At 36.9% G+C, this 288,358-nt stretch overlaps 20 protein-coding genes, 2 long non-coding RNA genes and 1 other non-coding gene across 45 annotated transcripts; 13 read left to right on the plus strand and 10 right to left on the minus strand.

Moving 5' to 3' along the window:
• Positions 1-2,320: 2,320 nt before the first annotated feature.
• On the plus strand, positions 2,321-45,807 carry LOC117207856 (ammonium transporter Rh type A). 7 transcript variants are annotated; one of them, XM_033448494.1, is made up of 12 exons: positions 7,421-7,540; positions 12,079-12,321; positions 14,796-14,934; positions 16,373-16,432; positions 31,448-31,634; positions 36,190-36,340; positions 37,768-37,915; positions 38,778-38,996; positions 39,086-39,168; positions 43,582-43,725; positions 44,958-45,123; positions 45,442-45,807. In XM_033448494.1, exons 2-12 carry the CDS (start codon positions 12,319-12,321, stop codon positions 45,597-45,599), a joined length of 1,458 nt encoding a protein of 485 aa, XP_033304385.1. In that variant the 5' UTR covers positions 7,421-7,540; positions 12,079-12,318; the 3' UTR covers positions 45,600-45,807. The 7 variants fall into 7 exon arrangements, 6 of the variants coding, with proteins under 6 accessions (XP_033304388.1, XP_033304385.1, XP_033304389.1 ...); XM_033448498.1 differs by having other exon boundaries at positions 31,457-31,634; XM_033448495.1 differs by having other exon boundaries at positions 12,111-12,321.
• LOC117207853 (signal recognition particle receptor subunit alpha homolog) lies at positions 45,682-49,510 on the minus strand. 2 transcript variants are annotated; one of them, XM_033448489.1, is made up of 8 exons: positions 49,246-49,509; positions 48,687-49,056; positions 48,218-48,259; positions 47,812-47,953; positions 47,594-47,732; positions 46,976-47,508; positions 46,474-46,888; positions 45,682-46,392 (listed from the first exon to the last, which is right to left on the minus strand). In XM_033448489.1, the coding sequence occupies exons 1-8, from the start codon at positions 49,360-49,362 to the stop codon at positions 46,267-46,269; spliced, it is 1,884 nt and encodes a 627-aa protein (XP_033304380.1). In that variant the 5' UTR covers positions 49,363-49,509; the 3' UTR covers positions 45,682-46,266. The 2 variants fall into 2 exon arrangements, with proteins under 2 accessions (XP_033304380.1, XP_033304381.1); XM_033448490.1 differs by lacking the exon at positions 48,218-48,259 and having other exon boundaries at positions 49,246-49,510.
• A 758-nt stretch (positions 49,511-50,268) lies between these two features.
• On the minus strand, positions 50,269-62,214 carry LOC117207870. 2 transcript variants are annotated; one of them, XM_033448535.1, is made up of 17 exons: positions 62,157-62,214; positions 61,848-62,013; positions 59,735-59,951; positions 59,383-59,496; positions 58,820-59,314; positions 54,356-58,694; positions 54,100-54,169; positions 53,892-53,963; positions 52,739-52,928; positions 52,545-52,661; positions 52,279-52,455; positions 52,024-52,191; positions 51,862-51,954; positions 51,741-51,783; positions 51,537-51,649; positions 51,334-51,464; positions 50,269-50,479 (listed from the first exon to the last, which is right to left on the minus strand). In XM_033448535.1, the coding sequence occupies exons 3-17, from the start codon at positions 59,870-59,872 to the stop codon at positions 50,461-50,463; spliced, it is 6,279 nt and encodes a 2,092-aa protein (XP_033304426.1). In that variant the 5' UTR covers positions 59,873-59,951; positions 61,848-62,013; positions 62,157-62,214; the 3' UTR covers positions 50,269-50,460. The 2 variants fall into 2 exon arrangements, with proteins under 2 accessions (XP_033304426.1, XP_033304425.1); XM_033448534.1 differs by having other exon boundaries at positions 61,848-62,207.
• A 2,118-nt stretch (positions 62,215-64,332) lies between these two features.
• On the plus strand, positions 64,333-68,746 carry LOC117207917 (beta-1,3-glucan-binding protein 1-like). The gene is made up of 8 exons (XM_033448636.1): positions 64,333-64,556; positions 65,793-66,020; positions 66,103-66,317; positions 66,481-66,617; positions 66,695-66,861; positions 67,550-67,884; positions 68,450-68,551; positions 68,625-68,746. The coding sequence occupies exons 1-8, from the start codon at positions 64,412-64,414 to the stop codon at positions 68,724-68,726; spliced, it is 1,431 nt and encodes a 476-aa protein (XP_033304527.1). The 5' UTR covers positions 64,333-64,411; the 3' UTR covers positions 68,727-68,746.
• On the minus strand, positions 68,615-69,485 carry LOC117207918. The gene is made up of 2 exons (XM_033448637.1): positions 69,299-69,485; positions 68,615-69,207 (listed from the first exon to the last, which is right to left on the minus strand). Exons 1-2 carry the CDS (start codon positions 69,332-69,334, stop codon positions 68,836-68,838), a joined length of 408 nt encoding a protein of 135 aa, XP_033304528.1. The 5' UTR covers positions 69,335-69,485; the 3' UTR covers positions 68,615-68,835.
• Positions 69,486-69,597: 112 nt separating this feature from the next.
• Positions 69,598-70,941, plus strand: LOC117207919. The gene is made up of 3 exons (XM_033448638.1): positions 69,598-69,721; positions 70,398-70,529; positions 70,651-70,941. The coding sequence occupies exons 1-3, from the start codon at positions 69,701-69,703 to the stop codon at positions 70,792-70,794; spliced, it is 297 nt and encodes a 98-aa protein (XP_033304529.1). The 5' UTR covers positions 69,598-69,700; the 3' UTR covers positions 70,795-70,941.
• On the minus strand, positions 70,308-77,392 carry LOC117207916 (calcium-transporting ATPase type 2C member 1). The gene is made up of 15 exons (XM_033448635.1): positions 77,192-77,392; positions 77,013-77,102; positions 76,827-76,924; positions 76,179-76,437; positions 75,761-76,097; positions 75,289-75,677; positions 75,043-75,199; positions 74,809-74,979; positions 74,410-74,725; positions 74,148-74,333; positions 73,900-74,047; positions 73,731-73,826; positions 73,512-73,653; positions 73,335-73,427; positions 70,308-70,543 (listed from the first exon to the last, which is right to left on the minus strand). The coding sequence occupies exons 1-15, from the start codon at positions 77,369-77,371 to the stop codon at positions 70,488-70,490; spliced, it is 2,718 nt and encodes a 905-aa protein (XP_033304526.1). The 5' UTR covers positions 77,372-77,392; the 3' UTR covers positions 70,308-70,487.
• LOC117207921 lies at positions 71,072-73,080 on the plus strand. Its single transcript, XM_033448639.1, has 3 exons — positions 71,072-71,529; positions 71,885-71,997; positions 72,244-73,080. Exons 1-3 carry the CDS (start codon positions 71,512-71,514, stop codon positions 72,359-72,361), a joined length of 249 nt encoding a protein of 82 aa, XP_033304530.1. The 5' UTR covers positions 71,072-71,511; the 3' UTR covers positions 72,362-73,080.
• A 1,988-nt stretch (positions 77,393-79,380) lies between the features above and the next one.
• Positions 79,381-81,435, plus strand: LOC117207922. The gene is made up of 2 exons (XR_004487607.1): positions 79,381-79,671; positions 80,147-81,435. It is a non-coding gene; the product is annotated as an uncharacterized LOC117207922 (long non-coding RNA).
• An 823-nt stretch (positions 81,436-82,258) lies between these two features.
• Positions 82,259-85,888, plus strand: LOC117207923. 2 transcript variants are annotated; one of them, XM_033448641.1, is made up of 4 exons: positions 82,259-82,368; positions 82,862-83,214; positions 83,308-83,519; positions 83,618-85,888. In XM_033448641.1, exons 2-4 carry the CDS (start codon positions 82,933-82,935, stop codon positions 84,774-84,776), a joined length of 1,653 nt encoding a protein of 550 aa, XP_033304532.1. In that variant the 5' UTR covers positions 82,259-82,368; positions 82,862-82,932; the 3' UTR covers positions 84,777-85,888. The 2 variants fall into 2 exon arrangements, with proteins under 2 accessions (XP_033304532.1, XP_033304531.1); XM_033448640.1 differs by lacking the exon at positions 82,259-82,368 and having other exon boundaries at positions 82,815-83,214.
• LOC117207924 lies at positions 85,765-88,495 on the minus strand. The gene is made up of 8 exons (XM_033448643.1): positions 88,120-88,495; positions 87,548-88,042; positions 87,253-87,461; positions 87,100-87,173; positions 86,914-87,025; positions 86,791-86,853; positions 86,554-86,711; positions 85,765-86,480 (listed from the first exon to the last, which is right to left on the minus strand). The coding sequence occupies exons 1-8, from the start codon at positions 88,310-88,312 to the stop codon at positions 86,348-86,350; spliced, it is 1,437 nt and encodes a 478-aa protein (XP_033304534.1). The 5' UTR covers positions 88,313-88,495; the 3' UTR covers positions 85,765-86,347.
• Positions 88,276-89,979, plus strand: LOC117207928 (FAD-linked sulfhydryl oxidase ALR). 4 transcript variants are annotated; one of them, XR_004487608.1, is made up of 4 exons: positions 88,425-88,591; positions 88,794-88,979; positions 89,150-89,604; positions 89,686-89,979. XR_004487608.1 is itself a non-coding variant. In XM_033448649.1 (3 exons), the coding sequence occupies exons 2-3, from the start codon at positions 88,896-88,898 to the stop codon at positions 89,540-89,542; spliced, it is 477 nt and encodes a 158-aa protein (XP_033304540.1). In that variant the 5' UTR covers positions 88,276-88,417; positions 88,794-88,895; the 3' UTR covers positions 89,543-89,979. The 4 variants fall into 4 exon arrangements, 3 of the variants coding, with proteins under 3 accessions (XP_033304540.1, XP_033304539.1, XP_033304541.1); XM_033448649.1 differs by lacking the exon at positions 88,425-88,591 and adding an exon at positions 88,276-88,417 and having other exon boundaries at positions 89,150-89,979; XM_033448648.1 differs by having other exon boundaries at positions 89,150-89,979.
• On the minus strand, positions 89,446-92,039 carry LOC117207925 (transmembrane protein 145-like). 2 transcript variants are annotated; one of them, XM_033448645.1, is made up of 5 exons: positions 91,868-92,039; positions 91,094-91,517; positions 90,439-91,028; positions 90,044-90,315; positions 89,446-89,579 (listed from the first exon to the last, which is right to left on the minus strand). In XM_033448645.1, the coding sequence occupies exons 1-4, from the start codon at positions 91,961-91,963 to the stop codon at positions 90,046-90,048; spliced, it is 1,380 nt and encodes a 459-aa protein (XP_033304536.1). In that variant the 5' UTR covers positions 91,964-92,039; the 3' UTR covers positions 89,446-89,579; positions 90,044-90,045. The 2 variants fall into 2 exon arrangements, with proteins under 2 accessions (XP_033304536.1, XP_033304535.1); XM_033448644.1 differs by lacking the exon at positions 89,446-89,579 and having other exon boundaries at positions 90,040-90,315.
• Positions 92,040-92,165: 126 nt separating this feature from the next.
• On the plus strand, positions 92,166-94,050 carry LOC117207927 (ribosomal RNA-processing protein 7 homolog A). The gene is made up of 5 exons (XM_033448647.1): positions 92,166-92,184; positions 92,853-92,910; positions 92,995-93,327; positions 93,410-93,712; positions 93,792-94,050. The coding sequence occupies exons 1-5, from the start codon at positions 92,182-92,184 to the stop codon at positions 93,875-93,877; spliced, it is 783 nt and encodes a 260-aa protein (XP_033304538.1). The 5' UTR covers positions 92,166-92,181; the 3' UTR covers positions 93,878-94,050.
• Positions 93,907-95,635, minus strand: LOC117207926 (uncharacterized protein C7orf26 homolog). The gene is made up of 4 exons (XM_033448646.1): positions 95,288-95,635; positions 94,583-95,204; positions 94,210-94,511; positions 93,907-94,139 (listed from the first exon to the last, which is right to left on the minus strand). The coding sequence occupies exons 1-4, from the start codon at positions 95,364-95,366 to the stop codon at positions 94,051-94,053; spliced, it is 1,092 nt and encodes a 363-aa protein (XP_033304537.1). The 5' UTR covers positions 95,367-95,635; the 3' UTR covers positions 93,907-94,050.
• Positions 95,636-96,187: 552 nt separating this feature from the next.
• On the plus strand, positions 96,188-156,534 carry LOC117207857 (retinoic acid receptor RXR-alpha-B). Of its 9 annotated transcripts, none has more exons than XM_033448508.1 (7): positions 116,627-116,794; positions 123,870-124,236; positions 144,945-145,074; positions 145,646-145,807; positions 153,952-154,258; positions 155,379-155,665; positions 156,162-156,534. In XM_033448508.1, exons 2-7 carry the CDS (start codon positions 124,152-124,154, stop codon positions 156,433-156,435), a joined length of 1,245 nt encoding a protein of 414 aa, XP_033304399.1. In that variant the 5' UTR covers positions 116,627-116,794; positions 123,870-124,151; the 3' UTR covers positions 156,436-156,534. The 9 variants fall into 9 exon arrangements, with proteins under 9 accessions (XP_033304400.1, XP_033304399.1, XP_033304392.1 ...); XM_033448501.1 differs by having other exon boundaries at positions 116,630-116,761; positions 155,340-155,665; positions 156,162-156,435; XM_033448506.1 differs by having other exon boundaries at positions 116,632-116,794; positions 155,340-155,665; positions 156,162-156,533.
• LOC117207858 lies at positions 113,610-115,064 on the minus strand. The gene is made up of 2 exons (XR_004487602.1): positions 113,894-115,064; positions 113,610-113,812 (listed from the first exon to the last, which is right to left on the minus strand). It is a non-coding gene; the product is annotated as an uncharacterized LOC117207858 (long non-coding RNA).
• Positions 156,535-161,690: 5,156 nt separating the features above from the next.
• Positions 161,691-163,888, minus strand: LOC117207872 (translationally-controlled tumor protein homolog). Its single transcript, XM_033448536.1, has 5 exons — positions 163,736-163,888; positions 163,115-163,185; positions 162,797-162,984; positions 162,448-162,718; positions 161,691-162,144 (listed from the first exon to the last, which is right to left on the minus strand). Exons 1-4 carry the CDS (start codon positions 163,761-163,763, stop codon positions 162,487-162,489), a joined length of 519 nt encoding a protein of 172 aa, XP_033304427.1. The 5' UTR covers positions 163,764-163,888; the 3' UTR covers positions 161,691-162,144; positions 162,448-162,486.
• Positions 163,889-164,892: 1,004 nt separating this feature from the next.
• On the plus strand, positions 164,893-167,334 carry LOC117207878 (la protein homolog). Its single transcript, XM_033448549.1, has 7 exons — positions 164,893-165,231; positions 165,427-165,780; positions 165,884-166,026; positions 166,107-166,206; positions 166,278-166,523; positions 166,611-166,743; positions 166,951-167,334. The coding sequence occupies exons 1-7, from the start codon at positions 165,031-165,033 to the stop codon at positions 167,037-167,039; spliced, it is 1,266 nt and encodes a 421-aa protein (XP_033304440.1). The 5' UTR covers positions 164,893-165,030; the 3' UTR covers positions 167,040-167,334.
• LOC117208008 lies at positions 166,798-166,882 on the plus strand. The gene has a single exon (XR_004487616.1). It is a non-coding gene; the product is annotated as a small nucleolar RNA U6-53/MBII-28 (small nucleolar RNA).
• Positions 167,335-168,274: 940 nt separating the features above from the next.
• On the minus strand, positions 168,275-205,601 carry LOC117207877 (neuroligin-4, Y-linked-like). 2 transcript variants are annotated; one of them, XM_033448546.1, is made up of 10 exons: positions 205,195-205,601; positions 204,414-204,724; positions 193,423-193,720; positions 189,946-190,098; positions 188,632-188,832; positions 176,989-177,181; positions 175,629-176,073; positions 171,301-171,574; positions 171,019-171,165; positions 170,017-170,663 (listed from the first exon to the last, which is right to left on the minus strand). In XM_033448546.1, exons 2-10 carry the CDS (start codon positions 204,606-204,608, stop codon positions 170,017-170,019), a joined length of 2,553 nt encoding a protein of 850 aa, XP_033304437.1. In that variant the 5' UTR covers positions 204,609-204,724; positions 205,195-205,601. The 2 variants fall into 2 exon arrangements, with proteins under 2 accessions (XP_033304439.1, XP_033304437.1); XM_033448548.1 differs by lacking the exon at positions 205,195-205,601 and having other exon boundaries at positions 168,275-170,663; positions 204,414-204,608.
• A 4,536-nt stretch (positions 205,602-210,137) lies between these two features.
• LOC117207903 (AP-1 complex subunit mu-1-like) lies at positions 210,138-211,626 on the plus strand. Its single transcript, XM_033448608.1, has one exon. The coding sequence runs from the start codon at positions 210,181-210,183 to the stop codon at positions 211,447-211,449; it is 1,269 nt and encodes a 422-aa protein (XP_033304499.1). The 5' UTR covers positions 210,138-210,180; the 3' UTR covers positions 211,450-211,626.
• A 3,634-nt stretch (positions 211,627-215,260) lies between these two features.
• On the plus strand, positions 215,261-217,752 carry LOC117207909 (AP-1 complex subunit mu-1-like). The gene is made up of 2 exons (XM_033448624.1): positions 215,261-215,452; positions 215,800-217,752. Exon 2 carries the CDS (start codon positions 215,823-215,825, stop codon positions 217,089-217,091), a length of 1,269 nt encoding a protein of 422 aa, XP_033304515.1. The 5' UTR covers positions 215,261-215,452; positions 215,800-215,822; the 3' UTR covers positions 217,092-217,752.
• The last annotated feature ends 70,606 nt before the right edge of the window (positions 217,753-288,358 follow it).

Consider the following 288,358-nt stretch of genomic DNA (forward strand, 5'->3'; position numbering starts at 1 on the left):
CTCTCTCCCCCTCTCCCCCTCTCTCGCTCTCTTTCACACGAATATAAGACACACATACAAACATACATATACATCCATACCTTACACACAGTCACAAAACATACGAATTCTCTGGAAAAAAAATATTAAGCTCGTAGGTAAACCAAAGATAAGGAAAGTTCGGTGTTAGTCGTTAGGAAAGCTCATTAACACAACCGGATATTCATCGTCCGCCTTTGATCGATCACGTCTTTTAAAAGCAGAATTAATACTCGAATCATTACCGAGGAGCTGCAGAGCGAATCGCTCTAACATCGCTCCGATCAGAGAGAAAAGAAAAAGAATGTGAAAGATATAAGAGAATATAGTATAAGCACGTTCGATTCTTGTATTGTATTTAAATGAGAGGAGGGGCCATTTTAAACGTCGTCGAGCGAACGACGACGACGCGGTCCCCCGTTTTTTAGCCGTAAGATCGTACGAATCTTGTTTCCGTTTCGTATTACTAAGAAAGAAAGGAAAATATTATTCGACGAAACACAGCGAAACTTTACGATTCGCGATCGAAATCGTGTGAATTTCGGTTTTCGTGTTTCAACACGGAAGAAAGAAATTATTCGACGACGAGATATAGCGTGATCGTGCGAGTTTCGTTTAGTTTCGTATTGTGTAAAAATAAAAAAAAAAATAAAAAAAAGAAAAGAAAGGAAAAAGAAAACTGTTTAACGAGAAATACAGCGAAATTTTGTGACTTCCGTATTTTTTCTTTTTTCTTTTTTCTTTCGTTACGCGTAAGTAATTACGGTGATTGTCGTTGTTTCTATTTACAAAGAGGATGAAACGCGGAGACGATCAGACGCCGAATTCTCGGAAATCGTGTCGTACGTGTGTACGCATACGGCACACGAGATTGTCATCGATACTTTTGCCGTCATGTGTACTATCATATACACCTGTCCAAGGACAGTAAGTACGCACGTACGTATGGGTTCTTTCTCACACCGAGTGATTCTAATTTTTAAGCTAACACACGAGCGTGAGTGCGCTACGATATAAGTTCTAAGGTTTTGAATATTGTACTACTTATGAATTCACTGTCAAGCCGTAATATGTATTATATGTTCTTTTGTAAGATCTAAACGATAAATAAATAAATCGTCGAGAAAGAAGAACGTTGTGAAATGTATATCTTTGCCTGCTGGAATATCGATTACCTTCGAGAATGAGAAAATCATTTCCAAAAACATGTTTCGATAACTTTTCCAGTTATTATCCTTCGTCCGTCTATCTATGGACTTTACTTACTACCTTGCTACTTATGGCCAAAGCAAAATATTATTTTTACCTTTTCTACCGTATCTTTGCTTGCCTTTGTTATCTCGACAAAATTTCATTTCATTAGAAAGTCTCGAACAAGAGGGACATCGACGTTTCTCATTTTTATTTATAATTGAGAAAGCTTTATAGATACGCGTGTATATTAGAAAATATTACGATACGATAGAATCGATTTTTAAAGCTTAACGCGCGACAGCAAAATCAGTTGTTCGTGAAATTCTATTAACCTACGCGCTTTTAAATTTACTATTAACTCGTACATTTATACATTGTTGCTCTAAATTGACAGAGATGTCTGGATTCTTAAGAGCTTTGCCTTTCCTGGTTATTGCATTTCCTGCTTTGTAATTTCCTTTTTTAAGATCGAGCAAATATTAAACGGAAGCAATTTAACGAGATCAAAGGTCGTCAGTGGCTTGATAAGAATCGAAGCGGAAAACTGGCATACCAGACGACCATGGGATGCGTCTCTTCCTTTTTCATTGCCATTTCGGATGCATTAGAAAGCAAATAAATAATAAAATTAGTAAGTCGTACGTGATTCTATAGTCTGTTTATCCCACGACGAACGTGCATTCGCCAATTCCACGTCTGATGCGCGTTTAAGTGGCATATTTATTCCGTGAGTCACGCGACTAATTTCGAAATAATGGTAACACATTGAATCTATAGCATTTTCGTTTAACCTCGTTAAAATATCTTAAAAATACTTATCTATTAATATTTTTGTTCCCTTGGTTTTTCGATCGCTACATAATGTTTATATTTTTATTTAAATACCTATGTATTACACGCGACTTTTTATCGGTTAAAAAGACATTTTGGCTTTAACTCGGCAAACTCTGAAACACGCGATAATCGACTTCCTGCGACTCGAGCGAAGCTGTCCTGATTTTAGCTGTTCGTCGCAATACATAATCGTCTGGGTATACACGATCACCCATCGATTCGTGTTCCAACGCAAATCGATCGCGTGTCATCCGTCGGCATTGAACGACTGTTTGCTCCGAGTACGTGCTTGTCCGTCTTCGAGAGAACAAGCGAACGATTTCGTGCGATACCATCGATCTTGGCGAAAGTTTCTCCAGAAAAAGTACACCTTGATTTACCCGAATTTTTCAACTTATTCTCCCTCATAAATCTATTTTATCGTTCGCTTCTCTCGTCTTTCCGACTTCTCCTTCGTTGTTTTAATTTTAATTCGGCAAAATTTTGCAATCCTAATTGTTCGTAACTATAATTGGTGAAATTGGCCGAGGCATCGATTCGCGAGTGGCAAACGAACGACCGGTTTTAGCGTGAATTTAGAGCGAACGAGAAGTAGCCGATATGACGGCATAAATTACTACGGAGTGGCTCACTTCCATCCAAGGCTTTTCTACAGAGACACGGTAAGCACGCTGGGAAATGTGTTCCCGTAAGTAGCTCATAAATATAATAAATATCTCCGTGTTCGATTACCGGGCCAACGATGTCGCGAATTTATGGATCTACATCGATCAACTCCGCTGAATTGCCTGTTTTCCGCTTCATAGAGAGAGAGAGCAAGGGAGAAATTCTATCACCTATAGCTCTACGGTTACAATCCATGAAGCAATTCTATGGATCTTAAAACTCGCTAGTGGGAAACCTGGGAAATTTTCTATGGACGGTGACGTTTCTCACGCGGAACTAATATTATTCCGGTATCGACGACTCCACAGAAACCTATTCTATATCAGTTCTTCGAGTTCTCAACGACAACTCTAGAAAATTCTATAGACGTTGAAATTCCTCCTTGGTGGGAAAAATACTCGAAGATCGTACCAATAAAATTCCAATATTTGTAATCCTTAAATCTTGAATCGGATTTCCCTCGCTCGATCGACTAGAAGCTTCGTTAAACTGTAAATTACGAAATCTCGAAATTCGTTGCTCGTCCACTATCCGTTAAAGATTCTGCTAAATTTCTATCGCAAGTAGAATCAAATCTTTATATTTCGTAATAAATATTGATATTTTGCAACAATAACGTAAAAGAAGATCGTATTGGAAAAAAACAAGATAGTAAGATGAAATTTACAAGAATTATACTTTTACTCGATATATTACATCGAAGTGATTTGCTTAACTCGAAATTCCTTAAGTTCGTTACTTACACGCTAAATCGTTATGTTAAGTGTCTATCGCAAGTAGAATCAAATCTTTATATTTCGTAATAAATATTGATATTTTGCAACAATAACGTAAAAGAAGATCGTATTAAAGAAAAAACAAGATAGTAAGTACTATGAAATTTACAAGAATTATACTTTCACTCGATATATTACATCGTCGTGATTTGCTTAACTCGAAATTCCTTAAGTTCGTTATTTACACGATAAATCGTTATGCTAAGTTTCTATCACAGGTAGAATCAAATCTTTATATTTTGTAATAAATATTGATATTTTGCAACAATAACGTAAAAGAAGATCGTATTAAAAAAAAAAAAACAAGATAGTAAGTACTATGAAATTTACAAGAATTATACTTTCACTCGATATATTATATCGTCGTGATTTACTTAACTCGAAATTCGTTAAATTCGTTACTTACACGCTAAATCGTTATGTTAAGTGTCTATCGCAAGTAGAATCAAATCTTTATATTTCGTAATAAATATTGATATTTCGCAACAATAACGTAAAAGAAGATCGTATTAAAGAAAAAACAAGATAGTAAGTACTATGAAATTTACAAGAATTATACTTTCACTCGATATATTACATCGTCGTGATTTGCTTAACTCGAAATTCCTTAAGTTCGTTATTTACACGCTAAATCGTTAAAAGTTCGAATAAATTTCCACTGTAATCGGATTTGAATTAAAAATCTCTTACATCTCGGTCATCGGAATTACATCGTTACGTTATGTATCGCGTGGTTCTGGTTTGTCTAACTTGAAATCCACCTAAATCGTAAATGTACCTCCATATAACAGGAGATCTTTAACCCCATTACTCGTGGACCAGACTGTGCACGCATCGAGCGCTACGGAGATTAAGTGAAACCAGACTCTCGAAAGCATCAACACGCAGAACGTCGGCTGTAAATTACAGCGAGTTATACAGGAGGGAGCTAAAGCCGCGGTAATTGGTACGCATTTACAGATTCGATTTAATTTATCTCAGCTGCGCATATCGATCTCCCCTGCTCAATTAACGATACAAGTATAATACCTCGAAACTAACCGTATCGAAATCGCAATCATCGACTGCAAACCAGACGTTTCCACGTCGTAACGATCTTCACCTCCTAAATGAATCGTAACTCTGTTAGCGACGCTGTAACGTTGTTTTCGATATCGCGCGTTATTATGAATAGCCGTTGCGTTCAAAATGTCCACGCTCATAGAAATTCAAAAGATTTCGTAAAATTATCGTTTAGCGAGTTAAGGTTTGCGAATTGACTCGAGGAATATTTGATATGTCGTTGGAAATATGGTAAAAATTTCATGAAATTTTGTGCGCCAATGGATAACGAAGGACACGAAGCACTTGATGTCGGAGTTTCTGAAATTCAGAAACGTTAGATTCGACGTGTAGTTGACGATAAATATGTAAAAAGCCATCGTCGCGCAAGTATCTTGCAACGGTATTCTTTCGCCTCGAGAATTTCTCCGTCTCGCAGCAAGAAACCTTTTCACTTGCAATCATTCTTGGAAGGATTTCTCGCAACACGCGCAATGCAACTCCATTCTTCTCGGCCACTTGTTAAAAGCGTCTAAAAGGGCCCTTTTATAATTCACCTATTCCCAATGGCGCTGCAGTTAGAAAAGCATTCTGCGTCGCTAAGAATTTCATTAATTTCCTTCCCCCTTTTTTTCTCTTTTCCAACCAAACGTTCTTTTACGATGGAGAAATCGAGCTTCCATTTCGTTTCTCTTGGAAACGAAACGATGTAACTTCTTCAGAAACGGAAATTTTATCGAGGCAACGGATGAAGATAATTATTTGCCGCTTTTTTTTTAGAAAATCAACAACGCAACGAGATACAAAGCGAAGTATTATTGTAGAGAAATAATTACAACTATCAGCGAGGTAAACTGACGCGTGTATACAGAGAGTATAAAAAATATTTTCAACAAATATTTGAACAAAAATTTGGAAACATTTGATCAGACTGGAAACAAAAAATGTGCTTACACGTACCACCTGCGCCTGTTTAAACACAGCTTATAATTTTTGTCTTGGAAATTTTCTTTTATCTGCAATTTCCGATTCGGTAAATATATGTATATCGCGTGACTAGTCTTGTATAACGTGTATAACCATTGAATTTATCTTAACGAACAACATATTGCGTTATAAATAAAATTGTATAAAAAAACTCGTGATTCCACGAAATTCCACTTAGGAGGATTAATATTACGAGTAAAATTGTACTACGTTCGACATATTTAAAAGAACCGTGAATACTTAAAAATCCTTTCGTCTACTTCGTTTAGAAGCACAAAAATTATTTAAACCGCACGGTATTCTTTTCCGTATCGAGAAACTCGTATTACGTGTAATAATTCTTTCTTATATTTTCAACCATTTACGACGTGCTTCCAGTTACAAAAGAAACACCCTGTATAGAATGAGATTGAAGAACACGATTACGATAGAGACATCTGGCACGGAGGAAACAAAATGAAAAATATCGAGTAACGGCGTTCACCTTTTTCATTTCGAGGCTCGTTGACAAACGTCGAAAACACTCTCTCGTTGAATCGCTGCATTTGAAGTCGCGGTTCGAATATAATTAGCCACGAACGATTCGCGGATGAAAGACCGGTGGTTTCGACCGATGGCGACCGCTCGATTGCCTCGATTCAATCTCACTTCCGGTAAATCGTGCCACGACTGCGGATCCGTGGAGAGAATTTAAAAAAAAAAACCTGCTGGAATTCGCGAGAAAGATATGGACCGCGAAAAGATGTCATTTGACAATTTTTGACAGCGACTTTTTCCTCTGTTCGTTATAATGCAAGAAATTTGAGGAGGATTAGAAAAATAATTTTGAAAATGGCATCACGAACGATCCTTGGAACGTTACAATTTGAAGAAGTCGTCGGAATGTTAGAATTTCGAAAAATCCTTCAAGTATGAAAATTTTGAGAAAATTGGAAAATTGTTCGCAATGAAGGAAATGGAAATACGATGCTGATAAGGTGCGTTCGGGCCAAAGGAAAATAATTCTGCCGTGAAAAGCACGTATTATTTCAAGAAATCAACTTACGTAAATAATAACGAACGTAATAAACGAAATTACATGAATTCACATGCAAAATAAATCTCGTGATATTACTGTAATAAAACATAATAAATATAATATAAGTGTACAAGGTTACAGATAAAAAAAGAAAAATTCTAAAGAAGGTTGAATAAGGAAGACTCAAAGGACGTTAAATATTTCGTTTCGAAAGTTTCACGATCTCCTATTTACAGGGATGAAAGTTGCATTAACGATCCGGAGCGAACGCGAGTTTCACAGGAAAGAAAAGCAAAAGAAATAACATAGCGCAAAGGAAATCGTTAGGTGAAAGAGCGACTAACCAATTAATTTATCATTGAACGATCAGTCGTCGAACACTAGTCCAAAAATCCCCAAAAACGTATGAACTCGAGTGCATCTAGCATTCGTAGCTTCGACAAGCACGTTCTCGTTCAAGAAAGAAATCTTCCTCTTGAGCGAAAAATCTTCTCATCCTGAACTTCCATCCCGACTTCGTCCATGTTATTTCCACCATGTCCATCGTCTCGTCGTCTCGTTGACCTTCCCTCGCCGTTACACGCGTAACACAGCGAACCAACCACTCGTCTTGCGCGTCATTAGCGTCCAGAGGACTGGACACAATAAATCCTCATTCTTAGCCGGCCTACTTTCAATTAGTAAGGCTAATTGTCGGCGATGATACAGTAGCCCGAGTGGTATCGCGTTTCAACTTGAGAAATTCAACGCAACGTCGTGGGATCCTTGCTACCCGCCTATTTCTGGAGAACTAAACTGCCTCCGCATGGTCATCCACGCAGAATTATGTAAAAGGACCAATTATCGCTAATTCACGGAGTTTATATAAACCTGTTGTGCGTTCTTGTCGGATTACTGTCGTGTTTTCTGCTGTTTTGTGCGCGGAAATCGTGTTCTCTTTTCATTTTTCTTCTGTTTTTTGTGTCTACGGAAAATCGGCGGAGATTCCTTGACGAGGCGACTCGAGGTTCGAGATTAGTAGACTGCGGCTGTTGATGCGTTTATGGGAAATTTGATTGTGTAAAAACGTGGAGAGTGTGAAGAATGAAAGGGAAAATAAGAATATTATAAAGTTTAACTTTAAGAGCGTTTTTCCCTTAGAGCGTGAAATTTCTATTTAAATTCTATTTCTTTAACTGCGTCCGTTAATGTAAATATGCAGAAAAGCCCGCAATCTATCGATTACAACGTGGACAACGTGGATTTGACGGTTTGGTCGAAAGGGTAGAAACAAAGTGGATAACGAGAGAACCGATCGGTAGTTTGGACGTTTGGCAGAAGAAGTTTATTTGATTAAACGTAGAGAACGATTGACCGGATAAGTTAATGACCGAATAAGGGCAGGTTACCGTGTATTTTGTTCTCAGTCTGTTGCGTATCGTAGATTTTTCAAGGTAAATTTCAGGCTAAATTTTTTCCCTCTAAATTGAGATTTATTTTGTCGTTAGTTACATTAATGAGAAGGTATTTGGAACAAGGTAGCTGTACGAAACGCTCCATAAAAGGAAATTAAGCGTTGTAAACGTTTTTCTGACAGACAAGGAACGGGATTAAAATGTAATTTCTTTCCTAGCTTTCTGTATTCTATTTCTGCAATGAAATTTTCCACTCTTTAGGATCATGCTTTATGGCGACTGTAAAGTGTATCATAACCTATCGTAGTATCATAGTGTCAGTCATAATATGCTACATCGTTTCAAATAATCTTCAAATATCTTACCAAACGATTTAGCGAATTTCATTGTAAAAGTTTCTTACCAGCGGAGACAAAGCAAACTGATTTAGATAAATACAAATAATCAATGGCGTAATACGCGAAAGTGACGAGAAGAAGAAGAGGGATGACGATAAATCGAATGATTTAAACGAGTCCGTGCGGTCGTTCAATGAAAAGGAAATTCGATTTCTTCGCTGTGCGGTCAAGGAAATATCTCGTGTGAGCCGAGAGGTTCGTAGAGAAGCAAATTGATTTTCGTGTACCTTATCCAACCCTTGCGAAGACACGGAACGGTCCTGGTTCGCGAAAAATAGGGGCGAAAAAATGAAGAAAGAAGGGTGGCGGATGCTAGTTACTCGAGCTCATCGTTATTCTAAAAAAGCATCCGCGAGCTCTAAGATAAATCGCATAATTTATGAAAGCAGCTTCCGTATAATCCTCTGCAGTGTCTGCAGCCGTGATTTGCTTCTGTTTCCATCGGAAACCCATTCCACTGGCAGAGTTTTCCACGTGGAAATAATTGTGCCGCTCACAAATCAAGCCCTGCCCTCCTTTCGCCATAAAGGAACGACGATTGAGACAAAGGAATTGGCTTGTTTCTTTCACGTGTTAGCAGCTACTCGCTGTGCAAAACGAGGAACACAGGTAATTTTGTGTTTCTTCGATGTTGGTTCCTTTGATACTAATTTTCGCATCGAATATCCCTGAAGTACCTGCCGCAGTATTTCAAGAACACGGAAGAACGATTAATTTAAGAAATTTGTAAACGAGAGCATTAACGATGGAACTAACAGAATAGTCGGAATAATCGAATGATTTCGATGAGAATTTTTCATGATCCGAATGACTTTCTGGAAAGTATACGGATGATAGTTTGTTTTCTTCTTTTGCATCACATATCTTATCGTGTGTTTTTCATTTTGATTTGATACAAACCTTTTACTTAGAATTCTAATGTTAATAGAGAATTGTTTTTAGCGCTGATTAGGATAAAGAGATTGGCTTGGTTCGTTTGTTATGCGAATCGACAGAGGAAATTTCTTTTTCCATCGATGCTAGTTCCCCCAACGCTAATTTCGATACTGGATATCTTTGTAATATCAACATGTTTGATGGACTTAGGTAAAGAATGGTATAAATAACAAGTATGTTCGATTTGAAAAATTCTTGAGTTTCGAGTCTCGTTATTTCGACTGTTGGTGAAAATTACGAGTTTATAATTTTTCATAGGAAATTTGTAGATTCACAACGGTTAATTTCTGCAGATCTCCCTGTCCGTGTCGACTTTTTAGTTTCCATCGTTATAATTGTAAAATGATTTGATATTTTTAACATCTGCACAACGGTGGAATATTTCTGGAAGAGTACACAGATAGAATAACGTTTTTTCATGCTTTCTAGGCGTGGAATTTTTTTGTAGTATGTTGTAAAAAAAATATAAAAGATAGGAAAAAATAATTTTTAGAAAAAGGGGGACAATTTAATCAAGAGTTGGCGAGTTCCTCTATTCTATTCGACATACAGCAACGTAATACCTGTTTTTGTCGGGTATTGATTTTTATGCGATTTAAAAAGAAAGGAACAACAGAAGAGAGAAAGCAAAATGGTAATAGCAAGAGAAAAAGGAATGTTTTGGGTAAAGGTTTGAGTTACGAGTTCCATATTTTTCCGGCGGGCCGGAATCACGCAAGTTTTTCAGCCTCTCCAGTCGATTTTCCATTGAATTCGAGAGCTTCCTCGCATACAGATATCGATATTTTTCTTTTCTCTCTATTTATTTTTTTGTTTGTTTTTTCCGCATTGTACGAACGATCGAAGGAGGACAGTATCTAACGTTTCGCTTCTGAGCGCCATTAAAATCTTCTATACAGTAAAAGCGTTTAAATAATGAGAATTCGAACGATAGAAATTCTTATTATACTTTTAATAAAAATAGGTCGCAATATCTTCTTTTGTCCTTGTTTTAACCCATTAGGGATTGAGCAATAAAATAATACAGAGAAATCGATTAAACATGATATTATCGAACGAACAACGAGCGACGAAGCTCTAAGTGTTTGTCAATTAAAACATTTTTTAAATAAGGAAATTAAAAAATTGGCCAGTTGGAAGAATAGTTAAAATTAATTGATCGATAAGAATATCATAATATTAAAAATTATTTCTACAAAGTTATAATTATTATCGTTCGGTCGGTTCACCGTTGCGTTACAAAAATTAAACAGACGAGATACGCTAGTTTTTAACTATAAAATATTCGATTGCGACGAGTTAAATGGTCGTGTTGTTTTCAGAAAATTACAAAGAAATCTATCATCTCTTTTCGTTATTCCGTATGAAGTTGTTCACATGGGATCGTTCAGTCACGATTTCATTCCTAATACATTCGATTGCTATTTCGTTTGACGCTCGCGTGACACTTTTTGCATCGTCGACGAGAAACCGCCTCTCGAATCGTCGACGAACAATCGAACGTTAGTTTGCGGTTACGAGTTAATCGCGTAATAACAATAGCCGATTGACTTTCCGCTTTATTGATTGTTCGCTCGCCGAACGAAAACAATATCGTGCGATTTAAAACAGAGAAACGTGAAAAAGGTTGGCAGGAGAAGAACAAAGTGAATTAAAATTCAAGAATCTTTGCAGAGAGAATTTAATAGCAAGTTTTACGATACTCTACGTTTTTTAAATATGAAATTTCCGATTTTTCCCAAAGTATTTGAATCCGCACAAACACTCGCAGTCCACGTTCCAGCTAAGATTTAATTCGATCAAATTTCAGTCTTAAGCGACTTAAAGGAGAATTAACGCTAATTCCACTACTCATTGCGCGTTAATTAATCACTGGAACTGCTAGTACGCGGCACGAACAACACGTTCGAGAAATCGTTTGCCGGCCAAACGTGCCACGATGAAATATTAGGCGTGAACGTTTTCAACGATCCTTTCCCACTGAACTGTACGAGAAATCGATTAACACCAGGCAAGACTGGATAATAACGTTTCTGTCGAACGGATCGCCTCCGTTGAAAAACGCTATACGTTAGCTTCGCGACACTGTTCGCGCGTCAAACGTGTCGGCATTAAGGGAATGGCGTATATCCGTTGGGGAGATTTAGACGACGAGGTCAATCAGGATCAATCGTGTTGTAATTGGATCGTCCATCGTAGAAACGGATAAACAATATCGGGAACGAGCCGATATATCGGCCGAGAATCGTTGATTTCACGACAGATACTTTTGTCCCTCTGTGTGTGATTCTTCTACAAACCGCTGGGTATATCGCGAAACTGTCGTTCGTGTGTTTATTGGGAAATAGGTTTTGATGGGTTACCGATACCCAACCAATGTATTTTTAGGTTGTTACAGTAATAAGCGTCGTCTCGGAACAAATGGTATCGATAGAGGTGTAATTTGTCTTAAAATAAATAGTTTTATTCGAAGAAAAAATCTTAATTGGAACTTCTTCTTGCGATCGTGTTAGCTTGTATTCTTGCCAAATAAAGAATCCATAGATATTTATCTTCTTAATTTTTATTTCTTTATTTTTCTAAATTTAGAACTTGATCAAATTGACAATAGTATTGTATCGTAGAATATTAAGTATTATAAAATTATTGTGATATAAAATATAAGCCTTAAATAATGTAACAAAAAATTGAGAAATCTATCCTTTCTCCAAACCGTTCGGAGTGATTCACAACCTCGAAAGACAAGAATTTATTCGAACGACGAAAAAGTCCTTTTCAACGCGCGCGCCCAACGATCATCGTTACGTCGTTTACAGTCATCGTTGCATCGATCTTTGCCCCGGCACAGTCATTCGTCAACGTCGTTCGAATTAAGATAGCCTCGTCGGGGAACACGATCTGCTCCATTTAGACGAACAAGTTCTTGGCGAAACGAAATTGTGAAACAATAAAAAATCTGTCGCGTCAGGCGAGAACTATGAGTTGATCGACGGCCAGTGAAGGGTGAAACGAGCTTTTTGCAACCGGCCGCAAGTTACAAAGCTATCTAAATCAAAATGGTAAAAATATTGCCTGAACGATGTCGCCGCGAACGACGCTGCCATCGTGAAATTTGGATACGAATCGCTTCGGTGCATGATCGCAGCTTTCGATCGATTTGTTCTTCGTTAATCAGTCTTTTTCCAAGCATGTGCACAACGTGATATTACGCGTAAAGTTACGTGATAAAAGTGGAATGAAGTTTCTTCGTGGGAAAGCCTTCTTCTTAAGAGAATTTAAATTAAGAAATTATCTTCATCGCGAGATATCCAGAAGAACAAGTAATTCAAGGATCGAGTTAACTCGTCCTCTTTGGTTAACAGGTTATTCGTCGAGCGATTTCGAAATCGAAAAGTCGACGAATTTTCGTTTACAATTTCCTCCATATAGAGCAAGATACGAGTATTGGGGTCGGCGAGTAAAATAAACAACGAAATAACTTCGAAAAATAGAACAATTATACGATAAAATAGCCGTCATAGAGCTATACTCATTTCCTCCTCGATATTTTTTCTCGCTAAACCTAAAATATTAGGTTGACCGAAAAGTGTCTTTCTTTTACAGACACGTCTTTTACAATAATGCATCTTTATACAAACATGAGACCTAATCTGTCGAACGTTGTGATCCTTATTTTGATAGAACAAAATGGATCATACGTAATTCGATAAAATAATATAAAATGGAGAATATCGTGCATCCATTATTTCCTTATGAAACTAAAGAAACTTTTCGGACGACCTAATACAAATCATTTCCTGGTTCTTCCATTATTGCATCAAAGATTAATAGTATAATCTCATAATACGCACCGAGTTTGGTTATTCCGTGCAAAGTTCAGGATCGAATCCTAAAACGTAGAAACTCGATCGACTCGAGTAGCTGTATCTTAGCTCAGAGAGGCGAAAAACCTGAAGCAGAGCGAAATCGTCGATGAAATAACGTCTGCGTGTACGTATCGGGTTCATTAATTTCATTCTTGCTGGTTGCGCGTTTCCCGCTTGCAATTATCGGCGGAAAATCAGCATCGAAAGATAAAACGATGAAAACGGATGGAGAGTGACACAACTGGCAGCGACGCGACTGAAATTTCAGCTTTAACATTATATGATATCATTAAACCGAGCAACATCTATCTGCATCGCTCACGCGCACGCAATTTGCCTTACAAATATTATCTCTGTAAACGATTAACGAATTATCGAGTTTTCCATCGTACCGCGCTTGCAATTTTTCTGCTTAAACCTTCGAATAATTGCAAGCATTATTTCCCCTTTTTCGTCCTAGAACATTTTATATTTATAACGCCGACTATGTGCAATCTCACGAACCGTTGTATATTTCCTGACGATTTTTAAGAACAGATTATGAGAAAATTTCGATCCGTTATTGCATGTACAGCTGCGATACGTGTAACGGTTTGAGATTGTCGAGGATATAGCAATTGCTTATTGGAATTTCTGTTTATATCTATATTTGCTAATTAATTTGGTCATAATATAATAGTGTAAATATGTTTATGGAATGTATTTGCTGTCTTGTAGCGGAACTTCGCTATTAGATTATAATTGATACGCAGAATGTGTAGTATGATTGCGATATCGAATTATCGAATGATTCGTATTGAACGGATTAATAAAAGATAGAGAATGACATTTGTTTGAAGTAGAACTTTGCTGGAAGGATCGATTTTAAAAACGTATAGTACGAAACTGTAAATATTTTCACGAACAGATAGTTAAAAATGTACTTACAGTCGCTTAGCAACGTCTCTGCCATCGTATTAGATATAATCGTAATAATTAGTCATTAATCATAATATTATTCGTGAATTATGTCCGGAACTTTCCTGCAAACCTTCGCAATTATACTACTCTTGCATCCTCTCTTCTCTCTCTCTCTCTCTCTCTCTCACTCTCTCTCTCTCTCTCTCATTTAATTACCTTCATACAATCTCTCTACTATTTGCCACATCTATAATACCGTGTGACTTATAGAAATGTGTGACTCGAAGAAATGTAACGAATGCTTCGTAACAGTAAACGCAGAACACTATTTTACGCAGCAGCACGACCTACACCACTCGCATTCTCAGCTCTACATATGATAACGGGACTGCAAAATGTTTATGCACTTACGACAAATTTGAAGATACAGGAACATACTCGAACGCAACGTAACAAACGAACAAATGAAAAATATGGTATACAAAGTTATATAAAATATCTGAAATAAATAAATAAAAGGTTTTAATCGAATTAAGTTGCCTGTATCGAAGTTACATGGATATTCGCGGTCTGATAATAATAGCAAAGTGTTGCTTGTTCCACGTAGCTAAGCGATCTACGGTAAATAACATTAATCGCTTTAACATTTATTCATAAACAAAGGTTCAGCTTACAAAAGACGTCTTAAAACGTCTAAAGCGGGTTATTAGAGCTAATGTTAATAAACATTCATCCAGTTTCCACTAAATCCTTGCTTCTTTCATTAGGGAATGTTCTCCGTGAGTGGAAAGCAACAAGTATGCCAGCTGTTCTTCGTCCAAGTCATCCTAATCGTCCTAATGGGCGCGTTGATGACGTACGGACCCGAGGCGGACGCTAATTCGCTAAAAAATCACGGACAGACAGGTCTGTATGAGTTCCATAAGAGAGTGCATACGAGCGACGAGTTATACTCGACGATGTAACTTATCACAGCGGCCAGCACGCCGTTATTATCGTTGAATATGTATCTCGTGACGTCGCGTCGAAAAATATACACGGTCATTGTACATTAATTTTGGAAAATTTTCATCCGTGATTCTCTTTACGATCCAATGATTACGACGCGAATAAATCTTGTGCAACAACGAGAATACGCAAATAAATGCGAATAACCTGGTTTTTCTAGCACATGAGGTTCGTAAATGTTAATGGAATTGATAATACACGTGGAATTTGAACAATTACTTTTGGTCCTTTACGAAGCTTTTTTTCCCCGTAATGATCGAAACGTCGATTAATCGTAAAAAAATCGATAAAAATTGGCGAGGTTAAATAACGTAGAAAATTTTGTGATACGTAAAAAGAGGTAACACGGAATGTTCGCTTTTAGTGATTTTATCGAATAGCGTATTTTGTTGGTGGCAAATTGATCGTAAAACTGCAGAACCATCGTATCGCAAAGGGTTACAATTATCACTTTTTATCATTTACATAGGCAAAAATTTGATACTTCCAATCCAATGACTTTCCTTTGTAAGCGTTAAGTATAGAAGGTAATTAAATATAAACGGTAGTACACGGCTTCCTTTATCGGTCTAATTTTGTCTCGGTGAAGGAAGAAGGAAAGCATCCCAAGACGAAGAAACTGTCGCTTCTTCCTTCCTCCCTTACCATCAATCTACCATTATCTCTAGGCAAATTACAAGATACACCGGGTGAAATCAAACGAAGAAAGGAAAAGACAAACGAACAAGATCCAGGAAGCAAACAATTACTCACCCTCGTCTCTGTTTCTCTTTACTTTCCTTTTTTTATTCCTTTACTCGGTCGCGAATAAAGTTGCACCGTGTCGTGTCGCGATAAATTGAGAAGGAAACGATCTTTGCGTCGTATTTTCCTTAAATATTGTTTCGTATATTTCGTATATAATTCTAAATGACTGGACTCATTTTCTTTTTTCGGTCGCAATTACAAAATATAAACAGATCGAATTTCCATAAATATCCAGAGTTGAACGACGAGTCGAAATATAAATGGAACTTGTACGTCGAATATCATACAGTTCGCGTTCCATCGGTCTAAATCAAAGTGTCACGAGAAATATACTGTTCTAAAGATCGTTAAAGTAACTTCTCTTGGAAGCATCGTTATCCTCTGGTAACGTTAACGTAGACCACCTTGTGCTACGTATCTTGAGCAACGTTCGAAGAGCATCGAAGGAGGAAAAGCGAAGAACGTTTTCCCGACGAAGGGAAAGTAACGAGAAAAGAAAGATGTCCTCCGGCATGGATCCGGTGGATATTCATAAAATTTCCACACCGTCGTGGCGTGCATATAACTGAAGGAGTAATTAAACTTTCAGGCGACCACGGCCGGAAGCACGTCAAGAAACCGGATACGGACCCGTTACGAGTTTATCCGAGTGAGTATCCGAACGAATTTACTTAATTCCATATTTATATTCGCCCCGTGAGAAACGAATCCCGGAGAGCTCTGTCTTTGCCTTAACGAGAACGAACCTCGGCCTCGACTTTGAAGTCTAGCTTGTAACAAGTTCGGGTTTTATGGCTCCTCCACCTGTATACGCTATACTTTGGCAAACGGGGAATATGCAGAGTGTTAGAATTATGTTACCGGCCGCGTAGCATACGATCTTCTTTCATAAAAATGCTGATCTCGGTTTTATATGCAGCTTTTGTGCTCTTTGATTTATAACGCAGAAGTTTCTGATTAGTTTCTGTATAATTATTAAGAAATTATGAAAACTGAAATGCAAGTACTATCCTCTTAAATCTGCTTTTCTACCAAGAAAGAAGGAACTACGTGATGTTTGAAATGGCTCTCGAGTTCTCTCTGATTTTCGTTATTTACAAAATAATTATATACGATCGCAAATATCCACATACGATATTTCAAATAAAAAAGACACCGACGAGCATGTGAATTTAATCGTAAACGAAAGTTAATGACGTCGTTTAAAAAGAAAAGGGGTAACCTTGAGCTTAAAAGAAATAAGGTTCTATTGTTGGGATCTACTCCGTCTATCTGAATTATCTAAATTGTATGAGAATAATTGATAACATATTCTCGTATAATAATTCTTCGCTTGAAACGATATTAACTCGAGTGATCGTTTCCTGCAAATCTCAAAAATCCGACTAACGCGTCACAGAATTTCGACGTCGATAGACCAAACTGGTCGTCTGCTTAATAATAAATCCATCCCGATCATATTCTTTCTCGAGCTCTATTAATTTAATTCACTCTTTGACTCTGACCGAACGTTTATTCGAGGTCGACCCGAATAATCCGTATGAATTCGTCCATTTACTTTGTCGCTTGGAGAATTTGAATAATGCCACGTTGATTTCATAGCTAATGTCCCCGTGAATAATTTTATCGAAGATATAAAACGCGATGAATTTTCGAGCGAGATCAGAACCAACCGATGAAGAGGGACTTGGAAATCGAAATTTGGATTTTATTGAAATATTTTAATTAACGTCGAGATCGTGGAAATATTCTCCGTCTAAATATAAAGCTCCGCGTATTTGTTTACTTCGCGATGATAATAAAAACGATGGCGTATAAAACAATTTATCGTGTGAATTTGTTTTTGATAATTATGCGTAAAATAAGTAATTTATTAATTGCAATTTGTCTTGAAATTTCCGATGTGTCTTCATTTAGAAGGAACGCTGAGATTCGAAATAAAGAGAAAGCAGTTGCGATTAAAAGGATTATAAAAACAATTAACTTGCGCTAAAGAGCAAAAGATTTCACACTATAATTTCAACAAAGTTCACGAGAATCGTTTCACACCGGTATCTCCACCAGTCTGGTCTAACAGATATAAGAAGAAGATATAAAAGAAGACAACATGTAAAACACGTTCTAACCGGAAATATTCGCAACATATGAAACTCGTGAAAATGGTAGCAGAGGCAACTCGCGCCGCGAAATAATAGAATTTGCGAGACTAGGATCGTAGTAGAGGCCGTTTAATTGGAGGCTGGGTACCAAAACGTAAGCACAGCCGGAAGTTAACAACCGCGCCGGCATTATCCGGCGAAGAACGACAGTGACTGGCGAGAACTTTCCAGGATCCGCTTTCACGCGCAGCGAAACGCGTAAAACGCGAGTTTAGGTGCTCACCAGTGCCGTTTAGTCTTATAATTAGATTTTTCTTTGCTCGTAAATAATAAAAGTTGTATTAATTTTTCGGAATCTAGAGTAAGAAACAGTTACATACCGATAACTTTACAAGATAGCCTGAATAGTATTTTCTTTTGGAAAACACGTAATCAGCCACGGTAATCTTTGTGCGTTATTTAACGAGGCTATTTCTATCGAAACCAAATTCTATTAGTTTAAAGAGTCGGTGCATATTACGTCAAGAAAATCAACGAAGAATTACTCTGAAAACGGAAGAGCAAGCTCAAAATGTAACAAAATCTATAGCTAGAAAGTTGCGGATCGCAAACTTCTCTTTCGCAATTTTATAACTTTACGTTAAATAGCATGATTTGTATAATGAATGAATTGAATGATAGAACTGTAGTATCGGGGATGAAAGGCCTAAGAGTATCGGGTGAACTATAAACATTTTATTTTCTTTTTTTATTTCGTTGACTATTTACGATCGATTCTCATTGAGAATTATAAGTAAATTCTTTTGACGTGGTACTGTAGCTTGGATTATAATAGCTTATAGTATGTTTGATTCTAGTTGAATCTAATGCTTCAATCTAAAGGGTATTGTCTTTTTAGTCTGCGGATCTGATCCGTCGTGTCAAGTAGTTGGGTAGCTAATGGGTTTTGGTGTTTGTTAACTCTTATACTATATCTGTTTCTGAACTTGTATATTTCTTCTTTCACCGTGGGTAGCCATAAACATTGTCGCCAGAGAGCCGAGATATCGACAGGTCCATCAATGTGTCGTCGGTCCTTCGACTGAATAGTTTCATAGAAAATCCCTACGTGAGCCTGGCCACGTGCGGATGCGGGACACGTGCGTGGTGGGCCTAAGAAAATACAAAGGAATGCTAGAACAGGCAGTGTCAGTGGAGAAGCCAGAGAGTGTGAATCGAGAAGTCAGGGAGTGCGAGTTGCGTTGTCGAGAGAGTGTGGTCCGCGTGAGAGAGAGAGAGAGAGAGCTTGGATCCGTGGTGACGAGAGTGGCAAATTGAGTTGTCTAAATTATAGTACGTTATTGCGATTAGTTCACGTTAAACAACCATCGTTTCCTGTTTAATCAACATCTATGCAATCCATTCATTGGAAATAAATCATAATTATCATTTACGATACTACAGAACTTTATTGCTAGTCGTTTAATTACTCAACGAACGAAGCCAATTTACTCGTAGATCTATAGTTTTACTAATATGTTGGTTTCACCTTCGATAGTATGACCAATTGACTTGCAAAATTTTCTTCTGAAAAATTTGCTTTTATAATCGAACTGTATTGTTCCTTAATTAACTACAGTTACTTGACTCGACTAACTTACTTGCAGAACTTTAATCTTCTCGATATGAGCGTCGACTAAAGTAAACAATGCTCACCTTAATCTCATTAACAATATTGCTTCAACTATACAAAAAAGAGCTCATTCGCCAACGTTTCAATTCTACCAATTGCTAGCAAAAACGTCGTCTCACCAAACTGAAACTACAAATTACCAATATACCAAGATATATCGAACGACACGTAAGCCCACACATAAACTCGCTTATTAGGTTGTCCGAAAAGTTTCTTTCGTTCTATAACGTGATAATAAACGAACAACAATTTCTGTTTTATATTATTTTATCGAATTAGGTGTGATTCATTTCGTTCTATTTCTATTATTACATTCGCGCATAATTTGATAAACTAATATAAAACAAGAAACATCGTGCGTCTATTATTTCCGTCTAAAACGAAAGAAACATTTCGGACAACCTAATACATATCTTTGATAATAGCACCGCGAATGGAGCCAGGCAATCGCATATTAAGCAAGATGTGCACTCGAGACTTCGTGGCGATGGAACTTCTATAAAAACAAAAGGAGCACGTGTTTCTTCCTCGTTGTTCTTTGCCGTCGTCTGGAATCGAATTCATTGGAATGTTTAGTCGATAGGTGATACAAGTTCGAGACGCACCGAGACGAAAGCAAAGAAAGAGGCCATAGGTTTCAACTCCCTCATTGATTTACAAAATGCCACCGATTTTTATCGGGTTTATTCAAAAGACCGTGGTTCTCCTGCGTAGCTCGTATATGCACTGTGGCATACCAGAACCCCGTGGATGCGCTACGGATCGAGTATCGTAAGAGTTACCAGATAGAATTCCGATAAACAGTGAACAGAAGAGGTGGTCGGTTACCCAACGTCCTCCTTTGCAACGAGAATCGACGGTTAAGCGAATTCGACGTGCGTTAACGAAGGGGAAAAAGCTGGATACCATTTCAATAGGTTTGTTTCTCTTTATTTTTGCGCGAAATCGATACAGCTCGCGTGTCTTCGTTCCTTCCCCTTTTTGTCTTGTCGCTTCTTCTTTTCCTTTTTTTTTTCTTTTTAATTCTTCCGCTATCGTACCGTATTTTATTACGAGGCAAAAGAATAAAAACTTGATTAATACGTTCGGAGATTTATTAAGTTAGAAACGTTCTAACTGGAAGAAAAGTACTTCATCGTTGTGAAAGAAGTGACAGCTATCTATCCAAAGTTCAACGTGATCTATCAAAGCAGCGTACAAACGTAACCGTTGTATTATTCGCCGTCTACCAAGAGATTCGCCTAAACTAAAGGACTCGCGAACGACGAAGAAAGGAAATTCTATCGAATCTGACTTTCCTCCCTTTCCAAAAGAGATTCGCGTCGTTCGAAGAGCTTAACGTTGAATCGAAACGCGTGATCCAAGTGACGAAGATCCATCGTGACTCACAGCCGGAGAATTAACCCTTTGCACTCCTATGTGACACGACATCAGTTTTTATCTCAGGAGCTCCTTTGTCGAGTCCCGCTCGACATTTTTTCAGTCCCACCTTTTTTTTATGCAACGCGCGAAAGAAAACCAGGATTGCATTCTGGAAATTGTTTCAAGATATATGATACGCTTAAAAATTACAAAATACAACGATAGTGTGAATAAAACTGGTATTTAATTGAATTTCTTTCTTCGTTTATTTACTTAAATTGTCTTATTCTTTGGTTAATGTAAATTTCAAATAAACACTTAAAAGCGTTGAGAGCTGCTGGTAACGAAATTGAAATAAAATTCAGAGTGCAAAAGGTTAGAAAACTCGCTGGAAAAGATAACAAAACCTCGGCAACTCGATTCTTCTTGAACTGCGTCGTGAGAAAAGGAATGCAAAAATCTTTACCTACCCTATTGTCCGATACTAATCAAGCATCCTCGCAACCAATCAACCCCTGAAACCCTCTAAAAACCGAGAAGAAGTTCGATATAATACCGTGGAAACGATAACTCCCAGGGGACGTTGAACGAACGAGCTGGAATCGTGGTTCGACTCATAGATCCGATTCATAGATTCGATTCATAGAAACGAGAAATGGTTAAACCGTGGCTGTGGCAGGTGACGAGGCTACGCGGAGAGGAAAAATCACCCCCTGGGTGCCAGAGAGTGCCGTGGTAATTTCGCGGCCAGCGTTGCCCGCGAAGAAAAGCTTTCTCACGAGGGTAAAGGGAAAGCGGAGAAAAGGATGACGACGTCGAACAGCCTATGGAACGCTATCGTGCTCCTCTTTATCGAGGGCTTTCTCCTATGCGGTTTTTTGGCTACGTTCGATTACGCCCCCGAGGCGGACGCCGGTAACAGGCAGAACAGCTACTCGCCTCATCTAAATGGAAAACCAAGCTCTTTGCCGGTCACGTACACACGTAAGTCCTACGATCTCGGTCTCTCTCGATGGGGACCTCCCACGGCTTTCTACCCTTATTCGTCTTCCTCTTTTGTATTTTTATTCCCTTTTCCCTCCTTCTTTCTCATTTTTCTTCTTTTACCTGGTTCAACGTATTTGTGCTGGTTAGTTGGTGGAAGTAGAACGTTCGTAATAAAACACGATCTTTCTCTTATATTTCTGAATAATACTGGATTAGTTACATGGTGCTGTAAATACACGATCATCCGTGTAAGCGTTGAAACGCCCACGGCACGCCCACGGTAATTAAGCGTGAGATGAAAATTAAAGATACCAGAACTACTTTGAGAACTTCTGTTTCGCGAAAACTCGTCGAACCAGATATCCTTATCCGTCGTCTGGAATAATCAAAGCAAGCCGAAGCTCCTATCGTTTTCTTTGTGCCGTCTCTGTTCCCGTGCTTTAAATTTCAAATATTTAATCGTATTTCGCTTTCGTAAATATTTAGCCATTATACCTGTACAACGTAATTTTACATAAAAGATAAAAATCCACCAGCCACCTCAAATATGTATTTATATCTTGAGAAACGAACAAATGCCAGACAGAATATTTGAACTAAAGACGGTTCCTTCTTCAAACGCGGTTTTCTTATTCCTGATTTTTGCCTTATTTCGAACCGCGGAATCTCCCCGAGCACGCTTCAACCACGAATTTCCACCCACTCTGCTGTATATACGTTTCCTTCTTCATTTTCTCGTTGCGATTTTTACCCCTCCAACGAGAAACTACGCGTTTTTCTTCGCTCTTCTTTCATCGTGCGGTTTCGTGAAAGATCACGAGCAACGAAAGACGGCGAGGGAATCGTAGCCAGTGAAAGATAACGAGAGGCAGGGAGACAGATACGCTTGCGTAATATTCCGTGGAACTCGTGTATACCCGTGGAAGGATGTAAAGAGTCGACGCCAGGGCTTAACTTTATCCATGGAGTCGGATAAAGTACGTATATTAACGTCGTACAGCTACACCAGAAACCTCTTTATAAGATATGGCCGGCACTGTGTTTCGCCAAATCGTCCTACGCCGTCCTTCAAAACGACCGACTCTCCACGATTACGAAATCGTTGGTTTCTTCGCTGACGATAATCGTCATGATTTCGTATAGGCTTGTTTTGTTTTCGCGTGCCGGCTGTTCGTCGAATTTTTTAATTCCATCGTCTCTCTTTCGCGAGACGTTCGTGTCGTCTCTGCGTACGTTTTCAAAGATTCGAGATTTTGCGAATGAAACGCACGTGAAAATGCCGAATTCCTTGGTAAATTCAACGCTATCGAGATGCCTGCGATTCCGGCACGTTTGAAACAATTTCAAGCTTCGAGGATCGTGTCGAATTTAAGTTTAGTAAAATATTGTCAATTTTTTGCACGAATCTTTGTAACCCTGGCGAGCCTTAAAAAATTCGAAGCTACGGTAAGCAGATAGAGTTGATGAAGTTCGTGTTGAATTTATTATGATTTTATTGAAATATTTACAACTCAGCTTCTGAATTCTGAGAGACGCGAAATAGCTGTTTTTTATGGATTCTAAGAGATTCAAAGTATGAAGACCGTGAAAATCGGATGTGTTTGTAAATGGTTGATGAAGCTGAGTTCTATTGAAGCTGAGATCGCGTTTGATCGTTGAGATGGGAGTTCGTGAAAAAAGAATGGAAACGAGGATGCTTGTTTTTTATGATAGACGCCTTTAGGGAAATGAAAGGAGAAGCTTCCAGTAGCATCCAGAGGTGGAAACGTGCCATTCCTTCAAAGCAAGAGTTTCATTGTTTATAAAGTCCGTTACTCAAACGTTCCGTTCCATTCGTCTTAGACTGGCAATTTCCTCAAACGCGTACATTTAAATATTCGTTAAAAACTCGCAACTTGAGTCAAAAATCCTACCACTTGGTCAAGAAAAGTATTTTTTGTTGAAAAATATTTCGAACGCTCGATCTAACGAATGATCGCGTAATTTAATAGTCGTCTGTGAATATTCTCTGCCCTTTTTAGGATCGTATTACGTAAAATAACAAACTACTCTATTATTGTACGCTTTACGACGAGCTACGTCCTTGTTGTTGACAAAAATGTCCTTTCTTCCTAAAGTTATAATTTCCAGGTATCTTTCGTCTTGCGTTTCTCCGTTAGAGACACGCGATCGAACGGAACAAAACGCTTTGAAAACGCGTACAAAAATATAGATATTGTAATCGAAGATTTTAATCTTAACACATTGACGTCGCCAGATGTGAATCCACGTCTTGAGTTTCTCGAGCGTCGCCGATGGCACACGTGGAAGGACGTTCTTTTTATTTTTTCCAACGTTTCCACATTTTCCATTTGCATATTTACCCTATAAAAATGTGCGGGTGGTGAGACTACGTGCACGCTGCAGCATACCGACGTCAAAACGTTAACATTGCAAGGAACAGTATCAACAAATTCTGCAACAATCCACCTATTAAAAATACCATTCGGTCCAAAAATTCCAACATTTAAATATCTTTCATCTTGCGTCGAGAAAAGTTCTGCAAAAAGTTCCAATAAAGGTATAGGTCTAAAAGAACTGAATTCAAAGCGACGTATAAAGGTACATATTGCAAATCAATATCTCTAATTTTAAACTCGCAAGGAACAGCAGCAGAACAATTTCTGTCGCAACGTGTACGTTAAAAATATCATTCCACAACGATTCCATCAAATACGGGATACGATCGGTTTAAGATATTCTTTGGAAAAGACAGTGTACAATAGACTTCGGGATAAATATTTAACAGGGAAATACGAAAATAAAAAGATCTACAAAAGACGAGTCTTTGGTAAAGACGAGATTCGGATATAACTGTGACTCGACAATTTGGTGTAGATTCGCGAATTCCAGCAAACGATAATAACACGGTTAAGGAGGTTATTACACGCGTAAACGTAACAGGGACGCCAGTGTCTCGGGAATTTCGAAGGCGGAATAACGCGGATGAGCACGTGGTCAACACTTTATCCGGTGGAATCTGAATTTCAAAGTGATACTTTGCGTAGATTACGTAACTGGGTCTGCGGGCAGCGGCATAATTGGCGGGCTAATCTCGTTGCTTCTCAAAGATTATAAATTTTCAGACGTCTACGGCCAGGCCAGGCGCGTGTTTTCTCATGGAAATCGGTTTAGTATTCGCGCGCGCCACCAAATTTCCTTCTCATGGAAATCGCGACTGTTACGGAGAAAGGCTTGGGAATGGCCTGCGAACGATACGGAAATGTAGGCGTCCTATTGTCGTCTTCCGTTTGAATGCAACGTCGAGAAACAACGCTTTCTCTTCGACGAAACGTGGCAGAAAATGCGGTAAAAGAAATTTGTTTACTTATTGACTCGTCAACGTTACTTCTATCGTATTCAGAAACGTGCGCTAAAAAAACGAAAGAATTGTTGAAAATTGTGCATCTTTGAAGCCGAAATAATGTTACAGGAACACTAAATTTATACCGAGGATTAATATTAAAATAATGATATATTTATTTCATGGACGATTCCTTATATATTCATCGATACACACTTGCACGCGTCTCAGCACTTTCTTTCTCACCCGATTGTTAACCGACTGAACAGTTTACACTCCTTTGTTTTCGAGACGCTGCGGACACACATACTTCCACACACTGATATTCACATACAAGTATCTCTACTACGCATTTAAGCCAGTCCAGCACAGAAAATTATACATATCTCAAGAAGAATAATTGGAAAGAAAAGTTACTTGGTATTTTCTGTTTCTGAAAGTTCGAGTTTCGAAAGATACGAGATTCGAATTAATTTTTCACGAAGAAACGAAAGGTAATTCGAGGCTTGTTAAAAATCGATACGCATTTAGTAACGCGTGCCTTTGAATAATACGAGTAGCTAATAACGATCGGTAATTGAAATTCTGACATTAATGTTTCATAAATGTTATTATCGATATTTCCAGCGGAATGATTTAAGTCTCTTTTTATAAATTCATTTGTAAGTTCACGTTTTTTATAGTGCGCTCTTAAACCAGCTTTATACCTCTATAAACCGGACCCGACAAAGGGTTCTTCCACCATAATTTCCTTCCAATAGGAACTCGTAACGAACAATTTCTTCCCCTTTCACCACTTTGTTATTCGTTCGGCGTACAAAACAGCGTACAATGTAAAAAGAAAGAGCAACGGTGCTCAGCAAGGCCGAATAAATTGCATTCTTTAAAATTGTACTACGTAATCGAGCGACGATTTTCCATTTTTCGTTTTCGCAACTCGCGATTTTTATTTATCCTATTTTTACAACCTACAATAAATTTCTTTCATACCGGACCAATGAAATATGCGATAAAAAATACCTCTCCTTCCGTGAAAAAGAAACGTTACAACAACATCTAGCGTAATTAGTAAATACCAATATTCTCACCGAGGACCCTCTTTACACGGTTACGTGTTTAAATTAAATTCCGAAAAATAAAAGCATAAACGTATCTGGATATAAATGAGAAATATCTATGATGTTAACGATATCCACGGGTGAAATAAAGGGATCGTGCAGATGAAAACGACAAAACCAAATCTTTGTGGAAAAATGATGACAGATAAAAGCGTTCGTATCGTCATTTTATTGCGAGAATTCGCGCGAAATGGCACAGATCGATCAGCTCGAATTAACGATAAAACGATCGATATTGCGAATTTGGATACAACACGGGTTTTTCCATTGCAAATGGATGGATCGCGAATCCTTTGTTTACACGTAAACGTATTAAATAGAGACGGTGTGGTAGAAATCGTGCTGGAAAATCGTTTCTCGTACGAAAAAGATACGCAGCGACGCGAAACGTGTAAATTTTGCCATTCCGGGAGAAACTTTTGCGCAATCCATGCGAAGCTGGTCCAAGTTTGACACTATACGTACCTGTTTATATACAAGTTGCAGGCTTAAGTTTCGCCAACTTATACCAGCTGGATTATGCCACGCTGCACAACGCGCGTGAAAAGGTCACGGGTTTTGAAAAAAATCGGAACGTTGGCTGAGAGTTCAGCGAAGTCTAACGGAACGTTTGAATGAGAAAATATGGTGTTACGCGACAGTTTCGCGAAACTTCGTGATTATTAAACCGCGAAGCTTTCGGTGTAACCACCGTGGATAATATAAAATTATGAAAGCTAGCGAAAGAATCCTTGGATTAGCGAGAAAGTTATCAAATTAGCTAAAAGGGATATTCTGCTTTTTCATTTCTATTCAGAAAATACAATTTATCGGTATCTTCCCTTTTTTTATAGGCGGCACAGGCGTATTATAGGGTGAAACTAACGATAAGAGTTTTGTTCATTTTTAATACTTTCTTTCCATTTCGTGTATTTTTGTTTAAACGCGTGCTTGAAAAGAAGCGATGTTATTAAAAATTCTTATCCTATCATTTGCATATCTCGTCCAATTAAAATTCAACGTTATAAAAATGATCCTAAGAAAATTGCGATATTATCAAAGTGGAAGGAAAAATAATAGCGAAAAAAGGTGGAAATCAGGTAACTTTCGGACAAACAACTTTCGAGAGGGGAATTAGGTGATTTTAACTACTCATTCGAGGGAATAATCGAGTCACGTCGACGTCGGGGCCAATTATCTTTGGTTTGAAAGTCGGCTAATGCGATTCCGCTGCAACTTTATCGTCGTCGATTCCGTTTCCCTCGCTGGCTTTTCAAAATTACCGTTTGATGGATGCGAACGAGCAAAAAGAGAGGCCGCCGTCGAACCTTCCTTTTCTCGCTCCCTCCCTCCCTCCCTCTCTCTCTCCCTCTCTCTCTCTCTCTCTCTCTCTCTCTCTCTCTCTCTCTCTCTCTCTCACCCCTCTCTCTCCTCTCTCTCTTTCTCTCTCTGTTTCTCATAAAAGTCACGACAGCGACAGCGATGCTTCAAGTGATAAATAGATTATCCGGACGTGACTCGAATAATTTCCACCGGAAACCAATGGTTTTCTGCGGCGTAAACGCGTAACCAAGTCTTATCCCCTTCGTTTTCCCTTTTTCCCCTTTTTAGTCGAATTCGCGTTTTATATTTCGTCTCATATCTTCTCTTCTTTTTCGGTGGCTTCGAGTTGAATAAAAATATCGATGGTAATTCATCGCGCGTTTAAAGGACCGTGAGATCCAGGATTTTTATCAGAACGTCTTGTTTAGGGCGAGAAAGATTCGACGGATCGGCGAAAATGAGATATCTTCGTTACCGAGGGATATTTATCACGGAGTTTGAATTTTTCGTATCGTCGTGATTTAATTGAATTTCATTTGTAAAATAAGAGAAAAAGGTAAAATAATCTGCAACTGATAGAAAAGATCGAAAGAAGAGTTCTCATTAATTATTAACGATATCGATAGAATTCATATTTAAATTTTAAGATCGAGCGTCAAAAGTTATTCATATTTATTCTATTAATAATTCATATTTGTCCCTTTTCGTGTAGAAGCGCAGCTGCACATGTTTCGAAGCTTCTTAATCTTCGTTTTCTGGTGGCGTTCGCTATATCTGTGACGACGTCTCGATGTATCGATACGATGTAGTATGCACACGCTCGACGAGAAACGAGGCGCTCGAAGAAAAGCTCCGCCTTCTTATGAAATGTGCCTCCGACCCACTTGAATTTCGACTTGACTCCTCGATCATCGGTTATCCGCATATAAATTACACTGGTGACAGTGACACCGCAATACCTATGATAAATAAATAGATCACCAGTACCGGGAAAGTTTCCTCTTCTTTCATACCGCTCCACTTCCTAAGGAAATGTTGGAATAAGTTGTCCGTCATTCAGATATTCTTGCGCCGTTCACTCTCAGAAATACGTACACCGAGAATATTATTAATCCTTTGACAACGCGATGAAGCTACGAAAAACGTCGAAACGAACGATTTACGAAGTAATTATCAGATCATCGCATAACTAACGTCGTCTCTTCCTTTTTTCCGCTTCGAGTTTCCAAGATGAAACGAATCGCTAACTACCGAAATTTACATCTCGCGATTAAATTAATAATTAATATTAATAATTCTACCATTTTGTTAGCATTGCTTTATCAAAAGCGAGCAGATATCCGAATACGTTCAAGTAGCAATCTATCATTCGTCGAATAATCACCAATTCTTTCACGTCTTTGCCCGGCCAATGATCAATGACAGGCAAATCCAACTTCGAGCTGCAACTTTCTTCGCGACGAAAATCGACGGAGGCCGATTTTCTTGCATCAACGGTGTTCGAAGGAATTACAAGGGAAAATTCGAATCCCGCCACCAGTCGCTATCAGCCGACTCGTTTCCCCAGCAAAAACGGTGACCCGGATCAGCGCGATTTTCCGGTTATTATGCATTCACGGTGAAGCAGCGACACCCGGTGATGGATGAGTCCCGGGGCGAAGCGCGAATTATCTGTTTCGAAGCGAATCCTAAGACGTCCGCCGGTTTCCCAATGATTTACGAACATATTTTACAGCGGAACGGCCGGCGTGTCGCCTCTTAATCCAGCCTCTTTTACGTGTTTGATTTATTCGCGCTTAATTTCGCCCACGGATGAAAATTCAAACCGGTGAAATCGATTACGTGCAGCGGCGAAGAGTTACAACCACGACCGTCTACGTCAGGGGATAGAACGTCCGGATATCTTTCGCGCGGAAGGTTCACGCGAACCGGAAGCACCAGGTTTTTATCGTGAAAATTAGTATCGATTTCTTGAGCGGCGACAACCGGTCGCCTTTTTATTTCGGTCTCTGTGTCACGTTTTAATTAAGAACGCGGGATAGAGGAGAATTATTGAAATTGATAATATTAGAAGAGTTTGTTATTTCTCGAAACATTGTATTGTATGAAACATCGTTGTTATTTGGAATTAGAAGAGATCTTGGATATCTATAATAATCGTAGGAATAAATAACGTACGATACGATGGTTAGAAATTCTTTTGCAGATAGAGTTACAGAGAAAAGATTTAGCAATTTCGATTAGGAATTTTTCAAACGGCATTGTATTCAGTTTTTCAAATGGAATGTCCAACTTTTCTGTAATAAGATTCCGTAGAATATAGCGAATTCTGAATATAAAAGTACGAAGACACGTTTATCTCAGAACGTTTATCTTAAAAAACACAATTGCCTGCAGACTCCTCTTTACGTTTTTACTTCCGGTAAAAGTTCCTACTGCGAATCAATCCAATTCCATCATCGCTTATATATATCGGCGATTATCGATAATTTTAACAGCTAAATACATCGATATATGTAACAGTGTCAATTATGCGGAACGATTTTGATGTTCGTTAAACGACGGAAAATGAAATTATGGCAACGTGTCGGTTAATGTGTCACTCCACGTACATCTCACTGATACATAATCAATCACGTTAAATCAATTCTTCGACGTAACCAACGAAGAATTGTCAACAGGTCAAAGTTACATAGCCAATTTTTCACAGGAAATTCGGAAATGATACTTAAAAAAATTCCAAAAATAGATACTCTAAATATTTCTAAACGAAGACACAATAGAAATTTCAACGATTATTCTCTAACAAATACGTAGAATGAACCGCGTTTCGGAAAATCAAAAAAGAGTCGCATCAAAGAATCAAATTTAATCGAAATCGCTCTTTGAGCTGTTTGAGCAATGACAAAAAAAAGTCTATGAAAGGAACGTCAAATCTTCTTCCCTGCAAGAATGATTACCCTATTTACCGTACATAAAACCTTAAACATGTATTACATTACATTATTCACATAACCAAACGAACTCATCAATCAAACCATACTTCATACCGTTGAAAAAAGAAGCACATGGAAGCTTCAAGTCTCTTCTAGCATAAAAACCATTAAATTATCCTATCTGCTTTAAGTGATACCTTGAACGTGTATTACGTTTTATCCACTTAACTGAACCAGATTCCACTCTCAAAACACGTTCATCCGGCTTCTGAAAAAATTCCATCGCGAAAAGGAAAAGACCAGCTCCTCTTTACCATTAAAAGAAGTCGTGCAATTAGTTCTAAATTTGTTGCATGCTATTCGCCTATTAATATATCAGACATGGGAATCAACGATCCTCCGTCACGCGCAGGAAACTCACCCTCGTCCTCTCAAAAAATTGTATCGAAAAGACAAAAGTACCAAATGTCAATTCTTCTCTGCTACGAAAGAAAACGCGCGATTCGCTTTGGATTTCTTACACCTTACGATTCGTCTATCAACGCGTTTCACCGACGAGTTATCCTCCAACCGGAAACATCGATGGATATACCTGGCGAAGAAAGCTCACACAGCCATCTTCGAATCGCCCCAGCCATTTCTGAGAAACCGCGTTCTTCCTTCGAACGGGCCACGTAATTACAACGATCAATTAACGAGCGATTAACACCGATCTCCGGCGAACAAACGAGCGAGCGAGCCAGGCTGATTAACCGCACGCGAGCTGTGCATGCGCCTACAAAGAGCTCTTTCTGTTTTCCCCTTGTGCACGCGTGCGATTTCGGGCCACCGTTAAAACGACTCAGTGTATCAAGATGTCCACGTGATGATCTGGATCGGATTCGGCTTCCTGATGACGTTTCTAAGAAGATACGGACAAAGCGCGATTGGACTGACGTTCCTACTCGGCGCTATTTTGATCCAGGTTGCCATGATCTGCGAGGGAGTGACGAATTTCCAGATAGACAGCGCGTCTCCCTTGTCGTTAAAAAGGTTGGTGAGATTTTTATCACGATATTTATCGCAGTTTTATTTTCATTTCACGTATTATTTCGGCAATATCGCGATAATCAATTTCCTATTACGTTTATACGAATGATTTATATTTACATCGGTTATTTAACGCCGTGTCTAAAGTTCTGTAACACGACCAACCGTAGGAAATTACCGAAAAAACCGGATAGTCTAGCCGTAAATCGGAGAGCCTATGGTTAATCCCATGGAAAAGTTTTTCCAATGCATATGTAGCCGACGAAGCGTTCCATTAAAATAATTAAATGAAAACTTCCATCGTGGAACTGGTAGTTTTAAAAGTTTCAAACAAACCTCACGAATTATAGATCGTTTGGCTAAGCTTCGCTAATCCACGAGCTGCTTTCGAAATTTTGAATTACAAATTACACGGCTGATGGAATTATAAATGGTGATTGGTTCTCGCGCTTTGCAAATACATATATGTAATGGGAACGCTAACGAATTTGCATAACAATTTGCGAGGGGAGAAAAAGCACAGGAATACAACGGTTGAATAAAATTCACTGTAATTTTATTTAATTGTAAAATGTATTTTATTTAACTCAGCGATTCTTCGCGGTAACGTACAACGAATAAAAAATTTCCTGCGACTTGAATATTTTTCACGTCCAACATCCAAAACTAAAATATTTACAATAGCGGAAACTGTTACAAAAACGTGTATAGCAGATAATACAGTTAAAAGCTTTAAAACGGAAATATTCGTAAATAATAATTTTACGCAAGGAACAAAGCACAGGAAATTTTATTCTTTTTCGATCACAGCGCTGCTTCGTTTGTGATTCGTCGCGATGAAACGATAGAAACGTATTTCGGTTTTGGTTGAAGCATATGATTAATTAAGGATGACGTAAACGAGATTTTCAAAAATTTTAAGTCAAAGAAGATTCGAAATTACCGGCGGTAAGATTTTCGCAAGGATCACGGAAACGGAGAACGGTGCTTTGAGAGGCAGAAACTAACGAAAGCGAAAGTAATTACTCTCGCGGCTAATTATGTCGTCGCATTCACAATGAGGATATTCTGAATCGTTGAAAACTTCCTCGCTTGACCAGATTCCGAGTCGGAATTATCATGGAATTAAGGTTGTAAGCAAGCTAATTGAAACATATAATATTCATTACGCGACTTTTCTCAGAGTTAAATTAACTCTTTCCGAGCATCCTTTTCATACACCAGCCCTTTCCATGATTTTACTTTAAAACCTTAGGAGACACGATATCACCTTTCCGTATACATTACGTCCATTAAATAGTAGACTTCGTATTTTTCCAACATTCGTACTCTGGTTAACAAAAGTCTTATCAACTACTTTTCTTTTGTCTCGCTGTTAATAATATTTCGTTTTGACGAAGAATCTAACTTTTTATTTCACTCGGTTAGTCGCTGTTATTATTAGTAAAAAAAAAAAAAATAGAAAACAAATTTCGACCTATTTTTCCAAATAATCGGTATGTTATAGAAAACTTGAAAATATCGTCGGACACGTTCTGACAAATTCCACAGACTTTTAAATCATTGTTGCAACACTGCGAACTTAACTGAAAGTTTTTCAAAGATGTCGTCGATCTACAGATTTACTACAGCAAAGTTACAAACTATCCTACAGTATTATGGATAGCCTATAATATTCAAGGGTATCGTAAAAATGTTTCCGAGTAACATAGCAATTCCCTAGAGAGGGAATTCCAATATGCAACTACGTTCCGAATTATTCTAAACTATTTCCAAAATGTTCTACGTATAAACCTGCTCTACTCTGTACTGTAATACTCCACAACGATCTACAAAGTCAAAATAATGGCGCGTATGGTGTAACGTTGAAGTTGTTTAGAGAGAGGAAAATACGATTTCGAAATACTCCAAGCTGTTCTAAAACATTCTATAAACTCGTAAAGTACTCGATATTGTTTTAGAATATTGTTGCAAATAGTCGCACGTGTAATATGGAAATGTTCCGCAGAATATTTCCTACTTGCAACGATATTTCAAATTGACTCGGCTACATTTTAAAACGTTTTATAAACTTCCAATGCGTGGAAAAATTATTGCGTAACGTCGCGAGATTTTCTCACAACTTTCGTACGCTTTGATGCTACACAATCTTGCAAGAAAGTTGGAAATAAGCGAATCTAACGCGTCACGCGAGACTCTAAATTGCAAGAACAATTTTGGAGTATACTGTACGGAGTCTGTTGCACGATGTTACATAAAGTTTCTTTAATCCGGCAAAGGTTTTCTGGGTATTCAACTTGAAGCATTCTTAGGGCCTAAAGCATCTAAGGCACCGCAACAATATCGCAGAATGTTATATAGCTTCCCTAAGTGGTTTCACGATCCACGATAGTGTTGAACAAAGTAACAAAGCGCGCAGTTGTTTGCCACAAGCTTCTAAAGCTCGCTGCTTAAGACAGATGTATTAATTCCATATTTCCTACCTTCCCTCGCACAATTTACAGATGCTTTTCCATTTGAATAATCTAACTAATTACGAAATACCATTGCACACTCCGATATTTCAAGTTACTTTCTTTTTGCAAAATATTCTCCAAGATTCGAAGGTAAAATTTCTCAATTTCAAGAATCAAGACATTTTTAAAAAATAAGAAATCTCGTTGTCACGATGTTAGTTCAACGATGTAAAATAGCGCCGATCCTTCTCGATATTACGAATCGATATTACGAAAAGTTAAATTTGATTTTAGAATAAAAAGAATAAAAAATAAATAAGAAGAAGAAAATGTACATGTAATAGACTATCGGATAAAAAAACACTATATTTACAACTACTTATAAATAGCAATTTATGGGCTATTCGCTTCTGTAAAAAATTATCACGCGGAATATCTTCTGTTTGGAACTTGTAGTGCTTCGATCGAGATTTTTACAAATATTCGCAAAATTATCGTCATCGGGAAGAATTTTGGAAATTCTTGCGTGACACAAGGCCGAAGTTCGCGCCTCGTCTACGTCACTGTATTCGAAAAACGCATGGTACTCGTACATATATAGCTATTGGAAACAAATAAATTCGTATAGCAGTGCCGGTAATATACACATCAGGTTCCTATTGGCAGAAAAGTCCGAGGATATTTTTGTCGGATACTGTTGCAAAATATATTCGAACCGGCCGATGCACGATTGAATGCCAAAGCCAGCTTGTAGGATTGTGTTTACCTGATGCATGAATAGTTGATAAGCCGAAAAAGTGTGCAACGAATACTCTGTGTTTCGAGTCCTCTTTTTTCCCTTCGTCGAGCCTCGAATTCACGCTGGCCTATCGCAATAAGAGAAAAAGTCTACCTCGAATAACAGTCCGCTTGAATTTCCAAACGAAAAGTGATCATAAAGTGGAATATCACTGTATCGCTTGTTTGTTAGTGTAATTACTTTCGCAGTCTCTACGTTGTTCGTTCGTATCTGTTACAACGATTATTTACTCGTATTAAGTAATTCGTACACGAATATGTGTAAAAGTGCATTGAAAAATATATAGAACGAGTAATGGAACGAGCGGAAATAAAAGAGACATTTTACATTGAATTTTTACACGGAGTGTTTGATCTGTGTTTAATCTGCGAATAAACTTTTTCTATTAAACGCCAAATTCCTTGGGTTCTACGTTCGTTAATATATGATACGAATAAAACGCTACAACACTGTAGACAAGTTCTTCAAAATGTATATATTCCTAGAGAATAATTACCGTTTGATAAATATCTATAGGTACAATGTTCTCCACCTACAAAATCTTCTACGATCTTATCCTTCGTATCACATTAATAATACATCGCATCATGGTAATTTCACATCACCTTGTTCACCGAATAGACTGGTAAATTCTTCGTTGGAATGGTTAATATTTCTCAATCACTTCCTTCAGCCGGGATTTTCCGTTTCTCGAACTCATCCAAAAGTTAAATTTATTCCCATCTCAATTTTCGTTCTACATATCTTCGCTTTCTAAACGCGGTGTTACGAAAAATCTTTCTCTACCTACATTCTCACGAACTATTGGCATTTTGTCAATGCCACCTAATGACAAAATCCGCGATCACTTAGTTGCCAAGCCAATAACATCGGAAATTATTCACGCGCTACCCGGCCGCCTCTCGCTTGCCTCTCACTGACAACCGTTGTTTCGGTTATCTCGAACAGCGTTAAAAAAACAAGGATAAAGAGCATGGTAGCTGGGAAGCTTGTTGGAAAGAGGCAACGTCCCATCTTCCATAATATTCCAAAGGAATAGAAGTAGAAAACGAAAAGAAAAATAAAACGTAGATTCACTCTGGTTGCTATACACGAGCCGCAGAGGCGCGAAGGAATGGTCGCGCTAGGTCCGCGAGAACGAACCACCAGGATATCACGTCCGTGTTCCGGTTCCGTGATCCGACCTGTTTGCATAACAGTCGAGATCGCGCATTCATGTTATGAATACTGATCTCCGGTTTTCGGGGCGACTAGCAGTCGGTTAATAACGCGCGTATCGATCAACCCACGTGGCAACTTTCAGCCTGCTGAACGCGGACGTTGCGGTGGCCACGCCGTTGATATCCATGGGTGCTTTGCTGGGTAAGACGACCTACATGCAGCTCGTATTCATGGGCATTCTCGAGCTGATCATGTTCACCGTGAACAAGTACGTGGGAGAGCATCTGCTCATGGTAAGTCAACTCCTGCTTCTTCGGGCGCGTTTACGAGCGTCACGCTCGATTTTCAAACGACCCGCCATCGAGAGCGCGAGTTTCCGCTCGATACCGGAAACGACCGGTTCAACGGCACGTAGAGAGGCTTTCCGCTAGGCGCGTTATCGGCTTCTGCGGAAGAAAATGATGGATATTGGGTGATGGATGGGGCGCAGAGATCGAAGAGGAATTTTTGCTAATAAAATGAGATTGTCAGGGGCGTGCTGGGTTGTTGGTTAATTTTGAAAGAATAGAGGCAGGAAATTTCTTGTAACGCGGAGAAGCTGTCAAGTGTATGTACACGCTCGCTAGTCGATTTAAGAATATTTCAAATAATAGTTTTCGAAGAACAGCGGCAAGTTATTACGCGCGTGCTGTTCTATAATTATCGAATGCATCTTTTTAGAGAACAATTGAATATTTTACGTATCATTGAGGATTCTTTATTTTTAATAAAGCTCGACCATTTGAAACATTGATCTATGAAGTTAAATTTAAGACTTCTATATAATAAATTTTGGATAACAAAAACGGAAGAGAAGTTGGGAAAATGGGCTTTTTTATATTCTCTTCCTTAAGGACAGTATGTTGCTCCTTTTCTTTTTTCTATTTCACAGAATAATCGATATATATATATAAAAGTGAAACATCGCTGACATAGGATCGAAACAGACATTTATATAGATTTTCTTCGATCTACTTCGATCTCTGTTCGTCTCAAAGTTTCAAAAAGTTTGATATTTTCGAAGGAGCAATCGCGTGCGGTATAATTTCGAAAGTTCCGTAAATTTCAAAGTTTTTAAACGACGCGACGTTGAAATAGGATTAACGAATACTGATAATTAGAAAAGTTGCGAAAAAGTATTCGAAGCGGTCGATTTTAAAAGACAAACTAAAGTCGACTATCGTGTAATCGATAGCCAAAAAAGTAGGACGAACACGTACTAATCAAATCGTTTCTCCTCCTTACTTTCCTTATTAAATTTCTTCGAAAGTTCCGTTTTAAAAATTACTGGAACTTCGACCAACACACGTTGAGATCACTGCTGGCAGTGAATGTTCGAAAGAGTCGTAAGCACGATGTGTATTACCGGTGAACAAACATGTTTCTACAGTATTCCATATTGTCCTGGCGCATCGAACTTATTTACTTTCGCTATTATCGATTTTATTTTCAATTTACTTTGGGATTTTGCTCGAAACAGAAATGAAATCTCTACTGTGTTACGCGTGTTAACGTTTATCGATGAAAATATCGTTACTCTACGAAACAGAAATCTAAACAAAATGATTTAAAAAATAAAAATCATAACTACAGATCGAGGAACTCGTAATAAAAATGAGTCCTGCCAATTTTTCTTTTTTTCTCTTTTTTTTTTTGTGTCAAATGAATTTTCATTTCGCAGGTCGTCGATGCAGGCGATAGCATGTTTGTCCATGCGTTCGGAGCATATTTTGGACTTGCCGTCAGTTTCGTATTTGGAATGAAGGACAAGCCTAAGGAACATAATCTCGAGGGAGCATCCTACAACTCTGACATTTTCGCGATGATTGGTCTGTTTCTCTAATTTTTTCTCCGCTTCACGATCGAGAAACATCGCTAACTTCGTCAAATTATACCTCCAACGTTAAATAATCGTTTAAGTTCGAAGAATCTTACGGAAGGATCATCGACTTATCGAGTCTTTGAATCTCTTTCGATCGATCGATACTATCAAATTCAATTTTTTAACACGGAGAAGACTATGAAAGGAAATTCCAAAGATTCGTTCGATATCTTCCTTTCTTTTTCTAGATTCTACAATTTTATGAAATTTAAAGTAATTGGAGTATTTATATCATTAGTACACACGATATACCGTTGCTTGGTCTACGATAGACTAAATATTTTTATTTTGAAGTTAAACGAAATATTCCACGTATTATTAGGTTGTCCGAAAATTACCTTTCTTTCACGTGCTTTTTACAACAGTGCACCTTTATACAAACGTGAAACCAAGTCCGTGAAATGTCGCGGTGTTTATCTCAACAGAACAGAATGAATCCTACGTAATTGGACAAAATAATATCAAACAAAAAACACCGTGCGTCTATTATTTTCTCGTAAAACGAAAGAAACTCTTCGAACAACCTGATACGAACAGCATTGAATTTTGTTCGGAAGTTCATGCACGCGATGATCACGGACGAACGATTTATATCGTCTTAAAATGAAACTGCATTTCGCTAATAGCCGAAGTAACTTAACCACGCCTCTACGCTAAAAGCTACTATCAAAGATATAGCCATCTCTTCAAACATCGCGTCATTGCTCGTTGCACAAACTCGCGTTCCACAAATTCATCGTCGTCGAATACAAAGATAGTAGTATCTTTGAGGGAAACGGAGGAAAGGAGAACATAGTTTGCTTCGACAGGCACCGTGTTCCTGTGGTTGTTCTGGCCATCGTTCAACAGCGCCGCTCTGCAAGGAGACGATCAGCAAAGGGCCATTATAAACACTCTTCTGTCCATCTCGTCCAGCTGTGTGATCGCTTTCGCGACCTCCGCCCTAGTCTCCAAGGATAGCAAATTCAACATGGTACACGTGCAGAATTCGACGTTGGCCGGCGGTGTAGCCATCGGCACCGCAGCAGGTACAAGACGATCTAATTAATCGGAGATTTACATTGGACGGTACTCGATCCGTGCGTCTAACCAGTCGACATTTTCTGAATAAATACAGGCATGATGTGCAAACCGGTGGGTGCTTTGGCCGTGGGTGCTCTAGCCGGGCTACTCAGCGTATTAGGATACAAATATCTCACGGTAATTGGCTCCTTTCTTGCCTTAAACGCGTGTGAGAAGAACGGACGAATCGGATGGATGATGAAAGTTTCGCTGATAGTTGGAACGTTTGAGAAAAAAAGAAACGAGAATGCAGAATGTTTGAAATTGTGAGAAATAGACGTGCCTCGATCGATAGGAGACAAGCAGTGGTTGGATTGATTTTAGGATTCGCCGTTGGTAAAGGTAAGAATTATGAAACGTTAATTATTTTCAGAGGATCGATGTTAAAACGAAAGGATTTTTTGAAACTACGACAACGTACAGGTAGCGAGGTTTCACGGAGATCGTAATTATTTCGAAACAGAAACGTGGTTACAAAAAGACCATGATGATCACTGTACGTACGAGGATTGCAAGTCAGTTGGGTATTTTTCACCGAACGATGTTCTACGTATGTTACTTTAAATGATTCGATAGTATTTTTGATATTATGCAAAGTCGCAGAGTGTGTAAAATTAAAATACCAACGACAGTTAATAATTACACGATTCGAAACGTAAAGCTGTTGAGGTAAAATTAACTACAAAAGAATCAAAAGTGACAGTACCATGTGATATTATGTAACGAAGGTAAGTTTAAGTTCGAAAGGTGAGTGGTCCCGTTCGATGTAATCATAGTAGAAGCCCCGTGCAAAGCGTTGACGAGGTCGACTGAAATTTTTAAGCTGCCAAAGTGGCGGGGAAAGTTCTCGCGAGGTTCATATACGTGGGAAACATAAATTTCGCGGAAAGTGGGTTTCGTCGATGAAACGACGTGCACGTGAAGCCCGGCAAACGATTATGAATCGCGAGCAAATTAAATTTACTGGCACGTGATCGGCTCTGACGTCGGTTATCCTCGATGGTTACCTCCAACAGCCTATATCACGTTACTTTCGTATTTCGTTACCGTCCACTAGCCAGATTCTCGTTAATCTTGTGTCAATGCCGTGATTTCATATCGTAAAAGTTGCCATCGCGATTTTTTTTCTCTAAATTAAATCGTAAAATACTTTGCAAAAGAAGAAAAGAATTTTTTTTACTCGCCATGCTCCTCGTTAAATCCAGTTTTTCACTGAGTTAAGAACTTTTGTCTTCTCCGAAGTTGCACTTATTTTACGGATGTAGTAAATGCAAAAAAAAAAATATATATACAAATAAGCGTCGTAAATATAAAGAGATGCAATTCTCGTTAAAAATTCTCTAGACTTCGAAAGTTTATGTTTTCTAATTCGATTAAGTTTCAAACATCCTCCTAATTTCCTACAAAATACAGAAAAACGATGTTACATTGACCTTTTAGATGGCGAAATTACTTTAAAATACCAGTATCGCTAATAACGTTAGTATGAAACGGATATATTTAGAATCTCGACAGCGTTTATAAATACTATACTCTTCAATGAAGTTTTGTGCTTGTCACGCATTGATAATCGTATTACTGCAATAATTATGCAACGATACGCGCTTTGTATAAATATCTGTAACGTTAAAAACTAACGTTTAAAATACTCTTAAAACATCCCAAAGAAGGATAGCACAAGGGGATAGCATAAAAAAAAGATCAATAAAAGATAAGAATAACGAAGAAAGAGTCAAACTATCGATACCACGTAATTTAACCAATTGTTCCTTAATTTGCGCGGAACACAGACTTTAAAATGTTTAAACCCTTTCCTTTCGCCCTGAGTCTCGACAACGGAATAGAGAAAACGCGCGATGGCGGTATTGACTTAGGAAGATCCGCGGAAGACGAATAATCATCGCGAAGAACTTTCGTCAGAAGTTCTTTTAATCATCCGCGCGATTCATGCGGCGAGGTTTCCTTCGCGGCTCGCTAATTCCATATTCTTTATGTACTTTGTTCTTCTGATTTCCGCGCCCTTTTCCTTCCGCGCTGGAACTTCCGAACACGTACGGATCAAACGCGGTTTAACCGTATTAATCAGCGATTTTTTTCGATAACGAAAATCTCCTCTTGTCTATGCTAAATTTCTTCGTTGAAAGTTCCCTGGAAATTAGTCTAGTTATTAGTAGAGTTACTGCTTTCGTGTGATATTACTAAGAAGAATTAAGAGAGGTAACAGAGATCTGCGAAAACTCCAATTTATCGAAAATTATAATCCAGAAGAAATAATCTGGAAATTCCAACTTATACAAAACTAACAAGATATTTCTTCTTAAAAGTTAAAAGGGTTAAAGAGTCCAACTTTATCAAAGAGAAAATAATAATTTGTTACAAGCGGATCTTCTACCAAAAAATTATCAGAGTATTATACAGAGCGTTAAAAGATAATGAATAAAATTTCAAAGTAACAATGATAATATAAAATGAACATTTATCAAAGGTAAAAAGAGACTAATGTCTTTGCAAGTAGAACGATAAAGCACATGGAAGTAATATTTTGTACGTGAAAGTCGTAACGACGGAAAAAAAAAGGGAGAAAAAATTAAAACTAAATTGTTTTCAACGTGGTACGCATCATCCACTTAGATTTTCCGGTTTTGTTATCTTTCGCCCGTTTAACGCTCGCGTAGATCTATGCTTTCCACAGAACAGTCAGTGGAAAGCATAACAGTAAATATAAGCATATCTGGGAAACGTGTAGGTAGTCGCGAATTTGCGTGAAATTTAGGAGGAACAATTATCGTACGTTTCGAATGCGTTATTATTATGATTATCGTTAATAGCGATTAACAACGTATAATAAAATATAAAGGGGAAGTGAAAAAATATGTATGAAAAAATTAATAACCTTGATTACTCTAACGAAATGCATTTTAATTAAACGTTATTCAAATTGCCAACTTAAATTTTCATATTCTTCTCGAGAAAAAAATATAAATAGCACAGAGAAAGAAACAAGGACGTAATAGCTACGATTCTTTTTAGTCTCTCACTTTGATTGAAAAAACGACGAGAACAACAAATATACGAATGCTACATTTTCGTACGAGATACATTTTTTTCCATCAACTTTTTCTCTCTTAGTTTGTCCTCCTAAATTTTGTAAAAATGAAAATTACGGCGAGAGTAACATTTTTCGACACAGTGCGCGTCCCATGTTCAAAGGAAACAGCGATATTAAGTAAAAAAAACTAAAACAAGGAACGGTAACAAAAAAAAAGGGGGGAAGCGTTCAGCTGATGCAGGAAACAAATTAACAAATTGGTTTTCCAATAAACTGAATGTATTTTATTCAGACGTAACACACAGCAGAACGACAAACGAAAATCGGGGAAATGTAAGATCATTTGGTCAACCACTGTCAAATTGCTTCGAACAGTGACCATAAAAAAAAATATGTGCTAAATATATGTTTAAAATGACGTTCGAAATTTTATTCTAATAGCAGAAAAAAATCAAATTCTATTTTTAAACATTCATTGAAGAAGATCGACACGAGATGAAAAATGATGTTGAAAGAAATTGGAGAAGGATGATGAATGATCGTAAAAAGAAATTTAAAAAATAGATAAAAAGAAAACCGAAGAAACTTTCACGAAATTATAATCACTTTACAAAGAAGTAATTTTTTATATTAATAAAAAAAGTGAATAACAAACAAAAGTAAATGAAACAGTAACGAAACGGAGTAACATTTTTGCAGAGATAAAAAATGTACAGCGCGTGTCTCTTAAAAGACTATACGGCCAATTTGTCGCACCAAAAATTCACAAACTACTCCGTGAATCAGTTCAAACCCCCCACTTGTCCCCATTAGTGCCCAATCATTACCTCTCATCTACACCCATCATCAACCCCAATACCCTAATTATAGCCTCGACTTCATCCTTACTATCAACCCTCACGATTCTAACCGCCGTTCCCCGGAAGTCATCCACTTTAACTTCATCCTGCAATTTATCTTCTTAACCCTCGTTCATTCTTCGCATTAATCTGATACGTTCCGATAAATATAAAAATACCGGCTGTGTGTTTAATGCAGTGTTCAATTTTTCGAAAACCAAGCAATTGATTTCAAACTGGAATTGTTCACGGTTTGACTACTATATCACATATCTGTAAAAAATATAAGCAATCTTGTGCTTGAATATATAAAAAATCATACTTTTTCTCGTTATTTTTCGATAGAAGAATTTACAAATTTAACATCTTGATTGTATCAATTCTTTCAACTACTACATAACCTATTTACGAACAATACAACAAGCAATCGTATGCTTGAACATATGCGAATTTTATCTTCTTTTCATGTGCGATAAAAGAACTTTCAAATTTACCTATTCGTTATTATCTCATTGTATCAACTTTTCACATCGTGCCTTCGGTATCGGTAGAAAAATCAAATTGAAAAAAATAAGGAATGGCTTGACTCACCAGTTACAGCAATCTCCTTCAAACTTGCAATTTCCAGGCTTTTGGTCACGATTCTTCCACTTTTTCTTCCAGCCGCTGATCCAAAAACGTCTGAGGATTCATGACACGTGCGGCGTGCACAATCTCCACGGCATGCCCGGCGTTTTAGGTGGTATCTTTGGCGCACTGATGGCAGGCCTCGCCACTGAAGCCTCTTACGATTATTCCCTTTACGAGGTACGTAAGTTTCCTCTTCTTAACGAAGGATTAATTGGCGACTGGCTTTCGGGTAATTGAGTTCGCGGAAGGACACTAAATACGCGACTAGCCGGTGAATAGCGGCCAACTTCTGTCCATTCTACGAGGACGAAAAGCCTCAGAGATCGCTTAATCTATCGGTCGTGAAACGGATATCCCGGTAGGTGAACGTAAGAAACTCGTGGCTGTTGTTGTTGTTCGCTGGCCAACGTAACTTTAGTCTTTCGACCTAAATCCTAGGGGACGATCGCAGTGATCTTTGTTCTATATTCTCTGTGTCGGTGAATCTTGGTATCTTCTACCAAAACGTTGTTAGGAGAGGTTAGAAATGATTTTTAACATTTCGATCTATGCTTCCCTTTTATTTTGGTATATTGGAAATTTTTGATGTTAGGATATAGAATCCTGCGTGACCGAATCACTGCAAGCCTGTATAAAGACTGTATGCAAGCCGTATACATATGTGTCGGAAGTTCTGAAGTAAGCGCTATACTCTGTGCTGTACCAGAGGGCACCATTACGTTCTCCATTCCGTGACTAGCTACTCTAGGAACAATATTCCTATTTCTCAAGATACATTACTTGTCGGTACTCCTATTTCTCAACACAATCATTACTTGCCATCTAAATTCTCTCGTTATAAGCAATCATACACTCGATACCCGATAGCTACGTGACTTCAAGTTACTATATAGATATCGTCTGATGTCTACACATTCTCACTTACATTTTCACTGGCTAAACGTACAATCTAAATATCTGTTATAACTCAGCTCAAGGTACTGATCAATTTTTTATGCGATTGGCATATTTTTCTGATGACACTATTAATTAGTCGAAGCATTAAATATTTAAGGCCGTCATACTGCCGCCATCCGACTTTGAAGACAAATTTTAAATTTCTCTTCAAAGATGGATGTCGCCACAGTAGCGACATTTGAAATTTATCTTCAAAGTCAGATGGCGGCAAACGTCTAAAAAATAATACGTCGTTATTATGAAGTGCACGTTGAAGGCTTTTGAATGATTTTGATAAAAACGATATTGTATAAAATATGATTTACGTATGTAAGTTTATAGTTATTACTGAAAGATTCAGAATTATGCAATTTACTTGCAATTTACTTTCGCAATCTACCTGCTGAAAATCAGGAGTGATCTTCAATTCGCATATTGTTTCATAGAAAATTTATCTCGCTTCTTCTTTTTAGATCTTCCCCGCGCGAGCACCAAACTCTGAAGCAAAGTTGGCCGAGATGAGAGACAATTATGGTATATCAGCTGGCTTTAACAGAACAGCAGGGGAACAGGCTGGCTATCAATTATTAGTACTAGTAATTACAGTGGGAATAGCCATCGTTTCAGGATTAGTAACAGGTAATCGTTTCTCATTGATAATCCAGGTGACATTTTGAAAATAATACATTGCACAACTCCTCGTTGGATCTTTCTCGAATTAAAAGAAGGAACATAAACAGTTATTAGAATATTGATTGGCATCTAAATATTTACTTACTATATTTTCTTTCAATTTTAATTGTAATCACATTCTCTAGGACATTGTGCGTTATTCTCCTTCTTTTTTATTTCTTTCTTCTTCTGGAAGAGGATACGCAGAAAAGAAATGTAAATTTATACATAGCTCGCTTTAAAATCATATCGACATCGCACTGGGACAAATAAATTCTTGCGTAGGTTTAATGATGCGGATGTCGATCTGCGGTTTGATTTCCGAGGAGCAAAAGTTCGACGATGAAGCCAATTGGGAATTGGAAGAGGAAGCCACGCAGGAGTCGAAAATCAAGGAAGGCAACAGCTATGGCGGCGACCAATTACCGATGGCCCATATCTGAGACGAGTCCTTGTTATCAACAACAGCAAAAGTATTACGCTTGCACGTGAATGCAAATAAATGACAAAAATAGAACCCTGAACTTAGGGAAACTTGTAAAATTTATTAAACAATTTGTTAAACATTACATATACGACGCATTTTCACTGGTGCAACAATATTCTTGCAAGAGGAACAGTCAATTTATATGCTACGTATTCAACAAGTGGCAGGAAACTGAAAAATCAATATTACAGACAGAGTATACGAAATAAAATAATTGTTGAAAGAAAAGCGAAGCATACGAAGAATGTATGGCATTCCATCTTCCTTTTTTAATCACGTTATTTATATTTCTTAGAAAACACCATAAATTTATATCATAAATCATTTATAACGAATTCGAGGGATTCTAGGAATAGCAGTATTTACCGAGTCGTTTAAACGCTAGCGTATTAAAAAATTTATCATAAGAGCAATATAGATCGATGAAAGATAATCAAAAATAATACATATGTATTTAAACACGTTAATATATTATTCTTGCTAAACTTTTTGTATATAATTGTAATTATTATTATAATAGAGATAATTAATTCCACGAAATAATTGATAACAATCCATTGAAATTTTAATTAATTTTTTTATATAATAATTTTAATATCGTCTTTTATTATTCAAATCAACAATTACTTCATTAATGCATGTACCACGGCTTTTGCGTTTAATGACTTCAAATCAGTATAAGTTTGCCCTGTCCCAACAAAAACGATGGGTTGTCCAGTAATATACGTCATAGAAATTGCCGCGCCTACCTGAAAACCAATAACAATAAACAGTATAACAATATATCGTGATAAATATTTAATTATATCCTGTTGATAGATTCTATTCACCTTATCATCGATTGTATCAAATTTAGTTAACACGATGCCATCAATGATATGAGGATTGGTGGATTGACTATGATCGGCTAGTGCTTGATTAAATTTTACCAATTGGTCAACAGCTTCGTTTCCAACAAGAGCTTCGCCAACAAAGAGTACTAAATCTGGTTCGTTTACTTTGATCAACTTAGTCAAGGCTCTCATTAATGGTTCGTTATCTTGCATTCTGCCCGCGGTATCCACCAAAACTACATCGATTTTCAGATCCTTAGCAAAACGGATCGCTTCCATGGCAATACCAGCAGCATCTTTCCCATAACCTTTTTCATACAATTGAACCATAGATTGATTTTCATGTTTCTCTGGCGGATGAAGAGCATTCAAATGGCGCATATGAGTTCTCAATTGTTCAACTGCACCAGCTCTGAAATGAAATTATTTGAAAATACAACACGTCTATATTAAAATAAAAAATTAATGAAATAGAAACTGTGGTAAATAAATAAGGCACCTAAATGTATCACACGCTGCAATTAGCACACGAAAATTATTCTCTATAAGCCAAAAACAAATTTTCGCTAGATTTGTGGATTTTCCCACCCCATTTACGCCGCAGAAAGTCATAACATAAGGTCTGTTATTTTTTTTTGCTTCCATTGCGTCTCGCAGAATATCCACACGTCTCTTTGGAGACAGTATTTGCACCAATGCGTCGGTCAACGTGGCTTTGACGGTACTAGTCACGCTATCGAACGTACCAAGTACTTTTCCCTCGAGCTTTACACCGACAGAATCGCACAATTTTTGAGCAATATCAGCTGCTACGTTTTTCGAAATCAAGTGATCTTTTAATTTTTCCAAAACTGGAGCCATATCCTCGTGTTTCAAAGACTTGTTACCAACCAAACTCTTGAACATTGAAAACATACTGTTGCTTTTCTTTTGTACTTGGGGTTTGGGATTCTCCATTTCTTCGTCAGACTCATCCTCAGAATCAGTTTCAACTACTATATCACGAATGCCACCTTTCATCTGACCTACTAACTAAAAAGATAATTTTGAAAATTTCATTCTTTAATTATGAATAAATTATTAAACAATTATTTAATTAAAAATAAATAATTTATACTGTTTTATCAGCTCCCACATAATCGCCACTTTCTTCTGGTTTATCTTTGGTGCGTTCCAAAGCAGCAAGATCTTTGATAGTCCCACCTAATTCCCACACACGGGGTTTCTTGCCAGCTTTCTCAGGTTTTTGGCTTTTTCTATGAAACATAAATATTGTATATAGCATATTATTTCATACAGTACAAAATTTATTGTTTCTAAATGTAAGAAACTCACTGTTTATCAGCTTTTTTCTTTTGATTATTCATTTTTTGAGCCAATTTCATACGGTTTGCGATTAAAACTTCTTCATCCATTTCTCCGTTATGATTTACTTGATTGTTTGACAAATCCTGTTTAGGGACCTCTTGAATTTTCACTGTGGAATTAAATAAAGGTCAGAACATAAAAGACTAAAAATTACTAGAAAGAAAAAGGAAAATAGACGAACTGTTACAGACATTTAATTATCTTTTTAAAATTTAATAATTCATTATTGAGGATATTTAACTTATATCATAACATGGAAGATATTAATTCTCTCATAGACCCAGTCACTGTTAATATTGTTAATCCATAGCAGTAACATATAATTCATTTATGCAGCAGATTACGTGTGTATGTAAAATCCAAAATCACTTACTTTGATCATCTCTATTAGTACTAACTCCCGTCTTCCTTTTACCTAGAAGCGAAGATCCCCATTTCCTGTTAGTGATACCCACATTGGAAAGGACATATTACTACCTAAATGAAAATTGCTTGTGATTCTATATTAAATCCTAGACAAATATCCTCAGCAGCTTAAAATACTCAACAGTAAAAAATAAATGAAAGGGCTAATAAAAAGTAATTCTAGATTACTCCAAAAAACCATTGGCAATGTTATAATCATAAATAATAGAACTATTTGTATTATATAAAGAATTATACCTAAACCATTTTAAGCCTTCCAATATAAAAAAGAAATAATAATGTAAAAAGAATATACAGATAGTATTAAGCTACAGAAACAAAGTAATTAGTAATATCTTAAGCTTACTAAAGGCAAAGCATTTGAAATAAATAAAAGAGACATTGAATAAAATCTCCAAATTACATTCATTACATACCCTGCTTTTTATTATCTTTGTCATCTTTCCGTTCAATCATACTAGCAACAGTCTTTTTTGATTTTTGACTTTCATCAAAAGTACGCATTTGTTTAGGTATCTTAGCCTGAGTTCGTGCCCATTGTTCAGCCATAGCAAGTACATGCTCATAATTATTTTGAAATTCGAAATTGTAAAACCACTTAGAGTTCTCCAATTCATTTTTGAATCTATCTCTAAATTCTAAGTGGATGTCGTTTAAAAATTTGTCTACATACGACAATTGTAGTATTTTTTGATATGCAACAACAAACACTAGCTCAAACTCGTTATCGAGTTTATACTGCAAGCGTAAGGAATCGTATTCAAAAGTATGATTTCCCGTACGTTCCTGTAAAAAAACATACAAAATGTCATTATGATAAATATTAGTTGTTTAACTAATCGATTATTTAAATATGGAAGCTACTCCTTTTTTCGAATTTAATCCCTCTTCAACATTAAGATCAAACTTTTAATAGTATTCCATATGGACGTAACGAAATTCAAAAAAATAAATATCATTGACAGCAACACTTACTTGCAATATGACACTTCGTATTAATGCGTTAACACTAGGAGCAAATATTTGCGAGGTGCTTTGGAAACACCATAGAACAATACCACCTTTACTGAATATAGTAAATAAGTCGAGCATGATTATACGATTTCTTAGTAATAAAAAAATGTTTGATTTGATGTTACAATCTAACCTATTGATGATCGTGCACTTTGATTTTTGTACACGTCAGACAGACACTGGAAGAAACCTTAGAGCAAAAACTATAAGATACGATGAAACGTAAACATCGAGAAGTTTTAAGGCAACTGTACATTGCAACGGAATGCCATGTTAGTGACATAAAAAGGCGCCACACGCAAGACCCGCATATTTTAAGTACATATATGAAGTTTTAGATGTACTAAAATTTAGAATACTAAAAATTCTTAATCTTGATTATGTAATATTGTTAAATGCACAATAATATGAAGTATATTATACTACTATTAAATATTAATAAGTATTATTATTATTAATAAACATTATACTATTATAATACATAAAAGATACATAAAATTATTCATTATTACTTTTACATTGCTTCATTCCTTACAAAAATAATTTAAATACAATATTATATATATATATATATATATACATACAAAAAAAAAGATTAATTTAACATTTTTGTCCAAAATATTGATTTAAAAAGTATGATTGAAAAGTATCATAATTATATATATACATATATATATGTTTGTACATATTTTTTTCTATTAAATATTCAACATCGTACAAATTTGTAAGTAAACATTTTTCTATTTTCGAAAAACAAATCTAATGTAATTATAATAATAATTATAAAGTATTAAACAATTTTCTACAATTTATTATTCTCTTTTTTTACTTTATCGATACAATTATTCTTTGAATCGAATAATGAGTATATCTTCATAATGCTACAATCCTGAACGGGCAGTGTACGATTATCACGTATATTTAAGCTTTCAGTGTATCTTATACATTATTATTATTATTATGCATCAAGTAAATATAGAAATGTATCGTGAAAACAATTTCATTAATATTATGTACAATAATTACAGCATGCTTTACATAAATTAACAAGATTTACACTAGCCTAGATTTTCTATAAGGCTATAATAGAACCATACATCATCTGAAGAATTTGAAAGTTTGAAGACATCTCGTGTTCACTTCTGTACACTACTGTAGTCGAATAAAAATATGTCATTATGATAGTGAGAAAAACCTGCAATATAATAATGATCATATAAGGCATTGAATATTTAATATCTGTATAAAGATATATATTTAAAAAAAAAACACTTATAGTAACAACGACACTCTAAATGCTTAGAATAAAACAACATCCATGATTTTAGGAAATTTTTATATAATTAAAAAAAATTAGATTAGAAAAAATACTGTTCATGTATAAATGTACAAAAAGATCTTTTACATTTGTAAAAATACACATTATAGACTATAGGAAAGTTAAAATGATGCTCATACATCACCTTATACGCAATTTCTAAAATGAAATTTGAATATTCTTTTCCGAAAAGGAAAAGAAAAAAACAATTTATGGAAACATATACAAACATATATGTAATTACATAGATACAAACGTAATGCTTTGGCATTGTATATGTTTTTCAATAAATAAATTGTTGTCAATACAATAATGTAAGATTTGCCCAATTTTAAGAGTATTTCTTTGCAAAGATATCACAACATTAACAGATTCGTAAGAAATTTTATAAAATTGTAATATTTAATTGCAACATTTAATTTAATTATGCTAAAAGAACAGTCTTTATACGATATCAATAATACTGTAACATAAACACTCTTTCTGATGTTACGTAATACAACTTTTTACATAAGCTTTAATTAATTATAAATTCTATAATTCCACTTTTACATACATCTTATTTCTAAATACGAAGTATTCTTCGTTCTTTGTAAAAATGCAAAAAGATTCGTTCTTACGGGTCTTAATAAATAATCGTGTAAATTTGTAGACTAGAACTTACACGCGAATAATATCAATTTTTGTAATTTTTTCTAGATAACCTAGAGGTAAAGTTAAATCATATATACTTTGTGCGTGTTAAGGCGCTTCCTCCTTTTGTGGGATCCATCATACGATCCCAATTTGTATGACCGACTACAAATCCTACAGCGCGCATTTTTTCTTGTTCTTTACGTTCTTCCAAATCTGCCCAACGTACCTATCAAATCCAACAGTTCATGATAAATTTACCTGTATATTTTATCGATAAATCAAATAAAAATATACTTACACGTTTTTTGCCAGAAGTATCTTCCATGTTATAATAGTCAGGAACTTGAAGGAAATCTTTCATAGTTTGCACCTTTCCTTCATTTTTCTTTTTTGCAAGCCCATCCAAACGATCTATTTTAAATTGATATAATTAATAACGTTAGACAAGATATAGATTGTTTGTAAGATATATTAATATCTTCCAAAGTATATAATAACGTACCTAATTTGTCCTCTGCTTCCATACGTTCCCACTTGCTAACCCCCTATAAATAGATAACAGTATATATATATCATGAACCTAATATTTACAAAAATATATATGTATGAAATTGGTAAATTACAATAGTATCTTGAGTATCATCTTGACTATCTTGACTATCTTCATTTTGTTGTGGAGATTTCTCCTGGGTTTCTTCAGTGTCTTCCATATGAACCTAAAATCAGGTAAATAATTAATATGAATCTGAAAAGATAAATATACAACCTAATAAAAAAAAATATACTTCTTCAATTGCTTGTTCCTGTAACATAGAGTTAACATCCAATTTTTGATGATAACTTGGAGTTGGCTCAAAATAATCTATAATTCTATTTATTTCATCTTCTGTACGATTATGAATATTTCTTTTTAAACAAATTTGTAAATCCATTTCCATCTCACAAACATACACCTATAAACATTTATGTAAAAAAATAATAACAAAGAACTGTTCTCTGTTCTCATTTATTCGAATTTTGATGCTGCAATGAAAACTTACTTTGAAGCCTTTTGTTTTAGCAAAACTCCACATTTCTTCATAATCGGATATTTTTTCGTTGATACAATCCAATATAATGAAATTAAAGAAACCATCGGTAATATTCTTTTTAAAAGCTTTAACAAGAGATGTGATGTAACTTTGCTCCATTGCTTCCTCGTACTCATAGACCATTTCCTGTAAAGTTTATTAAATCAAAAAGTGCTGCAATTTATTTGTGCTTAAAACTTTCAATTTAATTAAAAAAATAATAATTTGTTTTATACCTTAACCGTAACTTTCTTTCCGTTATCATCTGTGGATTCTATCTCTTTCTCTACCAAGAAATAATCATCAAGACTTAATATTCGTGGTGCAGAACCTCCTTGTTCAACTTCCTTATCCTATAAAAAGATATGTTCGAAATTGTATCGTTATTTATAAGACAAAGTAAATTATATCTTAATAAATATAACTTTACCTTAATAAGTTTCGCCACAAAAGATTTTCCACTGCCTGGTGGACCCCTTAAAATTATAGCTATTTTTGGTGGCCTGTTCTGACGACCTGGAGGGCACAATAAGTCATCCACCATTGTGCAGTTTGGTGTTTTTGCCAATTCCAAAGTTTTTGGTGTAGATTCCAACACATTATGCTGAGCATCTGTAACACTATAATAAACAATGTCAACTTATTTAAAAGGTTTTTATATAATCTACTTATAATCTTTAAGTATAGAATAAAGAACATATAATACTCTTTTTGTACAACATAATGGAAAAGAAATAACAATAGAGATAAATAATTGTAAGTAGTAAGGACTGGTATATTCAAATTTAAATGTGCTATATTTGATGTTTTTTGCACAAGGTATTACGATATTAAAAAGTTTCAAAATTGTATTAAGCACAGTAAATAAGTGAAACCTTCTGGAAGCTATTTTAAAAAATAGCCATCACCTGAAAATAGCAATGTTTTCCATGTTATCTTATTAAAGTAAATGAATTAAATCACAAGAAACATGTTTGCACATAATACGAACAGATTAAAATGAAATGTGTTTGTATTATGCCGCTATGTGATCCGTGCGTTTAATTCTAAAAAATTTTACGATATATATTATAAAATAGCAGAAGCATAAATAATTTTCAGAAATAGTTTTCATTTGCATTACGCATATAAATAAAATTTTCATGGCTTAATATGTGGTTACATAATATTAATCAATATAGTGGCATTAATAATATAGCCACATAAAAATACATGTATATATATATATATATAACATTGTTAATGAAGAAAACCAATGGTTTTCGAAATATTTTTATGTGCCAATAATATTGACACAATGAATAAAAGTATGTATAATGACATTTTACAACTGCATTTTAGCAGTTTAAAAACAGAGAAAGAGAGAGACACAGAGAGAGAGAGAGAGAGGGTATGAATTTGCATAAATAAGTCTTCATACTTTATGCAAAATGCAATACTTGTCAGAAACATTATATCTACAGATGGACACCAATGTGTATTAAAATGTAAATTTAAGAACACAAAAGTCATGAAAGCGTTTATTTTACAATATTTCAAAGACTAAAACATTTAGGACGCATTTAGTAATCAAAAAAACATACCTGTTCTCTGATGGCTTTGTATCTATGACGTTCTTGTTCGAATTCTCCTGCCAGTTTATATTTCCTTTCGATCTAAATAAAGTTATATATTTTCAAACGTAATTAATTCACATTAATGTTAAACAATATGAATAATAATTTATGGTACTTTATTTATATACATAAGTATGCAGATAAATTTATAAATAATATATTTGGTGTACTATACCTGTCTTCATCTTTGTCATTCTCTTTAGTCGTTTCCTTCTGAGACGGTTCACATCTTTCCCGCGTTCTTTCTACATTTGGGAAAAATGATAATAAACATAAAATTGTCTATACAATTTAATAACTAAATACCAATAAATACTTATGTATTTTATCTGAATATATTTTCATTAATATTTTCATTAATATTGAACAGATTTCAATAATAATACTTGATATGAAAAACTGTATATTTTTGCAACTTAACATCAAATTACCTTTAATGGGACTCTTATCATAGCGGTTATCTTGATCTTTGTCAGATGTATGATCAAATATCCTATCATCACGTTCTTTCGCTTTATAGTCCTCTTTCTCTCTGCGTTCCCTTTCAGGTTTTCTATCGTCTATGAATTCTTCGCTATTCCTTCTTTGTTTGTAGTCTCGAGGATGCCTAGATTCTGTTTTGTTCGCATAACATTCGTACCTCCTGATTTTCTCTGTATAATCTTTTAAATTCTGTTCGTTCTCTTCCCAATTTCTAAAATCTTTCTTTGGGTACACTTCATGCTCTGGCACTAGAGGTTTTAAATTGCCATGTCCATAGTCGAAACATTGCACAGGAGTTAAGTGATCTTGATTCGATGATCGGGAAGTGTGGGCATAATCTATTACTTTAGCAGGTATATGTTCGATAAATTTCTTGTCGCTGCTAGCCCCGCTATGATTATAATTAAATTGTTTCTCTATACAAAATTCTTTCACAGCTGAACACCTGACTTGGCTTTGTCTGTTATCCATAGGTCGTTTCACGTATATATTAGAGTTATCGAATTTTGTATAATCAGAACCTGCTGAAGATTCTGTGTATCCAGTCTTGTAATCACTCACCGTTATATCGTTCATATTTCTCTCTGATCTTTTATCAAGAATGTTACATTTATTTCCATTCTTAGGAGATCGTCGTTCTATGTCGTTCGCTATACTCTGATTAAATGATTCATTTTGAGGCAACATGGATTTATCAAGATAGCCTCTTCCAGATCTTTGATCCACATCTCCGAAGCTGTTTTTAGAGTATGGTTGCCTCCAGAGTGAGTTCTGCGCATCATTAGAATCGAATTGCCTCTGTTGCATACTTTCATCAATTGATATTTGCTCATTATTAGTGAATACTCCACCATCACCACTTATTTCTGAAGTACCCTGTATCTTGGAACCAGAATTATTATCAATTGGTCCTTTTGATCTAAGTTCTCCAATTCCTCTGACATCAAGTTGTCGATTATCAAAAGATCTGTCAGGTTGCCCTCGAGATAAGAAAGAGGTGTCATTTGAGCTACCTATTGGACCTCGTGGACCAAAATATGCATCATTAGAACTCTGTGAACCAAAGCATCCATCAGTAGAATTATCAAATTGTTTTTCATTAAATCTATTTGAAAACTGGCCGCCGTCGTTTGCACCTTTCGAACCACCTGGACTTCGTTGATAAGGTGGATCATTGCGTCGTGAACCAAAAAGTCTATCATTGAGTCCTGAAAATCTTGGCTGTCCTTCGTTAAGTCCTCTGGGCATAAACTGATCGCAAAGACCTCGATTATCAAACGGTCTATTATTAGGCCCATGGGGCCCAAATTGACCATCGTTCGTCCCTCTAGGACCGAATTGTCCATCATTAGGTCTGCTTAAATTTAACTGAGCATCATATCTGGGGCCAAATTGTCCAATATTCGAAGGTCTAGGTCCAAACTGTGCATTATTAGGAGCTCTTAAACCGAATTGATTTTCAACGGGTCCTCTCGTCCCAAATAATCCATCATTAGGACCTCTTGGTCCGAACATTCCATCATTGACACTTCTAGGACCAAATTGTCCATCATTAGGTCCCCTTGGGCCAAATTGTGCATCGTTTGGACCTCGTTGACCGAACTGCCCATCATTAGAAGCTCTTGGACCAAATTGTCCATCACCAGTACCTCGAGGGCCATATTGTCCATCACCAAGACCTCGAGGACCAAATTGCGCATTATTCGAAGCTCTTGGACCAAACTGTCCATCGTTCGAGCCTCTTGAGTCAAATTGCCCATCATTCAAAGCTCTTGGACCAAATTGTACATCATTGGGTCCACGAGGACCTAATGAGTACGGATTTGGACCAGAAGAATTAAATGGTGGTTCGAACATAGGAAATCTTACATTGTTAGGACCTCTTGGACTCAAAAAAGGTGTACTTGATCTAAATGGCATTCCCCTTGGACCAAATGTAGCATCAAAAGGTCCTCTTGGTTCATAAGATTCAGTGTTACTTACAAATGATTTCAAGGAAGACTCTTTTCCATCATATGGTTCATCTGTTCTTTGTACAGAATCAGTAGGTTCATTAGTGTCTGTAAGAACAGGACCTAAATTGGGTAATTCAGGCGGTGGCTCCATATTTAAATCTTCAGGTTTTAGATCATTTTCTCCCATAAAAGGTAACACTTCAGGTTTTTTCTCGGTATTTTCACTATCATTATTAGATAGTTCTTGCTTTACCTCTGTTTGTTCTTTGAAAGCATTCTGTGGATCCTGTTCTGAAGAGCTATAGTTCGTAGACGGAATTTCTTCCTCCTTAATACTATCCTTCTGCAATAAGCTATCTTCAGGAAGTTGAGCATTAACCCAAGGTGGTTTTTCTAGTAATGGAATGTCTTTCTGTATTGAATAGTTCTCAGAACTGTCTTTTTGTGTATTATCGACGTTTTGTTCAGTCGATTTTGAATTATTTACCGCAACTTGTTCTACTACAGTAGTAGATTCATTTTTAACCTCGTTCTTCACATTCGTGTCGTTTCCAATATTCGCCATTTCCGATCTAGGTTCGGTATGCATAAGATCTTGCATTTGTTGTGAACTAGAATTCGATCCTTTGAATGAATCCCGCGAATCGAACGAATTGTTGCGTACAATTCCTAGAAGAGCACGGGGTCCAAAGTCAGGATTTCCATGAAGCTTAAAATCTCCAGGTATTCTGAAATTACCAGGTGCGCCTGGTCCAAAGTTAGAAGATCCACGAGGTCCCAAATTTTGGTTTCCAACAGATTTCATGAATGGAGAATCACCTGTAATCTTCTTAAAGCTTTCACTCAGTGAACCAACGCTGCTACTTTTATCAGAATCAAAATAGCTTGGTTTGAATACGTCCATCGCTGCTCTCCTTTTTTCCATAAGCTTCTTTAGTTCTGGAGCAAATTTATCTGGTGGTTCAAATTGATTATTCCTACTGAAACCCCTTGGAACATTTGGAAAACTATCACGTCTATTATCTACTACGTCTTTTTGGTCAAAACGATCCATACTATTCCTATTAAACCTATCACCCCCAGGACCATAAGGTTCATTATTTGGACCAAATCGATTATTGTTTGTTCCAAAACGATCATTAACAGTTTCAGTTCCTTGTCCTACCCTGTCACCTCCTGGTCCAAATCTATCATTTCCAACAACGAATCTGTTATCTCCAGGTCCAAATCGATCGTTTCCAGGTCCGAATCTATCATTCGTTGGACCAAACCGATTGTTTCCTGGCCCAAACCGATCGTTTCCAGAAGCAAATCTATCGTTGTTAAAGTTCATTTTCTGTTGATTGAACTGACTATTTCCGTGTTCTTGATAGTTCCTATCTTCTCTTCTAAATTGTTCGGCTTCAGATATTCGTTCATCGTTTAATTTATAATTTTCATTTCGTTGACCAAACATATCATTGCGAAATTGATTACCTTGTTGATCATTTATACTATCTGGACCAAAACGTTCTGCTGGTATGCCTTCCTTTTGATGCCCAGCGTCATTTATACCGAAATTACCCTGATGACCTACTGAGTCAAAGTTGCTCATAGAACCAGGTTGATTTTGACGTTCGTTGTGTATCAAATTATTATCTGAACCTTTACCAGTATTCATTCCGAATGAAGGAGGCCTTCCTTGCATGTTGGGTGGAACTGGAGGTCGTACGTTGTGATTCTGTCGTGAGTCATTGCTAACAAAACCTGGCGGTGGTTGTGAAAAGTTTGGTATAGCTGGAAAATTCGGCGGCGGTTGTGTAAAGTTTGGTGGAGGCATTTGAGTTGGTGGCATATTGAATGGAGGTGGAGGTACTCCAGTCATAGCTTGGAAGTTAGAGAAATTCGATACGTTCACGCCTGCATTATACTGTGCTGTCCATTGTTGAGAATTCCAAGGTGACGTAGTCATATTAGAAGACATCATGTTCATGACTGGTAGCTGAGTTGTCGACGACTGTGATACTTGAGAGGAGGTTGCCGTTTGAATGTTAGACGCTACTGTTTCTGTTGCTGGTGGCGGCGGTGGCGGTGGAGGTACGTTAATACTCTGCTTTGCAGTTAAGCCAAGAGTTTTCCCAATACCCAATAAATTGTTAATTAATCCTTGATTTTCTGTACTGGATAGAATGTTCAGTATTTTATCATCACCAGACGAGCCTTTATTCTTTTCAATATCTACTTTAACAACAGTTTGCTTTTGTTGCTCGCGTTTCCTACGCATTTGTTCACGTCGTTCGATAAGCTTCTCTCGCCAGGATGTCCATTTAGCTTCGTATTGTTTGTATTGGGTCTATAATAAAATAATCCCTTTTCGAATAAAACTAGAACTAGCAGTAAATCACTTACTGATGTTTTAGTCATCATATTTGATTTTCTCTGTAGCTGATATGTAATAATAATTGTAATATCACTTACCTTGTCTGGATGATTAGCATTTTGCTGTTTCCACTTATTAAACTGCTCCTCCCACTGTTTAAACTGAGCGTCAAATGTTTTCTCAGCTTCAGTTAGTTCTTCATCTTCGATTTTCAACTTTTTAGCACTATTAGATTCACTACCGATACTATTACTGCGTTTACCATTTAAACTATTATTTTCTTTACTACTATTGTTATTTTCAGGAGGTAATGGTGGCTGATTTGGAGGTAAAGGGGGATTTTGAGGACAGTTTTGTATATTTGTTTGTTGCATTGGTGTATTCGCGTTTTGTTTAACGGGAAATAATGGAAGATTGTTTTGATGTGGAGGAGGCATGCTTGTAAATTGATATGTGTTCATATTATTAGGAGGTAATGGCGGTTTTGTATCCTCTTTTGGAAGAGGTGGTGGAGGTTGTACGATTGGTAACTGTGACACCTGATTAGCTAAGCTCATGTTCTGGGCTGACATGTGTTTCATTGTTTCTTGGTACTGAAACAAAGTTCAAAATTGAATTAATGAATGAATACATTTTTATGTTATTTATGCCTTTTACATACCTTCTCCCCATATTGTGCTTGCCATTGCTGATATTGTTGCTGCCATTGCTGCCACTGAGCCCAGTTTTGTTGTTGAGCTGCGGCCCATTGTTCAGCTGTATACCCACTAGGTGCCTAATAAAACAGTATAATTGTAGTATTCTACATATATTATATAATATAGAAATATTTATATGTTATGTTAAATAAATTGATAAATTCATTAGTTAAATGGAAAATAAGTACATATGACAATATTTTAACAAAATTGTAATTAACATGTCAAATTTTCAAAGAAAATTTCATATATATCAATTAATGCGAGATTTATTTTTTTCATATATTAGATAGAGATATTTAATAAAATACTTACTGGTTGATTATAATACTGCATGTATGCTTGCATCATAGCCGTAGGATCTGTTCCTGGTACAGCATAACCAACTGGTGGTTGTGGCATTGGAGTAGCAACAGCACCAGCTGACAATTGCCATTGGTTCCAATTTTGCATTTTCTAAATCTCTCTCGCTCTAGCAAATGGTTTGCTAGTGCATTCCAAACTGTTTTAAGGGCCACAGTCCGTTTGGACGCTATTTTATATTCAAAGAAAATTGTTATAGAGTTACCACCACATACGTGTATAAAATATAGTAAAAATCTCTATTCAGTTATTTGTTTTCCTTTTATGGTACAATCACCAATCATACATAAATGAAAAAATGTCTCAGGAATTATTAATTAAACATATTAATAAAAATTATACATACAGCAGTTTAAAAATATCTGTAAGTTTTAGTCAATATTAAGGCAGTTTTACAAAAATATAAAAGTTAAAACTATATATATAAATATAAAATGTGTTTCAACCATGTGTTACAAATTACCTAAAATTTTCTTAATCGCCACAATAATAAAATATGTAGAAACTTATTTCTTAAATTTCAATAGTGATTTTATTGTTTTGTAATAGGTAAAATATAGGGGATCAAAGAAATAGAAACACTTGTAAAATGGATGTAGAGAAAACTACACATCATCAGAATACTTACAAGTCAATAAAATAATACAAAATATGTTCGGTATAAATCAGAAACACACATTCACCAATATTTGTACAAATACATTAACATAAAAATATAATAAGTTAAATGTTCAGTCTATTAATCTTCTGCACTTAGCAAATAGTTATAAGATGATTATCATATCCTTTAAAAAGTTACTAAATGTAAAACATTACAAATTTTGTAGATATAAGATACATTGTTAAAATACAAACAATGTAAATTTCATAATTATGCAATTATTTGCTTATATACTGATATATGTACAATATATTTCTTTGATAGATAAGATACACTCATTCACAAAATATCTCGCAAAAGAATCTAAAATCAGTGAAACATTTATAAGTAATATATATGAAATAATATATGAAAATTAATAAATATCTGACAATACAAATGCAATATGACATTAATACACAGTAATATGTAAAAAGAAGCTATAGATAAAAAGAATTACTCTAATAACTAGACTCTTTAAAAAATTTAGGTTCATATTAAGACTGAATATATATAAATATTTTTCACATTTAGCCAATATTTATGCTTTCCCCTTTATCAAGTATAAGTAAAACCTTTTAAAGTTGAAGTTACATAAAATAACGAAGTAGATTTGAAATAGATCGAATTAAAATTATTGTATTAAATATCATTCAGAATATATAAAAATATGCTTTAAATATGTATAATTAATATGCTTTCATAAACATTCAAATTCATTAACTTAGAAGAATATAAACAGTATTATAATATACCAAGATATTACATCCAACAAAACATATGATATAAAACAGATATGTGTTTTAAACATCAAAACTGTAGTCGTTGGAAATAACCTAGAGCCAATACCAAACATACCGCAATATTTATTATATTTCACAAAATGAAATACAAAGTGATCGAAAATACATCTTATTACATAATATATAAATAGTACACAAAAGTGCTATATAAACTTGTATATAAAAAGGGGGAATATCCAATATATTAAGTTTGTAAGAAGTCGAATTGGACCAAATAAAATGCATTAATCTATTCGAGATTAAACACAATAATAAAGAAAAAGACAGGGATTAAATGATTTTTCCTTAAATAGGTTAATGATGCTGACGAAAACTTCAAAATGCCTTCGTTAAGTATAGAAGTTTGTAAACTTCAGGAGAACGTTCTCATAAGCATCCAAATGTGATCGCCATGATTATTGAAGACGTATCAATTTAAATTTAGTTAAAATATATCCTTCAAAATTGCATTTATGATGATATAGTAATTTCTGATAAGATAACACAATAAATATAAAAGAAGTTTGCGTATATTAAACACATTAATCCGAAAAACTCGCTCGGCAATATCCAACATTTTTCCGAAAGTATAGAACGAAAATAAAAATGTCAATGTAAGTAGTTGAAATAAGATAGTACTCACGACTGGATGTCCAGGAATCTGCTACACTTTTGAAATGCAATTCACGAGAAGCTTTTTTTATTGTACAGCAACTAAACTTGGCACGAAAACGTCGAAACTGATCGGAACTTATGGCGACTGGAGACTACGGTAGTATAAACACGTCTGGAGTATAGACACTTCGATACTGAAAGCATTGATAGAACCATTCATCTTTTGAGTCGAAAAAAATCAAGATGTAAAGCAAGAAAAGGTCCCGTTTTACGCAAGCGTAATGCGCATATACATATGCATAGATATTACGAATATTTCACACAATGACAGACTCACTCTATCTATTTCTGTTTATTTCACAGAACGAGGCTTTTCCTCACTCTCCATCTTGGTATTTTTTGAATCAAAAGATGGACGGGTTTCCCTAGTGAGTGTCCAGACCTGTTTCATATGAGCGTTACCAGGTGTTACGTTAAGTTTGCAGCTTTAGGGTAAAAGAGTGAGTGAGTTGGTGCCCATGGTGCACTAAACCGTTCTATTCGCCGAAGTCCGTGAAAATTGAAAGAACTTTTGTAGTTCAAATCTAAAACTTTTTCCAAGATTGTATGTACTTAGAAACTAGCACGCGCGAAAAAAAAAAAATATCTCATGAGAGATGGTAAAACGTTTAGGAAAGTTTACATGGATTGTCAAAGAAAAAGATCTCGAGAAAATCCAAACTTCTTTGCAGACTATAAGTGACTTGTCCCACAATTGTCAATGCGGCATTCAACTGGACGTTACTTGATAAAGTGCTTCTAATTTCCCGAGTTATTTCTTGGTAAATATCTGAACAATGCAGACTTTTCTATCCGTATATACAATCAGTTAGTAAATTTAAATTTATGTGACTATATTGAAGGCAAGTTTTCGCGATAGCGTAATAGGATCGTACTGGAGATCCGGAGACATTCTGGATATAAACAAATTTATAAACAGGTCTCGATATTCGTTAAAGAAAACCGTCCGAAAATTGAGCCGTGTCTAGTCATAAAAAATCAACACGGAAGGTCAATAAAGTCCACGTTCTTGCGAGGCAGATAAAGATAAGTAGAATGTTCCCGTTTCTGTCCGAAGCATTCATAGCACTTTACGCATGCGCAAAACGAGAACCTTCCATATTGATATTTTACGACTCAATTTTCGGACGATTTTTCCTAGACTTTGGTATATAATCATCAAGATCTGTTTAGATAATCATGTAGGTATATGAGTGTCGAGATACCTGTTTATACGAATACGGTCGAGACCTGTTTATATGATCGTAGGCGGGTCAATCAATTTTGGACACTAAACGACAAAAAAAAGTCCCTAAATGCAGTTTAATTCTTGCGTTCTACGCGGTTTATATAACGAGCTACAAAAATATATTTTTACTCTCTTTACACATTTCTTCGTTAAACAATTAGACGTAATGTCGACCATAGGTCGTTTTAAAGCATTATTAAATAACAGGAATATCAATAATTCTTTTCTCTGATACTTCTTGTTATTTCTTTAATAATGTTTCAGATTTTTTAGGTTGATTAAATTAAGAAAAAATTTAATAAAATAAAAAAAGTGAAGTTGAGGAGAAAAACTAAAGTTGATAATATTGTTTTCATAAGGAATGTATTTTCCATAATTAAAATTATTAATTTTAAGTCCTTCTCTATCTTTTATGAAACGAATTATTATTACAAAAAAAGTAAACCAGCAAAATTAATAAAAATATCTCACTTGTGCGGATTAAATCTGTTTTATCAGCGTTCTCGTGTCACTGTCATCAAAAAGAAATGAATATATAAAGATTGTGAAATGATACCAACAATCATTTACTACTACATGATAGAGACAAGAAACATATATTAGTACCAAACATATCGTAATCGAGAAACATTTTATCTATCGGAGAAATTCTTCAACTCTTACAAAATACTGGGAAAACCGAGAATATCGTGTGATATAAACTAATTAATTTATTTCCTTACTTTAGCCAAGTATTCTCTTTACTCGATTAAAAGAAATTGAGCGACGATTAATAATTTACGAGAATTACAATATTTCATAGAACAATAATTAATCATTTTTACGTAATTATATATTCCTACTGAATTTTGCTGTCTGTAATTAAAATAGCAATTGAAAATCAAAATTATTGGAATAAAAAATAGATTAAAAAGTGAATTTCGCATTATATTTAAAGATTAATAAGATATATAAACTAGTTCGAATTTTAACTTCAATTTTTGGACTGTTTCATCGAAGCAACAATATAAAGATTATACGTATGTATTGGCGATCAACGAAATGAATCAAACCAATTATTAATCACTTCTGTAGTTCATGACTTTTACGTTGTTCGATTAACTGAATAGAGTTTTTTAGCGTCAGTCGGAGAATCGCCAATCCGCGAAAGAGTGGAAGATCATTTCCGAGATGGGAAGCTTCATAGAGATAAATATACGTTATGCATATGTATTTATATAAAAACCTGTTTCTAATAAAACGCCACAGCAGCGTTCTACTCCTCAGTATCGCTTGTACCGGCAGCATCATCGAACGTGGTCATCATGAGCGTTCTCGGAACGAAGTGGCTACTTCTTAATGCCATTTTATTGTTTAACGTAGTAATTCAAGAAAATTCAGCACAATATATTCCTCCAGCAGCGAGCGTAGAACCTCTTTATCCAAAAGGATTACGGATGTCTATTCCAGGTGAGTAGGATTCCTTATTTTTGGTGTCTACTATCTATATGTATATTTGCTTGGTACCAGTATCTTTGTGCAACTTTTGTGTTCTATTATTTTTTTAAATTATGAGAGATATACCGACTTGTGACCGATTATCTGGCTTAAGTGCTAAGGCATCTTGCTAAAGCATAGAAATAAAAATACGATGTTCTCTCTTTTTAGTCATTAGTATAATTTTAACATTTTTCAATATGTAGTAACATGGTATATTTACTTACAGGTACATAATTAACACAGGTTAATAATTAACCTAATTAGTTAAATTAATTAAATAACCTAAGTAATTAAATATACTTACAGATACATAAACTAAATAAATACCAATTAACTAGAAACTTTGGTCATAATTTCTTAATTTTATAATAGAATAAAAATAAAAAAAAGGTAAACAATTTTCTGCTTGGGTTTAAACGTGTCTGAAAATAATCGGCAATAGCCTTGAAAGACGATTTATTGGTCGACTTAGTCGGTGCATCTCTAAAAATTATTCAAATGAAATGGTTGATAGAGATAACCGTCGAAGATGAACAGGAACAAGGAAATATTTTACAGCTTAACGAAAGGAATGTGTTTGTTTAAAGGAAGAGTACGAAAATTGTATACACACGAAAAACACGTATAAAATATCTTGCGATACCCTTTTTGCGTTTGATGTAACAATTCTAAGTGTAATATTTTAATTCGCAAAAGAAATTACTCGCGCATCGAATTGCACAATTCGATAGTTCCAGTGATAATCTTTGATTGATGACTCAGTAGAGAATTTGCATATTTTAATTTGTACATTGCACGCACACTGATACAATAGTGATGCACTTGAAATTTCCTCGTTACGGTATATTATACAATAAACAAGATTATGCTTATATAAAAAAATATTATCATCGATAATTTTGAATTAAATTACTGCGAAAAAATTTGTATTGTACTCTGAATAGGTTTCTTCAATGATCCATTTTACCACTATAATATACATAACAGGCAAAAATATGTAAATAAGTATGCAAAGTATAGTACTCATTATCATGTAAATTATTGTAGATAAAACAAATCTCTGCGCACGAATCTCTTATTTAACTCTTTAGAGCTATATTTATACATACTTACAAAATTCTACTATTTTAAATTGTATATCGTGAGATTAATGTATCTCTAAAAACACTGACAATTTTTGACGAAGAAAATACTTTTTCTGCTCAGATGAGGATGGTATCAGTTTGGTCGCATTTCACGTAAAATTTAACGACGATTTCTACAGCCTTGAAGCGGGTACTATTGCCGTTGACATCATAAAAAAAAGAAATGGCCGTTGGACATATGAAGATAGAAGCACGAGATTAAAACGAGGCGACAAGATTTATTATTGGCTCCATGTCGTTTACGAAGGTCTTGGTTATAATTTACTTAACCAAGAGTACGAAGTCAAAGGTTTGTTGAAAATAAAAGAAATGATTTTGGTACTGTTTCTCTGTAAAACATTGACCGTTCATCTTACTCTTTCTGTCTTTAGAATTTTACAATTACGATGGAACTCCAGTGGACGGAGGTACCGCAGATAACATCACCTGTTCGACACCATCGCAGACTAAAATCTTTGAAGGTAGTTCGATAAATCAGCAGACGAAAGGAAAAACTATCTGTCCAGGACAAACGATCTTCGAAGAAAATTTCGATTTTCTTAATACGAATCTTTGGACGAACCTCGAACGTTTTTCTGGCATTCCGGTAAATATACTAACCACGTTTGAATTTATAGATAGACTTAAATTATTAAAGAAGATATGTAACATGTATTCTGTCCTCTCTAGAAATAATAAATCTAATATGTTAAGGAATAACATAGATAAAATCGAATTAAGACAGTTAAAAATTTATTGTTTTATTTTAGAATTATGAATTTGTCGTATACATGAAGAATAGCGACAACGTGGAAGTCAAAGATGGTATTTTGCATATTAAACCAACCTTCACCAATGATAAGTTTGGTCCCAACTTCGTTACAAACGGAAATCTGACTTTGACGAGGTAAAATTTTAATTATCACAAAGTCAATCATAACGAAGTCATAATCGTCATGTTAAAAATCTTGAATGTCTCTTTAGCTGTACAGGCGTAGCTAATACCGATGATTGCAAACGGAATGCATTTGCAGCGTACATTTTACCGCCTGTTATATCAGGACGATTAAATACCAAGTCATCGTTCGCTTTCCAGCACGGACGCATTCAAATCCGTGCCAAATTGCCTCGTGGTGACTGGTTATATCCTTGTGAGTTCTATCGTACATTTTGTGCATCTTTATATAGTTATGATATTTCGCGAATTAATTGTTAACTGCTAAATATACCAATTAATAAACAGTAGAGCCTCTTGCATCCGAACTCTCGTTACGTACTATGTACATAGATATATGTTATTGAATGTGTATATTATTATATGACTTATTTTCACATCTACAAGAAATACTTGCCAAAATACGATATATAGTTTATGAGTGACAAATGTGTCATAAACATATAAAACTTGAGATACATACGGAAAATTGAACAAATAGATATAGACAGTTATAAATATATCTTAACATAGAGACCAGAATGTATTGTAGAAAAAGAGGAATGTATTGTACAAACCGGAAGCTATCATAAGCCGCGAGGTAAGGATTATGTACAAATAAATGATAAATAATTCAATAAAAGACCTCAATGGCTTCTAGCAGCCAGAGAAATATAAAATCCTCAAATATTGAAACAAATTAACAATTTTTTTGATCTCTATTTTGAGAAAAGCGATTTTTTTTCTTTTGTCGAAGATTTCACTATCCGGACAATTTTGTCTCCTTATTAGTACGGATATGGGAGGCTCTGTACTGTACTGTGTGTCACTTTTTTAAAAAATTCAATTATCAAGATCGATTATTTAATTTAGTAAATGGTGTATAATTCATTGTTATATTTTAGTACTTACTCTAGAGAACATAAACGAAAGTACACCAAATTCGCCGCTCCATTCTGACATCATAGTGGCTCATTCAAACGGAAATCCATTCCTCAAAACGCGAAGAGGAGACGACATTAGCGGGCACATTCTCGTAGCTGGAGCTCATGCGACGACCATAAACCAACATTCTCCACGTGATAATCGATTAATGCTTCCTAAAAAGACTTCGACGAAATTATGGTCAGATGATTATCATGTGTACGATTTGGAATGGAAAAGCGATCGAATCACGCTCAAGGTTGATGAAGAACAGTATGGCGATCAAGAAGTTCCACCAAGTTTGTTCAATAATCCGGTTAGTACTTTAAACTGCAAATATGTAACTAATTTTACATTTTTTCCCGTGCCTATTTCACCATCTTTCTTTATCTGTTCGTCTTGTAATACTGCTAACAATCTAAGATCACAAGGAAGAAATATGACAAGTCTATTTTTAGTAATTTTCTGATGTTTATACTATTTGGTGACTGAAAGAAATACATAACTGAAATGTAGAACAACCTTAAAAAATGTAAGACTTGCCAACAAATGCACAATTTTTGTAGAAAAAAGAACAGTAAACTAACTTCTTCACGCGCAAATCTTTCTTTGGTTTAGTAACGCAAGCAATTAAATCTTTTTATAATAAAAAACGGCTAAAATACATACATATTTTAATATAAAATATCGTAGTACCTGGATCTAATTAAATTAGAAAATACTTAGAGTAATATATATCGTACGTGTCACGAGCATGTGCATTAAGTAGTTGAAGGATTGAATTTAAAAATTGCTTTCTTACAGAAGAAGAATATGACTTATGCCTTTTCTATAATCTTTAATTCTAAATAGTTCATTTAACATTTTCCACGTTTTAACAGGCTTATATAAACATCGGTCTAGCCGTAGGAGGTCACTTGGTCTTCCCAGACGGCTGCATCAGCAGCGAGTACGCAAAGCCCTGGAGAGACGTCGAATCGAAGGTACATCTACTTAAAAAATTCGACTTCCATTACCACAAACAGGACATTTAAAACACAATATCATTGATTTCAGGCACTCCTCAATTTCTATACAGCAGCAAACAAATGGCAAGCAACCTGGAGGAACAGTGACACCGGTCTTCATATAGACTACATTAAAATCCTGGCTGTCTGATTCCATTTTTCACTTTGATTGAGAAACACATTTAATCACTCCTTTCTATTTTCTATCGCTTTCGTATTCCTTCATATAAATCCATATAAATTGATAAAACACACAGCAATTAGAAGGGAAGCGGAGGAGGTACCAACACGGAAGCAGGCAACGGTTCTTGATAAGGCACGTCATCCGGATGGAAACCAGAACCAAGCAATTCAATCAGTCGTTGTCCTCGATAGCCATAGCGTCTCTGATAATCAAACGAGGCACGAGGTCCATCCTCTGGTCTGAATTCAAACATCATCTTCTTCCTAGTGTCCGGAGAAGCTACCAGTCTCAGAAAACCATCCACACCGTTTCTTGGCCATTCCCAAAATCTTCCACTAGACCATAGCGAACGAATCGTGGCCATCCATCTCGAGGGAGACAAGCCAAACGGAAGTGTCCTAGCGACTCGAGTTGAAACAGTTCCATCGCACTGGACTACTATGCACAGCTGTACATGCAATAAAACAATCATGAAACGATTTTCTGATAAGTTTTTAGTGTAGATCACGATCGATATATCCGAGCGTAGATCCACTTACCGCGCAGATTAATATTAACGCGTGGTTCGCGCGCATTTTCTTTTATCGAACCTCCAGGTAGGAAGACAGGGAAAGCAATATCCCATCATTCATGGTGCCCACTCACCTTTATGTCTTTCGAGTGGGTGAAAATTTCGTGCATAGAATACATTATGATTTTTTCGTGATAGAATTGTCAATCGTCGAAGCGTTGCTCTTCAAACGATTCGCGCCTCCTTCCTCGACATCGGTTTTCTTTACTTTCACTGATTCCATTGCGCCAGACTGCCACGATATACCAACTGATTTCTTTTCCACTGTGTCCTTCTGAGCAGAGTTAGTTGGTATTCCGCACTCATTCCGATATCATCAATCAGGCTGTCGTCAACGTGCTCCTACGTGACCACCTCGAAGAGGAACAACATGGATTTCCCCCGTAGTTTGGTAGTTACAATTTACTACACAATTGCAAACAGCGATTTTTCGATCGTTTTTGTAGTTCCTTCTCTGAAGTGGTTTTGGAGCTAGTAATCAGTTAGAATGAATAGTAGAGATGTAAAACTTGTGTTTTGTGGTTATTTATAAGGGAAGAAATAAGAGAAATTGTTGGAATTATTTTATATTTGAACGCATGCTTGAACTTAATAAGAGGGATAAGTTACGTTCGTGCTTGACGTGTTTCAAAATTAAGTCGTATAATCGTTACAAGTGAATTCGCAGAATAATAAGTTTCGTAATAGCTTGAAAAAGATGACACATTTGTATAAATAGATTAAATTTACTAATATCGTCGTTCGTTGCTAATCTTCTTTCTAATTTTTTGTAAGCACAAAAGAAATATGTATAAAACATTGAGAAATTAAATAAATATAACGTAATAGGATACATAGAAGAAAATATAAAATTATAGCTCAAAGATTAATGATATACGAAAATAAAAACTGTGAATTTTACATTTACATAACAATTTAGTATAAAGCATTCTTATACTGATTGAACATGCTCAAATAAAGAATGATAATTTACAAAATAATCATGCAAGAATACGCGTTTATTATATACTATTCTATGCATATAGAACTAGGATTAAATTACATCGATAAATTTTTGGACATTTTAGACAATTTCGATTTTTCTTGTCTTGCTGCTTAACGCTGATAGAATCGTATCGGTCGCCGAAGGCATCAGCATTTTCTCATTTATTCACGATCTAATTCAGTATAACGTAGCGGGGATACCGCTCATCCACGAGGCAAGTATAATATTCTGTGAAACAGAAAATCAAGGTTAAAATAAAAGTTCTGAGAAAATCTAGTTAAGAATGGTACGATTACTTGCATTAAGTGAATAATCATATATTAATCGTTGCGCAGCAAACACAATGGCACTTTGATCCAGAAGATGGGAAACAGAGAAGAATCAGATACGAGAAGGAAAATGGTCGTCATGGAGAGATCGCAATAGCAAAGATCGGTATGGGAGTCGGAATCCAGGAGCCATTAATAAGATCTGCGTAAAAACTAATAGGAAATCGCTAATCTGCAAAAAGAAATATATCAAAAATGAATGAAAACTATCTTATAAGTAAAATTGATTACGCTAATTGTAGTAAAAAATCAAGTGTAGTTTTAGTAAAACAAAAATAAACATTTTTCTTTCAAGTATTTAAATTGGATAAATAGTATTCTATTTTGTATGTAATATTTTTAAATATATTATACTTTATACTTAAATACAATTCTTCTTCGTCTTCCTTTTTATTTAAAAAAATATATTCTGCTTTAAAAGTATGTATATTTATTTAGACTTCAAAGTCATGCTTTTTTCAAGGAATTTCGTCAATTGTCAATTGTATAATCGACTTTCGACGAATTCCAAATAACAGTAGTGCGTAAAAATTCAATTCGTCGCAATCTTAGCAGGTGCGCGTATGTAAAATGTACGACTTTCACTTCATACAAAGAAAAGGCGAAGTGGGGACGGAATGAAGCACAGTAACGGACTTCGGAATAAGGCAAACTAAAAGTAGAATCAGAAAAACGGAAACAGACCGATCGTACGGGCCGTAGTATCGTCTTCCTCTCGTTCTTTCTCAATTAAAATAATCTACATTATTTGTATTTCGATGAAAAACGATACATCGGAATAAAGACACTCGCATATCTAGTGTTACACTTTGTGACGAATTTGCTTTTCGTTCTGCAAATTGAAAGTATTACCCTGCGGTCACCGAAATGGCAAGACACGCTCCCGTAAGTAAACTAACTAAAAATCGAACGAAATAAAACTTCAAAATAAAAATAAAGATAAATGTGCAAGTAGAGAAACATACGTAAATAGAATTATGCTTGTGTAAACATTTACAGTAAATTAAAAAGGATTCAAGGAATATGTAATCTTTGGCTAAAGTAGGTCTAAAGTAGGTACTTCTTGACCTGTTTACGGTGCACGTGCCACATAAAACGATGCTCATTTCTTTTTCTTTTTCGTACTATTTATTATGAAACATTTAATAGATGCATCTAAGATATATGTATACGATAAATGTAGGATACCTTTTCGCATATTTTTGTTTCAACACGCTAATACGAACTGACATACTTTCAGTGGACGACCATGATCTTTGCGACAATAATCGTTGCCTGTTTACTTGGATTAATCGTTGAAACCGCGGCGACGATAGCTCAACCAAAGGCACCTAATTTCCAGTATTTTGAACGGTAAGAGATTAAAGAAACATACAAAGAGGATAGATTAAACATATTGAAAGGAGGTAAACAATGGTTCGCTGTTACACAGTTGTAAAAAGGATTACAATGATCTCATGCTAAATTACAATTTGTAATATTACATACATATTATTAAGGAAATAATCGTCTAAAGGTATAAAATACATATGCATCGATTTTTGTTTAAAAATAAATGCAATCACAAGATTTTATTAATTATTAACTGATTATTTATAGGCCTAAATATCGCTATCCATACTATGATGAAAATGGCAGGGGAAAATTACTCTATGGGTATGGAGGACCAGATCTGTATCAATACAAAACTTTCAGCGCCCTTGAGGGAATTCATTAAGATAAAGAATATTAAATTACGCTATTAAGACATCTAGTTAATAATCATTCTATGAGTTGTGATTATTATCATATAGGGTGATCGTTTGTGAAATGACATATAGTACATACACGATTTTGCTTCGGATTACAAGAAAACGATTATATATATTCTATGTTGCACAATAATAACATACAATATGTAACTTTCAATACTTTGCATTATATCCTTACATCTTTTCTTGTTATCAGAAACACATCGAGTCACGCTATGGAATTAAGGAACATTACAAGATCATTTATTCTCCCAATCATAACCAATTGTATTTTTAAATGCAATCAATCGATATGCTTAATTACGTTGTAAACATGTAAACATTATGTTTCTTCGCCGCGGGTTATGAATCTTTTTGTTCGACAATACGAGTTCGCGAAAGTAGAAACGAGTCTATGTATTTATCTCAAAAGACAAATTACTTCGTTAGTCAGATGAATGAAAAAATGTGTTAGACATTAGAATATTATGATAAATCGATGCAGAAATTACTACAAATACAATTACGAGTAATACCATTAAAATTGATCGTCTATGAAAAATTTGTGGAATGTGCATAGCATTTCTAGAGCCTATGAAGTGTCCAATATAATCACCGTGAAGACGAAAAACGGTTAGATTCTAGCGCCTAGAAATCGGGTATCGTACATCAGAAAGACAGAAAAATTTGCAAAGGTTAAAAAACGCAGTCATTTTAAATCTTAGTTAAACGCGTTTAGTTAGACGCAGAAAATGTTCGTTCCGTGACAAGTGCACATACAAGTTTACAAATGTGCAAGCATAGTCGAGTGTATAGCGAGATATTATTGATAAACGAATGACTACTACCCGTACGATGTGTATTGGGTATTTTATTCCAAATGATCCTTGTCCGCCTTATCTTCGGCAGACTGTAACTGTCATACAAAATCCATTTCGGATTTATTATAATATCGTGTACCTGCTCGTAGGTTATACAGCTGCCTTTCTATTAATTTCTTTATCTCGCTAATTATGAAAACGCTTGACGTGATTCCAACAAGAACCAAGATATCTGTTGAAAACAGAAACAAATATTTCCTTCAAAAGTTCAAAAATAAAAATGAAATATTATAAAAGCTTCGTTTAAAATACGCACCTACTGCCGAAAGAGCTTCGGTTTGGAAAACTCGTTGTAACGGTGGAAAGTAGATCACTAGCATCTGTCCTATTACTGATAATGTTACGGCTACCAGGAACATTTTGTTACTAAATAAACCAATAGTAAATATTGATTTGGTCTGAAATGTTTATGACATGTTTAATTCATGGAAAATATATATTACAATGTTAAACAATTTCATTATTTTTTTTTTACCTGTGATCTACAGCTTAGAGCATTAAACATATCGAAGAAAACGAAACATGTAAATGTCATGGTTGTATCCCTTGCAGTGTTACCATCAGTCGTCATCTAATAAAAACAAGACACGAGAAAAGTTATAAAGTTTATAAAACATGAATGTTCTTCACAATAAATTTCGTACCTCGTTATTATAAACCCACAAAGTACCAATAATAATAATAGTAGCCGATAACAATACATTAATAATAAGCTGTCGAGTGATCATCGGTTCTTTTGTGTTGCGTGGTTTTTGTTTTAAGACATCCTTATCAACTGGTTCAACGCCAAGACTATAACAAATAATTAAATATATAAATATGATAATGTATCTAGAACCATCTAATGTATCATAGAGAACTCTTTTGATTTCTACCTCTCTCTTTTGATTACCTTTGAGCAGGTGGTCCATCCATAATAATATTAATCCATAGAATTTGCATTGCATTTAACGGATTTGGTATACCCATCAAAGTAGCAAGTGCAATTAAAGATAGAGCAGCTATGCTAGTACTTAATTGAAATCTTACAAAATTTCGTATATTATGAAAAATTCCTTTTCCTTCCTCAATTGCAGCACTAAAAGATATATACAATTAAAGTAAAGTGAATGTAAAAAATGTTGAGAATTATTAAAGAAGAAACTAATATGTACATAATAGTTTCAAAATCGTCATCCACCAAAATCATGTCCGCAGCTTCTTTACAAACATCAGTACCATTTTTACCCATGGCTATGCCTATATCTGCTTTTTTCAAAGCAACTCCATCATTCACACCATCTCCTGTCATGCCCACTATATTTCCTTCCCTCTGCAAGGCTTTTACGATACACAATTTGTGCTTAGGCGTAACCCGATAAAATACACTAACGCTATTGATACATTGCTCTAGCTGGTGTTCGGACATTAAATCAATCTCATCTCCAGAGATTAGCCGCGAATGAAGTACATCTAACCCAATCATACTTGCTAAAATAAAAAAATATGTTACAATGCATTATTCTTGCAATATCTTTACAAACTATAAAAAATTCAATAAATCTATGTTGTACCTATTGCGGATGCAGTTTCTTTGGCATCGCCAGTAACCATTTTTACCTTAACGCCACTATTTATAAGAGTCGTTATAGATTCACGAACGTGTGGTCGTGGAGGATCACATATACCAACGAGACCAACATACATTAGATCTTGCAACGATGTACCACGTGCCAATCCAATTACTGTAAATATATTAAAAAGTATTAAGTAAAGAAATTGAAATTGTTATCGTCATTAAAACGTACCTCTTAATCCTTGTTGCCCAATATCATAAGCTTCTGTTAAAAATTCTTCATCTTTCTTTTGATTCAAAGAATGTACTTGACCATTCATAGAGTACTTGGTACATAACGGTAAAATCTTATCCAAAGCACCTTTTACAAAATATATTTCTTGCTTATTCTGTAACATATATTTACAAAAATATAATAAAAATATTTAATATAAATGGTATTAATAATTAAAGAATTATTTAACAAATTGTTATTTACCTCTCCGTATTTGGGAGTACATTTTACAGCCATCATTTTCTGTTCGGATGAAAATGGATATTCTTGTAATCGTAGATATCTATCAGCAACTCCGTACATTCCGTATTTCATTGCCACCGCTATCAACGCACCTTCCGTTGGTTGACCAAGTAAAGTATCATTTTGCAGTATAGCATTGTTGCAAACACATCCTACTTCCAACATGTTGCTAATGGCGGTACGTGCAAGATCCATGTTGTCACATTTTCGAATTCGTACTTCTCCTTTATCATTATAACCAGCTCCAGTAACATCAGCTATGTATCCTTCCGATGTCATCAGAATGGTTACAGTCATCTCATTCTTCGTAATAGTACCAGTTTTATCAGAACATATCACGTTTACACAACCTACGCATTTGACGACATACTATCTATATATCTTTGTCTAGCTTTGATAAATGATTATGAAACTCTGTTGCACATATATTTACCCAATGTTTCCACTGTTGGTAATTTCTTCACAATGGCTTTTCTTTTAGCCATCCTCATAACACCCAATGCTAAGGTCACAGTTACAACAATAGGCAAACCTTCTGGTATAGCTGCTACTGCTAAACTCACACTGATGGTAAACATTTCAAGTATAGCTTTGCCTTGGATCCAGCCAAGAAGCATAATAATACCAATAATGCAGAATGAGTAAAAGGATAATTGAGTACCCAAAATATCCATACTCCTTTGAAGTGGTGTTTTTGGAGCTTCTTCGGCCTGCATCATTGAGAAAACTTCTCCAAATTCACTTTTTTCTCCTGTATTCACTACTATACCCTATAGAATATTTTTTATACATTTAAATTAATTTTACATAATTGCTACATTATGAACCCATTGAAATTTAATAGAACTTACTTTTCCATTGCCACAACGCACTAATGTACCCATAAACGCAATATTTCTCTTTGTTGTTAATCCATTAGTTTTAAGTAATGGAGCTGTTGATTTTTGTGCTGGTTCAGTTTCTCCAGTAAAACTACTCTCATCAATTGCTAAATCTATTGCTTCAAATATCCTGATATCTGCAGGTACTCTATCACCAATATTTAAGTAAACTACATCACCAGGAACTAAATTGCGAGCAAGAAATGTTTCTACGCAGCCTTCTCTTAAGCTGTAAAAAAATATTCAAAGAATTATTTTGATATCAAAGTTTTCTAACACCTTTTAAAACATTGTTGTATATTATAAAATTAAATTAAAAAGTTTAACTTCCATTCTCAACCTAGAACTGTGCATCTTTAAAATTGGACATTCTAAATAAAGGGGAGGGAATTTCACCTTATTAATCTATTGATTGGAATTGGATACTATATCTTCTGTTTTAAGAAAGCAAAGTAATACTCCATACAAAGGGTTAATATATCCTCCAAAGACCATATTTCTAGAGGAAATGTTAATTTAAATAAATGTTATCAACAATTTTTATCTTTACTATACTTAATATAATTTTACATAATTTTCATTGGACAAATATTTGATAAATATTACAAATTTTCTTACCAGTGACAAGTTGGTGGCACCAGTTTATTTAATTCTTCTAAGGATTTTTCAGAACGATATTCTTGTACAAAAGCAACTGTCACTACTATTATGATAGCCTAAGAAGAGATATACTTTATTAGTGTAAATGTTAATTAAAATGTAATTAGAGAAATATCACGCTGACAGGAACTATGATAAACTTACCACTGTAATACTGACTGCATCATCAAATTGCCTCATACATACACTGACGAAGGCAGAACCAAGAAGTAACAGAATTAGAGGATTTTTAAACTGCAAAAAGAAAAGGATATAATAAATTTTATATTTTATTATTCATATTAATTTAAAATTAAATAATACACTGAAAACCATTCAAGTACCTGTTCAAGATACTTTTTCCATGTTGGTTCCTCTTCTTTAACACTGAATTCATTGAAGCCAACTAATTGTCTTCGATGATCAGCCTCCTGCCACCAAAGACCTGTTCTTATGTCAACATGTAATCTAGCTGCTACTTCCTCAGCACCAAGGCTGGCTGCTTCAGCTGTTGTTAACCACATTTCTGATGTTTGATCTTTCCCCTTAAAAAATGAAAACTAAATGTTTTCTATTCAATATTTTTCAAATGTTCGCCCAAATTTAACAGACATGAAAACGATTTTCTAACCTTTATCACGAACTTTTGTTCATTTTAAAGTAATAGATAACAAATTTAATAAAACTAAACACATTGTCTTTTTGACAAAAATATTTATCTTTTTTACTATCAAAACACTTGCTACTCCGAGATATACATTGCCGATATTGATGACGCATTGTTAAACCCATTAAGGTTTTTCCACATTTTACAGTATACATCAAAGGAACTATAAACATAAATAATATTTTGTTGATAAATATATGTACATAATGAAGTTGTAACTGCATTTAATTTATTTGTACTTAAAAAATGTAAAATAAAATCATCAGTGTCAAACCGACGTTTAGTAAGGTGACACGTGTACCTTGCATTCTGTTTGTATTATAGGGCGTATCGATCTAACACAGAAATGGGTGCAATATATTTGCAAAAATAGCAAAACATTTATACAATAAGCATATTTTACGATAAATTTTTTTAAAAATAATGTTATCTTGTAAGGTAAAGACATTGAAATATGATTAACCACAATTTCTAACCTTGAAAAATTCACGAAACTATTGACGAATATTATTACATATTATTATTACTTTACTTCAAATATGATCTAAGGATATTAGTAAAAAATGAATGACTCTATCAAGTATTACGAATTTACTGAATATTACAGATGGTTGTACTCAATATATGTGATTTTTATAAATGTTTTATCTATTATGTATAGATATAATAATAACCTCTTTACGATAACTAATTAATATATATACCTATTATATGTATTTTCCATTATCGTATTTGAAAGTATTGTACTACGCAGTTTAAGCCTGAAATAACGTTCCAATACTTTCGACTGTAAGAACTGATTCTTAAATTACGGAAGGGGGAATTACTTTTCCAGGAACTAACATTTATATAACATATAATTATATCTATAATTTATACGTACTTATTTCGAATATTCAATTTACAAAGTAACAGGAGAAACAGAATTTTAATTGTTGGCTATAAAAAATTTCCATGCAACATCAACTTTAAAATATTGTACAAATTGTAAATATTCGATTTTCCATTCCAGTAATTATCGATCCGTTTTTCATAGAATGCGCAAGGCCACATTGCTACACTTATTACCTTAGGTCAACATATTCAGAATATTTGCTGCCTACACTATCATTGCAAACATTTCAAAATGCTGCTTTATGCCTGTGTTTTAACGTTAGAAAATTACCATTCACAATCAATACCATCTGTTCTATATTAATAGTTAGGTAATTCTCATTATCTTCAATGTGTTAGATAATCCATCCAAGAAAAAATGTATAGATACGTTATAGATACTATTGTTTTCAATGAACTTTTTTAACAAACATAAAAATGACATATTTCAACAACGAAATGAGAATAAGATTACTCGTAGATGAAATCAGGTAACAATAGGAGCTCCAGAAGGTGCTGTTGGCAGGCTAAATATTCGATCGATAGCGAAACATTTGAAGACATAATGGTTGCAATGAACTTTTCGTGTTAACGTATTCTAAACAATTTTTCATTTCACACTCTAAGTTTACAATTCATTTTAATTCTTTCTTATGCTTCTAATAATAAAATATAAAGAATGTCACTCAGAATTGTTCCTTTTTTAATAAGGAAGAGCTATGATATTGAAGACTAAACCTTGTTTATTACAAAATAAAACAGCGCACATATGCCGTATAGTATAATTAAAGGAAAAGATATATTATAAAGAATAATTGATATTAAATAGATAAATAGAAAACTGCATGGAATGGTTTAACAATGCTGTAAATTCGATAATGCGATATTATTATAATCTAGGATAATCCTTACCTCTTTCACCGGTACATTTTCGTTGCGTTCCTTGTCAGTAGCTGCGGCGGCAGCATCAAGTTCATTATCTTCGAAAAGTTTTTCGTATTTCTTACTCGCTGTGTCTTTCATCTCTTCTAAGCCACGTTCTATTTTTCTTTTTTGTTTCCTAGCTCGTTAATTATCGACGATATATGCCACGACGATTTTGTACGCCGCTGATTTTAAAGTCAAAATTCTTATTGGAGATAGGATTTCGCAATATCTCTTTAACAATATACGTTACTATCCGTCAGTCCGGTTTTACAGTTTCGAAAAAAGGAAACACACAGCTCATGGTCCGAATGAATTCCTGTCAAAACGTGTTGGCATTGAATATATACCGAATATTACGTATGTACTCATGCATTACATATCATTGATTTCTACTAGAAGTTAGTAGAAGAGTGGTACCAAAATGACCGATATCTAAAATTGAATCATAAGATATGTAAAATTACAAAATTGGCTTGAAACAAGAACTTTGAAATAAAAGATTATTAATTATTGAATCATTTGATAACAAAAGATTTTCCGTGAATTTTATGGGTTTTTAATAAAATATTGTTCCTGTATATGCTTTACTATTAAAGAAAGAATTAAGACAGCTTTTTGAACTATGACACTAAATGATATAATTTTATTAAATAAAGTTACGAAGTAATTTTACCTAATCATAGAAAATAATTTATTTTTTAAATTAATTTTTGCAAATATTTCGATTGACGACTTTTTAAATGTGTCACTCTTCTAGCACACCGTCGATATAGTATTTATATTATAGTTGTATGTGTATGTGTGAGGAAATTAAATATCTGCTGGTTCCCAGTCACGCGAAGGTCAAACGAATGCATTTCTGAAGATCCTTGGTAATTTAATTATTGTCAAATAACCAACGGCAAAAAAGACGATAATAATTTTAGTAGATTCATTGGAACGTACAAGTTGGCACGCTTGCTAGAAGATTCGAAGAATTTCGACACCTGACAGTGGGTAGAACGATATTGTATGCAGTAGAGATGGATGAATATTGTTCTCTTTAAATGATCTTGCGACACTTATTGTTTACGATATCTATAAATATTTAACTTGATAGATCATATAATAGAAATTAAATACTTGTTTCTAATAAACAATCGACATGTAACGTATCGATTATTTTAAGAACATATTTTTCCGTCAAGTTTAATGGAATCTGGAAAGAACCGGCAAAGACACTTAACCGGATAATGCTTACGACTGCTACTAACCTACTTTTAAATTAAACAAAAGAGCTTCATCGATTTCCTAAAGAAGCATGTACAGATAGTAAATATCCCGAAGATTACCTTAAATGAAATAATTATTCGTCTAGTTTAATCGGGATTGCAAAATACTTTGACTTAAATTTAAATGATGTTCATTGAAACTAATAGTATTACTTACATACATATGTATACTACTACATTACATTACAGTCAAAGTAGTCTGTTACTTTATATGGAAAAACGACATTTTAGTTTCGATGGAAGATATACCAATGTACCTATAACGAATACTTTACACGTGTTATCACAAAAGGAAAAAGACAAGGAATATCAAAGAAAAGCTTCCTATTTAATAAACGATAATAAAAATCAGATAAAAAGTGAACCATATATTATATACGATTGTTGTCTGTTATTGAGATAAATAGTTAATTAATCGAAAACACAATTATTGTATTGTTTAGTATCAGCGATGTAATGCACTCGAGCAATTTATAATCAAACACGGACATACAACTACGCGGTACTTATTGCTCCAAATCAATAATGGAGATTTTTTCGGTAAATGCATATAAAACCTACACCAATCTCTACGTTTTCCAAAATATGAATAAGGAAGTGAACGCACACTTGTACAGAATCTCTGAGAAAAATATCCTACCCGCAAGGATCGCGAAACCCTTTTAATATCCGAGGCACGTCGAAGGATCTAGTCTCGATGTGCTGGTAGGTAAAACACGCACAATAAAATTGCTCACAAATCGCTAATTCCGTGTGATTTATATTGCTTTCGTGGCTTCGTCTCGACGAGAATTAATTAAGCGGCCTTGTCTTCGACGAGAAATTCTACGTATACACTCATACAATAAAAGAACACTGCGAATACGATGTTCGGTTAACGTATGACTGCCGAAGACCGAGTGACAAGTAGCTGACGATGTAGCGAGCAGCGCCGCTTATACCCTGCTAGTTGGGCTGAGAAAGCAGCTATATGGATGTGAATGTGTGTCGTGCATATATATAGCACGGCCTGCTGTGTGGTAGAAGTAGAGCAGACTGTGTCGATCCAGCGTACGACGACCTTAAGCTGCTGCACTTCCAAATTCGCGCATCGTTTCTTTCTGACCAGTATTTTATTATACTGCAATGCATTTATATCTTTTAACAGATAAAATAAGGTAGATTATAAGAACATGATGTATAAGCGATGATTATCTTTAATGTTAAATATAAGGATATATTCAATATTATTCATGTGAATTAAAAAATCGATATCAGGCGTACGCGCGGTAATAGAAGTTGGAGGCTTTTTGTCCCGTTCCCCAGATTTTTTAGAAATCTGAATAAAAACTTGAAAATTTAATTATGATTTATGATAATTTGCTATAAGTACTTAATGCCAAATCTAAGTGACGGAAATTAATTGATTGAGTAGTCTAAACACAAAACAATTGGTGACATACGTTTGGTAAACGAAAATGTAGAATGTAAAGATGGAGAAACACTGGAATTATCGGTTATTCAATTTTCGCGCTTATTACGTTGGTATAGTATGTAGAATAGTAGAATAGTTGTATGTATTTAATTGTATCATATCACAGTTTATTGGAAGCATTTAACGATGTGTCATACTATGTGTAATATGCCTTTTTTAACCTGTTGTACAAAATTCTGTACAATGCACAAATGAAATATCATAAAACATAATAAATCATACTTTGTTATTATGTTATTACCTAATTGGTCAAATTTTTATTTCATTAATTTACGAGTTTGAAAATGTGAATTCCATTTAGATACTGAGGTACCAAAAGATTAAAAATTGAAGTACTCACCTTATAATATTTCTAAATAATACAATTATAATCTTTAAACATTAACAAACTACATAATTACGATTTTAAATCTAAAAATATAAGAATTTTGTCATTAAATTTATCAACTTATTAAACGTTTCAACACATTGGGATTGACAATGAAATTTGTTAGAGTGATGTTATATTAAAATTTCGAAATATTCTTATACGTATGTCATTTCTATATACTGGTGTCTATTGATTGCATATAAAACTCATGTATACATTATTATTATTACTATTATATTCTGTATAATATATATATATATATATATATATATATATATATATATATATATATACATTCATTACTTCCAAAGTAGAAAAAATTAATGAGTAAAATTTGGATTTTAAGTTTCTATCTACATAAAAATTTGCATAATAATTTAATAAAATATAGTGGCGCTGTATTACGAAAAAAACAAACAAATATCTCTTCAGATCGATTGGACCAGTCACTTAAATGGCGGTAGTTTGTATACATGTTAAGTGCCGCAGAAAAATAACCTCTAATGGAGAGGATAAAACCGGTAGAAAACGTTTCGAAATGTATCAAAACTATTTGTCCATCACCGGAGGAACTTAGTATCATAACGAATAACGTAAAATGTGATAAATGTGGACTCGTATTTAAAAATGGGCCGAGATATCGGTTACATGACCTTAAAGTACATCAACGTAAAAATTTAGATAAAACAATAAAAGAAAATGTACAATATCATTGTCCGGTAGAGTCTTGTATTTATGCTCTAAAAGCCGAAAGACATTTTAGTACTATGAAATATCTTAAACAGGTTAGTGTTGTCATCGTAAAACAATGCTTTTTTTATGAAATTGATCAATGTTTCAATTACGACATGAAATTTAATAATCTGACATATATTTAGCATTACCTTAAAGTACATGCGAAAAAAACGTATGCATGTACTCGTTGCGAAAAAAGTTTCTCTACTGAATCAGCAAAAGAAGGCCACATGAGAGTATGTGGAATTGAATTTGTATGTTCTTGTTCAAAAATTTACAGCTCCTATGAAGCCTTGCTCACACATGCAAAACGATCTTTACATACAATAAATGATAAATATAAAAATTCTTTGAGGTAAGCTGATCATAAAAGATAAATATTTTAATGTTCTACTGTTTGACACATTTAAATACAATATCATCAATTTATATTAATTATTAACATTTTCACAGGCGCACAAATTCTAAAACAGTGAGATTAATTCTATCAAGTAATCAAACAGAAATAAATAAACTAGTTACAATACTACCAATAAATCAAAATGAAAATAAGATATCCAATCCTAGTAATAATACAATGCAGAAACTTACATCAGATATTGGTATACAAACTGATGATTGCAAAAAGAATAAAAGAATATCAAGTCCATTAAAGTATGTTAACAATAGTTGCTATCATAATGGAAAGTGTGGAATATCTAAACAGACACAGACAAGTGTCCCTCAAAGAATTAGACAAAATGTAATGTCCATGGAAACACAAACGATACAAGCTTCACAAGCATTTAAGAATTCGCTGAAGCTTCAGAAACATGGAAAAAATTCTGTATCTCAAAATTCTGATTATACATTGTTAAAGGAAGACCTTAATCTTAGCAACTTTACAGCTTCAAATTTATTTCCTAGCAGTCCATTACCACTTCGTCATGATGATGGATTACAAGATTTTTGGGAAGATAAGAGTACATCGGGTACTCAAACAATACCTGAAAAAGACATGTTTGAAGTTCTCAATGATAATGTTACTCAGACAGAGTTTGAAACATTTTACAACCATAGTACAAATCCATTGATACAGTGTACTCCAAAGAGTACGGTTGCTTTAATGACTTTACCTTATGTTGAAGAAACGTCGACTGTTGTTGAAGGATATTCCTTTGTATCCTCAAATAGCATATCACGATCAGATCCCATGCTTACAGACAAAACTTTTGATGATAAGTTTAGCAGCATAGAAACTCAAACGGAACAAGCTTATTCACAATCGTTTTTTGATTCAGATCCATTAACTAGATCATTCGCTTTAAGTTCTACCATTGAAACACAAACTACAAATAATCTTGACAACATGGAACTATTATATAGTAATACATGCACACAAACATGTAATGAAATGCTACCGACTGATTTAGGATTATCTAACATTCAAACACAAACACCTTGGACTCAACTCGAGGATACTACTGTTTCTGCCGAAACACAAACAAAATCCTTGATATGTGAAACAGGTTGCAATATATCAATAGGTGCATGTCGTTCCTGGTTGAGTACTCAAACTAGTCACACTGAAACACAAACTGACTTACTTAGTATTTTTGAAGGTCTTCAATAATAAGATATTCAATCTTTATGCATATGGCAGTATAATAATTGATATTTAGAAAAAATACTTTATGTATAAAGTGAAAATAATTTGCATTTGGTATTGTAAAATAAGACTAATTTTTCGTATTGTTATTTAGTACTTTGGTATTTTTTATATTTTGTCACAAACTAATTATTTAAGTTCCTGTATATGTGCAATTTGATGATGGAATATTACGTGCATTGATCGAGAACTGTATTTCTTTAAAAAGAAAATGTTTTGAATTTACTGTATTACACATTAGCCACTGCCACGATTTGTTTATACATGTGTTTCCAGAATAAAAACATACACATTGCAGGCAATGTAATTCTTATACATATAACTTATTATTAAAGCTATTAATTTAAAACTTGCATTATGAAAAGTATTATTAATATTCAATTTAAATTTTAAGGGGGCAAATAAGCCTTGAATTAAAACCTGTTTTTTTAACTGAAATATAATGTCATTTACACACACAAATAATATATGACAAATAAATTGAATTAAGAAATTTGAAGGTGTATAATAATAGACTCAAGTTATTGGATTTCAAAATAATCTACGGATGTAAAATATAAACTTACTATTACAACATACATATGTTAAAAAAAGCACTTTTCATTTATAAATATTAATTCATAAGTTTTAAGTTGTTTTCATGTCATGTATTACGAAGATAAAACATTTTGTTATAATACAACATATGAATTTGAAGTTTTTAACTTAATGAATTTTCTAATACATGTAAATAGAAGTATGATCTTTAGATTGAAATATTTGCAATCGTTCGTGTGTCATATACAAAGATAATTTTTAAAAATTTAATTTTTTGTATATATTGTATTGTTACTATACATTGTTTAGAAAAACATTTGTCAATTCGCATAATTACAACCTTATTTGAAAGGAGATTCATGCTTCTGAGACTCAAGAGTCATATACCCCCTTAAATAGAAAAATACATAAAGAATCTTGTCTGCTTGAGGTGTAATTGTTCAACTGATAGTTTCAACATTTACAAAGAAACGAAACATGTAATTTGAAACTGTACACGTAACATTGTTACAATAACTATTAAAATATTGTTTTTTTTTTTTAACAATTGCGTTGGAATTATGCATTGAATCCCAACCAGTGTTTTCCGTCATAGCTTCACGTCAAAACGTACATATAAAAGTTAAAATCTTTAGCTTTTTCTTTGCTCGGAGCCGCATGGTGACAGATCACGGTTAAGCTATTGTTTTATTCATGTTTGTTGCTAAGGTTTAAAATTACACTTAAAAGGTCATGCTTTGCCAAGCAGGGACGATATATAATTGTCGTACACCTAGAATTATATAAGTAGAAATTCAAGAGCTATTATTAACACATAAAGATACAACAAACATGATATGAATATCGTGCTTTTTAATCGAATCAAATCACTAATCGACTCCAAAACGGGTACTCAACGCAATTACGTGAGTTCAAGGAACTTATTAACACAGGTTGGGATACATGCCATAGAAGTGAAACAAGGGTAGTATGCAGAAAAAGATGTACACAAGAATGTATTAAAGTGCAGGACCAGCAGCATTATCTTCATCAAAATCTGGTAGAAAATCTTTGGTCCGGTCTTCTATCCTATTCATATTTTCAAGTACTGAAGCTAGTACTCTTAAATTGTCCACGCCAGACATTAGTTGTCTATAACGATTCCAATATATATTATTATTTGAACTACTTAATTTAGAAATCTTGTCGAAATATAACTTTTTACCTTAAAGATACTTCTGCTGATGAGGCAGCATGTCTCAAATCACCTGCTAGTCTTTTTGCTGTCTGATTCATGTTTGAAGAACCATATTCGCTTGTATTTCCCGCCGCAAATCCAGCTCTAAGCTCTTTGTTTTCTAAACGGAGTAACGATATCTCTGTCTGCATTAACATTATGTTTTTCATTTAATAATCAAGTGCGCTATAAGATATTTAAAAAGGGACGAAAATCTATACCAACCGTTAAAGATTTAATCTCTTTTTTCAATGCTGAAATAGTACTTTCTGCATTTACCGCTCTCCTCTACAGAAACAAGATATATTATAGACATAAATTAGATATATAAAACATTCTTGTACTCACTGTACTACGTTTTAGATTATCTTCAACTTGTTCCATTGCTTTTTCAAGATGGATTGTCTCTTCATGATCCACTTCTTTTCTAGATACCAATTCTGATTCTAATAATTGAATCCTGTAACAGACATTGTATAAATAAATTAGAGAATATATTCTATTATTAGAGATAAAAGAATTTTGAAAATTTACTTTTCCGATTTCTCATTAATCTGTTTTTGAGCTAATTCTAATTCCTGCCGCAATCTTTCATTTTCCAGCAGTAACTACAAAAAGAATCGATATTTTATAATTATAAAAATTATAAGTAATATATCATAATTTAAAATTCAACATTATTCATACCCTCCTTTCTGTAGTCTCTGCACTATTTGGAATAGATCCAGACTCTGTTGATAATGTTGTCCTATTATGAATAGGACCATCATTTAAAAAGTCTGGTAAAGATTTTGGAACATTTGGTTCACTTGCCCCTGAGTGAGAACAATCTCTTATAATCACATTCGACTCAGGATCAGCCTCAACTGTAGATATTGGTAAATCTAATGGAAACCCTAAGTAATGAGATACTATAAATAAACAACCTACATAAATCATGCTATGATTAATAATTAATTTTAACATATCACTTTATAAATACCTAATGGTTCTGAAGTTTCAGTAGATCCTATACTAGATCTAGCAAAAACAGGTAAATTTAAATGGGCAAAACAACTTGTATTTGGTAAAGATTGATTCCTCTGAGGTATTGCTTTGTCCAAATTTCCAGTTAGATCAAACGAAAGATCACATGAAGCACTAGATCCATTCTTCTTTGATTCATTTCTAAGTCGAGCTTGCCTCTGTTCTACACTGTTTAATGCAAAATCAGGAAGATTATCCACATCTGAAATTGTCTGTTGTTTGGGCTCATGATTTAGATAATATTGTTCTATGACCAAATGATCTTGCACAAAGTCTGGTAATTCTGTTGGATTACGAGAATAAACAGCTGAACTTTTCTCTAGATTATACTGTGTTGGAGATGAATAAACTTTTGGACGAGCTCCAGCATTTTGATAATTTATTTGTGAACCATTTTTTAAAAAATGCTTAAAGCTAAAGGGATTCTCTTCAATTCTCGACGTATTTTGCCCTGTAGAAAATAAGAAACAACAAATATTAAGCTAATTATCAGCTAAATTTTTTGACAAATACCAGGTTAAATCTAACCTGTTTGAGGCTCTGTCTCAGTACGATTCCTAGCAAAGTACTCTTTCGATGTATTTCTACAACTCCGACATCCCGTTGTTACCTCTTCTTCGGAAGATGAAGATGACGAAAACATGACCTCTCCAACGTGACGCCTTGCATTTTTAGATACGGATCGAGACGAATCATTACTTTTTTTACGACTCGCCATCATCTATGCAGAAGATCAACTTTACCGACGACCGTATCATTTGCGGTGCAGTCAAACAGTCAAAACTGCACTTAACATTTGTCACTCGCTGTCTGCAGGTCGGGTCAGGTTAGTCATACGTAACTTTTTCTTCTTTTTCATCACTCAAGAACTCAATGTGAACGTAGGAGCGGCGTATGCTTTAAACTTTTCTATCTGCATCTTCTGTTTCGTAATATAAAGTTATTCTTATATTCAGTTCCTTATCTGAAATGAGTTGCAAGTGATCATGTATATATAAAGGTATAAATATATATATATATGTATATATATGCTTATATCAATACATATTCAAAGAAAATTAGCTAGTAAAACACTTATCGTGTATTGAAATAATTGATGATAAAAATAATTTTAAATGATTGACTTAGTAAACATTTGTTATTATGTCGAAATGTGATACGGTAATATGAAATATTTATATGTTAATTTTTCAATGTAATAGGTGCGTGAATTATAATTTTGTGATAGAGGTTATCTTCCACGTGGAAATATTGTTAATTGCTGCAATTTTTAAACGAATGTATTCTGCGATTTTAAATACAAAATGTCTCACGAAAAACCTTGTCGTGCATGCATGGATTTTAAATCGTGGGCAAAGAGTCAAAAGAAGGCTTTCGATTCCGAAAAGGTATAAACAAGGATTTTTTAAATAAAGCTATATACGATACATAAATTATCTTTTTTTAATAGTAATGTTAAAAACTAATACCGATTAGTTTCTAAAAGGTGAAAAATAGTATTACACTTCATGTTGTGAAATAAATTATTTATTCTCACATATATATTTTATTATGTCAGGAAACTGAGAAAATAGAGAAGAAAGATCCACCTGTAAATAAAGTTAAACGTGATGATTGTCCATTAGATAAAGATGAATTAGGTTCAAGAACATGGTCATTTTTACATACCATGGCAGCATATTACCCTGATAATCCAACTGATGAACAAAAGTTGGATATGTCAAAGTTCTTTCACACATTTTCCAAGTTTTATCCTTGTTATGTATGTGCAGAAGATTTACAAGAGCAATTAAAAAAAACTCCACCACAAACCAATTCACAGTCACAATTGAGTCAATGGCTTTGTATGATACATAACGAAGTAAATAAAAAACTTGGAAAACCTGAATTTGACTGTAAATTAGTTGACCAAAGGTGGAGAGATGGCTGGCTTGATGGTTCATGTGACTGATGATTATTAGTTATGATTGTAAATTTTGTAATGAAACCTATATGTGATATAAAAAGCACCATGTAAGTTTATTGTAAATACTTGTAGGAATGCTATAATAGTTAAAAATATTATCACATATAAATTAACCGTTTGAGTTCCAGGGATCTTTGGAAAAACAGGGTCGAAAAATCCCGAATGGTGCAATAGCGCTCGTCATATTTGTTAGTTTTATGAAATACATCTTTACTATTATAAATGCGTACTATTAGTTTATAAATATATCAAGTTTTTTTCAATAAATATTATTGAGAAGATAAGAATGAAATACAAAGTACGAGGCAAAATCTAAACAGCGCGATCACGCTGCTTGGGACTCAAATGGTTAATATTTATCTTTGTTAACCAATTGTTAAACATAATATCCTTTCTTAAATATGAACATTAAAAAAAAAAAAGAGAGAAGTAGTAGAAGACTCAGCATACAATTACAAGTTATCAGGTGTTTTGAAGTACCCTTACTATTAATATTGCAAAGTAGATGGCGTTAAATGCGAAATAGTGAATGCAGAGCTTGTTGTTCTAACATGAGGTTCATAACTGTGATCTTGTCCTTCACCACCAACAGGCATGACTTGACATGTTCTAATATGAAATGGAAAACGTTTGTTAGCCATAGATGGTCTGGTGATGTATAAAAACATTATATGTCCCATAAAAATAGTCCATAACAAACATCCTTTAGCAACGCTTTCTCGTACCCACTCATCCACTAATAAAGTAATGCAGAGTACCTATAAAATTATAAATATCTTTTTACACATTATAAAAAGAATAAATAAATTTTTTACAAATATTTTGTTACATAATATTTTACATTATTGTAAATGCAATTAAATGCATAGTTTTTTATATACCGTTAATGGATGACATAAAAACCATGCTGATCCCAATGAAAATAATGAACCATAAAAATGAAGTTTTGTTGACATTTTTCTAACGGTTTTAAAACATCGAAGAGAAAATATAATCCATGCAATCAATTTCAGTATTATTAATCCATAGCCTGGTGGTGATTCATAAATATACAATACCAATCCAGGATCAAAGACATCGGATTGGTAAATATACAATGAAAATTGACAGAAAGAAATCAGACAAATAAAACATATAAGCCATCGAGTTTGCCTGGCTGTTAAAACGCTCTTAGTCACTGTAAAACCAAGAGCCAGTAATAACATAAGTACAGTGTACAAAATATCTGAACATGCTTCTAGAAGTTGACCTAATAAATAAGCATTTTCTGTTGGTATTCCTCTTAAACCAAGATTTATGTAACTATAAATCTCAAATAATATTCCTACTAATTGACAAAGTAGTGAGGCTATAAATATTTTGTAAGAAACATGTAGTAGTCTTCTTGCCCTTAGTTGTATGGCTATGTAAAAACTAAGTATTACAAGTATCATGTAAATACAAGCAATTGTTATCAGTTCTGGTAGTATATCTGAAATGAAAATAGATTTAATTAAATAGCATTGAGTAATTTTAAATTAATATAACGTTACTTGCAGAATTCGTCTGCTGAAAAATGTTCTTTCCAAAAATGACCATGCGGCGCATTTGTTAACGATATCCAATACGACACATTTAGTCCAGTTTTTGATGAACAATCTGCTAATGCGATAAACCACCATCTCGGACGAGATGATCGAAATCTTCGATGACTGGAACATCGTACTGTTTCTTCTTCTTCGACGCATCCTGATTGTTCAGATGTTAATGTCGATAATGGTACTATTTGACCAATTCCGTCCCAAAGTATAGCTTCTTTTTCTATGCATGTTTTATTCGAAGGGTAAACGCTTGGCCACTGATCAGGTGCATCATAATACAATAGTATTTTTAAATCTTGTTCTTTGCCTCCCAATTCGAATTCGTACCGAAACGTGCCTTGTTGCGTTAAGAAGCAAAATCTTGCTAAAAATGCCCAATTCTGAAAAAAATTACAGCGACATAAAGTGGAAAGAAATCAACAAATGTTTAGATTAATAATTATTAGGAAAATTATGAAATATAATATATATAATTATGAAATATAATTCTTGTGATACTAATGACACTTGATAATACTACGTAATATATAAAAACATTATGTACAATGTAACAATACAGTTTATATTTACTATCTCTATTTGATTGAAATTAAATGTGATAGTAATTAACATATATTTTTTTGAAATAGCATATTTTTATTAATTTACTTTTACGCGTTATTTTTCAAAATTTAGTATTAATATTATTGTTTCAAAATACACTTAGAAATTCGAAAAAAATGCTTATTACTTCACGTGTTACAAGGTGTCCTTGAAGAATTTTGGCCTCTGAGTATGTCAATAAAAAATTAAATAACATAAAAAAGAATGACAATATGTTAAACATAGTTGATACACGGCCGTACAATTTTCCTGAACTGAAATGATATCTACATATCTGTAATATGTTACCTGCTACCTGCTACCTGCTGTTTTTCTCATGATCAATATTTCCCTGCTATTTAGAGCTATGTATGCATTTCAATTAGTGTATTGATTTATGTTATGATAATAAATATTTTACATATAAAGTAAAAAATATTCAATATGAAAAAACAATAACCAATGGTAAATATATAAATTTTATATTTTTTAATCGCAATTTAGAGCTTTAGAATCGTTTTATTGTTTAGTGTATATTTTTTATGACCTTGACTTTTCTTTACAATAATACGATAATAATATATAACAAAGTAATACGTATACATATATGTATTAAGTGTAACAGGAAATATTAAAGATTTTATTTAAATTATATTGTTGGAATTAATGTTTTACGATAGAAAGTGTAATTAGAAACTTACGAGTCTATTTAAATTTAGTAAATGATATATATGAATATAAAAAATAATGTTATTTTATGATTAATAAATAATGTATAAATCAATTTCTTGGACATTTTTTTATTAAATATCAATATTTTATTTTAACATAAATTTGTAATTAAGAGAATATATATAACATGATGATAAAGAAATCTTTTTGTTAAAAATGCTAAATTAGTTTCATGCTTCAGTCATACGTGTCGTCTCGTACTGATCGAAACATAAACACGTATTTTGTGTTTTACAGTGCAATGATAATTCATATTAACTATAAGAAAATTCCTAGTATCTCTAAAAGTCATTTGTAATATTATTTGTTTTATACAATTTGTTTTATATTATGTGTTGTAGCAACATTCATAAATCTAAGTTAAAAATTACTATTAATTTCTGTTATTAATTTCAATAGAGGTTATACACAACGAAGCGATCATGAAAAGTAAAACAGGAGGTCTTAAGGGTTTTAAAAGTAAGTGCAGTATTCTTTGTTAAATACAATAATCAGCTTATTTATCTATCTGAATAAATTTTTATTCAATTATTCAACTTGTAGCATTATGGATTCGATTTGACGAAGAAACTACGGACAAGCACCAACTATTTTTTAAGGAGCATTCAATTAGAAATCAAGAATCTATACATCCTAAAGGAAGAACACTATTTCTATTAAATATTCCTCCTTATATTACACATAAAGCATTAATTAAAATATTCAGTGATTTGTGTGGAACTGTTTCTAAAGTTTATTTTGTAACTCCTAAAGGATTTAAAACTGCATATATAGTTTTTGAAAAAGAATCTGATTTAGAGAAAGCATTAGAAATTTCTGAAAACTATGTAATAACATTAAATAAAGAAAAAAAGATTTGTTTTACAGGAGTGGAAAGTAAGTTATCTAAGTTATGCATGGATTTATTGGATATCTCTCTGTGTAAAATACTTCTAATTCATTTTAATAAATTTAACAGAATGGTGCTTAAACTATAATCGTTCAGTATGTAATGAGAAGGAAATGAAAAAGAAAATTGAAACGTATATGCAGAACTATGATCAAAAAATTTCTGAGAAAATAGCAAAAGAAAAAGCTATGGAGGAAGAAGCAGAAAATGATGGTTGGGTAACAGTAACAGGACGAAAGAAGAGAGGACAGTTTGCACTTTCCAGGAAAGAATCTACTATTAATAAAGTGCAACGCAAAGAAGAACAAAAAAATAAGAAAAAGCAATTACTTAACTTTTATACTTTCCAAATTCGGGAAAGTAAAAGACAGAGTAAGTTTTATGTCAGATTGGTCTTAATAAATATATGCAGAATTTTGATATTTGGGGTCTTATTAAATTTTTTTTATAGATTTAGCAGAGTTAAGGAAGAAGTTCGAATTAGACAAAAAGAGATTACAAGATCTAAAATCTAAGAGAACGTTTAAGCCATTTTGAGATTGTATGTATAACATAGATTAATCATATCAACGTGAAATATATATTTATTATATTGTAAAAAATTTTTTTTTTACATTTATAAGTATGGTTTTGTATTTATATAATTGTATTTAAATTTATATACAATTCCGCAAAATAAAAATAACTACAATAGAAAGACAATAATGTAATTAAGCAGCTTTAGATGCATATGTCTGTAAAGTCCATTCAATTAAGAAGTGTTGATATGATAAAGGCTGTAACAAAGCCAGTAACTCTTCTGTAAAAAAAACACAAATTAATCTTTAATTAAGGACTAATTTTATACGTTAAATGATTATGATATGTACGTTTGTTTCCATAAATACAATTTGCAGACATAGCTGCACTAACAGCTTGTGCAAGGCGTTCCATAGCTAACTCACGCGAAATAGAATTAATATTTGTTTGAGATTGTAAACTAGTTGTTAAAGTTCGAGTGGTAGCAGCAAAATGCTGTGCGGATATAGCATGTTTATTATTTCCGCTATTTTTTAATCGTAATACCGAGTCCATAAGTAGTTGTTGAATTTTAGAATACAATTTCTTCTGCTCCTCAGAATATTCTGTATTTTCTGTACCAACTGAACGTACAGGTGATAAAATACACCACCTAAAACAGAGAGTTATACAATTATGAATACTTTGTACTTAATTTTATGCAAAATTTTTCTTTTGAGTTACCTGAATAAACCTGCTATTGGAGTTATTGGTGTCATTGGAATGCCACCGGTTGGTAAAGCAGGATTATCCATCAAAGGAGTCAATAAGAGACTTGGATTTTCATCTATCCATTCTCCTACCAACCTGAGCAGTTCTGCAGGTGGATATTTGTCCTCATAGACTTCACCTATTGCCGTTAGTAAGTTGGCAGTGAAATGTGGTGCAAGAACAGGAAGCTGCTTCAATTTATCAATAGATTTTGGAGTAAGGACAAAATAGTCATTAAGTACGTGCCTTGCCAATCCTACGCTCTGTGGTGAAGTAGAGCCTAATTGCTGCATCCAAATTCCAGTCGCATTTAAGACTGCTTTATTTTGAGTGGCAATGGCTAAAGATACTAAATTGCCTAAGATTTTGTATCTAGGACTATCTGCAGGGAAAAGGGATAAAAATACTGCGTTGCGTACAGCGGCACTTCCTCCAGGACTTTGAAAAAAATCGCTCAGAACTTCTATTAATTGCAGCTCTTGTATCGCTGTCGTCAGGTTGCGCTTTTTCCGTTTCTCTATTTCTCCGAATACAAATTCCGATATTAAATCTAGTTGTAGATCCATTTGTTTTCCAGGTCTGCTGCATAGTATTTCTTTAAAAATAGTAATAAAATTAAAAAATGTTAAAAAATATAAGGTTATCTGCTAACCTAACCTATTTCAACCAATGTCTTACCGATTCTGCATAATGCTTCTCTAGAGCAGTAAGGAAAATCTAATTTTCGCAAATTTTGTTTTATATCATTGCCTGCCATTAATGCATACGTGCCACTATAATACCCAAATACATTTAAAATAAACTATTCAGTCTTTGCGTGACATTTAATAAGCGCTTTACCAAAACATTGAATATATTTTCTAAAGCTATAATTCCGGATTTTTATGAAAGCGATATGGTTTTGATAGCTAACGAAGACTGTATATTGATTGGTACGGTTATATTTTTTTGAATTTCTGCCACTAAATATCCAATGAATACGTAGTTAAGTCTGCTGGTATAAACGCGCGAGAAAGAAAAATATTTCTGCAACTTATTTCATGTACATATGCCTGTATCCCTTATTTAATTGCGTTAAATTATGAATTAAAATTTTACTGTACGTACTTTTTATGTATTCAATTGTAAACAATATAATTTTTATTCGTAATCAATATGCAGGATATACAATGCGATACCGAATTTTTAAAACCGAACAACACAATATATTATTTAAATTATTTAATATTGTACATTAAAGCTTAATATTTTTATGTTTTAAAACATACATGATATAAAAAATAGTAATTTTTTATTACACGGAAGATATAGGAAAATTATGGTACATATAAAAAAGATTCAATTTATTTACAAAAAGTGTAAAAATATTTGTGACATATTTTACATAAATTTTCTACTCGTTTCTTTTAAATTTGTATAAATGATTTATTGAAATTCTATTTTATATTTGTAATATGTACATATGTTAATAGAGATATATTTTTTTTAGGATTTTAATAAAATTTCTTTTGTTTCACATGTATCGCAATGAAATCGGGTATCCAATGCGTAGCGCCACCTTTGAGTAGGTTGCGAACTACACTGTTAGTCAAAACAATCGCCGAATTCAGGATCTATTTTTAGGCGGCACTCACTAAGCTACGGTACTTTACTAATTTTCGTGTGCATCGAAAAAAGGGACAGACGCTTGCAGTGTTTCGTGCAATTGTCTTTCGATTTTGGAAAGGTTCAACGACCTCACGGTAATTGTGACAAGAGACTGACCGGCCATGTTTATACCGTGGTGAATTTTGAGCTAGCGGCCCATAATCTACAAAGTAATTTTCCACGTGTACTTGTTCGATACTCGTGTCGTCTACCGTACGTCCAGCACGGTGTCTAAGGCCTTTTCGAGATGGAGTCTAGCGAAAGGGGTGAGTAAATCCGCAATAGAAATAAAATCACGACAATATTGAGCCTCTGACACAAATCGCGACCTGGGGGCAATGGCAGTGTCAGGGTCGAAACGGAACTAGTTCAGTGACCGCATTCGCGGCATTTGACCGCGATATTACCGGAGAATTTCTTTTCGAATCTATCCCTTATTCATCTCGAACTCTCTATGAATACGGCGTTTCTCTTTAGAATAGCCTTCCTGTGAAAATTCCTCTCGAGACCGAATCTATGTCACGCATCTCACTTTTGATCTTGACTGTACTCTCTCTTGGTTCAATTCTTACGCGTATCTCTTTTATACATATTTATGAACATAGAAATGACATATAAGAAAGAAGCATTTTATATTTCAGTGTAATTTATTTTTCTTTTAATCGTCTGTGTCATAAACGAGCGATTTGTTCGAATAGGTGTAGCTTGTATTTCGTGTTTCTTTGACGTTTTACGAGATAGTAAAGAAAGCTGATCGGTCAGACGGCTACGTTTTGTATTACGCAATAACATAACGGCGTGTCTCTAACCTAGATAATCTCTCGCGTATAGTGAATTGAAGCCAGGGTACCGCTTGACAGAGACACGTGAGAATTATTATCGCTTGACCGAGTCCGGCATCTGTTGCAATGTGGCGACACCTGCCGACCGTTCGTGCACGTCCTACCTCAAGCTAGTGCGAATTAACCCTCCCTGTGTTTGTTGCCGTTCAACCCTTTCGTTCTATGAAAGGCAGAGACGAAAGGAGCGATGTAGTAAAATAAATAAAAGTGAATTCTTTTAGAAATTATTTTATCATTTAATGAAAATCTATGTTGGGTTAATAACGTTGAAGAATGTTATTGTGCCAAATAAATGAATATAGTTGAATTAAAAACTAATTGGAGGTTAAGTTTCAAGTAGCGCAAAGAAGCGAATATTCGAGTAATAATATTCAATTGTTTTTTATTTTTTTATTAGCAATCTATCGAGGCAATAATGTTAAACAGAATTAAGATGTTAGGAAAAGCTATATTCTATTTTATATACAATGTTTATTGACAAAGGATAAGGTTAGAAGACGTTTAATAGCGCATAAGTATATTTAAATTGTGCAACTAATTATCTTGCATCATTTTGCAAAGATTTAATATACAATTTATCTTTTTCATCGAACTTTTTACAATGATGTGTCAGTGTTTCTTTTCCTATAGAACCATTTTTTGTATAGGTATACAATTTATAAAACATAGTACGTAGTTTGAATTTTCTAGGAATACGCTGTTTCGCGAAATTTCCAGAACCTTTCTGTCGCTACTAGAGGGCAGGCGTGCGCCATTGTTTTCCCTTTTATTTTTAATCCATTCTCTTTTCATCCTTTTTTCATTCTTCTACCGAGATCCTTCTCCTCTTTCTCTGCCAGACTCTTCCTTGTTATATAAGTCCAAGGACGAACTATGCGATTGTACTGTCTCTGTCCACTTTTGCATCTCTCTCCCTTCTTGTCGGTTTTTTGTGCTCTCTCTCTCTCTCTCTCTCTCTCTCTCTCTACTAGTAACGCCACCTTTTTCTTTCTTTTTCTAACCTGTTTTCTGTTGTCCCTCTTTCTCTTTTCATCTTTATTCTTCCGGTGTGTTGCATTGTCGTTCTTTCTCCCTCCCTCCCAATATACATACTTCTCTATTCATTGCTTCACTGTTGCTTTATTATATTGGCCTGTGCATGTTGTGCATCCCTCTCTTTCTTTCTCTCATTGTGCTTCGATTTGCATTATGATTGGATGCTGTTCTTTGTTAAAACCGGTGTACTATTAACACGCGTCCTCGGTTGAATAATTTATGAAAAACGTGCTACCCGCTTTTGAAAGAAATATCATGCTTTTAGTTGTCGGATCTCTTCTGTCTAATTTTTCAATGCTCATTTCAAGGTCAACCACATAGTTCTCGTAAACAGAGTACTATTCGAAATGAACTCGAATGGATTTAGACTATACATCTTAACCTTGAATTGTTTCAAGGTCATGACTGAGCAGAAGTTACGTAATCAAGGACTAACTGCAGAGATACTCAATCGAGTCTAAAACTTTGAACTCAATTATTTCTTCCCTTCCTCGTGCAACATTATATCGCATTTTTACTCAAATTTCATTTTATACGAATTCTTATATAGCATGTGGTTAAGCTAGCTGAATTATATTTCTATTGGAATTTTTATGTATTTTTATGTATTAAATCGGCTTTTCAAAAGAATCAAATCGGAAAGGGGTTAGCGTGTTTCGCTATTCGTGTACAAGTTTATTTTCGCACGTGCCGTGCGCAAACGGGATCGTTTATGGCCACGTCCAATCTGTACTGTTCTAGGCTTGCGAAAAATTTGAAAAAGTTGCAGGACATTTAACAAAGTCTCTACTACGCTGTACGATCAGTTGTTAGATCAAATACGTAAAGCTTTTCTATGTAAAATGTTAAAAAATTTGCTTCGAGAAAATTCACGAGCAAAGTTTAATAATTCATCAGAAATGGGAAAGTTTTAACGATTTAGAAATAAACGATCCTAGGTTAGTTACGTAGAGTTCGATTGAAAATATATAACACAATCTCGAAGAAAGAAAGTTTCTTTTCTAGCAGAATTAAACGGATAAAGATAAGCACCTTCAAAGTTTTCATTCCGTGAACAAATTTTAAAATATATTAAAAGATTTTTTAAATTTAGAATATTTCTCTTAATTATTCCGCTAATAATTAATATATCATGAATTATTAACTAGGCGAAGCAGAAATAATGCCAATTGCATAAGTAACTATATCGACGATAAATAGGATGCAAATGCGTGACGATCGTCGCGTTTCATTAGACTATCGTTCGCGACAATTGAATGGTATTGATTTGTAGTGTTGAACGCGAACTAGAAGGATGGATAATCGACGGCCTTGCGCGAGATTATACTCGTCCACCGGGTATCGTACGATTTCGCGTCCTCGGGGATGGAATTGCACGAACTGCCTCGTCAAAGGGAATTACATGCATGACGAATTTCAAATCGATATTTTTTGCAATAATTTTATCTCCTACCTTAAAAATTACGATCTTCTTTTAATTAATTTTCAAGAGTAAACTTTCCAGGAATACGAAAATAAGTTAGAATTAGTTTGTTTATCCGCGAGTGGCCTTGTTGGGTGTAGATATATTTTCCCTATCATTCGACTAACTCTTATATTTGAACCTCGTTGAATGAGTCAATTAGCAAGCTGCTCTAACATCTGCCACAAACAATTGTTTTCCTTTGCTCCTACTGCCAGTTCGTATACTGTATACTTATACGTATATCGGGTGTTTTTCAAAAATTCGCTTTTAAGTCTGATCGATCGAGCAAAGACCGATCGGTAGATGATCTTCGTTCGATTCGTTCACAAGTATTTGAACGTTTGATGCAATTCGATGAAAATGTTAATATCTTTGTTATCGTTTCAAAGTCACGATTAAACGTTTCTTCGTTACGAATACTTTATCTTTTGTCATAGCTGAAATCGAGTACTGTTTAAATCGAGTCAGGGAATATGCCCGCGTCGCTAAAGTTCCACGTAGTTGGCACTTGCTAAAAGTCTATATAAACTTTTAGAATGTGGCTAGAAATACGTAAGCATGTATTACCGATGTCTTCGTAGGATCAGTTTTCATCCACCTCCGATTACTTGTGTTACTTCTTTAAATACTTACTACTTTAGTACTTACTGCTACTGCACGCATGTTTATTTTATTGCCGACAACGTTGCAATTTACCAAATGCATCCCGAAAGAGGAGGTTCCAAAAACTCGCGTCGAATTCAACTCGTCCGTCGCCGAGCATCGATGTCGAGCCAAACATATAGTAGCGTAAAGTTCGCCATGGTTTTGAAACACGATCTCCAAGTTGTTTCGAGTAGCTTAAACGAAAGCGTGAGTTTCGGCAGTTTATGGCGTAACTGGTGGCCGTTGCATTTAATTCCAAACGAACATTGGCCAACGCAAGGATCCGTTCTACGTTTTTATGTTAATTAACGAGATAGAATTTCATCGTGTGGGCGTAGGACATTCACGTTCGCCCGTTTAGATAGCTCGGTCGATCTCTCGCTTGTCGTATCGGGTCAGGACATCCTGCAGTTGCAACCCGTCCCCCGAAACGTGCAATTTCAGGGATTATTTCCACGAACGAACTCGTACAATCCACCAAATATCGTATATCGCAGGCAAACGGTAATTTCCGGTACCGTTTATGCGGGAAACGCGAAACGAAATTGGCTACTGCGACGATATCCTGCGACGAAAAACCTGGTTTGGGTTTGTGGTTCGTTCGATCTATCGTAATCGCACGAAACTGCCGTGTTTCTCGAAGTTTTCCTTTTAAAAGAATCGGCCGCTTGCGCTAATTACTTACGTTAAATATACAGGGTGGTTGGTAACCGGTGGTACAAGCGGAAAGGGGGTGATTCTACGCGAAAAGAGGAGTCGAAAATATAGAGTAAAAAATTTTTTTTTCTTTTTTTAAATTTTTCCATCGAGACAACGATCTACAGTGAGATCCGTTATAACGAGACGCGATAAAGTGGAGGCGTACCGAGCGAAAATTCAAAGTCGATTTTCTCGAAAACAAAGCCTCGAACGAAAAATTTGTATTGTATATTTTCGACTTCTTTTTTCGCGTAGAATCACCCCCTTTCCGCTTGTACCACCGGTTACCAACCACCCTGTATTTCTCGACTCCACCGCGGTCGAGTTTTCATATTCTAATGCGACGTTTGTTTCAACGAACAAAAGAAGCTTCAACGTTTCCAGAGAAACTACAATGGAAAATTGAAAGAAGAGATTATGGGTATGAATAACGAGTGTATCTCGTATCGTACGTATTTCTTGTGTTTTTCCGAGACTAGAGAAGTTTTTAGCAGTAGAAGAACACGACTGTGTCGAAAATGACTTAAGGAAGACAGTAAATGTATTCTTTTTGGATTAATGAGGTTCCATTCACACGAAATACGTGGGTACTCACGTACCTCTACGCCTATGGTGTAATATACCATGTAATATGTATATGTAATATATATATATGGTGTAATATACCATGTTATATATATATGTAATATATATATATATGGTGTAATGTATAATTTGCACAAAGATCACCGTCGTGCAAAAATTTGTCGTCGCTGAATGTCCAACGAGCAATTAATCATTTTTCAAGCTTTTTACCTTAAACCGATCTCGTAAAAAAATTATCTTTCCTAGCTGCATCGTTCTCGTAGCAAGTCAACGGTATTTTCCCCGAAAATCTAAATGCACGATTGCCTCGAATTTGGCCGAACAAGTCATCTTCCATTTTTACTCCAAGCGCATAGCCAACGTCCGATCGTTAACAACGGCTAAAAAGCCTCAAGATTTTTGACCCGACCTGTTTGCTCTTCGATATAGTCGATAAGATTGTCCCGCGAGGAACTCGCATATGTAAATAGCGATACGTAGCTCGCGATCGAAGAAGAAAGGAAAAAGAAGGAAAAAAAGGAGCGCGAAGGGAAAGATATATAAAAAAAAAAAAAACAAGTTACTCGTCGTATCTGGCTGTTTAGCAAATTTCTCGAGATCGAAACGCGGATTCAACGGGAGAAAATAATCGTTCTCCGGATAGATCGTGTCATCGTCCAAGTCTCCATTGCTCGTTTCTCCTGGATTACCCGCTTTGCGCGTTTTCGATAAATATGCACGAGTTTGTCTGTCTGTCGCGGTTCGTTCGCGGCAAATATAAATAGACGACTACGAAGAGTTTATTGATCGCAATGCATCCAAGGTTTTGCAACGGCGGAGCGCGATTATGTAAGCAGCACGTGCAATTATTGCGTTGCGTCGCGGTTCAGACGTTTGCCCTACGGCCAAGTGCCTGTTTCCGATAGGGTGACGTCGCTTCGTCGCGGAACGCTACTCTTCTTTCTGAAATTTTTCCATCCGTTTTTTCAAGTTACGAAAGAGAGAGACGGAGAGAGGAAACGAGTTAAATTGTTCGTGGAAATTTTTAGACCGTTTATGATTCGTTATCGCGCAATTTTTATGGGATTCTTACGTTGGGATTTTGCGGACGATCTTGTCTTTATGTTGCAAGATTTCGTAATTTTTTTTTTAAGAAGAGGGATAATTTGGTTATTTTTTGTGGAATTTTTATCGAATCTTTTGTGCGAGGTTTTTGAGGATTCGAAGGTTTCGAAGGTTCGTCGGTTTCGATAGGAAAGGATTTGATCGATTTTTTCAACGAAAGGAACAACGCGGTTGCTTCTCGCTGTGTGGAATTTTCATGAAATTTCTATGCTACATAGCTATATTACGTACGTTTCTATATTACATAAGATTTTACATTGTACGAATCCTGCATACGCGTAAAAATGATTTATTGCCATATAGTAGATAGTAGACGTATAGCAAATAACGCAAATCCGAGATTAGAAATGAATGTGTCAAGGTGTCCGAATTAATTGATTACGGTCGGCTTAGTATTTTCTGTCGATACGAAATTAATCCGAGAGGATGGAAAATGAAGAAAAAGGGTGAATTATAACGAGGTAAGGTAACGAGGTGGTTTATTGCCATTTTTGGTCGAAGGTTAAATCTCATCGACAAGGCTGTCATCTTTTTAGGCTTTTTATCTTCTTATTTAAGATATCAACCTTCGATGCACGTTTTTATAATTAGGACAAGTGGGCTCCTCGCTCGAGTAAAGCAGTTTTACTTGGGAACACTGGGCGTAATTGGAGATCGAACGATAAAGCTGATAAAAGACACTGGTTAAACAGACTATTTCCTCCGATATTGTCAGCCTGATTTTCAAAAAGGTTGATTTCAAAACGATACATCTATCCCTTTCTAATGGGATCAAACAAGAAGGGATGAAAAAGAGTCAAACAAAAGACAGAGTCGTAGGACACAGTATCTTTTTAAAATGGAGTTTAACGTTGCGTCGAATTCAAAGTTATTAATTATACGAGGTATAAGAGAATATATATAATTTACTACGCGAAAAAAGAAGTCGAAAATATAGAATACAAATTTTTCGTTCGAGGCTTTGTTTTCGAGAAAATCGACTTTGAATTTTCGCTCGGTACGCCTGCACTTTATCGCGTCTCGTTATAACGGATCTCACCGTAGATCGTTGTCTCGATGGAAAATAAAAAAAAAATTTTTATTCTATATTTTCGACTTCTTTTTTCGCGTAGAATCACCCCCTTTCCGTTTGTACCACCACCCTGTATATATATAAATTTATCGAGTAATTTGCTTTGGTTTCCTTGATATAGCCGTTAGTTCTCTTCCAAATTATCTTCCAGAAGGAGTTTTAATCCGTACAGTTCGTGTCGTTAAGATCAGACGATCCCATCGTTACAGTAACAAGCTGCATTTTCCGCGTCGCAGTGTAATTTTATTATTACGATAATTATTATAATTGATTTCTTCCTGAATAATTGAAATCGCATGCTACAGAAGAAACATGTCCCTTAATTGGCAAAACATTCATATTATCAATGTAAATACGTAATGTATAATATAGTTCTTTAGCACATAATAAGAAATTAATTTACGTGAGTATATTAATCGTATATTGCATTACTCTTATTCGTTATTTATTTACGATTGTTCTAATACATCTACCAAGTAACTTTCAGCGTTCATAAGAAAATTGCCTACGATTACGGTCGACTATAGTCGCAGACAATTCTCGCGATCCTTTTTTACTTTTTACGCTTTCCAGAATTCAAGGTTACTTTCGGAATCAATTTTCAGCAGTTAGATCCGATATTTCGACAAAAAGAGAGGATAATGTTCAAGGTGAATTAAAGGGCGCGGAAAGAAACACGGCCTTCCGACTGTCCTCGCGTACAGCTTTTCAGATTTCAATGAAATTATCTTTTTACTTGCACGTTACGTCATCGTTGTAATTTTTATCGGGTTGCACGGCCGGCTGGTATCGCTTTTGCGATCGTCGTTTCTTGTTCGTGTCTCGAGCGAGAACATGACCCGTCCGATCGTTAAAAGTCACCGGAACTAACGATCATCATCGCGACGTTTCTCGAGAGGATTCGTTTGAAAAACGCGAAAGATGTAAATACGATTCGTAATATAAATCAATGCGCGAATACATTTGCCACGGAGCAATTTAAACATTGGAATCGGTAAACCAGATTTTTTAACGACTATCCGAGAGAAAGATATGAATTGAAACGTAGACTGTCGACGGAACGAGGTTGCTTGTATAATTTATACTTAACGAATTTCTTTTTGGTAAATTGTATATTCTACTTTTGAAATGTCGCTTTTGTTAATGTTTCGCGGTTAAAAACGTACGATTAAAACGTGTTTGCTTTTCCGCGCGATTGCTTTCACCGAATTTCTTTGTCGTGATTGCGTCGATTCCCGTGCATGACCAGCGCAACGTCTTGATACGTGCGTCATATCGAAAAGAAAAAAAAAAAGTAAAAGAAAAAAGCAAAGCAACGAGATACTGCAAAGTATGTTCAAAGTACGATAAAGGCACGGTGTGTTACGCTTCGTTTCGATGATAAGGCGTTGCTTCTCGACGTAATTGTTTTCAGCGGAAATTTTTTATCCCAACGTTTCTCTCTCTCTCTCTCTCTCTCTGTTCTCCACTTTTTTTTTTCATTTTTCTCCATCGAAATTGCTCGATGACAGAGCAACCGCGAGGTTTACTTGCCGATGAGAATAATCGAATTCGCAGGAATTTTTGTCTTCGTTAAAATTGCCGCGTTCCTCGGATTACCTTTTTATCTAATCTCGTCTTTTTATCGCAACGATTTTCCTCGCTCTCGAGTGGACACGTAAGGATTCGATTCGAACAAATAAGAGGAAGAAGACAAAGTACTTTACAGACAGCGATACGATGATTTCGCGTGGAACGCCAATTTGCGAGTGCCATCGTTAAAGCGTTAATTCAAGCAGAATCAACGACCAAATGACGATTTCCTTCGCTTCGTCGAGGAAAAGATCGTTTATTTACGTTTCAGTCGGAACGTGTTATTCGACGCGATCGAAAGTGGCGGTCGTATTCGCGATAAAACGAGAGGGAACGGCTGTCCACAGCGGTGCCAGGCTTTACGTAACACGGCTAGACCAGGGTCGTCGTCGTTGTTAGTCGCGGTGCTGAAGCTCGGTGCACGCCGTGAGGAAAACACGTGGAGTGTGACTGACTCGTTCAAGTTTCCTTCCTTTTCTATCGCGATCGCTATTTATATTTCCGCAAGGCTGCGAGCACGCGTTCAGGTGCGCGTTCGTCGATCGCGTGAATTGCAAAAAGATTCGTCGCTTTGATTTAGACTCGGGTTAACGGTGTATATACGTTTTACAGCGAATACGTCAGGAGAATGAAACGTATATACGGTATGATCCGCTGCTACCCAACAGACACCAGGTCATACGATACTAAAGATTAAAACAAAATATTTCCTTCTTTCAACGAAATACGATACAACTCCGTCTATTCGAACTTTTCGGAGGATCAACAGTTCGCGTCATTGGGTCGCTCGGAAAGTTCGTCCCGATTTATTTACATTTCGACTCCATGTATTAGGTGGTCCGAAAAGTTTCTTTCGTTCCATAAGGAAATGATGGATGCACAATATTTTTCGTTTTATATTATTTTATCGAATTACGTACGATCCATTTTGTTCTATCAAAATAAGGATCGCAACGTTCGACGGATTAGTTTGTATAAAGAAAGCGTCCTGTTTTGCGACCAAGTTTTCAGGACAGAAAAAAAAAGCTCCGCTCCCCAGAGGCTTAAACCCAAAAATTGTATCATACAACGAAAAATGTAAAGCGCCGACATATAATACAGCATGGCTACGTCGTACCGCCGCGTATCGGTACCTTTGCCTAACATACCATTACAAAAATTCACCGTTTATTGTGAATATGTACCTAAAACTGTATTCTTGGACTCAATAAACCTTAAATCTCCATTAGTTTGTATAAAGATGCATCGTTGCAAAAGACGGGTGTGTAAAAGAAAGACACCTTTCCGACAACCTAATACATTTATCCAATTATATAGGTGTCATTTTTTATTCCAGTTTCTGCATCCTTCACGCAACTCGAATATCCCATCCTTCCAGTACCTTTCAGCAGTACCTTTCGGCGAGAAACTTTTCAACGTGATTTTTTATGTCGACCAAATTCCTTCAAAATTGCAACGAACTTTCCCACCGATCCCGTACAGTGTGAATCTCAATGCGAAACTCCAACCTTCCTTTTCCCCTATCGTATTGTCCTGCATTCTTCGACCACGAGGATCAAGAATCGTTGTAAAGGGATTTACCGGAGGACAGATAAGCGGGGAATCGCGAATTGTTGGCGGTGGTCGGTCGCGTCAGGCCATCGATCGCGTCTGCTCCAGGGTGGCGGGACGGTCCGGCGCCGGGGTTGGCGTCGCTATGGTGGGGAAAGTGCACTCGGTGTGCACGAGCAGACCCTATATGCAATTGGCTGGAAAGCGCATCGCTGGAGGGGATGCTGTCGTGTAAAAGAGAGACCGGGCGAAAGGGAGAACGAGAGGTGTGCGAGAAAAGAGAGGGGTCACGGAAGGGGAAGGCAAGTGCACACACAAAGTAGACATATAGGTCAATGTCGGGACACTCCCGTGCACTGTTTAGCACGACTCACCTACTGACCTACTTGCCTCCTCCTTTTGCGTACTCTGACCAGCTCCTCTCCTAGGTTCCCGGTCTCTCGCGGTTCCAGACGTCGAGACACAGGTGTTATACAGGGTGTGGTCGACATTTTTCTACAAACCTATAGACGAACGATCGATTACGCGTACGTACGTCGAGTTAGCATTGGAATTTTAAACAAGAAAAAATAGGAATACGTAAAACAATCGGGAAATAATACTCTTACGCTATTGAGATTATTAATACGATCGGAAAGCTAGTAACGAGACGTTTCACACGATCGCGTGTAAAAAGATTTTTTCAAAGAATAGCGTGACGATCGGATCAAGATCGAAGGATCGTTGGGAGAAAAACTGACGCGATTACCTGGAACTCGTTAGTCGAAGAAATCGACGAAGGTAAACGCGGTTACTCTCGCCAACACGACATCGTCGGCTTTCCGACACACTTCGTAACGAGCTGTATAACGACCAATTAAAAATCATGAATGTTTACGAAGCGACGTGATTAAAGCATCTGATTCACCTGCGACGAATAGCCAGGAGAATTATCTTGCTTACGAATTTTAATTTCTTTTTTTTTTTCTTTTAATTTCTCTTTTCGTATTTAGAAAGTCGCAGTTCCTTAGCCGCGATTTGTCAAAAATTAACATTGCTCATTTCTCTGCAACCGTTGCAAATAGTTTTGACAAAACTAACGTTCGCTGTGTATTTTACGTCGTAATATTACACGAATACAAAATTCTATCCGATTAATCGTTTATCTGATAATCTGGGTCAATTATCACGAGGCCAGCGGTATTACAGGATAACGAATTTCACTCTAATTACTACAGGTTGTCGTGGTATGTTTAATCCACGCGTGTTCGCTGTACATAATTTATTTTTTAAAAGAGATGGCTGTTGAAAAAATACGCGCTGAAGAAGAGGTAGCGGGAAATATCTCCGTTACACGTGTCGGGTACGCGCATCCTTCATAATCCTGACTCATTTGGTTGACCTATATCCGCGTTCAACGGCGAGCGCCGCTTTTATTGTCCTCGTCTTTCCAGACTCACGTATCGTTCTTCTATTTATGCGTTTTCCTCGACAGTCCGCGAAACGATAACGCGTTCTATCGGTCTGTTCTTTTCTTTTCGAAATATCAGCTGCAAGATGAGTAATCGGAAGATGTTCAATCGTAACGCGTAATCTAAATCGAAATGAGACTACGCTCCAGTCGGAAACCTCTGCCAGCCAACCTTGCCGTGTATATATCTCGTAATACGTTATAGACAGATAGTTTTACTATTAAGTTTAGTTTCCATTTCGACGAAAGGATTCCAACCGCCATTTCCCATCGTTCTATTCTCTTTTCGCGAACACGTTGCACGTGTTTCCACGGGAAATCCGCACTTGACCCAATTTCAGCTCGTTCGATAGCCGATGGTCCCGCGAAGTTTCCACGGCAGGCGCTCGGGGGAGGAAAGGTTGGACGCACGAATCGTGTTTCAGCGTGAAATTGCAACGGGAACCTTGACATTCCCGTGAGATCGGCAGATGGAAACTCGTCACGTAAAGCGCGCTTCCACGGGGACTGTGTATCGGGAAACCACCGACGAAGCTCTCTCCAGGAGCATCCGTAAAGTTTCTCGTTGCTGAACGGACGCGGTTTCGGTTGGTTGCCACGAGTTGCTCCGAATGTAACAAGTTGGAGGAACCGTTACGAAGATTTCGTTGTTCGTCGGGAACGATTACCGGCCATTGTTCGAGAGAATAATTTCTTTGATCGATCGAGTCTTTCGTCGTTTATATACTTAAAAAAATAAAAAAATAAAAAGATAAAAAAACGCGCTGATGTCTTCCAAAACGGACGACTAATGAATCGATAAAAATTATTAGCACATTGTCCTTCGGTAGCGAAGTAGTAGAGAATGGTCTCATCAGTCGTTAATTTATATTCGTATAATTTTGTAATCGATAATATACGACGAGACTGTGCTGGAATGGATAATATATTTATATAAAAGAATATTTATGTATTTTATATTAAGTCGCCACTAACAAATTATCTCATTTTTTGTTGCAGGTGAGTTACGACGTTCTTGTTCGAATAGAATAGCGATGCTTCGTTACGTAAGTAAGTTATTAACGAAATATGAACGAAATATGCGAATTTAGGTCAAACGAAACAGGACGATAACGTGCATTAATCGGTAATTTAATAATACCTGTTCATTTTCTGCGTTCACTGTCTTATGTTTCTTGTATGATATGTCATAGAATTTGTCTAAGAAACCACAGCCTTAGAATTAATAATCCACAAGTTTTTACATATTAAACTCGTCGTTTTTTTTTTAAACTTTCTTAACTGTCTACGCCATAGAAGAGTACGTCACCACGCACTCGATAAAGAACGACGAAACAAAGGTATTCTAACGCGAATAGATCAACACTGTCCGGTGAATGGGCTCGAAAGGCGTCGTTCTATTTTTTTATACTCTCTCGTTACACTTGCTCCACGTAAGAACAAACAATAATTCACTTTCCGTTAAGCACTTTCCTCGGTTGATTGGCTTACGAGAGAGTGCTACCTTAATGCGGTTATCCTTAACTTGGTCAAGGTTTATCTCACGGTCCGAAGGGAGTGTACAAGCTGATATAAAATACAAAAATAAAAGAAGAAACGGAAGACGAAGGAGAAACGATCAAGCTCCTTTAACTGTTTCTTGCAACGAGCACCGTTAATGCCGTGTCGTTCTTTCACGATACGATCCAAGTATCGATCCAACGAGTGCATCGTTAAAGAAGATTAATTCGTAAAATTTACGACATCGTATACGTATAAACGATACTTGTCACGAACAACAATAAACTGGGTATTTCTAACGGAATACTATTAACGTACTATTCTCTTTTCCCCACGCAACCACTTTTTCCGATTCCGATTCAGATTCTGTCATATAGCTCGGAATCTTTAACGAACCGAATCGTATTTCTTAAACGTTTCTTGGATGTTGACGCTGTGCTAGATTCGATGCCGTCTTTTCGTCTCTGTTGTTCAAATTTTGTGCATTCGTATCGTTCGCGGTGACTTGTTAGCGGCTGATTTTCGCAGATGATGGCGGTATGATTGGTCTGTTTTGCCGATGATGTAGTCCTGGATGATTTCAGCGTGGCCGATTTGTAATCGGGACAATAAGGGGATTTATCTTTCTTGTCCATGGATTTTCCATGTATTGGCACGTAGAAGATTCGAGTTACGTTATGGACGTAGGTTCTTTTATCGTCTGTTTTCCTTTTTCTTCTTCTTGCGTGATCGATGAGATCCTAGCGAAGAATTTGAATCGGAGATTCGGCAGACGATGATGTAGTTTCGGCGACTTCGTTTTTCTTGTATCTTTTGATAATCGCGCGTTTTTGAGTTGATTTTGATGGGGCTTTAATCGCACTTATGAAGCTCGAGTATACGACTAGATTATAGGTGTCGTCTGTATAGCGTAGTTCAGTATGCAGGTTTCACGGTGTCCAAGAGTGCGTTTTCTCAGCTGAGATAATTGACATGGATGTGTCTTGATCGTCTGATCCTCGGGCGTGATAGCGATTTCTGAGTTTCTTTTCGACGCATCTGTGTGGATCTTTTTGTACCTTGGGTATTTCTTGTCCAGTTGCAAGAACTTTGTTCCATGTTGCTGCTTGCTCGTTCATTTTTTGCCTCGGTTGTCCAAGTCCGCGTTTGATCGAAGAATCTTCATCGTCCATTTTCCGCGCCTGCTTAGAGCGAGGTGTTATTATTTTATTCGATCTTTACGAAGGTGTCCATTGCTTAAGAATATCACGTTTAAATAAAATTATTACCGATGTCCTCGCACCAGGATACCACGTTATCCGACAATCTTCGCATAGATATTTAATCGTTGTAAAATATGCGGCGCCAAAGGAAGTCGACTCGCAAGATTTATAACGCAACGTCTATCCTACGTCTGTCTCAAAACAGGTGTAGATCTGTCTACTTCAAACGGAATACAAACATGACAGCGAAAAGCAACAGCGATGCAAGAAGAAGCGCAGAGAGCATCCGTCACACAGGCAACACGCTAAATCGGCCATAACTCGACAGGAATTGACTCGAGAACGCTTTTATTGACGTTTCCTCGTTCGCTTTGATAAGCGTCCTGACATACCAAACGCCCTTTTCTGTTTCACACGTCGTGTCCCGTAGCTTCTCTTCCGGTGTCTCGAGAATCGGCCGGCGTGTTGTCCTTCTTCTTCCGCGAATTTACAACCTTTGGATCGCTCTCAAACGTATTGGGTGAACGAACTATTTATACTATCGTCTATGAACGGACAGTTCGTCTCTGACGGCAGAGAAAATAGGAGAATTTTAGGATCGTTGTTGATTCGTCCGTCGCAATGCGGTGGTCACGTAAGTTGTCCTTGACTGTTCTCTCTCCGTCTTTCTGGCAACTTGCTTCGGTGAATCCCTTCCACCCATACCTGATTGGTCATCCTTCCTCTCGTTCCCCGTCAACGAGCATTATTTATAGCGGGATGTAAGTGCATATGCAATCGCCACGGTGTGACCGATCCAGTGCACCCAAGACCAAACGTGTCGACCGATTTGATGGATCGCTTTGGATGCATCACGCTTTTGGACCGGCTGCTGAAGTTCATAGGCGTCCAAGCGACTGGCTGAGTTCCGAGAATTCTTCGTATAGAACGAAGAAAGTGGTAACGTGGATCATTATCGGAAATTTGTTGAGAATGGTTTAAGACGTGGAATTTTAAACGTGGACGGTTACTTACGAGAATCTTTTTATTTCAAGAAACGTAATACACGATACGAATTTACGACGTAGTTTCTTACATTTGAATATTCTATGGATTTAGGAACGTATATGTGAATCGTAATTCACTGCAGTTTATGTAGTATAATTGGAGGTTCATCGTGACGTAAGATATATCGACTACATAAATATCACTTGTAACGAATCTAATTTACTTTCAAAAATTGCCAGTATAAAATATGCAAAATAATTTCTTAAGACTCGTGACGCTCACCTAGTTAATTATTCGAATCTCATTGATTTTCGATAGGAGTTTTAATTTCGCTATTCCAATTGTTAATTTCAGAATAGGAGAAATCACGCGAAGCTTCCAAAGCGAAATTCTAACTCCATTACTTTTTTGTCTTGGTATCTTAACTGCGGTATCCTATCTTCAAACGGTTCGATCGTATAACACGTAGCATGGTTTATACTTTTCTGTACTTTAGATTCTCTATTCGTATTCGCGTTACAAACTTTCTTGAACATCGAACGAGGAATCACAAGGCGATTTCTATCGATTACCTATCCTATTTACATTGACGCACTTTCTTAATTGATTTTCTTCCACATTTCTTATTAGCTATCCATTGAAAGTCAGATTACTCGAACGAGCTAAAATATCTATATTGCTGCACTTGCACGGTACTCTTTGGCGACACACAGCGAATTTACAATGGCCAATTACCTCGACTGTTAACCGGTCCCGATCGTGACGTATTCGAGGCGTGTTCGAGCGTCAAACTTTTCGAACGTTCTCTCGGCATCCCCTCGGTGATTTTTTCGGGGGACGTGTGTCCACTCCTGAACGGGCATGTGTTTTTTTTTCTCCTAAGAAAACGACATCCAACGGCGTTAGCTCGTCGCTTATTAGGTTTCAAGGAACGATTAACCCTGAAAAATTGCGAGCTTTCATGGGTGAACAATGCCCGGGCTGATTGGTACTCGCTTTAGAATTAGAACCCGAATTTTGCATTGTGCAACCGGACCAACAGCGAAACAGCTGCACCGCCGTTGCTTTCTTCTGGCTTGCATCGAACCGACACTCCTTTTTTTACTTCTTTCTTTCTTTCTTTTTTTCCATTCTTTTTTCTCTTCCTCCTTCCTTGCCTCGCTTCAACTTCCTCCGCGTTCGAGTTACGCTTCCGTCGTATCTTAATCGGATGGACGTTAGTACTGTGTCCTTTTTACCACGTCCGTTTGCGACGTTTGATGGAGATGAGATTGCTCAGGTGCAACTCATCGATGACATTGCGCTTTTGCCTTTTTACATTCGTACTGTTCGCGTATCACATCGCAGAGGAGGAAAATCTTGGTTTCTTTATATTTTGTTCGAATGCAAATTTAATAAAGCGCGATTCGTCATTGGCACGCAGTTTTTTTACGTTATGTCGCTGTACGGTTAATATGTTGTATTTTAAAACAGGAAAGTTCATGGTTTTTATATCTTAATAGGATGTAAGTTGACTTAGTGATATCAATGACACCGATTAAATTCATAAGAACTATAGTTCTTGAATATTTAATAATACAATTGCTTACGAATATTGTTGTAAAATGAAATCTAGATTATAGTTATCTAGAATTGCCTTTGTTCATTAAAATTCCTTCGGATAAAAGAATTTGATTTCAAACCAAAGGAATTAATTTCGTCGATTTTTCTCGCGCGTTTTGCAACCTTTCTAAGGTCCAAAAGACCATACAACATCCCTGACGATCGAACGAGGGAGAAACCAGTTTCGACGAAGAATGTAAACGGAATATCCTCGAGTCCTGTTAACCTTTCCTCGTCCTACTCACCTGTTCGTAAAAACAAGCAAGGATACTTTTGCTCCGCTCTATACCGGTGTCAAAGTACTTCGTTCTATCGGTGTTATTTACAAAAAATGATCTCTTCACTAGGAATTGAGACAACAAATTTTGAAGCTTAACTCCTTTACGATATCATAAATCAATTACATATTTTTTTAATTAGCCAAATAATTTCCCATTGCACTTTCGAATTCCAGTATATTAATCTTGTTAATTCTGCTTCTACGTGTAGTACACCAACGACTAAGAAGATTTCGCGCGAATCGTTAAGACGTGCCATAAAGAAGGCTGTCGTGTTATTAAAGTTAACGACCTCCGTTTTATTAAAAGAACCGTTCTTTGAAACAGTATCTCATCGATTCCAGCCGGAGCAATCGTAAACAACTTTTAAAGCGCAAAAAGTCGAAGAAACCGCCCGCGAAGCTAGCGTACGCTGCGAGCGGGTGTTGCACAACAGCGATGGACGCACGAAACGCGCCATAAAACTGCGAAGTCGCAGAACGCAACGGGACAAGGCTGAGGCAGCGCGCGCGCTGAGATTCGTTTCCTCGATGCTCCGTGGCGAGCACGTAATAAACTTTAAAGCTGGCAAGACGACTCAAATGCATCCGCGGAGAGTGTGCACGAATCCCGCGATAGCGAGTAGGTGGCTAACCTTGACGACTACTTATGCGATCGACGCTCGCGTTCGCGCGTGCACGCACGCACACACACCGTCACATAGTCGAGCACGCACGAGTTGCAGCAGCGGACGCAGACACGCGACGCTACTACTATGAACGCGATAGTCAGCCGTGTACACACACTCACACGGCTGATTATCGTGCGTCTACACAGAGTGTCGGTTAGCTGGCATATGGGCCAAACGGCTTCGAAAAGAGTGAAAAGGAAAAAAGATAGAAGGAAAAAGAAAAGGGGAAGCATCGGAGAACTTCCTCAAAGAGCGAGTTTGATTGCTGCGAGGACAACGAAACGGGTGTGTCTAGTATGTTGCGGTGAATCAAGGAGGTATCGAAGCAGGTGCGGCAGATCGTTCGTGGACACGTTCCGTTCCACGAAAGGCCGCTGCAAGGATAGTTCTTTCCGTGCATTACGCTGTTAACAAAGAAAGCGGAGGCTGCCAGGATGCACAAGTTCAGAGTTAAAAGCGAGACGATTAACCTCTCGTCGTGTAACATCGCGCTATGCCGATGACGTGATTTTCGTTCCAAACGCAAATTCCGTATCCCGAAGAAAATTTATCCGCGATTCTTTAACTAGGATCATCGATACGGATTGCGCATGAAAAATATGTTACAGCAGCGAATAAGTAAAAATAATCGGAACGATGTCTATCGATAGACGAACGTCGATGTTTAGCGTGAAACTGGTACTGCATCGTTTGTATCGTTGGTCACGTATCTGCACGAGTGGTCTGCGCGTCGCTATTGGCATGTCGCGAACGAGCTTTATCGACTCGCGATACAGAAAAGGGAAACGATCGTTCGCGACACTCGGCTTTATCTTCGTCAGCGATCTGGCCGCATTGTTGATTTATACCTGGTATCGAGCGTGTCTGCGTCGCTGGAGAACCGGCTGATCGTTAATTATAATCGTTTCGGCGCGATTCTTCGGTATTTCGTACGTTCCGATTCGCGCTCGTTCCGCCGTCGCGCGGCTAAGAATAGCTTCTCGCGGCTCGGCAACTCCTTTCGTCGCGGCGCGTTTTAAACACGCCTTTACGAAAACGCGCGTATCTGATGCAGCATCTCGGTCGGGCATTCGTTACGAGCGTAACGTAAATCTTCGTTAAAGGTACCTAGCTGCGGCTTATTTCCCTTATCAGATTCGTTGTTACATGTTCGGTGCCAGAGGTGTATATTTCGGTCACCTGGTAGAAATCCCCATGCAAGGCTCGCCGTCGCGCACGCTCGACATTGCGAACCGCTCCCTTCCCCTTCGCTTTCGACGATTTCCCTCACTACCGTGCCATTGGACGAGCCAGCTCGCGACGGTAGAGGGGGACGAAGAGGGGAGGTCGATTCTCCCGTTTCGGCCGTGCACTAGAACTTGACTCCTAAGCTCGACAGTGACGGCGCAAGCTCTATCTGCGTTTCTCTGTCCCTCTTCATTTCCTTTCTGCTCTTATTCGCATACGTCGTTTCTTCCTATCTCCCTCGTTCTAATATCTCCTCCTCCTTTCCCCTACCACGCTCGCATCGCACCAAACTCGCTCGAAGACCTCGAGCGGTAAGGTTACATTTCTATCGTCAAGTATTACACGTTTTTATCGATTATGGATAGCCGTATATCGTCGCACTGGCTATGTTTTCCTCGCATTCGCGTTACGTAGATCGAACCGATAGAATGGAAAGTTGGGATTTCGCTTTCGCACGTGGTTTTTATTTTACGAGCCGACGAATCGGGCTGTGACCTACTTCGCGCGATCGTCGATAGGCTAATCGAGAATGTTCCACGAAGAAAAAATGTCAACGGTACAATTACGATTACTCGTTGAAATATATGGAAAGCGTAGGTGTTCGATCGATGATCGAAAATCGCTTGTCGTCCCGTGCTCGACATTTTCCTACGAAGAAAAGTGCAAGTAGAGACGGAACGTCGCTTGTCAGACGGGGCTCGCTTGCACTCCTTCCTTCTTCAGCGTTCTCCCCTTCCCGTCCCCTCTACGCGGTCCGCTGCCACCTTTTCGTCCTCCATCGCCTTCTCCTCGTCCTTCACCTCCTCTCGATCCTCTATTGTCCCTCTCTTGCTTCTCCCGTGGCTCTCCCTCCTCCTGCACCCTTCCTCCGTCCTCCCTGTCCCCACCCCGCCGCCCTACCGGCTGCACGCTCACATGCAACGAGCGAGACCGGCCGGCTGGCACTCAGTTGCCTTTAGCGCCGTGCATCTCCGAGTCAGTTAGTCAGTCAGTCAGTCAGTCATTGAGTCAGTTAGTCGGTGAGTCGGGTCGACGATACACGCGCGACGGAGGTATCGTCTCTGCTCTGAACTACTTACACTCTCTTTTCGCCCGTAACGTTCTTCCCCTCCCCTTCTCCCTTTCTCCCTTTCTCGTTGTGTTCTTTGTCCTTCTATCTTGCGAAATTTATTCGCGTCGCGGGTCATTCGGTCGTGTCGCGTGTTGCTGGCCGCGTGCTTCTCTATTCGCGGCACGTGTGTAACGCTCTGGACGCGGTGGAATATGTGCGCCCGTAGCCCTCGTCGCGTGCGCTGCCTACGTCTCGTCAAACCGAGCCAACTTGCTCGTTTCTAGGAAGTTGGGAACGCGTATCGCGACACGTGCGTAAGTACCATATCGAACGAACAAACAAATCGAACTGCAGTGCGTTAGGAAATTTCCACGTCAACTGTACGAGGTGCAATAACTGTGCTCGTATGTCCCGTCGAGGATCGGTCATAGGGAATGCGTAGTACGTAGTCGCGTTTGTGATGCGCGCTCGTATTTTCGTCGTTGTTTCTCCGACAGAGCGGTGCAACAGTGATCTGTGAACGGTATTCCGTTCACGCGCGCTACAGCCAAAGGATTGCTTTTGGAATCCCGAATGTTGGAAGGATCATCGTCGTGTCCTCCTTTGCCCAGTGGGAAAGATTCGACTGTGCGTCTTATATGCAAACGAGTGCAACAGTGAAGTTCAATGTCAGAAATTCGCATGCTTGTTTTCTCCTTTTTTCCTCTCGGTACGCGTTGAATATTAACACCGCTATACCACGCTCCTATATCTCGCTACATTTTCCTAAAGTTCATACAGGTCAATTATCAAACGACTCTTAGTAAGAAGAGAATTTCTTTCGCGTATGACGATAATAAGAAGAATAACGATATAACGCGCGATATTTAAAACCAGACGTTCCAAACTTTTTACCTTTGGGATAGGTGCAAAATCTTTGTCCGTGGTTTCGTATTCGAAGATTTTTCTCAAAGTACCAGTGTTGGTCGAGAAGCGATCGAACGCGAAGTGTTTATCGGTGTTTCGTCGTAGCACGAGCATGTTTGTCGACATACGTAGATAAGCGTCTCCGATCCTTCGTTGCGTTTATGGTGCATAAAAAGTGCACGGTGCTTCTAACGCGCAATTGCGACCCGTTGTGTTCTGCCTCTCGCGGTAACAATGCAACTCGACCTTCGTGGATTAGTAAAAAGGGAATGTCGTACCTGTTGTGCTTCTTCTTCGCGTACAGTTGCAGCTTCAAAACGTCGCGTCGATGAAACATCTTGGAAGCGAGACTTCGAACGTGTACAGTTCCAGTTAATGCCCGATGAAATAAACTTCCGCTTGAATCCATTTATCCGAACTCGTATTATACGAAGGAAAAGTTATACAAAATTAGATAAACGAAGTTTTGTTTTATAATATTGTTCGTCTGCCTTTCCCTAGGATCGTACAGAGGTGTGCAAAGTTTCTGGTCGGACAGATCTTCCGCTTCGTATTGCAAAATATTTAAAAGAATGTTAACTAATACACCGTGTCCCGTAACCGTGAAACCTTTTTAAAATGTTCGACTCGTATACAGGTACGAGATCGAACACGACAAAATCGGACGAGAATAATATAATAATAAACTAATCTTTGGTTTTCTAACGACGAAGTTTAGGTTTAAGATGATACGACTTTGCGATAGAATAACGAGATAATTAGAATGGGAGAATGATTCGAATATGGAAAACGAAGCGCGGGCCGTGTTCCGAGCAACGTGACGAATGTTTTGCATTTTCTTTTCGATGCCAAAGACCGAGAACGCGCGACGCTAAAACTGTCGCTGGATGCCACAAACATTATCGATCGTGCAAAGCATATTGTCACAGTGTGTCGTAATCAAACGTGACTTTTGCTGCAACGACTTTTGCGGTAGCGTGGGTACGATCATTATGCTCGTCGAAGCGCACGTGCCAAGCGAGCAATCTTTGGCCTCGATCGCTCGAAATTCGACCAGTTTCACGAGCGTTTTAAACGTATTGTAATAAGTTCACGGTACGACATACGAGCCGCTTCGAAGACACTCTGACATTGTCTTTTCTAAACATTACCTTTGAAAATTTGCTTTGTAATTTATAGCTATTTATATTATTTTCTTGCGCCGAGTAAACTTACGACCATGAGTCGTATTTTTCGAAAAGTTAAATGGTAATAATCAATAGTAGTTGTAGGAGATTTAAATACCTAGAAATATCTAATTTAAAATCCTCGTAATATGTAGAGGCTGACACAAATATCCGTTTGAATTCTATTTCGTTCGTCGTGTTTAGAAATTCATATCGAACCGATTATCAATAGTTGCTTTTAGAGTGTGAAAATGTACGAAAACACGAGGCATCCGAGCAGATTGCTATTTGGATTTCAGTTATATTAATAAAAATATGAAATTGTACGAACATTCGCATTTTGTTAATAACGAATAATTATCTTAGATTTAAAAATGGAGTTGGATCAGTTTGACTTCCGAGAGACTCGTGTTATTCCGTTTGTTTCTCCTACGATATACACACGCATACTGTAGTTGTTGGTCGAACTAGTTGTCTCATACTTTCGGCTTCTTTCTTCTTCCGTGAAAAATACCGCCGTGTGTATTCGACGACGCGGATGGATTTGCGCAAGGTATAATGAATTCTTCTCGCTTGAAACGTTCTACCGTGGACAAAACAATGTTACAAACATATTTTTCAAGAGAGCGTGCGCCATGCAAATTTGAGAATTAATATCTTCGTGTAATTTAACAATTATTTTCCATAAATCTTTAAATTATTTTTTAACAGCCGCGTCTTTAATTGCAAAAGTTATAGCCATAGAGGATTATTTCAACGTCATTCGTCTATTCCATTTATTTCTAATATTTGTCATTTTAATCGCCACGCTATAATATAATGTTTCGCGATAGAAAATAATTTTATCGTCGTTCATCCGTTTTATTTATTCCAACGATTTTTAAACTGTTGCTTCTTCAGTTGCAAACATTGTGACAATTCGCGATACAAGATTATTTTGGATAAAATTACGAAATCCATGTCTTATCAACGAATTATTTTCATATACGTGCGTATCGGCGCAGATAGGAGGCTGATTATGAAACGAAGCTTCGACCAATTTATTATGTTTGCGTATTTTTCCACGGGTGCATTGGCTGGTGTATTCGTGAATCATCGTACCCTAACTACGAAAGTACGCAGTTTCAGCGTACTCTTCTCCCTCTCTCGAATCTTCTACGCAGTATTAAGGTGCCGGCTGATCTTTGCTGCGACTGCAACATCGCAGCGGTCAACTTTTTGTTGTCGTTCAAATACGTTGCACACACCAAGTTCCTGTTTCGTCGTTTCTTCGGTTTGTAAACAAGTTTGCGTGCACCCTTCTGTTTGCTTCTCTGCATAGTTACTCGAGGTTGCTCGATGACACACGTATCGATCTTTCAATCTTCTACTTTGTTACCCTGACAAAGTCGAACATTTTATATATTTTTTTTTTCTTCGTTCGAGTTTCTTTATACTTGGAACTTTCCACTTTGTTAATTTTAATAGCTTTTTACATGGATTTATTTTCTTTTAATCCTTTCGTAAAAATTAATCGATCGGACGATTGAAATCGTCGATAAAATGAATTCAAAGATAATTTTATTCAACGTCTAGAGATACTTAGAGCGTGGCAAACGGCGAGAGAAACGTTTGATAAGTATGTAGGTGACGCTATTTCACAGGTCGCTAAATGATTCGCCAAATTCAGTCTACGTCGTGTCTAGTGGCTCGAGGCCATCCGAAGAATAGCTTACGCGTCCAACATGTGAGAAATGGATAACGGGTGAAGCGTGTGTTATCGATTAACTTTCACGCTGCAAATGACAATAACATATCGAGTTCGGTCGTTCTGGAATAAATAAATCATGTATGTTCGGGTCTCCTTTGTTTCTGTGCTACTCGTCTTTATTTTAGAAGACAGATCGATGGCATTGTACTCGAGCTGCCAATACCGCTTCAAAAATCCGTGAAAGCTAGTTCGAAACGTCGAAAACACGTTCTGCATCGTTGTTTCCCATCCTCTTCTTCAATTTTTTTTTTTTTTTACCATTTTATCAGTTTTTATCGAGAATCGTTACGGAGAATCAATCGATGAAAAATCGATCGCTAATAAAAGTACATCGCAAAAGGTTGAATCTCGCGTCGAAATCTTCGTCGTAAAAACTCAAGTAGTTTCAACCACCTGCATTCGTGTCAGCCTCTGCCGTCTGATTCTACTTGCGGAGCACCGGGTACATATCGATTCGTCTTTCTTAGTAGACAGGGTTTGACGTAGCCTCTTCGTCTGTAACCTTGAACTTCAACCTCGACTCCGGGAGCCGCCATTAGAAATACGTCCTCCCTTTCATTCATCGTCGAGATTGATCGTCGCGAAAAAAAATTGATCGATCGAAAAAGAAAAATTAGAAAACCGAAGAACCAGGAGACGATATTCGTTTTTACCTTAGTTAACGAAGGCAATTCCGTTTCCCTGTTGGGCAGGTTTTACATAACAGTGATCGTAGTCTCGCGGCATGTTTGGACGAGCATTATCGTTCAGCGACGTTAGGAAGCGGAGTCGCCAGGCGGATACACGCGACGCTAAGAGAATAGAAGATGCACCGCTGCGATGCACGTGGACATACGTTGCATTTTGCATAATTGGCTGCGTTACGTAAGCATTGTTTCTCCACCGGCGGCGATTGTCGCCGTTGCACAGCCAAGGCAATCGCATTTTACTGCCTACATGCTGTGGTCAAGGTCATCGTTTGTAACACCGACTGCAGGAATTTCATTTACACCGGCACTCTATTCATCCGAACGAGATTTTACTCGGTTCCGGATCGAACGAATTTTTCCCGATTCCAATTATTTCTATCGTCCGTGAATTTCTCTGATTCGATTGAGAAAATCGAAGGGTCTACAGCGACAAACCTTTGAGATACTCTGCGAATAAATTCGGTACGATTTATCGCAAAAATACGTACGTTCGAACTCATAAATATTGACCGAACGCGAGAATTCAATTGTTTTTCTAATTACAATTGTAGTTATCGTTAAATGATAAACAGTTGGTCTGAGAAATGGTGCAGATATCTTGTGCGAATTTTTGTCGAGGCCGACCAGGGACTCTCGCTTTTCTTCGTCGGTTCTCGAACGCGTAAAAAGCGTGAAATATCGCCGTCCGTGACAGTCGGTCGCGGGATTCGTTTGATCTCGCCGATGACGCATTCCAACTTTTCATTTTCGTTCGCTTTCGCTCTCTCGTCCTCCCCGAATCTCGCTGGTTTATTCTCGGTTTACGTACGTATTTTAATCCTCTACGACTTTGCACGTGTTTCCGAAGAATCGATGATCTTCGAGTTTCTTCGGCTTTCAATTTCTATTCGCTGTACTCTGAATCGAATTATCTTAGCAAGTTCGATTATTCCGAGTCAACTATGACGATTAATATCGGATTATTCTAATAACCTTTGCATATCGTTAACGATATACGCTACAACTCACTTTATGAAACAATACTTTTTAACATTAAAAAAAAAAAATTATCTATGCGACGACGTAACGGAACGTATTTCTTCGAAACTGCCCGTATCTCGCACGTAATATAGCAATATCTAATTGAACGTATGATTCATAACCGGAAGTTATCACTGCGTTCGAAGTTCCTTTACTCTCAAGTTCATGGCTTTGAGAAATATTTTCTATGCATACTATAATCGTAATGTTTTTATTCTTCAGCGAGCGTTCTTCTTTTATTACGTACTAAAGGCTGTTTCTCAAGGGGATGGTTGTCATTTTTGCCAAGTCGAACTTCCGCTCACGTTACGCCAGCGAAACTCGTATCGTGGAGCTCGGTTCCAGCAGAAACTCTATCTAGCTTGGATTAACGTCCCGCTCTATTTACCGCACCGCGATACGTTTATCTTAGGTTTCTTTTTTTTTTCTACATTTTTGAATAATAAGCTCGATCAGAAAGAAAAGAACACAACGAGAGAATCGGAAAGGATCGTTTCGCAATTTGATATCACGATAAAAATTGTCGTGACTAATTATTAATTATATATAAAACCATAGCGTACGCAGATACAATTTGCGTTCTTGTTTTATCGCGGTTTATTGAATCATTTTTAAGCTGTCCCAGTTAAGCAAGTGACCGAAGCCTAGGTGTTTCTTGTGAATTTACGATAACTTAATCGTAGAATTGTTTGGTTATATGATTCGAAGTAAGTTGTGGATAGGATCGGTTCTTGGTTTGGATGAAAATTTGAGTTAAAATGTTGAAATTTGCTTCGCGTCCGTTGTCATTAATCCTACTGCTCCCTTACGGTAGTTTTCGCGCCACTTGCGTTTCTCTAACGTTGAAAACTGTCTTAAGTTTGACGAATATATGGAGGAATTCTTGTTTCAAGTTTACGATAAACAGGTTTTTTTTTCGAAAAATTCCAGGGTCGTACCGATTTTTTGTAAAATTCCTTCGTATACTTTTTCACGAAGAAACCACGATATAAAATATTGGCATCGAGTGATGACTTCGACAGGAGTAATACAGAAATTCTATATTTCATACGATATATGTATGTAGAAACTTCCGCGCAAATTGGTCAATTACTTCTTGACATATCATGATATCCAATTTCGAAAAGCTATTTAAAGTTGAGCGTGTAACACCCATACCGTACTTCAAACTTCCAATCGAATTTCGCTATTCTATTTTACACGTGTGCTCTACGTAGTTCGTACTTTTTAAAAACGTGAAGATATTTCCTTTTTTATGCCCGGCGATTAAAAAGAACACAAAAACCGGCAATAAAATTTTGTTCTCTGGAACGATACCTTTATTGGAAATATCAAACAATTTTCCTTTTCAAAATTTAAATTTACCGAATGCCTCTTGATTAAAAATAAAAAAAAGAGAAGAAAGAATAAGGAAAAAAGAAGATATCGAAGCAATAATTAACAAGTACGATAAATCTTTGTATCGTGAAGCAAATTGTGAATCGAATCGCGACGTTAAAAACCAGTCCGTTCGTTCAATAAATCCATTCTTGTTCCTAATCGTAGAACGATCGAGAGTTGACCGGTTGAGCGCAAAACAGCCAAAGAGAAGTGCATTGAACGAAACCAAATCGATACCAAAAGAGGCGGGGAAGTTAGCTCGATCTAGGGGAAGACGGAGGAGGGGGTGGTGGCGGCTAGTCGTTTTTTCGTTTTTCGAGATGAAGCGACCAGGGTATCGCGCGAGTTTCGCTTGAGAGTAGGATCCCTCGGGTTCAGTGAAGTATCGACGAAAAAAGAAAGAAGATAAAAGTGACGAGTGAAAACAGGAAGATCAAGACGGCCAAGATGATGAAGAAGGAGAAACCGATGATGTCGGTGACCGCCATCATCCAGGGGACCCAGGCCCGGCATTGGTCCCGTGGGAACACTTGTATGTATATTCTGATACCACATATATGTATAACTATTATAATTAATCGTTTAAATTGTTTTATACAGGATGTTCCATTTATCAAGAATGATAACCTTCGCTGAAAACGAATAAGAAAGTTCTCGACAAGTAGCTTTTTTTCCAAAGTTGTTAATAACTTTTTTAATCGGAAACTATCGACGGTAACAGAATAATTTCTTGTCGTAGAATATTTCAATTATTTAAGCAAAGTACGCAACACGAAATACGCTACTCCTACGATACAATTGCGTATAATTTATTTTACAACATAATCCCATATGTATGGATCATCCTGTACATGCACGTGGAATGCGATATAACGTTTCCAGTTATTTGCGAAAGCGGGAAAGAAAGGTCCTATTCTTTGTGCCGTCAGACACGTAATACCATTTATTGCATTCCCGAGTCATTAGTTTACGCATGTTTCGCAAGAATTATATGACCAGGCTAATAAAATACCGAGTCGCGTTAAACCTTCTTGAAAGATTGCATATGCGCCATTAATTGCTCGCGTATGCAAGACGTATTTGTTTCTCATAAAGTACTCTTTGTACCGTACTGTTTGTACCGTTTCGTTTTATACTTTGTACGCTGGCCTAGATACGTTGGTCTTTTTTAATTAATCTACGATCCATACGTGTAAGGATTTTCTTTTTTCTTTCCCTTTTTTTTCTTTGATACATTTTTATATACTGTTTTAGCCGTTTATATTATCGTTGGCTTCGTCGTTGGTTCGGTCTGTTATTGTACGAAGTCTATTAGATATCCTTTTTTAGTCAGACGAACATAGGTGATTAATTTACCTGTTCCATTTAAGAGCTATAATTTCACTCGAAACGATACACATCGTTTGGCAAATGCACGGCGAATTATAGCCTTGGCGATCACTCTTAACGATTAAAATTGATGTCACTGGAACCTCCTCGCGCCATGAATTTCAAGCTCTAATGGTACCTAAACGAAACCGACTGTTGAAATGTGCGAATGGTAATTAGCATACTGCTGGTAGACGGTCAATTAGCACCTGTGTCAAGGCTTGCTCTTATCTGTCCTCGATATTATCCTTGTTATAGTTTCGCAATAACTATATCCGTAATATAGTATATTACGTTTTCTGTTTATTTTAAATTCGAATTTATACTTCTATAATTGTTTGACAAATCGCGGAAGAAATATTCTTGTCAATTTTCACAGGAAATCGGTAAATTAAAATTCTTCTTGGATATTTTGAATTGCTTAGGGAAGAATGTTGTCGTGTTTAGATCGATAGAAATCGAGTCAATCCAAATTTTAACGTTTCATTCTCGCTGTACCTTTTCTCGCTTGAACGCGCGAAAAGCTATAGAATCGGCAAATTTTCATCGCAGAGAGAAACGCGATTTTTATCGCCAAAGCGTCGATATCTCGATGCCCGAGTGACTCACGCCGATTCTTCTCGATACCCGCTCGCGGACTGCAGCGTTTAACGCGCGCTCGTCTGCTATTAAGCATAGCATAGGGTGAAGGTCGGCTATTGAAACTTGAATGGCGTGTAGAATTCGCGAGCGAAAACGCATGCGCTCGCGGCGGTCTCGCGAGCACATCGTTATCAGTCGCGGTTTTAAAAGTGGCCTTAAAGCGGTCCGCAGACGCTCGCAGCGAGAAGGTCACGCCAATGCGCCTCGTTATCTACGCCCCTGCCGCAATTTACGAGGCTTTTCGAGCATTATCGCGTGCCCCTATTGCCGGCCAACACGCGGAGTGACGCATTTCAAGCTTTACACGATCTCTTCGTCGTTCTCTTCCTCTTTTTTTTTTTTCTTCCGTTGGATTCTTCCTTTTCTTTCAAAGTTTTTATACGAAGATGAAATGTGTTGGTAGATCGTAGATGGGAAAATGATACGCTGGCTGTTACGTAGAATAACGTAGATTACAACAGTTAAATTACGAATATCTGCACTGGTAAGCACATACAGTCATTCGTAAATGTATTCGTACGCCTTATCGGTAGTTCGCTGATATTTATGCAAATTCATGCGTAGAGATTAGACTTACGTAGAAATTTGATTTACCTACTACATATTATAACGCGTACTGCACTTTGAATATTCTATATATTTTTGCATATTGCACGCATCGTACGCGTTTTATACTTTCAAATTTCCCACGAATGCGTAAAAATCCGCTGTCTACGTATCGGAATGACAGTACGAGACAGTACGTTTCTTTTTCAAACGTGCAAATAAAAAGTTACGACTATCTGCGTGAGAAAATGAACAAAACCTAACGTCGTATCCAAAGCTACGGAATCATAAAATCAATTACAACAATTTCTAAAAATATAGTCGTGAAATTAACGAAATGAGACGTAACTCTCGATGCTTGATCTACAAAAGCACGGAAACTCTAGACGTGTAAGTCAAAGGGTTCTTTTAAAAAAATAATCTCTATCTACGCTCTCATTCCTAATATTTACAGACCTCACCTCGTTCGGTGTTCATAGAAACTGAACTTCACCTCCTCTACGTAATTTCCGCGGCTTTATTTGCTTAGCTTAGACCCCTGGCCCAATCTCCGTTGTACACACGTGTCCACCCGTAGGTTATGCCACGTACACGTGCAACAACGCGCGATAAGAGCACGAGACGATCGGTAGAGCGGTTTGCGCTGGTTCGATTAATCCACGCACCAGCACGAACGCAACCTTGGCACCGATGCGAACCAGCCGTGAAGTGCAACCTCGCGGTTGCACACGTGTGCACCAACGCTACACCTATCGTGTTTGATTAGGTTCGTGCGGCTCGTAACGGTACGTGGGTGGTAGTCGCTTGAGTTTGAGCAATTCTGACCAGACGCGCGCGTTTAATTAACGATTCGAGCGACTGCATCGGGCACCGAAGTAGGTTTAATCCTTTTACACTGGGGACCACGTACGTCGTACAAGAATACGTCGAAAATGACGTTCTTTCGTGGCTGAGATATCGATGCGAGTTATGGTAATGTCTGGAAGGAAAGGAAAGTGAACAGATAGGAAAAAGAGAGGGAAGAGAAAGAGAAAATAGGAGAAGAGGGATTACGGATATATCGTAAAGCTTATATCGTTCGCGTACCAAGCTGTGGATGACAGCGTTCGATCGATGTAAGAGCGAAAGTACCGCGTTGATTCCCTCTGTTCGTTCATCCGATTCGAGTTCAGTGTTACAGGCGTCGATGTTTACAACGAAAGTAACGTCAGATAGACTCGATGATTCACGTAGTTGGCGCATAATCGATCAATATATGCGATCGCAAACTCTTTCGAGAGATGGTTCTTTGAAAAACGCACGAATATTCGTATCTATGCGTTTTAAATTAAACGACATATTTGCTCTCAATTTTGCCTGAACATAATGCCTGAAATTAATTTCCAAAGTTTACGGTATATTTCAATTTTAAACCTACAACTGCTTTATATTATTCGGAATATTCTGCGAAGCGACGATCGTTCGATTCGTGAAAATTCGTGAAATTTCTCTTCGCTAAAAATAGAACCAGATGCATGGTCGTACATCTACATCGATTCCACCGACGTCTAATAAACTCAAACAAGATTTTATCGTCGTTTTTCGATCTTCGAAGAAGACTGGATCACACGAGGTTAATCATCGAAATCCCGTGAGGCAACGAGATGCAGCGGAGCAAGGCTTTGTACAGGAAGCGATCATTCATTGTAGTCACGTTGGCAGTCTTCGTAACGTGGATAGTGACCGATTAGATGTATCTATTACGTGTACGTATCGGCATACGCAATCGTAGCGGGACAATCACAGCGTTAATAAGCGTTTCGAGCACGTATTCGCGTTATGTGGAACGTGTAGTTCTTGTGTCGCCACCGAGTTTCACCGTGAAAGTCGCGGTATCTATCCTCTTTGTTTTATTGTTGACGCAATCACGAATACCAGAAATCGGCCGGATTACTTTGAACGTATATTCCCTTTTCGTTTAAATTCTCTCGTCATTCTGTGACGAGGCGCAATTCTTTGGAAATAAAATAAAATTTTGAAAAGTGACGCTGCTGAAAGTTTCTTCGGCGCGTGGCAATCCTTAAGATTGGAAATAATTTCCTGAAATATCAGATTTACTTTACTCGACGCGCAGCAAACTTCCGAGAATCTTCGAATTGAGGAGAACGTAGAGATGGGGAATTTTTAATCAAAGAGATTTAATTCTTCGTACAGATATCGCGAATTCTCGCGCAAAATTGTATGGAAAAATATTCTTGGCATGCTTCCTTCTTCGATATATCACGTGATACGTCCAAATTTATTTTAGACGGAATACGTAATTTTTTTTTTATATCTAAATTACGTTATTCATTTCATCGTTTTATGTGAAGCATTTAAATGAAGGTCGACGAAGCTCGATAATAAAACCTAAGCAAAGGGATGAACACACGTAACGACGAAAGGCACGATGTAAGCACGTGCACGAGTAGTCGCGTTTATGACGGTTGATTATTGGATGCGCCATGGGGAAGATGACGTTTTGTACCGTGACACATGCAGAAAATTTCCATACGCGGTGCGAGTCGAGCACGTTGAATGCACGCCTCCATTGTTATTCTCCATGGTGTATGTATACCGTTGCCTCCGCTACATTAACTGGAAAAATAAACGTGCATGTAGGATAATAGTCAGCAACCAAGCAGAATTACAAATCTCCTATACATTTCTCATACGAAGATTCCTACAGAAAGTTCATATTTTATTAAAATAAAATGCAAATAAAAGATAAAGCATTTTTTACAAAGCACAGAGAAACTTTTGCGTCACACGATGCATCGTTAACGAATGTAAAACTCGTTAAACTTCCAACGCTTCATTTCGATACAAAACGTCAAACTATCGCTAGAAACAAAATTCTCCTAGCGTTCTATTTATTTCGTCCGTGATATGCAAATAGCCTGCTAAAGTTCCTTCCTCCCTACAGAAACGATATCATAAAAGTGTCCGACTACGCATCAACAAGTTTCGCGAATGACACGCAGGAAATCGAATGAAACGATACGAATCTCGCGTTGCCTCAGGTAACTGTCCACGCGGATTTATTCCGTTTCCTCATAAGCGATCTCTTTCATCCGTGATCTAGCTATTTTTACCTCGTCCATGGAAACTCGACTTTGTCTTCTCTCATCCCCCTGCCATTTATCTACGTATCTGCCAGACATCCGGTTGCTCTTATCGAACGTGAAATCCCCGATGTCGCGAAGACCTTTCGAGTTCTAGAGACTCGACGTGTCCTGCAGGCGATCCGTTCTACCCAGTCCACGTTGGAACTGCAAATTTTCTGACCATCTCGAGCAGCAACGATCTCCATCATTTTGTTACGAACATTGATTATAGATGACAGTGATCTGAATCATGGACATGCTCGATATATAGCCCGTTCGATGACTGGGTAATTCTGAGAACGCGTATCCACAGATTGCTCTTCAGGGTGTTCAAGTTAATTTCACAATGAAATTTGTGGATTTTTGTATTGTTTTTCAGTTGGACGTATAAGTATAGGAATTTTTAGAGATGTTTTTTGCGAGGAAATTTTTTGGAATTTCTAAAACTTCGAAAGATTTTACGCTAAATACGAGGATTTAAAATTTCATTGGTGAAAATGACTGTTAATTGGATTTCACTCGATTCAAGTAACGCTATCTTCTTTCTCATCTATAGTATCGTCTTAAATGGAACATTCTGTATAGTCGAACGTGCGAGTGTAAGTACAATAAGATTGGAATCTCCGATCGGAGGTCGATTTAACAAGCAGTTTCTTTCTACTGGTAGAAACGAGAATCCACGAAGACTCGAAAGTAGGTACAATGATCTTCACTTTGGAAACAATCGAAATCCGTCTTCTTAATCGTTCTACTGGTGGAAGGAAGGTCAACAGGGATCGTCCCGTCTCGTGATTAACGACCTTTTTACCTTATATACATGGCCATTATGTAACCTGGTTGACGTTCGTTGACTAACTTCGTTAGCGTTTGTCGGTGAACAGACGAACAAAACTGTCGACTCTGTTTCTGTTCTCGATAAAACAAGGTCCTCGGGATCGAATTCTTTCCGATCCTAAGTTTGATTTGATCGCGAATCGACGCTGGAATCGATGTAATTCGTTCCAGAAAGATTAGTCGGTGATACGATATTTTTAAGGCTGTTGATATCGATATAAAGAATTTTATGTTGCTTTTGGCGTTTCTGTTGGATTTGTCGATTAGAATTAATAGAATTATTATTACTATTTTTACATTTTGTATATCTTCGTGCTCATTTTTACACTTTGAATTTTCCACAACGAAGCTCCTACCCTTCTTGATTAGACACGTTAAAATATATCGATCAGTTGATTGAAAAAAATCTAGAATTTATTTAATGTACCTGTGTAAAATGATATTTTCCTGAGAACATTTGGAAAAAAGATTCGGATTAGATTTCTATAAAATTTCCGTAGATACGAAAGATTTTCATTGTTATAAATATTTTCCTACAAATTCACGTAAAAATTTGCGAATGTATCTTCATAGGAGAAGAATAAAGTGCCACATATTAGGTTGAATAACATGGATCTATCTATCTATGGCTCGTCGTTCACCACGTCCAACAAATTACATTATGATTGCGTCGAAACTCACCGTTTAATAATCACTTTATAATGGAGGGTTACTGTTACTGCTATATTCCACTAGTACTGTTATTAAACGTGTTTTTACTACTTTCATTTATCACATGCTAGCACAAATATTTACAGTCGATCAGGAAGATATTAAGAGACCGATATAAGTTTCAGAAATTATCAGAAAAAGGAGATGGAAACCCGTTATTTTAAACAAATACGTATGATAATCTTAATATCGAGGTGTCCGCGCAAACGTGCTTTGAAATTTCCTGATATGTCAATTAGCAACGTAAATACTTAGAACGTACATATTTATTTGAGCATCTCTGTCGAGAAATCTTTCAAAAAATCTAAGAAAATAAAAATCAAACTTTGTTTTGTCCTTCCCTTGTTTCCGGTTGCATCCGCTTTAATGGAGACACATTTTTGCGTAACACACACTTTTTTCGTCCTGGTATACGTCCTGGCTTCCACTAGTTACCTGCGGATATACATATAACACGTTGTAAATATATTTCTTTATCGTGTACACCGGTAGTAGGAGGGAGTAAATGGAAGCGTGCAAGAACGACACGCCTCGTTGCACCTGTGACAACGAGGCGTATACACGCGGTTCCACGAGCGCGTAAGTATATGCTAGCTCACCTGCTTGAAATCGTGAACCCCTGACCTTCGCCATGGTATTCGCGTACAAGGCCAATTCAAGCTCGACATACTCTTATTCGCTGATATACCACGCGGCAGCGCTAGCTCGATTTCTTCGTTAGATACGAGTTGCATTGAAACGGCTATTAGACAACGAGAAACCACTCTTACCTTCGCGTTCTTTTCTTTTTCCTTTGTAACATATCTTTCGATTGTTATCCAAGATTTTTTATTCTACATTTATTAGATCTGTCTAATTGTATATACCTTGTCTGCAAGGTATATACAATTGGAACGAAAAGACGCTAAGTTATGGGAAGGTTTCTGATTCAATTTCATGAAAATCCGACATCTATATGGCGTGTCAATGTTACGCGTGAATTGTGAAATTGGTACATTCTTGCCTGTTGGTATTTAATCTCTTTGCAAGTTGCGTATGTCGAAACAATCGCGACTAAAGAAAGGTCAAAATCTGATGGCTCTTGTAAAGTTCCATATTACGAAATTATCAAAATCGACGACGAAGATTAAAAGAGAACGAAGCTTTTTTGGCGTTAATAAATTCGTCCCTGAGGAGGTTAAAGAGATCGAGCCAGTTTTATTTATGACGTGAAATAAGAGCATCGACGGTCGAGGTTGTCGCGATCGATAAAGCAAGGTGCGTGGGGGTCGTGGCTACGCTCCTGCGAGTGCACAACAGACCGATCTATATGCAGTCATACTTTATATAGCAGCAAACGCCACGTGCAGGGCAACTTGGTACCTGGGTCACCGGGAGAAGGTTACGGGGTCGAGATTTCAACCTAGGTGCATGGATTTCAGCCGTGTGGGCGTGTAACCGCGACTCGTTGCAGGTGCACGTTGCATCCGCTACCGTTCAGAATTCGTGTTCCATATTTTTTCGGATTTTTAAGCTGGAAAGATCAGATTGCGTAGGAATACAATGTCGCGAATTAAAAGAAATCCTATTTTTTGTCCTATGACAAAAATTATTATTTAAACTTTCCAATTCGCTCTATTTTAATTCCACAATCCGTCAACGATTTCAAAAAGTATTCACCAGTTAACTGCCTTCGACGTGTATACTCGTCGTTGCTTGATTTTATCTGCGCATCCCCTGAGGGATTTTTGAAACTAAACTCAGCCGTTAACAAGTTAAAATGATATACTCTGCAGTTAATACGATTTAGTTTCATGCACAAGTTACTAATAAATAATTTCCAAATGCACGAAGAACAATGTGAAAATACTGAAAATTCAGAAAGTAATTCCGACGAGTTAAAAAGCATTAAGAGTAATATCTTTTTACGACATTGAGTTTTCCCTTTTTTTTTTTGTGCAGTAGGTAAAGCGCGAGTGTAACTCGGTTAGGATTAAGGAGATTCGGGTCGTATCTGGTCAGACGCAAGAGACTACTTTGCTCGCCAGGAATCTTTTCTACACTTTTATCTGCGAATCTTTAAATCTTGAATTGTTCCTTTGCATGCTAAACCTGTTTTCCCTACATTACTGTCCATGCATTTGTTAGTTAATTATTCACAATTAGTATAATCTAAATGGTAATTATAATAATCGACTATAATGTGCGATTTATATGTCAAAGATAATTTGTAAAAGGTTCGTCAAGTTTTTCGTGCTTCTTTTCCTCGTATTTCTATTGTTATATACAATTTTTCAATCGGATATGCCCGCCGGAAATCTGTACGAAAGTCACATTCGAGCAACTTAATGGTGCAATAAATCATTGTTTTGCATGCATATGAATTGCGAATTACATGTAGCAAGACACGGTTAAATGGTAATTGTGACTGTTTACCATGTTCTAAATTGCGTAGCGGGAATGGAGGTCCCGAGACAATGTGGAAGAAAAAACTATTGCATATGTACGATAAGTGAAATAGTCGTAACGAGATTGAGATATATAATCGATACTGGGAGTTCGTTATCGTAAAATAATTATCTGCTTAGGAAAGATCGAAATCGATAACTGTCTTCAAATGTCATAACGTTTCAAGTACGTAATTACGTATACTTTAAAGAACAAGTGGAATGTCTCTTCTATTTTTATTACGATATTCGTATTACGATAAAAAATTCACAATTCTAAATATACTTTATATGGCTAAAATTATTTTTTCTAAAATAGGTAAACGAGGAGGGTGTGCCAGTGTTCAAATATTCTGAGAAAAATCAATTAACACACCACGCTAATACCAATAACGATAGTACGTAATAAAAGCAAGCAGATATCGTTAGAATAATACTGACAATTTTCAGATAATAGTAAATACCTGTAAAGAAACATTTAAAAAGGTTCCAAGTGTTTGTTCAGTACGTAAAGGGTTGGCTACCTACTTACCAACTACTGGAATTTTAACATCTAGAAAATTGGACATCTAAAATTCCTAGAATTTCGTTTCAATCTCGAAAGTTGATTTCCAACAGAGTTCACGATTTGACGACTCGTCGGATCTATCAAGAAAGCCACGAACGAATATAAATTATTCGTCTATGTGACCGAGATTCGCGTCCTCCTCTCGGCGAGAGTCGACGCCGCCTGCCGACATAAGAAATGGCCTTATGCATGAGCCACGCGGCTCGTACGCGTTTTTTCCACGCGTACACTTCGATCCGTATTCAGTGTCGCTCTAGATGCATCGTACTTTGACTTTCATCGTCGACGAAACACACGTGCGAGATCGAAAATGTCCAGCAGAGACGTTTTACATCCATAAAAGAAAACGGGAACGCCACGCGTTTAAGAGTCCGCCAGACGGTCTTGTAACGTGTTCTCGATGCATTGGGAAACTAATTTCCTTCGACCTTGCATCGATACCTCGCATCGAACTGTAAACTTTCATTGTTCGACTTTATATGTCGGGTAACATAATTTGGATAGTGGAATCGTATGATTTTCGTCTCTCAGCCGAATCATCGATAACTGGGAAAATTGCGAATATAACAGCCTGAAATATACAGAATTATAATTATCGCAGAATTGTACCAGACGCGATAGGAGAATTGTGCGGGTGTTGCGTAGAATCGCAGGCGACCTTGACAAGATAAAGCAAAAATCGCACGCTTATCGCGTTCATGCATTGTGAACCATTGAACGCGAGCCTTGTACGTTGTACAATGGAATTTCTACTGGCGCGTTTGTTCAGGTATTAAGAGTATTTCGAGCTGCGCGTTCGTCGTAAATCGTTACTGTTTCGAAGGAAAACAAATTCGTTCTGCGATTGATCATCCTGTGCTCGCGATTGATCTCTGGCTGTTGTCAAGGAAAAGCCTATTTCGCGAAGCCATGAATATTTTATTACCGAAGTCTATCGATTCGTGTACGATGTCGTACAATTTTGTACGTAAAATTGAATTTAGGACAATGCTTTTTTATTTATTTGGCAATATATCTCTCTCGGTAGAATAACGTGACAGGATGTCTATAACGGCAAAAAAAAAAAAAGAAAAATCACGCGCGGTACTTGAATTTATGCCTCTCTATTGCGTACGAGATAAGCTGAATAAATAATAGAGTTCCACTTAAAAGACTAAAGGTAACCTGGAAATCTTTGGGAACAGAACATAATATAAAGAGGAGAATTGCAAAAAAAATATATCACGCCGTCTCCGGCGATTACGAAGATTAATTCGTATCGAGATTTTTTAAATCTCCAAATTTACAATCTCTAATTATATTTGCCGAAAATGATAATTTACGATAATATGTTTATCGAAGAAAGTAATATTTTAATGGAACAAGTAATATTTTAGTCAATGAAAAATCACAACCAGAATTTACGTATAAGATTCTATAAATTTGGAGAAAAAACGATCGTTAATGATTTAGGTTACTAGTTTAATGGTCTCCATAAATATATCAGTTTACAGGCAATAAATACGAGAAAATTCGCGAACTGTCGTCGCAAGTAGCTCGCACGCGCATCGCTACTCTTCTACAAAATAAATCAGCGGCGGTCGAGCCATTAATCCAGTGAGTTTTTTCACGGGTTCAAGGACTAACGTCACGGGCAGCGCCACTATTTTCGGTACGTTCGTGCACATGTAGGTTCGCGTGGGTTGCATGTGCAACGTCATAACGCTATCCTGGTGTGGGAGCGGCATCCGGTCGCAGCTGCGTGCAGGAAACTGTTAAAAACTCTCCCCCTCTCTCTCTCTCTCTCTCTTTCTCTTCTTTTCCGTGGCAGCATCGTCGAAAACCAGCGTCTTTTTTTATTTTATTTGCTCCGTTTCATTTCGCGTGTCTCTGCCGCTTCAAAGCAGCGTCAACTTGCCTCGCATTCGGCTAAATCGATACGTTTTCGTTTGACGAGATCAACGTTTCCTGATCTATTTTCCATCTATGTTTTCACAGTTTCGCTTACGATATAGGACAAGCAGGAAGAACCGAGGTATATCTCGTTCGATGCATTTTTCCAAAGCAATTGGTCGAAACGAAAATCGCAAAAATGAGAAGCTGAAAAACTGAGAAACGTGATCCATAGAAAGTCAAACGTGTGACACTCGGGTGCAAGGAAAAAGCAACGTATCCCAAGTGAAAACACGTGGATAAATTCCGCGATGCCTTGAAATTCCTAGGATACTTTCGCATTCTAAGGTGCAGATGCCAGAAATCCGATGATGGCATCTTTAAACGAGGATGAACTTGGAATGTGAAAGCTACAAAGTTGCCAATTTGAAAACATGACACAATGTACGCGTAATACACGCGACCGCCAATGTATATATTATATCTGACAGAAGAAAGAGGTGGATTTACACTGAATTTACGATCTCGGTCGTACCTGGCGCGAGAGGAGCTGCAGCATCCTCGATGCGCCTAAGGCGTTTGCAGAAGAGGTCTGCAGCGCGGGAAACTGGTTTTCAGTTTCGGAAGAGCGTTCAAATTGTCAGACGGTGACGTCACCGTCATAAACGGTCGGCCCTCCCCATGGAATAATGACTGAAAAATGATTCTTTAGATACACCGATCGTTGGTCTTCGCCTATTCGACTCTCTGCTCCATTTACGATCGATCTACGTGCTGTGCGTTTCTCGCGCAATTTTTCAAACGCTTATTCTCAATACGAGTTGGACGACGTGGATGATACGAATAGGAAACTGGTCGGCGATTTGTCTGCTTCGTTTTGTCAATGTTTTACGATGCTCCTTTATGAGAGGACAATTTTAAAATTCGATACGTCGTCAACCTTTTCCATATTAAAATTACTTTTCCACTCGATCTTGAAACGATATATCTGGCTTTGTAATTCTTTTAAACGCTTATCGTTAAAAGACCGTGGACTTGTCGCAAAAGTTTTCCAAAGGTTGATATTTTTGGATCTATTGGACTATTCGACTGTTCTATTTTCGTTTCTCAATGGATACTGTTCTTGGATCGTTGATATTCGCGCGAAGGTGATACAACTAAAGATATAGTTTCTTCCTCGCTGAAAGATAACAAATCTGTGCAAAGTGTATCGTTTTTAAGATTTGTCACGACGCGGCTCGTCGTAGATGTACCGATGACTCGTGTCTTCCATCTATTTTCTATTATGAGCTTCATTTGGGAATTTAGTATCTGGCTATTTTACTACTGCAGCTACAAAATTGTCGAGATTCGTAAAAAATTGATTTAAGCGTTCATGTAAATTCTGGTAATGTTCGTCGAATCAGTTCGTTTCGAAACGACGTTGAATAAAAATTTGAACGTTAATGGATTACCGCTTGTTTCCAGAATGTAATACGAATGAAACGAACGGTGAATATTACGTTCATATTGGTTTAGATTACTATTGATTTTTCGTTAATAAAATTAGCAGACAAGCGACATGGACAATTTCCTGTAGAGCTGAGAAGTTTGCTGATAACACCTCTTTCGTTATTTTCGTTGGTAATCTACATTGAAACATAGAAATATTTATAAAATATAAACGACTAACCTACTTCTGATGACGATAATTTCAAATTCAGACATCTTTCTACCTTCATAGTAATTAAACAAAAATTCCATCCACATCGTCCATATAATTTTAATCGATTAAATAATGGAAACAATTTTGTTCGTCAAATTCATATTACGTGATTCGCGAATAAAATTTGTATCCTGTTAAAAAATGTATTGATTTACACGCCTGATATCCGTATTCCTTTAATTAACTTAAGCGCGTTAAAGACGTTCGTATTTCGTTATTTGAAATCGACTAAAGTGTCGCGATACTTATCAGCAGTATGTAACGTGTGCCGCGTGCGCCAAGTTATTTGCTTAATTCAGCGCTTATACGTCCGTTTACATAGATCTAAAGTTAGCGACGACCAACGAACGCCGCTGCTTCGTGTTTTGCATTACTCATTTCAGGATGCCTCTCGAGCTCAATGCCGTGCGGATTAAAGAGACTCGCGGCGAGACCGACAGTCGCGCTGATACGCATATTTCACGTTTGTGAACGTTGATCGCCGCAAATGATAAACCAAAGTTCACCGAAACTCATGAAATCGTCTAACTTATCATTGTAATAAAAATGTTGTCTTTTTTACGTAGAATTTTTGGCTCAGCCTTCTGAACGTGATATTTCGTATCTTTTAACCAACTTTTTTTTAAATTAAAAGTGACCTTTTTTAAAATTATAAAATTAAACAAGTCTGTTTGGTATGTATCATCTTTTTTTTTTTTTAAAGTAAGAATGGTTTCATATTTGCAAAAGGAGTGTCCCTTTAAAATTATATAATTAGAAAACTTTTTTCAATATTACTGAAAATTTTTGACGCGAAAGAAACTACGTTTTAACTGTTCTCGCTAGGTTTTAAAAAATAACGTCATATCGTACTAATAAAGTCGTAATGTTTTCGAACATTTTGGAACATAATCGGTCACGATGACCAATGCAGCTACGAATGGAATAGATAAGATTTTAAGGCCTCTATGTTTTCTATTCCCTCGTCTTTTTTTATCAGAATTTATCTGCCCTCGTGTACGCCATTGCATTGGTGTTATCTTTAGCGCTAGATTACATGGGACGCGTTTAAATATACATATACATCTAAACGACACAGTGCACCGAAAATAGTAACAAAATGCAGCTCGAAGCAAAATGAAGAGCTCGGTGACATTGATAAGATATCGAAATATCATGATGTTATGCTGACTTTTTGCTGCTAAATGCAACGATTGTCCGACAAGAGACTATTTCTGTTCTAACGCACGTGTTAATAAACTTACAGTTATCATAAAAATACGAACTAAAAATTATTCTTCCTTTTTTTATATTTGTATTTATAACATAAGATTAAATAGTGAATTAAATCGTCCAACGCATACAACAGGTAATGATAGTCGAGGAATACGATGGATACGAATAAAGAAAACGTTTAACCTTATTACGTGTAATAAATGAGATTACAAACTTTGCCATTAAAATTCGCTCAACCCTCTCAATTGCGAAATAAAAAAATAAAAATAAAAAAAAAATGAAATACGTTGAAAATTTCAAGTGGTTCTAATTCGATAGAGACTGGGTATGAATAAACAATTATGTAACTGGAGACTAAAAAGCACGTATCGATTCGGTCTAATTAATGGCTGATCGTTCGATTCGAAATTCACGAAATAATTAAATGTTCTGGAGAAGTTTAGAGTTCGTTTAAAGTTCAGCTCCAATTACACTCTTCTAAATAATATCGTTATGTATATTGTTCTGTGAGGTTGATTCTGTTCGTTAAAACAACTTACGTAATTAGTTGTCTCTTGGAACATTTGTTCTGTTTTCTGGTTCGAAGCGCTGCTACGACTGTTAGACAAGTTTTGTAAAGCTCTCGCTGGCGAAATAATGTCCCGGGTAAATTAACGAAGAAAATGGATCGGCTTAAACGGTGCCGCACTCTGGGAATCGAAAAGGAAGGGATTTGTGCTTTTAATGTCCATCGGTTAATGGACGTCTTTAAACGAAATCGCTGATTTCTCATTAATACGTCACGAGCTCGGTCGGATCAGGCAAAACTCGTTTTTTCCACTGGATAAAATTGGACGATCGTAGATATCTGTGTGACGATCGATAAATAATAATTTGTCATTCCTTCGGAATAGCTACGGTGAAACGATTAGTCGTAATTAATTAAAAATCACGCGTCTTGAAATATAATTTCACTCGCGAGGTAAAATTATTTAAAGGAAATGAGAAGAGGGGGATGATAACAAAGCGTAGCACAATAAACTCGATCGTTTCGCGTAAAGTCAGTTACAGAATCTGTTTCTCCGAAACTGAAACGCGAAAAACAGTAAAACAATCGTATTTTGTGGGTTACTATACTGCGTTATGGTTAAACGTGGCAGGCTTTTCTTCGAGTTTCCATCCCGCTGGAACGTGGAATGCAACGAAACGGTGCAGTGAAACGGTTTATTGCTGTTTTCAAGGCTTCCGACGCTTCTTGGAACATAAATATTCATCTTCCTCTATGGACCGAGGATAGTTTCGCAATATCTCATCACGTTGAAACGTTAATAATTATTGTTCCGTGGACATATAACAGGATTCAACTCTAGATTATATCGAAGATTAATCGTTTCTCCGTTCTTCCATTGTTCTTCCATGTATCACAAATTCTTTGATGTTCGTTACAAGTTTTTAATTATTCGCCGTATCATTTTTCCTAGTATTTTTATTCAATTTAACAGGTTGTCATTTTTCTTTTATTTATTCCCTTTTATTTACTTTTTATCGTAGAAATAATTCGTGTTTTCAGCAAGAATTTTTCTCAGCCATTCGTTATCGATAGGGGGATGGACACGATGTCGTCTATTATGCCGCTTTTTTAATAACGGTTCCCTTTTGTCACGGCTCGTCAGGCTCTCGTTCCTCTTATCTCCGTTATATCCGTGCTATTACCTCCCTCGGTTCGTCCATTCTTCCCTTGTCTGGGGTTTCGTTGACGAAAAATTCGTCAAAAGACCCCCCGTACGTCACAGATGTCACCCTAATACCTTGAGCCTGCTCTTCCCAACGTGGCAAAATCATAAATCACGAAACCATCAAAGTTGCCAAGAAATAACTATTTCGTTTCGAATCGATCGCAAGTTCCATCGTATCGATGTTCCATCTTCCTTCAAATTTTCATCCATCACGTGGAATTACGAACCGCGACGCTTTCATCCCCTTTCAGTCCACTCGAACGCGTTACCCGCTCGCAGGGAGCCACGCGATTACGTTTCGATGGATGATAGTGCGGAACGAGAGAAGCCTGGACACGTTTAGTCGTCAGGGTAGAGAATATGATCGATGCTCGACGGCCACGCGAGGAACATGACCATTCTCAATTTCGCGTTTTGCTTGTACCGCCCTTGAAAATCAGGTTGTTCGAAAGGCCATGCTCGATTCGGTCGGTCGACGCGCCTTTAAAGGGGAATATATGTCTTAAATATTCAAAAGCCGACGCACTTGACTCATTGTTGGCGTAGGTCGGTCTGCTTTCCCTCTCTTTCGCCCTGTTTCCAACGTCTTACGTTTTACCTCCCGTTTCTTCCCGTTTCGCCGGCTTCCTCTTCCCATGTCACTTTGCCGTAATTTATTCTTTTCCTTTCGCTCGTTGCCGATGAAAAATGCATGCGATTCGTTGCCAAAGTACTCGGTTATTCCTTTTTATTCGCTTTTTTCTTCTTATGTTTTTGCTCGAGGCGTGTGAACATCTAATACGAATATTATAACAAACAGGGTGTCTAGAATATCTTGTGTATTTTTAAATTTCTACATTCAAATTTTCCACCAATGCGTAACATTCACTGTCTAGTTTAAAAGGGTAGTTGCGTTTCCTCAACGTCGAACCTAATCTCAAGATATACATACATAGAAATCGCAAACTTTTCCAATGTAATCGCGATAGACGAATCTCGTGGGCTTAGAAATCTCAAACAGCGTGGAACATGGAGCACCGTTAACTGTACCAGTGCAAAGCATATTATTCTATTGAATTGCGTATGATCCATTTTCTTCCATTGCAATAATTCAATAAAACAATATCAAACAAAAAATGTCGTGCATCTATTGTTTCCTTGTAAAACGAATGAAACTTTCGAGAGAACCTAATGTAACGACGTTAAGTACGATTGTTAATGAAATTTCAAAATGTGTCCTACAAAGTACATAATATATTCGTAAAACTACAATCGTTGGAATTTTTCTGCATTTCGGTACAGCCGTATGCAACACGGTTTCGAGCGTTGCACCGGGTGTGTTTGCGCCTGGTCAAGGTGCCCGACACTGCCCCGGTATAATATACCGTCACCGGACTTGGCCTTGCAGCCACTCTCGCGCGTCCTCGTCTCCCACCCCCTTTGCCACGCTTAAAGCCACGTTCACACCTCTCGCAACCCGAACGTTCCCTCGAACGTTGTTTCAAGTTGCTATAGATGCGGCTATAGACCTTTGACCCTCCTGTCTCACTGACTCTTAGTTCCACGAGAACCGTTTATATCTACATTTTTAATATTCTTGTTATTATATCTTATCATATTATTATTATTATTTTATATTTTTAGTATTAATTAAAATTTCTTTCCAATAAACGACGTACCGTGTTACGACGCAGCGTTAAACGCTTGAAAACTCATAATACAGCTTTTTAAACGAAAGCGAATCTTGCGTATGGTTTCCTGTAGTTTCCTTGCATTTTTTAAAACGATGTATTTAGTCTACTTTTGTTGTGGGATCTGTCGATTGGTATTCCCTGCTACTATCGTCTCTGTGAAAAAAAAGATGAATTTTATCGGGGCGTTGTGGTTACAACATTGCCCGAAATTTGAAAGCGTCGTTTTTCACCAGCTCGGTCTTCACTAACCTCGCAACAGGTAATTTCCACGGAACCTCTTGCGTCACCATCGAGCACACAAGTCGCCCTTGACACACTAGCCCGAAAAGGGTCAGATTACCCGAATCTTCTTGAAAATCGATCTAATAATCGACGAGTGGAACACCCTGCAACATACCTATAGAAGCGTAAAAATCTGCTTCGAAATCTGCGACGATCTGCTCTTGAGCATTCAAACGGTCGCCCCTGTAAAGGATGAACGTCTTGTTCAACGCCTTTCTCGAATCATTTAGACTTATAACGTTGCAACTATTCAATCTGAAGATTAATTCATCCGCTTTATATCGAATCGATCAGAAAATTATTTAAAATTTAAACAACTTCCCATTTAAAAAAATGGAAAAGGATAATGTGAACTGTTAGAGTTGTTAGTTGAAGAAAATATAAATGAAGCGTTGCGTAATGCAAGTTTTAGCGTGTTAACAGAAATAAGTTTGACGAATTTGAACGATTTGATCGTTCGAACAAGATGTAATTGATTCAAAAGCAAAATTTATGAACAAACGATAAATCTGTAAAAAAAAAGAACACATCGAATTAATTTTTACACGCAGTAGCGTAAAGAGGAGACGGATTCGTTGAATGCAGACACGAAAAGTGCTTTCGTTTCGCCGTCTGTCGGCGACCTTCGCTCCGTTTTGCACGCACGTCGATTGCGTAATTAAAGCAAACGGCGTAACGGCGCCTAATAAACGACCGCGATTAGCAACGCACAATCGACGACCCTAACACTCGAAATAGAAGTCACCGATGAGAGATGCGACCTCGTTGTAATTATATATTCCGCGGAAACGTGCGGCTGACAAACGGCCGATACGGTGGCGTGTCGTTTAACCTTTTAACTATTACTAGCCTCGAATGCCAACGATTAATCCACTGAACCGCGGTTTCTCTTGAATTTTAAACTGTTCTTTCTTGAATTAATTTGTTACATCGTTAGATATAGAGGTTTTCGAAACATAGTTCGTTGATCATTTTAACCTTGAAGTTATATGGTTGGCTTTGCGCGTGAAGGATTTTGTCTGTTTAACTATAAATGAAAATGAAAGAGATTTAAGAGAAGGGGGTTCTCTTGCGTAAAATAAAACAAAAAAAAAAAGAGAAAAAGGAGGAAAATAAAATAATGGAACGAACGTGCTATAAAATAAAGGAACAAAAGGAAAAATAGAACAGAGAGGAAAGAATTATGACATCGAATTTACAACTATTGGTGCACTTGCTAGCATCCTTAGGGGTTCGGAGATCTCCCTGTCTCTCCCTGTCTCTCCCTGTCTCTCCCTAACTCGCCCCGGATCTCCGTCGTTTTACACAGTTGCACTTGCCTCTTCGCTCTCCTCTTTGTCATTTTCAACGATTACATCCCTCTCCCCTTCGTTAAATAACAGCAGACGGCCACGATGCTCGTCCAAACCCTGTTAAAACGTCGTTTATCTTCCGATACTCTGTACGCCACGACAGAAAGTCCACGACGTGTAGGTATATGCGAGTGTCTGTTCGACTGGTGCATGGTTCATCGTAAATCGCGCTCGAAATAGAGCGTGGAAAAAAAGCATCGAGACAGTTACCGTAGTAGAGAACGGAGCACGATGATGGAACCACGCGAATTACGAGGGACGATATGGTGAAACAAGCAATTTGTACCGCGACTTACTCGACGTTGCTTCTTCTATTGAGACATAAAGCTGCGATGCGATGTTTTGCAATGGCAAGTCGGAATCCGTTTTATCCATTTTCTCGTCTCGTTAGAGCTGTTACGTTTTTGTCATGGAACGAAGCAAAGCTTTCGCGAAAATTTATGCTACACGTTGAGTACATTTGCGAGTAGTTACTCGACCTATTATAAGGTAGATTTTAAGGTAGTTTTACGTACACGAGGCCAAATTATTTCAACACTTGCGAGAATTTATTCCGAATCTGCTGTGCTTTATGAAAAACACTTTGTATCATGCGCGACACGATGTAAAGAGAATTACATTTTACATGTAATTTACTTAACAGCGTTACATTTGTATATTACGTTATACGCGTGCCTATATAGAATTTGCAACGATCACGCTGATTAATATCGTATCGGTTCTTCCTGTAGCTGTAAATCATGACTCCGAGTCTCGTGGTGGTAGTTAACGTGGTTGCGTCTTGGACAAGACGAGTCGTCCTCGATCGGTCGGCAAATGGGAATCTCGGTCAGTCGAGGTTGAAAGTAAAAGGACGCTGTCTCGTGAATATTAATGGAGTAAAAGTGTAATTCTGTGACGCGATAGAAAGTAACGTTATTTGGGACACGTGTGTTACGAGCAACGTTTACAAAGATTACAAATTAGCCATTGGCTAAGGAATTATCCGAACACCGTTCGATAGATTTGATTTAAAACAAGTTATACTTGCTAAATCCGTATTTAATATATGTTTAATATAATATAATTTAATGAACCTAATGCAAACAGTATTTTGCTATTTTTAAACGATTCTCTTAAAAAAAACCAATCTCGTCGTTTTACAAAAAAAGAGGAAAAAAGAAAAGAAACGTATTCCCTTAATAACGTAAAACTTGTTTGTTCCAGGGTTGAGTCTGGACAACAGTAACATGTCCATGTCCTCGGTGGGTCCGCAAAGTCCACTGGACATGAAACCTGACACAGCGAGCCTCATCAATCCAGGGAATTTCAGTCCTTCCGGTCCCAATAGTCCTGGGTAAGTAACACCACCATTTTCTCGATAATTTGTAACGATCTAACGATTATCGTTGTATCGATGCCACGGAGGTACAATTGAATTCGGTTCGACAGACAGCGAAGAAACGGCATTCTGGCGAAGATATCGTAAATAGAGGGTTTACCATGAACGTAGTCGCGCCCTTATAGAAATCGAGCAACATACCGTTCCTTTTCTTATTTTCTTTCTACCATTTTATTGCCACGTAACACATAGAGCGTCGTTGGCATATTTAAAGCTAAGAACCTTTGCTTATGGAAGCTGTAAAACGAAATCTTCCGAATGTTTTTATAATAATAAAAGTTATCTTAATTTGATAACGATAACTCTGGAACGAATGTTACGAAGTTATTTAGAAACTTGGACACACGGTAATTTGAAAAGTTGTTCCAAATTTTACTAGCGGCCTGTTAATAGTAGAAAATACGTTGCAAAATCCACTTCGTATACAGAGGTGATTGTTTAAAAAAAAAGTTTCACGGTATTTTGCTCGATCCGGGTCAGTAGTTTCGTAGCTGGAGTTTTTGTTACTCTCTTCTTTGCATGTAAGATCCTTCACCGCTGGTTGTCACAGCAACCTTCTGAGTACGTCGCCGAGTGGACAGAACAAAGCAGCCGCACCCTATCCGCCGAACCACCCTCTTTCCGGAAGCAAGCATCTTTGCTCGATCTGCGGTGACCGTGCCAGTGGCAAGCATTATGGTGTCTATAGGTAAGTCAGACATTAACATTTACAAGTTCACGAACGAACTGAATAAACTAACGGACAATCGTATGCGAAGCAAATTCGCAAACTTTCCGAATTAATTTCCTTGCTAGTACGTTGATCAAGCTATTCAGTTTCTGGACTGTGCGAAATAAAAATGTTCGAAAAAAATACCTTTCTTCTCTATTATTCTAGGTTTCCTTGTTTTATGAGGCCAATTTGTCAGGATTTTCAGCAATGAATACAAATCGGTCTCGTTCCGGATATCGGACGATTTTTTCATCAGTCGTGACGGTCACTTCGAGATCGATGAATTCGCTTCGATAACCTTGACCTCTGGATAGTTAGGGGGAGGGGGGTGGCTTCTGAACGTATTAATTTCGTTGATTTACTGTTGTTATTTCTGTACTCAGAGATAGGATCACGATAGTTATTATTTTATTGAATGGATAAATCTAACACCGTTCTGAGCAAAAAAAAACCTTTATTGCACGCGCTTACAAAAGCTAGGAATAAAAACAAAAAAGCATCTTAAGCCTGTCGATTAAATCTATCAATTGTAACTAGGATTATCTTCTAGTTACTATTTCGTATAACTAACGCATCTGCATATGGGGGGCGAGCACGAACTCACGTTGTCATTTTCAACAATTACCTATAACGTAGTGGTCACGATAACGTCGTCTTGGATGCAATGATAAATGCTTGTTTTTTTTTTAGTTATCGTCACCTTCGACCTTCCACTGCCTTCGTTCTGTATCTCTTCTCGTTTGTTGTCAGACCTACAACCGGCACCGTTTATTGAATTGCACTGAATGTCGTTACAAAGAGATCGTTCTTACTGCGATATCGTTGTAACGACAAGGTGTTTATGCCAATAACGTGGTACAATCAGATGCAGAGAGTTATAACATTTTTCCAACGTTGATTATTGAGAAAATGCAGTCTGAGTGGCTATCGACTGAATAAGAAAGGAGAAAAATGAAAAATATTTCTTTCGTTTTAGCTTTGGAATTGAATCGACGAATAGTAACTTACAGACAAAAAAAACACTAAAAGAATTAAGAGGGAAGAGGTTGAGACACAGGATGGATTTATTCGAAGACTGAAATAGAAAGTAGAATAGTCCACGTCCCATATTAAATTGATCGATACCAGGTGACTTAGGAATAATTCATCTCTTATAGAATTATGTAACACCTGGATACTAAAATATCCCATGAATGGTGACGTATTTTTTAGTAACTCTGTATATAAAATACGATAAATAAGTCGCTCGTAAATCGCTCTTTTTTCACGAAAAACCACTTGCCTCGACACGAAGGACACGAGACCGTGATGGATGGATAATAAACCATCAATTTTTTTTTTAATGACAGGTTACATATATTTTTATCGACTCCTATATTATTCTGGAGTCGAAGGAATTCAAATTTATTAACAACTTAATAAATTTCTTTTACCTTAAAATTTTCACGAAGCGACGCGTGATAGAAACAAAATTTCTGAGAATTTACGACGCAAAAAAGATTCGTCATGGCTTTACGAGTTCTAGAAGCTAAAAAGTACGATAAAAAATGATACAGAGGACGTACAATCTTTTTATATCTACTGTAAGAAGAGATAGATGAGGGTTAAATTAATAACATTAATAACGACATCAAGAGACGGATATAAATATCCATTTAGTGAAATATATCATCTTGCACAAACGAGCGTACACTGTGCAATGTACAGGCATCTTTATTCGCGCGCCAGATATAGAAGAAACAATTCGTGAAACACACCTTCGACTAGCTTCTTGAGTAGATAGGCAGGCCACCTTCTTTCTTGGTTCTCGTCCCTACTCATTACGGCGTGCAGAATTCACACGAAATTAGGAAGTCGATAAAAGTTTCAATTGGATAAGTTTGTAGCGCTAGAAACGCGATTAGACGCTTTTGTTTGGGGACACAAACCGAAGATAAGAATATTATCGTGTATGCACAGCAAACATCGGCAATCTGTTGATCGGAGAACAACCTCCATGAAGATTCGTAGTTTAGACGAAGTATTTTGTTATTTATTCTTTTTTTTATTTTTAGTTTTTTTAACCTTGTTGACGTAACTCTTACTGTTTCGACTTCAAGTCGATTATCATTCTGTCGAGGTTTGCAAGAATTAACGTAAATAAGAAAAATATTTTAACGCACAAGAAACTCGTATGTAACGCGTTCCTAACGGATGAATCTGTCAGACGAAGAAGTCGACGATGACTCTCTTCCGTAACGCGACGAAAAATTAAACTTTAACGTCGAGGACTTCTCGTCAACGCGTTTATCGCTTTCGTCTTGAAAAACGATGTTAAAGATAAGTATATTTATAGATGTGCACGCCGTAGAAATTTTGCAATACTCGACGAAAACTCGGGTTAATAAAGTTCTTCGTTTCTCTCTTTTTTCGTTTAACTGGATGGAACGTGTCTGTATGCAAGAAGAAATGATCGAGCGTTGGCTATCGAGTTTCCGAACCATTTCTACCACGTATCGCTTGCTATCTCGCTTTTAATTGATTAAGAACCAACCGATGTTCCACGTAATAGACGTCATCGACCGATTAAGCGTCGTGCGTTGCACGTGAGTCGCTCGAAAAACTCGAGATCATCAATGTGTAATAAACGCGCGATAAAACGATCTTGAAAGCTACAAGCTTACTGGTTTTTCGCTTCCTTTATCTTTTCTGTCTTTCTTGTTTTTTTTTCTTACGTCGTTCGTTTGAAATTAAAATAAAGTAAAAAATTCCAACCTTTCAAAGTCTCGATTTCTTCTATGCAAACCGAAACTTCCAACTTTCTGTATTTAAATCTGAAATCCTAATTTTTCTCGCTGCAGTTAAACGTTCGAAATTTCTTTATTTAAACTGAAACTCGCCCATTTAAATTATCGATTCTTTGGCACTCTTCTCGCAATTCCAATCGTTTTCAAGTCATACACAGAGCGTATCACTGTGCTCCACTCCGATCGTCATCCGCCTCCCCACTTTGGGTATTGCGCGTGTGTGATCAGTGACCACGGCCGATGATGATGGTTCACGTTGCATCAGAGTCTCGACAACCTTGGACTTGCTCGCGTGGTTAGGACGACTAGCCAGCCGTAGTTCCTACGGGGCAAGGGAGGACGACGAGCCTTGTCTTCTGCTGTTCGTGCAGCCACTTTGCTCCAGTGGCAGCTAATTAAGCAATCACGGCCATTATCAGGGCCCGTGTCAGATATATCGCCGGTCTGTAAGAAACAACAATCCTTTCTTCCTTCGTTTCTTCCTGCTCTTCATGATTAATTGGCTGACTGGTATTTTCTATGCACTTTATGACTTCCTCCCAGCGATGGATTTTTAATTTCTTTATTTAACGCAGTCAAAGTTTTTTTTCTTTTATCTGTTTTCGATTACCTTTTGCCGAGGAATGTTTCTGTCGACGCTTTTCAGACGGAGAATTTTTCAAAAGAGGCAATACAACGGTAATAGCAGATGGAAGAATGAATTGGGCTAGCGATATCGATAGCTGGAAAACAAGGCGCGTTGAAAAGGAAAAAAGATCGAAAAATCGAGAACAATGGATCATGAAGAAATGCTAAAATTGTAACAAAGATAACGAATGTCGTAAAACTAAAGAGAGATTATTTTTAGAGAAGTCTCTCAAGATTAATCAAATCTTATCGATTCTGCCTATTAGCCATGAATTACAGCAAGAAACTCGAAAGACGCGATTTCTTTCTTTTTAGTCTCTAGTAATCTCTTTTTTCCCTTGTACGTTAGACTCGCTGCTGCTTTTTACAGCATAAATCCAAGAGTGGTCGCAAAGTAGTTCAATAATTAATAAAGCGATTAGGCTGATAAAACGTGATCGAGACTGTATAATTAAACGAGAAATTATACTCGACGGAATTAATGGAAGACCGAGCTCGTCGAAACGAGTTCTCGACACTTTGACCATCGAGCTTGTATACAGACAGAACCATCTCTACCGTGTCATTAGTACAAGTATAGCAAAGTTTAATTTCATTTCCTCGAGCTATTTAGTTTTGAAACTTAAAAATTATCTAAATAGATCTAAATAAACCGTGTAATGTTTTGACAAAGTGAACGGAACGTCGTAGAAAAACCTGAATCCTTCTTAATCGATGTCTATTACGTACGATAGCTGTCGAAGCTTTCTTTATTTTCACAACACGATTTAAGTAGGTCTTCAAGGAGATTACGCGAGATTACGAGTTACTTTACTCGTAGAGAAACATTAAACGGTAGTAGATCAAAGAAAATCGATGTTATTGATAGGCAAATGCCGGAGGCCTTTGCACGTTTCCTATGGCGGAACTTTGGTCCATGGGTCGAGCTTCTCCACGCGTGTCCCGCGTCAGACTTATTTGTCTTTCGTGTAAACTCGACGAGATCAAACGACTTTCACGGTGGTCCAGAAATTTTCTCGCGTGTCTTTCACACATTTCACTTTCTATGTACCTACAGCGTTTGCGATTAGAAAGAAGTGTAAATAAGATCAAAATGTAGAATATGAATATTAATTTCCCATTACTTTTCAGAAGTATGTATCGTTTGCAATTGTTCCAAAATCTTTCTGAGTTTTCTTAAACAGTTCGACGTATTTTATCAGCCATTGAAACTTACCGCTCGTCCAAATTCATCGCTAACGAATAAGCGTTGTTTCACCCTCGCGACGGTGCAAACGGATGGAAGCAGAAAATTGTTCCATTCGTCGCTGCCGCGTTGCTTTTAGCGGATTTCATAGCCGAAAACACGAATAAATCCTCGATAAGTCGCGTATTGTCGTGCTATTCCTAGCGAAGGTCGCGAGAGACAGAGTTTTGACATTCGTCGAGATCCATAGGATTACTATTCCGTATTGTTCTTCTTTCGCGTTCGTCGAATTTACGAACCGAGCAAAGCAGAAGCGTTCGATAAGAACCGCATGATCCGAACGAACGAAACATTTTATGATCGAATATTTGCTTCTATTTTACTTCTTTCTTTCCATTTTATTGTTATTCCAAATCTCTTCTCTTTTCGTTTACCGACGTTAGGATTTAAATTGGTTTCACACTTGACCAATATCACGACAGTGTGATGTCTGGTTCCAATGTTACTGAAACTTCAAAATGTTTTCTGCAACAAATACAACGCGCACGTACAATTTTTCTACAGTACAGAGTGGCTAGAAAAAAAGTATGCGCGAATATATTAAATTTCATATCGTGTACTTTCACATACAAATACGAAAATGTAGTATGTGCTGTGAAGACGAAACGTATACAGACGCTAATTAAAAAAGACTTTAATTCATTTCGGTTGTCGCATCTAATATGTCTGTCTTCCTCGAAGCTAACGAGGATGATAAATTTTGACGAAACTCGTGGAACGTATTCTCGAGGACCGTTTAAATTTTTAGTATCGCAAACAACCTTTCCACTTTCCGTTGTCGTTAAGATCTCGATGATGGCCAACCATTGGCGAGACTCGTTTTTAAAATTGGAACCTCTCCAGTAACAGTGGCGACATTCCGCGAGTAAGAATTTATTTTTGCTCCAGCCGGTCACAAAACATCGCGCGTATTTTCGACACGGTTTAGCGTGCCTTTCTCTTGTTTTCACTTTTAATAGCGACGACAAGTGGATGCACCTCTTTCCTTCGTGTCTTTGCATCGTTAAGTTCGTTTGAAATCTCGTGCTGATTAGAGCTACCATTACGCAAGATTTTTAAATTACCAATTTCTTTGTCAAAAAATGAAACACCGAATTTCAAAAAGATATTTATTTTTCTCTAACTTTTTCTATAAGATAGAAAAAGCTAAATTAATCGTAAGAAGATTTCTATCGGCTAAAGTATCGGACGTGTGTTTCGAACGTGGCACGATTCGAACAAGATTTTTAAATAAAAAAGTATTTATTAAATACACGATAATGGCAAAGAAAAAAATAAAGGAAGAAATAGGAACGGTGGTGATTTTTCGAATTATCCATTCCTAGCCCTCGAAATTCTTCTCTGACAGTTTCGATGTTTTTCTAACTAAAGTTTCTTAAAATTCAAATTCGTTGACCAAATTCCTAGATCTTAGGACTCTTAGTTACCTTTGCAAGCAAATTACTGTCGCGAACGTTCCATCGATTACATCAAACGCGTTCCAGAGGTACAAAATTAACTAGGAAACGACATAAATTGCGTTTTCCCTCGTTGCATCTTCCCAAGTGCCCTGTTAGAAAATACTTTCGAATAAATTTCGACACGATCAAGAGGAATTCGCGGTTTCGGTGTGTGAATCACTGCAAAACCCAGACAACACCGACTCGTGCGTCGTAAAAAGAGTTGGAATTCGTTGGCGCGTCTTATCCGGTTCCTTCGCTCTGCTCCGCTCGACTAATCCAAGGATTCTTTGAATAAAGTATCCCGGGTTTACGATTTCTTTCGCGTAATCCGCTGTCCCGGAGAGAACATCGTCGCCACCAGACAATCGAAAGTTGCAACCTGCACGAATAAGTCACCTCGACGAAAGTAATGTTACCGGGTGTTTGGACTTTGAGGATTTACAGCGTGATCATTATGATCCAATAATTTTCCACGGTATTTTAACGAAACGATACGTCTCTTGGGAGAAAGTAAATCGATTGTCGCAGTTCGTATAACAAAGGAAATTTAAAAAAGACACGCGAATCTTTATACTATACATTTTACGTAATAACACATTGGGAAGACGAATAAGATGCGTTATTCGAAATTTATTAAAGAACACAACGTGTAAATATACGTATTAGGTTGTCCGAAGAATGTCTTTCTTTCGCGAACGTGTCTTTTACAACAATGCAGCTTCGTACAAACGTGAAAGCATGTCTGTGAAACGTCGCGGTGTTTGTCTCGACAGAACGAAATGGATCGTACGTAATTCGACAAAATAATATAAAACAAATGTTGAGAATTGTGGATCTTTGAAGCCGAAATAATGTTATAGGAACGCTAAATTTACACCGAGGATTCATATTAAAATGGTAATATATTTATTTCATGGACGATTCCTTATATATTCATCGATACACATTTGCACGCGTCTCAGCACTTTCTTCCATACCCGACACTTAACCGACTGACTAGTTTACATTCATCTGTTTTTGAGACGCCGCGCGCACACACACCTCCACACACCGACACTCACATACAAGCATCTCTACTACGCATTTAACCCAGTCCAGCACAGAAAATTATACATATCTCGACAACAAAAAACGTTGCGCGTCCATTATTTCTTCATAAAACGAAAGAAACTTTTCGGACAACCTAATAAAGTTCTTTCTTTCTTTCTTTTCTTTCGTTCGCAGCTGCGAGGGTTGCAAGGCGTTCTCCCGTATCTCCTAGGAACCGAATCAGAATGAAATAAAACAAAACGTACGCGTATCCTTTTCAGCAGACAGAAATCGTAAAGCGAAATCACAATTTTTACGAACATAATCGATTACGATACGGCAAGATACGCTCGAACCACGTACGTTGCAGCATCTGTTCGTTGTAACGTACATCGACACGTACGTATTTAGAAGCGACACGTCCCAAGCCCACGGTTAATAGCAAAGTTATCACCGCTACGACCATTCAAACGCTGGAAATGTGTAATACAAGCTAGAAAATAAATGGCAAAAACAATATGAAATTCTCTTATTCAGTGGCGATCATAAAACGACGAGGCAATCGTGTTTGCCAGCTTTCTTCAGCCTTCGTTATCTATGCATAAACAAATCTCGCCCCTTGACTATGACATCCGGTACTCGTTCATCTTGGATCACGTTAGTTTATAGCGCTGTTCGCCAGTTCTTACGCTGCTTAGCTATCTTCTACGTTCTACGCGGTAGATATCGCTAAACGAGAGTGGAAGCAAGCGAGCTTGAAACAGGTTCGCATCGTCCATTAGCGTTTACTATTTACCGTCGTAACGAAAGCGAGCTAGAAAAATCGGCAGAGCGTCCGATATTTCTTGCTGTTCGTCGCAACATCTTTGTACGTTGTCATAACGGATTGATGTTAGTTAGAAAAATCGTTCGTTATAGCACTCGTCCGTTGTAAGATCGTTCGTGGCGGTACATCTTACCGTAGTAACCTTTCCGTTCTTTCGCTCGTAGCTGCGAGGGTTGCAAGGGCTTTTTCAAGAGGACCGTACGCAAGGACCTGTCGTACGCGTGTCGCGAGGAAAAATCCTGCATCATCGACAAACGGCAGAGAAATCGATGTCAGTATTGTAGATACCAGAAATGCCTGGCGATGGGCATGAAGAGAGAAGCAGTACAGGAAGAGCGTCAACGTACCAAGGAAAGGGATCAGAGCGAGGTGGAGAGCACCAGTAGCCTGCACTCGGACATGCCGATCGAGCGTATTCTGGAAGCCGAGAAACGAGTCGAGTGCAAAATGGAACAGCAAGGAAATTACGAGGTAAATATTAACGAGAAACGACGGGGAGAAAAAGCGAAAATAGTAAGAGTAGAATTGGAACAGTTCACCACGTCGATTGTCCGGTTGAGAAATTTTATTTTTCGTTTGAACACGCTCCACTTTCGGTATACACGACTCGTCCTATTTTTCTATCTTTTTTCTTTCTTTCTCTTTTTTTTTTCTAATTAAGAAGTTCTCGACTAGTAGTTAGATAAAGACCGTGGTTGCGTTTCATTCAGCGATTTATCGAACATGAACGTGACGGAGAAGCTGGTAAGATTGGAACGTCAGTTTTATGCAATGTACAGCTCTCCCGGGACGAAATCAATTTGTTCGTCATTGGACCCTGGACTGGTGATTGAATTAATCTCGTTCGAGGTGTCCTTTATTGGCGATCCGATATGATCGTTTCGTCGTGTAATGCGAATTAAAAAATTGATCGAGTCGTGTATGCATCGATGAATAAGCTGGTCGAAATAATCGAGGGCATATAATAACGGTACAGAAGTATTTATCTCGTTAAAATGAATCGATGTAACTTCAAAGTCTTCTTTCTTTCTCAACTTTACCAGTATCTTTTTACAGACTTGTTCCGACTCATTTTAATTAGTACGATTCCATCAATTCGTTACCGTCATTTGTACCGATAGAAGATAAAACAATAATTTAATTCCTTGCAAATCGAACAGACGACTATCGTCAATGCTGGTCAGTAACAACTTTGATTTCTATCGATAATCTGCTTTTTGCAAATGCTTTTTTTGGGGCTTTTGCTTCTGGCGAAATACGTATTCCTTAGAGAAAAAAAAAAAGAAAAAGAGATACGAATCGTGGATTTCGAGCGTTTTCGAGACATCGTGAAATTTCGGATTTGGATCAACTTGTTAATTGACTGTGGAAACTCAAATAAAGATCAGAATATTTGACTTTGCAACCGGAACGCGAACCGGAAACTGTCGCCAGTTTTTCTCCGGCCACCGTATGAACAACGACGTTGTGAACTGATTTTCGTGGAATGGTTGCGCGTAGCTGTTCCACGAAACGCTCCTCCGATTAATTCGGCATCTCTTGCAATGCACAGAATGCAGTGTCGCACATTTGCAACGCCACGAACAAACAGCTGTTCCAGCTGGTAGCATGGGCGAAACACATCCCGCATTTTACGTCGTTGCCGCTGGAGGATCAGGTACTTCTGCTCAGGGCCGGCTGGAACGAGTTGCTGATAGCATCCTTTTCCCACCGTTCGATCGACGTGAAGGACGGTATCGTGCTGGCGACAGGGATCACGGTGCACCGAAACTCCGCGCAGCAGGCTGGCGTGGGCACGATATTCGACCGGGTACTTTCCGAGCTTGTATCGAAAATGCGCGAAATGAAGATGGACAGGACGGAGCTTGGTTGCCTGAGGTTGGTAATCGTTACTTTTATATTACAATTATTAATTATCGATTACAATAGATTATAGTGGAACTCCGTTTACCTGAACATCGATCGGGGACCAACGGTTTATATAATAGCTGTTCCTCTGATATTCTCTGATTTTGTTCGGTCTATTACTCGTCATTCGCATAATTAAGAGCTCACGTTAGGCCACAGATTTGATTTCCAGTTAGCCACAAGTAAATGGAGTTCTATTGTATATTCGAAAGATGCTTGTTTTACAGTAGCAATGTGAGATAGGATAGAAATAGAAAACACTAAGAAGAGATACTATTCAAGTTCCTCGATTAATCGTTGGTATTGAGTTAATATTTTTCTGGATCGTGTCTTTCAATTTATATTAAGCGTATCTATAGAGCATCGAAGGAATTGAAAAGTATCGTTTGTATTACGCGTACGATTAAACTTGCTTCTCTATTTTCTCGAGTTTACGTTCATTTATCGAGCAATTAATCACAAACAGATCTATAATACTCTTCAACCCCGAAGTCCGAGGACTAAAATCCATCCAGGAAGTGACCCTGCTCCGCGAGAAGATCTACGCAGCGCTGGAAGGCTATTGTCGCGTAGCCTGGCCCGACGATGCTGGAAGATTCGCGAAATTACTGTTACGTCTGCCGGCCATCCGATCCATCGGATTAAAGTGTCTGGAGTACCTGTTCTTCTTCAAAATGATCGGCGACGTGCCGATCGACGATTTCCTCGTGGAGATGCTAGAGTCACGGTCGGACCCTTAGGAGCAAAAGGTGTGCCGCGTCTTGGGGCACACCGATTTATAAAGGAAAAAAATAACGGAACATGAAAAAGAACACATATATATAATATATATGTATGTATACATGGATATATATACATAGATATATATCAACAAGAAAAGAAAAACAAAGAACAGCACTCAAGATATATATATATATATATGCGTGTGTAAGAAAAGAAATTCCCGTTGGTAACTCTAACACGCCTCTCGCGGTGGTTAAAAAACGAAAAAAGAAAAAAAAAAACAAAAAGAAAAATTGATACTCTCACAGAAGTCGAGTAAGGTGGAATTTACTTACGTTTCTTCTTCTTCACCATTTTATTTATATCTGTTCGATAGCGCATTATATTTGATGTAAAGACGATCCTTTTCTTCGATTCGTATCGAGAGCATGCCGGAAGTCGAGCAACGGATAATACACTCGCGGAGAACAAAGAGCCCCAGCGCTTTTTTAAACGATCGATTCGATGAAATTTCCAAGCTCTCGAAGTCGCTTATGTATACCTTGGAACGATCTCTCTTTGCATTCTTTAGTCTATGACACACGTCGAGTATGTGTGTCATGCCATCGTATGTCCGAGCAAAGTTCTCACGCGTGACGATTTCCTACCGGATATTGCCGATCCTTGATTTAGTCTGGGCTTCGATTGCGCTCACGTCGAACTGTTTACTCTCTGCAACCACGTGGAAGTTCCTAAGACGCTGTTTTCTCATGTTTCTTCTTACCTTTTTGTTACATCCTCTGTTACAACCTGTGTTATCTCTTGTCATCGTTGACGTGTCAGTTTCAATCTGCTTCGCCAGTCTTTCAGAATACATATATAGTTGTACAGACGACACGATTCTCCAACGATCTCCGCCATTTTTCTATGGATTGCGGTCCTCGACGTGGGTGCAATCCGTAATAAGCGTAAGCTTATCGGGTATTTTTACATTCCAACGCTGCCTCGATTCGGATCGTCATTTGAAAGAGCCACGATCGCATCTAGATATATTATTATTATTATTATTATTATTATTATTGTCATTATTATTATTATTATTATTGTCATTATTATTATTATTATTATTATTATTATTGTCATTATTATTATTATTATTATATTATTATTATTATCATTATTATTATTATACATACTTGCATAAAACGGAAACGTTCTATACGTGTGTGCACTATAATACGATAATTTATTGTTTTGTATTTTAGAGTATGGAAGAAAGAAAATAAAACTTACTAATTCATTATTAATTATATATGATTATATATATTATAATATTTCTTTTTATATATATATATATGTATATATATATATATATATATATACATATATATATATATATATATATATATATACATATATACATATATACATATATATATATATATATATATATATATATTATATGTATATATATGCAGCTTATGTCTGTAACAAGAAATATTGAAATTGTAACATATGCTGTTACAAAACCGGTGAATAAATAGTACGCTCGATATATCAAGAATCATTGATTCATACATACTGTTGAAAGATAAACTGAAATGCGAAAGAGGATTTCTTATTAAGGACGATTTTTACTTTTGGTATACAGCGAATTCCATGGAATTTTTCATATAACTCGTTTATTAATATTTTTTCGACTTTATTCGACAGCGTTCGTTTCGTTCGATAACAATTTCTCATTATGTGATTACATAATAACGAACAGTATAAGTAATTCGATAGCATATTGATAATGTACTAAAATTTACTAATTAGCGAAAATTTTCGGGTTTTTCCTTTGAATTCACTGCATTATGAGATGTAAAATCTTAAAAAAGGAAAAAGTAAAAAACATTCAAAAGATGCGATGCTTTCAATGTATAGTTTATCATTTAAACCTAGATATATAAGAATTAATTGATCAGTGACAGGACTATGATAGGAACCTTATCGTCGTTGTTAGTAATTCACAAAACACTTTTTATGATTTGAGCTGAAGGATGTAAGAAAATAACAGGATTTTTAACGAAAAGATCCATATTTTAGTTTTATAGATTTTGAATTTTACTAATTTTCTACTTTTAAATAGATAAAAAAATGATATGAATTGTGATCGATCTGAATTGGTGGCAATAAAGAATCCAAATTTTTATATATTTTATTCTTCTATCGGTAAGTTAAGAAAGAATTTTTAAAAATATAAATATATATTTTATAATATGTATTGAAAGAATCTTGGTGCATTATTCAAAAAATGTATAAATAAACATTTATTTATATTTTTCTTTTGTAAGATATTTCGTAAGATTTATTCTTTCTAGATTGTAATTCGATTTTAAGATTTTAGAAGAGTGAAAAAGTTTTATCTTCTTAGTGTCCTTCAGTTTTAGTCATCTACATAAATTACTATAGTACTCTAGAAATCGTAAGGAATGATCACACTTACTTCGATAATATAAATTATGATAATATTAAAAAATTATTAAACATATTTCTATTTTTGCGTGAATGCTTACGATTGTTAGTTGTTGGTTATTGTTATCTATTTGATGAGAGTTTTTAATGTTATGCATACCATGAGAAAAAAGAAACACATTATTAAATTCCCGATTTTTTTTTTAATATCACTGGAGTTGCTATTCATTTCAAACGCCTGTTATATCTAATTGTTTCTTTTTCTTTTTCTATAGTTCTCTCGTGCGACACACAAACACAGGATAAACTTGTTTCATAGTTACTCGATCCAATTTCGACGATTTCAAATAATTTCCAAGAATAAATTCAAACCAAATCACTTATATTTATATGTTTCGTATAAGATAGTAAGAAAATCGTATTACGACCTCTGTAATGTCAATTTTCTTGGTGTTTTATAATCCAGGATGTAATCTTCTGTTTCTTTACATCCATACTGGAAATATACATCTCGACCAAAATTACCTCTGAATGAAACGCGTTTTGCGATCACCTCATCTAATTCCTCGATACGTGTAATAATAGTAATAATAAATAGTAATAATAAAAGAAGATAAGCAAGTGAAAGACCATTAGGATTGGCGGGCGTGAATGAAGCTACCTGTGAATGAAGTTTCATATAAATATATAAATGTTAAAATGATGATATCTATACATACGTATAATAATATATGAACATATAAACAGAACTCTTTCACAAATAATAATTGAGAACCTCAGTAGCGGTCAGTAGAATAACAAAGATAATGGCAGAATTTTTAATGTCCTACGATTAGATGTATTAAAGGTAAGAGATTCAACATGGTGAATCTTGGAATGTATTGGAGCAAAAAATCTATCAAATAATAGCATGCTTCTCTAATGAAGTGCTATACACAAATCGTGTACATGATTGTAATCAATGTAAACTCGATGCTTTTGCCATACTTCTTTGAACTATTATAGAAATCGTACGATGCTCAAATTGTATGTAGTGATGTTTTACTTAGTAACAGTGTCCTAGAACGAATGAATGCGGTGCGTTGCAAACCTTCTGTACCATTATGAATATTAAAATAATTGGAGAATAAATCCTTACGTTAAATTAAGTATGTATATTTTTCGTCGTCATTTGGTACTTAGGAATACTTTCTATGTACCTAATTGTTTAGATGGTTAACGATATACGTCCATGCTCTGTATTTTATATTTTTATATTTTTCTTATACTAAAATGAAGATGAATGTTATTATTAAAAATTAGAATTTTAGAATATCAAATCATGGTATATTATGGTAGTATCAAAGAGGTTCCACACGCACCCATTCTGCATAGACCAGTACAAATAAGTTTAATACTAATAGTAATAACGAATAAAATAATTGTTCGACCTTACTGAATCGTAAGGTACATCCCACTTAAAAAAGTAGCAGGTGTCCTACTAAATACTGTACCTTTGACGAACTAAACTAAAAAGCCAGAGTACTAAAAACAAATCCTTCTGTGTGTATAAATGTCAGAAACTTTCATGTATCAATATGAATGCTATACATTAATAACAAATTAACTTACACAACTGCCATTGTGATTAACTATTTTTTGGAACATTAGCATGGTCCGATATTCCATGTTTCATCTTTCTTCCTTCGAATTGAAACAATGAGAAAAAAAGGAACGATTCTTATGAAATTGTTGTACCATTTTATTAAGTAGATTTTTATAATTTGATTGTACATCATTGAATTATGCGCAAGATTTGTAATGTTAAGAAGGTTAATGAACAAAACATTTATCATTTATGTTCGAAAATATAATAATCATAAATGTATGGAATAGCTCTCTAACATAATATTCCACTTGAGAAATCATTATTGTATTAACAGCTTAAAGGTACTTGTGAATAACAATTTTTATTTCTACATGGCTAACACAATTTATTATAACGAGATCAGGTATGTTAAATTGTATCGCATCATTTTCAATACATTGTTTGAAATTGAGATACTAATTCATCTTAGTGCTTAGTAACTAATGACACTATGGTTGTGCTCGATAATTAAAGCAATGTCTATATGTGCATATTTATGAACGACGAATGCGTACATACATAAATATGTAATTGTATGTACGTATATTTTTTGGAGTTCAATTTTACTATCTTTAAGCTGTAAATGTCAGTTTTCGACTTATTCTGAAGCGATAATTAATTCGTATATACTTATTGAACGTTCATTTACTAAACGTACGTGTATGTATATGTATACATTTACGGCTGTGTACATACGTACATACATATGAATTATTATTACATTATTAAAATACGCTTTTCTATGTGTTAACATAACACTTTTTCAGGTAATGGCACATGAAAACGTATTTGGAATGTGAAGAGTTCTATATTGGATCGGTAACTGTTTTATAATGAACGAGAGTAATATATTCATAAAAGAATATGCGTAATAAATATGATGACGATAACGATGGGTACACAAATTATATAAATATAGAAAACAAAGAGTGTAAGAGAGAATGCGATAGTGAGAGCGAGGTTGTTAATGGAAGAAACGCGAAGAAGTCATATTATGAATATACTTGTAAAACAGTATGGCTAATAACAGTCCTTGAGTAAAAAAATATAATGTATGGTCTTGCGCCAAGAGATAAATCGTCTATTCTGACTTGTCTAAATATAATATTTTTATGAAGCAAATTAATAATTGTTTGTTTTACTATGTACCTGTATTATTACGGAAAGTTAATTTAAACAATTAGATAATCAAAATAAGAACACGGCTCGTAAGCAGTACTTATGAAAACACCTTTTTATTTGATGGACATTATACAGAGTATGTTTCAGATTTAATTGTTATCCAAGGACATTTCTTTTTGTGTTAACAATAATTAGACGTATGTTTTGATATTTTCATTGCTGCAAACTTCTTTCCCCATCTTCCATTTTTGAATCATAAATTAAATTCTCTAATAAGTGACCAATAAAAAAGGTAGAAAATATTACAAGTCTACAGGGAAATCAGACTCAGATAATACAATCGAAAGGATGTCTTGTATATCTTCCCTCCAGTAAAGTCATATGTACAATTATTAACTCCTGTGAGACTTCGAGTCATTGATTGTTGTTGAAACGAATAAGTTAACTGCATTATAAAATGAGATTGGAAGTAAAATCGTGTTTTCCTTTTAACTAAATTTCACAAGCTTTTCAGCGTGTGTACAGTCTTCTTTGAGTTTATCTGGAAAAATGTACGAAAATTAATTTTACTTTTGCTATGTATTTAATGCATTTAGTAACGAAACTTTGTTTTTTAGTGTATGGCTATAATAGACGCTATGTCGAGGAAACGCACCACAGCGGGAATCTGATCACCATCTTTCTTTTACATGTTTGTGCAATGCCAAATACAAATAACTTAAGTATAGGCATGAATTAACATGTTTATATATTTAAGTCTATTTTTGAATATTATTAACACAGTTACACGTACATTAAGTGATTACGATATTAACGAAATACAAATAGTAAATGTAAAACTCACAATATTTTTTCCCACAATTTCTTCAATACCTAAAATTGTTTAGAACTTTTGTTCCTCAAGACCATGCTTGAATAACATGAGTACAGGCACAGATTCACCGTCGATCTCGCGATATTCCATTAATGCTACAATACCATCAATATCCATAGATTCGCCAGTGAAAAATTGTAGGTCTTTGAAACGACTTAATATGTCTTTCATTACTTTATTTGTGTTTGTTTTAAAAACTTCCACTTGATCAGGAGCTTCCTCTTCCAATTTTGCTACCAATCTAATGAAAATTGCGTTATTAATATTGCTTTAATATTACTAAAGTAATAGTTTACACTACTATAGGAAAAATAATTACTTCTTCATATAATCCTTCAAGTACAAGGTATAGGATTTTTTGTCTGTAAATGCAAAAGTTTCTTGCAGCCGATGATTCATAACTACATCTACACCGGATTCCACCGTTTCTTCCGTTCCTTCATCAGCTTCTTCAGCAGATGGGTTGAATCCAGCAATATCAATGTCACCTGATTTACGAGTGACTACCTAGTTATAAAAAATTTAAGTAAAGATATTAATACAACGAATACAATATAAATAAGTATTCAGACAACTATATAAGTTTAATACACGTTATCCAAATACAATTTAAAAATAAGAGTAAAAAGATAGGTACCTTGCCATATACTTCATATACAACATTATCAATCAACTTTATTTTGTAGGTGTCAGAAAACATTTCATCGCCTGAAATATAAATTTTAAAATAAAAATATGACCTTTAATATAGTAAAATTAATTAATTATATAAAACTTATATTATTTCGTAAAATTTAACTTTATAAATTTTGTATAAAGTAATTATCAAACCTTCAAAATAATCATTTTATTGCAGCAGAGTTAGTTTAAAAAAAGAGTTAATTTAAAATAATAATCTCTACTCTTCCTTAAAATATGTAATTAGTGTCAAATGTATCATTTTCCTAATGAAATGAGTCATTTCGAACATATGGAGAGGTTATAAATTAGAATATTAAATATTCAAGCAGTATGATGTTTCTATAATATGAGAAACCATTAAAAACATGTTTAACTATATATTTTCACATTTACACAATTAAAACCGTAGTCAGGAAACATTTTATAGTTATTACTCTTAAAATTTTGGTCCTCGTGATAGAAACGTCACTGCTAGTCCGTTTGCAATCAAGCGTAATATTTTATTTCTTAGTATATGAAAAAGTTTGAAAAAATATTCATTACACGTGTTATTTAATGATATTCTAAATTTACGTACCAGTAAAAATATCCTTGTAAATCTTCATGTTGGAAGATGGAGAAAGATTTAATTACAGCTAAACTAAACAAGACTCACTCTCCCCGAAAGAACGAACCGGAAGGGAGCGCAGTACTGAAAGATTGCAGCCAACTTCATTGCATTCTTTTATCTTTTACCTGTTTGCCAACATAAAGATCTAAAATCATTATACATTTCCGGAACAAGGCATATCCGGTTATTTTATATATGCAAAAGAAGTAGTTTGTCAATTATACAGATTATATTTTTATTTTATTGTAATTAAAAGTAGACGCATTAAAAATCATTTTAATTATCATTTTAATCTTTCGAAAATAAATCTTTGATTTATATTTTTTATGCTTTCAGTTTTTAAAATATACTATTAATGTAATTTAATAACAATTTATAATTAATAACTAAATATTAGTTAATTTATACGTTATTTGTTTAGTATATATAAATAAAATGCATGAATATCAGTTATAAACTAAATTAAAAGAAATTGTAAGGATTCAAAAAATCGCAAGGAACATTAATTTTCAAGTAAGGCTTCATTAGAAATTGTAAGTGTTTTGCATAATTTTGTTTCGTTTTGCTTTGCTACCTCTGTTAATAGTGTGAAGAAATATTTAGGCACATTTTAATGCTAATATAAAAATACAATAATGTATGTTACATTGTTCGGACAGAATCAGAGACACTCTACTTATCTCTGTCTATCTCGTAGAAGGGGATCTTTTCTTGTCCTGTATCTTGATTTTTTCAACTCAAAGGATAGATGGTTTTCCCTAGCGAGTGTTCAGGCCTGTTTATATGACCGCGGCTAACATCGCGCTAATTCCGATAAAATTTTTATTTTTGGTTCCAGTTTATAAATTATTGGATATTTTAGAAAAATTATTTTTACATTTATTTTTAATTTTTACTTTATTTCAAAAAATGATATATTGCAATTAAAAAAATTTATTTTAATAGTTAACATTGTAATTATTTCTCCTATTTGTCATATAACTTATATAATTATCAAATATACCCAATTTATTACTTTACTCGGAGATAAGAATAATAAAAAGAGGAGAATTTTATGTTGCAATAAACTGTAAAATTATAACAAGCAGCCATTTTCAAATTTCATATTGATGCAAATACCGTTTTCCTTCCTAACGGTTACTTCCTGTTTCCGAGAAAACAGACCACGTTTGACCATCGACTTAAGTGCATCTGTACGAAATTGATTTCTTGTTCAGGTCTCAATAAATTTTGAAAGTTCGTATCTCATAGTAACAACAAATATGGAGAACGGGCAAGGAGAGGCAATTCCTCAAACAGAGACTCAAACAGAAATTAAAACAAAGGTTGTAGACGAGACTAAAATAAATGATGCCAATGTCGAGGTTAAAGACGAGAAGCCGGTTTCTGAGGAACTTTCCCCAAAAGTAAAATCTGAGGAACCATCTAGCGAACTGTTAGAAAGAATAAAAAATCAAGTCGAGGTAATATTTTATTAATTAACCAATTATTATGGAAATAAGATATCCATTCATTTATATCTCATGATTCAATATATGTATAGGTATAGATATATGTAGATATTCTTCAACGTAATTAAAAAGTTTAATTTTCATAGCTTTCTTATAACATAAATGGCAATAATACAATTTAATTAATAAAAATTTCGATATTTCTAGTTTTACTTTGGAGATGTGAATATGCAAAGAGATAAATTTCTCATTGAGCAAACAAAATTGGACGAAGGATGGGTTCCTATGACTATTATGTTAAATTTCAAATTGTTGGCCTCTATGAGTCAAGATATCAATGTTATATTAGAAGCCATAAAATCAAGTGAACTTATGGAAATATCTGAAGATAGAAAAAAGATTCGTCGTTCTCCAAAGCATCCTTTGCCAATATATAACGAAGAATATAGGAAGGCACAGGAGGCCAAGACAGTTTACGTAAAAGGATTTCCTTTACAGGACACCACTATTGAGAAGCTTAAAACGTTTTTCAGTGCTTATGAACCAGTTGATAATATCGTTGTAAGTATCTGACTCTTGTGCAATAGATGTATTATTTTCAGATCAGAGTGGAAAAAATTTGCAAATAATGCTTAGATCTTCAGACCATTTTCTTGTTTAATAGATGAGGAAGTATATGGATAAAGAAAAGAAGCTTCAATTTAAAGGTTCCATTTTCGTGCAGTTCAAAACTCTAGAGGATGCAAAAGCCTTTATGGTTAGGGAATCTGTAAAATATGGAGACACTGAATTAATTAAGATGTGGTCGTAAGTTAATCGGATTATATATCTCTGCTATAAAAGTTTTAGTAATATTTTATACTTAATTTAATACTTTGAGATTTTAGATCTGACTATTATCAATCTAAAACACAGGAAAGGGAAGGTAGGAGACAAAAAAGATCAGAAGTAAAAGCAAAGAAAAGTGAATCTGTTGATATGGAATTTGTTAGTATACAATTTATTTTATACATTTATTTTCATAATTAAACATAATAACAAAATGTTCAATTTTTTAGGAGACAACAGAATATAATGATAAAGAGAAAGAAGGCGACAAGGTAAATCTATTTCCAAAGGGTTGTGTGATTTATTTTACTAATGTACCTGATGAATGTATAAGAGAAGATATTAAGGAATGTCTAGGTGAATTAGGTGCGAATGTTGCATTTGTTGACTTTAATAAAGGTGATGCAGCGGGATATGCTCGATTACAGGGAGAAAATGACGCAAAAACAGTAATTGACAAAATGCATGAAAGTAAAGTGAGTATTTCAAATTATTTTTTGTTATTTTTAAGTTCGTAATATTATATTTTATTTCGTGAAAATTTTTTTCATTTATTTTATAAGATATCTATACGCGGTAAAGATGTAACCTGTTCTGTCCTTGAGAGTGAAGAAGAAGAAAAATATTTTATGAAAGTGAGACAACAAATGGCAAATTCTAGGCAAAGGAATTTTAAAGGAAAGAGAGGCAAAAAAGGTCAGTAGAATGGTGTATATAAATAGCTTTTTTTTAAATAGTACTATTCTTGCTCCGTAATGATGCTTTGCCATGCTAATACTGAGAGATCAGTTTTTTGGATTTCAATGAGTTAAACTTACAAATGTCACTGAACATTTCATGATTACAAAATTTACATGTCATCAAAATGAAGCATATGTAAAATTTGTGAAAATTATGTTGCAGGCCGTAACACACGAGTAGCAAGTAAAAGACGTATGAGTGAGAGCAGTGATGTGGTTCCTGCTAAAAGAGGGAATAATTCAGTTGAATAATTCAGAAATATTATTTATCTTGGAGAAACCAAAACTTGTATAATTATTCAACTAAACATGTATATTAATCATAGTTTTATTATACAGATACTTATTGTATAAAATAAGAAAAGATAGATGTTACACTACTATATATTCAAGGTAGATAAAACTACTTTAAGCGCATATTCTTTTGTTATGCTTCGAGCAGTGTGTATTATTTAAAAAGATAAAAGTACAACACCGTTTATATTTGTAAATTGTACATTATTTCATAGTCCCACGTGTAATTTAATACACTGTTAGCTTATAAGGATATGAGTAATTATATTAATTGGAGATGGAAATGTATTTAGAAATCAGCATTTTATTGTTTTACAGTGAAATTTACAAAGATGTTTCGTCTATTCTGCTACTTAAATTTCACTGTTATTTGTTCAATAATCCCGTTCACACAGCTTAACGAATAGTCATAATGTGCTGATGATTCATACCATTCGCAAACAATACTTGATGAGTATTCCTTTTCTAATCTTTTCTTTGTGAAACGGTGTATTGAAAATAATCGAAATCGATAGTACAATTACGCGACACCGTGCATAGTATGATTGCTATCTAAAGTACAACGTTATGTCCTTAATCATACCAATACGCTTTCATTACTTCATGTGCCTCAGAAAATGCGTACAATCGATTAGATAAATTCGACTATATTAAACAGGTGTTTTTATCTTTTTACATGACGATTGAAATGTCGTTTGCTGTTATTCGTGATGCTTTTCTTCTTCCGGAGAAAAACTTGTCTCTTAGTAGAATGATTGTATTATGTAATATGTTTTTGATAATCAGTCTGGATTACGAAGTATGTCAGGGAACAAATTTATAAAAAATTAATAGTATCTTTAAAATGAAATGTATGTACATATATAGTATCGGTAACATTTAATTTTATCAACTAATGGAAGAATCATGACCATGAGTATCCGTTTGTACGAAAATTATGATGAAGTAAGCTTTGCTTTTAATTTAGTTAAGAAATAATGTTAAAACATGCGTAATATAACGTACAGTAATTAAAATTATGCAAATAGTATAGAGACAAAGTATCTGAAAAAAAGATAAATCCCTTTATAACATTATAATTTACACCGAGCTTTATAAGTCCAATTTCTTCGTTAATTCTTAATGTATGTATAACACAGACATCAGATTCAGCTTAAAAAATCCTATAAAGACGAATGATATTTGCATAAACGTGGGCGTAATCTCGCCTTAGATTACTTGGTCGAAGAGGTGTAGATAATATTTAATTTAAAGGAAATTGTGTTCCACTTTATGATTACGTTTTGAGCACATGTTGTCACCAGAGAACCATCGATAATTCCGCAAGTGCAGTGCGAGTTCCACTCAAATTGAACCATTAAACATGTAATTTCCTTTTGTTTACTTTAACCCAGAACTTTCACACAACATTCGCATGAGATTCTAATGCGAATACGAGAACTGATCTCTTTCAGTATCGAGTGCTTAAATATACATTTTTTTAGGTTTTGTTTCTCTTTTTCTCTTTAAATTATTTTAAATAATGAGGGATGATATCAAGATAACGAGGAGGCAACGCAAAATTGACAGAGTTCTTCAACTTCCGCTTTATACTATTTATATGCCACGTAATAAAGTGGAATATGTATATTCATAGTACAAATAAAAAACAGAAATAAATAATAATTCCTGTCTTTTAATAAACAAAGACGAATAATTTTCAACGACAAATGAAACTAACATAATGATTTTTATCTATAAATTTTGTTTTTGATTTTTAAAAAATATTGATATTGATCACAGTGACACTACGAAGTACAATTATCATCATTTAAATTTTAGAAATCATTTCAGACGACCATTCTCTCATACAATTTTCTACGGATCGTGTTACACAGACGTTATTTAATTTATTATCTCTGTGCGATTTTGTGCACGGTTTCCAATACCTGGAGTAGGAAAGACACGAAACCACTTTTAAGTTGTATAGACAAACGCAAATAGAAATTTTTCATGAGCCCAGCGTCAGTTATACCACGAGTTACTCTAATTACATGATCATTATGTCAGCTACGAGAAGAACACTTGAAAGAACACTGATTGTGACAGTTACAGTGTTGACTTATGGATTTTTATCATCGATTCCATTCTTCGTCAAATATACTGTCAGATTAAACAATTTTAGAGATACGACCTTTTTCCAACTTTTGTCTATTTCAATATGCGAGATAAATATCATAGTTTAGAATTTACTTTGCTTTTTAAGTGTAAAATAAAGAACAAATAAAAAGAAAAGATATATCTGTTAGATTTTAATTATTCGACAGTATATTTGTAGAAAATCGAAACCGGCTTCCTAGACACTTGATTTCGTAAATGTTTCATTCTTAGTTAACAATACTGTTCTTGTAGTCAAGTTAAGTAATTCTTGACAAGAAATTAATTAGTTGAAATTTGATGAACTCATTTCGAATCGCTTTGTAATACAACTTTGATAGCATTCCATAGAAGAAACACATCGTATCCTGCAAAGAAATACACTCAAAATGCTCATAAAGTCTTACGTGCATGATAGAGGAACACTCGTAGTCTGCTAAGTCTTCCTTTAAAGCACTTTGTCTTTTCAGTGACATATGGCAGTTATCGCTGTTTATACATCAGAATAATTAGAGAGTACTTAACATACAATTGAATGTCGCTTTAGAACTCATTGTTCTTTAGAGTTTCCTCCAACAATTGTTGAAAGTAACACCAATAGTCTTCACTCTTCATCGATATCTCACTGCAACTCAAACAGATAATTTTCTTTGTCAACCTGTGCTACGTGTCATAACCAGACACTTGTTAATCCATATCCCTGTAAACTTTTTCAAAACTTAGACTCGCCAGTCGCCGCAAAATCTATGAAAGTCACCTTCTTGGTTTTCATGTTGCCCTCTTGGGGCAACCCCTAATGCTATACGGATATCTCTTGTATTTGCACACGTTTTTTAATAGTATTGGTGCCACTAGTAGTACTCAAGGAGCTGGTCGTTCTCGTGGGAGGTTTCGGAGGAATGGGATCCTTGTGGATGGCGTTGCTGGTCCCGTGGCTAAGTTTCTGTTCACTTTTAGGCTGTTCATCGACATCTGTCGATTGACTCTGAGCAATCTGTTGATGTTCCTGGATCGAAGGGCTTCTTGCAAGGGTAGTATACGATGGTGGAGGTTCTTGCGCTGGCCTAGGACTTTCTGGAGCTTTCATAGACGATCTGGTAGTCATCGGTAGTGATTCTTGCCCGTTTGGCGTGCAGTCCATCGTGGCTCTCTTTTTGTCACGATCCCTCTGATAGTAAATGCCGGCGAATATCAGCATGTTGAGCACCAATAACATGCAACCGATTCCTACGGTGATTGCTAGGGCTGTAGTAGTACTGTAGTAATGACGAGAAGCTAATCTTTGTAAAAGTTCAGCGTCGTCTTCCGAATCGTCCAGAATAGGAGTAATGTCTTCGGTAATACTGTCGTCACCTGTAGATGTGCTGCACGCTGTTGTCGACGAGGCGCTCATCTTGGTTGTCGCTACAAGCGGCAGAGGAGTGTACCACTCGTCTCGTACTGGTCCTGAAAGATTCAACACTTGCATTCTAATTACTCTATTCGTTGGGTGAATTAAACGTTACTTACATCGTGTATGATAGGGACAGGTTTCTTTTAATTGTAATGATTACATAATTGAATTTTTTTTATAATACATAGATATAATTTCAGTACAAAATGTAATATGGCAAGCGTAAGATAGATACAGGTATTCGTGCCAGTATGATTGAAGTTTTTCGTTCCTAATCTTTTTATACAAAGTACTAGTTAATAATATTAACTTAGCTGGTAGATAGTATATATTTCGCGCGAATCGAAAACAAAATGTATTTTTTTTTTTAATTTAAATTATTTGAAGAAGAAGTTTTTAGTTTCTTACCTGCATAAAAGTGGTCACCTCTTTCTCGAAAATGATGATGCCGCATTGAGACATCGTCGTCTCCGGGTCGATGCAGTTGTGGTATCAGATTTAGCCAAACCGCCATTTTATGGCCACGGTAGTGGCTCTTCATTTTCGGTTTCATCGCTGAAACGATTAATCACCGATATTATTCTCTAATTACATACGACATATAGTGTATACGCGGCACAAGTATTTAAATAAATGAAAAAAGAAGCGGATAGGAGGAAAAGAAAAGATACGTAGCAGGAATAAACTCACCAATTGTGAGATACTGTTGAGTACCCGTTTCGTATTGTTCCCATGTGAGACCACGGTATCGCGTTTTCTCCTTCGGTGTCCCATAATCCACCGATTCGATTTTGTGTGGCTCGTTCGGATTGCCGGTTTTCGCGAAATTCGTGAAAAACGTGAGAACTGCCTCGGCGACGCCCTGATCCTGTCGGGAATAATTCCGGGGAAAGAAAGCTCCTCCAGCCACCAGTGGCAACCCGAAGATATACGGTATATCCTCGCCACGAATGCTGCCCAGACGCTGAAACAAAATTATTTCGTTCGTTGGTGGCATGTACGTGTAACGTTCGAAACCTGCGGCAAATGCTGCTCAAAACGGTATTCGATATCGACGCCGGAAATTATTTTCAGCTACGGATAACCATTATCGACGAGAGAACTCTTTTTTTTGACGAGGGAATTCTTTTTTGCCCACTTTCGCCCACTATGACTTTTTATTAATATTACTCACAATCAATTAGGAGAAAGAAATAAACGTGGAAATTCCACGATAAGAGAATCAAATACGCGCAAACTCGAAGACTAAGAGATTTAGAAATTTCAAGATCTAAACGCTTAAAGATTCGAATGAACGTCTCATACTATCTTTTCAAACTATCTTACCCCTTGAATAATTACCACGCTATCCAGATAATTCTTAGAAACAGCGGTTCTTTCATCTAATATATAATATATAAAGTTTGTCCGAAAGAAAGTTTCCGCTCAAAAATTACGCAGATTAACGACCGCGTCGTTCATTATCACGTTTTCCTTTCGAGGACGACTCGATGACAACGAAACAAAAATTCCTGTCGGCCCAGCTGTTCGACGATTAATTATTTTAATCCGATTCGATAATTTTAATTGGAAAGCAGCGTGAATCACGCGGAGACACAGCCAATTCTATTTGTGCGTTCGACAGAATGTCTGGGTCGCGATGCAAATCCTGTTAATTCAGAGCGCAAGCAAATGGGATTTACAGCTGCCTGCCGACTTAAATGTCGCCTGGATCTACTAGAAGCTCGTGGATGGGCTGCAGATCGGTATATGCATGTGCATACATTTGGAAGACACGCCGAAGAAACGAACAGCGAATTAGCATATTGCTGGAGGATCTACCGTCTCGTCTCCTGGCACCCATACAGTCGGATCGTTTAACGGATGAACCGTTTAGCTTTGTTCCGTTAAATACGTTGTAGCTTGTTGAATGAGTCCCAAGTGAATTTCGTTAATGTGGTTTACCTAAGCGTGGCTTCTTCAAGATACTCAATTTACCGGCAAAGAAGCTTAATTTTCGAGTTTAAAGTAACGCTCGGGTCAATGACTCTCGGCTTGTTCTTCGACGTGGTAGTTCCAGCGTGCGTTGTTATCTTAATTCCCGTTTTTAGATTTTTTTAGGGGTTCTATTTGCAAAGAAGGGACCTGAGAACGCGTGTGCGAATCAACGTTATTATTGATGATACTTTCAGAGTACCAACATAGAGAGAAACATTTGTTCCTTGTCAAATATTTAGTGTATTTATTATTATTATTATTATTATTATTACTTTATTATTATTTATCATGTACTAATTTTATTGACATAATATGCCAAGAGGTTAAGGGGTTAGCTTAATCTCAGTTAACAAGTGGTGTAGGTCAGTGTATAGTCAGCCAGAGTATACGCAGTATATGGTCAGATAAATAGATAAGATTGGTAACTGCTACTATGTATTATTATAATCGTAGAAATTTAATTGTTCGATTATTTAATGAATTTCATAGAACGGATTGTACTGCAGTTTACTAAATAACAGACAATAATAAAAATTATAACAAGAAATGCAGTCCGTACAGTTTATTGAGAAAAGTATGCGACTTCTTCGATAAAAAGAATTCCTTTTTGGCCCAAAAGTTTTCCTATCACGTCAAACATATTAAATTATACTTAATATTTCATTATATCATCTTTATAAATCATATTTACAATTACACGATATTCAATTTTCATTTTGTCAGTTTGCAAATTGTCGAGTTGTCAGATTTGAATTCGTTACATTTCGACTTTTTACTAGAAATTTACAGTTTCCTCTCTTTTGCCTCTTCTATGCCGAATTTCTATTCGAATTAGCCAACGATATTTTTTCCTAACGTTTCTAAATGCACGGACGACGCACTGATTAGGCTCGCGTTTCGAGTTTCAGTCACGACACTGAAACTTATTAAGCGAGATGGCCTTTCACGGGCGTGCACGCGACTCGACTTCCGTTTAATTAAAATTTCGCTTTGTACGTCCACAGTTGGCCATAGCGTGGCAGCTAAACGCACTAAATCGCTATTAACCGTGACCCGAGAACGAAACTCGTTAACTTGAAGTTCCTGCCTCTCTCCCTCTTGACGTATGGACAACTACCGGTCTTATGAGCGCATCGCGATTACACAATGAACTAGTTAAAATCATCAGATTGCTGACGCGCATAAATTTCGAAGAACGACGACAAATTGCTTTAAATCAAATTTGCCAATCAAATGCGTAGGACAACAATTTTACATTTACATAAGCAACACAATTACATCTTGAAAGTGCGATAATTCAAAATGGATAAAAGACACGAAAAGGAGCAATGTATTACCGTTCGATCTGTACAAACACCGAAAATATTTCCTTCCATTTCAAAGTAAGAAACAGACAGAGCGAAAGACCAAGAACAGCATTCGAGCTCACAGCTCGTTCGGATTGCCTCTTTAATCTTCCGTTTTCCTGGAATCCATTCCGATCTTGGACTTCTCGCAGCTTTATGCTCGTGCTTGTCTTCCGACTAACCGCTGCCCATGATTTCACGATGAAGCTACTGTGACCTAATCAAACGTCTCATGGGACCAGTGGAAGGACGTTTGCGTTACCCCAGAAGACTACGACGATGTAAATTAAGCGTGACTCTATGTTGGAACTTTGCCTCGACGTTAGACTCTTGGAAGTTTGCGTTATTAAGTCTATTAATCTATCGGGTAGTTGGTTAATTGAGCCATGTGATGTATGAGTTTTCAAACGGTAATGATTCGTCAACTGGAAAATTCGTTGTTTCTTAAAAGTCAATGGATAGTACAGTTTATTGAAATTATCTTTCTATCTCTATCGATATTCCACTTGTAGAATTACGTATTAATCTGTACCAATTAACTAGTTATGTATTAATTTACGCGTACAACTAGTCTGACCTCATACTGACGTATTCTCCTTACCAGTAGCGACGGTCGACGTATAAGCGAGCAAGTAGAATATACGTTTCATTGGCCAGACGAGTAACACAGAGGTTGAAGCGGTAGAGAAGCTCTATAATTTATTAACCCTCGATATGAATTAACCAGCGTAACATACAATTTCGTTAATAACATCGGCGCAACCATGCAAGGTAGCTCTCGCAGTAGAAATTCTTCCACTTAGCTTTTTTCCATCTCTTACCACAATGTAATTGTGATCAACTTCTGTATGCTTCTTTAACAAAAATAACGAAGACACTCGAGGGTCTCGTTCATCCTACATGTATAATTTTATGTAAAATTAACTCGAAGTTAAGCCGGTTCTCTGGCTCGCGCGTTCCACTTTCCACTTTTAGTCGAGTCAAGAGCTGTATGAAAAACTACCATACCATCTTTAATATTTCGCTGTGTTTGGCGAGAACGAGAGGAAGGGCATTGGTAGTGTGTGTACTTAAAAAATTTCGCGAAGAATCAAAGAAGTTGCGAATAAAATGGCGTCGACGACGACGACCAAAGGAAGAAAGAAAAAAAAAAAAGAAACAGCTTTCGTCGAGAAATAAGTTTACGACTGAAGTGGTTCAAAGAGCCACGGTTTACTGTCGACACTTCATGCGGGCGTTTCAATCGTTAAAAGACCCGGTTCCTTTTAAATTACTTCCAACATCTGTCGCGTTCTTGTATTTACGAATGGAAAAGGGATCGAGTACTGTAGGTCGCGAGTGATTTGTATAAAAGACTATAAATTATTTCCTACGTGTATACACTGTGTTCCAAAATTCGTGGTACGAGTAAAGTAAATGGAAGTTCCGACGAAAATCAAGAATAATAACATTACGTTCGAACTGTACATTTTGTAAGTTTATCTACACACAACTAAAACTAATTTAGCAGCAAACTTGAAAAATACAAACAAGTTTCAAAACTGACTTTACCGTATAAGAAAATCAGCCAAATAAATTTCAAGAATAATCCCACCGTTAAAAATTCTAATTCAACGCACCAGTCGTTTTCTTCGTTATCGGATACATAAAACGCACGCTCGATTCCCTGTAAAACGTGCAATCTTTTCCACAAACCTGCAAAAGGCTGTTGTCTTTGGTTTGATGGCTGAAGTGGTAGAAGAACGTTTTGGCTCCCCTTCTGGCGTGATAAAAGGCAATCCTCATGAGTGGAGCTACGGTATGACCATCGCTCAACGCCTCCATCGTCGAATCCCTTATAATGATAGGATGAAGGATAGGCTTGTCCCAGTCCGTATACTCGTTCCTCACCGCGGAGAAAATCTCGTTCAAATGATATACATAAGCGTTCCTAATGAACGTTCGTAAAATTCGATTTCGATGATCCTCTTCGAATCCGTACTGAATATCGTTCGCGTTAAAATCTAAATTCGACTCCGTAGTAGACACACCAAGGATAAGAGGTACTTTGATGAACGTGTCGCTGGCTCGTTCCATATCCAGCCCTGGATCGGGATTGTTTTGGTCCACTGGCAAGCCTGGTCCGATCCGTGGCACGAATCTGAAGCGGAAGACGAGACGAATTAGCGCGATTCATTGCTCGTCAGGATACCGAATTGGTACGGTGTTCCCCGTGTCGATCGATAAGGCGACCAAGTAAATCGGGTGCCAACAATAGCGTGATCCGACTCGCGAAAACTTGCGCTAGCCGATTAGCGACTACACTTATGCTTTGATCTGGAATAAACGGTACTATGATTTTGGCTTGGGCGCTATAGCGTTCGATATAGCATGGGATTTTAGGGTTATAATTACGAGATACTACGATGAGAGCTTGCGCGTAGTTTTCATAGTCGCGTTGGTGTAATTGCACATTGGCTTAATCGTACAATTTCGTAGTAGACTTTTCAGGATGTTTTACCGTGGTTAACGTATGTTTGCGTTAAGAATGATCGTATAATTAATTTTTCAAGCTAAAGTTCGTTGCTCTCATTAAGTTTTCTATAAATGAATAATGAAATAAATTGCGCATGATTGTTCAAGATTTGATTATTTCAACTATACGAATCACTATACAAATATATGTTTATGATTTTTCCTGTCATTAACTTTTTTTTTTTGGATCGAGTACTTTACACGTATAGATGTATAACATCTCTTTTAAGTTGACATTTGATATTGTAAATCGTAGATGATCGATAACTTGATTCGCATTATGGACGGGCCGCGATCTTTTTATGCCGGTAAACGTAATAAAATACAGATAAAGTACAGTCAGATTTTAAAAGATACGTTTCGTTCAAGATCACGGGAACTTTATTGGATTCTTTCGTGCGGAGAACAATAATATCGGCGACTCGGAGCTTTTTATTTCGCGCAGGTAACGCACGAGGAATTTTTACATGGAATTTACGGGCAGCTATTCACGGATCTTGCATCAGCCTCGAATCCAGATCGTAAAGAGTTACTATCTTACCGGATTTCCGGCAGTTCGACGGCCATGAGCTCACGCAGAGGAATGCCGCGTAGACAGTTGGCAATATCTTCGTCGTCCTCGGTGGAACATCCTATTTGCTTTGCTACTTTCGATCGTAAGTCGTTCGGATCGTGAACAGACGCCCATGGGCTTAACGCTGAGCCACTCGATAACACGACTCGATGAAAAAGGCCTGCAAACATTGATCGACACATTTTGTTAACGAACTTGACGATCTCTCAGCAGCACCGAGAAATCGATAAACAAGGCGAATCCTGTGTTTTCAAATGTTTCCGCTTGTATCTTCGAGCTACGTCTGGTTAAAACCTACTGTTAGCACGCGACGACAATTTTCATTTCCATTCTCTATTATTTCGCGGAAAATGAAAGGTAAAATGGATCGTAAGGACATCGCGATAAATTACATTGAAGATAGGAAACGAAGCGCCTTCTTCGCCATCGTCTCAAGCGTCACGGTAGTAATACTGCTCTGAAGAAGGGACGCGTTAAAGTCCAGGCGAAAAGGGCCACCGGATATATCGAAGTTATTACATCAACACGGTAAAGTCGTTATTCACGATTCACGATATCTCAAAGAGATTTACGCGATAATAAAAGATATTCAGAGGGGAGAACGAAACGACAGCGGCGACGAATTGTGACCGGCTGCCACGTGCATAGGTAAAGCCGTCGTCTACCTGCAGCGAATAGAACGCCAATTTATCGCGCCTTTTACGAGGCGAATATTTTCCATGAAGTAGTTTGCTTTGCTTTAACGAATATTAGATTTAAAAACTGATTCCCCTTGATATTTATCTTGTGAAAAACGATATATTTTACATGCATCTCGAAGACTGTTCGTCGATTCTCGGGATGATCGTTGACGTCGACAGTGCGCGCGTGTTATCATCGTTCGTTCATACGTACGACGATCGTTGAGATATCGTAAACAGACTTAATAACGCGTAATAAGCGTTATCCTTCTGTCGGATATGGCTACGTGGCAGTAAAATAAAAATGTTACCGGCAGGAAATCGGCTCGGTTAACGTGATTTACACGAAACGGTAAACCAACAGCCGAGTGAACTTGCGCATCAGATGTTAGACGATTCATCGATACACTCGAGAAATCCACAAGATCATCGAGTAATGATAGCTCGGCAATCGCTCCTGATGTTCCGACATCGGAATTCATCTGAACCGGATCTGATGACGAGCAACCATAATGCTTCCCCAGCAGAGACATAACAATCTATATTTCTGTCACTCTCCAACCCATATCCCTCATTGCCTATAACTCCTACTTACACAAACGAGAACCTCGATACAAGGTATACCAGAGAAACTCCAGACGATGTAATAATGCCAAATAGCCAAGAGCCTCGTGTAAATACAAACCATCGGCAATGTGTTGAAAAGAAAAAAAGGAGCAGACATGGAATCTCTCCAAAATAAAAATTGGTAAAAATTCAAACATTACCACAGGCCTTGACAATAGCCTTCGTCTAGTCTCCACCGCGACATACTATCGTCGCTGAAGAATGTGTAGAATACTTTGATATTTGATTGAAAATTGGATCAGCATTCGTCGTAGCCGAGGACTATTCGAGAAATGCGATGTCTGGGGATCTAGGACCATCGCATCGGAAGAACGCAGTCTGCTACAAGCAATTCAATCTAGAAACTTAGATTTTATATCTACAGGTCAGCTAACTTACTGGCCAACTGACCCGAATAAACTTTCCGACTTCTTAGTTTTCCTTCACCGGAGACGTATCCCACATCCACGCACAAATTGAGGCCAATTACGATTTAAGCTTGGACCACAGCGATGTAAGTCTAACGGTAAGTACAGATATTATTTGGTCGCAAAATATGCTGGGTGATCTGGCTCTGGTATGTCTTCGATCGGATTCTACGCAACGATCTACGAGTACGTCTGGTCAAGGACGTGATCGACTATCATTCGACGAGATATAGAGATCGCAACTTGAACCGCCAAAATAATCTCGTCAGCGACCTATCAAACCAACGCGCCGTAAGAACATTCGAGGCTGAGAGGATCTGGCCAAACGACCTCTTTCCATAAGTTCGGTTAAATCAGCGATGGACTGTTTCTGAATCTAATAATAGAAAAAGAAGAAAAAATCTTGAAGACCATTTTTAAATCATTTGTTATTTTAGTAGAACGATGATGGAAGCTGAAAAAGCCTGACATATACCGACGAAACTTGGCTGTTAAACCCTGGCACACCCTGTATATATGTATAACGAGAAAATATTTTAGTTATTTTTATTTACAGTACAATACAGTTATTGCTTTTGCTATACGAAAACAAATTTCGTGCCTACAATTATCTGTTCTCCATTCGCAAATACACGTATCGATTTTAATTTACAGATATCCATTGTCCCTATTATTTAGGTTACAATTAATTGCAATTGGAACCTACTCGTTCGACCTATATTCGTATCCGTTCCTCACGTTTCTATATCCGTTTTAATAATCCAATACGAGACATCGTAAACCATGTGACATTTAAACAACTCCCAGATTCAATACGATAGAGCAAATTTGTATCGACTTACTGTAAAATATTAAAAATTACAGATATGTTTTTGATTACGCGAAACAACAAATACGACATAGAAAAGTGTGTCTAACGTCGAACTAACGCGATAACAACGATCGAGCGAATATTATCAAACGTTTCTCGCCGGAAAATTCTGAACATTTAACGCAATTATCGACGAGTCAAGCGATGTGTCTGCAATATTTCGAAAATTTTGAAAAGGACGAAGAAATGGCTCAAGTAAAGAAAGAAATGAAAAGACAATTTCGGTAACACGATACTGAATTTTCAAGCAGCTCTTCTTCCTCCGTAGTTTTCCTTCGGTTTATTAGTTCGTCATTTTCTTTCCTACCTTTTATACTAAATTTATCCGACTGAAAATTCTCTTCGCGGGGGGAGAGGAATACGAACGAATTCTCGATAAAGAATTAAACGAAGAAAGGGAAAAGAAATAAAGGGAAATAGGACGAAGAAAAGGAGATTCAGCTGAAAAAACCTCGCTCGCTTCAGTCCGGCATCGTTACGCTACGTTTTAGTGTGGCTTCACGAGGTCGCCTCGTAAAGATCGTAAGCCGGAGGAATATCCAAACAAACGTCCTTTAAAGCATCGAGTACTTCACGCGGAAATGTTGCAGAGAGAAGCGTATTCGGATTAATCCCGGTGCTATGCCGAAGGGAAATACGATGCAATACGTGTCCAATGTAAATATCCTCCGCCTCGTCGAACGCAAATATTTGCCTTTTACAATTTTGTATCCCGCTCGCTCTCTGTCTAATGCTGCGCAACTATCGCTATAATTTTCGGGCAGACGATACATGCACGAGACAACTGCGTTTTCCTATAACTTGCGATTCCGTCTGTATCTGATTCATGACGAAAGCTTCACGATGTTCGTTGGAGCGAAATCCGAGAGAATCTTCAAAGTAGATCTACGATTTCATATAACTGGTGTTTTATTTTATAGTTGCACGTATACACTAAAGTAAAGGATGTATATTGTGAAGTAAAAGACATCAAGGCAGGAGTACCGCAAGGAAGCGTCTTAGGACCAATATTATACACACTGCACACGGTCGACGTACCAACAACTACCAACAGCAAACTATTGACATTCGCGGACGACATGGCTGTACTAGTGAGGCACACTAATCCAGAAACAGCAGTCACGTTACTACAAGAGCACAAAAATAGAAAAATTGCTACAAGATAAACAAATAAAAGCAAACCCGGTAAATGAAACCATATTACATTTACACTAAGAAAACAGAAATCACGAAATATCCAATTGAATGGCACGCACATAACACAAACAAGGCAAGTTAAATATCTAGGACTCCATTTAGACACACAACTTACATGGAAACAACATACTAAATCAATTACGGACAAAATACGGATAAAAAGAAGACAGATGTACCGGCTAACTAGTCGCAACTCTAAACTCGACATAGAAAATAAACTAAAAATCTACAAAACGATAATAAAACCAATTTGGACGTACGGAATACCGCTATAGGGGACAGCAGCAACGAGCCACGTAAATAAACTAGAGTCGCTACGATCGAAAATACTGAGAACAATAGTCAACGCTCTATGATATGTCAGAAACGAGGATATACGCAGGGACTTAAAAATACCAACGGTCAAAGAAGAAATCGGAAGGTACGCAGAAAAATACAAGGAAAAAAGGGCAACACATCCAAACCAGCTGGCTGTTGAAGCGAGCAAAACTCTCATAGAAAGAAGACTAAAAAGAACACCCCACTGACCTCACTAAAGAAATAAAATAGTCAAACTTGAAGATGGTACCTCGAAGAAGATGGAAACTGGAAGATGGAAAAAAGAAGTATACACTGCGGATGTTTAGATAAATTTGTAATTTTACGAAGACGATTAATGATATTTCGAAGTATAAAGAGTCAAAGCATAGGACATTTACATTCAATGTTTATCGATGTATTTATCGTTTTCAAATCGGTATAATCGCGATCTAAAGGAAGTTGATCTAAATACGCGAATAAATACCAAATTAGCATTGTATTCGACGATATTCGCCGAACAATTTAACTCGTCTCCATTGCCATTCGTCTTACGGTACATAAGCTGTTGGAAATCTCGTTCGGTTATCGAATATTCCAACTTCCTCGAAACTTTCTTCGGCGTGTTATTCCAAAAATCTTCTCAAATACCGAGCATTCGAAACTTCCTCGATATTCCGTGGCGCATAGCCAACTCGGAGACACCGGATCACAGCGATTATTTCAATCACGCTCCACCCCTAAATATCGGAACTTCTTACTTTACAATTGGTGCACGCGGAAGGCGGTTCATGAATTACAATAAACCGAATCGTTAATTTCAGAGTGTTGGAACTCGAACGAAGAACACCTTGCCCCATTATCGGCTGCTGCTGTTCCTCAATTAATTAATAATCTTTGATAACCTATCGGAATATCGCTACTACCCTTTTCTCTCTGCGACCGATCATCGATTTATAGGAGGAAAAAAGAAGGAAATAGATGTTTTTAAGGCTCTTTTACTCTATCATCAAGATTTTTTGAGCAATCGAATACTTTGTACGTTTAATTAACCGATAACCGACATTCACGATCGATATCATCGTTTCATACTTCGATTTTATAAAACGTAACCAATTAATTGTGGCAAAATAATCCTGAAATTACCAAAGTTAAAGATCGAGGACTCTAAAAATTTTCTGAACACATAATCGCAAAATGCAGTTGTAACGCGCGTTTATGACTCGCATCTCGAGCGAGTCGCAAAGTTCGTAAATCGTACGCGATCTTCGGGCCGAAGAAAACGGTCGAAATAATCTGTACGAGGTGTCGAACACCGGAGACTCTGAAATCTTCACGAATCAGCCGATTTGTATGCAAGATGCACCGTTTCATAAGGTCGAGGACGAAAACGATAAGAAACGAAGCTGTCGCGAATAGAATCGAGGCAGAGATGCCGACGACGATGGAATTTCCGATTCGGAAAACCGCGTATAATATTATATAGCGCGAATAACCGCGATAAATTAAACCCATCTGATACTGCGTTGTTATCGTGCTCAAACTTTGATTTACTTTCGATCCTGCCGGCGAAATTGCCAAGCTCTTCGTGTCGTGCTGTTAATTGGACCGAGAAGGGTTCATTATGAGTTGGCGCTGCTAGTTTTTCAAGTGGATTAAAAGATGCGTTAAACCTTTCCCGATGGAGAACTGATTTTACCCTCGAGATACGAAATAGGGTAATTTAAGCCTCGAGTTAAAACGTTTCTGATTGGTACGTCAGCGGAGACACGAGGTTTCGTAAACTGCGATGGAGTAATTTGAAGTTGGTTGGATAACCGCGGATTTTAATACGATCTACTTTAATAGAAGTTATTGGGATAAAATTTATGAAATTTTGTTCCGCTATACTATATCATTTCGCTAAGTTGGCGAAAGTATTCCAAGTCCTGTCGTAGAAAACTTTCATATGCATATTGTATGTGTTGTATAAAACGATTTGCAATTTTGTCGATTAAATGGGATGGAAGTGGCGGATTTGAACAATACCGATGAATTTTACAAGGGATTTATTAATCTCGACGATAGCGGAGCGATGTGGAGCATACGATTGCAGATCTTGAGAGAGTAGAGCGTTCGCAAGCGTATCAAGTTAATTGGGACGAGAGCAGAGGACGCAGATTGAAACTGATGACGATGGATATCTTAGCTATTCACTTAGCTATTGACTTGGATCGTTTAATTAAACATTTATGTTTGCAATTCGACAAGACAACGGGAACGTGATACTTTTTATGGTCACTGGTCCAAATGCTTTTGTCTTCTCGGTAGATAATTTAGATTTATACTCTGGCGATTCTATAAAAAGATAGCCAGCGTTGACTCTCATTATTGATTCACTTTTAGTTTGATAAAACGTTTTACCGACACTTTGCTAAAATTCGCGTAATATTACATATGCAGATTCACTGAAACGTTCAAATACTTATAGACGGTAGCGTACGAGAGTAAAAAGTTCTTATTGTTAGCCAGTTTTAAAGCTTTGATAAGCAGTATATGAGATTCTCTTTTTACCAAATCGATTGGTTTTTAAAGGAAGGCTATCGCCTCTGCTAAGAGTTACTCACGAGTCCTTCGTTCGTTTTTCTTTTTTATCGATTAGTCCGTCGCTATTCCAGTACTGTTTCTCGCCTATACTTCACGTGCACGAACGATTGGTTTCGCGAGTAATGACGGGAGCAGTGGACCGTGATTCCTGGCAATTGGCTGACTCAATACGCGCCAGTTGCATCAGTTCTTCTGCTTTCGAATCGACCTGACTACACAGTACGCGATCAACTAAAGAAATTCGTGACAAACCAGCGAAATATTAGGTGGACGTACGATTTAAACGACTTTGCATGGTGGAAAAGTGAGGCCAGAAGAGACTGAAATCCACTTGGATTGGTTGGTTACTTTTGTAAGACCTTTGAAGAATATTGTATCTATTTAAAAAAAGTTGTAAGTCTAAGGGAATTTTACTAACACGTATTTTTATCTTAAAACAGTTTTTGCTGGTTGATTTTTGTTCAAAGAAACGATATTGGTATTTTAGCATGTTATATCATGTACAGCGGTTCAAGTTTCTAGACCAGTAATTCCGTTTGAATGTAACCCTGATAGAAATTTTCTTGCAGGAGTGTTTACGATGCTGTATTTTGCGAGATCAACGATAATCGAAGGAATACAGAGAATGAAGCGTTTACGCGATTGTGCAAATGCGATTATTTAAAAATTATCGTTATATTTGATATCGCAATGGCGTTAAAATTGTACAACTTGAATGCGACACGATATAAGCTTCTAAAGTGAAACATCGTTTGAATTCTCCAAAATAAACCGTTGCGAATGTATAAAATTGCTATGACGAATTCTTAATTACGAATCAACCGTTCTAACCACCATTGTGTTGATAGTATTAGCGTTAGAAAAGCTGCGAAAGGATCGTGTTATGCAAATTGCACGTATACTTTGAAACCGCTGAAAAGCGCATTCCTTCGTCAATACAAACGGCCATTATATACCGAGCAACAAAGCGAGAGATGCTTCAAGTCCTAGCACTGTATGAAGCGTTCTCGTGTTCAGAGAACCAGACGCCACGGCGGTCGGAACGGGATAAAACAAACAGACAGGACAGACGCGAGAGAGAGTTGCTTCGAATGCTTGCGGCTGTCTGAACAGGATCCATGCCGCTTCTCGGCCATTTCCAGCCGGGTTCCGGTTGCGCCGGAAATGTTACCAAACAGTTTACATCTTCGGCCTGGCCTTTACAGCTCCGGGAACACGCTGTCTCCGTTCCAGAAGCTGGCAGGAAAAGGAGGAAAACAGCTTTTCCTTCGTTGCCCAAGGTTGCAACACGGCAACTCTTCAACCACCGTTCCTATTTCTCTTTCTTTCTTTGCTCGCTTTTTCGACCTCGATACGCCAGCAACGAGCGACTTCCTGTGAATAAAACGAGGCAACGAGGCTCTTCCGACGCGTCGTGGAAACGCGGGTAAAAATCCACTCGGCCGATGGTGATGCTGGAAATCGAGGAATCAAGCTGATGCGCGCCTCGACTTTTATGCTTCTGCCTCGCTCCCGTTCACGCCATTTCCAACTGGCGAATTTCGAGGAAGTTGCAGGAAATTACGGCCTGTTGCCGAGGCTACGAAACATTCGTTTCTTACGGACGTTTTTCGTGTATTTTGTATACGTGATTTCAAGGGCTTTCTTTATATCGAACAAAAACGAAGAGAATTTACCATTCTTCCGTATTTCGTTCTTGCCGACAAGTGTTATCGTCGTATCGAGCATATGTGGTTGTTAGAGTTATTACATTGGATCATTATGCTTATATGGAAAATTTAATGGTGTAAAAGTGCACGTAATACGCAAAGGTACTCGTATAGTACTCGTTATAATATTAAGCAGTACCCCTTAGAAATAGTAATTTACATAACCAGCCGCGATGTACATAATTATGGAGCGTCGAACCCTCAACGAATGCGAATACTTTTAAATATTTATTTATAATTACCGAGAGTTTCGCTTGAACACTTTTCGACTTGGAATTTGAGAGGAAAATAGATATACTTCGAGTAACCTAGAAAAATACACCGAGCTATGAAAATCTCCTTTTGTGGAGAAAAATTTCTTCGCTCTAATCCTAACGATATTTTTTGAAGCCATCGAAGCCATTAAAACCACTGCTGCATTCTCCTTCGAACAAAGATGCAAAGATATTTTATTCTCGCAACCCCTTCTGCAGACTTCAAACCGTACCTTTTAAAATGCTTTCCGTTTCATGTTGATACGATTTCTTGTCCCGAAGATATTGTCGAAGGAAACATCATTTTTGCTGTTCCTTTACGGCTGTCCTCCCTCGCGCTTACTGACCTGTCCCAAGCCTGGCACGTATGCAGTGGTCGGTGACAGCCGCCGAGTCAGCGCTTTTTTCCCTACTATTATAAGGGCGACGCGTACGCATTTCCAAAGGAAAGAAGTGGGTCACGAAATTTCGCCCACCATTCAACGCTCTCCGTGCACTCGACGTGCTCCGATTTTCGTGCCTCGTATCTCGAAAACCGATTCGGATATCGACTTGTAACAAAATGCATCCTCGAGTGCCACGGTAGTGGTACGTACGGTTTAGTCCTGTTACGGTGCTACAGCTCCACGGTATTCACCGAGTGCATTTCGGTTTTAAATTTCGTCGTTCCTTTCGGGTGGATCTTGTAGTTGAAACTAATGCGGTATCGAGTGCCTGATGGTTTACCTGCTATTGAATACGCTAATGCTGCTCTTCACGGATTTCTCTCGCATATATCTCGGTCTCTTAGGAAATCTTCGAGCTTTGAATATCCTTCTTTCCCTAAGAAGTCTTTAAACGTAACTCGTCGTGTTATTAATTGCGAAAATGGTATCTTTTATTAGTTTCGCACGATCCTTTTATCGTTGGTATTTTTCTTAGTGCTGTGACTATTGCTCGGAGGTCTTTTATTTTATCGGTATTTCTGCTTCAGCGTTTTCGGTATTTCTTCTTTGTCAGAATTCCTTTGGCTATTATATTTTATTTCTGGAATCCTTTTCTTTTTGGTATTTCTTTTCTTTGGGTTTATTATTGTTACTGAAATTCTGTTTTCAGTTATTCACATTCTAGTATTTCATTATGTTAGAGAATATTTTCGCAAACTATCATTAAAGAGAAACGGGTGGGATGATAGATTATTTTCCATCGACATAGAACAAGGGGAATAATCGATCTCTAGTGCGTCTTAATATCAACGAGAACTTCGAGAGGAAGTGTCAATGTTCTTGCCAGACAGAAAATAAAATAATAACAGGAGCACATGTGCTGTGCTCTTAATTATTCATTGATAAATAAGCGTGCTTTATTTCGTGGGTCAGCGCAGTTTCAAAGTATAATTAATGTTCCTACGCGTTGCTCGAGTTTCTATAGCAATATTATACTTTACGAATATTTACGCTGCACTTCAGCTGTGCATGTATATTTGTCTTAGAAGCACGTCGACGTTTCTGTGGTTATCTGTTCTCATTTTGTTCAAATCCTTTAACGTCGGACAATTCTCAGTGAATTAATTATAATAAGTACCAACTGTTCCATCTAAATAATATTTAACATAGAAATTGTAAAAGTTTGATAAACCTTTCATCGATAATCGAAATCCAAATTAAATCAGTCTGCAGACAAATTGAATTAGCTTCAGGAACGTAGTCTAACTCTTTACTATAACTTAACCAACAATTAACAAACTATTTCATCGACTGACAGAACCAGTTTTACCATTTTCCAAAAATGTCAAACGAAATATCTCTCTTCATTGAAACCCATTTTCTCTTCTTAACTGTACACTAATCGCACAAAGCAAAGTGAATGAAAAAATACCAGGAATATCACGACCCCATCGGGTAAATCCCGCCAACTATGAAAAACCAAATTCCAGTAGTTAAAGCCAAAAAGTGGAACGTCCAATCTGTACTACAGAGAGAGTCCAATAAAAAATACATTTTCGGTTCTCGAGGAATAAAACGAAGCCACGTAATTTGTCACTATCCACGCGAGATCAATACGCACGATTTTTTTCATCCCTCTTCCCTTTGTCCCCTGCTCCCACCCCACGTGAGATGTCGTACTATCTCGATCGTCGATCCGGTCGGGTTTGCCAGACTAATCTCTTGCCGATTAATCTATCGAGTGTCGGGTAGCCAGGATCTCGCCTAATCGCGACCGACACGCGATATTTCTGCTCTATTTCGAATCGATTTTCATCCATGCCGCTTGTTATTGTACGGTCCTTCGTCATCGTGGTCGGCCCACCGACTCTCGCAATTTGTCTTCGACACGGCCGAATGTGTTTAGTTTTTGGAAAACAAGCGTTTAATGCTCATCGGAATTCCAGATTATATCAATGTGTTGGTGTATTCTGTAATGTGTAACACAAAGCAGAAGAAAAATGAATATTTTATCGGAGAGAAAGTCTTCCTCTGAAAAAACGAATTAGGGAAAATTGTGTACTTTTTTAAATCTTTCTGCGTTCTTTCATTTTCAGTCCAATTGCAAAGTTTTCTCGTGTTAATAAGTATCTCAAGTTCTTAAAAACTCTTACCGATACGCGTGATTTCTTGTTTCAATTGTACATGTTAGACATTTCCCTGAAACATTGCAAATCTTGTTTGTTTGCCAGAATGAGAGCAAGATTGAAATAGAAAAGTTGGAGGATCGTAGGAGGGTTAAACGAGCGAGACAAAGGTCCTATTTTATCAAGAATTATGAAGAAATATTATATGAAAGATGTTCAGGAATATATCAAAGATTAAGTCTGACTCTCAACTGTTGCAGTTTCTCTCTAATGCGAGGCAGAAAGTTTAATTTTTGACGTCGCGTTCGCGTGTTTTATAACGTGTAGGACAGAGGAGAAGAAAGACGAGGCGTTTCTTTCGAAATAACGCGTTCGTGCGTCATTTTATCTTGCTGCACAGTATTGCACAGAATAAAATTCAATTCGCTCACCCTTGCCATAAGGAGCAAGTAGAAGAAGGTTCACCAGCGCAGCTCCAGTATCGTGTCCAATCAACGTGATTTTTGTCGGATCGCCTCCAAAGGCAGCGATATTTTCACGTACCCAGCGTAGTCCCATAGCGATATCCTTCAAGGCCAGATTTCCACCAGATCCTGGCGTTCTGTCTGGATACGGACGAGTCCTTAAGAAACCTGGAGCATTTCCAACCATACTTGACTCTACCTTATTTATTTATCAAAGAAATATGTACAATATTATGTTAATTTTCTTTTCCATTTGAATAAAAATTTACTCTCATTTCTATCTTCGAATATTCTTCGATTCTCTTATTATTTATTCATAGATATCAATACATTTACGAAATTTATGTGTATCCGAAGAATCATTAGAAACTTATCGACTAATTTGAAACGTTAGACGATAAAGAATCTATATTCGATATTATAATAACAATCTGGTCAATTTCATATATTAAAAATAAATCTTTTCTTATTTACTGTTTCTATCGTTATCTCAATTTATCGTTATTCGGTTTCATGTTATAAAATGATATACAATTAAAATACCATTTATATCGCAAATGAGATCTATCTTTTTTCCATCGTGCTTAATTCCACGACAAAGTTATGCCGGATATCTGAGTGCCGTTCGATTACAGGAAAACGGATACCATAGGGAACAGTTTGTTTCTACATTCACGGATACCGTAATTGAATATACTAAAGGAACCGTAAAATATTAATCCGCTATCGGATGGATTTATACGACCGTTGGACGCGCGCAATTATAACGTTAAATAATGCGACCGTGTCGTTTGTGTTTCTGCCATAGAGCCGTGCACGTGTGTACGTTTCGTTTGGACAGAGTTTAACGCGGCAAATGAATAATGAGCAAGCTTTTGGGGAATAAGAATTCATCCGAGTTGGATGAATTATTTATTCGGTGTTCCTGCTTTATTTGTGTTTTCTTATTTACCCTGCATTATTCATGAGAACTTACAGTTTTTTACTTTCGTTTTACGTTTTCAGTTTTCGCGAATAAAAATGGCGTTACGTGAATACACGTGCTTTTTTCTTCGGATTTTATGTGCGATCGATTAAGGAAAATAATGGCAAAGCCTGCAACTTGAATGCGTCTATATGTTGTCGTTGCGTAATTTTGATATTACGTGTACACGTATGTGAATCTGAAAAATATTGTCTTGGTTATTTATCATCGTTATAATAATATCACTGTGGAAAGAAGCGATTTATTCGTTGGTTAAAAATTATAATTCTCGTTGTATGTATAAAAATGATACGTACCTAAGATTCCAAGACGATAATTAAGGGTGATTACTATGACGTGTCCAGCGCTTGCCAAAACGGACCCATCGTAGATGTTTCCCGTTCCCCATTCGAAACTTTCACCGTGAACGTACACCATCACAGCGTATGGTGCTTCTAGTCCTCGTGACCCTACGGAATTTCATAATTTCAGTTCTGAAATCTACTATTATTAATATCGCGATTATATGTGGATTATTATTCAAATATTGTAATCTGTTCTAATAGTATTTCATAGAATCTCGATATCTCCCTGCCTATATTAATATATTTTGAAGAAATATTTTTAACGAAGCGGTATAATATTTCCATTTAACGATATCAATTTAATTAACGAATTACAAGCTGATTCGTCGAAGAGATGCGCGAGTCAGATCTTTAATACGTAACGTAACATTCGATTTACCTTGACAACTCAAGCCATTACCTCGTTATCGAGATCAATCGATCTTACAATGATTTATTACCATGGTAATAATCCAGCCTGCATTCACGTAGCCCATATATTTCGAAAACACGTCGTTCATCATTAACGCCACCTCCAAAAGTGTCCTTCTACCGTGAAACAACGCGTAATTAAATGATAAGAGATCGTTGGGCGATTTCATAAGGGAAACTCTCAGACCGGGGAAGAACGACGAGCAGGTTGAATTGGCCGGATTTAAATTCATTAGACGCAAGGGGTGGTTTTACGTCCGGAACAGCGTGGTGTCAGTTTGCTCCAAGTGCACGGCTTGTTACCCCTAGTAATGGTGAGTTACGTTGCAATAACTTCTGCATTTCTCCACGCGTAGAGCTTGTGTTTATTAACTTGGAAAATATAATTTTATTACGTTACATTTTGCATGTATCCTTTAACACATTTTCAGTATTAAGAAATATTATTCATATTCGCCTATTCTAGATTATACGCTTTTATTCGAGTTTCACCTCATTCTCTTTTTGCAAAGAAATCAAAGTACCACAGGAAAGAATAGTTTTCTTCCTCGAAACAACCAAACATTTTTACTTTATGCCAAGAATTATTTCGTCCATTTGATTTAGAGTACTACGATAATTTTCGATACCCAATAATCAAAATTTGTTTTGTCAGAATAAATAAAGAGGAATTTATGACAAATTCAAATATTACATTATCCCCGTGTACATAGGTATATCGATTTGTTCACGCTTACAGGAACCTGTACGAAGTTTATGCACATAATAAATTCCTCCCATAACCGCAAACCGTATCATAAAAACTACCATCAAGTACATCATAAAATAAACTCTGACGAGTATGTAAAATAAAACTTCCAGGCAAACTAAGCTAAAGCATCGTATATACTTTCAAACTCAAAAATCATTATCACGCCATAAAAAAAAAAAAAAAAAAAAAAAAATCCAATACGAAAATTCCACTCTGTTTCGCGCGAAAAATATAAATCAACTGTATTCCCATTTCTTTCTTTCAGGAATTTTTAGAACACTAGAAGAGATTCAATGGTCGATCGAAATCGATTTTCTGCGCGATTAATTCCGCCTGTTATCCGTTTACTTGTCACCGTAATATCACGTTGGCCAGGTATCGTTAATCGCGCTCCAATCACGGCCAAATCGCTCTTTAACCGGTTGCTATAGCGGAAACGGACGCGAAGCGATTAGCGGGCGACGACGGTTTTATTGGTTTCGTCGAAAATTCAATTTCTCTATCGCGTTACAATCCGCTCGACCGATTTAATTGGCAGCGGCTCGCCTGATCGAAAACGGCGAAACAACAACGGTGAAGCTCCCTCGCGATTTCCTCGATTACGTAACAACCATCCCCCTTTCCGCCCCAGCTTGTGTTTCATCGTGTACAAGGGAGAGACACCGGTGGAAAAAATTCGGCTAAATCGTTGATTGGGATGATACACGGTTTGTGTGGTGAAACAGAGGGAAAATAAAACGAGTATTTCGCTCGTTATCGTGAACCGGATTTTTTTCCAAATGGAGAGAAGACCTGGCGTGGTAATGTGTGGTTGATCAAGACCAGAATTGGCCACGACTAAGATATACCGTTACTCTATATCTATTTACGGCGTGTAATTCCAACGAGGGTCATACGTTATACGCGTGTTTGCATAGAAATTGCATTTCATGTAAAAAAAAAAAAAGTGTTCGTGTAATTTCGAATATTTCCATTGTATCTTGTTACTAATTCTTATTTTCTCTTCTTTATACCTTTCTCTTGTTTGTCATTACTTCATTTGCAATCTACTTTATCCCATGTTGAAACACGTTATTACATAACAAATGCGTATTTCCCTGCCATCAAATTCCCGGGGAAGACCACGAAGGGCAAACTTTTAATTCCAATCTCAACTTTTCATCGTGCAATTTCGTCCTCCGTGTTCACACGTTATTTCTCTTTTTTTCTTCCCATCGAGTAATTTATAGATGCAGAACAAGAGGAGTAGTCATTCGTTCAGAAATACGTCTAAACATAAGCAAGTGCAAACTCTTTGGACATTAGGAGAAGCTTGTATAAAAACCGTACGCAATAATTAATTAAAAAATATTTGCTGACCATATGGAAATAATTTTTCGCCATATATCCAAGTACTTGTCGATAGAAATTTATTAAAAAACTAATAGATTGCAATGAATTTTCAACGTTGACGTAAATTCGACCGACGTGAATTTGCCCTCGTAAATTCGACTACGACGTTCATCGAATGATATACGAGGCGGCTTTTACTTTCGCGACAATACCAGGCATAAAGGTCGTAATTACTTGGGAACTAATTACTCGAGGAAGTAACTTGTTTCGTAATATCGTATTATTCCATAAACAGACGATAGGTGGCAGGCTTGAAATTTCCTGGCCGTGTGTTATTAACGCGTGCTAATTAATTGCGAGCATTACACCTTGAATCTTGCGAATATAAAGGCGAGATTCGCGCGTTTAATTAGATACTTAATGCGCGACACATATTCCCTCGTCTTTCCTTTTATTCTCCCTCATTAACGTTATGTCAGCAACTCGTGACGTTTGCCTGGCGTTTTTCCGCGAATGTTGAATATAAGTTTGTTAATTACGCAATGAACCAAAAAAAAAAAAAAAAAAAAAAGGGAGAAACAGAGAGAAAGGAGAGGAAAAATGAAAAGAGGAGTTCCAGAGTGTTACTTATGAAAAAGAGACAATTTTTGTGTTCCAATGTAATAAACCGCTTTCCTGTGATTTATTTTCAACAGTGATAAAAACGTGAATTGTCCTTTTTTCATATAAAAGTAAAGTTATTCGGTTATTCAAACAATGCGTTTCACGATTAGTTGCAAAAGCACTGTCTCCGCTGTATATTCTAGATGTTGACATTTTATTCTCAACATCTAGAAAGCAATAAAATATAAAAATGATTAAAGCAGGCTTGTTACACAAGTAAAGACAAGAAGAAAGGAAAGGAGAAACGTAACACAGAGTTTTCTTCTACTTACCACTGCCGGGTATGTACAGGTTCAAAAACAGGCAGTCCTCGCTCTGGTTGGTCAGGAACATGTACAAACGTTTCAGCTGTTGGTATCTGCCTAGAGGCATTTGCAACAAAGCAGCTGTGTCATTGCTGATGTCCGGAAAGTGCTGGGGGCAAACCGCGCCGAAGGAATCCGCCAGTTTGATGCCGTCCCAGGGGATCGGCGATATCGGTGGTCGAAAACGTAAATCTCCTACGGGAGGTGCCGCGTACGGTATACCCCGGAACACTTCTACGGGATCTAAGTGCCTGCTGTTCAAATCCTGCGACAGATACACGAGATACTATGTATTGCCAAAAAAATATATATCAAAGGAATGAAAGCTTGGATGATTTTATCAACTTCACACACGAAACGACTGTAATCGAAAAAAGTATTTGAAAATAGATTTTTGTAGATATCTTATGAAAATAGTAAAAAATGTCTAGTAGAAAAGTTAGTAAAGCTCGTAGAGAAAAGTAGCGATAATTTTAAACTGTCTTTTATTCGCCACTGTATATATAAGTTTCCAATAATTCATAGATACGATCCTGAAATCACATTCGCCGATAGATGGGATTTTCGATTAGCTATATGAATTTCGACAGACTCTAATAACCACAAAAGTACCTCGTTACTTGAATTCGGTGTGCGCAGACCAGATAGCGAGATCTCTGGCGGTAATATCTCTGCCCGGGAACACACAGTTAGATGTAAATCCTCTATTTTATGTACATAAACGTGGCTCGGATGTTCCTGTTCCGAAAACTAATTACCTAATTACCCCCTGCGTTTCGATTATCTCTGCTTGACGAGAAGATCTGCTGGATTCCCGGCAATCCACGAGCATCGCAGTTTCTCTCATCGAACGATCGACTTCTGTCTCTCCTTTCGAACAACCGAAAGTTTCTTTTAGGAAGACAGAAATTTGACGAAAAAAAGACAAGAATTATCGTAGAAAAGATTTGTTAATTCAGTAATTAATAGTAATTTAAAGATTCGTTAATTATTGAATACGTTTTTAAACTTTGACGCTCTATTTTACCATTAGACTACTAAGTTTTTCTCCGCGCTATGTACCGTGACTTTTGCTTCGCTTCGACCGATATAATTACAATGCCGTATCGAAGTTGAAATTAAAATGACACATGCAATTCATAAAAATTTTCTACGGCGAGTGTTCGAGTACTTTTGCGAGCCATTGTACTCGCATACGTATGTGCATATTCAATGCTATTTCCACCGCTTTTTCCACACTCTGCACATGTTTCTAAACGCCCATGTATATTTATCGTGGATACATGAAACTATGGATACAACGTTGAGGTACAAACATTTTTATTTCCAATCAATCGCTTCAGAGAACGGTATAAATTCGCGAGACGTTTGCGTGTGGCCGTTAACGAAACTCGATAATTGCTTTCGCTAGATATAATTGCACAGAGAGAGAGAGAGAGAAAGAGAGAGAGAGAGAGGGAGAGAGAGAGACAGACAGACGGAAGGAGAATGGAAGAGAAAGAAAAAAGAAGAAGAAGAGAAAATGGATGGAGAAAACATTGACATTCTTGGAAGCAATTATACCAGAAGGGCTAATAAATCTCGTTTGGTGCGCGTCGACGTTAATTGCACCTCCGGTTGGTGGCCGTGAGAGGTGAACTTTCGCCTCTTCTTTTCCACCCCTATTGAGAAGGACGATGGAGCCGCATCGAGTTCAAAATCACGAATTCCCATTAACTGGAGGATTCGCGATGTTACCCGGAGAATGATAAAGAGAGCAAGCTGACAATGTTGGAAAGACGTGAAAAAAATTCTTGCCCCTCGGCCTTGTTTCTACCCTCCAGCTCTCTATAATTATGGCATTTTCTATCTTGAACGCTGTCGAAAGGAATTTTATAATGGAAGATAAGTTTTTATCGAGGATTTATAATATCAGTGCCATGGAACTGATATTGATAAGAATCTAATATATTATAATACGAAAAAATGAAAAATGAAAGAATAAGATAAATTCGATTAAAATTATTTTTACACCATCCCTGCCCACTTTCCATTTTCTACGTAAGTAGGACATTTCAATGCTTGGATTTTTCACCATTGTCAATTTGACGTGCAAAAATGAATTAAGTTCAAACGAATCAAATGCTTTCTTTCTTTATCGTCTTAATTTTCTCCCTTTCTTTCCTTGTTTCTTTATTCCACTTTTATCCTTTGTCGTTTCTCTTTTATCTTCCGCTTCTATTCATCCACTGCCTCTGTTCTTTCCTCGCCATTATTCCCTCTGGTTTTTCCGATTGTGGAAATATTCGTGTGCGGAAATTCCGTAAGCCCGGTAATCAAACAGGTCCATCAAAAAATAACGCTTCTCCATGACGCTCGGAAACAACGAGAGCTGGATGACCAAAAATATACCACGCATACCAATGCTCAGAAACTGACGACTTTGCGTTAATTTTGAAACCACGGGCTCCGATTGAGTTCGGTTCGGGATTTTATTTAAAAAAACGAAGAAAAGAAAACGCGCAAAGAAGAGAGAAACAGATAATTGTAATGGGAGCGAATGTTCGATCGCGGGGAAAAATCGACGAGGGTGGAGAAAATATTTAAATGAAAAAAAAAAGAAGCGCCCTGACGATTCGATTCGACCTCGTTCGCGCTTGTGTTTTCGAGTCCGTAAAAAATTAACGACCTTCACCTGGCGTTGCAGCGTCGACAATCAGCGTTCATGTTGGTGAAAACGTCTATGAAGCAACGTTGTTGATGCGTTATTTATTCCCGCGGGGTCATTGATTTCCCTCGTCGTCGCGCGATTGATTTCTGTTGGTACACCCACGCAATTATCATCCCTCTCTGTTTATTCTTTTATCTTGGCTCTGCCTGTGTTCTTTCTGGTCCTTTTTTCGCTTTCATTTCGGTTTGCTGCGGGACTTTGATTCCAGGAAAATCGAGCGCTCGATGCGTTGATTTTGAAGTTTGTAACGAGTCGGATGTCGATGTGTGCTTCGTGTTCTGGTTTACCATCGCTGCGACACTTGAAACGTATGAAACGCGGAAGAATGTGTCGTAGAAATGGTCGATTAAAATATTCGACGAACGCGCGAAAAATAAGACGCTTTCGAACGATATTTGTATCACTTACTCTACTAGTGATACGTCTGATCGTAGATGGACCTATATCACTGTTACAATATTGTTGCACTATTTTCTCGTTTAACGCATTTCAATTTATTTCGTTCTCTTGTTATTTGTTTATTATTCTTATATTTTCTACAATCTATTATAAAAATAAATTATTGTAATTTTATAGAAACGTTTATTAAAACGCACTCATTGTCAAACGAAATTGAAAATTAAATAGAAAAACGAACGAGCGAGCAGTAATGTTAAATATAATTACTGGAAACTTTTATAAATTCGGCGCGTAATTAAAATTTCGAATACGTTTTATACTAAAATTTCATAAAGATCAGAAAATTAAAGGGACTTGTATGTATATAGGGTAAAATAAATTATACGCTCGCGGTGGCACGAAAAGCTGAAACACTGTTAGTGATACGAGTTTGCTTTCATTCGGATAGCCCTTACATGTGATATAAAAGCGCTTCCTTCTGTACTTTTTAACCCGAGTATAATTTTTGAAAACCGTTGCGAGCAAAAATTGACGCCAACTCACGCGGTGTTGAATGAAAAAATTCCATTTTGTGGTCACGAGACGAGAGAGACCCGTGAAAAATCCCCTCGAAACGACCATACAACAACGCGTGAACTATCTTTCTAAAACGTCCAAACAATCGCAATGGACAGCCTCTTTATTACGTCAATTTGAAAAAATGCATATTTCCACGGCAATTTCCCAGTGAAAAGAGGTGTCGTCGCACTCGAGTCCCAACGACATTAAAATAATTTTCGAAATATATTTTCGCGCCAATATCTCGCGAGTCCGCAGAAAACCACAAATATTTACGCGCTGTTGTGCTCCGGACAAAAATATTTCATTGTCCTCGAGAGGGAAAAAATGGTAAAAAAGAAAAAAAAAGAAGAGGAAAAAGCAAGAGAAGAATAACGCTGAAAGCTCGTATTAAAGCGCGAGAGTAAAAAAAAAAAAAAAATAGCGCTCGCTTAGTGCAACTTGGACTGCGTAATGCGTTCATAGACGCACAAACGCGTCGAACGGTCGTGCTTAAGAATTAAAGAGCAGATCTGGGCCACGGCGATAAATAGATCGACTAGAAAATCCGAGACGGTGCTTTCTTAGTTTATGGAGAAGTTGTACTTATGCTGCCCTGCTTCGAGCCGAGCAATTTTCCGCTAATGCCCTCATGAAAGAAAGAAAGATCTCGTACACACGGCCCGTATCCTGTGAAATTACACTGTTCCTCGAGATATGGTTCCAGCCGTATTACCCTCGAATTCTCGTAAATTTAATTCGTTGGGGAGGGAAAGTCGAACTTCGTGAGTCTAATGGAAATTGGAGACGGTTAGAAAAAAAGCTCGAATACCTTGGGAGGAGCAGAATGATTTTGCGTTAAGGAAACGGTAAGTAGCGTTAGGTGACCTTAACGTGAGATCCCTTAAAAATCTACTTTTCTTTCTTTCTGACCGTTCTCCCAACTTTTTATTATTTTAATTAAGCTTATAATCTTCCAACTCTAAAAATTCGTTCTTATTTCAACGATCTTTCAATATCATCATTTCCAAACATTTTAATTCCCTAATTTAAAACAAAATCCTTTAAAAAATCTACCCTGTTTTTCTTCTTTTACTCTCGTCTTAACGTTCAATTTACGATTCCTAAACTTTAAAAACTCTTCTAACAATCTATTGGTACCGATCTTTCGTACCTCTTAATTGTCCTTTCCTTTATTAATGATCATCGATAACTTCGCTCTTAAATTTCTTAAAAGACGTAAATCCTTTCCTAACTCATCCACGATAGCATCGTCATTCTCGGTACGATGCAAATTTTCCACTGAACCATAAAAGTCCACGCGAAGTGGCCACGAGTTGCGAACGCGTCGCTACGGAAAATTCGACGAGACATTTTCATTTCCACTTGCAAGTTAGTTTATCATCCATAAAATCTCAGCGATGCGACAGCTGCCCCGACTGTACCGCGTGTCATCGGCAATTGACATGTAAACTGTTAAATATTTTATTAGTAGGTCATAGTTACTGGCAAGCAACGTTCAACGTGTATACGATGTCCATCGTTCCGGGTAGCTAACGTAATGTCATCGTTCCGTAATTATGTTGGTATTACCGGCCGACCATTATTATTGTCAGACTGCGGCATATGCACCGTGCACATATTAGACTGTTTGAGCGACGGGCTAACGTAACTCCGTAATTACCCCGTGATTAACGTAATACGATCGATAGTAACGAAAAGCGTACTTCGCCATGAAATTATGAACAATTTTTATCCTGAATTACGAAGCATGGTATTATAAAACGTATAAGAAAGTGTGAATTTATTGAACGGTTGATAAGAGTTCGTTTTTATTTATGAATTGTGTATTCCGAGAGAGCCGGAGTGGTTGGTATATGTACCAAGCTTATTCTCTAATATATATATATATATATATATATATGATATATTGGGTTGGCAACTAAGTGATTGCGGATTTTGCCATTAGATGGTAATGACAAAATCCGCAATCCAATAGTAGAACGTGCTATTTAGCTTGAATATACGGTCAGTTTTAGTACGCATGTCCTTAGCCCTTCTTTCAGCTACTTTAGACTGTTATGAAATGTTAGGTGATAATGACAACATCCACAATCGCTTAGTTGTCAACCCAATAATTTTAAGTATTATATTTTGTGAATATACACAGGTACGTACACAAAGGTTCACCGAAAAATTCGACTACGTACTTGAAAATACCTTCTACGAATATATCGCGTTATACGAAATATTTTGAAATTTCATTGGCATTGTTATGAGACTATAACGGCATATTGAAACTACAAGCTATATAGTATTATAGATGCAAGTACGTACTTGGCAGAGATCAAAAAAGTACTTCAACAGTTAATTATCCATTAAGTTAATAAACCTGGATATTCAGTGGGGTCGTATTAGAATAATCTCCTATCGATTATCTGTCCTCTCTAGTTGCGATTATGCAAATTCATCTATACGTGACAAGTTTTTAAACTTGATTTTGTCGAAAGTGCTATCTGCAAAGTAATTTTGTTGTTCTTGATTTTCGTTTCAACCTACAGAATTTACTTGTCCGCTACACATCGAATTTAGGACAACGGTATGTATCTTAAGTTTGTATAGTGTAGCCGAATCAAGATCCAGACAACACACTTATTACACTCTTCGTCCTCTCGAGCGTCGTAGGAAAGAGAGATACGCAATCCGGTGTATACGTGAGGCGACTGCTTAATCGGCGAATCATTATAATTCCTTTTTGCAGGCGGCAATTTTGCCTCGAAACCATCCGCGTGCAGACGTGATCGTAATTCTCATTATCGCGGTGGCGCATGGAAAAGTTTCAACCCCGCCAAGTGGAATTCGAACAATTCCTGCTGGCCAGGACTGACTGGCAAAAAAATTGCTTCGTCCCGTAATAGATCGGGTAAAAGAGAAGAGCGTATTTAAAAGAGGGTTAACTGACGAGGAAAGAAAAATAGTCAACGAGCTATAATAGAGTCTTCAGAGTATGAAGAGGGACTTGTTAAATAGCAGAACGTGTTATTTAACTTGAATGTACGGTCAGTTTTAGCACGCATGTCCTTCGTCCTGCTTTCAACTACTTTAGACAAGTGAAACGTTCGTTCCTTGTGTTTGCGCTTGGGCGTTTAATTTTTCAACCGAAAAAATTATGTACACGGTTGAGATATCAAAGAGAATTGTTTACTATTTTGGGCGATATATACGTAAAAATTTAATAATCGATTCAAAAATGGGTTTAAAAGGAAAATTTCAACATTTTAGTAGGATCTTTCCGGTGTATAAATTTTTGATATTCCAATATTTCACACTATAAATGTCTACGGGATGTTCAATATTAATACTTAATACGAGTGCTTTTAAAAAGCTTCTGAAAGGAATTGATAAACAGAATTTTTAACTACCATGATCAATAATACTAAATTTTCAAAGAAAATCCATCGTATTTATCGTAAAACAACATCATAATACGAAAACACTGTTTGGCATGATACGAAAATCCAGAGCTTTCTATTCTAAACTGTCACGTATTATTCGCATTCCTTACGCTCATATTCTTTGGTTTACATCTAAAAAGAAAAAAAAGCTTACCAAGCTATTTGTCGAAGACACGTAGAAAATTCTTGTTCTTCATATCTGAAATTCACTGTGCAAAACCAACGATAGCCGTCAGAAGGTTAGGGCGGTTTCGAGCAAAAAGAATCAACGAGAACGGTGTCAAATCTTGCGCGATTCCGCGCGGAACGGAAACGAGGGAGCGCGCGGTCGTTCCGGCTGAACTGCGGACCCGTAATTTACCGAGCGTTTTTAGCCTGGCCAGTCCCGTTGGATGGATGGATAACGAGAAAAGTTTTTCGCCCGGGACGCCTGCTGGTCTTTACATTACGCGCTGCAACTCGCTCGTTTCTCGTTCGCCTGGCTCGCTCCATTTCGCGCGATTGAGTGCTACAAGAGGGAAACGTCGCAATGTCAATCGTTTCGCTACGTCGGCGTAGCGCGTTGCCCTACCGATCTGTAAATACGATCGTTTCTAAGGGAAGATTTGCGAGAACGAGCTTGACCCGTTATTCGTTATTCATTCCACGATCGTCATTCTTTCGCGGTTGAAAAAGGAAAGGTAGTAGAGCGATACGTTTGTTCGTCAGAATTCTAATTTCAAACGAGTTTTCCGAGCTAGCGAAATTCCGAATTGGCTCGTGACTCTGCTACGATCCTTGAATTTTTATGTTTCAGGAACATGTTTAACGTAAAATTGAAGCGAGAATATACATATCGGTAATAATCTTTTTATTTAGTTGTAACCGAAGATATTTTTTATTGCCAGAAAAAATATAATTGGATGGAGAATAAGCGGAAGAGCGTTGCATGATTAAAAATTGTTTGATTTTATGGGACGCGTAGCGACTACAAACTTTTGCTCGATGATATATGTAAAATTCACATTCGGTTTATAATCTCGAGTTCGTAAATCGGTTGATCTGAAAATATCGAATAGCTTGAAACTTCAACGACCGATATACTGATTTTCTATCAACGATCTCAAGTATTATCGAGCAAGCGTTCGAGTGCTCTACGTTACCCGACATAAAAGAGAAAGATTTAAAATTCAAAAACGACGATGCTTGCTATCGCCTGAATTGCTTAAACTCGCGGAAAGAGGGTCGGATAAAAGATTGAATAAAAGGTGCTCGACAATCGGCGGATACTTTTCACGCTCGCGAAATTGGCTGTCCGCTTTCGTCACAGTACTGGATTGCCTATAAAATCATTCGACGTCCATCGATCCTTTCCCTTGTCGATATGAATATCTATTAAACGCAATTCACGTCTCGCAGCGCGACGCGACGTGGCGATTGTCGCAGTAAACGTCAAGTTGGCGTCGTTTTTGCCGGTTGATTGACGTCGTAAAAATCCGACACGAATATTTCCTTTTCAAATGATAGACGCGACGACACCGATGTTTAAAAAAAACAATTCTCTGAAAAGCACACCTTTTATTTTGTATACACGCAGAGCGATGAAGTGTCGTTCGAGTGAAAAAAAGAAAGAAAGGAATTGAATGGAGGATAATTGAAATGAACCGGCGAGTTTGTCTGAATGATGGAAGTAATATTGGTGAACTAAATTATGGAAAATATTTATTGCAGCGCTGCTGTGTATGGATATGTATGACACCTGTATTCGGTATGTTATTTACGTTTTATGTTTTCTATATGAAAAATTTTGAAAACTCTACAAATGCAATTAGAAGTTACCGACGTCCTATCGTGCTAGCGAACATAGTTATCGCGTGTCATTGCAATCCAATTGGCGAACTGTGATAAATATTTGGCTGAAATCGATAGACATTTTGTACGAGAATAAATTTGTTACGTAATGGAATTATGTCACGTGGAATTTTTATTGTAATTCGAAATAGCGGTTGGACAAGATCTCGAAAAAGGGGAAATGTAGGGAAAATTCTCAAAGTATTTTAGTAAAAGAACATTTCAAATACGTTTATCACGTCAAAATCATAAAATCGATGTAAAAGACTGATATAGGGAAAACTATTTAATCTACGCGTATATTTCTTAATTAGAAAAACGGCGCGGAAATTTTATGTTCGTTGCTAAGGTATTTGACAAATTAATTTGTTTCATAAATAAAGAAGTTATAGATCTAGAATCTTAACTATACGATTTTATACGGTTTCCTATACTAATCAGTACTATATATATACAGGGGATATAGAAGACTCGTAGCTATGCTGCACGTTTCATTCTACGGATTGATAATTACACACGATATCCTACGATAAACCGAGCATCCGTATCGTCTTCGAAGATTCCAAAAAATCATTTTCAGGCTCGGAACTTCAATCGTAATTTCCATCATGATTCGTTCCACAGAATCAGAGCTTCGAGAACGAACAAAAACGACTAAAAACTCGCTGCAAGAAAGTAAGACGTTTGGCGGTGGAGAGAATTTTTCGAGTATCCATATTCGCGGTCTCGGATTCATATTTCCACTGCATCGGATATTCAAACTCTATTCCTAGGCCAGGTAACCATTTCGTTCGATAGTCTCTCCCACCCTTTGGGGCCAGTGTGCTTCGCCGCGCCGCTAAAATGGCAGAAATCGATGTACTCAAATATTCCATGAATACCGCGGCAAAGATTTCTGAGCTTAAACGCGATGCGATACATAGTTATCGCGTTGGGAAATTATTTATACGATCGCATGCTTTACGACCAGGACACAGCGAATCTCCTCTCTTCATCGACAATCCACCACCTTCACAAGGATTTTTAACGCTTTAACGGGAATTTTATCCGTCGACTGATCCAGTTTTCGTGACGCAATCTGCGTTACAACGGACCCTTTCAGGCTCCCTACGTGCACAAGGGTTATGTATTCAATATGTAAACCATCTGATAGTATGATCGATCCTTCCTCCCTTTCTGTTTTATTTCCATTCTTTGGGCGTACGAGTTGAGAAAACTTCGAATACGTCGCTTTTTATCTGCTACTTGATAGCATCGAGCGGGTAATGTTACCGTTGTTTGGATACTTGGATTTGTGGAAAAAGATGGAGTCAAAGAATAGCGCAGAGGAAAGATTTTTATCTCTGAAACAACTCGAATTTTGAGAATAAACCTGGTTTTAAAGCCAAGCTGTCAGAACCGAAGCAAATATGTCATGGTATATCTTTTGCACGTTTTGACACTAGAACTACCGGCATTCGAGACGTAGCTATCTCTACCAAAGCCAGTCAAAACGACTGGTCTTTAAAAAATACGTAATAGTAGAATGTTTGTATATTTATCGATCTATTATTATCTTACAAAAGGAACTCCATGTTCCGAGATCACAAAAACTATATAATAACAACTTTAATAATAACAATAAGTACAATAGTGAAGAATATTCAGTGCCAAAACCTTTCGTAACAAGAATATTAATAGATGTTTCAAAACATAGTTGCTTGTGTTTTTAATTGGCCTTAAATTGCGACGAAACGTGATTTCATCATTAATTTCAAAGCCTTCTTTTTACCGTACTTTAACAAATTCAAGCAACCCTCTCAAATTTTACAAAGATACACTCTCGATAATATACGGTTAAACTTAATAACGATACGAATATTCGATAACTCCAAAAAATAATTAAACGATGGATTATCGTATAATAGGATTATATTGCTTAAAACATTGCCCATCCGTTTGGCAACCCTTGAAATCGATATTCGGCTGAGCCACAGGCTCGTTTGTTCGGACGAATGACTTTCGAAGAGAAGAAAATCGATACATACCTGAAGAATCCCACGTATCTGTCCGCTCTTGGTCTCGACGATGCGCGAAGCGTAGCGGATCTGCGTGGCAGCTCGCGATACCTCGCGACCGATCAACACGAGGATAATAATCAACACGAGGCAGCTTTTCGATCTGCTCAAGGACCTCGTGACCAGCGGCCTCTTCCTGGCCGCCGGCTGGCATGGCAAGAGCATGACAGCATTTGCTGGCGGCCACTCGAAGCGACGCCAGCAGCATAACCGTCGAACACGACTTCAGCCACGGCCTCGAAGGTCTGCCGACCGCTCGCCGAGATCACCTCCGCTTGATTCTAAACATTCGAAATAATTTCGCTTTTCAACAAATATTTTATTACCTATCGGTTATCGTATTAATTCTTTTTTATTCGCACAGGCTACAGTATAATTGTAATTCTGTACCAACGACATTCAACCTTCTTCGCGTCATGACACAAGTAAATTAATTATTAGAATTAATAATGATCTAATATACAATAATATCTAATAATAATAATGATCTAATGTACAATATAAAATTGTTCCGTATAGTATACCATAAAGCCTAACGTAATAATGTTTCCAATAGAAGCGCTATTAGTAAAACGAAAGGGCTACTTTTTCATCAATTTTCTCCATAAATATACTTCCAACTACATTTACGTCAACAATTAACCAAGATCATCTTCGTTCCATGAGATGCTCGATTTATTTGAAAAAATAACCCGCGGCAATCTTCTACACGCGTCTTATAACTCCGTCAAGATTGCATCGAGAGACTTACCTCAGCCGTCACCGGAAGCGATACAATGTTCTAGAGGTACTTTCAATCAGCGGGACGAGTCTCGAGTTATTTTGTAGGCCATACAACGTTCTTCGCCAACGAATCGCTTCGTAACTTCGTTATGCAAAACGTCTTTGAGTAGTTGCAGCTCGCGTGGCCCGCGGCTGAGATCCAGCCAGCCACTTCTGCTTCTTTTTCGCCTGTTCCTACCTTCCTCTCCTAACCCTCTCTTTCGGCTGTGCAAGTTAAATTGCACTCAAAACATCCCTCGAACACAGGAGGGAAGAACATGGCCCAGCCTGAATACTTTTTTCTCGTTTCCATGAGAATTCTCCTGGCTGCACGATCCTGGTCGTGGTTCTTTCCGAAATCGACGTGGCTGTTTCTAAATCGCTAGTGACCGAGGGACGATCTGAAATCAAGAGAAGGCGAACGTGAGTCCGGTTCCATGTAGAAGAAAGGATGTTAGGGGGGAGGGAGGTGAGAAGCTTGATCAGAGGGATGCCTCGAGGGAAAGCAAGTTTTCTCGAAGCAATCAGTGCCACTCCATGCTTGTATTTTCCATTGGATCGCCATTCTCATTCTCAACTAGCTGTACATATCTGCACTATGTTACTTTCCCTTCTTCAAGCTGCGTTTCTCTATTTCTTTTTAAATAAATCTCGATAATTTGAGATTCGAGACAACGTCCGTTCGAATTTTCAATGAAAGTCGAAGCTTCTGGTAACTACAGATGTTAGACGCGATTACATCGATGGATGTCGTTACTAAACGCTCAAATTTACATTTTCGCTATATCGGTTCTATCGATTGTACGTAGGCTTGCGACGAGCAATCTTTCGCGCTGCGAGATAAATCTTTAAAGCTGACAAGCTGCGCCGGATCGTGGTGGAAGATTGGACGAGGTTCGAGCGAAAAGAGCAAGATTAGCCCGTACCGGATGCTTCGTCTTCTCATAAGTAGCGATTTCAAATGTTTCGCGAAAACAACATTCGCGACAAATAGACCGAGAATGTTTGTGCAAATCTTGATAAATATAATTGAAACATTTACACCTACTAAATACTTCTACTTGGAACGAATATCACATTTTATGTATTTTATATACGTTCGTATTTTATATCACGTACATTTAGTGCAGTCTTGCACCTTTAACTTTTCCATAAATGCACAAAACTCCGTAGTCTAATGATAACTGCGTAGAATCTCGTGTACGTATTAGAATGTGCTTATTTTCATTCGTGATTGTTTCTTTGTAAATTTGAATTTCGTACGTATGAATAAATAAACTTCATTATTTTATGGTAATTTGGAAAATTTAAATTGGATGTTTTTAAACCTCTGTAATATTTTCCTTTGACAGACGAGAGGAAAGTAGGAATTATAAAGTGGACAAACGAGAAGTGAGTGTACGTAATAAATAATATCCGTACGTATTCATTAGTCGCGTATCGGTAAATGAGAACTGAATTCTATGTTTCACAGTACAACAATTGTTAATTGTTTTAAACGTCAGTGTTTGAACAAGAGGCAAATTTTAATTGTATCGTAATTTCAATTATTAGAATGCTTCGAGCCAGATAGATTTACAGGCGATTCCGTAAAAGCTTTCGTTCGAGCTTTCTCTTGTTACCTTTGCAAGCCTGTCATTATATAATTAAATTAATGCAATGCGATCCAAATAAAGAGTCAAAGAATTAAAAAAAAGGATGTAGCAATCAGGTACCTTGACTTCTTTTCATTATTTTCTTCTAATTAAATAATTAACTCTCCCACGGGCGTCGATAGGTCTTTTTACATTCAGGAAGTAATTTCTTCCCTTTATCCTCGCTTGTAATTTTTCACGAGAATAAAACTTTTGATACGTATTATTCCTTGTATTATTTTATTACATACTTATTACTTACATTTAGCATTGTTGTGTCTTAAATACATCCCAGATTAGTTGATAAAACATTTATTCTTATTTATTCGTCGTGAGAGATTTTCTTTTTTAATTCTAAGAAAATTCTTCCGAAATTCACTGATCCTCGATTACGTGGTATTCGCGTGTTCATCGAAAATTCCAGATAAGGGCGTACCTACGTAGTTAAGGGTGCATTCGAGTGTAAAGAATGAGTGAGCCCGCGAGAACACGATTTGGAACCGTTATTCATGCCGCTAACAAAACGATTTGTCAACTTTATCGTTAATGCAACTCCTTGCGAGTTTCATAGACCTTTCAGGCTTCGTCCAGTGATAAAAAGAAACGTCGCGTGTCTCCTTCGCGTAGATTAACATTCTCTATGGTCCCTTCGAACACGATACCATCCTGACAGAAATTTATTATTAATCGAACTCGAACTTTTTTCATTTGTACCATGAAAAATTAAGCTGGAACGCATGCAAATACCCGGAGTGTTTCGCGTTAACGAAAGAAGACTCTTTGAGAATCCTAATGGATTTTCTTCTAAAGGACCAGCACCGTACTCAGCTAGCCGCAGAATGGAAAAATCTCTTTGATGCTCGACAAAACAATCTCTTTTCCGGTGAAATCGGGCTAATGATTCTGGTTTTCTTGAAAAATATGTGGAAAAGCGCGTATAAAACGGACACGACTCTCAAAGCTTTGATGGTGTTTCAGGATTTAAGGGAATTCATACTGAAAAGTTGTACATAAGTACGGCGGGATATTGCACTGGTAAGCGAGGTTCTCAGCTCTTCAAAGCGAATCTTCATGGAGAACACCTGTTTTCCGGAAGTTAATACGTACAAAATAGAATTTCCCATCAGACTGGTGCGTTAATTTGCAAATTCTTACATAGAATGCGAATATGTAAATGTTAACGATAATATTAATTTCTTTAAAATATTTCGAATCGATTGTCGTCGTGATATTATTTAACTTTAAAACCGATCTCAAAATTTATGTAGAGATTACAAGGTGCCCATTACAAACATATATGTACCTACTTGATACAAAAAGCCAGTCTACGGTATGAATTGAGTGAAACGAAATTTGTTTAGAGAAATTGCAAAATGTTTCGTATAGCATATACAACATGGACCTAAATATTTTCTATTACAAGTGTTTAAATACTTTCATGAACCAGCGTATATAACGCATTATCGGTTGTATTAATGAAATAACGTAGAACGCGCATGATGTGTCGTTGGTTTCGAATGGGTTAATAAACGATCTTCGTCCAGCTCTCCATCGCGCCCTTTTAATTCAATTGCACTCCCATTGGCGCGTTGACGGGCTATCAGAAAGGGAAAGCAGTTCGCCTAACGATTTGATCGAGGGAAACAGGATTGAGGCAGCTGAACGCATTTCCGGCCAAGTCACCGAGGGGACGAACCCGCCGGTCGAGGAATCGAAGTTCCGCTAATTTAATTCCGAGTCTCAATTATCGGTCGCGTCAGATTCCCTGAGCGGCTCTAACTTTCAAGCCTCTGCATCCCCAGATAGAGGGGGTTGGTTCGAGCGCGCGTAATACAGCCGCGAGATCCTGCCCCTGTATTCCGCCACTTTATCTTGGGATTGACGTTTCATCCACGGAAATCGACAGCCCGAGAACCGACGGGATTGCTTTGCGGCCGCATGCTCGCCGGGGAATAAAGGCGAAAGAAACAGCAACAAAATGGTGCAAAACCCGGGGAAACAGCGGAAGCAAGGCGAATGGGAGCGGGAAGATTGTTGTTCTGCGGGGAAATTTGAAGCTGACTCGAAGGAAAGAGTGATGGGATATGGCTGAGGAAGAATACTTGTGACAAGATTCTTGGCTGACGTCTTCGTAGAAAACGAATTTCATGTTTATGATTAACTACCGTTGTTTATGTACACTGACTTAAAATAGTATTTGAACTTTTACTACAAAAAATTTATTTATAAAGAATATATTATGTGCGTTATAGGAAATATTTGGAAATTTTAATGATAAAATTTGAAAAATGACTAAATAAGTTATCTTTATCGTAATGTAAGAATTTCGAAAAATAAAGTTTCAATTTATTGAAAGATAAGGTTTATAACAAGATATATTTTTAGCTGAAGGTAATTAAGGAAAGCTGATGTAATTATTATTTTAAAATTGATAATGATTATGAGAATGAGACAACGTGTAACATCCTGGAAAAATTCTATTGCAATTTTACGCAAAAACGTTAAAACGTGTGCAACGTGACCAATACCACCAATAAAGTGGAAGTATTAGTAATTTGATTTAAGGTCGGCATAAATTTTACAATTCGTCAATTCAGCAGTCTCACTGATACTTTTCTCTTTAGCGAGACTATTAAATTATCTTTTTTACTGTGGCAGTAAAGTTGAAACGATAGCGCGTTTTACAATCCGAACAAAATACTTCCCACTAAATATTGCAGTCTATAAAGTGTTTGAATCATTCGGCAGAAGAGCGGGTCGATATTTAGCACGAAGTTGGCAACGCATGCGCTTCGATTATGTTTCGTATCGAGCAACTTCAGGGCACTGGTACTCCACAGTGCTGCTGAAGCTATTGGGAGGGGAGGGTTTTTCTGTCAATAAAACCTCTTCTGTGATTCTTCTATAAGAGAAATTCTTTTTTATGTAAATAATTGAAACGTTAACATTCCTGAACGAATTGCCGGCACATGTAAGTACTTATATATGTGACAAATTTTTCCCTGAAATTCATATCCAGTGTTTTTGACGTACCATAGATGTCAAATTAAAACTTTCCATGGATACATTTCTCATCCGTTCTTCTAGTAGTTCTTTACATTATGATTTTGCTATAAATTTTGTGCATCGTATTTTAAATTTTGCACTGAACTCTTCCTTTAATTTATGTACTTTTGTTTGATAGCATAACCTCTATCACGTATTTTCCTTACTCGGTTTATCGAACGTTCGCATTTGTCATTTCTTTTTCTTTCTCTTCGCAATTTCACATTTTTAGTAAATATTGGCATATTAGGATAACGGTTAGGTTTTTCCTAGTTACAGTATAACAAATTTTCAAGATGTCGACGTCTGCGATATATATTTTAGACGTGAAGGGGAAGGTTTTGATCTCACGAAATTATCGTGGAGACATAGAAACGGGTGTTATAGAAAAGTTCATGCCTCTCGTAATGGAACGCGAGGAGGAGGGCAATCTTACTCCGATTATACAAACCACAGAATGCACATATGCATATATAAAGTACAATAATTTGTATATCGTATCCACTACAAAGAAGAATGCAAACATTTCCTTAGTATTTGTATTCTTGCATAAACTGGTGCAAGTGATGCAAGAATATTTCAAGGAATTGGAAGAAGAAAGCATACGAGATAATTTTGTAGTCATTTATGAGCTTCTAGATGAATTAATAGACTTTGGGTATCCGCAAACTACTGATAGTAAGATATTACAAGAGTACATTACGCAGGAAGGTCATAAACTTGAAATTCAACCGCGCATTCCCATGGCTGTGACTAATGCTGTATCCTGGAGATCAGAAGGTATAAAATACCGTAAAAATGAAGTGTTTCTAGACGTGATAGAGTCTGTGAATCTTCTTGCAAATGCTAATGGAAATGTTTTAAGTTCTGAAATTGTGGGTGCAATAAAGATGAGAGTTTATTTGTCTGGAATGCCAGAATTAAGACTCGGTCTTAACGACAAAGTATTATTCGAATCTACAGGCCGTGGGAAGTCCAAATCTGTGGAATTGGAAGATGTGAAATTTCATCAGTGTGTCAGATTGTCTAGATTTGAGAACGACAGAACAATTTCATTCATTCCTCCCGATGGAGAGTTTGAATTAATGTCTTACAGACTGAATACACACGTAAAACCTCTGATATGGATCGAATCTGTCATTGAGAGGCATGCCCACAGCAGGGTAGAATACATGGTAAAAGCGAGATCGCAATTTAAGAGACGTTCTACGGCCAACAATGTGGAAATAGTAATCCCAGTACCCAACGATGCAGACTCTCCCAAATTTAAGACTACCATCGGTAGTGTTAAATATTCACCAGAGCAGAGTGCAATAACTTGGTTCATTAAGTCGTTTCCTGGTGGTAAAGAATATCTGATGAGGGCACACTTTGGTCTACCATCTGTCATTGGGGAAGACGTGGAAGGGAAGCCACCAATTCAAGTAAAATTTGAGATTCCGTATTTCACTACTTCTGGAATCCAAGTGCGCTATTTGAAAATTATAGAAAAGAGCGGGTATCAGGCACTACCATGGGTGCGGTATATCACGCAAAATGGAGATTACCAGCTGAGGACGACTTAAACGTAAGAAATTTATGGAGGAAAAAGGTAGAATGTTTGACACATTACGTTAATGTTAATCAGAAATGCAAAGGTGAAAACTAGTCGGTTTGCTACGCTTCCGAATGTTTACAATTAATTTTATGATAATTTTCGGAAACGATCGTGATCTGTATAGAAATTAAGATCTTGTAGAATGTAAAACTAGAGTTTGTGATATTGACCAATAATTTATCGTCATTGATCTTTATTTGTCGGATTTAGTGTAATGTTAATTTTTTTTACAGTTTTAATACTCGCTCATATTTTGTACATTTTCTTCATGTTTTGTATATAATTTCTTAGGAACATTTTCAATATTCTCCTCTCATACTACCATAAATCGCGTGCAAAGGCGATGTACTTAATTTATTGACTGTATGTTTTTTCCCATTCCATATTGCAAATGTGTACTACAAATAGTATTTTCCACATACAGGGGCAACTGTAGTATACATTAAATTACCCAATATAAAAAAAGAGAAGAATTGTAAATATGTAGGAAACCATGGTATTTGAATGTCTTCATGGAATTGTTAACGAATTATAGGCATTTTCCGGTATTAATATATGTGTAAGTTCTAATAGTATTACAAGTTTATTATTATATATCAGTATGACAAGAGATAATAATGTTGTTATTATTGTAAACAATGTATTAGTAATTTAAGACATTGAGATGTATTAAATTTTTAATAAAAACTATCTATGTTTTTTCTTATTATCCCCAATTTTCTTATAATAAATCCCAATTTTTCATTAAGTTTTAGATACAATATCCAAATTAATCAACGTTCATCATGAAACTAAATATGATTTTATTAAAGATTTGTAAGTTCGAAATCTTTTTATCTGCTAAATCATTTCAAATTTTTCTTAGATTTAATTCGATGGACCTTCTGTGCACATTTTACTCTTTCATTTCGTACCTTAACATATAGACCGTTTATTTACCATCTCCTGTCCACGACCGACTATTTACTCAACTGAAGGAAATCACGTCTGAAGAAAACTGTAGAAGATTTGTAGAGGAACAGAGAGAAAATTAGAATGGAGGGACAAGAAGGAGGAAAGAAAATGCATTCCCTAGCGGTGGAAGAGTTGCTATCCTCTACTTCATTGATGATTTGACTTTATAATCGAGACGGTCTCGTTCAATTACGATGGAATTTCTCGCGGAATTTCGTGCAAACAGTGCTGGGATTCAGGACGAATCGATCGCCCTAGTAAATATCTCTTTCTCGTAGTTGGATTCGGGCGGGATGCAGACGATCTAGAGTCAATCAAATAAACCATCTCCAAGTTAACGATTATTACGGAAGGAGGAAACAATATTTGTCCATCTATACGGCAAATACATTTGTGCCGTTTGCTACGATCGGTTACGTTCTCTCTTGCGGCGAAATTTCTGATTTCGTTGATGAGACTCGGTCAGCAGTTTCCCGGTTCTCCATACGTTGGCTGCTTCCTCTATTTTTCCCTCTCGGATAAAATAGCGAAAGAGATTGGTTAACGTGCGAAAACACTTGATGCAGCGTAATTGTGTTATCGTGGAAACAAGCTGGCTGCACGGATTTTTAAATGTAAACACATTGTTTTTCGATTTAATCTATTTACTCGCTTGTTTCGAGCAGTGTTTTTTTTTAAATAGGAAAATCAAACTAACGATATTACGCGTTCTGTATGAGATTTCCTGTACGAGTAATTTTAGTGTCATGGTTTATATATTTCTGTATCACTTTTATTAATTCGTTGAAGTCATTGTTGAACTTCTGTTATATAATATTTTTGTCTGTGATGCTACTGTTTTACTTTTATTGCGAATATTACATATATGTGATATATTTCTTTTATTATTTTTATTATTTACGACATCGTCAGTGTTTGATTTCAGGTATATTCTCGTTTATGGTATCGCTGGTTTGTTCCTATTATTGATATATGAAAAATATACTTTTTTTTATTATTCTTGTTATTTCTTTCATTGCTGGAATCCTCTATTTAGTATCTTTATACTGCATTGTTCCACAAGCCAAGCATTATTTTTTCTTTTTTTATTCAGCTTTTAGAGTGGAAAATTTTCTAGACGAAATAACGCAAAATTTGTGTTATCGTTTTATTATATAAAAATGAAATTCAAAATATAATAAAATATACTTACGAAAATAGGCTTTATAAGCTATCGTTTGGTTAGTCATGGTTTGAAATTTTAACTGCTCGATTTTGCGTACTTCTGGTCAGACTTTGTCGCGTTGTATCTTGCACCTCGTACTTGTATAAAAATTCAAGACCTTAGGATGACTTTGTAGCGTAGATTTTTAATCGTGAAAAGTACATGTGCGATATACTAGTGACTACATCGTCAGATTTTCATAACGTTAAATATCAAATTTCAATAAAATGCAATGAAAGGAAAGACGAAGAGGATTCGATCGATAGAACCATTTTCTCGGAAGCCCTCTTTACGGTTTAAGTCACGGTTTTATACTTTATCGGTAGAACGACATCGTAAATTACATTTTAATTAAAATTGAAAGGCTTCGATCGTTGTACGCAGTTTCACGGAGAGGAAGGGGTAACAGCGACCGGTCGGTTCCCGCGCCATCTTCTACTTTCCGTTCTCCTTTCAAAGCTCACGTAGTCAAACGAGGTTCAGTTACCTCTCCCTCGTCCTTTTATATTTTATAGAGAGCGCACCGCACCGTGGGGTCATCGATGCGCTTTTGTGCCGAACAATTGCCTACTTCGGTGCACTACACTTTTATTACGTAACACCGACGGCCATTGTGCTCCTATGTAACGTTGGAATTCGCGAACCTGGTAGATTTTTTCTTGAAACATCGCGCCAAGCTTATACCTCCTTTACTTTGCTGTATGTTCGTAAATTACGTCTTGAATTTAAAAAATTAATAAAATTTGAAGAATTAGAAGATTACAGTTATCAGGGACCAAAAATAAAAGTTAATTTGTAAGGTTTTGTGAAAAATATTATTGTCAAATGTGATTTTTGTTTAAATGGAACAAAAATGATGTCATTTTTTTGTTTATTTGAGTCTAATAATTAAATGTTCGTATTGCTATGAGATATAATAGTATTTAAATTTTTATATTGCTATTTATTTAGTTTCCAGAAAATATTGATAAGTATATGCTGCGCAGTATGTACAACAAAACTATTTTCCAATTGTTCTTTCTGTAGAATAATAGGTACATATAATTGGATTAATATGATTTTAATGAAATGTTATACATAAACAAAATATCAATTTACTAGTAACTTTTATAATCCAAGGTTTAAAGCGTTCTTACGAAACTCGTAGTTATAACTATTAATTTATGATCGCGGTATACCGTTTTCATATTTGTGAAGAACTTTTTAGATAAAAATTACTAAATAGGCTATGAGGAATGATGAGGTTTACGACAACATATTTTTAGTCGAATATAAGATAAAATGTTTAGAATAAAATTATAATAACTATGATAATGAACCAACGGGCATTATCTTAGAAAAATTCTATTGTAATTTTATGCAAAAATGTTAAACCATGAAATGTAATGTGCAACTGAGCGGAAGCATCAATAATTTGATTTAAGGTCGACATGAATTTTTTAATTCGTCAATTTAGCAGTAATCATCAACGCTTTCTTTCTGAGAGTATTACAAATTAACTTTTTTAATTAATAAAACCAATAAAGTTGGAAAGATAGCGATCGGACAATTTTTAAATGAAAGCAAGGGAAGAGAGTAAAGATAGCAGTAATAGAAGTAGAAGTTAGCAACGCATGCGCCTCGATTACGGCTCGCACCTCGTACATTCGTAGCGAGCAACTTCAGGTAGTGCCACAGTGGCACTCAAGCACCTGGGAGGGGCTATCTCTTTTTTGTCAATAACATCTTTTCTGTTATTCATTTATAAGAAAAATTATCTTCGATGTAAATGATCTAAAGGTTAACATTTCTTCAGGAATTGCAAGGACACGTAGTAAGTACTTATATATGTGACAAATTTTTCCCTGAAATTCATATCCAGTGTTTTTGACGTACCATAGATGTCAAATTAAAACTTTCCGTGGATACATTTCTCATCCGTTCTTCTAGTAGTTCTTTACATTACGATTTTGGTATAAATTTTGTGCATCGTATTGTAAATTTTGCATTGAACTTTTCCTTTAATTAATGTAGTTTTGTTTGATAACATAACCTCAATCACGTATTTTCCATACTCGGTTTATCGAACGTTCGCATTTGTCATTCCTTTTTCTTCCTCTTCGCAATTTCACATTTTTAGTAAAGATTGGCATATTAGGATAACGGTTAGGTTTTTTTTAGTTGCAGTATAACAAATTTTCAAGATGTCGACGTCTGCGATATATATTTTAGACGTGAAGGGGAAGGTTCTGATCTCACGAAATTATCGTGGAGACATAGAAACGGGTGTTATAGAAAAGTTCATGCCCTTTGTAATGGAACGCGAGGAGGAGGGCAATCTTACTCCGATTATACAAACCACAGAATGCACATATGCATATATAAAGTACAATAATTTGTATATCGTATCCACTACAAAGAAGAATGCAAACATTTCCTTAGTATTTGTATTCTTGCATAAACTGGTGCAAGTGATGCAAGAATATTTCAAGGAATTGGAAGAAGAAAGCATACGAGATAATTTTGTAGTCATTTATGAACTTCTAGATGAATTAATAGACTTTGGGTATCCGCAAACTACTGATAGTAAGATATTACAAGAGTACATTACGCAGGAAGGTCATAAACTTGAAATTCAACCGCGCATTCCCATGGCTGTGACTAATGCTGTATCCTGGAGATCAGAAGGTATAAAATACCGTAAAAATGAAGTGTTTCTAGACGTGATAGAGTCTGTGAATCTTCTTGCAAATGCTAATGGAAATGTTTTAAGTTCTGAAATTGTGGGTGCTATAAGGATGAGAGTTTATTTGTCTGGAATGCCAGAATTAAGACTCGGTCTTAACGACAAAGTATTATTCGAATCTACAGGCCGTGGGAAGTCCAAATCTGTGGAATTGGAAGATGTGAAATTTCATCAGTGTGTCAGATTGTCTAGATTCGAGAACGACAGAACAATTTCATTCATTCCTCCCGATGGAGAATTTGAATTAATGTCTTACAGACTGAATACACACGTGAAACCTCTGATATGGATCGAATCTGTCATTGAGAGGCATGCCCACAGCAGAGTAGAATACATGATAAAAGCGAGATCGCAATTTAAGAGACGTTCTACGGCCAACAATGTAGAAATAGTAATCCCAGTACCCAACGATGCAGACTCGCCCAAATTTAGGACTACCGTCGGTAGTGTTAAATATTCACCAGAGCAGAGTGCAATAACTTGGTTCATTAAGTCATTTCCTGGTGGTAAAGAATATCTGATGAGGGCACACTTTGGTCTACCATCTGTCATTGGGGAAGACGTGGAAGGAAAGCCACCAATTCAAGTAAAATTTGAAATTCCGTATTTCACTACTTCTGGAATTCAAGTGCGCTATCTGAAAATTATAGAAAAGAGCGGATATCAGGCATTACCATGGGTGCGGTATATCACGCAAAATGGAGATTACCAGCTGAGGACGAATTAAACGTAAGAAATTTGTGAAGGGAAAAGACATTTTTAACACGTTACGCCAATGTTAATCGTAGATATAAAAGTGAAAACTAGTCGGTTTGCTACGCTTGGTACGCTTCCGAACACATTTACAATTAAATTTATGGCAAGTTTCGGAAACGATCGTGATCCGTATAAAAACTGAGATTTTGTAGAGAATGTAAAACTAGTGTTTGCGATATTAACTAATTATCGTCATTGATCTTTATTCGATACAGTATAATTATATATTAGTATAATTTTAATTCCTTTTGCAGTTTTGACACTTTAACATTTTTTCCGTGTTCTTCATGTTCTGTATATAATTCTTTAGGAACACTTGCAGTAATTTCCTCTCATAGTACTATAAACTATGGAAATGCAAAGTACGTACTTAATTTACTAGTTGTAATACGTTTTGATCCTATGTTATAAATATGTATTCCAACGAAATTATCCAATGTAAAAAAGAAACAGAAAAATTGTAAATATATAGAAAGTTATAGTATTTGAGTGTTTTCATGGAATTGTTAACGAATTAATAGGCGTTTCCCAGTAATAATCTGTAATAGTATTATAGACTTATTATTGTATGTCAGTATGACAACGAATAATAATATTGTTTTTATTGTAATAATAATTTAAGATACACAGAAGATTTATTAAATTTTTAACAAAATCTATCTACGCTCTTTTTATTATCTCGAAAAATCCATCTTTTATTGTTTTAAAAATAAACAGTTTTATGAGAAGCAAAATTTCAGTTCAAAAGTTTTTTCCATTATTTATTATCAAGTACATATTCGATATTTCCTTTAAAACTGACCTGACTCGCTCATCAATTTTACTTTCTCATAATCCCGAAAAAAAAGAACACATTACGTTCTAAAAGAAACATTCTAATAAATAGATCCTCCTATTTACTCGCTTAATTCAACTTCGATAAAATCTACATTCGCAAGGTCTCGAATAAACCTGACTATCGAGTTGAGCGGAAATCGTTTGAAGTTAAAAGGCTGTCTACCTATGAGACTTCTATTCGTAAAAAGGCTATATCGCGAATTCGTTTGATAGCTTCGAAGGGAATCAAAGACGGTAGTATAGAAAAATCGCGAAAACATTACGCTTGATGTGGTTTCCCTTGGAAAATCTGTAAATATTCTACTGTGGACTACGTTGAATCGCGCGAACAGACGGTAGGACACGGAAACCCGATTAGAGCGAAACGCAGCGAGTCTTTTTTATTCGCGCGGCCGCGACACGGTCACGCTATGCAAATTTCGGCGGTGTGCACGCTGTGTAATAATTTTATGGAAATTGCTGATTCTGCAAGGAATTTCGAAACGCATCTCGCCAGAGTAATACGTGCACAAACGTATCGGAAGAAGATGAAGAAAATAAAAAAAAAAAGGTCATCGTGAACAACCAGACCGACCCGTTCTACATCTTAAAGGGATTCTTTATATTTATTTGGCAATTTTTAAGAATTCTTCTCTTAGCTTGGCTATCGTGACTAGAATGTTGAACAAGTTCTACAATGGTTTCGTTACGTGGTTTGTGTTATGTATTAGATACGTGCGAGGAACTGATAACGACTCTCCGTTATCGCGGGATAAAGTATTTTTGAATAATTTTACCGTGTATTACGTAGCTCTTTGTGTACATGAGAATTCTTATAGACTGGTTTTTCACCAAAAACTTGAATGTGAAGTTCACTTTTTGTCAACAACGCTATTAACGCAAAGTATTAAACATTAAAATACCATTCTTTAATTTGTAACATGGTATTAAAATCAGAAAATTAACAGAAACGTACTTGCTAATGATGTTCCTCTTCTGTAATCTTCAAATGATATTTTCTTTTCCAAAGAACGAAAGCATCAAAATTTCTCGATTAATCTAATTATTTTACGTATCTTAACGTTATTTACCGCCTATGGTTTAACGTCCTAAACATAATTCTCACTAGACAACGCAATAAATATTCTTGGGGTACGTCAGTTATTTCTCTTTTCTCCTTTTTCATCGCTCTGCATCTGCAATTTGTGTATCAATTCGCAACATCGGCTAGCACATCGAAGGATATTTACGACAACACGTTTATTCGAAATTTCCTCCTATGGTATGCGCGTTTATGTACTCACACATACATACATATCTATAATAGTACGAGCATGCACCTGTATTATATCGCAGTCTTCAGCCGGAGATGTGATCAATAAAGGTTAATGTATACTCCACGAGTTTTCCATGGGCAACTGCAATTTTCAGCTTATCGGTTCGCACGGTGATGCCTCGAAAGAGAAATCTATATATAAATTCTTTATTATACCACAAAGGAGGGTAATTTATAGTTGAGATCCGTTATCGCGGCGTTCGTGATACGGATGGATAGGTGGACCATCTTGCACAATTATTACCAATTAACGAGTTATTAGCGAAATTTTACAAGTCACAAGCTGCGAATTACAACGAGTTTGTCGCAACTCAAGCATTTTGAAATTTTATATTCAGTCACGTTTCGTAATGTATAATGCTTCTATTAGACGTTTTATTAATATTATAATTAATTACTCTTTAAAAAATGTATATTAAGTATCTTCTTGAAATCAAGTCGCTCGAACTCAAACAGCTTGGATTTAAGTAATTTGACTATTCTGAACGAGTCTTAAGGAATCTCCTACTCTCCTTGATTAAAATATCTTATCTGCGATTGTCAAATTGAAGAAAACTTCAAAGGCGCTTTTAGCTGTCCGAAGAAAAAGAGTTTATTCTTTTTCTTTGGTTAAAAGGCAAAGAACATGGGAAACTATAAATATTCTAACATATCTTGACCAACGAAAAAATAGTAAATAGCAGGTTTTAACGAAAAGGGATAAAACGTGTCGATATTTTCATTTGGAAGATGATATTACCTGCTTCGTACACGTTGTTCATATTGTGTATCTTGAAAAAAGCCGAGAGAAAGCATGCAAAGCCGGCGAGCCATCCGAAACCCATTAAGGATTGCAAATTATTGCAGCGAAATGATTCTTTCGTTTCTTTCCCTTAACCTTTTTTCGTTTCTTTTTTGCTTCTTAAATGGAAGCGTGGCCTCGCGAAGTTATTTCGTGAAATTGTTTTTCAATTGGAGGATTATTATTTCCTTTATCGTTAGAGCTACTAGACTTGTAATATATCTGTATATAATCAAATGTACCGTGTAGATATTAAGACAAATTATTATACGTATATATTCATAAAGTATTAGAAATACAAAATTAATCATCATAATATTCTCCAAATAAAATTCATTAAACGAATACAGATATTATATATATTATTGTAGTATCGGGGGAAAACCATGAGTCTTTATTAAGAGGGTCTACTTGACCATGGGACATGTGTAGGCCAGGTATACCAGAACCAGGGTATAAAAGGTAGCCGTTAGTGAGTTGAGGAGCTTTAGTGTTGCCAGCGAACTTTAGCGTTGCCGGAGTTGTCGGGCTTTTAGTGTGTTGCCAGCGTTGTCGAGGAGTGTCGTCAGCGTTGTCAAGGAGCGTAGTCGGCGTGGAAGAGAGTCATTGTGACGAGACGAGTTAGCGACGAATGATGACTGCGTGCATATAGACTGACGGAACATCGTACTTGATTTTGCGTTGGCGTCAACGATATTGAAATAAATCATACCGTTACCAAACTAACTAACGCTATATCTTATAATTTATCCTATATTATTCTCTACATTTATCTTTACTAAAAATTACGTAAATACCGTATCTCCATCGCGTCTCTCAATTAAAATCACATCAACAGCACCAAAGGCCATCTATTATTTATTCAGAGATTTGACCGATAAGAACAAGGAGCATCAAACAAATCCGAAATGTACGAGTGTAATCGTCAAGTACAAGCAAGCAATCTCACATAAGCCACGATCAAACACTTAGGCCATATCATTAACAGCGTGAAAACGAAAGAGATCGATTCGAATTAAGAATCTGTAATCCCCCTTTGAGCGGTGACGCGTGCCACTCGTCGCTTGATCGATCTTACAGAGGAGATAGAGGTTGAGGCTCAATTTCATGGTTCCCCTTTCACCCTTAACGTTCCTTTAATAGAAAAAGCAAATTCACCGAGGAAATCAGACTGGAAAGTGGCGGTGAACGAGGTACGAGGTACGCGTGCAAGCAACCCCTTAGGGGATCGGTTGCACACGTCTCGTGGAGCATCGGCCTCTCGATCGGCCCCGGAATTGCCCTGGGATTCTACGGCAATTCTAGCGAGGCCGATTTAAAAGTTGCATCCGAGATCCTGTCGCGAGATCCATGGCAGACGTCTGGTCGTCTCCGCCGCAGGATATTAAAACTTCGCGGGGAAATATATAGCGGTTGTCAGGTCGACTGGATACGTCGGGGGACGAATAAAAATGCGACTTATAGTACAGGCTGGAGAATAAGGAAAAAAAAAAAAGAAGGACGGCCAAAGTTGCGTTTTTCTCGAGGGACTTGCGGCCACGACTGCAAAACTCGCCGGAAACGGAGATTTAGACGGTGTCGTTGTTGGGATTGAGGATGCTGCTACTCCGAGGACTTGATCGTGTAACGATACGAGAGATGTTTTATGTCAGTAAATGGAAATATTTTACGTCGCGATGGTTGACTCGAGAGGACTTACGGCGCTGTTTAGGGTGTACGTGATTTTGGAAAAAGTATATCGGATAATGGATTGGAAGAAAGTTCTTTTTAAATTTTGTTAATAGCCCATTGTTACAGAAACAAGAGTAAAAATGAAATTAAATTCGTTGGAAATCTGTTGAATTCTTCGCTCGGCCAGGTTCGTCGAGCGACCGACTTTTTGATCTTAAAGTCTTTGCTGTAAGCGCTTCTCTGTATGAAAAGTAGAACGTCAAATCGAATTTATACATTTCTATATGCACGAGTAACGTAGAACGAAAATTGTTTTGTCGTAAAACGAATTAGCACTGCAATTTGGACTTAATTTCAGCGGTTCCTGGGGAACGGCATCTCGCGATGTCGCTTAAATTCCGGGGGATCCATTGAATTACAGGAATATGAATCGCAAAACCCGTGGATAACTTCCGAGCTGTTTGGTGTACATTCACAGAAATACGTTCCAGAGGAGTTTGCCATTCGTAATTCAAGCCGAGTTTATGTACCTTGTGTACAAAGTGTTGGCGCGAAGTTACAGCGCTAGAAATACTCCGCTTTTGAATCCCGAAAGTCATCCGTTTCCATGGCGGAAGTGGATGCACGCTGCCTGGTCCCGGTGGTAAGTGACACGTGGCAGCGTCTCGCGAATCTAAGAGTGTCAAAACTTTGCCAGACATTGCTTGTTTATTCATTTCTGTATCCTTGGATTACGAGCGAGATTTGACGAAGGTAGGTAGAAACGCTGCTCTCCTGGATTACGGGGTAAAAAATTCAAGATAATTCAGATTTACCAAAATCCCGATGAAATTGAATAGAAAATTACCCTCTGAAACTTTCCTACTAAACGTCTCTTACGATGTTACAAATGGAAACTAATCAGGCAGCGTTTGAAAGTAACTTAAGTATAAAGTAGTCGGACAACGAAGGATCTTGAAAGAGAAACAAATGTCCAAGACACCTAAGGATTCCACGGATTCGGTTATCGAAATTTTTCCCATTCCGCCTACACGTTTCTTTTCGTTTCCCAAACGCAAACAATATTTCACCAGCGTGTAAACTTTTTCTCTTAATAACACGAAGCCAACCTCCGCGCCTTTTCTCTCGCGCAGTTAAGCGCCTTAATATCCTGCTTTCCCGGTGCTTTGCACAAAATTCGACGTCATAACGCCACGCCATTTTAGAGTTCCTGATAGCGCGTTAAGACGGCCTCGGCAAAACAACCGGTGATTAATGGCGATGCGTCAGACTTCAATGCACCTCCGGTTTTCAAAACCTGTGAGTTCGCTCGTACCACTCTTCCTCTCTCTCTCACGGTCTCTCTACCTCTCTTTCGCTTTTCCATCAAATTCAAAAAACACGAATTTCACAAGGAATTCACCGTTCTATCGAAAACCTGTTCAAAGGCTCGGGAAAGACTAGGCGAGCAGAAGGGTGGTGTTTTAAACGCGAAGCTAAGCCGCTTTCAGAGGAAGCTCGACGAACTGGGACAGTTGAGCGGTGGTTGAGCATGTATGAAAACGTCAGACAGCGCGTAAATTAAGTGACGTTCATTTCGCGGTTCTCGAGGGACACGCTTGCCACGGCCCCGTGATAAATAAAAGTATATGTACGTTTAAGTCTCAAATGTTGGCGTTGAAAACGAGGCTCTGGCTTGTTGCCGTTGCCCGTCGCGCCATGAAAGGAGTTTATATATGCGTGCTTGGGCGTGTAAAATCGTAGAGGAACGGGCCGCGGTTTCCCTCACTGCGGAGATACTACCTTGAATTACAGGGATCCGGCCGAAAAAAATTCCCTTCCCTGTTGGCCGCGGTGGTTCGTGACTGTGGAGAGAATCGGGACAACCGCCTTAAAAGTGCTCGAAAAAACGCTACCCTTTTCCCTTCTATCCTCTGGCAAACCGGTCCAAAGAAACGAACTCCCTAATTTTCTGCCACTCGATTACAGCCGAGATCCGGCGGAAGTTGTAGTTTTTGTCGAATCCCTGTACTACCCTACGCCGTTTCCCGCGTCTAATTAACCTCGCGAATGTATCTCGTTTCAACTATACCGCAACTACGCTTTATCGCAATTTCTGTGTTATGTCTCGCGTGTTGCGTTTCTGCTTCGGACCTGTTTTTCGGCTGACAACTTGTACGTTCTATTGGCGAAAGGTAGATTTTTACACGTTAAGCTGTCAAAGGGTTGTTAAGCTTAGCTAAAGGCTGAGTCAAGCTGCAGTTTGAAAATTTTAATCTACTCCTTTCGAGGAAGTAGACGTTCTTTTTCAGCAATTCTCGAGGATAAAATTCCGTCTATATTTTCGCGCGTGACACGTTATGGAACGTTTCGAGATAGCGAGCTTATAAACGCGTTAGTATACTGCGCGACGATAGTCCCTGACAAAATACGATTTAGATACAAGCTTTTTGCCAAAAATGGCCAGGCAATTTCGTAGGATGGGAAAAGGAAGGGGATAGAATCACTCGCAATTTACCCTTTACCGTTGCAATCCTCCCCAGAGAGAGGACTGGCTGGGTAAAAATGTATGCGAACGACACGAAGAGATTCTCTAGCTCGTTATCGATCGATAGGACTCGGCAAGAGGCAGTGCACCGTGGTGGCTACGTAAAACCGAAGAAAAGCGAGTCGGTGGCCTAGCTTCGAAACGAGATTCCCGAATTACCCGGATTTCTCGGAAAAACCGGCATTTACTCGAGTCATTTGGGAAAAGGCGAGGCCGCAAATCGCGTGCCCCGCTGTGATTTATCCTCCAACGTTCTTTCGGAGGAAAAAGCGAAAAAAGCCGAAAGGGGAAGAGAAAGAGAAAAAAGGGGAAAAGAGAAAGAAGAAGAAGAAGAAGAGAATTTCAGGCGGATGGGTGTTAAGCATCCACGATAGACGAGCTCGTGTCTGTTCCACGGACTGACAAGAGTGACAAAACGCCACCCCTTCGGGAAGACCGCGGGATCCGTCACTGGCTCCCAGCCAATCGAGCTTCCTTGTTTTCGCCCCCCGTGCTTGGAGCTTCGACATCTGATTGCAAATTACGTTCTCGGGGTTACGAGTTGTTTCCGCTGTTCCGCCATACCGGATCGATGCCTCTCGAAGGCGCTTCGTTTTTCTTCGTAAGCCCCTGGACCTCGTGAAATAATCTCCAACGTATCCGTCACGTTGGGATCGCTTAATTCGGGGATTCCTGCGAAGTCTGCCAGAGATTTCCTAGACTTTGCCTGTCTGCGCTGTTTTTAGCTATCGTGCAGTCATTTGTGACTCGCAGAGCAATCGCGCGAGAAGTTACGCTCGGGTTTTGAACGTTGGGAGGGAGACTGTTAACGAGAGTTGGTGAATTGAAACTATGGTTGGTTCGTGTAAAGCGCTTTGGTAATTGTTGGTATAATTTAGTGACAATTGGAGATTACAATGGAGAATAAAGAGAAGTCGGGGGATTAAAGACAGAGATCGCGCGATAGGGTAGCAAGAACAGGCAGCAATTTCAAATATGTTTGTATAGGGGGTGTTTTACAAGTTTATGTACTGTTTGTAAGTTTATGTATTGTTGGCGGTGCATTATACAGGCGAATAATACCGCTGTATAAGTATAACGTTATAGGTATTTGGCTGGCAAATATTTACCGCAATCCTCTTTGCCAAATTAAAAGGAAGCAGTAGAACGACACAGTTGTTTCTGTTTATAAGAATCACGATGATTGAGAACACGACTGACAAATCGCATAAAAATTTAGAAGATTTTCTGCGTAAGAAAGAAAAATGTTCTCTATCACAAGCTTCTTTCTTAATTAAGAAACGTACTACCGTCTTTGTCCGTAAGAAAATTCCATCTTACTTAGAAATGCAATCATAATATATTTAGTTTCTTCTAATTCTCTCTCGGGGGATAACCGACGGCTCGAAAATGTTTCGCGAGATCTGCACGGTACCTCGGAGTCGAAAAATGTGTTGCATTTCGGTCGGTGATTTGCGCGCGTCCATTTGCATTTTAACATTTCAATTTTGCCATGCAAATGACATTATGATCGCGAGGACGGCGTGTTCTTCTCTCCGTGGGCGTTATGGTGGCGATAAAAATCTGTCGGTACCTCACCACCCCCGTCTATTCTTCATTTCCCTTGGAAACCTTCTGAATCAGATAGCTTTCACGGCGGTTCTCATTAGTAAGAGAAACGCCAGCAAATATTTATAGATACCGTTCCGTGGCATTTACATTCGGCGAAGGGAAAGAAAACGTTGCACAATGACGCTTTGTGACGTTGCAACGGTACCACGAACTCCATTTCCACCCTTTCCACTCTTAATACGACCATCTTTCGCATTATTCGTCATCCCTTTTCGTTCTCTGTAACATCGCCAACCTTTCATTCGACTGTTACAACGATGCTTAAAGTCGTTCTCCATTCAGAGTTATTAAAATTCTGGAATATCAAACGCGAATGAATGACTTTTATTGTACAGGACGGCTCAATAAAACGACGCCAAATTGGTACAGCGTATTCCGCAGATTATACAGAAGAAAATGATTTATTACAGAGTTAGAATAAATAAAATAATCATTGTCCATCGAATAAGATCGCGTGACGTTTTTTACTCTCATAGCTATGCGTAATTATTTCTCGATAATACGACACTCGACGTTGTTATTTATTTATCAACGTGTAATTACACTGATCCCTCAATCTGCGCGGCACTTGTGTTACGCGGTAGATTATAACGCAATTTACGAGGTAGTTTTTACGCGCGATCTTAATTTACGTGGTCAGTCGCGTCAGTGTTGTACGAGATAAGAATAAAGGTACATTACGTTTCGCTAGTCATCGTATGTGTACATATTTTTCTCTGGTACTGACAGACTTTATTTACGCGATTTTTATTCGCGTAAAACGAATCCACGTTTCGAACGGAACTCCGCGTAAATCGAGGGGCGGGTGTATACCGAAATACGAAGTGCGTTTGGATTCAGAGCGTATTGAATCTTTCAAATCTCTCACTTCCCCTTATCGCACCGCGAAAATTTCATTAAATTGCCGTACTTTGATAGTTAATACCATACTCGACAAAGCACTTCAGGGTTTCAAGCACCTGAGCTTCAACTAGATCAACTCTCCAACTTAACGAACTTATCCTAACTTTCACAAAATATCAAGTGTCTGCGAGCCAGACTCAATTTGCCACTAACTAAACCACATTGAAACATTCATAAAATCTTGCAGTTCCTTTAACGTAAAAACGTCGATCTATTTATTTCCTTTATTAATCTATCTTGGCCTTTAGTCTTTCGTTATCCTGCAACTTTTAAACCACTAATGGATCACCTAAGAAGTTTAAATCGGGCAATCTTTAAATCTCGAAAATATTAAAGGAAAGTCAGCAGAACAGTAGAATTTCAACGAATATTTCCATATTAAAGTCCGCGTTTATATATATAATTTAAGAGAAATGAAATTAAATACATACGAAAATTTTCATTAATTCGCAAAATAAAAAAATGTTGAAATTTCCAAGAAAGGCAGACGATTTTGTTCGTTCGTGATAACCGTGAAAGGAAGAAGGGATGCTCATTACGTCAGCTCGTTTTGTCGTTGCAACGCGACCACGGACATTGGGAAATGCAAATAGAGAGCAGTTTGGAGACGTCGGAGGCTCTTCGACGTTAAACTCGAGAGTTAATGCATTCGAGTATCGCGGCGTATGCAAATACGCGGCAAAGAGGCCGCAGCAGCACAGCACACGGGCAACGTAGAGGCGCGGCGTCGATTGTCGACGTCGCGACGCGCGTTATGGAAATAAACGCGACGCCAGCCGGATACGATGATATTACGAATTAGATGGGCCGATAATAATTTCCGGCTGCGCGACGATGAATCGACAATGCTTTCGGGTATAATTAAAGTGCTGAAGAAACATAAACCTGTTTCCTTACCAAGTTTATCGGAATTTTGAATATTTTCCAAGAATACCCTATGAATTTTAAAACTCTTTCACGAGTCTGCGCAAGTAAAGAAGATTATTACTCGTATCTCTGTACAATTAATTTCAAATTGCTAACAAAAGTAACAAGAGATTCAGTATAGACGTTCAACTGAAAAATCTCAAATTTTTAATATGCATAAGAGTTTAAGAAGTGTAATATACATTCATCGATTCAGTCCAACCTCTCAATCCTTCAACGCATATATTTCTCCTCGGTATATTCGTGAAAATGATCAATATTTTTATAATAAAAAATCTTATACTGCGAATGGATGTACCATATATTTTGTATAAAATATTTAGATATTTTAATATGTACATAAGATATCTATCATACTAATAAAAGATAGCTAAGATAGCTATCATACTAATAAAAGTCAACGACTAAAATAATCGGCTAAACTAAGAATAATTCATTAAGTGGTTGATAAAAATCGATATTGAGGCGAAAAGTTAAAAATAGGTTGTTCGAGCTACCAAACTGAATAATATAAAAGAAAAATATGTAAACTATGGATCCTGTTCATGTTGCAAAGTCTCGCGTCCCGAATCTAATAAAGGTTGCAATGTTGGGGGGATTCATTTATTTCCATTACCGTCACGGTCGATTAGTGGAAATTCCATCCAAGCCAGGTTAGTTATTACAGGAACGCTGTCAGATAATCGAACTTCAGATAAATGCTGCGGCGGCCTGCTATGTACGTACGGACGTACCGCGTATATTTGCATGCGTGTAAACGTCGACAAATTACCTACGCTCGAATAATGTGTCGGTCCACGTTAAACATGGGAATTGCGGCGGGATCTAGCTTGCACTAAATTTGCTAATAACCATCAGTATTCTATGGACACTTCGATTTATTGGTTCACGCTTTGGTTTTTTTCTCTCTCGTCGATAGGATGGCAGAGAATGGTGAAAAAAGAGGTACAAAATAGTACGCCTCTGACCAACGTCGAAAATTGTTGACTGTTAGTTTTCGAACTGATTCGTCCGACGAGCGATTAACCGAGAGAATTTGAAATAAACCAACCAAAAAGCGAGAGATTTTGATTTTTCCTATGGAATCCTTTCTTATGGAATTTTGATTTCGTCGATATAAACGAAATATATAAAGTTCCAAATAAAGTATAATATAATATGTTGTTTTAAAGAGGAATTTATGGACTTACAATAATCATTTTAGGGAGGTAGATTATAAAGTTACAAACTTAAAGTGGAGATTATCAGAGACGGCATAAGTTGAAGTGGTTTAGGTCGATGCAGATTGAAACACTAAGTTATGACCATATTTTCTATCCCAAACGATGGATATCTCTAACTCGCTCTGATTAGTCATGTATTCAGAAATTTAATTAACTTATTAACAGGCAAAAGTTTTTATGACCTAAATTAAGCTTTTTCTGACCGATGATTTCTGAAATTTTTCCAGCGAGGCTATTAAAGAATACAAAAAGTTGTGATTCTCTTCACCTACAATTTTGCGCAATACCTTCTTTTTTCGACCTTATTTATCAAAAACACGATCATACTCTCGAACTTTCATAAATAAACGTATATTTTCTTTGTCACACGAAGTTTTCTGCAATTAACGGATTCGTACGACTAATGAAATTCAACATGATGTTCGAAAATTTCATATAATAATTTTGCCAAAATAACATACTAAATAATCCTTTGCTTCCTTAATTCCATTTATCAAGGAGTAATCACGTTGTCGTGTTTCCTCTTGGAAATTTCTGGAACGATGGGTCACGTGTAAAAGTTCTTCCGCTCGAAGTAAGGAGAAAAAAGGAGATCCTCCTTCGATCGACGTATCGTAACAGGTATCCGTGATCTCTGCTAAAGTTTCACGGGAGAAAATACGTCCCTTAAACGCGTTATCAGAGGCACTCGGAAGCAGTGGTAATTAAATAGAGTGACGTAGTTGGGACTTTGCACGAAGGTTGCAGCTTACCAAGACCGAGGGGTCGACGAACCGCGTTGCTTTCGTTGCACTTGAATGCATTAGCTCAGCTTAAAGTCGAGATGGCGACGACTACGTCTCATTGCATTTGCATTTACTGCAGTGCCCACACGCATTTGCATTTAGTTACGAATCATTGCGGGGGCGAGAGGGCGCGAGCACGCGCATGTCCTAGACCACCCTCTTCCAGAGATCTTTGTCGCTTTCGACAAAACTTGGGAACACGTATATACTGTCACGTTCAACAAAGTCTGGCCTCCCTTTTAAAGTCAACCACTTTATTCTCGCACCCGTAAAATTTTGATTTACGGACCTCTGATTCGCCACGGAAAAACCAAGGGATTATGAAACTTGCGTGGAAGACTAAATGTAATGCATAGTAAAGAGCGTTGGGATTATCCTTTCTTGCTCTTGGATGGTTGGGAAAGTTAGAAAGGAGTTAGTTTTTTTTTTAGATAATATGGATGAACGCGAATGTTTGTATAAAAGAACTTTTTAATGGATGTTTGTTTGTATTTTCGAGGATGGGCTCTATAAATTTGAAAGAAAATAATGTGAATGACACAATACGTAATAGAAATATCTGTTTTGTTTATGCTTTTCTTTATTAAAGATACCTACTTTTTTGAAGTTAGATCATCAAACTAACCTCTTCTATATGATAATTATATGTATGTGCGGCACATACGTTTGATCGAAATGATGAAGCGAAAAAGATTAATATATCCTAAAGCAGCTAAAAGCTGAATGCTAAAATAATGTCGCAGTCATTAAATGTCAGCAGTTAGAATTTTTCAAACTGATCTTTATAAATTTGAGACAAAATAACGTAAATGGAATGTCACAAAAATGCTCGTATTGCTCGAAGATATTTGTCTTTTAAAATTTGGTTATCAAACTAACCTCTTTCGGAGAGTACATGCACATATATACGTATGTATAATGGAACTAATTAAGTGAGGAAAATGAATGTATGTACCTGGAAGAAACTAGGAGCTGAAGATTGTGAAGATCCACTGGCTATGTTATCGTCATTTTGTTGAAATATCGTAGGAGCGAGAGATGCTTCTTGTGATAACACACGAAACACAACATTTGCTATTACATATTATTTTATATATTAAACCACGGTTTATACGCGTTTAAACACAGTAAAAGGAGTTAGTGTATGCAGTAAAACACTCTGATGCTTTATCAATTAAGAGAATTCAATCATAATTAATGCGTATTTCCGAAAAATACCACAAGTTTTGCAATCGACAGAACGAACTACGCGGATTGGATATTACATGGCTACCGCAGCGTCTTACGGAAATCGAAAGTTTCCGAAGATACCCGAAAGGAACAAAGCCGACTTAAATTTGCTAAAGTGACGCTAAAAGCGCGGGAAAGTTACGTCGGACTGCAAGGCAAGCACGGTTTGCTTTCCATAATTTGATCAAATTTTCTTTAGATTAAATGTTACTTTTCATAAAAATTTACGAGAAAGTAATAATTTAATCGAAATGTGATAGGAAGGATATAGTATGGTACGTGTAAATACAGTGTAAATACAAGTATGAAGCATATATGTGATGACCATAGTATGTCGTTCGAGAAACTGTCACCAAAAACGTATACGGTTAGGTATGTATATCGAAGATTTGCTTTAATTAAAGTTGATAAATCATGCATATCAGTATTGATATACTGACGTGTTAAAAATAGTTTGAAGATAGATTCTTAAATATAAAACTAAGGTTATCTCAATTTGTTACAAATATACTGTTTTTCATCCGTTTATCAGACATTTCTGTTTCATTTTTGACAAGTATTATTAATTAATTCTATTAATTCTGTTAATTAATTCTATTAATTATTAATTAATTAATTAACATTACTTAACGTTTTACAGAATCCATAGAAATAATATAAAAGTGTTTGTAAAAAATAAAACTGTAAGAGGTTAATTTTTGTCACAATCTAATCTTACAACTTAGCTTTATTTATTTTGCAAACATGATAGAGGTTACCTTTTAGAGTAGATTGGCTCACACTTCCTCCTTTGAAAAAGAGTAAGGAAGAAGAAAGACGGTTTTTATATTTTACTGTCGATGTTTTGCTTTTATTAATTCGCTATCCTTTCAGCAGAAACATTTTAATGGCTGCCACTCGTGTTGACGGAGAACGATTTTACGCCGCTTATTTTCAAGCTAGGGGAAAATTGTGTTATTAAGACGTCAACTTGAATCACCATCTTCGCTGCAATTTCGAGACATTCGAGGGAGCAACGGGGTTTAAAATATCAGGCGATATATATTTCACGGTAAGAATTCACATTCTCTGCATTTTTTTCGATCCTTGATTCTAATTAAACGCGAACGATAAAGAAAACGAACAAACAGGAGAGGGGAAAAAATAGGAACAAGAAAAATATCACCGTTCTTCATTACAAGCAAACGAGGAAAAACGCGTGGCTTTAATTCTCGAGTTTTTATCGGAACTCGATGCTGTAAACTACATATACAGGGTGAATTGTAAAAAATGGAATATACAAGTACCTCATTTTTAAATTTACCATAGTTGAGAGTTATGAGAATAAAGAAATGTAGTTCTTTTGTAGATTCTAGATTTCAATTTTTAAGAAATAGCATAATATTTAAAATTTAATATGAATATCTAGAAATTTGGGAATTTAATAAACCAAGAACTGAAAATATGGAAAGCCTGGAGATTTTGAATATTCGATTACATTTAAAGTTTTTTTTATTGGTCATGACATTTGTGTTAAAAAGTATTGAATAACAATGCGATAAGCACCCTGTATATCCTTTAATAGACTCGACAAAGTGCGCCAGTGCAGAATAGATTGATAATTATTATAGAGAAAATAATATTCCCCATTGCTCGTAATCCTGCTTTTGCAGCGAAATAGATACGAGAGAACGAGCCCAAAGCGATCTCTATTCCGTGTAATTTCAATAACTCAAATATTAAATACGCTCCGCGAGTTCAGTCGTTCGATTCTCCCTATTTCTAGATATAGAATAAAATTTATTTTTAATCTAGAACTCGTAATTTCATATATTTGATCAGGATTATACATATACGGCGGCCCACAAAAATATTTGAACACTTGTAGAAACTTTTTCTGAATATGTATATTATATAAAATATTTTGCACATGATATAACCATCATGGTCACTCACATTGAGAAGGTTTGAAATAAATTCGAAAATATACATAAAAGTTAAAGATACTTATTGTAAACGTACATTTAAAAAAAGTCACAAAATTATTAAATAGTCAATTACTCTACCATTATATTGTATCGCTAAGTAAATTTCAAAAAGTTTTTTATGACACACATAATACATTTATAAAAATTTCCTATAATAAATGTTCAAGTTACTTTCGTGAGTCGCCGTATATGCTCGTATCTCGGTTATTTTCAATAATTTAGAAATAATTTTGAAGAGATGGTACTTTTTAATATCGGCGTATGATGCGACCGTACTCGTAAACGAGAGTTCCCCATTTCCAGTCTATGCAAATGCTTTCGAGGTGGCCTCGAATTCAGTACGACATTAATAACGTTTCACTTCGTTCAAAGAAAAGGATTCGAGATGTCACGTCGCCAATATCTGTCGTTCGATTTTTTAAATAACCAGTTTCCGAGAATGGAAACGGCGAAGAATCGAGATCTACCGTTCACTGTATTCAATGATTTTCGCTTTGAACAATTTTTAATACCGCGTATCTATGTATAAGAGGAAAACACATGGAAATTTTTAATATTACGAAAGACTTCATTATCGCAGCAAGGCTTTTAGTTAAATCACTGATTTCCATGGGATATTGCTAGAAATTAATACAGAATATTGATTTCTTGGAATTATAAATTCTACGATAAATGTCTCTGGTCTATCTGGAACAAGACACGTATTAATAACGAGAGAGTTGGATAGAAAAAACTTTGTAGGAAAAATTAATTCTTCAACAGAAAGATGTTGCAAAATGTTGCGAGAGATCATCGTCTTACTTCTTCGAATATTTTCAAAGAGATTTTGTCTTAGTAATTCCCCAAGGATTTATGTTTCTTTTACTCATCATAATCATTAAGCGTGATACAATTTGTTATAATTCGTTTGAAAATAATTTTTACGTAATACCATTTAAATCCTCATGATATTAAATATTTTCATAATCCTTTAAGGTTTAAATTATATTAAGACGATTTATACAAGTAGTAACTTTCTTTTCTTGTCCATGGTAAATGAACAGAATTTTCCGTCTGGAAAAACGATGCCCTTTGACGTAAAAGACAGATTCAGCTTTGCATACTTCGACGTTAATCCGTTTTAATGCCACAGAAGATTCGTGATAACGAAAGCGTATCCGTTGCTTTTATCTTTACAGTAATAACTATAGCCTGTTTTATCTGTATGCCTGTTTCTAATCTGAAACTTTCATATCTTTTCAAGTCATTAGTAAGAAGCGTTTCTCTTGATGCTTTAGAGATGTTATTATTATCGATTCTAGTTTTTCTTTGGATTACGTGATTACCTATACATGTACATGTATATCTTTGTAGGTACCCATATAGCTACAGTATCACATTTGACAGCGAAGTTATGAACATTTTATGAAAAATCTACGGTTTGTGTCAGTAATTTCCAAGACTTTGAAATGACTGTATAATTACTTCTGTTTTTGTAAGTTACGTCTGAGAATATCATAATCTTTTTATACGTCAGATTGGGTAAGTTTCATGGAAATTAAAAGTACAAAAATTTCTGTGTTAAACGAATTAGCTGGCAGCCCTCTTTTGCTTTTTCTTGACTAACAGAGAAGGAAAGATGTAGAAGGTTAAAGATTTTAGTTTCGACGCTGGTAAGATGGGGTAAATCTCATTAAAATCGCAGTACGAGTTTCACTCCTTTAACTCGGAACAAGAAGAAAAGACTGGCAACTCGAAAGTATCGTTAATGAACTTCGTCCGTAAGAGAAAAGCTTCATATACTCCATCCATCTCTGATACAGTTATAAGCGCGTGTTTACAATATTTCGTCCAAGACTTGACAAATGAAAGTTGGGAAGAATAATTCGTATGTTTTATCGCAGTTTCATTCTTCAACTCGAATTCGAATTTTAATCGGATAGATTTACTTTCTGACGTTTTATTCACTGCGCAAAATATGTTTTAAAGATACGGAGTATCCACAGGATAAGATCTAATAACTAGCTACTATTATAATTATTATATTTCTATGTATCTTTCAAAAATCTAATTATCATAAAATATTCTAGGAAAAATTGCACGAAATGTAATACTTCACACAAATATCAATTCTACAAGTTTTCTTTTATAGGAAACAAATTCCGTTAGTTTACAATCAACGAAAATAGAGAATGACGAAAACAAATAATTTTTTACCTTTCATCTTTGGTCCTAGTCGAAATCAGATCAGTATTAGCAGTATTACATTAAAAAATCGAATTCATTCGATATCAGAAACAACATTCACCCAATTCAGTAGCCTAAATATCACTGTCTTCTACAATACCGTTCAGTTCTCTCCACGCGCTCCATTTGAAATCAATGCTCATATAAATTACCCTGTACTCATTATCTCCGCCTGCCTCTCGTTCCAATGCCTCGACGTATCCTTCTGAGAATGCATACGAGAATCTATTCGTTGGCACAAGCCAGGAGGATGGTGAAAGTGCTCCGAGTGAAACCGGGATCGGGCGGCATCTCATTTAGGTTGCCAAGCTTTCTACGAGAGCAGGTTGAACAAGATGAAGGAAGAGGGGTTGAACGTCGATTATACGAGGCGATGGTAGTTAAGGAGACACTGTGTTCCCAGTGTAAATGTAGCTAGACGTCTCGAAACTACTTACATACAACCCTCCGTATATCGGCCTTTCCTTTGTTGTTCCCGGTAAACATTGGCTTGTTTGACCGATGGAAAAGTTGTGTCGATTCGGCGCGAGACCTGTCAATGATTTCGTGTCAAAGAATGGCAACACGAAACCCAGCCACTTCGATTTTCCTTTTATTTTCAACCAACCCCTCTCCCCTTTTTATACACTCCCTCCCTCTCTTTTTTTTCCAAACCCACTCGTGTTCTGGACGAAAGCAGTGTATTCATTGTCCACTCGCGAACTCCTCGAGCTTTTGGGATCAGGAAAAAGGATTGCAGAGGGTGAGACAGGGGTTGGAGATTGATTGTGAGACTGCCAGACGCAGACTAGCCTCGCTTTCTCCGGCTTTTCTTCTCGTTGCTGTTCGAGGTTTGATGAATTTACGATAACGTTTATGTCCAGCTTGTTCGCTTTCCTTATGTCATCTACTGATTGAATTTGTTTTCTGTTTTGTATTGTTCGCGTGCGTGCAATGTCGTTGGGGTCTCGTTCGATAGATAAACAGAGATTCGGTCAGGAGGGAATCACGCGAGAACGTGTTTAGGTCGCGTGTGTAACGTTCGAACGCAACAAGTAATATCCGATGTTATAAATTTGTATAGCGATACTTGACATTGTATATTTCTATATCAAGAATTCTGTTATTACGTTAAACTGTCAATAATCGCAAAAAATATTAGTAATTTAATATTAGGATAAGATACGATCAATTTGGAATATGAAGAAATTTTTAATTTTCATTTTACGTATGTATTAATCATTGATCACTTGAATAAATTTCCTATGAAATTTGGAACTTATTTATGGTACAGAACAATATTCATGCTATTAATAATTTTACTAAGAATATTAATAGTAGTAGTATATTTTATTAGTTGCCGGAATTGCAAAAAGGCTCACGATCTTCCGCGTATTTCCAATTGCAAAATTCTCGCCGCCTTATTAAGTTACTTAATTCTGTTTATGAAAATTACGTAATTTTAAACGTCACACTAATATATATTAAGGATATTAATAATTCTGTATAAGAAATATACCTAATCGATCGCAATGTTCAATATTATTTTTACATATTAATCAATAGAGAAATATGTTTTAATTTATTTAAACGAATGTCTCTTTAAACTTGAAATTCGTTTAATATACAAGACAATATTTTCTCGTGAAACAGATATTTACAAAAAATATAAAGTAAAACTCACCGTGTCGTTGATTGTACGAAGACGTAACATATACACTGGTACACTAATATATTAATGATACACTAATTATACCATATTGCGTTTTAATTAATAAAACGAAATAAATTCACTGAATGAAATATTTAAAAAAAGACATGGAAGAATTATACGACGAGGCACCAAAGTCGAACGCAAAAACAAGACTGAGCGAGAAGTCCCGGGCGGGCGGCGCGATATTAGAATTCTTATCCGAAAGGGACGATAGTAGGGCGATCGGGGTGGGGCTACACGGCGGGAAATTCACAGACCCGAGAATCTCGGAGCGTAAACAGAGGATTTCTGGTTTCCAATTCTGGAACAACGCCTGGTGAATTGTTCAGGATGTTTACCATTTTACAGTGCCACTTTCGAGCCGGATTGTAACGTGTAACTCAAGGAATTTCTTCGAGAATGATGAGTATAGTCGTCTCTGCGTCGTAATGCATAGCTACGATTCGAGTTGGATTTTAATGAAAATCCAATGATCCGACAGAAAATGTGAGTGTTGCTGCGAGGTAAGAACTGGAACGATATGCCTTCGTAGGAATTTCGAAAATTTTCTTTTATCTATATATGTAATATCGTGATGTAATATGTTTACAAAAAGTGGACAATAGAGATGTTAATCAGACAGAAAAAGACGGTTGTTGATTAACTTGAACTATTCATACCAAACGTACAGAACACAGCGCAATCCACACTCTCTCTCGGCAACGCCACTCGCAAACTCCGTCTCCGCTCGACTCGTACTCTGCTTCTCGACTCGCACTCTGTTTCTCGACTGACACTCTGTTTCTCGACTGACCCTCTCTGGCCGTTGTCCCATTCTATTGCCTTTTTCCTAGGCCCACCGCACACGTGTTCTGCAGACGCTCGTAGCCAGGGTCACATAGGTCTTTTCCACGAAACTATGCACTTGAAAAGACCGATGACACATTGATGGGCCCGACGGCGCCTCGGCTCTCGCGACATTGTTCATAGTTCGCCTGATATTTCTTAGGCCTTTCGTCCACGATACTACATATATAGCTATTATTATGCTATTATGCATAATTGTAATGCTTTTGAAGAGTAAAATCATTGCATTCTGATTTATTAAAATAGATCTTGTCGAAAATAAACAAGTTCCCGGATATTAGTTAAAAAGAAAATAAAGGACGATTTTGTTTAATATGCCGATACGAATCGACAAGATTCAAATAACGAGTTAATTCATTTTTCGCATTGAAGAACTGAAACAGGATGAATATATCGATTCCCTCTGAGAGTTCTCGTACATTGATTGAACAAAGTGGAAACAGAGGAGGGAAGGAACTGGAAAATTGCATGAATAACGGAACGGCAATTAATTATCTTAATTGTTATCGTACTCAATGACAACTTGACAATTGACGGGCAATGGATATCGTTGATAATTTCATAAATATAAAATGTAGTAATTAATTGCATCGACAGAAGGAAAAGGGTGAAAAATGTTAATGGAAAGATAATTTTGAATTCTGAACCTTTTCGATCCCATTGGTTTAAATAATTATATTTTCAATGAATCAATTAGCGATCACGACAAAGTTGAGAAAAATATTATGACTTGTATCCTTTTACATTTGAAACTTGTAGAAACTTGTGACGAATATATCATTATGCGTTGTATAAAACCTTTTGAAATTTCATTAGTTCTGTATACGAATATCATGATTGTATTGATACAATTTGAAATGAGTTTGAAAATGTATAGGGAAGTTGCGAGATACTCGTTGCAAACATAAATTTGGTAAATATCGTCAAAGTATTTTGTCAATTATTCACAGTCAATTATTCGTTATATTAAAAAGCCACGATACGAATATGTATTGTAGTGTGATTACTAATTATACGTTTATGTTGTATACCAATTTCTATTAATAATTGTCTGTGCTTTTTTCTTTAAGTTTTTCTTTACCTAACTTTTCCGAGGTATTGTATATGCAAATATTCTTTTCGTTACCATTTTTATTTAACAAGCAAGATTTTTCATTGTGGTATGTGTACAAGTACAAAATTATATTCTTCTCGGAGACAGAACGTGTGAGTTATTCAAGCACGTATATTTCGATCTAGCTATGCCACGAAAGTAAAAGGTTCATATTTTCAACTTTGCTATCACATTTCTGCCATTTGTACATCTCTTCTCCTCTTCTATAGTTCGCGTCTTTATACGTTCAATATGCATGCGGTGCGATATGTATCCCGCTGAGCTTTTCTCCTTTCCGATTATTAAATATTAATATACCATACGCTATATATATCTTGGATCTTTTCGATCCACACGCTGCCTTGTATCCTTCTATCAGACGTACAAGCATAAAGAAAATCCTCCAACATATCCTCGTATTTTCCCTCAGTACTTTCGTCTCGGTTTTTTCCTTACCATTGTGAAATACTGAAATACGAATCCTTGGTTGGAATCCGTTTTTTCTTTTCTCCTCGTCAAAAGAAGGTTTGCTTTGGAGGTGTAGAAAAAAAGAAAAAGAAACTATGGAATTTTATCCATTTCGTAATGGTCGAATTAAGAAGCGCAAAACTCCAAATCTTCTTTCTCTTATCTCGCAAGTATTCGTAAGTTTCCTAAATTAATTTAAGATTTTCTATCGAATATCTCCGAAAGCTTATTTATCCGTAAAAGAACTCGTAAAAATGTAGCAGATTGAAAAAGGGAACGTGGATGATCCGTGTCTTCACTGTGCAGTACAATCGATGAATTTGCGGTGACACTCTGAGAAATTTTAAGAGATCCTTTCGAACGATCTTAAACGTCGACATTTCCGAGTGGAGTAAGGAGAGATCCTCCTTATCTTGATTCACCGCAGAACAGTTTGATTCGAGATTGGACCAAGGTATTTCCAATTTTCCCGCGTGGATCGATCGATGCCGCTTTTTACCCCATTCCCACCAATTTAGACTCTTCTTCTTGTCGCATCAGCAAATTAGATTACACCAACGGCTCTTTCCGTTTTCTTTTTTCCCTCGGTTTACTTCATTTACTTCGAGCTTCGATAACTAATAAAGCTGCTGTAACAAGTAATTCAACGTGCTTGTAATTTTCTCTTGAACGACAATTTCGAAGAGGAAAAGATCAATAAAGAATTATAGCAGGAATTTTGGTAAAATGTATTTGCTAGCACATCTCTTACGTACGAATCTTTTTATCGGTTATCATCCAAATTGGAAGAATGTAAACTGTATTCGAGATTGTGAGTAGTCTTATTTCATTTAAGTATCTCAGAAATGACCGAAAATAGAAAAATTGTATAGATAGAAGTATCTTATATTTTGAAATTGAAAATGTATCAGTATAAAGAGATTTAAGAAATTCCGCTACGATATTCTTCATTAACTCCGTAGGCAAATAGATATACATTTACATAATCCGTAGATAAACTGATTCGTTTACGACCCAAGCTTAAGTATTCAATTGTCTTAGACTTCAAAAAAGTGTGAAAAAATTCTGAAATACTTTCCAAAGCCTTTATCATGTTATACAATTCTTCATTGACTTAATGGCGTAAAATTCTTTTTAAAGAAATTCGAGGGTCGTCAACGATTTCAATTTGTCAAAGAAGGGGTTAACAAACCACAAATTAAGGAAAGATAAAATAAAGTATCTTATCCTTAATAATTTCATTTCAAACAATTTTCTCTTCGAGACATTTTTTATACAATATTTCTTGGAGTATTTACAAATGAAAGTTTGAGAATAGTTTGAGAGCCACTGTTGCGTCAGTGGAGACCGAAAATGCTGAAGGTGCTTTATTCCCGAAAGACCTTCCATATTTCTTGCGGCGAATGGCATTTGAGGCCGTACAAAGTTATCGTTCAGACCGGAATAAGAGCCAATAGTCTGTAACAGGTAATATTACAGACGTAATTTCCTATCCGCGTTCTCCTCGGCAAACTAACGGGAAATCCGTCCCCGGGATGGGAAAGGGGATTTTCAAGGAGATGAGGAGATAACGCAAATTTACTGTCCGCTTGTTTTCGATTCTCTTAGCCGGTCTATGCTTACGGGACTTAACTTTGTTTTAATAAACGCGACCGAGTTTCATTGCGGGGCCCTCGCTGGTTTATCAAGCAGGAAGAATAATCCTTCATTTACGGAGGTATTCAGCAACGCCCCTTTTCTCTTGGCTTTTATGCCTTTAACTGAATAGTGGAGAAACACTCACCGCTTTATGAAGTAACGTTAAACCTTCTTTCGGAACTTTCCTTATCGTATCCCTATTGTGAAGCCTGTATTCGTTATCGGTAATCCGATTACGTGGTTTTTTCGTATTCTCTTTCTGATTATCGTTATCGACGACGCTGAAAGCGAAAAACGAGATAGGTCGAAACGCGCGATATGATATGAAAAGATGCGGGGATTTTTAATCCTTGTTATTTGCCGAGAAACTCGAAATCAACATTGTCAGAGTAGAGAGATTTGTAGAGATTTTAGACTTTCTGGAAAAATTCTATGGTAACCTGTTGCTCGCGTAGATCATACGCGGTTTGTTTCACGCCCCGAACGAAATGAAAACGGCAGCTACGCCGTTGCAGTTTAGCTTAAGTATAAAGTACTTCGATTTATTATTAGGCATCGAGCAGTAAAACTGTAGAAACTTTAGAAATCGGATAATACGAAAATCAGCTTGCTTTGCCTTCGATCGATCGATCTCTCGTTTAATACGAATTTTGATAAAGCGTCTATTGTAATTAAATGGCACGAACTGAATCGGCACTCATCGAGATTGTTTTGCGTAAGAATTTCTACGAGGACGAAACAAATAGTTTCTGATACATTTTCGCCTTCGCGATCATAGATATAATCAGAGAAGGCGCCGGTAGAATGGTACGGGATAAGTCAGCCGCGGGCGCAAACTACAACAACTGTTAACTGCATCGACTGTAAACTTTGCCGGTAGTAAAACGCATAAATAATGGAAACTTGGTGCTGTGCAGAGATAATAGAGAACGGGCTAAATGTGTTTCCACGTAGCCGGTGACAATAGATAACTGTACAGTAGAAATGTATAGCATAAGTCAGACACATGCAGTCGCCTTGAAGCGGTACAAACTACTTCAACCATTAGCTTTACTACTTGTGACGGATATCTGTATTTTATCCTTAACGATGCTGTTTTGGTAATTGTAGACACCAGTAAATATCGAATTTTTCTTTTCTTCCATTCTATGTGAACGTGGTTCCACATAATTTAGTCGTATCTTTAGATTAATCCATCAACTCTCGTAATATATTGTAGTATCGTGGACGAAAGGCCTGAGACATATCTGGCGAATTATAAACAATGTCGCGAGAAAGCCGATGTCGACAGGTCCAACAATGTATCGTCCTTCAATCGAATAGTTTCGCGGAAAAGGCCTGCGTGATCCTGGCCACGAGCGGCTGCGGAACACGTGCGTGGTGGGGCTAACACAAAGGACAAAGAGATGCTAAGGGAGAAAGACGAATTAACAGTCAGTGTTGGTTGAGAAGTCAAAGAGTGTAAATCGAGAAGTCAGAGAGTGCGAACTGCGTTGTCAAGAGAGTGTTGCCAGCGTTGTCGTGAGAGCGTGGTCCGCGTAAGAGAGAGCGTTGAATCCGTGGTAACGAGAGTTGCAAATTAACTATCTAGTTGTCTTAATTATAATACGTTATTGTGATTAGTTCCACCATTTAAGTTTAATTGTAATTTATGTTTAATCCATTTATTGTAAATAAACTAATTGTAGTAAAGATGCTACAATATGCTTAAAACTATTCTGCGGTAAGTAGTGAAATACTTGAGTCAGCCACTTTATCGTCAATCACGTGAAACAAGCATCTTGAAAACGAGAGAATAATCTTAAATCCAACGTATATTCTTTCTTAAACGGTGAACAGAATGCTTGAGAAACGATCCATCGTAGTTGTGTCTGAAGGATCGGGGACGCAATTTTCCACGGTGGTCGAAGGCTAGGGTTCGGCGAAACCAAGTAAAATCGTGAGGCAGGACAGATTGAGAGGCAACGAGGGGGACCGAGAGAAATTTACTGCTCGACTCATTTCGCTCTCTCGGAATAAATGGACACTTGTCTGGGTACGATGTAAGCTTGCGGGAAAAGACAAGGCTTCGGTTGTTTATCACCAGAGACAAACGCAGCGATTAAGGCAGAAATAAACGCTTCACTTACCGGCGTCGCGCACGATTCATAAAGCTCTCTAAGTGTCCATCCCCTAGACATGCTAGGCACGAGATCCGTGGATTTCCTTTCGCTACCGACAGTGTCCTGCACCGACTCTGCTACGTGCCACGACGTGGAATTAAATGTCCTTTCACTATCTACTCGACACGGCTCTCGACGTGAAGCATGTCGACGCTGCAACAAAATGAAACGGGCCCGTTATTCTTGGCAAACCGGCATGGGGATTGGCCGAATCGTTGCGCAACCATTTGCGTTCAGCAAAAGAGGACCGACTACGATTTGATCGTGAGAGAGATCGTTACGAATTTAGCATCATAAATTATAATAAATAGTAACAATGGGATAAATAATAGCAACATATTTAGAAACATAAATTATTTCTAAGGAAATTGCTATATTTTTGTTTATCTATGTCGCGTTCAATCATCTCCTATAATGTTCAATAATAAATGCAGTCGTGTGTAAATACTTTTTGCAAGCTATTGCAAAAGATGTATAGAATGTATTATTTAAAATATGCAAAAATTTTACAACTGAAACTTTCGTCTTTAAAAAGGAATATTCCTACTTACTTGAACTTACAACAACAGTTTCGGAGATCAAACGAAATGTCGAAGAAATTTAGAGACTAAAATTTTATTTTTCTATTTAATTAAAAGCTATATTCGCGAGCATTTCTTTGGAGAGATGACGTGGCAATAAATTAAGCTGTTTTGCATCTATGGAGCAGATATTTCGTGGCGCAATGTCGTTCATGCGATGTGTTGGATGAGATATCTTGCTACGTAGCGTTGTTCATGTGGAGTTATGGACGAGACATCTCGCGTGTCTTTTCATTAAGGTGCGAGATATCTCAGTCATAAATTCAGATAAAAATCTGTTCGTGAGACATGTCATCTACGGGCACGCTAAACGGAAGACATTCTGTATCTTGAAACACACAATTTTTTTTAATATTTTTACACGAAAGAATATTCATACTGAAAAACACAAATATATTCATAGATTCAAGGGAAAATATAGTTCGTGAAATATTTCACGAAATGAGTTTTTATGTATGTCATGATGTATATATAACACATATATACATATATGAACAGGATGAATTTATGTTATGAAAATTAGACATACACGTAAAATATCTCTTTTAAAGCTTTCTATGAACGAAAGTCTCTCATGAAAAATCTCATTTGCAATTGTAAAAGAATGAGAAACTTCGCGAGTCTTGTAGTGAATTTTAATAAAAAAAAGTTATCACATTTTAAAGTTTAATATTTGGAAATAAGTGGTATTTCGGTTTAACGTGAATTTAAGATGTAAGAGAATACTACGACTTGTCAATATTTCTTGTTCCCTCGTATTTTCTGTAGCTAGTAGAGCTTGTTCTTTTAATCTAGACTTTGATCGAAGAGTATTAGGAGCTTCTTTCAGTCTGAGAAGTAATGTTTCGCGCGATTCCTTGAGCCAGTCTCATCAGTTACACCTAAAGACACTGCAGATTTAATCCGAGTATTATGTGTCAGGCATCGTAAGAGTGTTGCCTCGAGAGAAAAGTTACACTTCTCCTTCGTTGTGTACTTAATCAATATTGATGTTGGATCAAGCCACAATTCATTCGGCGCATTCCTACCCGGCCCTGTATCGGGCCAAGTGACATGTTAAGCTTGCTTTACGACATCGAATAAAAGCATCGAAGTAACGTTGACGACGCAGGGGCAAACGAAGCCAGTGATCAACGATACTCTCCTCAATCTCCAGACGAAGGCATTTCAGAGAATTATTCTTACTCGACTTTCAATATTTCTTTTCAGCTTCTCTTTAATCATATAAAATTCGTTATTTCTTCTGCGTTTGTAAGAAATTTCATGCAATTCAGAAAATTTAACGTTATCTTCCTAATTTCCTCTTTTCAAAGATTTTTGCTACTCGAGATTGTATAATAAATATGTAGATATACAGGGTGGTTGGTAACTGGTGGTACAAGCGGAAAGAGGGCGATTCTACTCGAAAAAAGAAGTCGAAAATATAGAATAAAAATTTTTCGTTCGAGGCTTTGTTTTCGAGAAAATCGATTTTGAATTTTCGCTCGGTACGCGTGCACTTTATCACGTCTCGTTATAACGGATCTGCAATATTTTCAGCAATTTTTGTAATAATAAACTTTATGATTACTTCATATTATTTCATTATGTATTCCTAATTTTCCGTTACGGCAAAAACAAACTTAAATTGCGATAATATCCATCGAGACAACGATCTACAGTGAGATCCGTTATAACGAGACGCGATAAAGTGCACGCGTACCGAGCGAAAATTCAAAGTCGATTTTCTCGAAAACAAAGCCTCGAACGAAAAATTTTTATTCTATATTTTCGACTTCTTTTTTCGCGTAGAATCACCCCCTTTACGCTTGTACCACCAGTTACCAACCACCCTGTATATGCGTTCAGATTCCGTTTATATATTAGATTGTCGGAAAAGTTTCTTTCGTTCCATAAGGTGATAATAGATGAGTAACAATTTCTGTTTTATATTATTTTATTGAATTAGGTATGATCCATTTCGTTATATCTCTATTATTATGTTCCTACATAATTCAATAAACTAATATAAAACAAAAAACATTGTGAATAATATGAATAAATTACAGTTATATGCTGTTGGGGAGCAATTGCACCTTCTCTTTTAAACGTAAAAATTAAAGAAATTTCATTCGCCTCTTACGTAGAATCCACGGCTGATCAAAGATTTTTGTATTATTCGGTACAAGTATATTTCTCGGTACAAGTATTTCCTACATAGCGAGTCCACAGCGAGTATCATCAAAGTACAGTTCGTTTATTAGCAAGAATTTGAAGCAGGGTGGCGGTATTATTTTAAAATTCGCACCAGACAGAACAAACGCGAGGGTGTATGTGTGAAATCTGCTCGTAACAGTATCGGAGAATCATTTTCCAACATGAGACCAGTGTGTTCACCATGGACGAGCCATTTCGGCTAAATAAAAGGTACGATTATTGGTATATCTTTGTCGTGAAAGTAGTCGTTGTCGCGATTCATTCACCGTGGCTAGAAAGTGTATACGAAAATACTTCTTGAGTGTGTATCAGCCGTTATGGCTCGGCAATCTAGATTTCTATGCACATCGCGACACACTGACAATTCTATTACACGTTCGCCAACCAATTATCATATCGATTTCGAATCTGATTACATTCGAACGCCTATTTCCTTGCAGTGTGTATAATCGCCGAGTAATCGATATAATTATACAATTCTCGTGTCTACCTCGTCCTGGATCAACTGATTAACGACTCAAGTATCGCCAATATGCATTCCGATGTTAGTTTCGAAGCAAGACCGTCTACGAGACTGTATATACTAAATTATAGAGTCGCTCGAGTATTATGATTAGTTATAGATTATACGATTAGCTAAGTAGGGGAGATGGGAATTAGATATTACAGGCGAGGATTAATTAGTTACGAAATCAGGAAGTTTGGGATGTTGTTGCCTGGAATTTTGAATTATTTATATAAATTTTCGTGTCTCAAAGTGCATATTTAGAATTTATTATTTTTTATTGGTATCTTATCAATTACGAAATGATGAAATCAACAAGTTCGCAGAATCGCACTTACAGATCATGTTCGTAGTATTTTCAATTTTCCATATAAATTTCGATGTTTCGTGATAGAAATCTGTTATCTCACACGATAGAGTCGCAACTGTTTCACAAATCGTAGAGTGTTGTACAGTGGTATTTTTACGGAGTTACGTGATTTTTCGAAAAGAATAACAAGAAAAAGAGGTAAAGTGAAAGAGGATATATAAATTCAGTGAACGCTCAAACAGTAAAGTAAAATATCAGATAAGCCCACAGCCGTTAAAAGGACACGGAAGTGACAGGGATAGTACGGAGGAGGTGGGGCGGCACTTCATCGATCGGGAAAATCGATCAAGAGAACGTCCATTCGTTTGCCCGATAAAAACTTTCTCAACGACTCTCTCCAGTCCTACCTTCTACTTCACATCTTTCCCTCTCCCCTTTGTTCTACTACAATATCTTTTATACCACGACCTCGTTTTCTCGAAGGGTTCGTAGAACCCGTGACTGAAACCGAGGCCAGGGCAAGGGGGGACATTTGAAACATTAAATTCTAAATGAAAAGGCATCTCGAGCAGGACTTCGGAATTTCAGGTCGCAACGATAGAGAGAAAGAGAGGGAGAGAATAAAAGGAAAAGGGAGAAATGGCATGGGGGAAAGAATGGCGTAAAACTGAAGCTGTAAAACGTGGCCAGAATCTTTCACGGTAGATTCAACGGAGTCTTCCTTCGCGTCAAGGCTTACGCGAAAGGAAAGATATTCGAGAATGCTCGGGACAACTTCCACTTTTACATAACGCTTCATCCGAACGAAGGTGAAAACTCAAGGTACTTGGTCAAAAATATGTTTGCCTGGTGACGCGAAAAACTATCTCAGTTACCTAAGGTTCGATGTCTTCGAATTCTTTCTTGAATTTTGGACAGAATAATCAAACTTGTTGTATATTATGAGACGCCATCTGTATTTAATATAATAACGAAAAAATGAGAAAATATCGTGTACTTTAAGTCTAGCAAACGAAGCTTCGAAGCTCGATTGAGGTCGTGAAAGTCGTATTCTTCACACTCGAGGTCGCTCGAGAATCGTACAATGATCATCTTGTCATTCGGTCGGATCACGTAGGTGATCGAAGTCACGTCTCTGATACTTAAGGTCACTTGGTGGTTGTGGTTGGTCATTAACGTAGTATCATGGGTAGATAAGGACGTTTGAGATCGACGCCGTGACGATAGCTATCGAAGATGAATGGATCCTTGGGTTTAGGTATTAATCGACGATCGACCGTCGAGTGTTTCGTTTGTTTCGTATTTGTTTGATATTAGGTGATATGATATCATTACGTGATATCATATCGGTTCCCTTCGACTGAAACGAGTACGTTTTGCCTTTATTTCGTAATTAGAATACACGTTGTTAACACGTTGACTGCCACACGTGTTTTCAAAGAAATCTCCGTCAGGCCACGCGTACAGCAGTATCAAGCGTTCTCTGCTAGGTACTCCCATCGATATTTTAGTAACGCGAATCGCTCAAGTGGTGGTCTCAAGAATGATCTTTCGTTTCGTTTGTTCGCAACATTAAAACCACTAGCTGTTGTCGAATATAACGAAGGAAAGCGTGGTATAGATTATTCCAACCAAATGGTTTCTTATGCCACCACAATTAGAAAAGGAATCAAATGTTACAGAAAACTTGGCATTCGATTCTTTCTGGGAATTTCCGTTGTAAACGCTTTGACGGTTTACGAAATTGCAACAAGAAAAAATATAAATATTGGAATATTTAGACGATTATTAGTTGCAAAATTATTAGGGTTGTCTGAAAATACAAAAAGTCCTTGTCTTCGACGGAGTCGGCGTAATATCGCCGTTCGGAAAAACGATTCCGGAAGAAGCATTAGACGCGCGTGCAAACTATGTTACGCAAATAAAAGACGTCGAATGGACCGAACAAAGGCACAAAAGAATTTGAAGAAAACAACGACTTATTGTCCAAATTGTCCCGACCAACCTCAGCTATGTATAGAATGCTTTAAAGTTTTACATTCTAAATAATTTTTTTAATAAACCATTTTCGTATTTTTATTTTATAACAATTCAACTATTATTACAACTAATTATTAATCAACAATTTGTTATTACGGAATATCTTTTCAAATACCTACAACGATCCTTCGCAAGTAGTCAAATAAGCGACACCCGAATATGGGTTACGTGGCCTGACCAGAAACTTTGCTGGCACCCGAATACGAGTATCGTGGCAGTCAACGTGTTAAACACGAGAAAAGACACGTTCGAATGTTACTGTAAGTTCGATTGAATTCATCGTCGAATCAGCTCATGTTCCAGAATCGCCACAAGTTAATCATTTTCGTTGTCTTTTTATCTCATACTTCGTGTTACCTGTTCCCCACGAGGAATAGTAGTGTGAATCAGTCATCTTTTCCGGCCACGCCACTGGGGAGGAGAACGAAAGCGGTTGGAGGCAGCGATCGGGGGAAACCGATGATAGAAGTGGACCGAGAGTTCGTCCGGGCACGTAAGACGATAAATCATGCGGTTACAACACGTCCATGTGAATGCGCACATGCATGAATTACACCTGCGGTTATGCGTATGAATGTGTATGTCGTTCACGAAAATGTAGTTAGTATCCGTGTGGAACTGCATCCGTATACAGGGTGCTTCTAAACTGATAACAGAACTTTCGTTACGAATTTCATTCACTTGTACGAATGCATTTGAAAGATCGAGAGACAGAAAGATTATTCGTATCCTTTGTAGCTATATTTCTTTCATATTTCCATCAACGGAAACAGGTTTCAGTTGAAAGAAAAATTTGATTTCCGCGTTCGCATGGTAGATCGTTTCAATCTCTTTGAAGTAAAATTCTTCATTTGCTAGAATTGCTTCCGTAACAATGCAGCCTGTTTGTGCATACAAATATTGGTAACGCATATCCAAGTGTTCGTAGCTATATCGTAGCTGCTGCGCGTGTTTGCACGCGCAAGTATAAGTAGATGCATACGTTTGCTCTCTATATATTTGGTTACGTTCGCGCGCACATACCAAATTGCGTACATACTGTCTTTTACATACTACGCATACGTATAAACGCAGAGTATGTAGAATTAAATAGATATCGTGATCGAAAAAGCAGTTGCACTTTCGAGTATTCGTGTATTTTCTCGGATCAACTTTATCAGTGGATTCTCTCAAGTCTTAATTAACCTTCAGAGTCGTTCAATTATCGATACGAAAATTATTTTACTTTATATTTTGCTTTCGAAGCGCTTATCGTGAAAACTTTCATCTCCGAAGATATTTTTAAGCGAAAAGTATTACGAAAATTATTATAGATTTTCTGAAATTACAGTTACTCATCGAGTTATCGATATAAAAGTGATCTTAAATTTTTATTGCATATTTTATTTGAGCGTGTATACTGAAATTTCTGTTTCTGTAAATGTTTCTAACGAATGGAAATTATTGCTAAATTAATGGTAAGCAGTTCTAGATAGTATTATTTATTTATTTATTTATTATTGCTTAGTCCGTGCCTTTCGGCTTTGGACGAACTTTCGGTTTTACATCTCTTATGTCTACCTCCCCTCTTTTCCACTCTATTCTATTGCACTATCGTTCTTATTCTACCTCTAAAAACTAAAAATTAGGAACTGTAAATTAGCAACCAATGACTAAAAACTGTCAGTTCTAGATAGTATATTTTACGATTATAAATGAATAAATTTACTATAGATAATAGATAACACAGTATACATTGAATTATACGCACTAAATAATAAATCGAATGATCTCTGATGACCTATTTCGCTGTCTTAAATCAAATAGTAGATGTAACTGCTGTCAGTCGCATTGCACGGTTGGTACACCGTAAAATTTTATTGTGCAGCTCGACGCGCGTACGTCGAACAACGTCGCGCAGCAGATTTTTCTCGCGCGTAACTTTCCGAATAAAACGAAAATAATAAAATATCGAGTTCGAGTGGAGCATAAACTCTCGCGTCCTTCGTTCGCAGTCGTGATAAAAGCGACTGCCGAATTTTTCAAGCCCGTGAATCGCAGTAATCTCTTCGACGATTCGGCAAACTAACTTTCTGTTTAAGATCATAATCTATAAAAACTCCACTTTTATAGTGTCTATGATGCAGACTATAGTATGATTATTGCGTGATTATGTACACACGTATTAGGTTGCCCCAAAAGTGTCTTTCGCTATCTGCACGCAGCTGCTTTATCCGGCAATGTTTGTACGAACATGAAATCTAATCTGTCAAATGTAAATGGCACAACGTAATAGAACAAAATGCGTCATACAATTCAATAAAATAATATAAAACAGGAAACGTTGTGCATCTATTATTTTCATTAAGACGAGAGAAACTTTAGGGTCAACCTAATATTAAACATGTTGTTTATACATTCTATAGCATAGCAGTGATAGACAGATGTTTTGTATATTAAACAGTATAATAATGGAGATGTATTTTTATCGGTTAGTTATAGTTATCCAACACAAAATTCAGCTACTTTTAAATTATAAAAAGTACTTAGGGAAAGTTGTACAAATTTTTAAAGTCGTTAAAATGTATGAAAGTTGATTCAGAAATTATTCGTGTTTATATTGTTAATTATCGATTGTTAGCTTTTTATTGAAACAGAGAGAAAAGTGGACTTTTTAATAACACAGTTGAATAATTTGAAAATTCCTCGCTATTCTTCTCGACATTTGCTAACAACAGTTTGCTTTTTTCTGTTTTAATATTATACGATCTCGTACATTCAGACATTTAGAACCCCAGGATTATCCATTAAATTATAACAAGGATATCTTTTTTATTGCCAAGATGATAGAGATCAATTAATAATCTTCTACTTGAGATCTATTTATTCCATAATTACCTTTATAATTACTTCTATAATTACTTCCATAATTAATTATAATTTTCTTGAAATCTATAATTACCTTTTCTTATTTACATTATTCTTTTAATAATGATGTTTCGAAGAACACACGAAGATCACAGGAGAATAATATTTTCTCATTGCAGCGTGACTTTCTAACGAAACACGAACAACTCTAATGTGACGTGATAGCATATTGTTAAAGTTTTCTGGAAGCCAAAGTTAAGCCAAAGTCAAGACCAGTAATATTTAGAAAACTTCGTAGGGGATGAAAAAACGTATAAAACATGCACATGAAAAACAATAAATGTCCAAAAATATTCGCACTATAAATATTTCCCGCACTACTCTGTACTCTCTACGCGTTAAAATTTTATTTAAAAAAAAAAGATGCCATTTCATACGTATCAATTTTGTCATAACGTTTCTCGAACGTCCCTTTGTCGATCATTTTCCACAATCCCTTCCATTTCTTGCTCCATTGCTCGTGTATTCCGAAAAGAGCTCGCAATTCCGCAACTAGTCGAGTGATCGCGAAAAGGCTAGCAATGGCATCCCATTGCAAAATTCTCTCCTCTCCGTGAAAGTTATGCTCACGCGGACTGCACAAAAGTTAGGCACGTCCGCACACGATGGCCGATTCTCCTGCAGTATCGCCGACCATCGCCGTTCCAGAAGCGTATCTCGGGCGAACGAAAACTTGGCTATCGTTAAGCAAATTGATATCGGCCGTCGTCGGAAAGTTTCGTGCCGCATAAGCTTCCTTTATGGCGTGCACGAAAACCGTGAACCGTGTACGTATCTGCGCGGCCGAGTTCGCGTAACGCACGGATTATTGGCGCGCGAACTTCCGCCCGAGAGTTCTGTGTCGTCGATAGAACGTTCCCCGGAACGAGATTCTGGATTATCGGATGCCGACAACCGGCTTTCCAAATTGTTTCGACCCCGTATCGAAACTTTCAACAAGGAAATTTATTTCAATTCCAGGAGGAGCCGGAACTGTTCAATCTCTCTAATTTCTCTTCCACGACTGCGACACTTATGTCATCAATTTTATTAAAATCAATCATTAAAATAAAGAATATCGTCACAGGCTGTTGAAATTATTACCCAATGCGAATGAGCTTCTAATTTCTATGCATTTATGGAAAATTTGAAGATACTAGAATACGCAATTTGATTGGTTTTATTAAATTATATTCTCAAAAATATAAGTTTGCATAAAGATTCCCAGTCTACTTGTGAAAGAATTCACGATATACGTATATCTGTGATCTCTTTAATTTTGCGATTTAACAACGTATTAATCAGATTAATTTGCGACTAATGGTATTCATTATATTTACGATTGCTCTATGTGCGATTTAATATCGCGTCCTAATACGCGAGAAAGTTGCCGCAAGTCGAATGTTTCCTGGCAAGATTTTTCTCTAATTTTTGAATGACAAGGAATTGGATTTATTGGTGGAAATTTGGACCGAGTTGTTTTGCGTACACGATACGTTAAAAGCTCTATCTATAGCAAATGTGCACGTTTACGAGTAATAACTGTGCTTCGGCGCTTCGTTGGGCGGATAAATAAATAGCGTATGGTTTGATAGGTATCAGGTTCGTGTGTATTTTGAATGAATGAAAATGGGGAATGTTTTCATATTCGATTTTGTATCCATTAGTAAATATATTTTCATTGCAGCATATTGATGATAAATGTTATACATACACATGGACGATGGTTATATGATCTTTATATATTTTACGATGGTTATATGACGATGCTTTTCTATACATAGGGTGTCCTAGATTTAAACGATCAAACGTCGCCAATATGTTCTATGAGTAAGAGTAAGTAGAAAACGTTATATAAACACAGGCCTGCAAACACTTAATAAAAAGGTTATAACAAAAGTACGAAACCAAAAATTAATCGAGAGACGAGACGTACGAAAGACTAGACAAACATTATCATGGAAGATGGATTGGTCTAGGAAGATACATTGTTTGGCTCGCGAGATCGCCAGATTTTATACCTCACTTTTATTTGTAGGGAACAGTGAAAACGATTGTGTATCGCACAAGAGTCAATTCGTGACAAGAACTGATAGAAAGGATTAACGATGAATTCACTGAACCGAAGCAAGATAAACATGAAATTCGGAGAGTGATAAACTCAATCTCTTTACGATGTCAAGCTTGCATTCGAAACGGGGCATGGTATTTTGAAATTTAAACATAAACCAGCATTGTTTCTGTAGAATAAAGCGTGATAATAAAACGTTTGTGAACCTACGTTTATGTTACATTTTATTCTCTGATTTCTATTCATATAATACACTGGTGAAGTTTGATTAAACTTGAGACACCCTATATATTGAAAATGATTCACCCAGGAAGCTAGAAAGCTTCGATCTATACAGAATCGTGTAAATTTTGTACAATTTCTAATTTGATTATTGGATAATTTTGAGTCGCCGTTTCCATTCTATTGCTATTCTATTCCTAATTATTTTCTTTCATTTCAATGACAATTAACGAGCAGTCCAATGGGAAAGATTTCTGAAAGTTTTTAAACAACTTTTTAGTCGTCTTAAATTTCTGGACAGCTTTTTAGGCATTTGATACAATTGAACTAATATTGCCAATGATAAGTAAATTTTACAAATTACAATTATTATAAATTACAATTAAAATAATAAAATCACGAGAGTAACGCGTATTTCTAATGGAACGAAATTTTGAAATAGATTTTACAAATTAAATATCACTTGATTGTCTTACAATTAACTAACGAGAAATTAAAAAAATTGTAAAAAAGAAGTCTATAATCTACGATCTAATTAAATTTATCAATTCATCGATACTATCAGTTGACAACTTATCATGCGAGAGGTTTCTGATGTTTTCGAATTATGAACGATATTTCTGCCACGATAAAGTATTCAACGATCATTTTCAAGTACTAAACTCGGACGTTGAGCGTGTTGACGGAATATTAAATTCGGCCGGAAGTTTTCGAGCACCCGTTGCATGAATGCGACCGGTTCGATAGCGGGTGGCATTGTTTCCGAATTCCCATTATAAGCGCGTTCCGATTCTAGCGAGTGGCTGGCTCCTTTGTCGTCGAGCGAACTTTCGGTCGGAGCTTTTCGTCGCGTCGTCAGGACGACGGTGTAAGAGTAACGGCGGCTTGGTAGTTTGTTATGCCAGCCGACTACGCTTCGTGAACGCGTTAAAATTGCACGCGTCTCGAATTCACTGGCGTAATTCGCGCGAAACAGTCCCCGGTATTGCACCGTGAATTACACGAAAAGCCTTTCTTTCGACGCGCCATCAGGATACGTAAGAGAAATTACGAAATCTCGTTCGTGGAAGAAAAAATAGTAAAGTGGAAACTCCTGTCGTGATACTGGAAATTTTCGCGTCTTGCCTTTGTACAATCGAAGCTATTTTAATCTTCGAATGCGATATAGGTATCGCTAGGTCATAGAAGATCGGAGTTGTTTAATTTTGAATTACGGTCTTTTGTTGAAGTTGACTGATAGAGGTACGAGTGGATGAATTTGTAATAGAAAAATATATTGAAATAAGTATTGGTATAAGTATAAGCATAGGTATAGTTTATGCTGATCCAGATCCTCACTTTTACAGCGTTGCAATACAATAAAGCATAATGGGGAGCACATTCATATAATTGTCGGGTTGGCGCTAGGTTTAGGGGCGCGTTGCGTATCTTTATTAGGACAAGCCATCGTAGTTGTTCAGTGAGGTTTATATTTACAATTATGTGTACAAGTGTTGATTTGACAGGGTTTAACGATTTAACGTGTTTATTAGACACTCTTAAAGTAAAGACAATGTTCTTGGGTTCAATAACGAATCCATGGTCAACGGGGAAAACTCTTTGTACAATCGAATATGTTTTGAAACTCAAAGTGACGTTAGCTGTGACGCATGGTATCTTTCAGACTGACTGACCAGACGTTGTGAATAAACTCTCCAAGGAGATCGTAAGAATAAAAGACCGACACGATCAGGTTTGTCAGTTGCGTATTGACCGGGGTTATCGACAAAATTCCAGGCGCCGTCACTAGGCAGGCCCACGTAGAGCCGTCATTGCTCCTGCCCCGGGGCTTGTTCGTTAATACAGCATGTGTCCCTCGATATTGGTACTTCTACTGTTAAGTAAAACGTTCATCTCGTGACCGTGGCTACGTTCGGCGACCAGCTGTGTCACCTGGACCCCAAGCCCACTGTCACAAGCCTCGGGCAGACATAATCAGATCGTATCGCAACAACTACTTCTAAGTTCTATTATTTAAGTACAGCTATAATAAATAGTTTAGACCAAAGTATCGGGGATCTTGCCAAAATTCCAAAAGAAAGGCCCGTTGTCCCTACATCTCCGACATATTTATAGCAAAGGACATTACCAAAAAGTTAACCTTGGTGCGTAGCTCTAGCTAAAGGCTACAAGAAACAGCAATAGAAATCTACTTATAGCTCGTTTGTTTTTAGACCTTGTAACCCAAAACAAAATTTATATTCAAGGGCACAATAATATGCACCTCTCGTTATTTTGAATCTTTTCACTTAATTCTGTTCTCTTCGTAACAATGGTCTCCAGGTCACAGATATACAAAAGAAAAGATGTAGAGTTTTTTTAAGTAATTACTTCAACATCTTTTATAAAAAATATTTAGGCATCTATACTTTTAATATTTGCACTTTTATAAATAGATGGAGATTGTATCATTTACGCGATGGGCTATGATTTCTATACTAATTATCCGTCCTGATACATACGTATATATTGTTTATCTGACCACGTATGGCCAGTACGGTACTTGCGTGACAGGATATGATTACTACTCGCTACTTGTCTGACAAGGTATGCCGTGTGACAGTGTTTATGTGACAAGGCACAGGCCCTATATTAATTGTCTGTCTTGATATGGTTCCTATATTGTTTGTCTAACTAGGCGTGGTTCCTGTATTACTTGTGGCATAGGGCTGGTTCGCACACCAATGAACTAATTAGTTATAACTCTCAGATTATTAGGTTGTGTAACGAGTTCGTGTATCCTTAAGTAATGTACGCGTTTCATGGAATGTAACTTCATGTTATGTAAATGAATCACACAGAAATGATCAAATACATTGTCAATCTTTCGTACAGCGAGATATGTTTACTTGATATGTTCATAAAAAATAATAGAAGAAGCTGTTACGTTATATACATCGTATTCATCGCATGGATTCTATGATATATCAAAGTAAGAACACATGACATTTCTATTAAAAAATCGCGAACGGAATTATGATTCAACCCTAAGTACTTCTGACCATATACCATGATTTTATACTACTTATCCGCCAAACGGGTTATCTATACTACTCGTCTAATTCTATTGAATCTTTTCTTACTCTATAACTGTCTCGTGACGAGAACGAATTGCAAACGTACGAATTACCGTTTTCAATTATCACGGAAATTAGCAAATGAACACTGTGAATGTTTTCATGACTCACTTTGTGCCGAACTGGTATAAGATACTCGCATGGACCGCCGTCGAATACATCCAATTACAGCCCGCAACAATTAATCACTGAAACGAGAAGTAACTGTCTTGAATACAGCTGAATCCACTCGGAGGACTAAGAAAATGGTCGATGCGGAGGAGAATTGCGAGGAAACGTTACGATGCGTCGTAAAGGGAGACACTTCGAGAAGTTACGAGTGGCTCGTAGTCCACTCGGAATCACCTCGAAGGGCCTCGAAGGAAATTAAGATGGACTACGGGACAGCGTAATGGCGTCAAAATTGTTCCCACAATTTCTTGGTGCTTCCGATGCGTCAATATCGAATAAAGACACTAACTGCAATCCGCAGTAACCCGAACACGCGAATGCCGTCCGTTATATAGGAAATTTCTTGCTTGTTCATGAAGCTGTTGGAATTTGAACTCGTTTAATAAATTTGTCAAGGAAAAATTGTTTTCATCTCTTGCATGAATTTTTCATGACTTTCGTAATTTACTTTTCGTTTTCAGCAAATTATATCCTTTTTACCGTATAACAATACTTTCATCCAAGTTGTACGCGATCAAGCGATCTTATTCTCCTCTGTCTTAATTCAGTTCCAGAGTAAACACTTAGGAAGTTGACGTGATTCGAGAGTGATTTTATACGGGGGGAAATTGATTGCTTCCCTTGGAAGATTAAAGGGAATGCAGGACAGGTTTGGTCAGACATAAGTAAAGAACGAAGTGTATGTACCAGAATAAAGCAACGTGGAAATAAATTCTATTATATTATAGATAGCAACCAAGGATCAAAGTTTTGTTTCATGGAAGTTTCGAAGGTTCCAAACTTTCCAGTTAATATTATTATATATAATATATAAACTTTCGAACTTTACAGCGTAATATTCGTCGATAAAAAATTTCTAAAAATTTCAACGTTGTTACGAAGTGTGCTGAGAGAGTTATCAGAGCTACTACCGTCTATTAAATTCCATACTCAGGATACCAACGCTAAGACTAACTTTTACTTTCTTAATATAATATACGCTGACCACAGCGCATCTTTAGTAGCCAACGTACAATTACATTTTTAAATTTAAGCGTGCACGAGGCGAGCTAGCAGCCTTAAGCAATAAAATAACGATTATCTTAAATTTTGTATGACTTGTATGAAATGCGTGAAAGTAAAAATATACTACGCAGTGTCATATTCTTTGCAAGTATGATAAATTTCGAAATAAACGAGTTTATGCGATAATACGCGCGCAAGATTGCGAGTTATATTCGTTTCTTTTTATTTAAATGTATCCTATATGTTCCACGAATATTTTCTCGTATCTCAGTATCGAAAATTAAAGAAGAAAAACTAAATGATAATATCTTGATAATAAAGGTAATATTCTGTTTAATGCTATTCTATCTAATTAGCCCATCTAATGCTCGATGTACGATATTAAAAAGAACCCGAAGACAGTATCAGAATAGTAAATAACGAACGTTTAAGTTACCAAAAAGAAGAACTCGATGACAACAGACAATATCGATGATATCCCAAAATGGTCTACACATTTCCCTTGTAAACTCACCAAAGACAATGCATCGAACCTACGTAAAAGAAGAACCGTGCAAACGAAAGGATCGTTATCTTGATGAATATGGGAAGCATTTGCCGAAGCGACAGTACGTTTCCGACCCCGTGAAATCCAAACGTCCGGTCCTGACGGAGGCCGCATTTCACACTGTGCATTCGCGTCCAGCCCCGTTCGGAAGCATCGTCCAGGACAACGGAAGTAAGTGGGCACAATCGATCGATATTTCCTTCCTGGCTTGGCACGGTCAGCCCGCCAACATTCGGCTACACGCGACTGGCTGGCTCGTCCGACACCGACGCGACGCGATGTCTCTGTACGCTGACAATCTCATGCATTATGGGCATCCTCGAGGCTAGGCGACTTGACCGGATCGTAGAAACGAGGTAGGCTAGCCGATGGACATAAGCTACACCTCCTCACGATCACCGCCATCCTCGTTCGTGCCCCTTTGTGCAACGACGCTATCTGATCACCGGTTACGGTATTCTGGCACGAAGATTAACGTTCTTAGACGTTATGGGGCGGTTCGCCGTGAGGGAGGAATATAGACGAGAATGGGACCGTCTTCGAGGTTTGTTAGGCGACTGTGCGGCGAACACCTTGACACGATGATGAATCGAGCTGCCGTAATAATTGAACGATGTGTCGTCTTTATTTTGGGTAATTTCGGTTTCGTGTGCGGGAAGCTTCGTCTCGAAAAGGCGGGATCAATTTAAAGTTTCGTTAGATTTTAGCTTTTAGAATTTTGTTTGTTAGTTTGAACGTTTCAAAATACATACAGCACATCCTGTTTAACTGGAAATATTACGTTCAAATATTTGGAAAAGTACGAATGATATGAAAAATGTTTTCGACAATAGTTGCAAGATACACAGGGCTACATATTGTGCTTTTATCTATTTTATCTTAGGTTATACAACGTTGTTTATTTTTCTAGTTAGATTTAAGCATGTCCGCGACGCAATCAACACTCATCGAAGCGGATAGTGAACAACGTCACTGTCATCTAAAATTACGAAACTTACGAGAGTAGCATTTACAGTATAGCATTTGTTTGGCAGTTTGCAGCAGTTGCATCGCTGTTGCAACGTAACTGTGATATTTTAGCTTTATGAATTTAGTATTGCGATACTGTAACAATCTGTGCATGCAGAATCTGTAAAATTTATCAGTGTCATCATATTCTTTCAATAGACTTCATCAACATGTATTATATTTTATGTTTTGAATTTATAATCCGTAACTTTTTCACCGGTTTTCCAAATGTGAATGGCGACGAAGCGATGAAATTTTCGCGAAGCAAATATGAAACACAAATTTCACGCTCGTATTTATTATATAATATATAAAATCGATTCTAAAGGCCGATGGCATATCTCGTTTCTGTTTTTCCTTTTCCTTGTTTATATCAACAAATGCCGTTCTAAATTATTGCGTCCCATTTCGTTTTGTTTCTCCGAGGAAGTGGATGCTAAATCTTCTTCTGTCTAGAAAAAAATTATAATTAAAAAGAATCGCGCAGGGAACGGCAGATGTATCACGTCAGTCCCGTGACGTTCATGCTACTTCGCGAGATATATTTGTAATTTTAAAAAATATATCAAGCGCGTGATGCTTTTAACGAGCACTTTTCACCAAGACAGCTGCTATTTCTCCAGGGAGGAAAGATCGACTGCATCAAATAAGAAGAGCAATAATAAAGGAGAAGATAAAAGTAGCTTGTCGTTGTACATTTTGTACGCAGTCGATTATCGTTATACGCATTAAAACTTTATTTCCCTGCAAATTAGTCTGCATAAAAACATTTGCCATGGAAACTGCAACAGAATATCTCGATGATTATTCTCTCTTTTCCCCTTTTCATTATTCACATCTGCACGATTGGTGCTTCCATTTCAGCGATTGTATCAATTTTCCACGAAAATTCATTAACAATATTTATTAAATTCGAACATTTTTGAATTGTTCCTTTTAATTAAATTCGGAAGCACCTCTCTGTTTTTACATTTCTCCGTTCTTAACCATTTCGCTACACTTTTAAAAAATCGTAACAACGCGTGCTCGGGATTATTGTCAAAAAAAAAAAAAAAACAAAAAAGAAAAACGTTGGGGAAGAATAATGCTCGTATTCGCATAAAGGGGTGGCATTTGTAGTCGTTCCGAGGTACTCCATGGGAAGCACGTGCTCGTCGTAAACGAACGAGAATTGGACCACCGTATCGCGTAAGGTTAACCGGAAGGGGAAACAATTCCGCGAGGGTTGCCCTCCGGGCGAAAGTTATTCGCGCTTCCGACAGTTCGTGGCCTCGTGTTCCACGAATGTCTTTTCGTTGGTTTCGAGGCGAATGCAAATACGGAAAAACTCCAGTCGATTTAACTATCCCCAACCCCTCTCACCATCCACACTCGTATACATACACTCCGGCATCGTTTCGCGATACCAATCTCTCTCGTAACTGCTGCTAGTTGTTTGGCTGCACAATCCTATTTGCCGAGCAATCTGCCACTGCCGGCAGTTCCTGTAATCCCGAGGGGATGCGCTTGGTTGCGGTAATGCAACCGGAAGCGATGCCGAAAAGACCGCCGATTTTCAGGGTCGTGCCTCATTTTCGAGTGTCGTTCGTTCTTCGATAATCGAGCAAATTTACCTTGGAGCAGGGTCAAGGAAGCTTATTTCGTCGATTTTCGGCTTTATTTTATGGTATCTATTCGTTTCGTTGGAAAACGTTCCTTTCTTTGGAAGGTTTTTCAAACGTTTCAAAGATAATTTCGTGTTACGAGAGGAACGAAGATTTTCAGTGTCACGTCTTATTTCTCAACGTCGTTCGTTCGTCCTCGACAAGCGATCGAATGTATCTCGGAGTGATGCCAAGATTAGAATTAAAAGTTATTTTCAGCTGAAAAGTAGTAGCAGAAGTCTACTTCTAATTCTGATTCAGTTTCAATAAAAATCAACGTTATTCTTTTCAGAAACATTAGCATTTTTTTTATTAATCGCGAGAAGAAAGCTTGGAACTCGTCACTTTTATAAATTTGCTATTTTTATTTGGTATTAAGAAAGTAATTTCTTAGAAAGTAGTTTCGATGCAAAACATTCTGTTGAAAATGTCAACGTAAGTTCGTGCTCGCCATCCATATGCAGATGCGTTAGTAATAGTTACTACGCGTTAGAAATAGTAACTAGAGGATGATCCTAGTTACAATCGATAGATTTAATCGATAGGCTTAAGATGCCTTTTGTTTTTATCCCTAGTTTTTTTGTAAGCGCGTGCAATAAAAGCTTTTTTGGCTCAGAACGGTGCGATAGATTTATCTATTCGATAAAATAATAACTATTCTGATCTTGTCTCTGAGTATAGAAATAACAACACATTCTGTCTACCTTCATTGACGAACTTTAAAGAGAGCAACTATTCTCCAAACTTGCACCAAATTTTCCACCTTTTTAAGATGAAACATTTTCGATCAACGATATAACCACGAAACTCTGATTAATCGATGGCAAACGAGTCAATATCCTTATATACGACCCGATAAAGTATTTGTAGAATAAACGAACTATATATATAGGGGGAGAGGGAGAGAGAAATACTTCCTTTTTGTTGACTGTGCAACGGTTTTACCGGATAAACGAATCCACCTCGGAGGAGGTATCGGTCGTTCAATTTCCAATAGCGAACAATCTGGGATCGACCGTTGGCTTAATCTGCATTTCCTGTCCAGTCAGTCGGCCAAGAAGACCGGCCTGATATTTTATTTAGTCGTGGAAAAATTTAATCAACCGGTCCGGGTCGAAATCCTCCAGCCCAAAACCGATTGCACTCGAGAAACTGTTGTTGCCGGGCGATCTAACGAGTTTTTCTCTCGGTGCTTCTTGTCGCGCGAATCCTAAATCCTGCGAAATATGCGCATTCGTTAAGCAACCGAGTTTCAACCTACGTATACTAACGAAGATTGGAACGAAGCTTTTTCAACAAGGAAATCCAACGTCCGATAGCGAATAATTCGATCGTTTGGTTTATTTTACTGTTGCGTCATTTTGTCATTGCGTTTTAATCGTTTCGGTTCTGAATTGTGTTATACTGATTTTCTATCGCCAGTTTTATTCGAGGCACAGAGTACAAAATACCGTCAGCACATGCATGGTTAACCAAAGCGTACTTTACAAACGTTTTTTAAGCGTTTGCGTGTTCAAGGTAATTACAAAAATAGAAATATTTCAAAACGGTCTACGTGGAAAAATCGCGCGAGAACTTCCTTCCACTACATAGAAAAAGCTGCACAGAAGTTCATGCGTAAATTCATACGCAATTCCATCCCCTCTCCCTAAAAAAAAAAAAAACACGTAGGTGCAACGGTATTTGATCGACACCAGTGCCGTTCAATCCCATTGTGTCCAAAAATATCAAAAACCATCGACGCTGTCTGCGATAATTCCGAGGACAAAAAACGGTTCTGCGATACTTTGTGAAAAAAATATTGGATACACTAGTAGGAGAGGAAGTATCAACCGAATTTCTGTCCCGTACAAAAACTTCCACACCCTGGAGCAATCCATATTACCCGTACGCATAATCCGTTCCATAAACACTGCAGGCGTTCGCGTTCGCTTGTTACAAAAAAGTAAAAACGAAAAAGGAAAGGAACAAAACGAAGAGAAAAAGGAAAAAAATACGAAACACCAGAGGGAACGTTAAAGAACGATCCGCGTGACATCGAGGCGATGGTTTAATCTGTTTTCTATAATATGACCAATCGTGACCTCGCATGAACACGCATCTTTTCAAACACGTACGCTTACAGATATGGTATACAGGATGTTCCAGAAACAAGGGACCAAAGTTGGGCGTTGTATTCCACTTTTCCTAACCGATTGTATGTACGTACGTGCTCGTACCGAGTTTCTCACAATTTTTACACGTATTTTCAGATTCCTTGAAAATCTTACCAAGTTGTAATCACGATAATCGAGTCACTGCGCTATGAAATTTCAGAATGTTTCGTACAATATACAATTAATATTCGATTATTTTCATAAGCATCTGTACGTAGACATAGACAAGCGTACAGTCGGATTAATTAGCGGCCTACCATAGCCGTCATTTTTGTCACGATTGCAATAAAGTGCTCGTCTAAACGGCCAATAGTTTGGTGACGATGGTGAAATCGCTTATCGATCGATCGTAGTGAGAAAGAGGAAGAGAGAAATCAAGCCAATGGCCGTGTATAATTTAAATAACATGGTATTTTTGCGATCGAACGCGACGCCAACAAAGCGATCCAAGTGACCTCTCCTCATCTCTCTCTCTCTCTCTTTCTCTCTCTCTCTCCACTTTCTGTATGCCTGTACACGCGATAATTGTCGTAATTAGATCCACGCCGATTGGGTCGGGAACGCAATTAAAATCTTGTGTTCGCGCAATCTGCGTGCCGTGCACGCGTCCATGCGTTCGAATCGGTCGTCCGCATTTATTTACCGGGAAAAGGACTGTCTGTTTGCAATGACTGCAAGGGTTTATTGCTAACGCAGCTCTCAGTAGCTCGTTGTTATCAATGGTATTATGTTTTTATTGTTATTAAAGCATACAGATTGCTCACTTCAACGTGTCTATGTATGTCATTTTTTAAGTATTATATTCGGTACGATGAGATGAAAATGTTCCAGACAAATACTTGTTGTTTTTAATAAATATTTTAACGAATATTAAACCTTAAATAACACGATTAGTTTGATTCTATAATTATTTCCTGGAATTTCTAATAACCCTTCAAGCTTATACAAACGCAATTAAACGAGAAGGATTAATTTCAAACTGTTTGTTTTTAACCAATCACTGGCTATTTCCCAATAATCTGATGTTTGTTGATCATCGAAAATACAGCCTTTGAACGAGAGATTAATTGATACTCGATGAGATCGTAATTTATGATAATCATTTACCTGAATGGAGATCCACAGTAAGAGTTGCAAATATGACGATTGCTAATCAATAGTGTTTCCAAATAATCTGTCTATCTACATTGCGAAAGATAAAGCACGTTACCTAATGATGAATTGGTTATTTAAATTTTAGTTCAATCGTTTTTAGTTAATCGTTTTAATTTAAGAAGGATCGTTATTTCAGGCTTATAGATCAAAGATTCCTTTTCGTGTGTTCCATAATCATCGTTCAGTGGTATAGATTGAACATAGAAATCAAATGAACATAAAATCGTGATTAAGCATTGTCTGAACGACTTTGAATTCCAGGAAACACACCGATCTATTTGAATATTGTGGATTTATTCGTCTTTTATTTGATCATCGTATTTAATAAATTGCTAATTTATCAGGTAGAAATATTTCATCTTGCTCGATCAATTACCATGACTCGAATATTAAAATAAGAGCATTTATTTATTCCGATAGGTTGTACTGTTTATACATTCGTTTCTTCTAACAAGCGAAACCCAGAAAACGTTGACACAAATTTTTACTCGCAATGAAAACGATAAAGTTATCAGCGAAATATATCGTATTCTTGTTAGAGTCAAAGGATATAATGGGACGATGAACTTTTATATGACTAATTAATGCTGAAACTTTTTCCAGTAAAGAATTTTATGGCGGAGGACTGACTCGGCGGAGAACGCCGTAATCAACACTCTATCCTGGAGGTTAATCAAATCTCGTGGATAATTAATCATGTGGGTCCTCTAAAAGACGTTGGATCGTCTAAAATCCTGAAAGCTTCTTCCCTTTCTTTATGGTCCCTTTTTCACGTACGTCGTATTTTCCCATGTGAAATACACGGAATCTACCTTCGCTTTCACGGGGTATAATGGACAACGACACGTGACCATTGCTAAGGAAAAGGAAAAATAAACACTCGAATGACCGAGCTACGTGATAAACGAAGAATCGTTGGACGTAATTCATACGGTAGATCTATATCAAATTGTTTTCGTGCAAAAATTTGCTACGAAGGAATGACATTTTTTAGCTGATCAAATATCTCTGATCCAAGATCATTGACCTTACAAATATATTTCTTGCCAGATTAATTGTCAACTATTAACTGGTACTTCAATATAATTAGTCGTTTGAGCTTGAGATTAGATTCTCTACATAATATTAAAGTCAACCAATGGTATTTACGGTTAAAAGATTAGAATCCAAACGAAGGTTAATCACCGCAAAATGAAATAACTCGATTCAATCCGAAAGCGAACTTGGTAATGTGCCAGTTGCGGCCCAATAACAATAATATCACTGAAGGGTTAATTTCATCCTATTATAATTTAATCCGAAAAATATTTGAAAAGAAACGCGTAACTCTCTTCGAATATTATTAGAATCCAAACACTTTCACAATAATCGTGCAAGTCATCATTTGAAAACCACCCAACGTAAGTTCTCCTTCATCATCGCCTGAGATTTCACGCGACCTATTATTTTTATGCAATGGAGGGTGAATAATGTCCGTAGGCTCCTGTTCGACCTGTCGGTATCACCCTTCGGCGATGCCTTGTTTCTTTTTCTTCTCACAATCTTCGCATAACGGCTGTCTCTCGACTCGACAGCTCGTGCTGCCTCGTCATCCTCGCCTCTTTCCACACTTTCTGATGTCACTTGATTTTCGCATGGAAATTTTAATTATTACACAGTCGGTCGGTGTCTTAATTAATTCACGTTGAGAAACGTCGTGGAAAGCCGGCTGTGCTGCGCGATTAAACAGCTTAAAGTGTCAGCTAATGGCAGGGGGAATTATTAATGATTCGTGACGCGGAGAATGTCGAGAGATGACGAGTGCCAGCTATCCCCTAGCACATCTTATGGCGGATCCCCTCGTAAGACTGCAATTACGGCTAGTCTGGTTATCTCTGTGGCGAACCATTCAAGATCAAATACCGTGAGATTCGACAGAACATTGTTAATCTATCCACGTAAGTGGACGTCTTCTCCTCCTTCAAAAGCTTTTAATCCTTCTTCTGTATTTTCTTTTCCGTGTCTGTTTCATTGCTGTGAATTCAAAGTAGCTGACGTATCGCGTATCGTTAATATAATGGACGATCGGTTATTTAAGTATTTTCCTGATCTCTGCGAAATACATGTTCGCAGCAGATATTTTGTAGCGTCTACGTACGTTTTACAGGTTTGTTTTAAACTTTGATAGTGATAGTGGAATCTCGTTACGGTTAATTCAATTAGCTAATTTCCATCTAACGAAGTTCCAAAATATTTCTGTACGTACGTAAAATGTTTTTATCAGTGTTCAAATACCTTCACGAGTCACTATGTGTATATAGAATAAATTCTGGATGAACGAATGGAAGATCAGAGAGTCGTGAGCTTTTTAAATTTGAAGAAATTTACTCGCAGATTTACTTGCTGTGTTTGAATCTTAGAGAACTTAAGTTTTCTCCAAGAGAAGCTAGAGAATCGCTCGATAATTTTTACGCGTGTCCAGAAGTGACTAAAGCTAGAAATTACTAATTATTTTACGAAACACTCGAAAGTATAATTTTTGAGCTTGTAACGTTCGCTCGATCTGCCGATTCGATCAATCCGCGTCCGAAGGAGTAAAGTAGTTTCGTACGATTTAAATTGAAGTCAATTGGAATTCAGGTAATCCGAACGTAGCTGTAACGCTTCCAGAATATGCACAGCGGCCGACAAAGCTCGGTGGAAAAGCGTGGAAACATTTGTCATTGTCGGAGCGCGTGCGATAATCGGGCAGCAACGAGGCGACGCTTATAAAATCTTGGCCGGGGCGGCGTACAATCGGTCGTTTCGTTGACAAATTTATCTGGCCGCGAGTATCATCGGAGCGAAACGATCGCGCGCGTGCACGCGTAATTAGTTCGAGAGAGCATTGGCTGGCGAGCTAGCCAGCCGGATCGCGAGATCCAGCCGAATATGTTAAAACGCGGACGTATCGATTGGAACGGGGCTAATTAAGGGTATCGTGAAAAATGTACGCTCCGATAAATCATCGATACCTCGTGTCATAGGGACTAATGGGGATTAAAATATCCGATTTTCGAGCAAATTGCCGTGGACATATTACCCGGCTGGTTCCTTCGATAAACGTCGATTTCGCGATTAAAAGCGCCGATGCCTGTCGAACCGAGTAAATATAACGGTGTTTGTCAGTTTTCATTTAATCTCAATCTGATTTTTCGAATCTTCCGGCTTCCCATATTTTTCGTTGCTCGCTGCCACCTTTCACAATTTAATTCAATTACTCGTTATAGTTTATTCATATTTCACGTACGTTCATTCGGTTTCGATAAACGGAACTCTCTATATGAAGGCCACGCAGAGAAAAAAAACACGATACGTCCATATTTGTTGATTTTCTGGCTTTTATGCCACTCAATGACTAAAAAGAGGATATTTCGATACGACGTACAAGTAGTTGAAAAAAAAAAACGTCCTGTACTACACGCAAGTATATATCGTTATTTAAAACTGGATGATAAATCGAAAAAGGAGGGCAGTAGTAAGTAAAATTCGAAATGGAAAAGTTTGTTCGAAAAAACTCTACCGTATACTGTAAATAACGTGTCAACTTCAGGATTTGAGGAATTTGTTTTCCTTAGTAATGTTCTTGGTCGGAGCGTAGTGGCAATATCTGGCTGTTGAGCAAGTTGGATCGAAACAGAAGTTACAAGTGTTCCTCGTAACTTCTTCCAGCTGTGTGAGAACGAATATGCTGGCAAAATGGCGATCGATGATGAGAATCCAGGCAGATGGTGTTGCTCGTTTAGGATTGTTTCCTGATACTACGCCTCTCTTCCACGTTAACGATCAAATAATGATTGTTTCAGGGATTAAATTGCGAGCGAGCCATCTTTAGTTCAGGAATTAGGACTTATACCAGGCATCGGCTTTTGTCTGAGAATAAAGTCTTAAGGCAAGTCTTATAATTTTCAATAGAAATAGGAACTTATTGTTAGAGCAGTTTATAAAATAATTGGAAATATTTAGAGGATTATTTCGAGTATGATTCGTTGAATTTATATAGAATCTTGTGAGCAAATATGAAGGGAAAAACAGTTTATTCGTGTCTCGATTATTTCTCACATTTTAATTGTGCGATTAAGGAAAATAATAAATGACAGATCAAGAGGCGAGTCTTTCGTGCAATATTTTATAAATTTCTACTCTATTTTCGCTATACTATTTACTGTATAATATTTTCGAAGAAACTATTTATGAAAAACATTCGAAGATGTTATACGTACTTCTCCCAAATTTTTCAAAGAAATGTTTTTTTTTTTTATTGAAATTAACGCTTCTCAAATATCGTTAAGTAAATTAATTTCGTGTAATGAAGCGCAACGAAGATTATTGTAAAATTTAAACTTCTCTCGAGTTTGTAAAATTATCTAACAACTCGCAACAATGTAAAGTCGGCAGAAAAATAGCTATCCTACTTATTATCCAACTAACAAGTCAGACAGAAACTTCAGGCTATAGAAAAATTACGGAGAAGGACTCTTCGATCGAGCTGGTTCGTTCCAACTTTTCCACAGCCGCACCTGTGATTGAAACAGCGATAGACAATAGCAAACATCGAAATTTATTTTCGAAAGAGAAATATCAGCTCCTGCGCTTTCGATTCGGACTCAATGATCGTTTAACGAATCATTAATTAGCTGGATGCGATTGCTGTCGGTCTATCGGTACGAAGTTTTCAAATATTCAACACGATTGAAAGTAAATCCTTGGAGCGGGTGAACTGCTCGTGATTACCTCGCATAATAGATGCATTTAGGTCGTCGAATTGCATGTTTAAAAGTGACTTTTGCATAGAGTACGTACGCCGGTTTCCCGGTAAATAATAAAACATCGGTCGTGCAATGTTCGTTGCGTCAAAATGAAGTAGTGGAGATGAAACGAGAGGGTTAGATGATAAGTTTTAAGGGGAAAAGAGATAAGGGAAAGCTTAAAATAAACGATCGAATGGACCTGGTTCTTCGACGATATCGATGAGCGAATCAGTTCTCGATGTCGTACGGTTCTCCCATTCGATCTGCCATCCCTCAGAATTTATTTATTAGTTGAAATGTGACTGATGTGACTCGCGTGACTCGTGTAACTGGCAACTGGGTTATCGATGGGGCAAATTGAAATATTTTTTTTTATCCCCATCTAGCGTTCTATAATAGTAATTTATTAGTAAATGTAAATAATAAAATGTAGTTACACGAACTGTAAATTTAATTTGTAAATAGACAGAATAGATAGAATAGAAGTTGTAAATAGATCATTGCATAAACAATTTAATTTGAAGAATATGATACATTCCTATTCGTGGACTCGTCGTTAATTTTAATATTTTTCAGCATACACGTATCATATCACATCGAAGAGTTTACTTAAATATTACTATGAAATTCGACAACCAAATAATTTTTCATTCGACCACCCAAAAGTCTGACTCGGCCATTTCTACTATTCTATTTGTCAAAAAGTGCAGATTTTGATATACGAAATAATCATGTCTGGTAAAACAGTAAATCATCGACGCGAACGAATCGAATGTGTCTGTGGTTGAACATTTTTCATAATACCTTCCCCTCCAATCGTCAATCAACCTTCATCGCTGATCGTCGACAACGTTTGTCGAAACTGTTTCTGTTGTACGAGTCCTCGGGGCACCCTTCGTTCGTTGGGAATTTAATCCTTCGAGCTACTGCTTGCATATTCATCGACGAAATAACGAACGATCGCGGCCATTTCGATCACGGTGAATTCAGTTCGAAAGATCGAATAGAACACGTCGGTTACCCTTTCCTACCCCCGTGACATTAAACCCGAACACGACTAACGGGGATTACTGCCGAAACCTCTCAACTTTTCACCGCCGGAAGTTCGACGCGAAGCGTGGTCCATTTTAAAATTAAAATGTGTGACTTCCAGTTCATCGAGTTGCACCGCGATACCAGCGAAAAAAGGAATGCAATTTTGTTGCGCGAAGAACGAATTTGCTCGTGAAGGATTGCAAAGCGGATTATGTTATTAAAATATTAAAAGGATCTAGTTTTTAGTATTTACGAGCGTTCCGCTGTGCTGCTACGTCTTTAGAGTCTTTTTATAAATATCAGTATGCGTTCAGGTTGTCCGAAAAGTTTCTTTCGTTTTATGAGGAAATAATAGACGCACAATGTTTCTCGTTTTATATTATTTTGTCGAATTACGTACGATCGATTTTGTTCTCTTGAGATAAACACCGCGATATTTCACACACTTGGTTTCACGTTTCTATGAAGGTACATTGTTGTAAAAAACACAGTGAAAAAGACACTTTCATAGTGCATGAAAGTATATTTAAAAAGAGAATTAAAGGAACAGGGAGAACAAATAATACTCGCAGTCATTAAAACCACTTTTATATCGAGTTATAGTCACATACTCCTCGTATAAACCCATAAAACGCAAACTATCCCTGCTTTAAGCAAATCGCTTGTTCTATCAAACAATGTCAGTATATCTTAAACGCGATTCCATAGTCTCCAGTGTAACGACTGGATCTGCCCGATAAATTTCAATGCAACTTTCACGTACTCTGGCTTGGATGGGTGCAAATATCAAAACCAAGTTAACCCCTGGATGGAAGAACTGGTCGCGTTTTCCAGGTAACGAGAGAGCACCAGCTCGTGTGCACGAGTTTATCTTTAGTATTAGCGGTTCTTGGAGGCCTGCAGGCTGCTTTAGCGCTATAAATTCTGCGGCACGCCGGCCAGTCGTTAATATCGTTCGCGGGAAAGCGGTTTACGAAGCTCTCGGAACCAGCCCGAAGGCTCTTTTGTTCTATTTACCATCTGTACCACCCTTTTTTTTTTTTTCTTCCTTTCCATCGTTCGCACCGTAAGTTCAACCTGTTTTTCAGTGAATCGGTTCGAAATCACGCCGGATAAATCCTTCTTATTGTTCTTTAAATAAGCGAAAATGTCTGTGAATTGGATTATTGGTCACTAAGTTCAGGTTTACCGACGATTGGGGGAAATTTATTAGCAGCGTTGCTGTTTGTCCAAAGGCTTGAAGAAAATTCGTGAGCTCGCGAGTGATTCAGTTTGGTTAAGGGCAGTTTGAGATTTGCGCATTGGTTTTGACAGAATTTAGTTATAATTGGATTAATACTATGATACAGATAGTCACTGCGTACCTTCGATAGTCTTAAGAGCCGATCATAAATCTTAGGAATTTCTAAGGTCCTTCAGACCGAACCAAACATCTGCACTAAGTCACTGTCTAAAGGTTATTGTTTATTACGGAAAGATAGGAGAAGTTCGTTTTTCTCATGTACGATGTTTCACACTAGCAACTTTCTCTCGGGGGCGGTTAACACCCTTCCTCCACCCTTCCACACCAATCCAGAAAATTAACCAATTACCAGAGAAGTCCTTCCCTCACTCTCCCAACAAGAACTTGGTCTTAACAAATCAGCTTTTCTCGCATCGTTAGACCCACCCATCGCAAGTGTCCTCCGCTGCATCATCGTTACAGAAAGTCAGTCTTTATACGTTTCTTGAACCTTCAACATCTAAGAGTGCGTCGCGTACAACACCTTGTTACTCTAGCTATCGATCGAATTTAATTGTATATTTCTAGTCAAGAAGTTGTTGGAATAAACATTAATTATATCCGTTAATTCAGTGTAAAGTGAATTCAACCACCCCTATTATCGCAACAGAAATCAGGGGATCGATCATTTCGTGGCGTCGATTATCCAATCGTAACGGGAATTTACGACTCCCGTTGACGTGCTTTCTCGCGATCGCGTCTCCCCGCGAATGGTCGAAACAGATAGTCTTACCGAGTATTTCTTTTCGAGGAAGATTTCGGCATTGTTTATTGCGAATATACGAAACAGCGGACATAGACGTTAGATTATGAAAATTTGCGAATTACAAACGACGTTGATAATGTAACGTCAATTCATACCAGAGACCAGGCCACACACCACGGACAGGATGGCACCCAGATGTCTGCATATCCTTGGCGCGCACCCTCAATAGTCTTAAGTGCCCACCAGGGGCCTTGGCATTTTTATAGTTAAGGTCCTTCGGACCAAGCGAGCATTTCCTGTCTTAAATTTCCCTTTACGTTTATTGTCTACCACGTGTTAGTTTAGAAAGTTGGTTTTCTCCACATCTGGTATGTTCCGTTGGCAACTTTCTCGCGAGGGCGGCTAAAACCCTTCCTGGTCCACCAACCGTCCTATTATCCAATCGGAGATGGTGTCTACTGCCCTCACTTCCTTAACCAAAATTGTCATCAACAAATCCGATAGTCCCGTGTCCTTAGACACACCCATCCCTAGGTTTCCTCAGACACAGTATCGTCAGTAAAACTTCACTTATTCTGTATCCTTAGAATAGTCAACATATCTAGGTCGGTCTCTACTCTTATAAGTCGCGTACTTAATGTATTGTTGTAACTAAGTCTTACCTAACGTGGTTGGAGTGAATTGTGATTTATGTTAATTCAGTGCGTGTTACATTGTGATTGCTGAATTCATAATAAAGGTTGATTAAAACCAAGTAAATAGTTGTGTTACGACTCAACTATATTTTATTTTCACCAACCAACCCAAAAATTACGTGACAATAAGATCGATAAAGTAGTTTAAGGTTAACGAGTTGCTTTTAGGAGAATTTATTGTAGATAGGACTTTATCTCGTTTTTTCTAACATAGAAAAACACGATGTTCAAACAGGATATTGTATAAATATTTTTCCGTACTAATATAAATTAATGTTCCTACATTTTTGCATATTTTTACGATCTAATTCCTTTGCCTTTTACTCATAAATCGCGGTAAAACTTATTACTACTATACTTCCATATATGAAAATGGTATTACAGTATGAAAGATGTAATGCTACGTGTTGCGAGATGAGATAATGCGAACAAAATCCGTCCATTTTTCATTCAATAATCTTTCAGTTTAACATCGCTACACGATGAAAGTCTAAAGCGTTATCTTTAAATTCGCCGCGTGACAATTTTTCAACGTATCGATCTATCTACGTAGGATGACATCTGAACGATTATACCTAAGTCTATGCGACCGAATAAAGCCGACCAGTGGCATGGCTTTTAATAGAAAATAAAGGACGCCACGAAAAGCCGATGAATAATGTAGAGTCACGGAGATTAGAGGATTCGAGTTTTTGCCGGTGACCATTAATTTTAACTCGTGCTCCAGCGAGCCGAGGACCAAGTTGTTTATGAGATCGTGAAAATCTTTTCCGATTAGAACTCTCCGGATCTACTTAACTTTCACCCACTCTAAGATTTTCTCCAAACGGGATCAAACAGAATTTTCAAACAGGCCGATCATTTTCTTTGAAGGAAATAGAAACGAACGAATGAAACGAAGATACGAATGAAAATATAAATGGAAAGTCATACGCTTTGCTTCAAAATTGGACGAAATGACAGATTCGTAGTTTTTTCAGAGAAATTTCGCACAAAAGTAATCAAACTTTAATTTGTAATTTTTCCTAAGAATTTTATAGATTTACGATGCTGCGTTTATAGGAATTTCAGACTTTGTGTAAAATATGCCTTGCGCTCTACATATATGTTTTCATATATTTTATATTTTAATTTTCTCGGTATAAATTTTTATTCGCCCGTAGCTAATAGGAGTTAAATTTCATGAAAAGTGCGGCATTTTTTTCGTTGCAGTACGTTACGTTGGCTTGACGTTTCGGTAAAAAAAAAATTCAGCGTGCAATTTGAGGGACACAGGAATATAGGTACATTTGGAAAGGAACGCATAAGGCAGCGAGAAGATAAATTATGTACCGCGCGTTTAACAGTGTTCCAGGGTTGGTGCTCATTTAAACTGACATCGAAATGTAGGAAAACTAGCAGGACTGGTTGCCAGTTTAAACGAACATTTGCTCTGGGAACAAACTACGACCGGAAGATGGATCTGTAAATGGGGACTAGTTCACGAACTTGTGTAAACTTCCTATCCTCCTTTGTTACGTTCACCTTGGGTTTGGTATTTTACGCTGGAAGCCATGTTCTTCACCAGTTGGCATGTACATATCAGCTAATAACGTTTATTAATATTTATGTTAATTATTAATATTTCTTATTACTATTCATCGAATTATCGTTATTTCGTGAAACATTTCTACATCATAATTTTCTCTAAATAGATGAAATTATTATTAATGAAATATCATCATTGCACTGAGAATTCTATTTCATCGTGTTATTTAATATTCATCATCTTCTGATTACTACATCAAATTTTCCTACTCCATAATTTTCTACTAATTTCTGAAAATTATAATTAACAGAATGTTAGAGGAGCGCCGCTAAATTAATTTTATTATGCCATTTTATTTTCATTATATTCTTGTTATTACATCAATGAATTGGCTACGTTGTACTTTTCGCCAATGAAAATTCTGATTAATAGAATAATACTACCGCAGAAGAAATTTTATTTCGTTATAATTGTACAATTTCGTACCAGATAGTCGTATTTCCAATCAAAAGCGCTATTCTCGAATATTAACCGCTGCATTAAGCAGTCAAATTTGTTTAAAACGATACCTCATTCCTCGAAAATTCGATTTTCTCTTACTCGTATCTATCGCACGGTTTTCCATGAGAATTACAAAGGTATTAACGTTGCATACATGGTAAGGGTTACCCGATACTATGGTACATACCGTGAGTGGAATTTTATCCCATGAACGCAGACATACTTTCAGACACCGTGAATAGTTCGCGACATTAGCTATAGCGGCTCAGACGTTTTCGACTCTGGGTATTAGCTCGAGACCGAGACTCTGTGTCAGCTCGTTAGGAAATATCAAGCGTGCAAACTATGACGATACTGGGAGTCCATTAAATTAAGTCCCTGCTGGTTAACAGATTGCCCTGGAACCCCTAGGGCTTCTCATAACGACGATAATTTATACGTTATTATGTCCTCGGGCCTATTGTTTTGACTAATTATGATTCATGTCCTCGCGATACATTATCAAGGTAAACGAAGGTATAGAAAATGAGGACGTTGAAGGATTTACATCAAATTTCAACGATACCCTATTTCCTCCGAATATATATTTTCCTTCAAAATTAAAAGAAAAAAAAAGAATTCCGAATAATAAAATAACTTTTAACATTTCGAACTTGTTGAATATTTTTTTATACTTTTATCGGCGGTACATTCAACTGGATGAAGTTTTACATTTTGAAGGGAAATTTAAAGAAAATTTATAGTACGATGAATTTTCTTGCAACATCCATTTTGCTGGATTATTCGCGGAAGGTTTGGAAAACGATAGCCGGAAGTGGAAGATCAGCACGTCACACGCGCCGTGTTCCTCGTAAATTTACTAGCCGGAATGAAGTCCTCGCTGTTCATCACGCCTGCCGTGCGCGAGGCGAAATTAGTTTTTCGAAACGCAAATCGTAGTTCGTGAAACGAAGTAACACATGGCCGCATCAATATTCCGCGGCCGGTTAATAATTCTGTCTTCCATCCATTCGCCGAAAAATCAGCTTGTCGTTCCGGTAGAACCAGTTCGCAACGTTATTTTTAAACGTTCGCTCGACTCGTGCATGAATTTTTCAATGCCTGTTTTATTTCCCATCTCTGCCAACCATTTTGCCCATTCTTTCGTGAATTTCGAAGAACCTGTTGAGCCTATAAAAATCCCTTTTTTCTTCCTTCTCTCGTAATTTCACACGAACCAACTTGTATTTTTAACCAATAAAATAACACTGCGAATATTTAGTTCTACGTGAACATTTTTAAATATCAGCACCCTCGTGTAGAAGGTAAAACGTTATACCGTTATAAATGAAACGTATCTGTCGTAATCTAATTTCTAGACGTTCGAACTCTAAGATTATTATCACGAATAAATTCGTTGTTTAACAAGTCGAATTGTTGGATTCTCGCTTCCCATATTATACGCACGGTGACCTCGCGTACCGCTTCCACCCTTTCACCGGGTTCAATTTCCAATCGTGCCGCCACTTCTAACTGCGATCTACGCTGACATTATGGGCTGGTCAGGAAATCGAAAGGAAAATCGCCGTTTCCCCGGAAACTGAAGTGCACTCGCCACGGTATCGAAAATCCGCCGAGAAAGATCGAAGAAACTCAGGAGACGGTAGTCTCTCCTCTCTCTATCTCGATGGTCCAGCTGTCGTATTAAATTCTTCGACGTTCGTTGTGCTTCTTTGAGACGCGGCCGAATTTCACGCTGCCCGGGATCGTCGACAAGACGTTTTCGAAGGTTCAAAGTGCATCCAATTCCCAAGTATGAGTCGTTCTCGTACGCGAACGTCGAGTATTCTCTCTGTTCACTTTGTCGTTCAGACGATGTGTAAAGTACGAGAAGTCGCGTAAAGAAACCAGTGGAATGCTATTATCAGACTGCGCACGTTTATGCAAACACATATTTTTCGAAATAGTAAAATTAGAAAATTAACTGAAAAAATTGTTAAGCGAAGTATTTCTATTAAATCGAGGGATTTTTGTTTGCATAATAACTTTTATATATTTTTAACAAGTACGATTAATATACATTAACGAGAAACAATTATGACTTGTAACAAGGCAAATTTTGATCTTTCGCGAAGACACAGATTTGTCATACAGCCTGTCGCTATAAAACAAAGAAAGAATAGTAATCTTTCATCATCAACTGAAAAAATTGTTAAGCGAAGTATTTCCATTAAATCAAAGGATTTTTGTCCGCGCGGTAACCTTTATATATTTTTGGCATTTACTACCAACAAGTATAATTAATACACATTAACAGAAAACAATTACGACTTGTAACAAGGCAAATTTTGATCTTTCGCGAAGACACAGATTTGTCATACAGCCTGTCGCTGTAAAACGAAGAAAGAATAGTAATCCATTATTTAAAACTATTCTTGTGAAAATATTCCAGTTCCATAAAACAGGCATCACGTACATCGGGAAAATGTAATATCTGTCGAATTCATATTACATTTTCACATTTCATATTATTTATTCTGTTTCATCGACAACAAAAAACAGTACCAGTTAATGCATAAAAACATTCAGATTCCTATTCGAAAGGAAGTCCATTTGCATCCCTTTAGGAACAATAAATCCATCAAAATCCACTCAGCTTCGCATTTGTCGATTTTCACAACAAAAGTAACATATAGATTTACTATGCATATTTTTTACGCTTTACGAGTAATCTTTATAGTTATTCAGTTCTCGAACCTTACTTTTCGCTCTTTACTAACACCAAGCTTCCCTTTGATACCTGTGTTATTAATATTTATTAATTTTTCACCACGAAAGGTGACAGAAGGTAGGAGATTTGACGTGTTTTCTCGAAAACGAAGCGTGGCCGCGTAAACGTCACGTTGTTTTGCAATAAAACAAGGTGAACCTCTCTCTCTCTCTCTCTGCGTATTATGCGAAATATCGTAAATGTTTATCGCAACTTTCTGATGCAGTCGCGCCTTTGTTATTGCAGCGTGATGCAACAATCATGTTAAACATGCCAGTATAAATCGAAAAGCAAAGTTTCCGGTTAATATCGCCGGAGAGAACCCAGTTCTACCGAAATGTCCACCACTTTACATTTTATCTAACAATTTTTTCGGCGATCGTTCGATAAATTTAACGAATTCAATTTTCTCATCGATGAACTATACGACGAGTAGTGTATATTTACTTGTGAAATTTTTTGGTGTTTCCTTCGTTCTTTTGTCGTTCTACTTTCTGGATAAAAACAAATTTTGAACAATGTTATGCAGGAAATTGATGACGAATACAACGTTGGAAGGTAGAATGGCGCATGGTGATATTTTACTGAGGATTCATGGAATTGTTTTGACATGCTTTTGCAGCTCGGTTATTTTTAACATTGCAGGCATTCTGTTTTAATTTGCTCTTATGGATTTGCTCTCATGGATGTGACGTGTATTGATGTTACTCTCAAATGAAACGAAGCGAAATATTTAGGTGATCTGTGTAAAAAATAATAGGATTTCATTCGTAAAGGTTGGAATATTCAAGGAATTAGATGAAAAGAAGATTTTTGCATTTTCAGAATCGGAGAGATCACTTACAAATTATATCCCTTAAAAAGCATTCTTAATTAGTTGGTTAAGTTTCGATTATTTCCAATCTCATGGAAATAATAAGCGTTCAGATGATTTTTTTAATTTTTACACAATAAACGTAACAACGAATTCTCTATTTTGAATATTTTACATATATTTCCAGACATCATGCGCGTTTCGTACATTTGTGTACGTTCAGCCCCAAACCGTTCGGAGTCCAGTAACAAATGGCGAGAAACCAAATTCCAAGTATCAGATTCCATTTTTTCGGTGTCAATTAAAGGGTTTCAGGGTAGACGGCCAATTATTGAAGCCAGTTTTCGACCTCGATATCGATCGAGACAGGCAGAGGATGGTTTGTCAAAGCATCGTCGAGCTTTTATTCGCGGTTGTTATCTCGCCGTAGCGTGAAATTTTTGACTAGCGAAAATTTCAGGCCAACTACACGGAAAACACCATTACTCCGCTAGAACCTGGAAATAAGGAGACACGTTCCTTTCGCGCAACACGAACCGGCGAGAGAATTTCACGGTGGCAATCGTGAAATTTCCTCTCGTTTCTCCCTCTATTCGTTTCCACCCTCTGGCTGCAACCCTCCAGGCGTCTGGTAAAATTAATCTGACGATTTTCATGGAAATCGCAAGCTTGAAAAGTAAACAATTTTCATGATCAACGTCGTGGAAAATGTTTCGATGAAACGAAGCTTCTGCAGTCTCGTGTCGCTTAGTCGACTCTTTTAGACTTGTCTGATTAACGGATTTACGTTGGTAACGTTCGTTTTAATATATCGTTCCTTGTTGCATCAAATTTATCAAATACGCTCTACACGTGAAATAGTACAACTTTGATTTTCAACTGTTCGTTTCGAGGATTAAATCTGTAATTTATCATTTCGTTGAAAAATATCGATCGTGGTGATATTAAACGCATCTTTGGCATTTTGCAAAACTGCATGAACTTATGAGCTACCGTTAAAAGGCGTGTTTCTCTGGCCTCAGGTTATTTTTCTCTTCAACGACGTTACATCAAGGTAATGACGGTGGATGTCTTTATAATAAAACAGCTGACAAAAATTCTCTTATCGTGCCTCTTCTCCGTGCTCTTGATACGCTGTAATAAAAAGGATAAAGTCGATGAACTTTCTGTTGCATCGAGTTTCTAAAAACCACTCATCCAATTCCTACAGAAACTTCAAAGACTCGAAACATAGATCGAAGAAAATGATTCTCTCGTACGATATAAAATTATTTTTCATAATTTCTAACTCTCGCGTCCTCGAAAATTTATCCCTCGATCTCGTCTCATGAAAATCTTCGGTATAACGTTGAAACGAGAAGTAACGCACATCGATAACGATTTTTCAATATTCCTCTGAAACTTAACAAAATTGTTAACGACAGAAAAACACGATTCAACCACAGTTGATTCGAAGCGTCGGAGTACCGACAATAAAAACTAAAATTCACGTTTCCTTTCGAACGTTATTTGCTTTTCTCTGGAAGAAACATTGGGAAAACGAGACGGCGGGTTCCTGAACAAACGATTCTCTCTTTGTACAAATATTCTGCGACCAATTCTGTATCCATTGCACGATTGTACACGAGTTCGCTCGGTATCGTGACTCGCGAGTAACGAGCTCATTCGCTCGGCGAAATATTCCGCGGCTCGGACGGCGACGGAATGATCGAAATTGTGAGCGTAATCAAGATTCAGTTCATCGGGATTCCCTGAAATTCGCCGGAAGCTCTCGTCTAATACCCGTAAGAGGAAGCAATTTACGAAAGCGTGCCAACTCGTACGATCTTCAACGAGTTTCGTCGGTTCTCACGTTCCTTCTATCGAAAACGGTGATAATTGAAGCAAAACGAATAACCGTGTCTCTACTTTGCCTCTAATAATAGCCGCTGCATCACACTGTTTTGTAATTACGCGACGTTTGCAAATCCAGCATTCTGCTACCAGTGTTTCACAATATTTTTCTACACTTTTTCTTTCTTTTCTCGTGGAACGTCGTTTCGTGCAGAGCTTCGATTTCAGTCCCTTGTAATTTTGCTGGAAAAAAGGTTTTGCTTTGGTCGACACGCGAACTTTCATCGAGAATTTTCCTCCTTTTCTCTCCTTTCTATGGAATTTTGATAAAACGAGACGAAGTAATAATTATTACAAATTTATATGTAAACAGAAAGATTTATTTTACTGCATGGCAACAGCGAAGAGGCAGAAAATGTGCATTTTTTAATGCAGATTTCGCGTTGGAAATTGGATCCGTCTAGAAATACATCGTTGAGTCCCTGCGAGAAATTGAAATGAAAAATGGCAACATTTTCAAGCGAACAGTAAGCAGTTGAAGAAAGGTCGATTTCGTAACAATCTTCAGCTCCTTGAATATTCTGCATTTTTTCCCACGGTTGAAGCTCCCTTTCGGAACGATCGGATTGTCGTTAAATTACAGCGATATTCGATTACTAGCAGAATCGCGATCTCAAACGGTTCGTCGAATGCATCGGGCGGATTTTTAATAGCTCGTTTACATCCGCGCCATGTACATTTATAACGCAACAGTGGAACATGTAACTCCAATAACGATTCATGGGCTCGCTACCTACCTTTATCACACCATTATTTTATTTTCCTCGTTAAAAAAACTCTACTTCCGGCTCTTTTATCATCTGCCATTCTGCGTTTATCAAATGAAAGATGTTTTCACGTAAAATCGTAGTATTATAAAACATCTACGATATATAGTTCTTGATGTTTCAATTCGCAAGATCGCCTTGTTATCGCATGTCTCTTAATACACCTCCGCTTCTCAAACACTCTATACAATAGCCGAAACCATAAGCCAGCAGTATCCAAAGCACTTCCATTAACCACAGAGAAAAACACCTTCGAAGAAAAAAGCAATGCCAGCACGAGGCTTAGTTCATTTTCTCGAAAGCTTCTCTCATCGTGCCTTATCGCTAATGATCGTCCATTTCGAGGAAACGTTCAAACGCGACGTCCACGACGATAATAAACGTTAACGTTCCGCAAGCGCGAAGGAACGTTCCGTCAGCGATCCGATGTGTTTCACGCGGTCGTTAACCGGTTACCTATAAATTTACCGGAAGCCTCTGCTCTTAATATCAGCGCCGAGCAACTTATGAAAACGCATCCACTCGCCGATATTCGCCGTCATTGTTGCGCTGATAAACGCGCCAAGAAGTTTTCCCTCCACGGTTAAAAGATAAAGGAAACGGTGGGAGGAGATCATCGACGATGGTAGAAGACAATGGGGCAACTGGCCGCGAGTCGGGACGAGCTTCGTGGAAACTACCACGAGAAAAGTATAGTGAATTACGCGCTACGTGCTCGGCCTGTGAGACTTGTTAGAGTTTTGAATGAACGCCTCTCGCTGAGTGCTTGAATAGGACTCCAGGGGAACCTGCAGAGCATTATGCGTCGATTTCGCGTGGAATTTTGTTAATGGATGGGCTGCATATTTGTCTTCTATTCTGCATACTTATTGATATTTATCATAGCGATATCGTATATACTTGGTAGAATTTTTCAGAAATTATTAATTACATTGGATTATTATATATGTATGACGGGTTGGCGTTAGACTTTGGGGCGTGTAACGTATCTTCGTTAGGACAAGCCATCGTTGTTGTTCAATGGAGATTATATTTACAGTTATATGTACAAATGTCGATTTAACGGAGTTTGACCATTACACGTGGTGATTAGACACTCTAGATGTTAAAGACAATGTTCTTGGGTTCAATAACGAATCCATGGTCAACGGGGAAAACTCTTTGTACAATAGAATATATTTTGAAACACAAAGCGACGTTAGCCGTGACGCTCGGTATCTTTCTGATTGACTGACAAGACGATGTGAGTAAACTCTCCGAGGTGATCACAGGAATAAAAGACTGATACGATCGCATTTGTCAATTGCATATTGACCGGGGATATCGACAAAATTCCAGGCGCCGTTACTAGGCAAACCCGCGTAGAGCCGTCATTGCTCTTGCCCGGGGCTTGTTCGTTAATACAGCGCGTGTCCCTCGATATTGGTACTTCTACTGTTAAGTAAAACGTTCATCCCGTGACCGTGGCTACGTTCGGCGACCAATTGTGTCACCTGGACCCCAAGCCCACTGTCAAAAACCTCGGGCAGACATAATCAGATCGTATCACAACAACTACTTCTAAGTTCTATTATTTAAGTACAGCTATAATAAATAGTTTAGACCAAAGTATCGGGGATCTTCCAAAAATTCCAAAAGAAAGGCCCGATGTCCCTGCATCTCCGACATGTATATAGAATATAGCGAATGATTTCTGTTACTGTTATTTATTCTATTTGAAGTGGCATCGTCTATTTATCGCGATTGGCGTTTATTTTCATACTCGATGGATTACTATATTCTCTTCAATATCGTAATTTTACGAAATTCGATGGTCTTTTGTTGGAACGGGATCGATGCGAGGATATCCTTAAGATTATCGTCCACGTTATACCTTTATCTTTCTTCGTTGTATATAGGACGCTCTATGATTATGTGGGTGATCGATAGTCTTACATTGCGGATTTCACATTTAACAGAAAGACTATTTTACGGTATGATTGTACGATTTCGATGTGTCGATATTTTATTATTGAATTGTATTCAGATATGTATAATTTTGTATGCTAGACTAGATTGGCCGCGTAGTAGTGACACGCGTATGTGAATACACATACAGTACGCGTGCACAGCGTCTCGTAAAACAGAAGAATGTAATTGTTCCGTTGGCAGTCTGGTTTAGAAGATGGTGAGACAAAGCGAGTGCTGAGACGCGAGCAAATGTATATCAACGAAGATCCTGGAAATCTTTTATTACATAAATCTAAAGCTATTTTAATATGAATTTGTTAGAATTTAATCTCGAAATTAGGATTAATAATCTGTGGAAGACACAATGTTCGTGTTGAAATAATATTATGTGATATTTATTAAACAAAAATTACAGGAAATATAAGTGAGTGTTGTGGAATGTTGACAGTTGGCTAGTTATTCTCAGACTGACTGACTTAGTGCCCATAACTCTTGAAAAGATTTTGAACCTCCACTCTCTATGCAGTAAAGAGTGTGACCTGAGTAGATGACGTGTGGCGTCACGTGCCACGGAACCTTCTAGCAGCTTCTCGATACAAAGCGCTACGTCGTCAAGGCGCGACACCGACGTGCCCGATGTTCCATCCATATCCTTACGCTTCTTCCGCCGAATTTTCGGAAAAGCATGCACGCGCCAGCCGCCGCGGTACATCTAACGAACGTACGCTAGTGGGGATATCGTTGGGCAACGAAGGGAAGAATTCGTTCGATCGATCACCTCATCTGTATGCGATTAATATCGTTGTATTCCAACAGAATTCTAAGTGTACCCTTAGTGCTCCTTTACTTTTATTTCGGTAATTAAGATCCACAATCATCAACGTGAATAAATATTTTTATCCTTGTGCATCGCTCAAACAAGACCTTAGAAAGGCATTTACAAAGTTTGATTCTAGACATTAAGAGAATGGAGCAAGATCTACACTTTGTCGCAACTACACATGCTTGTTCCTTTTTCTCTACCAAGGAAGTTTAAATAATTTCGCGATCTTAAATTATCCAAGTTGCTTTTCGTATTTCCGTGTGCCTTAAAAAATTCTTGCTTTTATTTCAATCGCTTGATACTCTTAGAATGGCTTCTAACGACGGTATACGTCTATTTACGGACTAAAATGGGACATCGTGTATGCAGCATTAGCTTCATGCACCAGCTGACTGTGCATCGGTTGCGTTTATCGTAACGACAAAATCTTCCACCGGGATCGAGGTCTACGGGCGTTATCTCTTTTGATCGCGTCTTCGTTGCTCATCCACGGTGTAATGACGTTAGTCATGCGCACGAGCATGAAGTTATCGGTAGCTAGCAGTTAATTCTGCACGTACTATACGCTGTTCGCTTAGGTGCATCCACTTTTGCTGTGAATACCTTTAGTGACGTTCAATCTTCCTGTTTGTTCATACAGAGAAAATCGCGTATAAATCAAGCGAGATTATTCCTATATCGAAATATTCGTTTGAACTCGTTCCGCTAAAGTTGTAGGTCAGGTTTTTCCTATAAAAATATTTATAAAAAATAAATACATTTATCGTTTAGTTGGTTAATCACTCGTTAAAGTACATGTAAAATCGAGCGTGTCTTATAAACTTAACGTCTGATCGATATAACATTTTTTCGTTAGTCTACTTTCTTGTTTTAGAAAAGATCAACGTGGAAAGTAATTTTACATTTATTAACTTATTAATTTACGCTAGTTGCGAGGTAAAAGAGCCTAACACTGTTCTAATTAAAATTAGTTAACAGATAAAATAATTCAAACGTATCTGAAGAGTCCCAACTTAAAAAATTACGTATCGTCGATGGGCCTCGATTTTGATAAAGAGGAAGACGCGTCATGAAAATAGCTTGTAAAGGTAACTTCTACAAGGAATAGGGAAAATTATCGGAAACTTTTTCTCGATACCGTGCATACGGACAGCCAGTTTTTAGTGACGTAACCGCTCTCATCCGTGGAATTTCCTTTCGACCGAGACTTATGTATACCATCCATTTACCGCTGAAGGATTCCTTCTATTCGGAATAATAGACAGCCGGAAAAGGCAGATAGATTGAAATGCATCCCAGAAAATTCACCATCAGAAGTGACTTTCCTCGTCAATCAACAGTTCCATCGAGAATATGACGAATACCTTCGACGAACGCGTTTTGCTACCTGCTGTTATAGCGAATAGCGATTTTCATTCTTTTTTCCGTTTTTATCTAGCTTCACAATTTTTTCCTCCATTAAAAGCTGTACATTATGGAATAAATAACGATCGTGCGTGAAATAAGAATAAATAATTTTCTAAACTTCCTCTTTAAATTAATTCGCCTTATTTGCTATTTCGAGGGACAAAGGTTTCTCTTTCTCGATTTATCTGTATTTTTCTGGTCTTCATCTACTAGATTTTATTCGGCTGTATTACACGTATGCGCATATCACATGTATTAATAATTGCTCAAGCCGATTTTCCACGTTCCCTCGATTACTATTTCAAGATGCATACAGAGTGGATGTTTCTGTAATTCTTCTAATCAGATTTCCACGGTTTCCGACGTGCCTGAAACGAACTGAAATTCAATATCCATTCTGAGATATTCAGTGCTTCGAACTAAACGTCAGTTATGAAGATTCCACTTGCTCTTATCTAATATCGCGCAGTTAAAGTACAAATTCGTGGAGGAACTTCCTTTACTTAATATCATTTACGCACTGTCATACTATGCGCCAACGAACTTGGTTCAGTCATGGTCTCATTGAGTCTGTGAATTCGCTAAATTTCAATTACGTACTCAAAGAACCAAATTTAAATATCCCGTGGAATCTCGTTCGTCAATAGCCGAAAGCTTGAGAATCGTTCGTTTGTGATCAGACTTTCCCAAACGTCGTTTCGGAGATGTACCGAATCTCTTGCTAATGATATTAGGATGACAGTTATAGTAAAACTTCTAACGCGAGAATCTATTAAGAACGAATATCGTGCGTTTCGCTAAATTTCGAAACACGCTAGGAATTTGTAGTATCGTTGGTTCACGGTATTCTGTTCTATTAATTATTGCACGAAACTCCACAAACGATAGGCAGTAAATATACAATACAGCTTTTGGAGATCATTGGAAACTCATGATATTATTGGTTTAGGATAATTTATAACGTGAGAATCTATACTAAGCACATATATTGTGCCTTTTGATAAATAATAATTTACATTATTCCATAATAATGCGATACAACGCCAACTATCCTATAATCCGAAACCAAACACTCTATGCCAACAGCCAGTCTAATAAACTACCGAATAAACTATCAAATTTAAGCCAAACGGTTCGCATAAACGATCACAGAGGGTAGTAGCGAACTATTACGGGGGCAATCGAGACAAATCCCCACAAGGTATTGTTTGTATCCGCTTCGGAGGAAGATTTCGCAGGAGCCAAGGACAGGCTGCTTAACAAAGCTACGGATCGTCCTTCGACTACGTGACTAAAGACAGAAATTCGGAGCTTCCTGGCCAATTCCCCTTTGGTTTACAATGCAAGTTCCGAGACTCTTCGCTGCCTCGAGGCGAATCGCACCGGATGCAAGCGAAAACGACGCGATGGTGAACTACCACGGCCTCGAGCGACGTTCGAGTGGGAAGCTCGAATTTATACGACGGATGTTGGATGGCATTGCGTCGCTACGCGACCTCCAAGACGAGATCGCAGCGTTCGCTAATTGGATTGACTCTCCGGCGAACTTCTAACCGCCTGTTCGCCAATATTGTCCCTCGTTAGCGGGAATTAACGACGGTTAATTGTTATCGTTCCGGTCCAGGCGAGTGTTTGATGTTTTGACACATTGTTCGTCGGCTTCGATTTAGTTCGGCAAGCTGCGACTTTCCATCGTTTTCGGATATTTTCGTGTTCGCAGGAACTGGTTTAGGAGATTTGCAGGGATATTGGGAGCGATTAACTCATTTGGAACAGACACAGGCGTCCTTGCTCATCGATTTGGGATAAGTAATAACACCGCTATATATAGCTAGTCTCGAGACTGAATTTATTTGATAAAAGAATTAATCGCGACACAGAGACAATATACGATATGCAGATATTAAGCATCTAGAGTGTCTAATCACCACGGTTAATTGTCAGACTCTGTTAAATCGACATTTGTACATATAATTGTAAATATAATCTCCATTGAACAACAACGATGGCTTGTCCTAACGAAGATACGTCACACGCCCCAAAGTCTAACGTCAACCCGACATACATATCTATTTTAAGCGTGCATACTCGACAGCAAAATATAGTCGATACAAATAAAAATACAATACGCGATTCAGCATATACCGATAGTTTCGTTCAACGTGTTTGATGTTTCATTTCAGAGATATTCACCAAACACGATACATTTCTCCCAGTTTTCAATTGGAAGCGCTTTCGCTACCCGTATGCTTCTCTATTTCTTCTATTTTCGAGAAGCTTTTCTATTGTTCTTTTCCGTTATACTTTCACAATACGGAACTCAGTAACGCATCGGCAGCTCAAAGAGAAGCTTCTATGACACCAGCACCAACGTGTGCTCTCCTTATCCAAGCAGTTTGTACGCATTCCAAGGTCCTTTGGCATTCTAGCATCCGGCAAACGTTGGCTAAGGCTCCCTGCGAAATGTTCTCGTGGCTTCTGTTCCGTTATTCGCTTAGCCGTCTTTATTGCCACGCTGAAGGATGTAGACTTAGGTTAACGGAGTGTTCTCTTCCTTCCCTCGTTTCGCCCCATTTTCTTTTTTCTTTTTTTCTTTTCTTTTTTTTTTTTTTAGTTCTCCCTTTGGTTACGGCGCTGGCCGATTCGTGCCAACACAAAAGACGCCAGTAATCCGCAAACGAGCCGGCTTTGCATCTAACGAGGCAGGACATTAGTCACGGCCAGCGATTCGTACGAGCAGATATTACGCGTGATGCGATTTTATTTATGACTCGCGATTACGGCTCGACCCGGGGTTAATCGCG

Source organism: Bombus bifarius, unplaced genomic scaffold (genome assembly GCF_011952205.1).
Source record: "Bombus bifarius isolate JDL3187 unplaced genomic scaffold, Bbif_JDL3187 scf7180000008047, whole genome shotgun sequence".
Lineage (NCBI taxonomy): Eukaryota > Metazoa > Arthropoda > Insecta > Hymenoptera > Apidae > Bombus > Bombus bifarius.

Excerpts from the sequence above, each read along its gene's own strand:
- LOC117207909 (XM_033448624.1), top strand. The coding sequence starts at position 215,823 with ATGTCGACGTCTGCGATATATATTTTAGACGTGAAGGGGAAGGTTCTG.
- LOC117207926 (XM_033448646.1), bottom strand. The coding sequence starts at position 95,366 with ATGGCAGGCAATGATATAAAACAAAATTTGCGAAAATTAGATTTTCCT. Across the intron at positions 94,512-94,582 it reads CCAATAGCAGGTTTATTCAG|GTGGTGTATTTTATCACCTG; the intron begins GTAACTCAAAAG and ends TCTCTGTTTTAG. Across the intron at positions 94,140-94,209 it reads TTGTATTTATGGAAACAAAC|AAGAGTTACTGGCTTTGTTA; the intron begins GTACATATCATA and ends TTTTTTTTACAG.
- LOC117207870 (XM_033448535.1), bottom strand. The coding sequence starts at position 59,872 with ATGCAAAATTGGAACCAATGGCAATTGTCAGCTGGTGCTGTTGCTACT. Across the intron at positions 59,315-59,382 it reads AAGCACAATATGGGGAGAAG|TACCAAGAAACAATGAAACA; the intron begins GTATGTAAAAGG and ends ACTTTGTTTCAG. Across the intron at positions 51,465-51,536 it reads ATACTTCTGGCAAAAAACGT|GTACGTTGGGCAGATTTGGA; the intron begins GTAAGTATATTT and ends TGGATTTGATAG.
- LOC117207921 (XM_033448639.1), top strand. Across the intron at positions 71,998-72,243 it reads AATTTCCAGTATTTTGAACG|GCCTAAATATCGCTATCCAT; the intron begins GTAAGAGATTAA and ends GATTATTTATAG.
- LOC117207903 (XM_033448608.1), top strand. The coding sequence starts at position 210,181 with ATGTCGACGTCTGCGATATATATTTTAGACGTGAAGGGGAAGGTTTTG.
- LOC117207916 (XM_033448635.1), bottom strand. The coding sequence starts at position 77,371 with ATGTGGTTAACAACAGCTGAAGCAGCCAGCCTTGGTGCTGAGGAAGTA. Across the intron at positions 74,048-74,147 it reads GATGGACCACCTGCTCAAAG|TCTTGGCGTTGAACCAGTTG; the intron begins GTAATCAAAAGA and ends TATTTGTTATAG. Across the intron at positions 73,428-73,511 it reads CGAAGCTCTTTCGGCAGTAG|ATATCTTGGTTCTTGTTGGA; the intron begins GTGCGTATTTTA and ends TGTTTTCAACAG.
- LOC117207923 (XM_033448641.1), top strand. The coding sequence starts at position 82,933 with ATGGAGAGGATAAAACCGGTAGAAAACGTTTCGAAATGTATCAAAACT. Across the intron at positions 83,215-83,307 it reads CTATGAAATATCTTAAACAG|CATTACCTTAAAGTACATGC; the intron begins GTTAGTGTTGTC and ends ACATATATTTAG. Across the intron at positions 83,520-83,617 it reads AAATATAAAAATTCTTTGAG|GCGCACAAATTCTAAAACAG; the intron begins GTAAGCTGATCA and ends ACATTTTCACAG.
- LOC117207925 (XM_033448645.1), bottom strand. The coding sequence starts at position 91,963 with ATGTTTAACATATTGTCATTCTTTTTTATGTTATTTAATTTTTTATTG. Across the intron at positions 91,518-91,867 it reads GACACCTTGTAACACGTGAA|AATTGGGCATTTTTAGCAAG; the intron begins GTAATAAGCATT and ends AATTTTTTTCAG. Across the intron at positions 90,316-90,438 it reads TTTTATGTCATCCATTAACG|GTACTCTGCATTACTTTATT; the intron begins GTATATAAAAAA and ends ATAATTTTATAG.
- LOC117207878 (XM_033448549.1), top strand. The coding sequence starts at position 165,031 with ATGGAGAACGGGCAAGGAGAGGCAATTCCTCAAACAGAGACTCAAACA. Across the intron at positions 166,207-166,277 it reads AATCTGTTGATATGGAATTT|GAGACAACAGAATATAATGA; the intron begins GTTAGTATACAA and ends TCAATTTTTTAG. Across the intron at positions 166,744-166,950 it reads AGGAAAGAGAGGCAAAAAAG|GCCGTAACACACGAGTAGCA; the intron begins GTCAGTAGAATG and ends ATTATGTTGCAG.
- LOC117207856 (XM_033448494.1), top strand. Across the intron at positions 37,916-38,777 it reads TGACATTTTCGCGATGATTG|GCACCGTGTTCCTGTGGTTG; the intron begins GTCTGTTTCTCT and ends TTGCTTCGACAG. Across the intron at positions 38,997-39,085 it reads AGCCATCGGCACCGCAGCAG|GCATGATGTGCAAACCGGTG; the intron begins GTACAAGACGAT and ends GAATAAATACAG.
- LOC117207919 (XM_033448638.1), top strand. The coding sequence starts at position 69,701 with ATGGATTTCCCCCGTAGTTTG. Across the intron at positions 69,722-70,397 it reads TGGATTTCCCCCGTAGTTTG|ACAATTTCGATTTTTCTTGT; the intron begins GTAGTTACAATT and ends TGGACATTTTAG. Across the intron at positions 70,530-70,650 it reads GGATACCGCTCATCCACGAG|CAAACACAATGGCACTTTGA; the intron begins GCAAGTATAATA and ends ATCGTTGCGCAG.
- LOC117207877 (XM_033448548.1), bottom strand. The coding sequence starts at position 204,608 with ATGCTCTTGCCATGCCAGCCGGCGGCCAGGAAGAGGCCGCTGGTCACG. Across the intron at positions 190,099-193,422 it reads CCTGTACATACCCGGCAGTG|GGTCACGAGGACTAGAAGCA; the intron begins GTAAGTAGAAGA and ends GAAATTCCGTAG. Across the intron at positions 188,833-189,945 it reads TTATCGTCTTGGAATCTTAG|GTTTCTTAAGGACTCGTCCG; the intron begins GTACGTATCATT and ends GAAATGCTCCAG.
- LOC117207857 (XM_033448501.1), top strand. The coding sequence starts at position 124,152 with ATGATGAAGAAGGAGAAACCGATGATGTCGGTGACCGCCATCATCCAG. Across the intron at positions 145,075-145,645 it reads TCCGGTCCCAATAGTCCTGG|ATCCTTCACCGCTGGTTGTC; the intron begins GTAAGTAACACC and ends TTTGCATGTAAG. Across the intron at positions 155,666-156,161 it reads ACGGAGCTTGGTTGCCTGAG|ATCTATAATACTCTTCAACC; the intron begins GTTGGTAATCGT and ends AATCACAAACAG.
- LOC117207928 (XM_033448649.1), top strand. The coding sequence starts at position 88,896 with ATGTCTCACGAAAAACCTTGTCGTGCATGCATGGATTTTAAATCGTGG. Across the intron at positions 88,980-89,149 it reads AGGCTTTCGATTCCGAAAAG|GAAACTGAGAAAATAGAGAA; the intron begins GTATAAACAAGG and ends TTATTATGTCAG.
- LOC117207924 (XM_033448643.1), bottom strand. The coding sequence starts at position 88,312 with ATGATGGCGAGTCGTAAAAAAAGTAATGATTCGTCTCGATCCGTATCT. Across the intron at positions 88,043-88,119 it reads TGAGACAGAGCCTCAAACAG|GGCAAAATACGTCGAGAATT; the intron begins GTTAGATTTAAC and ends TATTTTCTACAG. Across the intron at positions 86,712-86,790 it reads AAGAGATTAAATCTTTAACG|ACAGAGATATCGTTACTCCG; the intron begins GTTGGTATAGAT and ends ATGTTAATGCAG.
- LOC117207872 (XM_033448536.1), bottom strand. The coding sequence starts at position 163,763 with ATGAAGATTTACAAGGATATTTTTACTG. Across the intron at positions 163,186-163,735 it reads TTACAAGGATATTTTTACTG|GCGATGAAATGTTTTCTGAC; the intron begins GTACGTAAATTT and ends TTTATATTTCAG. Across the intron at positions 162,719-162,796 it reads TTGAAGGATTATATGAAGAA|ATTGGTAGCAAAATTGGAAG; the intron begins GTAATTATTTTT and ends AATTTTCATTAG.
- LOC117207927 (XM_033448647.1), top strand. Across the intron at positions 93,328-93,409 it reads TTGTTTTACAGGAGTGGAAA|AATGGTGCTTAAACTATAAT; the intron begins GTAAGTTATCTA and ends TAAATTTAACAG. Across the intron at positions 93,713-93,791 it reads TCGGGAAAGTAAAAGACAGA|ATTTAGCAGAGTTAAGGAAG; the intron begins GTAAGTTTTATG and ends TTTTTTTTATAG.
- LOC117207917 (XM_033448636.1), top strand. The coding sequence starts at position 64,412 with ATGAGCGTTCTCGGAACGAAGTGGCTACTTCTTAATGCCATTTTATTG. Across the intron at positions 64,557-65,792 it reads ATTACGGATGTCTATTCCAG|ATGAGGATGGTATCAGTTTG; the intron begins GTGAGTAGGATT and ends TTTTCTGCTCAG. Across the intron at positions 66,618-66,694 it reads GGAAATCTGACTTTGACGAG|CTGTACAGGCGTAGCTAATA; the intron begins GTAAAATTTTAA and ends ATGTCTCTTTAG.
- LOC117207853 (XM_033448489.1), bottom strand. The coding sequence starts at position 49,362 with ATGCTCGACTTATTTACTATATTCAGTAAAGGTGGTATTGTTCTATGG. Across the intron at positions 48,260-48,686 it reads CAAAGATAATAAAAAGCAGG|GTAAAAGGAAGACGGGAGTT; the intron begins GTATGTAATGAA and ends CTTCGCTTCTAG. Across the intron at positions 46,889-46,975 it reads GCAGCGTGTGATACATTTAG|AGCTGGTGCAGTTGAACAAT; the intron begins GTGCCTTATTTA and ends ATTTCATTTCAG.
- LOC117207918 (XM_033448637.1), bottom strand. The coding sequence starts at position 69,334 with ATGCGCGCGAACCACGCGTTAATATTAATCTGCGCG. Across the intron at positions 69,208-69,298 it reads CGTTAATATTAATCTGCGCG|CTGTGCATAGTAGTCCAGTG; the intron begins GTAAGTGGATCT and ends TTGCATGTACAG.